Here is a 275,795-nt window from a genome sequence, read left to right on the forward strand (position 1 = left end):
TGGCTGCCTAGACACAGTGGAGGTCACTCACGTGTCCAGAGTATTTGTGACACATTGAACGACTCCGCTGGGCTCTCCCTGACCTCATTGCAGGAAAGGAGGCTGCAGCCGTTCACCTGCTGTGCCAATGTATGGCACGGGGCAGCTGGAGACGCGCTGCATGTGGGAAACAGAGGCAGCTGTTCCTGCTGTGGAGGAGCACAGCCCTATGCACAGCAATGAAACTACACTTTGCCTGGCACAAGAGCCCTTCTTTAGACAGAGGGCCTGATCCTTGCTCCCCTTGTTAGATGTGGGAAAGGCCAAAGGTCCACCCACTAGTCTCACTAGACACTGGCCCTGGATTCCAGATGCCCACTGGGGAATCTGTCCTGCCTGGCAAAAGAATTCCAGACATACACTCCTCACCATTCCCTCCAAGCTGTGTCACCAGCACCTCCAGTAGGGTGTCCATGGAGCCTCCCAGGGGACATGTGAGCTCTCCCACCTCCAATTTCTTAGCTTTCCAGGCATTAGTGAGTGGTGCTTCAGCCCATGCTTGGGTAACCCTCCTTTCCAAACCTCTAGAGAGTCCCATCGTGCCCAGGCCTACAGAAAGGAGCAGCTGTGCTCAAGGCGGTATCCCCCCTTGGGTTTCCATTTCACACTAGCTGCAAAGCTGAAAATATTCCCCTGCTTCAACTCCTCCCTCTGCCATGATGCCTACAGGGCACAATGACTGGCATACTAGGACCATGGCTCAGTATACTAAACAGGAGCAGTTCAGGGTTACCTTGTCCATTCCCTCCCACATCGCCAACCCCAAGGGGTCCAAAATCATGAGCCAGGCCCCACAAAATTACAAGAGTGGTTTATATAAATCGTGATCCTCATAGGTGCCTCCAGGTGCTCATGTAATCAAACAACAACAGGTGGTCTTGATGTTCCCCTGAAGCCCAGTTTTGCGGCACCCCTTCAGGGAGAAGCGGTGACATCACTTTCCATTCTCCCAGTGAATACGGTCCCCGGGCGGACTGGCCCTGAGTCTTCTCACACTTACTACAGCTCCCTGCCCCCTTCCTTAGACAGCACTGCCTGTCTGGCCAGATCTAGGTGCCAACTCTGTGGATGCTCCAGGGCTGGAGCACCCATGGGGAAAAAAAATGGGTGCTCAGCACCCACCAGCAGCCCCACTGATCAGCTCCTTCCCCTCCCTCCCAGTGCCTCTCACCCACTGTTCAGGCAGGCGAGAGGGGAAGGAGCAGGGGCAGGAAGAGGTGGGGGTGGAGTGGAACAGAACCAGGTAGGGGTGGGAGCTTGGGGGAAGGGGTGGAGTGGGGGCGGAGACTGGGGTGGAGCAGGGGTAGAGCACCCCGCAGAACTGGGGAAGTCAGCGTCTCTGTCTGCATTAGAAACTTCTGCCCCTGTAGCAATGTTGGCTGGGGAGTGACTCTTCCAAGGCATTTCCATCCCAGTAAAAGCTCTTGTGTAGGTACAGTTATAGCAGCCCGTGAGTCCTTTAGCCAGTATAGCTTTGTACACTCACCCAACCACTATGATCTATGCTGGCAAAAGCATTTAGTTGCTGGTATAAGCTGCATCTCCACTAGGAGGTTGTGCTGGTATAGCTAACCCACCAAACCTTTCTAGCATTGGCCTGGCCTCAGTCTTAACACAGGATCCTCCTGCTAGGGCAGTGCCTTTGCTGTTACAATGGCCCTAGTAATGGGGAATAAGGGAATTGTGTGGTTGAAAGCACTGAGCCAGTCATCCCACCAGGGGTTTGAAATGATGGCAGAGAGGTGTGATTGGTTCAAACACTGAACTCTCCACCCACGCCCACCCCCCATGTACCCTGGAGCCAATGACAGGGGCTGGAGAGCAGTTTACTGTGTTTCTCAGAAGCTCAGCAAAGCATGTGATTGCCATGGATGGGCCCCAGAATGTTGGCTCAGAGTCAAATGTTGACTTTCATGGCAGAGTTTGTTTACTCAAACTGTATCTCTCCTCCCATGTCCTTGGGGCAAGCAAGGAAGGTAAGAGGGACCTGCCTGCCCCTTTCCTTATATAATCAGATACCTGGGAAGAATTAAGTCTAGGAAGCTGCATTACCCAACTTTGGATTTCTACAAAACCTAACGAACTCCTCTCTGGGAACACCAAAGGGGCAGTGACCAGGAACTAGAACTGTGAGTTGGGTGGGAATGAACTGGACTGCAAAGCAGAGAAATCCCCAGCCACAGTTGCATCGTGTTTGTCTGGTAACTTGGTCCCAAGCAGACCCCGAGCCAAGAGACCTGTTTTTGAAGTCTCCATCCATGACTTTCCATAGCAGTGGGACGCTCCGGGAGACCTGCTTTGCTCCAAGCACCCATACCCTTTACCCACATTCACACTGAGCTCTGGAAAGAGCAAAGCCGCCCTGGCTCCAGCCCAGATACCAACAGGCTCTCCAAAGCCCTTCCCCTCCAATTATTCCTACTACCCGAACTAACCCAGCACACTGGGGGGGTTCCCCTGGCAACAGCTGATGTCATCTCTAGCACATCCTGCTGCCTTAGAGTCCAGTTCTGTCACCATCTACAGTGCAAAACTCTTGTGTCATGTCCTGAATGCTCCTGGCCTAGTCCCATGGCACTGCTGCATGCATCTGGGGGATCAGCGGCCAGGAAGAGAGGGGGCTTGCATGGGGTGGGGGGGACGCTGACACTGGTGCTGTTGCTAGTGTCAGTTTCAGTCGCTGGAAGGCACCTTTGCCTTCCTCAGGGCAGCTGGACAGCTAGCTCTCTCCGGGGGCTGATGCGACGATTTGGCTGTGTCAGTGAATTACAGCAAACCTGCAGTCACAGGAAGATAACTCTGCCCTGTCCTTCCAGCTGCCTGGTCAAGGAGCCATGGGCTAGGTCTCCACTGATTCTAGCCGTACATACCCCAGCCCGCTGACACCACATCCCAGAGCTGGTGTGTCCACAGGTCTCAGGGTTCGGTGTGAAATGCTTGCTGCAAAGGAAAGCCTTCTGCTGGGATGGCTCTCTGAGAGTGCTTTGGCAGTGTTTGGGGGTGGGGGATGGCTTGAACATAAATACACGAGAGAGGTGCCCAGTGGGGTTACAACAGCACCTAAGCAGAACATGTGGGAACATTTTTGGTGCAATGAAATTTTCTGAAATATGCTGTTTGGTCAAAGCTGAGATGTGTCGGCTTCAGTGACCTTTTCCCCAGGAAGTGGGACGAGCAACTCTCCTGCTCCATAGCCTGCTGGGTTAGGCACTGCCCTGGGATCTAGGCCCTGTTCTGCCCAATTCAGAGCATAGATTTTCATCCCAGGACACTCTCAAGCAGGCAGATCCCCATCCCATCCCTGAATTTATTCCAGTGCTGAATAAGAGTAAATTTCAGAGCTTGAAGCAGAACGGGCACCCTCCGGTCAGCACTGCACCCAAGCAGGCTGGGCACCAACTTCCAGGAATTTCAGTGGGGGTGAGCACCTAGCTTGCTCACTCACCACTAGGGCACTGTAATAGGTACACTCACCTCTCACAAGCGCTCCCTTAGCCTAGTACCTTCAGGCCTACACTTTCTCTCCCTGTAGCCCTCCTTTGGCTTAGGTCCTTAATTAGTCCTGTAGTCTATCATTGATCTTAGCCCTGGTATCAGGCTGTATTCCAGGGCTTCCCCCTGGGCTCCATCTCTCTTGCTGGGCCACGAAAGGGTTCAGTTCCCATTTTGGGGAACCTCAAAGTCCAGGCCACTTCCCCACAGTGGCTAATCAGGGCATAGGGAGGACCCATTCCCTCCCACTGCTCCAGGTCTCAGCCTAGAGACCCCATAGACAGTAGCCATTCACTGTGTCCCTTTATCTAAGCTGCGCCACTGCTCTAATTCCCTAGTCCACTTCCCCGTGAACCCACACCATCTTCACTCTTACCTCAGGGCCTTGTCCTGATGGAGTCCCAACAACCAGACCAGAGCTCCTTCTTGCTCCCCGTGGCTTCTGCCAGCATTACCCTGTCCAAGGTCCTGCAGCTCTCTCAGCCAACCATCAACACTCCCTCAGCTCCAGGAAGGAGCTGAACTCACTCTGGCTCTGCAGCTCTTCTTATACTAGCCTGCTGGGCCCTGATTGACTGCTCCCTGCCACACCTTTCTGATTGGCTGTGTGGGACTCACTCTAGGCAGTCACTCTAGGCAGCTTGGGGCCCCTCTCCACTGCCCTTTTCTGGGGCGGGCTGTGGCAGGACCATGAGGCCTCCAGCAGGGGCCTCAGAGGGTCTGGCATACCCCATCACAGGCACCTCCTCCTGGCTGCTCCTTCCAGGTCTGATGCCCCCATTGGCCACTCATTTGCATGCCCTGCTGCCTCTCTCTCTCTCTCTCTGTGACTGAGGGTGCTCTCCCTTCTTGGCTTGGCTCTCCGGCCAGGTCACTGTGTGTTTTCCCCTTCCAGGGTATCACCAGTCCCTCCATACACACTGTCTCCCGCAGTCTTTCCATCCACTGCCCAATCTGTGCCACTTCCCCAGTGACTGGTAGGGGAACCTGGGCCTGCCCTCTACTCTAGGTTCCAGCCCAGGGACCCTTGAATCAGCAGGCAAGGTCTTCACTGTCTTAAATCTTGCTGCCTTTTCCCTGAGCCTTTTCCTACACCCTCTCCCCTTGTCTCCTTCCTTCCCTTGCTAATGTCCAGAGGGTGGCTACCAGCTCCTCACTGCAACCCCTTCTGCTGCTAGCTGCCTGACTTTATCCAAGTCCCTCCTGTTCCTTCTCAGTTAGGCTCCATCATCTATCAGGGGCTACTTAGGCCACTTAATTCTCCCCCAGGAGCAGCCTATCAGGTTAATTAGCCCCTTCCCAGCTACCTTAACCCTTTCAGGTGAGGGGTGCAGTGAATGCCCCATCACAGGCCTGGATTCATGAAGCGACTTAGGTGTTGGGTCTCTAAGCATCCTGCCACCTAGAAAAGCACAAGAACACACTGTGATTCACAAAGCATGAGTTTGGAGCTTGTCTTCCCTATGTGAATCGCTCTGGGGCTGAGGCAGGAACTAGGAGTCTGGACACCCAGCAGGGCACATGCCCAGAGGCAGAAACTGAGGTGCAGGGAACTTTTGCCCTGAAAATCCTCTGTCCATGTGGCCACGTCACTTCCACCCCTGCTTCCCACACTGCCTGTTCTGCTGGTGTCCCGTCAATAACAGTCCCTCCAGGGAACCTGGGCACTCTGACTTCAGTTCCACTGATCATGATATGGGCATGGATCCACATCTGCCTTCCCCTTTGTCTATCACCACTGACAACTTCACTATCATCCCTGGCTCTCAAACAAATCATCTTGGCCATCCCAAGGAGAGAGGATGAGCCAAACTGGATGCTCTGAAGTGTCCTTAGCCTCTGTTTGCCAGAAGCTGGGAATGGGTGACAGGGGATGGATCACTTGATAATTGCCCTGTTCTGTTCATTCCCTCTGAAGCACCTGGAAGACAGGATACTGGGCTAGATGGAACATTGGTCTGACCCAGTCTGGCCATTCTTATGTTCTTTTTAACACAGGGCAGGTGGGGAGGATGTGGTGTCTGTGCACTGTCTCTTTAAATCTGAAGTCAGAAACTGGGCAAGATCTCGGCAGTGAAGAAGAGAAAGAGAGGGAGCAGCATTAGGGATGACGCTGTTTTTTAAATTCCAGTAAAGTCCTTTGTTCTGTGTTAGAGGAAAGCAGCATGCTTCTGTCATTCGTTTCCACTGTCACTTTGCTTTTTACTGCTGGCACCCTGGTGGCCTCGTGCTCCAGCCAGCAGATTCCTCTCTGGGCAGTTGAGGTGGACTAGCTGGTGGGAGCCTTTTAGCTCATGGCTAATACTACATTAGTCAGGTACTGCTTTCCTACCTAATCCGCTTACCACACTAAAACGCTTATTACTTAACAAAGAACTCTGCCCAGGAGGGCTTAGTGCTAAAGATGTTTGGAAGCTTATCTTTAGCAAGAGCTTAGAACATAGACTACGCAAGCAAGAAACCACGTGTGTCACCCTCACCTACCTTTGCCCGCCCCTGGGAGACAAGTCGGGCACAGAGAGTTGAGATGAAGGAAGGAAATGTGCATTGGTCTTCGAATAACCAACTCAGGCTGCAAAGTCAGGGCTTCTATGCCATCGGAGAGCAGAGAGGATTCACTCCAGGGAAGGGAATCCCAGAACAGAAGGCCCCTTACAAACGTCTGTTCAGCTTGGTATTTTTTCCCTGCAGGTTCTGGAGTCAGGGGCCTGGCTCTGATTCCCTTTGCAGCATGGCCCACCAGGGGTCGGTGGCCCAGGGGTCCATTTTGAAAATAAACAAATAATTTCCCCTTTTGTCTGAGGGTCTGAAATCACTTTGCAAACATGAATGACACTTCATAACACCCCTCTGAGATCCAACTGACTAGGACTACCTTATGGCTAAATAAACTGGGGGCAGAAAGGTGAAGTGGTGTCACATCACATAGTGAGTCATTTGTAGGGTCACGAATAAATCGCTAGACATCACATTGCCCCAGGATTGTATTTGAATTTCACTTTCCATGTTTTGAGCCTCTGGTTAGAGCTGTGCAGGAACCACAATTTGTTACGTGGGACATTCCACCATTTCAAAATTTATTTTCATTGCCAACAGAATTTTTGAAAACTTTTTGTTTAAGGCAATTGGAACATTTGTTTTCAATCAAATCAAGTCATTTTGTTTCGATTTCAACCATTTAAAAGTTTTATTTCGTATTCTGATTGATAAGACTATAAAAATAATATACATTTTGCAATGAAAGGTCATTTTGAAATGAATCAACATGTTCCACTCTGTTCTGATAAGGTCAAAAAGGAAAGTTTCAACCTTATTGAAATGCTTCGTTCCAGTGTTTTTGTTTTTGTTTGTTTGTTGAAATCAGCACATTGGATTTCACAGATCAGAAAGTTTTGATTTGGACGAGATGGTATTTTCCACCGAGAAAACATTCTGTCTGATAACTGTTGATCTCCCTCCAATGCTCTCTGGAAGCATTTACGGAAAGTATAAAAACACTTACCAAAAAATAGCCCAGCAAACAAAAAAGTCAAGGACTCTCCACACCTCTAAAGAGAAAAACAACCCCTTCTCCTCCCCCACCAACCCCAGGAAGAGCTGTGTTAGTAAATAGATGGGCTTTGCACAGTGACCTGAAGGTCAGAAAACTCTGGCTCTGTCAGACCAAACACTGGTGGTTTGCTAGGCCAGGTGCAATCCCGACCTGAGCAGAACCAGCTGCTGTCTTTGCTCTGTCCTAGACTCAGTGCTGTGCTCCTGACAGATGGAAACACTGGGAATAAAGTCAATGGCTGGCAACATTCCCTTCCTTGCTATTTCTGTCCCTGTGTCTGCTCCCATGGCCTTCAGTGTGGGCCAGGGCTCATCCTCTGCCTTCTGTTTCTCAGGCCTTCATTATCTCTTCCCTTACCTGTCTCCTCCTGTCCCAGTCTCTGTCCTTTCCCTGAGCACCTATAGTAGCAAGGGCCTGCTCCACAGCTCCTGAAATCAGTAGCAGCCTTTCCCTTGCCTCAAATGGGGTTTGGCTCAGGTCCCAGGAGAAGATGGCTGTCTGAGGGGCGTAACTCTGTGCTCAGACCCAGCAGCGCTTTCCCATGGGGGAGTGCAGGGCTGCCGAGTTTGGCAGGCTCTTCCATGTTGGTGCAGAACAAAATGCAGGAGGCTGTGAGTCAGTGTTGATTTGCCCCCAGCCTTGTGTGCTACCAGAGCCTATTGATAACAGTCTTTCTCTGCCACTCCCCATCTGGAAAGGAAGCATCCTTTGTGGGCAAGCTGCTTCCAGCGTCCATCCGCCACATGCTGTTGTTGTGGAGCAGGACACGAACCTGCTGCTCCTGAAAGCAGCCTGAGATGCCCCGGAGGGATTAGTTCAGGGTCTCTCAAACGGCTGTACAGGGCAGATCCCAGGGTAACCAAGAGGAGATCGCCTTCCCACCGGCCTTCACGCAGGCCAGCTTCCCACATCCCAGAGGCAACTGCTGCCATGGATATCACTAGGGAAGTCCCAAACTGTATCCTTAACTGTGGGAGCCAGCAGCATGCAATCACCAGTTTCCCACAAGCCCAGGGACCTGCGCTGCATGGAGCAGTGCTTGCCCAGCCCTGAGAATGTGGGAAATGCTATGGAAGGGCTCTGTACTAGTAGCAGTAGGTGGGGATATCAATATCTTGAATGAGTCCCCAGCCCTACAAACCTTTGTTAGTGGACAGGCTGGGAGGGGGGCACTTGTCAGCCCCTCAGAAGACAGCTAATATGGGGGACAGGGGAGAGCATGGCAGCAGGGCACCCCCAGAAGCTCCTGGGTAGTGTAAGCTGGCAAGCTGGGACTCCACTGCAAACCTTGGGAGAGTGGGCAGAGCCCCCTCGCCCAGCCCCAAACCCGAGTGGTGCTGCCATCCTGTGTACAGGTCATAATGCCCTGAGCAGGGAGCCAGGGGACAGAAACTGTGCCATTGCAGGATGTGGCATGGGCTTGCTCTCCAACATCTCTCCCAGGTCTCTCCCCCACCCCAGGCCAGAAGAAATGTATGTTTGCCTAGGCCAGGGCCCTGTGGTGGGCTAATCTGGCCCTAGACATGGTGACCCATCTAGAACCTTCCACAGCCCACTGGTGGGTCAGGAGCTGCTGTTTGGGAAACGCTGCCCTACAAGTTGTTTTGCTTCATGTCAGAGCAGGGTTCTGCTTTTGAAGAGGTGCCGCGTTGTTGTTAATTTTGTGCTGTGATTTATTTGGGGAGCTGTCGCAACCAGCAGGAGAGTTTGCTTGCTGCCCAGAGGCTGCTCTGAAATCTACTTGAGTCATCTGTAAACAGGTTTCCCCTCCAGCCCCAGAACCCCTGCCTGGTAAGCCCTTCTGGAGCTTAGACCAGGTACCACCAGGTACCTTCACCAGGTGTCTAGTCTTATTTCTTGTTTTGCGTTCCAGGTACAACACAATGTAGCAGCAGGTCAGAGGGGCTCCCTGGCTCAGCTGTTTTCTACTCATAGAATCATAGAATATCAGGGTTGGAAGGGATCTCAGGAGGTCATCTAGTCCAACCCCCTGCTCAAAGCAGGACCAATCCCCAACTAAATCATCCCAGGCAGGGCTTTGTCAAGCCTGACCTTAAAAACCTCTAAGGAAGGAGATTCCACCACCTCCCTAGGTAATGCATTCCAGTGCTTCACCACCCTCCTAGTGAAACAGTTTTTCCTAATATCCAACTTAAACTGCCCCCACTGCAACTTGAGACCATTACTTCGTGTTCTCAGCTACCACTGAGAACAGTCTAGATCCATCCTCTTTGGAATCCCCTTTCAGGTAGCTGAAAGCAGCTGTCAAATCCCACCTCATTCTTCTTTTCTGCAGACTAAACAATCTCAGTTCCCTCAGCCCCTCCTCAAAAATCATGTGTTCCAGTCCCCTAATCATTTTTGTTGCCCTCCGCTGGACGCTTTCCAATTTTTCCACATCCTTCTTGAAGTGTGGGGCCCCAAACTGGACACAGTACTCCAGAAGAGGCCTCACCAATGTCGAACAGAGGGGCACGATCATGTCCCTCGATCTGCTGGCAATGCCCCTACTTATACAGCCCAAAATTCTGTTAGCCGCCTTGGCAACAAGGGCACACTGTTGACTCATATCCAGCTTCTTGTCTACTGTAACCCCTAGGTCCTTTTCTGCAGAACTGCTGCGTAGCCATTTGGTCCCTAGTCTGTAGTCGTGCATGGGATTCTTCCATCCTAAGTGCAGGACTCTGCACTTGTCCTTGTTGAACCTCATCAGATTTTTTTTTGGCCCAATCCTCTAATTTGTCCAGGTCCCTCTGTATCCTATCCCTACCCTCCAGCGTATCTACCACTCCTCCCAGTTTAGTGTCATCTGCAAACTTGCTGAGGGTGCAGTCCACGCCATCCTCCAGATCATTAATGAAGATATTGAACAAAACCGGCCCCAGGACTGACCCTTGGGGCACTCTGCTTGATACAGGCTGCCAACTAGACATGGAGCCATTGATCACTACCTGTTGAGCCTGACAATCTAGCCAGCTTTCTATCCACCTTATAGCCCATTCATCCAGCCCATACTTCTTTAACTTGCTGGCAAGAATACTGTGGGAGACCATATCAAAAGCTTTGCTAAAGTCAAGGAATAATATGTCCACTGCTTTCCCCTCATCCACAGAGCCAGTTATCTTGTTATAGATAACTTGATTTTTTTCTCCAAGCTAGCCAGAGGACAAGCTAATTAGCTCATCAGACTCCCTGCAGACCCAATCAGACTAGCTAACTCCCTCCTACTCTAACTGCCTACTGCTTTGTGTGTTCTAAGTGACCAGGGTGCTGGCTCCCAAAGGGGAAGCTATTTATAGCAACTAACAGCCCCCTGTCACATCATCTCATAGTTAATGTAGTCAGCTGGTATCTATGCTTGCTATATAATTGCTTCCTGGGAGCAGGGCATTGGGGTCGGGGCTGAGATTTCAGTAAGAGGGGGTTACCTGCATGCTGTTTGTGACCACCTCTGTTCAAGGACTGGTGTGTATAGCGTAATGTAAACAGGCTCCATTAAGAAAATGCCTCAAGTCCACAGCACTGATTTCTCCTTCAATAAGAAACAGGTGTGCAAAGCCCCGAGAGCTTCACTCACTCAACAGAGGGATGACCAGAGGAATATTCTCCTATACTCACTTTAAAAATCACTGTTTCAAGGTATATTCCCACCAGCAAGTATGTTTCATAGAAAACTAACACAAAAGTGATGTGAACAGAATGCAAGTGAATTTACTTAGAAGTCTGAATGTTTGTGGACTATTTTTTGCAACACTAGCTCAATTCTAGTCAGAGCTGATACTGAGGCCTGCAACGGGTTGGACACATCAAAGACGGGAAGCTTAGTGATTGTTACTAGAGATCTGAACATTTTCTGGGTCTCTCTGTTCAGCTGCAAATATCAGCAAAGATGGGGGACTCGTAATGCATCCACTCCCAACTGGCTCTTTAGTCCTTATAAATAAGATAAGTTCTGAGGATAAGTTTCAGAACCTTCAATCCACCCGGGAGGCGAACCTTTAACCCACTGGTGTTTGGGTTGTTCGCTGTGGAGCAGTCAGTGTTTATTTTAGCACGGCTTGGGTTTGTTTGACAGGCAAGAGGCCTGCTTGTAAATACTGGCAAAAGGCCAGACTTGTGCAATAATTCACTCATGGCATTTAGTGGGGAGCTGTGCAACCAAACAGCGTAATATTGGTGCTGCCCTGCGGTTAGAACCCAACAGTAATTATAGCTCACTACTAAAGTCTGAATATTCTAACAGGGTTGCAGGGCCCTCCTGTTGCCTGTCCAGATCTCATTAGCCTGCCGTAAGGCTCTTGCATTTGAATGATCCATCACTGCTACATGATTATTCTGTTTATTTCCATCTTAGTGCATTTCAGTTTCCGGGACATGTGACTTTTCCAGCTGCTGTTGCTTGCATTATCATTTCTGTTCTGCTCTCCCTCCTTAGGCGTGAGATCCACCATAAGATTTTGGCACCTACCTGCCACTTTAGGTGCCTAAGTCCAAAATTTAGATCCTAAAAATTCCCACTCAGCTGCCACTTAATCTTGTAGGTGCCTAGGTTTCTACCAATGAAGTCCCGTAAATGTCTGCCCGGGGGTGTGTACACAGCCACCTGGCTCATGACTACGGGATCCTCGAGCTGGCATTGTCCCACCTGTCTCACCGGTGGGGCCTGATTGGAAAATGCCTCACAATGCACAGCTGCAGGAAGTGCCACCTTGTAACCTTTCAGCCAGGGCCTGGAGCACTCATCCACGATGTGGGAGACCCAGGTGGACATCTCCTCTCTGCCTGAGAGGTGCAGGGAGTGGAATCATAGAATCATAGAATCATAGAATATCAGGGTTGGAAGGGACCCCAGAAGGTCATCTAGTCCAACCCCCTGCTCGAAGCAGGACCAATTCCCAGTTAAATCATCCCAGCCAGGGCTTTGTCAAGCCTGACCTTAAAAACCTCTAAGGAAGGAGATTCTACCACCTCCCTAGGTAACGCATTCCAGTGTTTCACCACCCTCTTAGTGAAAAAGTTTTTCCTAATATCCAATCTAAACCTCCCCCACTGCAACTTGAGACCATTACTCCTCGTTCTGTCATCTGCTACCATTGAGAACAGTCTAGAGCCATCCTCTTTGGAACCCCCTTTCAGGTAGTTGAAAGCAGCTATCAAATCCCCCCTCATTCTTCTCATCTGCAGGCTAAACAATCCCAGCTCCCTCAGCCTCTCCTCATAAGTCATGTGTTCCAGACCCCTAATCATTTTTGTTGCCCTTCGCTGGACTCTCTCCAATTTATCCACATCCTTCTTGTAGTGTGGGGCCCAAAACTGGACACAGTACTCCAGATGAGGCCTCACCAATGTTGAATAGAGGGGAACGATCACGTCCCTCGATCTGCTCGCTATGCCCCTACTTATACATCCCAAAATGCCATTGGCCTTCTTGGCAACAAGGGCACACTGCTGACTCATATCCAGCTTCTCATCCACTGTCACCCCTAGGTCCTTTTACGCAGAACTGCTGCCTAGCCATTCGGCCCCTAGTCTGTAGCGGTGCATGGGATTCTTCTGTCCTAAGTGCAGGACCCTGCACTTATCCTTATTGAACCTCATCAGATTTCTTTTGGCCCAATCCTCCAATTTGTCTAGGTCCTTCTGTATCCTATCCCTCCCCTCCAGCGTATCTACCACTCCTCCCAGTTTAGTGTCATCCGCAAATTTGCTGAGAGTGCAATCCACACCATCCTCCAGATCATTTATGAAGATATTGAACAAAACCGGCCCCAGGACCAACCTGGAACACAGGTCTCCCACCTTGCACATTACCTCTGGACTATGTGGACCAGACAGTGTGTGAGAACGACTCAGTAGCCTAGTGGTTAGGGAGACAGAAGTTCAAGTTCCTGCTCTAATGAGTTAGCACCTAACTCCCTTTGAAGGGCGAGGCTTAGCCCACACCCCTCTCCTCCATGCAGTTTGCTGCTGTTTGTGGATCCTTTGTGAGGTGCCCAACTTTCCCCATACATTGCCCAGGGAGCCTGGATGCCTGACTTGGGACTACAGACTGCACTGGGCTGACGGGCACCTAAATGTTGCAATGCTGAGCCTACATCCCCTTTGCAGCTCCAGCCCTAGGTGCCAAACATTTTGAGTGAACGTATATGCTATTGTAACACAGTGTGTCCTAAAACGTGGGGCAAACACGTTGCATTTATGGGGACACAGGAAGGGCTAGCCCAGGGGGTGTGGACAGACCTCTCAATTGTTCTCCACAGTCAGAAATTTCCACTCCTTTCCTTTCTTTCGAGTAAGTCTCCAGCTGCTGTGGGTGTATAAAAACCAAAACAACCCCTCCTTCAAAACATGAAGCTGGTGTAACCGATGCAGAGCTGCCTAGCTGAGTTTGCAGAGAGCCTGAAGCAATAGCTGTGAGAGGTTTGCACGGTCCTGTGCATCTCGACAGGCGCTAACTCAGAGGCCAATGATGACACTTAAAAGATCAACATTGTTAACCATCTCACTGCTGAATCAAACATGTACAAGAGGCGAGAAGTGTCATATTATGAAGATCTGCCCCAGTGTTTCCAATAGGGTGTCTCTCTGTGTGTCGGCAAAACAGACTCGCTGTGGAAGAGAGGGCATGCAGATGCTGCATAATTTAGGACGAGTGAATTTTAGTAGCACATGTGAGGATTACAAGTGGCTTAATTTTCCTGAAGCGGGGCTCAGCTTTTGAAAATTTGGGAAATTGTCTTAAGAGAAATTGATAGGGAGCCTGACCTAAATGGATAGTGCCTCATTCTCTCCTTGGTACAATGGCAATAATTAATAATACCTGCATCCCAGGGGTGTTTGTGAGACTTTACTGTTGAGTGTAAAAGATTTTGAGACTGCCTCCCTCTCAAAGCCCTCCTAAGGTTAATGGTACATTTTGTCCCTTTGAGATCTGTACAGAATGCCCCGGACTCATCTCTGCGAGATGCTCCAGCACCTTCCTCACCCCCCATTACTGGGAGGCGAGGCTACTCCTTGCTTCCAAGCAGGATGTGAACAGGTTGCAGGACCAAGACCAGGCGGCAGGGTGACGACTGGAAGAGAAACTGGCTGCATTGGTGTCAGTCAATGTTATTCTTAAAGGTTCATCGTTCTACTCATGCATGTTTAAAATGGGTCAGGCATCCTTGAGAAAATAAGAGCTCCAATTAGGCACCTTCAAATAGGCTAAAGCAAGGTTAGGTCAATGGTGCAAAATATTGGGCTGGAGGCTAATCTACTACCAGAAAATTCAGTGTGTGGTTTGAGGATTCTGCTCTGCAGCTAAAGCCAATTTGTGCCTGTGGTTAAACCCCACAAGAATGCCTTTGGAGTGAAAACTCATACGGGTCAATGGCGCTTTAAGTGATTTTCCTGGGGCAGGGAGTTGTCATGGCCAATTAGGGGGAAAAGCCTTGGTTTGTTGTATTTTTCAGGGTTTTTCCATTCCCACCCCCCAACTGTTTCTTTTATAAGGGTTGGCACATTAGTATAATTAGAAATGGAGCGGGTTTCCTTAGCTGTTGCATTTATTAGCACTGATCTTTGAAAAAAAAATTTAGTTACAATAAAAAAAGAACAAAAAGACCAACGCAATTTAAAGAGGAATTAAAGACAAAGACACATGCCTGACTATTGAATTGATGTACATGTGTGAAAATCACCACTCATTTAAAGGGACACATCTACGTAATACATTCAACAGCTGCCAGAGAAACAAGTCTTGTTGTGTATGTGTCTCATTTCTCCCACCAAATGAGTATTTTTCCATCAGGGCCATGCCTACCCGTCTAGCTAACTGCTCCGCTTTAGCAGAAGATTACACTGCTCTGTCACATCTGTAGTTCATTCTGGTAGTATCTCAGCTAGCCACTCTGAGGCCAAGAAGAGAGATGTAGGTCTGAAACCTCAAGGATGGGGACGTGATGCTTAGCTCCGGGGTGATGAAGCAGAATGCCCAGTGCTCCTTGTACACAGCTCATTTGGGATTTCATCGTGAAGCCTGCAGCCAGAAAGACTTGGGCACCAGCTGGAGGGAAGGCTGCAGTACCTAGACATTCCCAGCATGCCTCCCATCTAAGTTTCTGCTGTGTTCTGGAGCTGCCATCTGTAGAACACAGGTCCTGCCTTCTGGATGCTCCATTGTGTTGTGTAAGATTTGGGTTGTTAACCCAGAGTCCTGGCTGTCGTGTTTTTCCTACACACAGAGCAAACCCAGACTTTGGACTAAGTGACCTGCTACTTTAGATTAAGGGACAGTAATAACATGAGAAAGAATGTAAGTGAAATCTCCATGGGAGAGCACCATGTGTGTACATCTCTTCTGTAAGAGGCTGCCTGGGAACTGAACACAAAATGGTAACTGCCTCCGGCAAAGTAGACTTCTAGCAATGTGAAGGGGTAGAACAGAGAACGCAAATCTGTCAAGGATACATAGCTACAATCATAATCATTGAGTTAAAAACCAGCAGGGACCATTAGCCTGACCTCCTCTACATCACAGACCATTGAATTTCACCCAGTTAGCCCTGCACTGAGCCCTCACGACTCCCATGTTTATGTGGCCAAGGGTCACATTAACCCCACAGCATTGTCCTAGATGCTTTTCAGAGTCCCTGCTTGCCAGGGTACAGTCCCCCAGTCTGTTGGTGTGGCCTGTGCTTCTTGGTCCTAGCTGTATACCTTTACATCTAGCTGTATTAACACACATTTTGTTTGAAAGGCTCAGCTTACCAAAACATCCAGATCCCTCTGTGACCAGCCTGGCCTCATGATTTACCTAGTTTGAGAATCCTGCCAGGGCTTAGGTGTTAATGAGGCCACGGCCCTGCTTGGCAGTGTGAGGTTGCTGTGGGGGGGGAGGGGTTGTGCATGTCCACTGGCCGAAACTTAGGTGCCATGGGGTTTTACCAGTGGAAACTCAGGGGCCTAGGGTATTCAGGTGCCTATAAGGTGAGGCAGCAACAAAGCAGGGTGTTGAGGATCTCATTAGCACCTAAATGTTGGACTTAGGCATCAGGTCCCTTAATAGAGCTAGCCGTTAGTCACCACAGACACACAACAGGCTGCAGGGGACTTTCCCCCTCATTTATTTTGATAGTGCTGCCTTAATTACACAGCTCTAAGGCAAAGAAGGGGCTGGGGGACTGTATCAGGCCTGGTCCTCCAACATACAAACATCTGGGCTTGGGGGGTTCCCAGAGATGCATTCCAGGGCCTGACTCATCAATGTGCATCCTTCACATTCCCATCACAGATTTTCTCTTATAGAATTTTCTAGATGTTTGTCTGAAAAGCAAATGATGGTTACAAAACCAAAAGCTCCAGGGAGGAGCCCCTTCCCTCTCCATGACTCAGAAGCTCTGCTGATTTGCAAATATCCCAAGTAGCTCATACAAATGCTGTAACCTGGAGCTATTTGACTGGACACCACCAAATGCTGGCTCCCGGAGAGCTCTGCCAATGGAGAGGGACCTAAGCTAAAGTCACTGAAATCCCTCATGAAAGATGCCTTGTTCCTCCTGTGGTGGAGCTCCTGATGTTCCCCAGGGCTTACAAAGTCTTCAGCTCCTTTTTACCTGACAAGATTTGCAGGGTCTGAGGCAAGGACAGTCTCCAGGATCTTCTCGAGCTACAGAGTTCCTAAGGTTCTCAAGAGAGGGGCCCTTCAGGATTTGGAGGATAGTGGGTGTCACAGGGCGCATCACTCACTGCCGGACTGGTGCCTCCTCCTGGTCACTCTGTGGATTAGCTCAAGGGCAACACCCCCATCCGCGGTTTGCACCTTGTCACTCCATCCCTGCATCTCCTCTCGCAGCCTCAGGAACCTCAGTGCCCACTTCACAACTCAGCCCTCCGGCTGTTTCACCATCCTTGGTCTCTTCTTCGGGGGTTAGTGTCTCAGTCTAATAATCGGACCACTTTCCCAATGGCGAGTGTGGGGGGACCTGGGGCCATCCACTACTCCGGCTCCCAGCGCAGGGACCCTGTGGATAGCAGCCTCATGCTGCATCTCAAATTCCTCTGATCACTGCTACGACCCTTTAGGCCGCTTCCTCATGGTCCCAGTATCTTCTTCGCCCTCGCCTTAGGGCACTCAGCTACTCAGTCCCTGCATCCAGGCAGGAGCTCTCTCTTGCTCCTCGAATTCCTGCCAGCAACTGATCTGTCCGTGGTACTAGCTTTCTTTCAGCCTGCTAGGGACACAGTTCTCACCCCCTTGGGCTCCCAACAGTGACTGACCCTGCCTTGCCCTGCAGCTACTCTTATGTGAGCCTGCTGGGCCCTGATTGGCTGCTCCTTGCAGCTTCTCCCTGATTGACTGCGCCTCATGCAGCCTCTCAGGGCCACTTGGAGGACCCACCTTTACTGTTCCCTGCTGAGGTTAAGCCTTTTTTAACCTGTGTGGGGAAAACACCCCATCACAGTGGCCCATACCAAGATGTCATCTGAGCCTTTTGGATGGAGAGACATCAACCATGCAGCTCTCTGACACCCCAGGCAGAGGGGGAATCCAGCTCATGGATGCAGTGGCAAGGAGCTAGGCCACTGGAGACCCTCTGAAGACAAATGAAAGTTGATAGTGGGTGGTTGGTTCCTGGAGAACTCAGCTCTTCAAAAGAAGCTGCAGGGGTGAGCTCAGCAGCAACCCCTGCCCAGGCAACTGCCACAAACTGGAGGTTGCAGGGAGTTTGCAAAGCCCTAGTCCTGACTGATCTAACCCCCCCGCCTCCAGTGCTTTAGTGATTCTGCGTCCTCCTCCTCCCCACCCCCGGTGGACAGAAGGCCCTTTTAGCTAACTAGCCTAAAGCTCCAGCACAGAAGATAAAATATACAACACATTCATTAGCTCATATCTTTCTTGGGTTTAATAGAAGGCTTCTTGACTAGTGGAACACGCAGTAACAATGGACTGTTCCATTAGGAGCAAGCATGGAAGGGGAGTCTCATTCTTCCTTTGGCTGGTGGCCATGGACTGTAATTTAGAATCCATGCTTGTGGAAATGGAGTCGCTTTCTCCCCGACACGCCTGGCAAAGGTGTGCAGATCCTAAACAAAGCCTTTTGCTGGCTGATGATGGATTCAAAATGGTGTTAGGTTTTATGAAGAATAGCTGCATTTTAGGATTGCTTGACAAATCCAGAGATAAACCGCTCTGTGGTTCACAAATTTAGCTTGTTTCATAGTGTGGTGTTGGAATGGCTTGTTCATTTCATCAGCAGTAACATTCTAGCCTGGCAGTGAAAAGCTGGCCTGCTCGAGACAGAGATGTGGTAAACGAGCCATGCCCTTGGGCTGTGCATCAGATGTCAGGAGGTAGTATAACTACATTCTAGCCCTGACTTTGCCATTGAGCAACAAGTGAGGCTGGATACGCTGGTCTCTGTGCTTCATAAAGGGGCTGATAATACTTCCCTGCCTTTGTGAAGAAGCTGAGAGACTCTTGGACAAAAGGTACCTATTAGTATGAAGAGAAGTCAGAAGGCAGCTGAGCCCCCTGGCTCTAACCCTGCTCTCAGGAGACGGCTGTGTGTGCTATCGGAGAATGCATTCAGACAGGTTTGTTCTCCCCCCGGACATTTGACCTTCCCTAGTTAGACCATGTGCAGGTCTGATCGCCTTATTTGGACCTACAAAGAATCAGCAGCAGCCATGCTTCAAAAGTAGATCAGCTGACTTCCCCATGATCCCTGCCTGCTGACAGAAGGAGTCCTGTGGTGGCTAATTAGGAAGTGTGTAAAGATTGGACTTCAAGGAACTGGAGAGAAAAGGGGTAAGAAAATAGGACAGCAATTAAATCTAACCTTTAGCACTTGCTTCCTAAACGGCAGGGTCATACACTGAGCTACATTGGCCTTATTACTCCTCCCCCATCCTTGGTGCCCTTGCTGACAAATGTTGTCTTTATGTTGAAGCCAAGTGGAATGTGTGTTGGTTTTGGAAGAGGCAGGGCAGTTTTAAGGCCTGAAAGATCCAGTGACAAGCACAGAGCTGGCTGAGCAGAGAGAGGCCTCGGCTTTGAGCAGCTGCGATAATAGAAACACATGCAGATCTTCCCGTTGTCGGAGAAAGCGCTGACCCTAGTTCAGAGAGTGGCAAGGAGATGAGGAACACACCCTTCCATTGAATATAGCCAGAGCCAGGGTGAGCTCTCCCCGCCCTCCATGAAAGGACGCACTAATGGCTCACCTGCGCAGAGTATGGGAGCTGATTGGGCTCTGGTGCCAGGGAAGCATAGCCTAGATCAGCCATAAACCAGAGCACTAAGGGCTAATTCCCAGCCCCATTACAGCCCCTTTGGGCTGCTCCCCATCCCCATGTGCTCGTCTCATTCAATTGCTCCGGCTGGCCAATTAGACTGCAAGCTTTTTGGGGCGGAGACCCTCACTGAGCAGATGTCTGTACTTTGCCCAGCGCGATGGAGCCTGGCCCAGGGGGACCTTTAGGCTCCCACAATGTAATTGTTCAGCAGCTACAAAGTGGCTGTGAAGCCGGTTTAAACAGCTTCCGGAGGCTGTCCTGACCTGGCTCATTGCTCCCCTTCCACACCCCATGTTCTGGCACAGGACAAAGGCAACGCTGCCAGGGAACATCAATCGGCCATATTACCCAGCTCTAGTGATTCTCAGCATAGAGCATCCCCAAGGCTCCTCTAAGTTGCAGGGGAAGCTCACAGGCTCCTGGCCAGTCCCAGGACTGGGGTGTGTGAAGGAGTTGCCCCTTCTTCACCTGTTGCTATTTTCTGTCCTGCACTGAGAGCTCCTCAGCCCGACAGAGGAGCCAGCCCCAGACATTTCTGCTGAATCTCCTAGGACCAGAATTCTCAAGCCTGCCTGCCTTGAGCTGTCGTCATTGGCCCTAATGTTTTGGAAAGTGCCGGGTGATTCTAGGTGCCACCTTGAGACGCAACACAGGGGCCCAGTTTGCAGTGAATAGGTGCTCGGAGCTAACAGTGCCTAGTAGAGTAGGATAAAGCTCCTAGCAGGGGCTCCAGAATGGCGTGGGGGGAGGCCAGGGGGCCATGGCCCTCCACTTTTTACTGGCCGTAATAGTGAGCGACGGGGCGGGTGGGGGAAGAGTGCAGAGGCTTATGGGGAAGAGGTGGCATGGGAGCAGGGCCTCGGGGGAAGGGGCATTGTGGGGGTGGGGCCTCCGGGAGAAGGGGCAGGCCCATGGTTTGGGCACGATTGGCCCCCCCACTTTTAGGGATGTTTTGCCATTCCTGGCTCCTAGGGGGCCCCAAAGAGCAGGTAGGTTCAGGGCTGCACATTGACTACCGCCTCCTGGATGACTAGGCAGTTGCTATGCCAGCAATTGGCCCAAAGTGGGAGGGCAGGTACTGCAGTCATTATAATGCACCTTCCAATTACAATGACAAATTATTAGAACCCATTGGAATGACTGATCCAGCATCCTGCCCTCCCCCAGGGGGAAATGTCTCCATGCAGGCGCCTGAGCAAGACTGGCTAGACGCTTTGGGGGGAGGGGAGGGCTTTATAATTGCCCTCGCTGTTCTCCATGATGTTCTGCTGCCAACTGCCCAGTTTAAGGCAGCATCTGCATCTGAACAAGCAGCAGTGTTCATCGCTATGGAAACCAAGCCTGGCAATCGCAGCAGACGTGACAGCAGAACAGAAGCACGGCTCCCATGCCAGCCTCCGCTCCTGGGGCATCCTGCTGCAGGCGTGTGACCCGTGGCGTGCAGGAGGAAAACAGAGTGACCTCAGCGGAGAGGCCCCCTATTAACTCTGCCTGACTCCCAGGACCCCAGCCCGTCAGCTGGCTTTGAAGGGGGCGCATTCCCCTTTCACGCCGTGCTCAGTAAGGCGAGTGAAGTGCTCTGGGACTGGCTGAGATGCTTAGAATTAGCAGCGCTCGCTGGCTTCCTGGAACCCTTCAGCTCGGCCTCGTTACAGCAGGTGCCCCCCAAGGCTGCCATCACCCATGCCATCATCAGCCACTGGGGTCAGCTAAGGCGTGGTCTGACATGAATGAGGCGCAACTCCTCTTCCCTTTGCACTGCTTGGCCTACAGTTCATGTGTCCAGGCCACGGTCAGCCCTTGACAAAATGAGCATTACCCCCTCTGCATAGCGGAGGCCGCAGCTCTGCCCACATTGCCATGCTAAAGGCTTACGCTACTCAATGCCAGTGAAGGACGGAGCCCCTTTCCCCCGGGTCAGGCCTGCATGCTGCACTGAAGCCTGGAACATAGCACTGGAAGGGCCCTCCTAGGTCACTGTGTCAATCGGTTCGTCTCTAAGGTGCCACGAGCACTCCTTTTCTTTTTGTGTCAAAACAGTTTGGTTTCGTGCCCTCACAGCTCCCATAGGGAGCCTGTTGTGGAAGCTCCATACTCTGATGGCTGGAAACCATTGTCTCATTTCCAGTCTCAGGTTGTCCCCATTTGTTCTTATGCCAACATTGTCCTTTAGCTTCAGTAGCTCGGCCCCCTCTTTGAGCTCGCTGCAAATACACTGCGGGAAAGACCAATCGGCTCCCTTCTCAACCTCCATTTTGGTGGCTATACAAGCCAAGCCCTTCCAGGTTCCTCTCATAAGATGAGCCATCCATTCCCCGATCATCCTAACAGCGCTTCTCTGCACCTGTTCCCCCTATAAATTAATCTTTCTTGAACATAGACCTGTGCCTACTGGGGGTGGGGGCGGCAAAACCCCAGAACAGCTCGAGTCTCCCCCCGTCTCAGCAGCCCCTCCTCTCCCAGAAAGCATTGACCCCCTATGTGCAACTCCCAGCTGTTCCGTTGTCTCTTCTGGCAGACTTAAAGCAGTGGCCCCTCCTGCAGATCCCAGAGAGTCCTCTGCTCTGTCTCCTGCCTCTACCACTGCCTCTCCCTGCCTTGTGCAGCTCATGGACTCAGCTGCTCCACTGGGAAAGGGCCCAGCGACACCATGTGACCAAGCAATCTACTGGGCCAGGTGAGCCTCCCCTGTCCCGTCCGCATCGTCAGTGTTCTTAAGCATGGGTGACCAGAACAGTACACGGTATTCCAAATGAAGTCTGAGCACTGCCTTGTATGATGGGACTTTACTTCTCTATTGCTATTGGAAATGCCTTACCTGACACAACCCAGTATTTGCCATTTCACAGTCTCATCACATTGGTGGCTCAAAGTTACCTTGTGATCGACTCACATGCCCAGCTATCTTGCCTCCTTTGTCACTTCCAGCTGATGACCCCCCCAGCCAGTAGAAGAAATTCTTATTAGCCCCTAAGTGCCTTGAGCTTTGAACTATTGAATTTCAATGTTCTGCAAAGCTTTGACTATCAGCAGCCAAGTGACAGTCTGCCCCAAGGGAGTGCTCAGAGCAGCCCAGGCTCAGGCGAGTAATTTCTTGCCCAGAATTGTCAGGCCAGAGCCCTGCTCTCAGGAGAACAAGAGGCAGAAGCACTGTTCCGAGAAGGTGGGGTTCAGGAGGACAAGTAGGCCAATACCTGGAGGGCCACTCTCTCAAACTGGGCATCAGAGGCTCAGGCCAGGGCACGCGAGCCTCTCCCCAGCACTCTAGCCTAGGGCCAGCTTGAGGTCAAGTGGCCATTAAAGGGAGAAGCCAAGGGCCCTCAAGGCATCCAAGTCATGGACCCTGATGGCCCTGCTAGGGAATGTCATTTTAGTGATCTGGTTCAAATGCAGGTAGGGCTTCTTTAGAGCTCACCTGGGCTGAGGATTTCACACACCATCTAAGAACATAAGAATGGCCATACTGGGTCAGACCAAAGGTCCATCTAGCCCACTAGCCGGTCTTCCAACAGTGGCCAATGGCAGGTGCCCCAGAGGGAATGAACAGAACAGATAATCATCAAGTGATCCATCCCATCACGCATTTCCAGCTTCTGGCAAACAGAGCCTAGGGACACCATCCCTGCCCAATAGCCTCTGGGGAGGCTCAGGTGGCTATTAATGCCTGGGGATCAGTGACGCTTCTCACTGAATGACAGAAAAAGAGATCATCTTTTCCAGAAGCTCAGCTGGCAAAACCACCACCTTAAAGCCAGTCCGAGGACCAGCTCATGGACAGAGTGAAGGTATTGGACAGTTCCTTTAAGAATGTGATAAGGGTTATGAAGACATCATGCCCCAGGAAGGGGGCTTCTATGTATCTGTCGCCTACATGAGCTTTTAGGGAATTTACTTTTAAGTAAAGGAGGAAATTAAATCATTGGCTGCAGGTGTTAAAGCCAGTCATGCTTCTCTGTAGAGAAATCCAGAGGAAACCTCTTCCACTTGGCTGCATAGGAGTTTCTGGTAGGTTTCTAGCAGTCCCCCTCAGATTGCCTGATTTCCAAAGCTCAAGGCAGTGTGATCACTGCTACTGGCTGCATTGGCTCTGGGTTTGGGTTGAGGAAGTGCCCTTGTTTTGAGAGGAGGCGGCTTGGCAGAGATGGGCAAGGCCGAGGTGGCCATGAGAACATGCCCAAGAGCACAGCCTGAAGGTGGACGTGGCAGTCGATCAGGCAGATTGGAGTCTTATTTTCTTAGTCATGTTAGGGGACCACCGGTAGCAGGGGGAAACATGGAGAGAGAGTATTTGCTCCAGTCCAGTGAGGAGGTATTTCAGAGGAAGCCATGTGACTGTCTTCATCTGGAACAAGCCTAGGTCGACAAAGGGTCTTAGACATGGCAATGTCTAACTTGGAGCCACCTAGAAAATCCTAGGCACGAGACTGGGATCCACCAAGCCCAAGCTAGGCACCAAGACTCCCTACAAGGTGACCAGGAGGAGAGGAACACCTACGCATGGGATCCACAAAAGCCAGCACACTGCGGGGAGCATCTTAGCTAGCCAACAGGAGATGCCAATGAGAAGGATGTATTCTAAGCCCCACCCCTCATGGAGCAAGGTGTTTAAGTCCAGGCTGCAGGGCCGTGTCTGTGTCTGCTAGTGATGCACAGGCAGGGACCCTCTCCTGAAATCGGACGCCTTTGGCATCTAAGCCACTTTTGGTGAGCATGACACTTGCCTCATGCCACACAAAACAGCTGGAGGTGGCGGCTGTGGTACCACCTCCATCCAGTGGGCAGATCACTGCCCCAGGGCATGGGAGAGCCAGGTTCAATTCCCACTCTGCCCGAGGGAGAAAAGGTTTGAACAGGGGGGTCTCTCACCTCTCATGAGAGTGTTCTACCCACTTTGGGAATAGCCTGTGGAACAGATTCACTAGGAGAGCATGAGGGAGAGGGGAATTGAACCTGGGTCTGCCACATCCCAGGTCAGGGCTCTAACCACAGGGATCAGAGCAAGGTCAGCACCACCCCCTCCTCTGGCAGCCTCTGAACGCAACCAGCAGAGCAGGCCCCACAGGGGAGTTAGGGCTCCTCTGCCTGGTGTGTGGATCAGGCTGGGGCTAGGTGCCTAGAGGGAAGCAGCAGCGTGTGTGTGGTCAGAGGCAGAAATTTAGGCCTGGAGGGAACTTTTACAGTGAAGATTCAGGCACCAGGGGAGTTTAGGCACCTACAGGGTTCTAGCTGGCATCAAAATTTAGAGCAGGCTCTGACCAGATTCCAGGACAAGGATAGTTACAAAGCTCTGGGGTTTAACACTCACTTCTGCATGTCTCTGTTCAGCTCCTCTCTCTCAACCCAACAGGCAAAATCAGGGTCACAGTTTCATCATGGACACAGTTTTCTTCTGCACCTTGAGCAACATCACCTTACTGAACTGGAAAAGGAAGCCAGAGCTAACCCTAGGAAAGAGGCCTGGGGCTATGGGGAACCCTGAATACTGCCCCAGATGGTTAAAGCTCTCAGTAGTAGGTGTTAGGGGCCTTATTCCTTCACCCACTTACTTCTCTGGTCCTTCTCGCATGAACAGAGAAAAACAATACCCGAAGTCCAAAGGTGCAAACAATTCTATGTTTATTGGGGTGAACTTCCAGCAAGCATGATTCGTTTCCTTCCTTAGTGTCCCCCTTCCCAGCTCTGACACCACAGAGGCTTACCTGTGTTCCTGTTCCCATTTCCCCCTTTAGCTAAACATGATTTCCAATTTCCCCACCCCCATTCCCTGTTCCCATTTCCCCCACCCACACACCCACTTCCTGATTGACTGCAGACTATATAGTAAAACTTGAGTTCTGCTTAGCTATTGATAAGTGAGTTCTTGCCAGACAGGACGCTATCAAACTAAGTTTCCTTTTACATCTTCTAGGCACTTCCCTTTCTCTGGAGGCGATAGGAATACAATCCTGTCCTGATAATGCCCAACAGCACCTTATTTCAATGTGACTAGTTTGGAATGTGAGGATGTGAGAGGTTGCTTCCCAGCTTATGGCTGCCTCTGTTGCTTAGCCAAAGGCCTTAGCCTAAGAACAGGGCCTCAGACTGTCACAATAAGAGAAGGACCTTACACTGGCAGACAGTGATTTTGATTCTTTCTTTTATACCTCTACTAGCCAAGTGATAAGATTACACCTAAATTCTTAGAGTATAGGTCTTTACAGACAGGCCTGAATATCTATATCCTAACAGTAGGGCAGCATGAAAGGAATACCAATTGCTATTGAAATTCAGAGTCAATTCCCTGCCTGCATGTCTCAGTGCATCGGCATGTAAAGAGGCATTGCAAAAGCCAAGGAGGAAGGATGGCCAGAGAGCTGCACAAGCCACTTCAGGATCTCATTGTTGTGCACATATTCATAAGTCAAAGTAGAACAGCTCAGTAGGTGCCAACACAGTCAAAGCTGGGCCACTCGTTTCCAGGTCAAATCCTCCCTCCCCCCACTGAGTCCATCTCCTGCAACGTGTGAGCTGGAAAAGCATTTGGGATATTGCCATTTCATGATCCCACGGTACTTGGTTTGGGTACATGGTGGTCAGATGTGGGAGGACAGACACCCTCCTCCCCCTCAACCGAAGGATTTTCATAGGCCGTATCAGCAAAGAGACAAATGGCTTTTCCCCGTTGGGATCATCGGCACAGCAGGACCACCCAGCATAGTGTAGATGTGACCCCCGCACAGAGATCTGGAGGCTAGTCAGAAAAGCCTTCCCCAAGTCATCTTTTCAGGACACAGGACACACACCCGACACAGAAGAGGAAAAAAGGCAATTTCAGAACAGAAAGCAAAATCTTTTATTGTACACAGTACAGAATGTAATGCAGCTTTGCAGGAGATGCACGACCCTGCTCAAGGAAAGGTTATTTCAGATCACTCCTCAGATTAACCCTTTCTGCACTGTAGACTTTCCACCCTGAACAAAAGCTAGCATCCATCCCCTCGGTGCAGGAGTGCAAGAGTGATGCCTGCATCCCACATTTCATGACTGTACAGGCCACTTTTATACATCATGGGGAAAGAAATTTAGTCTACAAAGAGTTAATCGTCATACTTTCAAAAAAAGTAACGACTCAGTCAACAAACCCAAACCAGGTTAACTAAGAAGGAAAAAACCCTATACAGCATTTACAACAAAAATGTATAGATAGCTGGGGGGAAATATGCAAATAGGTAGAGCATATGGGAGTGGTACGGGTAAGTTAGGAAACTGTAACTGCATGAGGGCATGGGATTTAGGTGAACGTTTTGTTTATGGTGAGACATCCCTGAACTCCTCCCCCATCCAGGTATTACAGCCTAATTCTTAAAAAAGGCCTCCTCTTATAAGATCAGCCTGAACACACTGAAGAGGGAACTGTGACATGGAAATTAAGCTGAGAGTTCTGTTATTTGTATGTTTCACCCAGTCTCAAATGCCAGGAGCACGATGGAGGGTTAACATTTGAGCAGTGATATGGAGTGGAATAGGTAGTTCGGGAGGACCACACTAGCCAGGCCACAGGGTCACACCTTGGAGAGAGTTAACCCAGTGGGATATGCATGGATTATATACATATAATTCCCATAGTGTGGGAGCTGCGCTCACGGGACCCAAACAGCAGGGCCCTGCTGTCTTGCAGAACACTCCGAACGTATAGTGTGCAGGTGTTCCATTCAGTATCCAATGCGGAGAGCACAAAGCAGACACTAACGGGCGTGGCTGCCACGCAGGGTGCAGTGTCCTCAGAGCCTTGGCACTGCCGCGGGGAGGCTTGCAAAGAGCAGCTTTGCCTTAAAATACAAAAGACTACAAAATTGGTTTATAAACTTCTCCCCAACACGTGCGAAAAAACCCTGCCACAACCCCCCTTCCCCTGCAATTAAAGCCACCCCCCATCCCTGAGCATCGAACAGGGAGGAAGTGATGGACTCCACAGGAGAGCAGGAACCCGTGGTTCCAGAGAACCGGATCAGGAGTTAGGGGAGCTGTCCAGTGGGGTTTGTTTTTATTTAGAGAGAAAACAGAGGTTTCCTCAGGTCTGATAGGGTGCCAGGCATTTGAAACCACCCAGAGTGCTGTCCCACTCCTGGGATGCCAAGCACCACACTTGAAACCTAAACCAGACTAGCTTGGATCGCCCCCACTCCGCAAATCCATTGTCTGTGCAAAACAAAGCCCTTTCCAACACACAAGGCAGCTACAAGTATTGTGATTGATGCAAAGCAGATTGTCAGGATGGTGTGCTGTACAGTCACACAGTCTAGCCAAGTTCCAGGGGGACCATTGGGCACAATGGCCACACCTCACACATATGTCCACAGCAGTGTAGCCTGGAACAAAGACTTCATGTTAACCCCCTCCCCGAAAAGCTCTTCGTGGTTGCAGCATTTGGCAGATCTACTCCTAGTCCTTAAGCTATCAGATTCTGTCTTCTGCGGGGCCACTGAACGTACATTTTAGGCTCCACCAATCATGCTTACAGTGTCCAGTTTTATGAAGAGCAAACATTCTTTACAAACCACTGCCTTTATTTGCCCAAACTTGACTTTCTAGCGCTAGCCTCCAGCAAGTCAGTAAGCAAAGCCCTCCGCATAGGGAAGGTTGCTGCAGTGATCCATCTCCAGGAGGTAAGCGGGGTTGTCTTCAAAATGTGTAAGAGGCAAGGTATCATCTTCGGTCACGTGGCAGTCGGGCTCGGCTTTCAAGAATGGGCGCTGATTGTCTGGGTAGGCCATGGAGAAGAGGGCATCAGGGTCACAGACAAATTTATAGACATACCGCTCGCCAGCCACCTAAAAGCAGAGACAAACGTCTGTGTTAGGATGAAAGAATTGGGAGGCTCCAGCATGCTCCAAAACATTCGGCTCCTACTTATAAAGACTGTTTGTGCAACGTTTCACAAACCCCATCCATAACAGGAGGAACAAGACAGAGCTAGGAGCTAAAGGCACAAAACTTCAAACCGATGGGTCATCTCTGTGGGCTGTCAAACGCCTTTATGGAAAGGGGTGCAACGGATAGAAAGGGGTTGTGGAGGGGGAGTTGTGTATGTGTTGGCTAATATTTTTCAAGAGACATATAGGGAATTTGGACAAGTATCTTCCATTACTTTTGAATGGAAGATGTGCCTAAATCCATAGGCGGCTTTCAAAGAGGTAAACAGCGGTGTCCCTAAGGGATCTGAACTGGGACGAGTGCTGTTCAACATATTCATAAGTGATCTGGAAAAAGGGAGGTGGCAAAATTTGCCGACTATACAAAATTACTCAAAATAATTTAATCCAAAGCAGACTGTAAAGAGTTACCAAGAGAACTCACAAAACTGGGTGACTGGTCAAGAAAATAGCAGATGAAATTCAGTGTTGATAAATGCAAAGTAATGCACATTGGAAAACAATCCCAATTATCCATACAAAATGAGAAGAGATTAAAAAGATAGTCATCTCTTTTCCAAGATGAAAAGTCTAAGGGGAGGAATATGACAGAGGTTTATAAAATCATGGTGTGGAGAAAAAGTGCTATTTACCCCTTCACATAACATAACCAGTGGTCCCCAATTAAATTAATAGGTAGCCGGTTTAAAACAAACAAAAGTATTTCTTCACACAACGCACAGTCAGCCTGTGGAACTCATTGCCCGGGGATACTGTGAAGGCCAAAAATATAACTGGGTTCAAAAAAGAATTGGATAACTTGATGGAGGACAAGTCCCTCAATCGCTATTAGCCAAGATGGTCAGGGATGCAACCCTATGCTCTGGGACAGATCACTCAATAATTCCCTGTTCTGTTCATTCCCTCTGAAGCACCTGGCATTGGCGACTATCAGAAGACAGATACTGGGGTAGATGGACCATTGGTCTGACCCAGTATGGCCATTATTTTCTTAGAATCTCAGCTGCCACACGTGGCTCAGGACACATGGCTGTGGATTAGAATGGGATGTTTCAGTTCTTCCACTAGGGGGCAGAATATTGAACAAAGCCCTTAACTGAGCACTCATCCACACAGTATTAGAAGTTAAATGGTACAATTTGCATAAGGGCTGGAGGATTCATTCTCGAGGACGCTGACTACAGGGTGTGCTCACGTTCCCAGCACTACTGTTTGGATTAGGATATTTATTGTCATTTGTCAAGGCAAACTTTGCTCCTCTCCCAGTGAAAAGTAGCACAATGCTTCCGAGGGTTTATTACTGAAGCTTCTCTTAAAGATGGCCTCTTTAGGGCTAAACCAGCTCTCCAGTTCAGAAGTGCTTCATCTGATGGTCTGTCGACCAGCCCTCTCCTCAGTTTACTAGAGCACAATCTCCATCTGGCTTGAAATAGATCAGGGTGAAAGTGGAATAGTCAACGAGCCACAATCCCCTAGCATGGACACAGCTATACTGGTACAGTAACTCCTCCTTAAAGTCGTCCCAGTTAACCATGTTTCGTTGCTGATCAATTAGAGAACTTGCTCGTTTAAAGTTACACAATGCTCGCTTATAATGTTTGGCAGCCACCTGCTTTGTCCACTGCTTGCAGAAAGAGCAGCCCATCACAGCTACTGGTGGGGGCTTGGAACCAGGGTGGACCAGCAGCCCCCCCACCCTCCACCAGCTCCCTTAAGTTCCCTGTGCAGCAGTCGCCCAGCAGACTACCAATTGCCAGCAGTTCAGCTGTCTCTCCCTTCATTGCCATGTGTTGCTCCTGCCCTCTGCCTTGGAGCCTCCTGCTTGCTGTGCAGGTGGGGAAGAGGTGGCTAATGTCAGGGTATCCCCCTCCCCCTGCTCCTGCCCCCCCATCTCCACAGAGCAGGGGGACACACCACAGAGCTCAGGAGGGGGGAGCCTGCTGGCAGCAACTGCTGTCTCCACTTGCTGATCTACTTAAAAAGGCAGCGTACTTAAAGGGGCAATGCCCGTCTCTCCCCCCCGCCACACACACACTGTGCGTCTCTGCCATGCTGTCTCCCCTCCCTCCATTCCTCCTGCCTTATAGAGCGTCAGGCTACATTAACAACAATGTGTTAACTCTTGAGGACTCAGCCCAATGCTCATCATTTAGCAGTAAGGCATTCCCTGGGAAATATCCCTTTCACCACCTCAACCAAGCTTCACAATCATTGCTGTGTACAGTATTAAACTGTTTGTTTAAAACTTATACTGTGTGTGTATACACACACAGTGTATGTATTTTTGTGTGTATATACATACACACACAGTTTTGTCTGGCGAAAAAAATTTCCCTGGAACCTAACGCTGCCCCCTCCCCATTTACATTAATTCTTGTGGGGAAATTGGATTCGCTTAACATCGTTTTGCTTAAAGTAGCAGTTTTCAGGAACATAAGTACAACATTAAGTGAGGAGTTACTTTATAAATCTGCCTGTAACAGCTCAGTCTAGGTTTAGGCACACCGGCAGCCACACTAGAGTTGTCACTATTTCAGTACGACAGCCGTACCCCTAACAGAACAGTTAACGCTTTGCTACTTTGCATTCCGTTCCCATAAGGCTGCATCTTTACAGTTCGCCCATGAGATGCTAAAAAATTAAATTGGTGCCCCAGTCTCTCCCCTAACAGCCCCTGCCCCAAACCAGGTTACATCACTGTTTCCCACTGCCTTGGTTTGGTGGAGTCACTTCCCTCTTCCAAGTGTCTGTCCCCAGAGCAACAGAAGCCAGGGGACCCGGGTCCCACTCCTGAAAGGTTCTGCAGCTACTCAGGAATCCGACTAGCCATGGGCACCACACATGCTGTCCTGCTGCTGCCGCCGCCAGTCCCCACCCCCTCACCCAGAGGGGCTGTCCCCATGCACCAGCCCTCGACCCTCAGGCATCCAGCTTGCTGTTGACAGGCAGCGGTGACCTACTTGCCTTCTGCATGATGCCCTTTTCATAGTAGTAGCGCAGAGAACGGCTGAGCTTGTCGTAGTTCATGGCTGGTCGGTTCTTCTGGATTCCCCAGCGTCGAGCTACCTGAGGAGAGAGGAGACAGGCATGAAGACCCAGGGGCAGCTCTGATGGGTTTGCCAAAGGTTAGTGATACTGAGAGGGGTCTCAAAGAGCCTTGGTGACCAGAGTCCTCCAACAGGTATAGACCCAGGCACAGCCAGCACCTGCATGTACCATTCAGTCCTTGCACTAGCCAAAGTGGTGGCTTGTTATGTGCTCATATATCTATGAGAAATTGGGCCTTCACCAGCAAGTAACTGCTCATACATCACAGAGCAGCCAAACAATGGCTGCTGGACTCAATCTTGCAACCACCAGGCTCTGTGTCCCATTACCAACCCCCTGAGCCGCCTAGGGCCTCAGAATATAGCAGGCTGGCTGAGCCATCACTTCTACCCAACCCCCGGGTTATCGACCACTAGCCATTAGCACGCGGCAGCTAAGCTCTGTGGTTTTGGTTGCAGTCAATAAGGAATTACTAGAACGGACACCTCAGAAACCTGAGAGAGGCAGCCACAGGCAGGAGCTGCTAATGGGCTGCAAGAGAACCCAGTCATTTCTAAGCAGATTCCGGAGTAGCCTGAAGAGGTTTACTCATTTCTGCTCCCTTCGGGAGCAGGAATCTGATGACATGAGGCTGCTGCCAACCAATCCACCCTCTCCCTGGAGATTTCTGGAATGGACAATAAGCCACAGGGCACCATTATCCACTTGGAGATAGATTAATGGGATTTCCTGACACTAAGTGCACTAAGCCAAACCCCGTCCACCTGAGGCATTGTAACAGAGGGGAAATGCACGGAGAGGCCTGAGGCGCCAACCCGAGCTGAACACAGAGCAGTTCAAATGGCAACACCGACTGGCAAGGCAGGTAAATCTCCCTGGCCAATGTTAAGGTTGGGGGGCCCTTTTCTGTTCACCAGGTGAGTTGCGGAGGTGAAAGAAACTCGCCCAAGGACCTCTAGTTACAGCAGCAAAGTGGCTAGCGGGCAGGGGAGTTGCTCTCCTCTTCAGCTGTTTAAAATCAGAGCGGTGCATGGGTTTAGCATCCCAAGCCACGCCTGTGGAATGTAACATCCCTCTCCATCCCCTCCCATGCTCCAGGCCTAAGAGGAAACGGTAACCCCTCTTCCATAAGGTTTAGTGTTTTGGCCTCTATTCATGGCCTGGGGAAGGGAATGGACAGAGATTGTGGAGCTGGCTCCTGCTAACACAGACACTCGTTAACAAGGGGCAGCAGAACAGCAACGGTTTATTTGCTAGAAACCTAAGCACTTGAAAGCAAAGATGCCACCTCCGGAGGGAAAAGGAAGCCCAGCTGTCCTGCCACACCCACATTGGCCTTTCCTCAGGGAAAGCTGTAAGGTGCTACACCACTGCAGGCAGGACAGCAACCCCCCCCGGCCCCCCCAGCCAAGCTCTGGAAGCGCCTCCAGAGCACGCTGTCCGTTCAGTCACAGCCTCTTCCTGCCATCACTTCCATATGCAACAAGAGTGTTTGTGTACGCAGGGCTTCCAAGCAGCACCGTAGCTATGGTTACGTAATCGCCTTCCAGCACCAGGGCTCCGCTAGCGGAGGGGGCCGCAGAAGAGCTCCGTCTGTCGCAACACTGCACGACGCTGTGCGCTGGTGAGCCCCACGAGGCCTACTCACAGCTAGCCAGGCCCTGGCTGGGGACTGCTCCAGGAGTGCGCGGGCCAGTTAGCACTGCAACAGAAGAGAGCTTGGCTTCCCTGCCTAGCTTGCTCTTGGCCGGGGGAGATTACATGACTCCTGTCATATCTCCTCCACAAAGAGAGGCGGCGGCATCCCAGGGACCACGGCTCCTTGCGCCCTGGTGGTTTTTTGTCACATGTTCCACCCCCCCCCACTTGCATCCCCCCCTTAATTCCATCCTTCCCCCAAAAGGCAATAAAAGCAGACTCATGGCGAAAGCATTTGCAGACTGAAGAGCCGCCTGTCAGCGTTCAGAGGGTGCTCAACTGGAAGACAATCAAAGCCACTTGATTAGGGAGCCTGCCAAAAAAGCCGTTTGAAAACCACAATTTCCATGCACAGCGCAATAGAGATTATGGATCATTACCCAGAGTGCACCGCTCAGCAATGCAGCTGGTTTCAATTACTTAAACTGCTTCTTCCTCTGCGTCACTGTGCAAACGTGCCCCGATGCTCCTCACAGAGGGCAATTTAAGAAGCCCGGTGCCTTCTTGGAATTGCCAGGGCAGAGCCGACAGCTACAGTGGAAACCTCACAGACCCTGCTAGGTGTCCAATGCACCTGGCAAGTACTGGCCCGGCCCAGCCCAGCCCAGGGCCACGTGGGCAGGGAAGGCAACATGCTAGAGTGAAAGGGAAGGAAGGATTCTCACAGAGCGCCCAGGGAGAGCACATGAACTGGCAGCTACAGTATAGGAGATAATGACACAAGCACCCAGGGCTCCTGGTTGGCAGATTGGTAACAAGCAATCTGGGGCTCCGGCATAGCAGGCATGGAGACCTGGGCTTGTGCCATCTGTTCAGCCCCCTTGGGCTGTGTTACAGGCAGGAGAAGATCCGACAACAAGCTGTGACACAGGGCCTAACCCAGGGTCACCTGCAGGCTCCTGTGGGTGAAGGAGGAGACAGGGCTGCGGAGGAGACAGTCTGGTTCCCATGAGAGGGAATGCTCTTCCAAAGGTAACATGTGTGTCTCAGCCCTGGGCAAAGCAGTTACTGCTGGTGGGAATATGGACCCCTAATCAGAGGGACCCAAGCAGAGCATGGCTTACAATGGCATCACAGCAGTAACCCCCCTACCCCTGTTACACCTTTTCACTTTGCAGTCAAAATGGCCCTATTTTGGGTTCCCAGCTGTTCTGGGGCGGGAGGGACATATTTCCACGACATTTCTGCTGTTCGGTGTCTGCTGAGACAGGAATTGGGGATGGAAGTTGCAAGTTAATTGCTCCAGTTGCCAGGGGAGACAGCATTGCTGGCTTTTACATCTTGAAGACTACTCAAAAGCAGACTGGGTGTAAAATAAAAGCTATAGACTACGCTGCTGGCAGGACCTGCACACGTCACAGCCGCTGTACCTGTGATTGCCTGTAGTGCCCGGCTGCGGAGTCCCGCCCTTGCTCGAGAATCTGTGTGTCCATTTGAAAACAATTCTCGCCCTTGGAGCAGCGAAACAGCCCCAAGTAAGCAAACAGAAAACACACTCCCTTCACCCACAGGAACAAAGCGAGGCAGAGGCAGCAGTGCCTGCCTGAGCTGGCAGACAGCTCTGAGAGGTGGGAACTGCTCCTCTTCCCTCACTGTGCTGTATGTTGACTCTGAAACCTAGTGATGAAAGTCTAAATATCAATATTAACTCTCTCACTGCTGGATGTGTCCACTACAGTGTTTGAGGCCCCAGCACCAACCATAAATCTACCTCCATTTCTGCCCAAGCTCCAGCACTCACCCCATCTGTACTCTCTGTCTGTGAGGCAGACCACAAGGCTAGCCCAGCACTAACTCTACAAATGGAGAGCTCAGCCCCCTGGTCCTAGGTGAGCCAGAGTCTCAGACCTCCTCCAGTGCTGAGCAAGAGCCAGACTATTTCCCATATGGCTGGAGGGCCTAGCTGAGCCAGCCAGGGCCCCAGAGCTCTAACCCTGCCAAGCATATACCAAGGCAGCTACATTTGTTCCATCCCAAGGCTCCGTATGCCTTGTCCAGCCTTCCTCAAGAGGCTGAAAAGCTGCTGTACACAGCCCCTGCTCACAGCGCCCACAGGACCATGGGTCTCCCCTCTGGAGATCCAGAGCACACTCCATGGCCCCAGCAAAGATGTTCTCTACACCCCCCTGCCCCCAGGCCTGCCTGCCATTTAGGGAGAGAGAGGGGTGGAAAGGAGAGAGCCCTGATCAGCCTGAGGCTCCAAGCCAGTCATTCATTTCCAATAAGGATTAAACCCCACTAGACTCAACCCTTCCCCCACTGTTCCCCCCACACTGGACCAGGCAATGCCCAGAGTGTTGGGGGTGGGGGCAGTGGGTTGGGAACAGAGGCCTTTGTTTCTGGGTTGTCACCAAGCCAGCAGCCACTGGCAAGTCCCGAGGCCAGCTCTGTACCTCTTCAGGCTCGATCAGCTTGAACTCCATGCCCCGGCCTGTCCAGGCAATGAAGTGGGCATTGGCCGGGTCATCCAGGAGCGTGACCAGGAACTGCCAGAGCTGCAGTGACCCTCGTCTCTGGTATGGAGGCCCCTCCCGATACATGGTGGGCTCCTGCTTCACTTTCCCTGCGTGGGAGGAGAGACACGTTAGATCACCCACTCCCAGCACAGCAGGGCCCCGGCTCGCTGCCGACCTGCTGTCTCCTGCACTCGGGGGCAGCCTGGCTGGTCTCTAGCCCTAGAATGAGGCTGCCCGAGGATGCCACCATGCCATGGATAGAGAGTGGGGCCTGGTGACAGAGCCCAGCTCCGGTGTCCTTTTGCCACTGGCTTGGGTTTCTCATCCTGCTTTTGTCAGAAGAGCCAGCTGCAGGAATTCTATTAGGCAGCTCCACACCTGCCCCCCTGCCACATTACAGCCAGTGTCTTACCTTCCAGCCTCTCCGGCACCACGCAGGTGTCATCAAAGTACAACCGGGCATCTTTTTCATAGGAAAACCCTAGGAGGAAAGCATGCCCATTAGCTCTGCAGTCCAGACCAGAGAGGCGACATAAGAACGGCCATACTGGGTCAGACCAAAGATCCATCAAACCCAGTATCCTGTCCTCTGACAGCGGCCAATGGCAGATGCCCCAAAGGGAATGAACAGACAGGTTATCATCAAGTGATCCATGTCCTGTCACCCAATCCCAGCTTCTGGCAAACAGAGGCTAGGGACACCATCCCTGCCCATCCTGGCTAATAGATTCATGGAAGATAGCCATTAATGGACCTATCTAGCTCCCTTTTGAGCCCCGTTATAGTAAAATACCTATGCTGAAGCATACATGACATGGGTGCAGAGGTGTGATTAGCTGATTGTGCTACTGAACCAACCGAACCCCGGATCAGAAATCTCCTGGACACCTGCCAGCTACCCCCTTTGCTTAGGGAGACCATGGCTTTATTTGAGGCCCATCTGACGCAGTTTCTCAGAAAACTGAAAATTTGTCTGGTATGAATCCAGATCTCCTCGTTCTAGCAGAAGGTTTCCCTACCATCCTACTGGGACAGGCAGCCGGTGGCATTAATAAATGCTGACTGTCACCAGCCAGCTCAGCAAAACAAACACACTAAAAAGGCTTTCAAGAGACCATTGAGAATGCACGAAAGACCCCGCTGAGACTAGTGAAATCCCAGCTGCTACAGTGCCATAGCCACAAACATGGCCTGGGTTGGAGTCCAGGCTACACACCAAGCAGGGCCTTTGTGCCGGGGTCAGCAGCGGCACTGCTGGAGAGTTAGTGCCTGTAAAAACCACCGTATTCCTGACGGCACAAACTCATTTCATACCCACCTTTTGGGTCAACTTCTCTAATGCTCAGGCCCAAACCTACTGCTCTACGAGCAGATTTGGACCATGGATTGTTTCCTCCCCTTCACCTTGAGGCCAGGCATACAGCTAACAGCTTTAGAAAGTCAGCACATTTCACTTGCAAGAGGAACATCCAAGGATAGTCCCATTTCTGGGCTAAACGGTGCATCGGCTCACTTGGCCTGGCCCTCAGAAAGTTGGATTCTATTTGCTGGCAGAAAACCTGTCTAGACTAGTTCAGTGAGTGAGCTGAAAGCCACTCCGCTGGCCGAATACCATTCAGATTTCTCCTCTTCCCCAGCCCATGTAGCTCCAGTAACTGAAAACCCTCTTACTGTCTCTATCAGGCATATTATCCCAGACTAGAGGGTACAGCCAAGTATGTGGCTGTCGAGATGTGTGGCTGAGAATGGCAGCGTGGTTTCCCCTTGCTCTCTCACACAGCTGGGATGGTCTGTTAGCTCAGGTGAAGCGTCAGTTGAAATGGAGACGCACTATTATTAGCAGCTGCATCAGGCACAGCCATCCGTACCACCGTCTAATACACCCAAGAGCAGGGCAGGAAGGAAGAACTCACGCTGCGGTAAATGGGAGTCTCAACAGTCGCACGGAAGGATACAGAGTGCCTGGTAAGGGGCAGATTGGATCTCTAAAACCAGCAGTGACGCTGGTTTGCTATTCCACCTGCTTTTCACTACTCGTGCTTGACTCACCCCAGTACAGAAAGGAAGCTACAGATGTGTGGGGGTGGGTACCAGAACCAGGGAAGTTCCTAGGCCTCTCCCTTTCTAAAGCAGTGGTCACAGTAGTAGCACCGTCAACGGACACTCTTCTCAGGGTCCTTTGTGTCAGCAGCCACCACAACCCTCTGCCCCAGTCAATGCCACGCAACTCTGCACCCATGCCCGTCCCCACTGTGCTCCGTCTTGTGTACACACGCGCACACTTACCCTCCTGGCCCGTGGGGAAGTAGCCCCCTCCTCTCATGTATGACGACTGGCAGGTAGGCACTTCTACAATCAAGACAATAGCCGAGTTAAGCCTGCGCTGAACCAGGCAGCGCTACACCCTGACCACGCGGCAAAGCAGAAGCAGCACGCTGAGATAGCCCCACTCGGCCCCCTGGGAACGTTACAAAGCCACTGCGAGCGTGGTCGGCAGGTGCAATGGCTCAACACCTCCACCTGCTGGGCGGGGTCAGCATCACCCCATCACAGGCCACATCATCCTCCCAGGGCCCTGGCGCTGCTCCTTGGCACGCTGCATGCCTCCCACCTGGGTTTGGCAGTGCCATGAGAGCAGGAAACCCCGCGAGATCACAGTTAGCCCTACAAGCAATTCTATTGTGGTGACATATGATGGGGCGCACCCGGTCTTCCCAGCACCGTATGGCAGGGCCTGTCCCTACCATCCCCACTCAGGGCAGAAGCAGCAGAGGGGGGATCCTCCCAGCCTGCCTAGAGAGGCCTCCCAGAAGTAGCCAGAGCTCAGCTGGGACCAGAGGGACCGGGGAGGAGGAGGGCTCCTCTCTGGTCACAGGAGCTCGTGGGGCAGCCAGGGTTTGATCCTGGCTGCACTTGCTTAATCTGGGAGAGAGGGGCACCCTGAGCTAAGGGGGAGGCTAAAGGGATCAGGTGGGAAGAGGCCCAGGGAAGCAGCAGCAATGAATTGCAGGGAGCTGTGTGGGGCTGCTGGCTGTAGCGTCCCTTGGCTGGCACCAAGAGCAGTGCGGGGCCAGGTCCCCCTGCTCCAGGGAAGTGGAGTTGAACCACAGAGACAAGGCTTGTTTGGCAGCCCCACCTAAGGGGTGAGTTTACAGAGCCCAGAGCCGGGGCTGAAGACCCAGGTGAGGGCAGACAGTTTTGCTGGACTTTTGCTACTCCGGAAGGGGTTTGTTTTGAGTGTGTGACCCCGCCGGAGGCTGAGCCGCTGAAGACCCACCAGGCAAGGGCGACAATCTACAAGGGGCCTTGGGATCAGGAAAAGGGCTGCAGTACTGCACACAGCAGCAAGAGGCGCTCGCGAGGTGAGAGCTCCCCACATAAGATTTCAGGGACTGCTTGATGTTCATTTTGACTCGCAGACTTCTCTGAACAGAGAATTCCCCCTCATCTAGGAAATTAGAAGCCTCAGAAAACAGGTCAGCTCATGGCTCTCAACTATTCCTAGCCCACATGACTATTTACCACCTCGGATTCAACGTGAAAGATTAAACTGAGGTGTCCTGAACACAGCATATTGATCCTGGAGGTCTTACAAACCAGCTCTTCTCCTCTTCCTACAGGGGACAGCCCCCTCCTCTTTCACTCTCATCTCTTTGCAATAGCATGCGGACTCGAAATGAGCAGGGAGAGGTTATCAGCACAAAGTACAGGCTCCTTCCTGGTTTGGAAAAGGTAATCCAAACTGACTTGCAAAGGCGATTTGAAGACATTCAATAGGGAAAGGTCTGTTTCAACAACCCACTTTAGCAGATGGTCTTAAAAGAGACCAAGCCCAATAGTTTATCTTCTAAACTATAGCTCAAGCAACACAAGAAGGGAGGAAAGTTGGAGATAAACAAGAGTCCTTCAAAACCTTTAGCTATGCCCCCCCGCCACACACACACACCTGCTCCATTTTGTTGCTGACGACTGCATTCAATCCTGCCTTTGAGAGGTCACCATATTTTTAGGCCTAAGGCGATTAGAGGATTTTCCGTTGTGTAGCTAGGCCCTGCACTGTCAGCAGCCAGCAGAAATCACACAATGGGTCAACAGAGTCGGCTACCTGGGGCCAAGGGGAAAGCTTAGCCCGAGCCCACATAACTCCATGTGCTCAGATAACCTTTGCCCCTGTGAGCTAAGGGAAGGTGGGCAGGAGGAGGCATTCTGCACACAGGTCTGCAGCACAGTTGAGCAGGACTGCTGTGCAGATTACTGGAGCTTAGATACAGCAACATCTGTCGAGTGCCTGATGTTTGTTCTTTATACAAAAAAAAAAAAGTCATCTGACATTCTAACTTGGTTAGACATCAGTTTGGGGGCAGCGTGCGGGGTGAGGTTTCCCGCACCCGCAGTGGGAAGTGCCGAGGTCACAGAGGTCACCGCTTCAATGCAACATTATCAAGACGCCTTAGAGGAAGTTGCCAGCTAAACCCCAGCAGAGGCAGGTGGGCCAACTGCAGCTCCGTTCTTCTCCTAGCGTGGCAGATATAGTGGCACTTTGCTGCACCCCAGTGCTGGCTGGGAGATCGGGAGAGATAGCAGCTTGGCTCTAGCCTGGAGTGTGTGAATCAGCTGGAACTCGCTGCATCAACCTGCTCCCCGCCCCAACCATTCGGGGAAGAACTCCAGCCACACAGACGGCCTGCACACGGGGTGCTAGGTTATGCGCAGAAGGTGCTTCCTTCCACAGGGCCTCGGCAAAACCTGGGCACTGACCTATGGCCAGCAGGGGTTCTTTGGAGGCGTTTTGTTGGCATGAGAAAGCCAACAGGTTGCTGTATGTAAACACTGCTGTTCCCTTTCCCATCGGTCCCTCGCTGTGTTTGGAAGTCACCCAGCGGACTGAGAGGGCATAGCAGCGCCTACTCCAGTTTAGGGCATGAACTAATATGCTGTTCAGCTTCAACAGAGCCGTGGGAAGTGACTTCTTTATGCTCCCCCGCCAGCATTGCAGTGCCTGCACTCCCCCCTAGGGGGCGGCTTTCCTCTCCGACACACCGCACTCCCTACAGGCACTGGCTGAGGTCCGCAAGTTCCAAGTGGGGTCTATTCCTCACAGTAGGGTGCTCCACAGCCTTCCTGAAGCCCAGGGTCCTGCGCACGAGGAACACTACAGCAAAGGCACCAAGGCGGGGTCCTGGCTAAACCTTTCAGTAGCGTCTCCAGAGCTGGAGACCCAACTCCCATACAAACCTGAGTCAATGCAGTAATCCCTGGGCTCCTGCTTAATGCCCATTGGAGACTGGTATCCGTGCCTTGGGGGGCCTGGAATGCCCGGGACACCGTGCTCGTAGAGAGGATCATGGTACTCCTGTTTGAATCCCTGAGGAGGGTGGGGAGCGGCCGGGACTATAGGCTCTGACATCTGCCTGTGGTAGACGGGGCGACTGTCTCCAGGAAGGCCTGGCGGAGGAGGGAAAGGATGGCAGGGCTCAGACAGCTGTCTCTGAAACCTTTGGGGAGAGAGAGAAAGAGAGGTGTTACTGTACAGCGAAATCATCTATTCCCAGCTCTGCCGAGCAGGCGGCCCTGCGGGAAACCACGCCCATTACCCTGACAAGAGTAGAATACCTAGCCCTGTTTTCCCCACTGCCAGCTGCCATTGGCAAGGCCCAGGGACGCCCACTGAAGATGTTCATTAACTAGAGATCACAGGTGTCAAATGCACTCTCCCTCTGAAATGGAGGCCGAGCTGCAATGCTGGGCTAATGACCTGCGGACTGAGGTTTCTGAGCAATGCTCAGAGACCGGGACTGGATTGGTCCCACTCCATCCAGGCTACATCCAGACAGTGGTGGGGGAATGACACATCACTGCCCTCTCCTGACTCTCAGGGACGTTTGCCATCTTTGTGGGTGTGGCATTCGGAGCAAGTCAGTTCAGTCCCCCTTGGCCAGGCCATCGCGACTTGCTCCTTGGTCCAGAGCCCGCTTACCAGCTATTGGTAAACAAGGCCTCACCTGCATCAAGGAAATTCACACAGACGAGGGCCCACTTGGCTGTGACCTTACAGCAGGCGTGCGAGACAAATACCTGCCTCCAAGGGGACCAGGGAGTCCTGTTCTTACCCCTTGGAGAACCCATGGGCAGGGGACAGAGAGAGAAGAGCCCCAGGATGTTCTGCTCCTGTGCTGTCACACAGCTTTGACTGAGGAGCTGGCAATTATATAACGCTGAATCCATTCCAACCTGCGAAAGCCAAGTGGCCTCTAATCTGCCTCTGGGGCTGGGATTAAGCATTTAACTCTCTGGCGTGGCATGGGCCTCAGAGCTCTCATGGATGCTCAAGGTGGCAGAGATCAGCCTGGGCCCTCGCAGAACACAGCCTATCTGAGGCACCTCTAGCCAAGTGACCTGCTGCTGAACCTTGTTGCACATCCTTCCGGGATCCTTAACGCTCAGGTTAAGGAAGCCACTGAAAGGTGCCCAGGCGTGTGCCAGCGGCAGGCACAAGTTACAATTTGCTGTACCCAGGCAGCGGGGTATGCCGGGGAACCCTCAGCTGGCGCCAGCAGGGGAGGAGATTGGGATGTGAAAGGCATCCTTCCCTATTTGTAATGCTCCAAAGGCTGAGTGTTGTGACTTGGGAGAGATGTGGACAGGAGCCCAGCCCAGCCCCCATCCCACAAGTCACTGCTCAACATCTCAGCACCTTGAAAGGCTATCTCTAATCAGTTCCTTTCCCAAGCACCAAGGCCCCTGGGACCTTTGTAACTGGATCCTTTGCAGCTGACGGGCCTGGATTACTTCACTTCCGATGGGTGCCCCTCTAACCTTTCAGCCTGAAACTCTAGCACTGTGGTGGTATGGCCTCTGCAGGAAGAGGCACTTCCGGACGGGCACGAGCCAGTAGCCCAAGCATTGCTGTCAGGTTGTCTGGAGCTCACAGCCCTGGGGGCTGCAAGGCGACCTCAGATGCTAGTGCCATTCACTAGGGCTTTTTTGGAGAGGGTGCGGGGAAGCAAGGGGAGAAAGATGAGAGCAGAGATATCCAGGGAGGTGGGCTCAGCTTTTGAAGCCCAGTGTTGACTTGTGTTCCTATGGTTTCCACTTGTGCAGATTAGGGAAGCATTTCAGATCTCATCCTGCTTAAAATAAAGCATAGCCAACTTTGTGCACTGACCTTCATTTGACTATAGCCCCCGCCCGCCCTGCCTGCTCCTCTGTGCGATCCCACAGCTGAGACAGAAAACAAAGCACCTGTTTACAGAGGCAGAAATAGGGAAACCTGACAGACAGGCTAACTCCATTTGTAGTGAACCAGCCGCCCTCTTTCTTCTCCCCCATTATTTCAGCAGATCCCATCTTTAAAGAATTCTCCACCATGCACGTCCGTGACACTTCGGAGGGAATAAATCAATGGCGCAACTAACTCAGACTAAGGAATACAGATGAGGATACAGATTTCCTGCCCCCTGAACTAGGCAAAAGCGCATCTAGGCCTTTTAAAGCAATCTACCTACCTAGATTCTGGCAGCACCAGCTTAAGAAAAAGGACATGAACAAACAGTGAACAAACTGCTGAAACTAGGTTGAACCCAGATGCTTTTTTTGCACATCTTTGTCACTGTAGCTGGTCTTGTGTGTGCAGATATATTCCACTTAGCTCTCTCTGGGAAACTGGAGATGGGTGACTTTGATGGAATAAGACGGATACACAGCTTGGCAAGAGTCAAGCAGAGTAACTGATAAAATTCGGCATCAGGCTGAAAGGTAGAACTAAGTGGGTTGTCACGGTGCTCTCTAGCAATGGACTGAGTAGAGACAATGTGGAGCAGTGTCAGACACACAGCAATGGGAAGGTTTACAAGCACTTGGGAGGCTATGGTTAAAATACACAGAACACTCCCAACAAACTGCAGAAGTGCAATAGAAGCAACACAATAATCTGAGGTCAAGCAAGGGTGACTGTCAAGTGATTTCCAGACAGGAGGGAATGACTACATCGACAGATGAGCGAGCGGTACTGCAGAGGGGGGCTTTGCATTGTGGTCTGCGGTGCTGGAAAGTTGGGGTGAGGTGGAAAAAAATATGTTGGGAATATTGCCTTGTTTTGCAGAACCCACAAATATTCTTAGCACGTCACCCCCAAAACTCTGATCCGGTACTTGAACCAGGATGGAGGATGTTCAGCCAAGAATTTTGGCAAGGCCGTGTGAACAGGGCAGCAGGGTGCTGGCTCCACTAGAGGATGTTCTCAAGGAGGAAGAAAGCATCTGAGATTCTTGCAGGAAGTGACAAATGTTGCAACAAGCCCGTTTAAAAAAAAAAAAAAAAAAAAGAAAATCCAGGCTCTGGAGTTTTCATATGTGCATTAAACTTCGAACAGGAACAGAAACAGTACAATTCACCAAAAAAACCAGAAGTCACCTACTTGGCTCTGTGAAGGGAGAAGTCACATGGCAAAAGCTGAAGGTAATTATCGGAATTGACTCAGGCAGATTAGCCCTCATCTTGAGTCAGTACTATATTAGTGTACGGGCAGCACACTAAAAACGTTCTAAAGGAACTGGTGAATTCTGAGGAAAGCAATACAATGCAAGGTTTGGAGAACAATTTTTCCTTGGTCTTAAGAGACTGGGATGTATTCAGTCTAGAGAAGAGATGGGCAAGGGGTCAAGATACCCAAAGTATCTACAGATACATGAAAGGCATGTTCTCAAGAGGAGAATCAATTAATACCATCAGTAAGTGAAGACAGAAGCAATGTGGGAAAGGATAGCAGACAGAACCTATCACCTCTATAAAATCAGTTCAAATCCCACCCAGGGTCTTTGTGATCCAAAGAACTGGCTGCTCCATTTCCTAAGTCAAATTAGTTTAGTGGTCCTAGTCCAAGTGCTGTTTGACTAGCTTCTACAACAAAACCCACAACTGGTACTGAGCGGCACATTTACTGCAGTATCAGTCTGAAGAGCAATACGGGCAGACACACCGACCAAACTGCTCATCCCTAGAGGAAGTCCTCCCCCCCCCCCCCCAAAGCCAGATAGGAGTTTGAGAAAAATTACAGGGGATGGGGGAGAAGGGCAGTCAGTGCCATCATGGCTAATACTGTCTCTCTTCTGGGAAGAGCCCAGACAGTCTCCAAGGCTGCTGACCCGCGTCTTTTAAAAAGAAAAGAGCTCAGAGAAAAATCCGCAGAGATCCAAGTAATTGGTGTAAACTACAGCAAAGGAAGTTTCCAATATTAACATTGATCATTTAGGCAATGGAGCAAACTGCCGGAAGAGCCCTCTAGCCACGGATCGAAGACAAACCCGAGACAGGATTCTCCAGTGTTCTGTGAAGGCAAAGGAAGGCGTTCCAGAAGTGAGCCGTTGAATTGGAGTCAGAGGTAACCCTGTTTTCTCTTTGGGAGGACAAGGCAGCCCCCGGGCTCACTCTCTGTCAGTAGGGGGAAAAGGGGAGAAAGTTGCCTAATGTTCAACACTGAAAAAGGTGATATACTTGACAAGTGTACTGTTACAAGCCAGCTGCCCCAGCTTACAATAACCCTGTGGTTCCAGGGCTGGAGAAGGAAAGTTAGCAACTATGCTGCAGGTACAGCAATGCCCCCTAGAAAACCATTTCCTTACCCCAACACATGGTGTGAGACCAAGAGATGACCCATCCCTGCCAATAGTAGGGGGGATGGGGGGGGGGGGAGAAGAGAGAGCGACTGAGGGCAGAAGGCTTCAGCAGTGTTACTGAGCATGCTCAGCATAAGCCAAGCAACAAGAGAGTGGGGGTGGGGAGAAGCATGTGACCCCGTGTCTCCCCTCTGGTCAAACGAGCAAAACCAATGAGGAAAGAACGTTCAGAACACAAGACACCAGGTCTCTTGCCGTGCATGCGCCATGTGACAAAGCAAACCTGGCTCATTACCTGTGCTCCACTGGATACTGGTTTTCAGGCATCATCTTTGGCATGTGCATGGGCTGATGAGGTGGCTGGGGTACAGCGAACGTTTGCTGCCTTGGCTCCTGGAGAGCGTGCGGGGCAGACGCCGGGGGAGCCCCCCGCAGTGGGCCTGCCGGGGCAACATGGACAGAGGTCTGCACTGATGCAGTGGGTGGAGGGTGAGGAAGCGAGGAACTCTGCTGGACAGGGGACACGGGGGTGGCAGGTGGGGTTAATGGCTTGAACCCAGCAGGGGGCTTCCTATCATAGGCACTGTGAACAGAAGATGGAGAGGACCATGATGTAGTGAGTACGGCATTCACGCAGCTTTCACCCCACTACTCAGAACAGCCCAGACTTGCTTGCATTTCCTGGTTGTGAGGCAGCAACAGTGCTAACGCAGCCCAATCTGCTAGCAGCCCCAAGGGAATCTTTGTACTTCACACGAGTGACAGACAAGCTGCGTCACAGGGACCTGCTTTAACACTTGCCGCACGTTTTCCTCAAAGATAATTTTAGCTTCCACTCATTAAAAGTAAGAGAATAACTTGTCGTATTTCCCCCCCGCCTCCTTCAGGCCTGTTTTCAGTGTATTTTGCAGGAGCTAGCTGTGACCTGCTTGATGGACCAACCTCTGCTGATCGATACTAGTAGTTAACATACAGCTGAGCATCACCTAGTGCTCACTAGCAGTTAGACAGCACTATGCGTTCGAGAGCCGTGTAGATTTCGTTTCCAGAGAAATGAGCATTCTGAAGAAGCCTGCACGCACAGCGCTGTCCAGGATTGCTGCAGACCTTTGGATGTCTAAACAACTGCCTTGGTGCACGTTAACATACGAGAGCCCTAAAGAAACATCTCTTGGAAGCTGATCCTGCCCATTTGCGTATTTAGGGTTGTTTTTTCAGGTTAAATCAGCAATTGTAAACAGTGCTCATGGAAACACAAGGAAGTCTGATGCTCTGTGCAGCTTGGCATTGCCCTCACTTCCATGAGCTCAGGAATTTAATCAGTAAGAAGCTAGCTCTCAGTGAGTGAGCTTAAAAATCTCCCCTCCCACTAAGCCTGGAGGGGTTTTCATTAGCATCACAGAGGTGATAACATCTGTCTCAGATGGATTCTCCAGCATCTGGTTTCCATGCCTCCCAGTCCCCATGCCACCCCCACCTTCTGTGGCCCTGGGGACGAATCCCAGTTCTACCTACCAGTAGTTGTAGAGGCACTTGTCTCCATAGTTAGTACAGAGAGCCTGGTCACGGCTACAAGACGACAACTCGGAAGAAGGGCTGTGGAGCTCCCGCTTGATCTTTGTCGGAGGTGGGGCGTGAAGTACCACTAAAATCAGAAGAGGGAAAGAAGTGATTAACTTGCATCACAGCTTCTCAGTCTCCATACTTGGGACTATTGCTGCAATCCGCTGGCATGGATTTCAGCGAGTGTGGAGCCATGCGGGAGAAGGAAACGGATGGATACTTCCAACACTTAACTGCACGCACTAATTAGTGCGCAACACAATCCTTTTTAAGAGCAGACTCTAATTTTACTCCCCTTTAGGCTTAAAATCTGAAATTTCAGCCAATGTTTTATGACAGTAACGTATGATTACCACATACCGTTTGGGAGACAGGGCTTACATTCACACACTGCCTTTTATCACAGAGGATCCTTCGCAAATGACCTGCTTACTGCACCACTGGAACTCAGCCTCCCCTGGACTATAGGGCAGCCAGCCAGCCAAGCAGAAACTGTTCACAGCATATTGCCCAGTTGCAGAGGTAGGGAGTTTTGGCCAGGCACCGAGGCTGGCCCCATACTTTAAAGGAGCAGGCCTTGGTATCTTAGTGCTTTCAGATAGCAGACAGGCCTCTTGGCTGTAATCTGTTCTATCAAGGACATAAAAATCCACACCCGCTTCCTATTGCCTAAGCACATCCTCGAAAGCCAGGAGCTTCCTGATGGAGCACAGTCTGGCACAGGAGGGCCAAGAATCAACGCTCTGTTTTTTGCACAGAAAGCGACCCTCACCACCATCATTGCAGTCCAAACTCTACTTAGTAACTGCAAGCAGATCTGCCTTCCACTGCCTCGGAACACAGGGGGGCCAGGACCCCCAAGAGGGGACACACAAGCTAGCAGAGGGGGATGAGCCTGTTCTTGGCAAGGAGGCAGCACAGCCGTGCCATTCAGAGCTGGACTCTTAGGGGCCAGCCAACAGACTCTCAGTCACCTGTGGAGGAGGATGTAGGAATACAGGCTGCATCCGTCTCCCGCAAAGGGAAAATCATTTGTCAGAGTGATCTGGGACTTGTGCTGCTTCAGCTACAGATAGGAGCTTGGGAAGGAGAGCGGAGGGGACTTTAATAGGATGCTGGCCCTTTAAGAGAAGCTTCAGGCCCAGCACAGCCTGTTCCTGATTTCCACCAGAAAGTGGGTTGGATAGCAAGGGATTCTGGGAAAGGCAGGACCCTGTGAGGTAAGTAAGCTTCTAGCTCAGTCTGAAGAAGCCGGCTGCAAAGCAAGATCTGGTTGTGCATCATGAGTGGGGAGGAGGGGGTTACCCGCTGAGCAAGGGACTGGAGGACCTCAGTGCAGAAACTGGAGCCCCAATCCATACAGTTCACCCAGCGCAAGCAAGTGTGCCGTGGCACCACACCCCAAGGAGCAAGAGAGCAATGCAGAAGCAAGGCAGGAGCCCCCCCACCAGCCACGGCCAGAGGAGACTGACCTGGAACAGCGGGAGGGCAGCATTTATTCCCCGTACAGGGCGGCATGGTGCATCTAGTCGGGAGCCAGTCTCTCCCCCCGTCCTGGTATCACTGACCTCTAGGAGTGGGGGGAGGGGTCATCGTTCTTTAATACGAGACCAGCAGAATTGCCGCAGCACTGAGAAACATCAGTGACAATCCTGCAAGCGGGTCTCTTTAGCGGCTCCCCACGACCACCACGCCACAGGAAACGACTTCACTTTTCCCGCTCTGCAGGGAGCTAGAGTGTCACTGAAATGGTGGAACAAGAGCTCTGGCCTGACCCCACCAGCAGGACTGTCTGCTCCAGTAACGGGCCCCGACTGTCTTCACTGGACTGCCACCAGCCCTAGAGACAAACCAGGCTGGGGAATCAGGCTGGAAAAATCCAACAGGTTTCCCTGTGGGTAGTGGGGGAACTGGATGAGGCTCTCTGGCCTGTATCATGCAGGAGCTCAGACTAGGTTATAAGAGTCCTTCTGGCCTTTGCAGCTATGAAAAGCTGGGTGAGATTTTCCCTGTGTCTTTTAAAAGGAAGTGGGCCATTCACTGGGTGAAATGTCAGTCAGTCAAACTTAGCCCCTGCACAGAAAATGCAGAGACTAAGGCCAGGTCTACACTAAACCTGCTATGCGTGAAAAATCCACACATCCCCAGCTACTAGTTAAGCCCATTAACCCTCCACCCCCGTCGGTGCAGATAGTGCTAGGTTGACAGAAAAATTCTCTCTGGGGCAGTGGTTTAACTATAGCCACTGTGGTTGTAGGGAGTGGCTGCACTGAAGCACTAAAACTGTCACTGTTGCAATTTAAGTGTAGACAGCCACCTTCCACTATCGGCTGATATTTGGCATGGCTCTGGGAAGAAGGGAAAAGATCAACACAAGGATTCCTGCCCAGCAAGTGTGCAGAAGGGGGTGACAGAGTAACAGCCGTGTTAGTCTGTATTCGCAAAAAGAAAAGGAGTACTTGTGGCACCTTAGAGACTAACCAGTTTATTTGAGCATAAGCGTTCGTGAGCTACAGCTCACTTCATCAGATGCATACTGCAGAAGCTTCTGCAGTTTCCATGGTATGCATCCGATGAAGTGAGCTGTAGCTCACGAACGCTTATGCTCAAATAAACTGGTTAGTCTCTAAGGTGCCACAAGTACTCCTTCTCTTTTTTCAGAAGCGGGTGGTCGCTCAGCCTTTGGGCGAGTCTACTGACTGCATGAAGAGAACTGCAACACAGCTCCCAACTGGGGTAGGGGTAGAACATCACATGCTACTCTTCGGAGTTGGTGACTGGATTGTGCTTGCCTGCCGCGCTGTCCTTTTCCAGTAGGGAAGGGAGTTAAAAAACAGAGCAACCCCTCCCCCAGGCTCCATTTAACACAAATGATGGCGTTTGCTGGCTCTTTCTATGAGCGAGAAGGCAGCAGAGGGGGATCAGCAGCAGACATAATGGCAGCCTGCCAGAGGCTCAGATGTGCTATAACCACATCAGAATTAGTCTGGTGGTGCTTAGCATAATGCATGTTCCCATCTTGCAAAGCAAGGGCAGTTAGTGATCACTGGGGCAGGGGAGGAGCACAAAGAAAAAGGAAAGGCGGTGCAGAGCCTGCCCTCTGAGCGTATGTCTACACTACACACTAAGCCCAAGCCCCCCTTCTGTCCACACACAAATCAGTCTGATGCGGATCAGCAAGCACTCATGGCCCAGGTCCTAGGACCCTGCCGGGGGAAGGGGATCAGAGCTCAAGTGCTGCTGGGACTCAGGTCCAAGCCCTGTCAGTTTGCAGGGTGGACGCATGTCAAGCCGCAGATCCGAGTGAGAAGGTCTGAGTAGTGCAGTATGGACACCTTAGCACTGCTGAGACTCCCAGGTCCACCAGCTGTAAACCCAGGCTTGCAATGTAGCGTGAATGCTCAACAACTGGCTTGGAAACCCTTAGTACATACGCCCGGGTCCCATGGACCCAGGCTAAGTGTGCAGCACAGACAGACCCTGGAAGGGCAAAACATGGGCCTGGTGACTGTGCTGAGGGGGATGGGCCTGAGAGCTCACTGTAGGAGTGCCTTTAAAGAGGGCCTGTTGACATGATTGACAGTAAGCTTGTCAGTTTACAATACACCTCAGAGGCTACATGAAATGTCTGTTTAGTTATAAAGGACAATGCTCCCGAGACACAGCAGGGAGCCAGCGCACAGACGAAGTGCAGCGCAGGTCCATAACTGCATGGACACAGCAGAAACCTGCTAACCTGCAAGCGAACAAGACCCACTGAAAGACACGATGTTTGCAGATTAGCAGAACCAAAACTACAGAACTAATGCCTCAGCGCGCACCTGGGTTGTTTGTCCACCCAGCTGTTCAACAATCAGGTAAATATACTGTTACAGTTGGTCAGACATCATAATCCAAGCCCCCATTCCTAGAGTACTCCCCACTTCTCAGTCGAGAGATGCCACCACTGTGGGTGGGATTCCCAGTGCACAAAGCAGCGAAGGTTCACTTTACAGGGTCTCACCTCTATGTTTGGGAACGGTATCAGGGCAGTCAAGAAACGACTATGAAGAGTTGCTTGCAGTAAAGTGACCATAAAGCCATTTAGACAGATCTGCTCTATGAAGAGCAACTTCACTGAGAATCCCCCTCTAGCTGGCTCTCAACCACTCGGCCTTACTGTCCAGATGGGAATTGAGTGTTTGTTGCCAGTCCTTAATTTGGATTCAAAGCCCTCAAAGCAATAGGCACTGACTTCTACTGGTGCTGGTGGGTGCTCGAACCCCCTGTCCCCGGCCCTGCCCTGCCCTGACTCCATCCCTGCCCCTGCTCCCGCCCCCATTCCAACCCCTTCCCCAAAGTCCCCACCCCAACTCCACCCCCTCCCTGTCCCTATTCCGACTCCTTCCCCAAATCCACACCCCGGCCCCGCCTCCTCCCCTGAGCACACCACATTCCCCCTCCTCCCTTGCTGTTTGGTGGCAGCAAGTGCTGGGAGGTAGGCGGAGGAGTGGGGACGTGGCACACTCAGGGGAGGAGGCAGAGGCGAGGTGGGGCAGGGAGCTTGGCTGCTGGTGGGTACAGAGCACCCACTAATTTTTCCCTGTGGGTGCTCCAGCCCCAGAGCACCCAGGGAGTCGGCACCTATCCTCAGAGCAACACAGAAAGATGCCATCCTACTCCTGAGAGAGAACAGGAAGACTCACCCCTGAACTCACCCCTTGACTCCTGAGGTCAAGAATATGGCAACACTTCTCAATGGGCAGCTTTGCCTGGAGTACAACCCCCAAACACACACCTCCTCCCAAGAGCTGGCTGGAGAGCCCAGCTTCTTGAGGAGATTTTACGGTAAGGAAGCTTTTCCTCCACGAGTGAACGGTGCACACACATATTCCCAGAAGCCTTCCATAGGGAAAGCACACAAGCAAACCCACCAGCAGATTGGCCCCTTCTGCGATCATGGACAAATACTTTGGAAGCCGTAAAGATAAAAAAGCAAGAAGGACCCACGTGTTTTACAAGGACTGACCTGCTCAAAACTTGGGGCAACTACAAGTTTTGACGCAGCACAGACACGGGTGGCTCCCATCTGATTCAGTGAGGTCCCCTGGGTTTTGCTACATCATTACAATGACCGCTGAGCTCATGGGAGAGGGAATTCCCCTGATCAGGCATTGACAGTGGAGGTCTGGTCTCTGGAGCACTCCCTGCCCTCCGGCAGCGTGCTAGTCAATCTGCTCTCCCTTCCGACACCACTGGCCTGGAGGCAGTGGTTTGCTACAGAGCACAAATCAGAAGGCAGAGTCCATGGCTGTAGAAATCCCAGGAATATAAAGTTTCAGATTATGGATTATCAAAGCCTTTGGAGTCATCTGGTTTTGGAACCTGCTTCCACAAGGCTCAACAGAACGGCACCTTGGGGTTTTGCAGACGGGCGGCCCCATATATTTAACCTTTCTTGTTTGCTGAAGTTGCAGCTATTTTAGCATTGATCAGGCTTAACAGGGCTGTGGCTCTGAAGATCCAGTGAGGCAGACCCAGCCACGTGCAGGCTCACCCTGGCGGTTGGGGAGCCAGCTGTCAAGCAGGGTCAGGAACCACTCACAGCTTGGTTTCAGATAGCTCAGCGGAGAAGTTAGTGCCCATTTGATAGCAGCCTTCAACTACCTGAAGAGGGGTTCCGAAGAGGATGGAGCTTCGCTGTTCTCAGTGGTGGCAGATGACAGAACAAGGAGCAGTGGTCTCAAGTTGCAGTGGGGGAAGTCTAGGTTGGATATTAGGAAAAACTATTTCACTAGGAGGGTGGTGAAGCACTGGAATGGGTTACGTAGGGAGGTGGTGGAATCTCCATCCTTAGAGGTTTTTAAGGCCTAGCTTGACAAAGCCCTGGCTGGGGTGATTTAGTTGGGGTTGGTCCTACTTTGAGCAGGGGATTGGACTAGATGACCTCCTGAGGTCCCTTCCAACCCTAATTTTCTGTGATTCTATTATGTGAAATCTGGTTTATTCTCAGTAGTTATATCTTCTGTTAGATATTTTAGAGATGTTGCCTCTATAGTAGGAGCCAGAAGAAACACTATCGGCAGGCTAGCATCTTCTCTGCGGGTCAAGACGCTCCTCATTCTGTTCCAGCTCTTGTAGCCAGAGAAGTGGCACAAAAAGTTGGGACTAATCCAGTTACTTTTACAGGATTTTTCCTCCCCACTGTACTTTGAAGCTGAAGTTTGTCAGCTGCTCTATATACTCTCTTTTTGGTTGGGGTATGGTCTGCTGGGTGGGGGGAGGGTTTCATCTAATTCAGTAACTCGGCTTTGATCTTCTTACTTCAAAAGCTAGTAGCCAGAATGCAGTATCCCCTTTCTCCTTACTGAAACCAGCTCCAAGTTAGACAGCTAGAATTGCAGTGCGATGCCAGCGTGCACCTAAACAGTCTCCACCTTCTTCACGGAGCTATCGCCACTGGCCAAAAGAAAGCAACCTGCAAAAGTCCCACCTCTCTCCCCATGGAAAGGGAGAAGGCTGAAGAGATCATCACAGCCAAGGCTTAATAGCTCCTGCATAACAGGACCCCAAGGATCCTGCTGGTGGGGGACACAGGCCAGCCCTGTCCACTCCCCTGCAGAAGCAGAGCTGTCCCCACACCCCAGCCAAAGCTGTCCCTGGCTGGTTTAGCACTGGGGCAGCTGGAAGATGCTGGGCTGGGTATTGAATTCTGGGGTGTGGAATGGAGCAGTTTGGATGGTTGGGGAAGAGAGGCAGCACAAGGAGGGTTAAATGCATGAGAAATTAGGCAGCGTTCATTACTGTATGAAGCCAATAATTACAGCCTCACGTTAATTACTGCTCCTTTGGGAGAGGGCCCTGTGGGTCAAAGAGCCTGGAGGCACACATAACTCAGCAGTAACACAGTCGTGAGACAAATTCAAATGCCCACCCTGCTGGCCGTTTGAACTTGCAGATGAGTTTACAGAAATACTAAAAGCGACGTTAGTCAGATTAAGGTGGAATACAAAAATTCCACGCCCTTGAGTAGTTCAAAGGACAGTGTCCCTTTAAAACCTAAACCAGATCACTCCCAGTTCAGGCTGCCTCTGACATACTCACGAAGTCTGTTCACTATATATAATTTTTTAAACCAACTAATAAATGCTTAACCTAATTAATTTCTAAAAGCAGCCACTCTAGGCAAGGGAGGATGTCAGAGTTCTTTACCCAGTAGTGACTAAGCCTGGCTGTATTGTTCAATCAGAAGTGGAGTATTAGCTCTACGCAGTCTCAATACATTCCCCCATATACTCCGAGAGACCAGCCCTGAACTAAGTGCTCCCAGCCTTCCTGGCTAGTTAGCTGCTCCCCAAGTGCACCCAGGGCTAATGCTCCCAGCATGGAACGCCTCCCCCCCCCCCCCAATTGCTCAGCTGGTACTATGGGCCTCAGAGAAATCCTGAGAGAGGCTTCATAGCTAAGTCACTCTGCAGTTCTCTCTCCAATAAGGAATGGAGAGGAGGCAGCTTGGCTCCAGGCTCAGCTAATTAAGTTGGTCATCACTAGATTTTAAAAAAATTAAAAAATTGCCCAAGATGGGAGGGTGCCGCAGAATCCTTTACGGCGTGTAGACCTTGCCTTCCATTGGCCGTTCCTTCTCCTTCAGCAGACATGCAGGGACGGGCACCCACAACTGTGCCATTCGCTGGGGCAGGGAAGAGTAACTACTCTCCTGATCAATCCTTGCTTTAGTGAAAGCAGAGGCATTCAGCAATGCATGGTAGATTTACTGGGGCCCCTCTCTCTCATTAAGTGGCAGCCCTTCAGCATGTCTAGTGTTAATTCCCTCCCTTGGGGAGAAAGACTATCACACCCATTAAGCCTGGCCTTGCTGAGCAGCAGGGAAAGCAAAAGGAAACGTATTTTGGAGGTGCTCCAGCTGTCAATCACAGGCATGTTTCTCTCCAACAGCCTCTGTGTTGTTTGAGCGGGTTGTTTTTCCGCCAGCAGCACAATGGGGCCTGGTTATTCATTGAAAAAGTCTGCAAGCGGGCACCGCCCTCCATTCACAACCAATTTGGAACGCTCCATTCATTCAGAGACCAAAAAACAATCCCTCCCGCTCAGCGCTACCATTCAAGAAAAGGGAAACGACACTTAAGATCATAACAGAGACCAGCTGTCCACACAGAGAAGCCTGCGCTGTGCGCAACGTTTACATAAGGAATTCAAACACTGCAGGAATGGCCTGCACTGCACTGGGGAACTTGGCTTCTCGCAGCGTTCGCTCCAAACCAGCATGATTGCGCAACTCAGCTTGAGGCGAGGGCCGGAAATGCCTTTCGGCCAAAGGAGGAGGCAAGAAGTTAAACTTGGGCTCCTTTGTTCAAAACAGAACTGCTGGGTGCCAAGTCTGGGCGAGATTTCCCCGGCTGACTTGGGCAGTGGCCCACTCTGGGACCCCCCCCCCATTTCTCCTATTCACTGGGAGGGGAGAAGATCTGCCCCGCCACACCTCAGCAGCCCTGCTTTGCTTTGGGGAGCTGCAATCAACTTAGAGAACTGCTGATCCTCACAAGGGACTCAGCATGCTCATGGCCAGCAGAGCCTAGATGCATTTTTGAGGTTCCAGGGTATGGGGAGAGGAGCATGAACTGCAGAGGTCCCTCCATGTATCAGAGGTGGAAAAAAACCTTCAGCAGCTGCTTTTGGGGGATTGAGGCACATGGCAGGGGAGCGCTTATTCTGACCGTCTCTCCTGGGCTGCATTAGAGCTGGACCCATGACACCCCCATGGCTAGCCTTGGAATGAGGCGCATTTCTGCCACAGCGCCGGCCAGGTCATGTCACACCAACTTGTGCTTCACTCCCCCTATGCAGCAGCAGGCTGGGCCCCAGTAAGAGAACAATCAGTGAGCTAACAACAAAAGTGATCATAGTCCATTATCGGCATCAGCACCGCTTCCCTGATGCGGAGCGGGCACACGCATGCGAACAGGCTTTCAACCTCTCAATTCTACTGCTCTCCACTGTTATTAGAAGCTGCAAAAGCCAGTGACTAGTCTAACTATAGAGAAGGTTAGAAAACGCATCTCCCCATACCATTATGGGGATGCACCCACGAATGTCGTACTGGCAGAATGGACCCCACAAGAGCTGTGCCATGTTTGAACTGGCCAGGTAAGCGATCTTCCGCTTCCAAGTTCTGCTCTTTCCTGGGGGCAGCACCAACACATTAGCCTAGGACGGACCCTCTGCCCCCCCCACCAGTGAAGGGAACCTACCTGTCTGCCCAGCCTGGCTTTCACTACAGCATTTTATTACATTTCACACCGTCAGCCTGATGGTGCTTTTTCTGAGTCAGACCAGAAAACACCACTTTACCCCACGTGACCCATCAAACTCACGTTCCCTGCCTGTATACTCGGTGTTAGAGAGACCTAGTTTCAGCATCTTTCCACAAGGCTAAGTTTAGGTTATTTTAGAAAAAAAGAAAAATAGATTCTGGCATCCGACCCCATCGCCCCTCACTTAGCTCACCACAGTGCACTAGTATTCTTGAGCGGATAAGAATTTGATTTGCAGTTGGAAAGGAAAAAAAGCAGATGTCTGCCAACTATGTCCTGCGTTGGTCTCTGCAGGAGGTCCAACTAGATCAGAGGCTCTCAACCTTTTCCGCACGTGGAGAAAAGGTTTGGGCCCCATAAAGAAAGGGTGAGTGGCAGCAACACCCCAGGACTACTCACAATCCCCAAGTTATGAACCCTGGGGCTAGATCTTAGGGACCTCTTCTGGCCTTAAAATAAAGGCTATAAGAGATTCAGGGCAAGAATCCCAACCCAATCCCTAGAGCTGATCCCATCTTGTCTCTTTGAGGAGTCGAGAGGGGCGCGGGGGAGGGGGAGGAGAGAGAACACCACTTTTCAAGCTCTAATTGAAGCCTTCAGGATAGCTCAGTTTCATGTCAACCTAGGGCTTTTATTTTCTCCACTTTACTGACTCTCCAGAGCGGGGAGAAAGAAGGAACAGGCATTCTCCTGTGCAAACAAAACAGACCAGGAGCCATTCATAAGTAAGTTCAAGGATACCTTCGGATTCAAATCCTTCTACTCTCCTCCACTTGCCTAACCCCTTTCAACCAGGTACTGACTTCGAAGGGATGCTGTTGACTCCAGTATGTGCCCAGATCTAGGTTCTGTAGAAACAAGTGAACCTTCCTTGCCATGTTTGCAACCAATATATTAAACCAGTGACCACCGTACAATAGGACTGGCTGACTCTACCGATTTCAGCTGTCCAGGCTGAGAGAAACGCAAGTAAACAGCACGAGACTTGGGCATTTGTGGAGTGTCCAGCACCATGGTGCTCGCTTGTTTTATTCGCGCATTTCCCCTGCTCTGTGCCTGTTCAGCCTTTATTTAATCCTCAGGGCGCTGCCATTCAGGGACATGCCTATGGGGGTCATACAGCACAGCATGCAACAGAACACCAGCCTCCTGGCTTTCTTGGTTTTAACCACAAAACCATCTCTCCTCTGAAACGAAAGCAATCTGACTTTATTTGCTTTAATGACTTAAGGTGTTACTGGGGCCCGAGGGAGAAGCTTGCTTACAACAAACTCCGATGCTTAAAAGAACACCATAAACGTAACAGCCTGTTAGACAGCATGGCGCTGATCCTGCGGCAGCAGATCCCTGTGGAGCATCAATGAAGGTAGCAATTAGAGAGCTCACAGCAGGAATAGGACCTTAAAATACTTGCCTGCCTCAGACTAACCACCTGTCGAATGGGTATGAGTAGCCAGAGGTCACAGAGGAGTCCCATCTCTCTAGCCTTTGTTCCAACCACGCACTGGAACTCCTGGCTCTGTGCACATCCCCCCCCAGCCACTTCTGGGAGATGAATGTTACAGCTACAACTGGGAAAGGGTCTCAGTGAAAAGACTTCAAGAATTCAGCCTTTGATGCTGGAGACTGAAGGGAATTTTAGGTCCATGGCTCCCTTGATCCCCTGCTCTCCATGGGATCATTTCTCCTCTACATTATAAGAGGATACAACTAGGCTTGGCAGAATTCCATTTTTGATTATTTATTTATTTCAGAGACTAGCATTTTTTCCCAATATTTTGCTTTAAATTTTCAAAGTTCTGCAAAATGATAGGTTTTAAGCTTTTTTTTTTTTTTATTAAAGGTTTGCAGCTGTAGGAAGTTACGGTGGGGGTCGGACTAATTATTTAATGACAGTAGACAGATTCAAAAAGTCAAAGTTTCATAACTGTTAAAATGCAAACTGTTCACGTCACCTGTCAAAATATAAAAAGTCAATACCCTGAAAGAACACTACTGTTCTCAAGTAGCATTTTTCTTACTTTGCCACTTGGTAAATTTTGATCATCATCATCATCAGTGGACATATTTGTCCACTTGTGTGTTTGGTGGAAAAATCAAGGTGTACCAACATTTGCCAATTAAAAAGCAAAATCCTTCCAAGCCTAGATACAACACATGATACAGTGACCCTTTCACTCAGAAGATTGTAAAACTCCAGTTTGCTCTTAAGCATGACCTTATAGAAAATCTTCAGAGGAACAGGTTTGATGAGATGATCTTGGTTACTGTGAAATTAACAGCAAAAACTGGTAGTCACTTTTCTTCCCAAAGCCTTCTCTGCATTGTCAAACTTTTGGCAAGGTGCGACTGATGGGACTGACTTTACCCAGCCCTGAGAATGTCAGACAGAACGTTTGCCACAGAACTACGTACAGGGTGGGTCACCATGGGCACACTTTGTCCTCCAGAGAGGCATTTGTGGGGCCGGAAAAGACACCCAGCATTTTTGTGATGCGGTTTGTCAGTTCTACTGACAGTGGTTTGAGAGAGTATTATGTCATGTTATTGCATAACAGCAGGATGAAGCAAAACTGACTACACACAAAGCACAGTCAAATCCCCTAAGGCCCCCCACCCAATCTCAACAATAGCAAATAAGGACAAATCCGTCATTTGTGTTGACAGTGTCCCTTTAAATCGTGCAGCAGCTGGGTTCAATGCCAAGACTGCATGTGCAATAGGAAACATGGACTTCGGTGTTCTTGCAGCAGTCTGCATCCACAGACATTACTAGGCACTGAAATCCAAGTGCTCTTTATGCTCCCCTTAGTACTTCTGGACCATTCAGCTTATAAAAGGAAAGCTACTGGAGTGCAAGACTACCATCCTGCCCAGAAGACACTGCACACGGGTGCAGTCCAGACCCCACCATGAGTTTTTACAATATGTAATATTTGTAGCCCTCTTTACAGGCCGGTGAGGGATAGGGATAGGGATAGGGATAGATATATATATATATATATATATATATATATATATATATATATATATATATATATATAAAAAAAGCAAGCTACTGAGGTTTTAGCCCCAAAACAGCCTTTTGTCGCAAGTGCAAGTCTGTTCGGATTCCCAGCCAGCCCCCTTAGGGGAGAGTTCAGTTTTCTCCCTCCCATCTAGCAGGTGGGGGGAGGGAGAGGAGAGAAGAAAGCCAACAAGCCAGCACTGGCTGCTACCAGCCTTGCCGACAGTGTGATAGCACACCCCCAACTCACTGCTTCCTCTGCAGGTTTTATGCCCCCCTCCCACCATTTTCTCCTCCCCATCAGGCCACAGAAAGCCTGGCAGAACCCCAATGTGGGCTCAGGTCCTGCCGGTTGCCCAGAGTGCTGCTTGCAGGACTCTTCTTAAGGAGGTGGGAGGCAGTTACATAGTTTCTCCAAACCTCTCACCTCAATTCAAGTTTAGGCACCAACGCAGCATGCTGCTCTGAGCACGCAGGCACAGGGAGACAGACTGTGGAGAGCACATAGTGTAGCCCCCTGCCTTCCACCACTTCTTCCTCCTCTACCCTTTGCATCAGGTGCTCTAGGTTTCAAGGGCAGGAGGATGAACTGCCTTAGCCTAAGAAACATTATACAAATCCTTTTAGTGCTGCTACGCCATAAAGCCAAGATGTCGATTTGGAGTTACCTGGACAGCCACATTTCAACACAAACTCCTCTTTACGCCACTTGTTTCAGTTAAGTTATCTTCGGCAGAGGCAGGAAACATTTTAATCACCCAAGACACAGACAAGCCTCTTCAACCCGAAAGCTTAGGTCTCTCGGCTCACTCCGAAAACCCCAGCGACCAGGGGTGGTCATCTTGGCTCTCTAAACTTCTCAGGTTACACAGAAATAAGGCCGCGGAAAGGCACTTGAAAGAACCTCTGCCAAAAGAGTCACCCTCCCACACACACTGCAGTTTATACTGCTCCAGGCAAGAACTGGAAGGGCTGGGCTAGAATGTCAACACAGACCTGTGTTTCTGACTCCAGGCCTGCCTTTTATCTCCAGGCAGAGAGAGAAAGTAAAAAATGTTGGTTGTCTGGAGCAGTTTCATGGCAAACATCCCACTCGCTTAGAAGCAATCAAAGAGCAATAATTAACATGCATTTACTGTAGCATGAGATACTCTGCTGCATGCTGTGACAAAGTTTCAGCAAAGAATCTGTTCCACTGCAGGCTAAATTTGATTTCCTCTACGTTCTGTAGCAGTATGACTTAGTACAAAGGCCTATTAATAAAGACCAAGCTGGTATTTATGTTTGTAGTTAACAATCCAAGAACGTCCTGCTTTTATTTAGCCTCTAATGCCAGTATGGTCAGTCCAAAATACACACAGGGAGAACATACAGACACAAGCAGCTTGCTGCATATAAAGGGGGGAAATAGGAGCTCTAACTGGCTCAGGTGTTTTCTATCATCACTGTGACTAAGGAACAATTCTCTCTCTGATGCAATTCACAAGGGACTGCATTTTCATCAATCTTCTTTTAAACATGCCTGCTTGCCAGTGACTAATGCTCCCTGATGCTGCTCAGCACAGCTCAAGTTTCACCAGTCAGCTTCGCCCTTGACAGCCTCACTAGGCTACAACTAGAAAAGCTCCAAGGCCATCACAGAGAGATGTTAGCTACCCAAGTAGCACCGCACATGTGTTCCGATCAAATTGATTTTAAAAGCTATTTTATTATGGACAATCAATCCGCGGGTGTTCGAAAGAATCCCGAGATCTGAGTTCCCAGGGAGCCCCACAGATGATAAACTATCTTTACAGAGCTCTCTAGTCAAGACAGAATACTTGGAAATATAGCCTAACCTCATCTTGAGGAACCAAAACCATGCAAGTCTGCATGCTACCTTCTTCTTAACCCTAGTGAGTTACATGAATTAGTGCAGAAAACAGCTATCTTTACATTGTTGGTAATAAGGGAACAACTCAAAGCAGCATTGAATATTGCATAACATTGATCACATCAGAGAATCACAGCAAAACATACAAGCAGCTACGGGAGTTACTTACAGTTATCAGACGGAAAATCCGGAACAAACTGTTCATCATCAGGAACTTGGGCTGGAAAAAAAAAGGGGGGGGGGGAGAGGTTGTAAAATAGTTTAGTTGCTCCAAATACACATGCATTAGAAAATGTGATATAGAAAAAGGGCAGAGATGAAGACTTGCCTTCAGCTAACCAAGCCTCCTGAAGCTGGCTGAGATCTTGGAATAGTTCTGGAACAGAAGAAAAAGAATTGTATAAGACAGTTACAAAAAGGTTCGCCTTTTATGGAGAAAAGAGGTAGTAGTGACAACTTAAACTGAATCTTAATGAAGAGGGGGAGACTTAACTACCTTCAGAATCATGCGCCAGATCTGTGTCCAAAAACTTCCTTTTTCTGTCAGTCACTGGCCGGCCTCGACATTCCTCTGTGCAAGACTGCTGAAAGAGAGACCACATATTGCCATGAAGGACACAACAAACTTACCAGAGACAGCACACGCTAGACAAAGGAAGAGAAATCTTAAGGTAAGAGAGATGAAGAACAAAAAGTGCTTGGGAGACAGAGACAAACAAGACTTACCCCTGGGACCATGAAAGGGACTTGCTGATCATAAAAGCCATCCATTGTGCTTCCAATATCTTTAGTATCCCCCTAAATGTTTTCAGCATTGAAGCCAATTTCAGAGAAAAAGGGTTTTCTTCAAAGTTCCTACTTTGGCAGATTGAACGCTAAGGAACAAAAAAAAGACGCAAAGCATCAAGACCTGCCTTTAAGCCTGAACAGACTTCCCCTTCTCTAATGGTATGGAAAGAACACTGCCTGCGAGCTTTAAGGATTAACTGCTGGGCTCAATTAACACACAACAAACATGCTATGTTTAAAGACTAATCCATTTACTCTCTGATATTTTCTCCCCTTGCCAATTAACTTGCTATGATTGATCATCTTCAGTCACAAGTTTCTCCTCTATTACCTAACTTCTTGCTTGAACAGAGAGGTCATAACCTTTAGTTTGTGATGTCACAGAGTTACTATGGAAACTGCTGTGACATCACTAATGATTGATTATGACCGCTTAAAAGCAAGCATATGGGCAAAGGCGTGGATTACAAGGGAGAGATCAAATTGCCCAGAGTACAAATATTTTCTCTCTACATGGCTAAAAGATAGCTATAAATAGCAACAAGTCCATGGAAAGTAAGTCCCAGTTTACTTAACAAATACGAAAGAGCTAATCTATCAAAAGAAAACAGAAAACAAAGTTTAACTCTTCTGGGTACTGTCAGAGAAAGAGGGAGAATACTTCTCTATGGGCCATTTTAAAATAATGAAAATCATTGTTTTAAGAAAAGCATTTGGCTTCCCAAGCCCCTCATATGTTTGAGAAGTTAAACACCCGGTAACAAAAAGAAAACGTTTCCAATATGTTTAGTTGACACTGAAGTCTACATGAAGTGGAAAATCACTACTCCCTCACGCTATTGATGCAACTCTTCCCATTCCAGAAGCCAGACTGTTGTAAATTAATCAAAGAGCAACTTTCACTGCATTGCTTTTTGAAAACATTGAGTAGTTTTGGTGTGCAATGGAGTGCAGGACTGTTGTGCCGCTACATTTGCGGTAGATTTTTTAAAAAGCATCCAAGGGCATATAAGCCTTCCCCTTCCCCTCTCCATAAACAGAGATGAGGAATTTAGTATTTAAATATTTAGCATGAAGAGGAAAAATGCACACCACAAGTTTCATAACACCTAGGAGGGGAGGGACCTTTCCAGCTTCCCTATCCAAGCAGTATTGTGTGTTACAGACTAAAGCCTGCTCTTAAAATATCAGAGTCCTGCTCCAACACTCAGCAGTGCATGAAAGAATGCAAAGGAGACGCCTTGAGTCCAGAAATCCTTCCCAAGTAGTGGTTGGGTCCAGTTTTTCAATAACTGCAGCATTTTTAGAGGGCTCTAGACCTCGTGTATTTAACTGGGCCTGTAGTTAAGCCACTTCCTCGCCTGTTCCTTTCCCTGTGCCCCCAGGAAAGCTTTAACACAGTCAAACAATAAAATTAGCATCCCCTCCCCCACAACACAAATCTGGCTTTAGCTTTATGAATGGAAGAGGGAACAGCAGCAGGTAGAGTGTAACTGGATCCCCAGCGCAGGGCCCCATTCACAAAACAAGGCACACACTTCCCAGCTTTCCCCATTCATGAAACTCCTTCAGATGCGCCCCCCCGCCCCCACAGCCCTGGGAGAGACACTCAGCCCCCACCCCCGCAGTTTGAGGGGAACTCAATGCTCCACTCACAAATCGCCCATATTCGCATGGGGACGGGGCAACGAGGCTGCCCTCCGAGCAGCCGCGGCCAAGCTTAGCCATTCCGTCCGGCAGCCCCCAGCTAGAGCAGGCTGCCGCGCGCCCCTACACTTCAGCCCCAGCCACCTGCTCCCGCCCCCCACATCCTGTGCACCTCAAAGCCTGCCCACCCCCTACACCCCATGAACCTCACATCCGCCACCTGCACGGGGACACTAACCCCGCCTGCGCACCCTCCTGTACCCCAAACATGCATACCCCTGGCACCCCCAAACGGATGTCTCGGACGCTAGGTACCCCCAGCTCCAACCGCCTGCACCCCCAAGCTCCCCGCCTGCACCCCCACACCCCGCGCGCCCCCGCCTGCACTTCCCACCCCTTGGTCCCCCAAACCCCTGGCGCCCCTCGCCTGCATGGGCACCTCATTCCCGCGCCCCTCCTCCGGCACCCCCAATCCCCACCTGCGCCCCCCTAAGCCCCGCGTGCCCCTCGCCTGCACCCCAATCCCCCTCGCTCCTCCCAAGCCCTGTGCGCCCCCATACCCGCGCGCCCTCCACCTCTTGCGCCAGCCCGAGCCCCGTGCGCCCCACGGCCGCGCAGCCCCCTCCCCCCGACCCGCGCTCACCGTGTCCCGTAGCCCCTCGCAGCCGCCGCGGAGTCACCTGGAGCCGGAGTCTTTGGGCTGCCAGAGCCCAAGCGGCCCCCCGAGCCCACCCCTCCGTCCCCATTGGCCCACAGCCCCTCCAGGAGTCGTCAATCACTGCTTGTTTACCCTTTTCACCGCCCAATGGTGCGTGTCGCTACGGCGCCTGCCATTCTGATTGGTCTCAGTGGCCCAGCAGCACGTTCTGCGCCCGCCTTCACCCAGCACTAATGTACATAATTTATTCTCTGGGGAGTGCCAGCCAATCGGCGCAGCCTAATTTGCATAATGATTGCAAGGACGTTTTTCATTCATAAAAAAAGCGTCCTAAGGGGGAGGCTGAGTGAGGGAAGGATTTAAAGAGACAGCGCCTCGCCGAGCGACCAGGCTCCCACCGGGAGCGCGGCCCCCGTGCCCAGGCAGTCTCGGGTTTACAATGGCGCCATAGCGCCAGGCCTATGCTCAGAAGGGGCCCCAGCCTGATCCACTTGCTCTGCACCCCGAGACCCCGCTGGCTCCCCCCACCCCTTGCTTCTCTTGGCTTGCCTGCCAGCCGGCCACGGGCTCCTCTCCGCCCCATGGCCCCACCCTCTGTCTCCTCTCTGCCCCCTGGCCAGGCCCCAGTGCACCTCTGGCTCCGGGCAGTGTCTGCTTCCCACCACTGGTGGGCCCTGCCTCTCTCCCCGAAGCTGAGCCACCTGGGAGTGGTGCAGAAACCTGGCCAGTCTCAGCCAGGTGGGGAGGGATGTTGGGGTGGGCTTGGCTGGGCCCCTCCAGGGAAGTGGGTCCTGAGGGAGCCTGGCTAGGGCAAGCCCTGGCCACTCCTGAGGGGACGGAGCGATTCCTGGCCCCTGGCTCAGCCCTGGCTGCGCTGCTGGCTCAGCCCAGCAGACATAGTCACCTCCCAGGAGGGCCGGTGAGTGAGGCCGGGAGGCAGGGCTTGGGGGAGGGAGTCTCTGGGGGATCTGGGGTGGTGCTGGGCTGTGAGGGGGTGGGGTAGATGTGTGTGTTGGGGCAATAGGGAGTGGGGGTTCTGTGTGGGGTGCTGGGCAGTTGTGGTGGGGTTATGGGGAGTGGGGTGCTGGGCATTTGTGGCAGGGTTGGGGGGGCACTGGGTGTAGTGGGTCCTGGGGGCCTCTTGCTATAGGGAGTTGGGGGTATTTGTTGGGTGACAGGGAGGGGGGCTGTGTGGCATGGCATGGGCCCACCCCCGAGGGGAAGGGGCATGCTGGCAGCACAGGGGATTGATTGAGTGTGCACCTGGCAACTGCCGGTTTTTAAATAGTGCCCTTGCACTGGGCTGGGCGGAGCAGGGCCACCCCTGCCATGCAGTTCCCTACTGCCTGTGGCTGGTCCCTCTCTCTGGGGACCCCTCCCCATGCCATGCACCATTGCCTCCATGGGGGCCCACAATTTTTTTTTTTTGAGCCAGACCCACAAAAGGTTAATATGGCCCTGTGCCCAGGGCAGGGGGCACTCGCCCTTGCCCAGTCTTCGCGGCACCCTGGGGTGGTATGGAGGCTGGGCAGGGCACAGGCGCAACCCAGCAGCCAGTGGGCTTCGGAGCCAATGCCAGTTAGAATATCGTTAGGCCACAGAGTGAACGCCCCAGTGCGCGTGGCCTGCGGGCTTTCCCCCCCTGCAGGCTACAGGCACTGCATGGCTCCCCGGGAGGTGCCCCTCAACCCAGCAGCACCAGCAGCTACCAAGTGCCCAAATGCTGCAGCAACTGAGGGGGCTGGTACAGAGTGCCAGCCTGCCGCTTCGATGGGTCTCCCCTTAGAACAGCTAACAAGCTTGTTGGTTGGTGCTATCACATTGATTGGTCATGAGTAAGGTTAAGATTCTGTCACGGGTATTTTTAGTAAAAGTTCAGGACAGGTCCCAGGCAATAAACAAAAATTCACGGAAGCCTGCAACCTGTTCCTGACTTTTACTAAAAATACCCTGGGGGGTGGAGGGAAGCAGAGCTCTGCCCGGGCTTGCAGCTGCTTCAGCCCCGCTGCTACTCCTGCTGTAGGGCCTGAGTGTTGCGGCTTCAGCCTCAGGGGCTGACCCCACCCTAGCCGCTGCTCCAGGGACCGCTGCTCTGGTGGCCAGGGACCACTGCTCCGGTGGGCCCTGAGTTGGCTGCTGGTCAGCTGTTCTGGAGGAGGAGCCAGCATCCTGCATCGGTGGGGAAGGACGTGAGGTGCATGCAGTGTGTGCAGAATTCCCAAAGCTGGTGGGATTGAGGGTCTGGGGGAGAAAAGCGCATCCTCTTCTCACTGCCCTGAATACCAGGGGTCTCCATCACCAAGAGAAGTTGGTCCTGTAAAAGACATTAGCTCACCCACCTTATCTCTCTGAATACCAGACATATTTTCAAAGGAAGCCCCCCTCCTCCCTCTCCCCCCAAAAACCCCCCACCCCACACACATTGCCTACTTTGCCAGGGTATTGTTCCCCTCTTTAGATGAGCTCACAGGCCGCAGGCCAGCACGTGTGCCCATGCACAAAGACGGCCACAAGGGCTGATGCCCATCACAGAAGCCTCATTGTAAGACAGGGCAATACAGCAAAGGAGGCTAGTAGGTCACACTGCTGGAGGAGACAGACCAACACAGAAGGCACACAAGGGGGCCAGCAGAGCCCAAACCTTGGTACATGTTCACCGTCATGTCTCTCTCTGTCTTGTGCACACACTTACTGCTCATTCAGCCTCCAGGAGCACGAGCAGGCCCCAGCGTTACGGAGGCTGCCCTCCGTGTTCAGCCGAAACAGCCCAGCCATGCAGAAGCTGGCACTGATTAATATGGCATCACTGGCACAATCCTGGCAGTGGGTGTCACTCTGGCAACTTCAGGCCTTCAGGCTTTGCCTGTGCTGCTCCACAATACCCTTCTCCGCCCATGTTTGTGCCCATGGCAGAGTGGGCAGTACAGCTCTGTGTAGGGCACAAGGGAAGACAACAGGATGTTGAGCACCACCGCACTGTGAGAACAAATTATGATAATCAGCCATGGCACAACCCCCACCCTCCTCATTTCAGTAGAGAAATAGGGTGTTTAAATCCACTAGCTGGCAAGTTGCACCCTCAGACTCATAGCTGGAAAGGGCTACATTTCAAGACTGCTGCCCAGTGCCCTGCCCAAGCCATGATGGCCTACAATTCGGCCTGTGCTCCGGCAGCTGCTACGAGCGCATGGTCCAGCTCAGGGAATGTTTCAATTGACCTGAACCAAATTTTTTCTGGCAGCCAAAGGGCACTTTTTCAGCCCCTCCAAGATCTGTGTGTAAATGAGCACCCCCAGTAACACAGAGACGGAGACACGGACTGCAGTCCACCATGTGACCACCTGCACTGGGGCATGGCACTGGAAGCACAAAGGAGAGTTTCTGTGGTCATGACTTGTGAGAAGGTTGCACAAGGAGTCATGGGTTCACAATAGGCATGCTCCAGCAGCCCTTATCCATAAATAAAAAAACCCCAAAGAAGCAGATAGCAACTGGTATAAATTAGAATCTATGAAGTGTAGAAAAATGATAAGGGAAGCTAAAGACATAAGGAAAACTCCATGGCTGGCAAGGCTAAGGACAAATGAAGGAGTTTTTAAAGTATATTAGGAACAGAAGAAAGCCTAGCAATGGTATAGGTCCATTACTAGATGGAGTGGTAAAATGATGTTGCGATAAAGGCCAAATGTTCAATAAATATTTCTGTTCTGTATTTGGAAAGAAGCAGGATAATGTATTCATATCACAGTCCCTTAGTAACTAAGGAGGCTATTAAACAACAGCTAGTAGGGATAAATATTTTTAAATCATCAGGCCCAGAAAATTGGCACCAAGAGTCTTAAAAGAGTTGGTTTAGGAGATCTCTGGCCCATTCAGGTTAATCTTTAATCAATCTTGGAATATTGGAGAAATTCCAAAAGATTGCAAGTGTGCTAATGTTGTGCCAATATTCCAAAAGGGCAAGTGGGATGACTTGGGCGCCAATAGACAAGTTAGCCTGACATCAGGCCTGGGCAAAATAATGGAAAAGCTGATACGAGAGTCAATTAATAAAGAATTAAAGCATAAGACTATAATTAATGCCAGCCAACGTGGTTTTATGGAAAATAAGTCTAGTCAAACAAACGCAATTGCACTTTTCAATGAGATTATAAATTTGGTTGAGAAAGGTAACTGTGCAGATGAAATATACTTGGACTTCTGCAGGGTGTTTGACTTAGTACTGTGCGCTATTCTGATTAAAAACTAGCACTATACAATGTCAATAAGACACCTGTGAAATGGATTAAGCTCTGGCTTGCTGACAGATCTCAAAAAGAAGTTCTCAATGGGGATATTTCCCGTGGAGTGCTGATGGGATTGGTATGAGGCTCAGCGCTATTCAACATTTTCTTCACTGATCTGGAAGTAGATGTAAGTCTGTGGTCTGAATGAGTTCTCTCTTGCCAGCTATTAATGAACTGGAGGAAGAGAGGTCAGGAGCAGACCTTATCTGCATAGACACACTTACTTTGCCAAGGTTAACAGCAGACACACCTGCCTTGTCAAGGTGATCAATTTGCCTGTTTTGGATTAACATTCACTTTAAGTCTTGGATGCAGGGGTAATGAAATATTGTTATCCCTATTGTATGACTGGAAGGCAGCAGAACTGCACTTTGTAGGCCTAAGTGTGGAGGTAGTAAGCCACATCTGGGTGACAGAGGGTGTGGGGACAGCTGTTCCTACCTGGTGCTGAGGCTGCTGTTTAAGAGTCCTTGATGCTGTGTGACCCTTCCTCTCCAGTGTTTAAAGACAGAGCTGATGAGACAGCTGAGAATCCTTGTCTTCCCTCCGGGCTCATTAACGCCGTAATCACTGACAAGCTGGTCTCGGGGCTGGACCTTGGCCTGGTTGTGGAGGCAGCGTTGCAATGAAAGGGGATGCAGTAGCAAGGTTCCCGGCTAACCTGTGAACTCGCTAGAGCTGAGCTGACCAGAGGCTGGATGAGATGGCAGAACCCCAAACCATGGCACTGCGTCTACAGGCAGCGCCAAACGTGCCCCATGCCCAGCGGATCCCAGAGCTGTGATTACTAATAGCCAAGTGGTTGTGGGGCTGTGGGGCCAACTGGACCCAGGATGAAGCAGTGCAGTAGAGGGTGCAGTGGGAGCAGCAGCCGAGATAGCAAAGCAACAGTGGTAGAGCTGTAACACCCACCCACCTGCCCTTCCCCAAGATCTCCTGGCTGTGCCCCTGGAGGCTGGGACTTTGCTGACCTTGGATAACGAATGGTGAGTGGGGTGTTAAAGGGACATTCATCAATTGGACTTTTATGCTGCAAGGTGGGAAACTGAGGCAAAGGACTTTTGTCTAGGATACGGTGGTCATTGTTGCTCTGTTTTCTGAGTCAATCCTGAATTCCCTCTCCCCTTAAGAAAAGTTTTCTTTCGTTGTGCATGGGGAAGGGTTGCTCTTTGAGGTGCCCTGGGGTGGTGGCTGGTTTTTGGACTTGAGCTCGTTTTGGTTTGTAATTTTAAGAGGAACCCCTAGATATTGGACCCCGTCCTGGCTCCTGCCAACACCCCCTGGCGGAGGGTTACATAAACATCAAATCACTGCTGATGCAATTTGTGGGTGACTCAAAGGTTGGTGGAGCTCAGGGCAGTCACACAGGGAGATCTAGATCACTTGGCAAGCTGGGCCCATTCAAACAAAATGTGTTTAAATGCAGCCAGTGCAAAGTTACAGAGCTAGGACCAAGGAAAGCAGGGCAAAGGTACAGAATGGGGGCTGTATCCTGACGAGCGGGGACTCTGAAAAGGATCTAGGAATGAGAGTGGACACACAGCTTAACATGGGCTCCCAGTGCGATGCTGGGGCAAAAAGGCTTAAGGCTCTCCTTGGCTGTTTGAACAAGGGAGTGGGGAGTAGGAGATGATGTTTCCTCTGTGCAGAGCAGCGGAGAGATGGATACTGGAATGCTGGAGAATTGGACAGAGTGTAGCCGAGAGCTACACAAGGGATCTGAGGAATTCCAATGAGCTACTCCATGCGCTCCAGCTGTTTAGTTTGTCAAAAAGGAAAGAGAGAGGTGACTTGATAAGAGTGTAGTGGCACCTTTGGAGGGAGAAGCTATCGCGGACTGAAGTGCTCTTTAGTCTCACACAGAAAGGCAGAACAAAAACCAGTGGCTAGAAGCTGAAGCTAGACAAATTTATATTAGAAATATGGCACCAATATTTACCAGTGATGGTGATTCATCATTGGAAGCAAGGGAAGTGGTACATTCTCCATTGCTTGATGTCTTCCCATCTGGAGGCCTTTCTGGAAGAGGCTTTAGGCAAACACAAGTGACTGGGCTCAGTACAGGGGGAACCGGGTGAGTTTCAGTGGCCCGCTGTGATATGCGGGAGGTCAGACTAGGCCAGGGATACTCAGACCTCAGGAGTCAAATTAGCAATCAACATCACCCAAACTAGTCATAGGAGTGTGAATTCATGGTCAGAGTATGATACGGGAAATATTTAGTTAATTCTTCCAGCAAAATGACTGACAAAATATTATTATTTTATCAACTACAGTTGGTTAATAACACAGTAAAAGCCTCCTGATTGGTTAATCATGTAGATTGGTTACTAATTAAATCACACAGTGTTTTGATACCATGTGCTGCAAAGAGCAGCAGGAGAGACGTTAAAGAGCCACTCTCGGCTCCTGAGTCTCAGTCTGAGTATCACAGCACCTTCTGGCCCTAAACTCTAGGAAACCTCCCATCGCCGGATCCCAGCTCTTGGACGAGCAGGTCCTCCAGCTTTGCAGGCCCCCCCCTCCATTGCTGTGCCCCTCCCACTCCCGAGGGCAGGCATGCAGCTGGGCACTCTTGTCCCATACAGCCCAGTGACCTACTCACACTGGCCAGGCAGCAGGCCCTGGCCACCTGCCCTCCCCTCTGTTCTTTCTGGCTCCCAGGCCTCTGCCCCGGCCCACCTGCCCTCAGCCTCCTTCTCTGCTCTCAGCCTCCTTCAGTGAGCCTCCCCGAGCATCTCAGGGACAAGGCCTGGGGCTTTTTCGCTAGTGTCAGGAATGGGGCAGGTCCCTGCAGCACTCGCTACAAAACATTGCAACTGATTCAGAATGGGAACTGCGCTCCTCTTGTGTACCCCCTGCGGGGGCACATGCAAATTCATGTGCCCGCACACGCAGGCCCGCACACGCACGTAGCACACGCGTACAGAGATGTTCTCGCGCGCACACACACAAACGCAGCATCTGGGGAATACCCCAGGCTGTAAATGAGAGCTGTTTCTCTGCCCCTCTTAGCATGGACTGTTCTTTGAAAGCACCCTCCAAACAGTGGGTGTAGGAGGCACCCAGGCTGCCCAGTGGGAATACACCATAGGGCAGAGTGCATGGCTGCAGCGGGATACTGGCCCTCCCTGACTGTTGGACGCACTCTGGCCTTGCTCCCCACCTGGCCCTGCTCTGATCGCTCCTCTTCCCAGTGCCCTGATCTGGGTTACCCTTTGCAGCAGGCCCAGCCATGGGGCCCTTCTGTGGTCTCCCTCTGGCTGGCGGTGTTGGCTGGCTCTGAGGCCGAGTTCTGCACAGGCGTCACTAGGAGTGGAAACGCGTGTGGGCGGCAACTTACGATGGCTGGGCAATGCCAGGCTGGCGCTAGCTTGGAGTGCGCTAGGGGCTACAATGAGCAATGTGGACAATGCAGCACTGGGCTAGCTGTCTGGGTCCAAACTCACCCTTTGCTAACTGGCTACACCTTGGAGAGCCGGGGCCCATCCAGGCTCAGCTGTGGCTACATCCCTGCACAAGAGGCCAAGCCAAGCAATGTACAACCCTTTCCTGCTTTCCAGTCCTTCTGAAAGACATCGGACTCTTTGCTCCCTGTCCCAGGCTGAGAAATGTTCCCTCCCCAGATGCTGTTTGTGGGGGCGGGGGGGTGTTGGGTGGCTGGCTGGCCAAAGCAGAGCTGCTGCTATCTGAGAAGCAGTGAGAAGGGGGGTAGGTCTCTGAATGCCCCTCTGACGGTCACACCTCTGGGAAGGAAAACAGTACCCTGCCCCCACAGCGAAAGCTGCAAGGGGTCGATGGAGGCAGCACCAGTAGCCATTGCCATAGGTCTGAGTCTCTCTTCCACATGGCAGGGGGGAGATCTACATACAGGGCTGTATCATGTGTGGCTCTAAGGAGGACGATTGCTGGAGGAGACTGCAAGATGCTTCCCGGTGCCTTTGTGAGAACGGAAATCTCTGCAAGTTCAGTCTTAGGGGGAGGGGAGAACTAGTTTGGCTAAATTTAGAACCCCCTCAAAAAAAATATCAATGGGTCTAAATTTAGCCCAATATACGCTTCACATTGAGAGATCAGCTTGGCTTTGGCAACACACAACTTCCCGCCTGCTGCTGCTTTCTTTGTTCCCTAGAAACAAGACATTGATCACTTTCATATAGGAAGCTTTGATTGGTGCAGGATTCAGTCCCTTAGAAGCAGATCTTTACATGGCGCTGTCCCTGAAAAGTCTGATGGTTTAAACACAGGGGAAGTGCCTTGTCTTTAGAGTCCCCTCAAACTACATTGTAAAAGGCTGTGAAGAATCAGGCTCGGCTGCAGCCTGGACACCAGTAGAGCTGTCCCAGTGTAAAACCATCGTGTGCCCCGGTGAATCAGGCTGTGCTCTAAGGCAGTGGTCTCCAAACTGGGGTGCGCGAGACGATCCCAGGGGGTGCGCAGCAGCAGGAGCACCGCCAGACAGCACGCCGCCATTTCTTTTCTTTGGCGGCAGCTCTGCATGTCCACGGCTGGTGGTTTTCCCCCCCCGGCGGCACGTCTGCGGCAGGCCTTGCGGTCTTCACCCGGGAGGTGCGCGAGCCAAAAAGTTTGGAGACCACTGCTCTGAGGGCTTTGGGAAACCCAACCTGCCCCCAGCATCTCCCAGCCTCACACTGGACCGGCCACTGGTTTCGTTCTGCAAAATCCCTTTGGTGCAGGAATCTGTGGGACTCGCCAAAGCTCACTCAGTTATGGAGACACTGTAGCCTCTTCAGAGGCAGCTTCCATTGCAAAGCCCTATCGTAGCATCCCGGAGGCAGGGGGCTGCGGTTTAGCCCAACGTGATTTTCTAGACCAAAGCACAGGGGAGGCAGAGGGGAGCATTTTGGCAAAGCCTGAAGGAAACCCTGCAAACTGGTTTTGAACTGCGGGTAATGTAAAATGACTCTGATTTGAAATGTTTCCTGTTGTGTAACTGTTTTGTCTCCTCCTGGCCACAAGCAGCTGGTTACAGCCCCTTCTCGCTTCCCAGCAAGTTAAACCTCCTCACGCATCAGCTGCGTGGAAGAAAATCACTTGTTACAATGAAGCAAGGTGATGAAGTACTTTTCTGCTGGGTAGCTTGGGAGTCAGCCTGACTCCCATTGTTTCAATGAATGTCGTAGCCCCAGTTCTGCGGCCAGGGATGGCATCCCAACACGGAAGCCGTGACCCTGCGAGCCCTGGCGCTAACCGTGGAGGATCGGAGTAGGAACAGCTTCAGCTCCATGAGGGGCAGAGCTGGTTTTGGCCCCATGGCGACTCGCGGCTCTGAAGTGGGTGAGCTGCCACTAGCAAGGGCAGTCGCGGCTTCTGTTTGCAGACAAGTGAGTTTTGCGTCCTTTCCCTGGCAAAGTGCTCTGGGCTTCTAGGCATTGCCCACTGGCTGGGGCTGAAAGGACAAAGGGACCAAGCTCTGTGCCAGCAGCGGGCAGCTGGGGAGAATTATTGGTATCAGAAATGCTCAGTCTTGCAAGGGCTGAATGGGAAAAAGCTCCAAGGGGCTAAAGAGCCAACTCACCATTCCCAGCTTCATTCTCTTCCTTTTCACCCTTTTGCTTCCTTTTTGACTGTGTCAAAGAGAACATGGAAGGTGCCTATTTTTCAGCTTCTCTGTAGCTGTCTCCAGGGTGCCACGGCATAAGAGCTACTGGAGATGGGGCTCAGACCTGGCCACCATGCCAGGTGGTCAAGGCAGCTTCAGCGCAGAAACACCGGCCCCACTTTTGCTAGCAGAGAGGGCGCTGATGGGTTTGGAAAGGGAGAAAGCAGACATCTGGCTGCTCTCGGTGACTCACCCGCCGACATGTCAGCCTCCAGAGTGATGCTCGGGGAAGTCCACAGGCAATAATGTAAACGCAACCTGACACATTCCAGGCCCAGCCACGGCTTCATAGTTGTTTTATTTGCTGTAAAACCACATAAATCAGGATTCACAGATAAACATGTGCTACATTACAATTCCATGCAGGGTGCCACACTGACACACATGTGGGAGGACGGGGGCTGGGCGGGGAGGGAAAAGGGGGCTCAAGAGATTGCAGGGAAGTGGGGAACAGGGGCCGTGCAGTAGCCACACTACACAGTTGGGGGGCTATGTGTTCTGTTTACACACTTGGTTGACAGCATCAAGAGCCCCTAAAAGCAGTGCTAGTTTGCTGCTAGTGGAATTCAATTCAGTCCTGGAGCCTGTGGAGTCAGGACAATGGGCGGGTTTATGCACAAAAGGAAATCCGAGGGTTCAGTCATCTCAAGGGCTGGCTTTTTGGCTGTTGCAAGGGGCAACTTGCATAGCGCGGTTACTCCCCCAGCAGGTGACTCCCATGGGGACAGAGGAGCCCCTACTACAAGACCAAGGGATGCCCTGTGAGGCCATCCCACCCAGCATGGGTGACTGGTCAGTGCTGGGCAAGGTACAATGCCTGTTCACCACCTCACCAGAAACTGCTGGGCCACACCCCAGGGCACTGGGGAGCAGCCTTGCTAAGCAGAGTGCAGCCTTTCTTGTGCCATAACCTTCTGCAATGCACTCAGAGCACTGAAGTGGGAAAGCAAAGTGTCTTCAAATACCGTTGGGCTGGCAGAAAGATCTCTGGCCCTGACGGAGGCTTACTGGGTGTGCCATGCAAAAGCTGGCTTTGGAGGTTGGCATGCCATGCTGCAGCACTGTGGGTGTCATAGGCAGCTGGCCAGGGCATGCAGCAGGTTTTGTAACACCTTGGCAACCTGGCCAACGGTCACTCCCTGCGCACTGCCCTGACCTAACCAGGACATAGTCAAAAGGAGCTTATACCTCCTCATGCAGTGACTCGGGAGGCAGCAGAAAGGGCTGGCTTTACTAGCCAGCCTGTTTTCCATGGGAAATCCCTGAAGCCCAAATGGATGGGAGAGGAGCCAGGACGCAGAGAGGCGAGCAGTGGGCAGGGAAGCATAGCCAGGTGGGAAGTGGATGCATATTGGGGGAGAAGAGAAAGAGAAGGGAATTTCCCATGAGCCTCCAGCCCAATGCACTCCGGGAGCCTGCCCTGTATGCCAGCAAAGAGACTGGTGTGTGAGTGTGCGGTGGCGTATGCGCTATCCCGCTTCCTTGCCAGCTCCCCAGAGCCCCCAGGGAGTGCGTAACTACAGGAGCTTTCCAATGGCAGCAGAGCGGCCTTGGTGAGCCCCGCACTATTGGTTCTCTCCGGAAGTGCATAGAGGCAAAGGCAACTCAGAAGCTGGGCTCAGTCTGGACACCTTTCCTGGGTTGGACGCTCTCTCAGGCCTGCTTTCCAGACACCCCAAAAGCAGGCACTAGCTCTGCTCTCTTGCTGCTCTCCTCCTCCCCAGAATTTCCCTTCTAGCTCCCCAGCTTCTCAGCTGGTATAAGCAGATGAGCCACCACTTATGCCAATGGAACTGCAGCTATTTATATCAGCTGTGAACTCACCCCCCTGCAGCACTGTGCCCACGATGCACCTGCAATCTGCCTTGCGGCGTCTACAAAACAGGCCGAGACACCCAGGCACTAAGAAATGGGGGCACTTTTCCCTACTGGGCCCTCCTCTCTGGATAGCCTGCGGGGCTCCGTGTTTACTGGGTCACGGTGGCACTCTGGAGCGCATGGGATCAGTTCACAAAGATGTTTTGTCTTCCTGCCGGCTCTCGGACGCAGCCTGGGATCTGAGCGATCGAGCTGGGCTCCTGAATCATCACTAGCCATCAAAATTCTGCAGCTGGCACTGGGTTACTGCATGAGCCAAAAGTTTCCAGCTTGCTCTCCCGGAGCTGTGCTGGGAGAACTGGAGTAAAAACTCATTTTTTCCAGGCATCGGAGCAGATCAGAATCTGAATTTGTACAGGAAGCAGGTCTGTTGAATAAAAAGGTGCTATTTTTATATAGGCACTTTTCTGACCATAGTCACACTGTACAACGATAATTCGCAGGAAAGGGTGCCAGATCTGCTTGTATAAATCCCAGTGATCTCGTAGTTTTTCACCATATGTATTAAACAGAGAAGGCCTTTCCCCCTGCCAATAGCATTTACAGTTAGTGTGTTCTTTTCTTTAACATTTCCAGAGGAGCAAGTAGGGATCTGAGAAATGATACCATCTGGAACGGGATTTGGAGAACAAATATTGTTCATGTTTTGTGGTAATTAACATTTTTATTTCAGCGTCAGTACAATATGTTTTCACCTGCCGCCAATTTACAAATATCGTTGTTTCAATCAAAGGGAAATGTATTTACACACTGCCTAGCAGAGCACACAGATGCAACGGAGCAAAGATGGGCTGATCAACGTTCTCCTCTGCTCACAAAGCCTTTTGCCTGCATGTTTGGAAAATCTGATGCGATTTTCCACTTGCTCGGAGAGTTGCTTCGCAAAAATCCCCTGTATCAAGTTGCATTAGATATTTACAGTGTTTTTCCATGAACACTTTCCTATTAATCTGTGCATGCAATTGCATCTTAGCAAATGCTTAAACCGCATTATTTAAAAGGGTCTCGCCATATTCAGAGCTGCACGCTCTGGAATGTGTGTTATGGACCAGATTCTCCCAACCAGCCCAACTGCACTTGGAGTCAAGAATGGGGCAAATACAGTTGTAAGCCCTGGAGAATCCTTAGATGGCTGGATTGTCCCAGGGCTCTGGAGAATTGGTTAGAATTAAAAGGGGCTGGCCTAATGGGAATGACGTTCAGTGGGAACTGGGTTCCTTGGACCCCTCTGGATATCTCAGCCTAGGTCTCCAGCTTCTTCTTCCTGACTATTTAATTCAGCCTCCTCCTCCCAATGGTCCAAGTTTTCCCCAGAAGAGCTGACTTAGCCTTTCACATGAAGTGTACGATCAACCACCCAGAGCTATAGCCAAGCCTCCTTCCTTTCCTCTCTTTAAAAGAAATGACACCCCGCTTTGCTTGAACCTGTAGCTACCACCCCTTTCCTGGCTGTGGCTGGCGTAAGTTTTAGTTCTGAGAACTGTGTATCATAAACTGCAGTGCGTTGGGACCAAGTAAGTGCCCTGAGATCCCAAGCCACAGTTGTTTAGCAACATGCTTAACTTTAAGTATGTGCTAATTCCCACTGATGTTCAGTGAGACCACGTCTATGGTGCAGTAAAAAACCCACATCCCAGTCAGCTAATTTGAGCTTGGTGGCCAGTGTAGATGTTCAGTCTCAGAGCCCTGAGAGACTGAGTCAGCTGCGGCTGTGCCGGGGGTCTTTTCATGCAGCACAGACAAGACCCTGAGAGACCATTTCCACGTTAGGTAAAACAACCATGTATGGATGTTGCCTTGATTCTAGCTAGAGGTGGTTGAGACTTTTTGGACAAAATTTTTCCATTGAAAAATACTGATTCACTGAAATCCAGAACAGTTCACAAAACTGGCTCGGATTTTGATGGTTCTCCCAACTCGGGGGGGGGGGGAAGTTCTGAAATTGTCAAATTGAAATATTTCAACAAATGAACAAATCAATTTTTTTTCCGATTGGAAATGACTTTTTCTAAATTTAAGCTAATTTGCCCAAAAGGTTTAAAAGAAGAAGGAAAAAAAGGTCAACATTGAAATGAAATATTTCTAAATTTTCAAACAGAATGTTTTGAGTGACCTGAACTGCCAGTTTTCCAATTCAGAAATAGATTCAAGATCTTGACTTTTCATCCTCATACAAGATGCGGAGGGGGATTCAAACTCTCAAAAATATTTGGGGACAGGAAAGTTGGTTCCTGCCCCGCTCTGGTTATATTACAAAAGCTCTCTGCACCACGGATCAATCTGATCTTCTGAGTGACTACTTTATTCCTAGTATGCACTGCTCTGTGGCTCTTGTCTCTGGTTCATCCGCCAGACTGTTCACAGGACCAAGCAGGCAGAATAGCCTCAAACTTTGTTCTGAGGAGAATGGGCTGGACCCAGCCCTCTCTCTCTCAGCTCACCATGGGGGCAGGATGAGGAAGAAGTTTTCCCTGATTTATGATACAGTCCCTGTGGCTCAGCAGAAATTACAGACAGAAAGATCACCCTAAACAACTCCTCTCTCTCCTTGCGGTTCACCTGTCATGTTAGGTGAGTGTTGCATGCCCCCTTCATTCTCCATCGTGACCAAGGCACAGGGATACAGATTTAGTTCTCTTAGCCTGAATTAACCCTTCCAGCTCCTTTCAGTATTGTGGGGTCCTTCTTGGCATTCTCTCCATTTTGCTGTGTAGACAGGTGCCCAGTAGCATTTTAAGAAACGCCTCACTATGGTGCACCACATAGAGGTGGCCTGCTCCCTTTCCATGCTCTGGTGCAACGCCTGCTCTCGTGGCATGCCGATTGCAAAATGGACTAGGTTCATCCCTGGTGTCACTCCACCCAGGTGATCAAAATTACACCAGGGATGAAACTAGCCCTTTTATAATCTTCCCCCCCTCTGCCCCCATCTATAATTTGAAGACCTCTCCCCACACAACATTACCCTTGCAGTAGGCTGCTTTGGACAGAGCTCTGGCTAAGAATCCCACACTCACTGAATTGACTTTTCCTTCTTGTTTCTTTCCATGCCCACATGTCCAACCATCTAGGGACCTTTGGATCATTTCTCTAGCCTCTCTGGGGTTTACAACACCACTCCTTTCAGTAAACCTAAACAGCTGACCCACAGAAAGTCTCCCCCAAACTCGATACATAGCCATTAGTACGAGCTGCTGTTCGGAGCCCTCAGGCAGTTTCAGGCCTGGAACACTGCTCAGATCCAAACCAATCCGAATGAACTATTTCAATTCGGATTCCAAGGAATGCTGGCTCAGATGCTTTACTAATACCCAAGTACCCAGTGTATTCTCAGAGTCGCTACTGTTGCAGTGCCATGTTCCAAAGAAAAGCAGTTGAGTTTCTTTTGCCTGGCTTATGCCCTGGAACTGGTGTTTAGGGATCTTTTTGTTTGGATTCTCCCAGATTTCTCCTCTTTAATCCTCTCATCCCTGCCTGCTGTTGAATAGCCGTAGGGAAAGGTCTACGGTCTGCCTGTGGCAGCAGAGATGAGGATCGTGGTGGGAGTGATGGAGTGTGTAGGGGCAGGAGGGCTAGCGTGTGGTGCCAGGGGTTTGAAAGGCCTGTGAATGGTGAGAGGATGAGCAGGCTGTGGGCTAGCAGCCCACATGTAGTGGAGGAGAGTGGCAGGCTGGATGGCAGGAGACAGCTGAAGGAAAGCAGGTCATCATGGAAAGAAAGGCGAGTAGAAAGTTCTCTCAAGCAGGGCAGATGTTTGGGGTGAGGGCAAGGAGGCTCTGACAGATGGGGCTGAATGCCAGAGTTCAGTGGGGGAGCACGGATCATTCCATTCTTGGAGTCACTTGTGTGGGGCGTGGATTGAGAGCTTAATATTTGCTCTATTATTTTAGTAAGGCTTGAAGTTAGCTGTATTTCTAGATGGGAATTGCCCTGTTTTTGAAGGCCTGATACCTCAGTTGTTTTTCTTCCATATTCTGTGGTACCTCCTTGGTTCTTTATGACACTTTTCTGCTCTATATAGGCTTTTATATTGTATTCATCGCTGGAGTATCTGAGCGCCTTCCAGGAGTGAGACTTGACTACGAAGCTGTCACATGGTGTTTGCTCTCACATCTTCTCCCCCGAAGGAGAAGCGTGTGGCAGGTGTATGTGTGTGTGTTAAATTATACCTGCTGCTCTGTTCTTTGGCCTATTAGAAAAACAATGCCAAAAAAATGTGGCTTGCACTTGGAGCAGAAAGTGGTGAGATTTGGATGGTCCTTTGTTCATTCCACAGTCTCAGACCGGCCCTGAGAAAGGCTATCTTCCACCCAGATGAGCTTGATCTACACTAAAAGGTCAGGTTGACTCAACTATGTCTGTCAGGGGTATGAAAAATGCCAACCTAACGCCTGGTGTAGACAGCGGTAGACTGATGGAAGAATCCTTCCCTTGACCGAGCTACCACCTCTCAGAGAGATGGACCAGCGGCAGCACTGGGAGAACCTCTCCGTTGGTGTATGTAGCATCTGCCCTACAGCATTTCCAGTAGTGACAAGCCCTTATTCTTGCTGTTGAGAGCTCCATTGTGCCATAGGAGTGCCATATGCATGGTTTTTGTCCCAGAACTTTAAATGGTCTTCACTCAGTAATTCATTAGCTAATTCCTTTAGCATCCTTGGAAAAGCATCACCAGCCATGCTTATCTGTCCATCCATTTCCCATGTATTCTCTTACCTGTTCGTAGCCTGCTCAGCGATAGGCTCCTCCTTACTTTAATCAATCCCTGCCTCTTCCAGCGACACTTGTGGACCCAAGAGTGGTTTTTGGTTTTTCCCATTTGGTCTCTCTTGCTCCTTCTCTCCCCATTACCACATAGTGTCTTGCTGGTGTTGTAAATGCCATGCACTGCCCCCTGCATTACTCACTCACAGCAGCGCTGCTGTGAGAACCATGCCAGCTGTTTCACCCCCTAGATTGTTCTCCCACGAGATGACTTTTCCAGTGCGTGGAGCGTATAAGCCCACGAATACATTAACGGGACTTTGCTTACTGTTAATCAGCTTGAGGGGGAGACCAGCTTTATCTTCCACCTTAGTGCTTGGGGGAGAAGAATATGCCACATCATAGGAAACCTTCCACGTCACTCTGTCTGCTTGGACTCCATCTGCATGACTGGAGCCTGGCTAATGCATTGGACTGGTTTCTGGCAACAATTTGCATGGGGAGTCCCAGACCCTTTCTACAAAATCAATGATCAGCTGGTCTCCAGGTATCAGTCCTAGATCTCTGTGTAGGTCAGCAAGTTGCCAGGTCTCTTTCTAGACAGCTAATGCTATCCTTCAATATTTTCCACTTACACTGTCTGCAAACTGAAACACTAATTTATCCATCTACGTTATGCCATCACTGTAGTATCAGAGTACCTAGGAGAAGGGTGAACTGCCCTCATTGAGCGTTGACTCTGAAACCTAATGATGACCAACAGCTATCTGCACTGCTAATTCTCCCCTTCCTGCTGTCACACTGCTAAAAGTGGTGGAGCTGCTGTCTCCAGACTGAGTTCCGTGCCCTGTGGCCAGGAAAAAATGACATGGGGAGAGAAATGAACTACCATTAGGCTTTCCCACCTGCTTCTCCCTGAAGTGTTGCCCTTCAGTTGCTAGGGGCTACTTTGATCTCTGCTGAGCAGTGGCTAGATGCCCATCCTGCCCCGGGTCCTTGCTCGGTGCAGCAAAATGGGTAGCCACATGGGGAAGCAGAGCAAGCGAGGACCAGGCATGGTGCTGATCATGGTAGGGAGCAGAAGATCAGCTGCTGCAGCCACACTCCTAGGCTTGGGGATGAGGAGAAGAGATCAGGGCAGGGGAAGAAGGAAGAGGATTCCTTGGGGCCCCCTGATGCCTGGAAGAGGACCAGAAAACAATTCCAGCCTAGCTTCCTGCTGTTCTAAACATTTGGTTATTCCTCTCTCCTCTGGACTCTCTCGGGAACTCCCATCTACGTGCTCCTGGTCACAGCCCAGTGAAGTCTGCCCAGCCACATATGCATTAGTTCTTTGTATGTTAGCATGACTCTCAATGCTCCATCAGCTCGCTGTAGAGCTTCCAGACACAGCACTTGGTGCCCATAGCCATGCTCTGCTCTAGAGTCCTCCTCACAGCTCCGTCCCCTTCAATGTCACATCCTCAATCTCCGCCTTCTTGGATAGTTTGGGGATAGCTCAGTGAACACTCCCTGTCTCAGCCTGGTCAAGTGCTTCCATTCAGACTGACCTGTTTCTGTGTGGATCAGTGTCCTGGAGGGCTGTCAAGGGCCTGCAGGTGCTGAGAGGGCTTCGGGCTACATCCTGTGCATTGGATCCATGCCCTTCGTGGGTGGAGAAGGCCAGTGGGAAGTGCCCAGTCCTGTGCTAAGAGAGGTTGTCAATGCCTCCCTGCAGGGGGCAGGATGCCAGCCTCGGGCCTGTGCTCAAGAAGTCACTGCTTGGCACTGACAATCTAGTTTATTTTTGTCCAGGGTCTGATCTTCCTTTTATGGTCAAAGTCCCCTGGACAAGCCTGTAGAGTGACACCCTCACAGCACCTAGACCCCCTCAGGTCTCTGTGGCCCATGAGAAGCTGGTTACCAGCTTTGGTCTGGTACAGAGACTGAGCTAGCTGCATTGGTTGACAATTTCCACCCAGCAATAGATGAAGATCAAGTCATCTGGGCTGGCACCGTTAGTTTCACCAGCTGCATTTCTCACAGTTGGACTTGAGGTGTTGTTGGCACGCCTGCAGGTGTTGCTCTTGTAGGGAGATGACCATGGCAAATTGTTCTCCTTCCTAAAAGCACTTTCAGGGGCAGCTGTGCAGGGCTTCTGCTTGGTGTGGAAAAAGTCACATCCCAAGAGATGATGCATGTCCAGCCACAGGCACAAGGTGTCCTACATGCAAGAAATATGGACATTTTGCAGCTGTTTGCTGCACCAAAGCAGTCAAGGAGTTGACTCGTATGACAGACCATCAAGGGGCATTGTTTCTGGGAATCTATCCCTTGTAATGACACAGAGCCTGCCTGGAGAGTGAAACTGAATATTCATGGCAAGACTATTAACTTTAAAATTGACTCAGGAGCTGATGTTATAGTCACCTCAGAAGAAACTTACAATCACCTTCAACCCCTCCCAGAGCTGAAGTCACCTGACACAGCTCTGACTAGCCCTGGAGGTATTCTGAATTGCATGGGCCAGTTCACCACAGAAACAACTTATAAAGACAAAAGCTTTGCATTCAGAGTGTAACAGCCTTCTCAGCCACAGCATGGCAACCATGATGGGCCTAGTGGGAAAGTTTGAAGAATTCAGAAGATTTGATGATGTTGGACTTTTGAAAGGAGATACATTTAAGTAATTCTGAATGAAATATGATTTTGATCATATTACTAGCAGCCCAAGTTTTCCACAAGTGAATGGAGAGGCTGAGAGAGCTGTACAGACAGCCAAGAAAATCCTATAGCAGGAAGATCCATTCCTTGCTCTTCTGAGTTACAGATCAACACCAACGACAGCTACTGGATGGAGTCCAGCACAACTCCTGATGGGAGGACAACTCAGAACTACTGCTGCAATGTTGAAAAAGAATCTATCTGCAAAGTGGACAGACATGCAGAGAGTAGCCAAATCAGATACAAAGTCTATAAGAGCTTTTACAACAGAAATCACTCAGAGAACTGTCGGGTCTAGAACCTGGTGACTGTGTTCATGTCAAATTGGATGAAGGAATGGGATGGACAACTGCAGCTGACATGAAGAAAAAATTCAGTGCCCAGATCATATGTGATCAAGACCGAGAGTAGAGAGTTCAACAGAAATCGTCAACACCTACAGTTTGTTCCTCCAAAAGAACAATCAACAAAGCAATCTCTACAGATGGCAGGTGCAGGAGAAGAAGACGACTTAAGGATTCCAAACCAACCACAGCCAGCAACTACTGGACAGCCAGATGACCAAGGTGTTATGCATTTGGGTGATGCAATTAGAAAATCAGTATGATTCAGAGACACTTAACAGAGTGGTCCATACAGAACTTCCAAGACAGCAGGATAGCGTAAATATTGTAAACGGGAGGAATATAGAACTTAAAGGGGGAGATGTAATGGATGTATTATACTGTTCAGCCACTGGTGGCATGGTGTGTAAAACATCTTATTGAAATGAACCTCAGCCATACCTGGGAGCGCATTAAAGGATCCTATGATGAACACAGCTGGTGTGTATAAGCAAGCGCTGTCACCAGTCTAAAGCTGGCACAGAAGATCTTGACACAGCACTCTGCCTAACTGCCAACCCATCAAGTTGGTGGGTTTGATATTCAGGACATAGATTCAATGGGAACTAGGATGAGACCATCACACTTATGTGACCTAAGCCAAATCTGAATGCAGGTCCCCTAGGCAGGAAAGCATAGTAGCAAATAGCTTGTGTATTACAATCACATTTGAAGCCGTGTTGCTTTTGTCTCCCTTCACTGTATACTCTTTACCTTTCTTCCCCCCACCCTGCTTGCACTGTTGTGCTTTAGAAAGCAAATAACTCTCTGCAGTGCTCCTACTGGGTTGACTTTGATTTCATCCCCAGACCAGCGCCTCTTTCAAAGCCATTCACAAGACTGCCACAAATTGTGATGACTCAGCATAAGCCCTTTGCTGCATTAGTGAAGGCTGAGTGCCACATCACATCCAAAATTCAACTCAGGCCATTTGTCAGTGGGCTAAAGCAACCCTATTAAGAGTAATACTCTCCTGTAAGGAGAGTTTGGGCCTCTCTCTTAACTGGAACGGCCAGGGAAAATTGGGACGTTTCATTCCTATCAAACTTTCTTTTTAAAGGAAAAGAATCTTTTCAATAAATAAAAAAACACACAGGTGGGGTCCAAAATTGGATTCAGGATTCCATGGAGGCTGGCAGCCTGGCAAGGCCCATGTTTGACCAGTTATACATTCCAAGTGTTCTCTCCTCTTGTTTACCCTGAGTTTGTTTCTGGCACCCAAGGAACGGGCTCTCCTTGTGTGGCCTCCCCCGTCCCTTCTGGCTCCCTCTCTCCGAACATAGGTGGGTTTGAAACTGAATGACAAACTTGCTTCTGTTTAAACCCGCCCCCGCTCCCTCCCAAAAAAAGCTAGTGTGGGGCGCTTTGAAACAATGAATTAGAACAGTTTGAGAAAAGGCACCATCTCCCCTCTCCTCAGTGTTGCTGAAGCTAAGACGACAAATAATTGTTAGAATGTGGAGGATTTAGTGACCACAGGGACAGGGCAATGAAACAACCACTATCCTTGGACAGAATTAAACAATAAATAAGTGACACTCAGCTTCTTGCCAGGTCCCTGTTTCACTGGCAACTTTGGGGGACAGGTGGGGAGTTAAGTGTTTAAATAAAAAAGAAAGAAACCAACTCTCATTTGCAGTGTTGGGCCAGATATTATACTCCATCCATTCCAGGCCATCTGTGCTCGTCTATTTTCAGAGGATAACAAATTTTCTCAACAGAGTCTAAGGCTTCACCAGGGACAAAACCCTTCCCTGGCACTGAGAGTTTGTTTTCACTCCTGCAATTGAGACGTTCTAGGAAAAATCTCTTTTTTTTTTTTTTCCAAACCATCCAGGTGGTGCCTGCCAGTAGTGTGTGTGTGTGTGTGCACGCACGTGTGTGTACAAACTCAAACCACACCTCATTTCACATGGAACCATTGGCTGCTCTTTTCCACTTGCTGTTCAAACCACTGCCCGGGGTCTGCTGTTTCCAAAGCAGAGCGAGAAGTCAGGAAATCTGAAGAGATGAATGGTCCTTTTCCACAGGCCTTCCTTGCAGCAGTTGCCAGCGGGATGCAGCGTTGTCACCTCTGGACTTGATTTCTTTGTTTGTTTAATCTTGAGTTCGGTTTCTTCTCTTCAGGAAGAAGAAACTGCTCTTCTGGGGAGCGCCCAGCAACATTGGCACTTGGCTTTTGTGGGTAATTTTTATCTAAAAATCAATACATAAAAAAAAATCAATAAGGTTCACCTTAAAGAAGGGTTAGTGGGGCTACTCCCCTCAGAAAGAGACTCTGGTCCCTGAGAACGTGATAGCATCCATCTTGGCCAGCATGCTAGGGATGGAACCAGGGACCTCCACTGCTGCAAGGAGGAGCCTTTACAGCTTGAGCTAAAGAGCCAGGCTCAGTTCATTTCTGGATTGGACACCTAACCCACGCTGACCAGAGGGCAACAGTAGCACCAGGAGCCAATCAGCTCCTGGCTTCCTAAGACTCAAACTCTTGTAATTCACTTGACATTTTATCAGGGACAGAAAGCCTGGACGAGGTGCATGGGTTTGCATTCCTCTCTCCAACACACAGCTCTGTCCATTCATCTCTGTCCTGGTCCACATCATTCTTAAGAACATAAGAATGGCCATACTGGGTCAGACCAAAGGTCCATATAGCCCAGTATCCTGTCTTCCGAGAGTGGTCAATGCCAGGTGCCCCAGAGGGAATGAACAGAACAGGTAATCATCAAGTGATCCACCCCCGTCGCCCATTCCCAGCTTCTGGCAAACAGAGACTAGGACACCATCCCTGCCCATTCTGGCTAATACCCATTGATGGACCTATCTTCCATGAACTTATTTAGTTTTTTTTTTTAATCCTGTTATAGTCTTGGCCTTCACACAACATCCTCTGGCAAGTAGTTCCACAGGTTGACTGTGTGTTGTGTGAAAAAATACTTCCTTTTGTTTGTTTTAAACCTGCTGCCTATGAATTTCATTTTGGTGATCCCTAGTTCGTGTGTTATGAGAAGGAGTAAATAACGCTTCCTTGCTATTCTAGTCTCCTCAGCAAAGACTGCCAGTCATGACAAATGGCAGTGGGCTTTTGTGATGTCAACAATGATGTCTAGGATGGATCCACCAAACACACTTCCACGGATGGGCCAAGTTACATTAGAAGCCTAAGCGCTAGAAGGCTAGTGCCCCACCCAGCAGTGCCTCCCTTTGCACCAAAACTCTTCCTGATCTGGCTCCTCTAGAATACAGGCATCACTTTACTCTTAAACAAAGTGGCTGGTTTTCAATGCCACAGGTGGAGATGCAATTGGCAGCTCTTCCAACGCCAGCCACAGCAAGACTTTGCCAGCATTCTCTACTGCACAGCAGCATAAAAGACTGAAACCGGACCTATGTGAGAGTAAAACCGTACCCCTGGCTTTTAACCCCACTATCACATGGCTCTTGAAGGGGAACCTGTGGTTCCTGACACAGGCTTTTGAGGAAAAAGTGGAATTGCTATGGGTGAAGCTGCTGGCATAGGGGCCACAGCACGATGGAACAGTCTTGACTAGACCAGGGAGGGGTTATCTGGATGGGGGTGAATGGCTCACAGGATTCTGTTTAGCAGCATTTCCACAGCAGGATCAAGTCAGCTGAGTCCAAAACCTGAGTATTGAGTAGCTTGATAATGGGGAGCATTGTGAAAAGCGCCAAAGAGATTTAGGAGCCCAGGTCCCATTTTCAGCAGTGACTTAGGCATCTAAGCCCAGATCCGCCAAAGTATTTTGATCACTGAAACCAATGGGGTTTATGCACCTAGGTACCTTGGAGGATCTGGGTCTGAGGAGCTCAGGTCTCATCCACAGTCAGTGGGAATTAGACTCCTCAGTCATTTGGGTGCTTTTAGAAATTCCATCCACTATCCCTGCAGTTTAAATATGTTTTTTTTTTCTTTAAAATATGCCATGCTGGTCTAGATGTAATAATTGAATAGCAGACGCGAGAGTTAAATGCAATTCTCCCTCCAGCCAGTGGTTGGCAGCATCCCTTTAAAGAGCCTGCTCTTCATGGGTCAGAGATATGGGACTTGGTAGATTAAGGGCTTCCTAGCTTTGTGAGTGCATGTGTGGGACGTGTCTCTTTGTGAGCTGCCAGCAGGAACCAATGCCACGGAGCAAAGGTGTGGGGTCGTTCTGGATCATACTGGGATCCTGGGCCAGAGCACTCTGGAGCCTCCGGGCCGGGACACCCACTCTCCCCGGAGAGCCGGTCCCCAGCAAGGCGCTTTAATAATCTCCATCCTCTCGAGCGCAATCACTGCAGTGAGTCTAACGTGCGGCAGTGACAAAAATAGCAGGTTGCCAGGGCTCTGAGGCCGCCCACCAGGAAACTCAAAAGCACCACTTTAGGCGCAGAGGCATTGCGTTCTCACACGGGGGGGTGGGGGCAGGGGAGAGGAGAGCTGGTGCCATGGCCCCGTTCAGGCACAGCGGGCCAGGTCATGTGTGTTCACTGTGCGGTCACATTCAGCCCTTGCAGTGGGGTCGGTGTCCTGGGATGATCCACCGCAAGGTGGCTGGATGGCATGTGCACCGCACCCTGCCCTGGGACAGAGCAGCTATGAACCAGGCCAGCGGAGGCAGCTGTGTGTGTGTGTGTGTGTGTGTGTGGGGCACTGGGTCAGCACTCCTCTCCTTGTTTAGTGCCCCACGCTTCTGGGGCTGGTCCCAGGCAGCGTAGGACTCTGTCTCGGCTGCAAACAGACTGCGCCGAAGGGAAGAAAAATCTGACTTGTTTGAATTAAAACGAAGGGGAGAGTTTATTGGGAGATCTGCTGAAATCAGAGCAATGCTGAGACAGCCTGTGCCTACGTGCAGTGAATCTAACCAGGAACAGCACTATGCAATGTGGGGCGAGGCTGGTGCCCTGCTTCAGAGCCAGCACTTCTTGCAGGGCCACCATGGGCAGCACACTCTGCTCTGGGGACAACAGGTTGGGGGACACTGCAGCTGGCTCAGGCGGGTGGTGACACCGTGACAAGCATTTCTTGCCTGGAAAAATCTTGGTTATGATGTCAGAGCCTTGAAGATATTGAGGCGTGTGGCAGCCGTGGGGCAGAAAAAGACACATGGAAAAGAAGCCAAAATGCAAAGTGACCTGAGTTTTCTGCTGGCAGCTAAAAGCCATTGTTTCCCAAATCCTTTCTTCTCATTTAAGGCTGTGCCAACCAGCGGTGCTGGCCTGCATCGGCAGGAAGATGGGAAGGTGAAGTATAAAGCCCAAAGTTTCAGCTGTGCATTTTACTGCTCCTTTACTCTGTACAGAGAGAGCCCCCAAGGCCCCATCTGCTCCAGGGCCAGATCCCCAGCCTTGCTCCACTGAGTCAAAAGAGCTGTGCAGACAAGCACCCCCAAGGCTTGGGCCCGTTATAGCTACATGTTTTCATTAGAAATAGCAGGAAGGAGGATCTGGACAGCGAGGCACGGGGAGCCGACACTTGACCTGGGCCCTGTACAGCTCCCAACTGAGGGAGTCACTTGGGGCACTTCGGCTTAATCTGTGCTGTCCTAATAGAGGGGAGCCAGGACCTGAAATTAGCCCCCCCCTTTACCCCTGGTTTATTTTTTAGCCTAGGCCTTTCAGAAACCCCATGAGGGGAGCCGCTCCCCTCTCGTGAGCACCTCCTGTTGGCTGGATGTGAACCTGCACTCTTTTCCTGGTGCCCTATTGGCTGTTATCCTCATCAGGCGGGTCTTCAGTGGACGAGCCCTCTGGCTAAGTCACACACAGTCGAACGCATGAAGGAACCCCTTCTGGGGTAACACAGTCCAACAATGGTTGACCCCTCCGGGATCTTCAGCCCCATCTCTAGGCCTGTTTAAATTCTAGCTCCTTTCGTGGGCTTTTAGTACTGAGTCTTACCCCTTCTTGGAGCTTAGGCCACTTCCCCAGTGTCCGGAGGAGGGACCCGGATCTGTCCTCTACTCCAGGTCCCAGCCCAGGGACCTACAAATAGCAGCCATCTGCTGCTTCCTTTAATAGTTGCTGCTGCTATTCCCTGGGCCACTTCCCACATAGCTCCTGCCTCTTCACCCCTAGTCCAGGGGTCTCTCCCCAGTCTCATAGCCTGCCTCACCTTCTGGTCTCAACCAGTGACTGAGCTACTCAGGCCCTCCTGCTCCTTTTATCTAAGCCTGCTGCACTCTGATTGGCTGCTTCCCTGCAGCCAATCGAGGCAGGCCTGGAGGACCCACCTACACTGCTCCTTTTTCTGGGGTTGTGTGTGGCAGGACCATGAGGCCTCCAGCAGGGGGCCTCAAAAGGCCCAGTGCATCCTGTCACACCCCCTAATGGATCAACCCAGACATCAGCACTCTTTCCTGCTCCGCACTTCAGTGGTACACATGCTGAAGGTCGGGACTCAAGAGCTTGTGAATTTAAGTCAAATTTTTAATGTTTTTTTTAATTAAAAGGGCCACCTGCTGTGCTCTTGCTGAGGCTACAGGGGCTGGAGGAGCGTCACACTGCTTGGGCTTCAGAGGCTTGTATCCAGCCCTCTTCTGCAGGGGGTGAGGGGAGAATTGCCAGGAGACAATGGCTTAGGGAGGTGGCAATGGGGTGATGTCCCTTCCAGTCATGGGGGAGGGGGAAAAAGAGACCGATGCAGTCAAGTATTTGAATCATGTTGGGAATTTTCTCTGGATTACAAATCCCTTCACTGAGAAAATCACCCAACCATCAGCCGCTGCTTTTGATGTGGGTCCTGTCCTGGTGCCCCTGTCCGGTCCGCCCTGCTGCCAATTGTGTACTCACTGTGCAGGGAGGCTGCATCCAGGGCTCTCCATCCACCTGCATGGGCAACAGCTTTGTTGTCCTGAAACCCACAAACAAACAAAACACAGGGTGAGAACACAGGAGGGGCTGCCTTTCTCCAGGCAGTCTGCACAGAGGGTCCTGCAGTTTTTGGACCTTCCCCGGAGGAGTGGGAGGAGACACGGAGGACATGCACTGGAGCAGCTCTTAGTGAAAACATGCCCTGAACTGCAAGCCCTGGGCACATGAAATCCATGCGGGAGACTGATGTAATGCCCCAGGCTCAAGGCATCATGCCAAAAATTGCACCTTGTTTTATGAGCTACTGCGTCTGGCACTGGATCTGATCACTTACTTTCCCTGGTCAGTAGCCTGTCCATGGATCCTCTCCACTCCTTCCTTGCACCTTTGCTGAACGCTCTTAGTTTTGCCGCTGCGTCTGTCACTGCCTCTGCCCACGGGTCTGATACAGTCATAGAGTTCAAGGCCAGAAGGGACCACCAGATCCTCCAGTCTGACCTCCTGCATAGCGCAGGCCCCCACCAACACTCAGCATCTCTGCACCAAACCCAGCCGCTGACATGAGACCAAACTATTACAGCTGCCGTGACACTAGAATAGGATGTGTCACAGGCAGAGAACAGGAGGGCCCGAAGTGCACCAGTGCCCGAGGCCCACTCAGGGTCAGGTAAATGATTACGGGAGAGAGACCCAGATAATCCTGACAAGTGACCTGCACCCATGTGCTGCAGAGGAAGGAAAATCGCCCCCTCCCCGCAAGGTCCCTGCCAGTCTGACCTGGGGGAAAATTCCTTCCCGATCCCACACGGCGATCAGTTAGACCCTGAGCATGGTGCCACCTCAGAGGCCTGGCCCCATCCAGTATCCCAGCTCCAGCCGGGCCATTCCTGATGCTTCAGTGGAAGGAGGTAAAAAAAGGTGAGGCGTTGTGGAGATGATAAACTCTAGGGGGAGGTGTCCGTGGATGAGAGGCACCCCGGGCTGTAAATGTGGGCATGGCATTAGGGGTTACAGTCTGGGCCGGGGAAGGGCAGATCTGGGATCTGTGTCAGTGGGGTGGAAGGTGTGTGGGTTTTGAGTGATCAGGACTGATACTGAGATCTGAGTCTATGGGAAAGCACAGCCAAGCGGCATTTCGGCCGAGGTGGAAGTGTATTTTGCAGTCTGTAAGGCTTGGGGAAAGGGATGAAGTACTAAAATCCAGGAGTGAGAATGAAGGCGGAAGCACCCTACAGGACACCCTAATTAAGGCCCAGTAGTCTGCCATCCCTCTGACAAAGCAGGGTGTCAGGAACAAGGGGAGGCTAATGCGGCTGCATGGGAAACTGGTCACAGATTTGAGGGGCGGGAACCCCTATCCTGAAAACACCTCTCTCAAGGCAGATGCTGGAAGGTTATGTCACCAATGACTGGAAGGAGGGAGATAAAGAACCCGGGTCACCTATCTCTTGGGTGACTACCCTATCCACTGGGTGAAAAGTTGTAAGGGGAAGGGAGGGCAGCAATGGACACACCCTCACCGCCTCCTCCAGCCATTTTGTGAATGGCTGAAACTATTTGTATGAAATCCGCTAATAGTTTTGGGGCACCCATCCGAACATTTTTGCCCATTCAATAATGACTAATCCACAAACCAGCTATTGATCGGAAGTAAGGAAGGGGCGATCTGAACACACTTGGCCACATCCTGCAGTCCTTTCACCCTGTTTCCTGCATCTGAGTCAGTCAAACTGCCACTGACGCCAGGGCAAACTTTGCCCAAGTAAGCAGTAGACCTTCAGGCTTTGGCTCACACAATGAGTGGGTGACAAGGACGGCTTCCTAAAAGGAAGCCCAGCCAACAAATGCACAAACCCACTAACAACTATCGCTGAAGAGTCCCTGAGAACTAGGGAGGTATCTAAGGGCTGGGAAATACAACACGGCACCAATTTACTATGAAGGAGAGAAAAACGATCTTGTCAATGACTGTCTGACCGACCAACCAACCCAACCCACCTAACCAAACCATCCCACCCTAGTAAAAGAACTGAGCAAATATAAAGAGAGACACTGTGGCCAATAGACTCCTGAGCAATAAGTGGCAAAGTCTTACACTAAATATTGTCGGGGTAGCTGTATCACCATAGGTCCTAGGAGCCCTATTCATGGCCAATGAGCCCTTTGTGCTCGGTGCTGTACAAACCCCATACATAGCTCAGGAGAGAAACAAGGCAGGGGAGTAATGTCTTTTATTGGATCAGTTTCTGTTGGTGGAAGGTACATGCTTTCGAGCTTGACCCTTCCACCAACAGAAGTTGGTCCAATACAAGGTATTACCTCATCTACCTTGTCTCACTCATATCTGGGGACCAACGCGGACACCACAACACTGTAAATAAATCATGCCAGACAAGCAAACCTGCAGGAATTGGAGTTACAGGATTAGCGGGTGAAGGGGAGGCAGGTGGGGTGGTAACTGGATTTCAGCAGAGCCTCGGACAGGTGGTGGATGTAGCAATGTATCTGTTAGCATGCTTTCACATAGTCACAGCCATTTGCCATGTTCTAGCAGGCATGATTAAGAGCCGGATCAGGGGCTGAGGGCTGAGACATTACCTGATGGTGACGGATGAACACTGGGCCAGTCTCTTTCCAGCACTCTTCAGTCCGGTGTAGATCTGCCCCATCTCCATCGCTCCCTCGAGACCCACCACTTCCAGGAGCTGGTCGCTGAGGTCTGGGAGGAGAGAAAGACAAACACTGCATGTAGGGTCTGACCTGCCTTGTCCAGACTGAATTCATGTCCCCAGACATAGCCCCTCACTCAGCCTCTGGTCTAGTACTAAGTATCACTACTCATATCCATTTATTGACAGGAGCAAGACACTTTACAGAGCAGACATTTACACAGTGATCATGTTACTCATCACAATACAGCCACCTCTGGAGTGGAACTCAGCAGCCACTGTAAACATGTCAGCAATACTGCCTAACAGTGTAGGGGCAAGTCATGAAGCCAAATGCAGGGAGAGGGGAATTTAGCTGAACAGACTGTAGCTCGCTGCCTTGGAATTTAGCCTGGGCACTGGGGCTAACAGACATTCACTTGGAGAAAGCGCTGTGAATCCCTAACAGACCTGGGCGCATTCTGCAAGAGAGTATCTCTGAACACTCAGTCCAATGCTGGGATGGTGTTTGGGAGCTCAGCAGAGAGTGGGGAAATGACTCCGACGTGTCTAGGTCTGGACTTGCTCCCATCACCACCACCCCCGGACCAGCTTCAAGAAGGACAGAGACTTTCCCCACACCAGTCCCCTCCATCACCATGGCCATGGTGTATAGGAGCTGTTAATGCAATGCAGCTGACAGAGGGAAATCTGCCTGGTCACGCACAGAGCAGGACTACCGCAAACATGTGTGCTGGGACCAGGGCTGGGCTGGGAGAGGGTGGCCTGGGGGCAAGCTCATAGCTCCCAGTGCTGGAGAGCTGCTGGTCTGGTCTGCAGTAACTTAGAGCAGCACCTGGCTGCTGTAACTTATTCCAGAGTATGTTTTGGCCCCTGGAAAGCCCATAAAGCCATCTTTGCACCCCTCCTGGGGACACACTGCAGAGCAGAACGCTCGCCTTTCCGGGCGTGCTCCAGATGCCTGTCAATCCCAGGGAACTGAGCTAGGGCCTCAGTTAGGAACAGCAGAGCTGCCCTGTGTTGGAGGGCTGCGCTGTGACTAGCCCCCGCTCCGTACAGGTCAGATACATATCCAGAGCATTTGTGCCCAGGGGGAAGACAAAACCAGGGAAAGGTGGGTTTACAGTAAGAAGCTCCACGAGAAAAGAAAATACAAGAAAAGATTCCTGGTCAGGTGTCTCAGGCAGTTGACATCCAAATGTCGTCTCTTGTTCTTTATCGTCTTCCCCAGTCCCTCCTGGTTTCCTGCCTTGGCCACACTTACAGGGGGCAGGACTAGATCCGGAAAAACAGTGACTCTCAAAAAGTCTAAGTGCTGATGGCAGAAACCAGTTGAACGTGCTCTCCCAGTGCAATGCTGGGGCAAAAGGGGCAAACGGGACCATCACAGGGGAGCAGCGAGTTGGCGCTACCTTTGCATATGGCGTTGGTGAGACCAGTGCACAAGTGCGGAATCCAATCCTACTGGCTGCTCTCCAAGAGGGATGTTGAAATACTGAAAAGGGGGCAGAGTAGAGGGCAAAAAAACCTGCCAGACAGTGAGCCAATGAGAATACATCTACACTGCGCTGGGGAGGTAGAGTTTTCAGCTTGGGTAAATATACCCCCGCTAGCTTTGATTAAGCTAGCCTGCTAAAAATAGCAGTGTGCCCACAGCCACACAGGCAGCGGCTCGGGATAGCCACTCGCTCACAATCCTGCCCAACCCGCTGAGTGTGTGCTCACGGGTTTAGCCCAGGACGGTGCCCATGCTGCCGCAGGCCAGTCTGTCAGGCTTCACGAGCCAGCTCAAACAAAGCCAGGGTGAGCGCGTCTGGGCCCATCCCTTGGGAATCTGTGCCAATGGTTACTTACTTCACTTATCAAAGAGACAGTTAAGAGGTGACTTGATCATGGCCTTTAAGTACCTACATGGGGAGATTTCTCACTGTTAAAGGTGGAACCAGGCTCGATGGCTGGAAGGTGAATTCAGCAGAGTTCAAATGGGAAATAAGATAACATAGAGAATAATTAACCACTGGACCAGATTCCCAAGGGATGTGTCCAATTCTCCAACACTTGGCATCACTTGGTCACCAAGTCTGGATCTGGGACTAAGAGCTTCATTCTAGCTCAGTGAGATGTTCCGGGCAGGGTGCAGGAATCAGCGGGTGAAATTCTCTGGCCTTTGTTATGCAGGAGGTCAAGCTATATGATCACAATGGCTTTATTAAGATCAAAGTATCCAGTCTGGCCCCTATTTTCTCTAGCCTGTAGCCAGTCTTCGGTGCTCGCTGAATATCAGCGCTGTTCTCAGTCCCAGTGGAACAAGCACCTCAACAGCATCCACAAAATCTTTGAGAAGACCTGACCCTGGGATATGCCCTGTTGGAACAAACCAAGCTGAGACCCATGTTACATGGCATTGAACACAAGTTGCTAGAACTGGGGGAACCCTTGGGAATGGGTTTCCAGGGGATTCCAGGAAGCTGCAGGGTTCTGGCAATCTGGCTGTCATCCCCCATAGACCCCAGACAACAGGCAAGTGGAGCATCCGCAGAAAGGTACATGTGTTGTTTAGAGAGGTTCTGCTCCCATGAGAGATTCCTGGCCAGGTATCTCCTCACATGCAGTCTCCCGAGCAGCTATCTGGTAGCATGTGGGAGCCCGGCTACCCCTGGGATGCGTGATGTTCCCACACAATTTACCAGAGAGAACAGGCATCACTAGCCTTGATGATGGTGTGACTTGCTGCACCGGCTTCAGGGCCGTCCCTAGCAATTCTGGGGCCCTACGCAGCCCCCCTGTGGCGGGGAGGGCTGGGGGGTGCCCTCAGGCCTCTGTGGGGGAGGGAGCAGGTGGGATGGCCCCAGGCCTCTGCGGGGGAGGGGCTGGCTTGAGGGGCAGGGGGGAACCACCCCCCAGCACTCACCGGCAGCGTGGCTGAAGCCGGGTCGCTGCACTCCTGCCACGGGTGAGTGCAGGGGCCCAGCCCGGCTGCAGCACGCAGGGGAGTGGGGGCGGGGAAGGGGCGGGGCTGGGGCAGAGTAGGGGCGGGGCCCTGGGGAAGAGCCAGAGCAGGGGCTGGAGCAGCACACAGCTGTGCAGCGCACCAGGAAATGTGGCGCCCCAAATTTCCTGGTGCCCTACGCAGCTGCGTACTTTGCGTATGGGTAAGGACTTGCTCTGCCCGGCTTGCTCTGTGGGCTGGTGCTTAGGGCACTAGGGCTCAGGGCCCTCCACCCAAGAGCACTGGCAGGGAGCAGCCCCGGAAATGTCCTGAGCACAGGAATGTGGCTATCTCTGGGTGCACAAGGTGGGACAGGGAAGGCTCCCAGTGCTTCCACTTACCCCTTGCACACCTGGCCCCTGCTGCCTTGTGCAGGCATCTGCACCTGTGCAAAGGGGGCGTGCGCCACCCAACTCACAACTGTCGTGTTTCACACCCACTGAACCAGGCAGGATGAGGACCTGTTCATAAACTTGCATTTATTTCTTAAGACCTTGCTGTTGAATTGACCCCTGGCAGCATAAGCTGGAATTAGCGATGGGAACAATCTGTTCAGTTCTCTGTGCCGTTCCCCGCTACATTAGACTGTCCTCTGTTTTGTCTGGTCCGTTGACAAAGACTCAGGGGGATGATGCTTTTTCCACTTCCCTCCGAGGTGGGTGTGAATGCTGCTCCATTCACTAGGTGAGAGAAGAACTGGAGTGCAAGACGTCACATGCATGTGCCCGTACTGTGAGTGAGACAGCCTGATACCCTTGCTGAGTTACAGCTGCTATTCACCACTCCACTAGGCCTGTGCCTAGCCTAGCCGGGCTGTGGTTTCTGCTCCTCCACAGCACCTGCATGTTCATCCATGCCAACCCCACTTTGCCCCTGGGCTGTGCACTCTTGACAAAGACAGAAATGCATTGTCCTGTCTGGATTTTCAAACCAAAGCTCCCCCTTGCAGGCAATGAAATGCTGATGATATTCCAGAAGGACTTCAAAGGCCGGGGTTGAAAAAGCAGCCGCTTGCAATGGCTTGGAGAAGACTTGTTCAGCTTTGCTGGGAAGAGGCTCTGGCAGTGAAGGGAGGGGCTCCAAGAAAGAGGAGGGTGCCAAGAGAGGAAAGAGGGAGGCAGAGAAGAGAAATGTTGAGATGAGAGACAAATGCTTGTTTTCTGATTAGACCAGACAGTGCTGTGGCTCTGTAAGAGCCTTTCTTCTCTGGTCAGCATCTCCCACACAACAACACCCCCTTTGGAGTGGAGGCCCCCTGTCCTCAGCCTGTGGGGCGTGCTCGGTGATCTCAGACAGCCCCTTTCCTGAGAGAGGAAGAGACCACAGACTTCCCCAAACAGAATGCAATGGTCCAGTCTCTCTGCCCCGGTTCTGGCCACTCAGGATTTGGCCCGCAGGGAATTCCCCCGGCATGGAGGAGCACTGAGCAGGTGGACAGTAGTGTTGCCAGTTCTTGCACCAACTGCCCTTCTTCCTGCAGTGTGGAGGATGGGAGGGGTTAATTGGGAGCAGGGGAGCAGATGCAGCACAGCTGCACTCCATCATTTCTCACATGTTGTGTGGTCCTGTAGGGACCACAGGTAGCTGGCAGTGGTTAGAGCAGTCCCTAAGCAGCTCTAACTTAGGCTGAAGGGCTGGGGTTGGGGCAGACAAACTATGAGAATCAGGGAATGTAACTTGCTCTCTGAAGGCCCCCAAGCCTACTTCCGTACAGCGGAGTACAGGAGCCTACTTCCAGCCTTGCTAAGCTAATGGGCTGATGCATTTTGTACCAGTGAGAGCTTTTTTAACGGGTGTGGTTCACTCTTCAATCCAGTCCTGCAAGCTCCAACAACCAGCACAGGTCCCAGGTGTCAGATCACAATCCCAGGTCTATGTTTGATAGGGTGTGGCTCAGTCTTCAGGCCAGCCACAGGCAGAAGGGGGCATATTTCCCTGTTGTGTCTATGTGGGTCTCTGAATGCATTAAGGAGACCAAAAGGATGTCAGGGCTGGGACTCTGTTCTGCAATCAGCAGCCAGGAGCCCTAGATAGGTGAGAGTCACTGCTGTCCAAAATACAATCTCCCACCCTGAAAATGTGGCCTACACTATTTGTTCCTGGATATATGCCCTTGCCTTTGGCTACATTAAAATGCATGTTGGCTTGGGCCCAGCTTACCAAGTTGTCCAGCCCGCTCTGTGTAACTGCCCTTAGCATTATTTATTACTCCATTTAGCTTTGGATCAGCTGCAGAGTTTACCAGCCGTGAGTGATTTTGTATTTCCTCCCAGTTCATTGATCAAGAAGCTGAACAGCGGTGGGCAAGAACAGATCCCCGGGGGAAACGGCCCCATTGGATAATGATTCTCCATTAACAGTGACATTTTGATGTTGGGTATAGATGGATATTGTTATCAGTGGTATGGCAAGGCACAGAGAAGCCCTGTAGGATGCAGCTACATGGCATCTCCCTGGCTGAGGGCAAGAGGAGACCGTCCACCATACCAACAAGTGTCCTGCCTGCACCATGCCCTGGGCTGTAGCCTGACAGAGAAGTGCAGGGTCTGCGTTAGTCTCTCAGGCCGCTTGCTCACAAGAGGCAGTTCTGATACTGGGCAGCCGTTGGCAAAGTGCCCAGGAAGAGTGGGTTCATTTAATAGCCAACTTAGTGCCGAAAAGTCGCACTAGGTAACAGACTATAAATGGGGCTGGGACAGGATGGCTGGAGAAGGATGCAGACGTCAGTCTACCTAGGGCAGCAGGGTCCAGCTATGGAGCAGAAACGGAAGAGTTCAAAGCTGCAAAGTTCTCACTTTGTTTCTTTGGCGGGGGCAGGAGGCCCCTGAATGGAGGAAGCCAGTGGACTTCGAACTCTCCAGCCTGACCCTGTCTGTGTTTCATTCATGCACAGCCTGAAAGCTCAGTCACATCCAAGATGTCCTGCCTTCCCCCCGTAGGAATCCCACCTGCACCAACGGTGCTATTAAGCCCCTCTTGCCCAGGGACAGGCCACACGATATCAAAGCTGATGAACTCTCCTCAGCAAGGTTCTCCTGAAGACCTTGTGCCTTTAGTTGCTGTTCACTGGGAAAGTGGATTGCGTTTTAGAAGCATTTTTGTAGCCGTACAGAGGAACAAACAGCAACAGGAACTCACAGAAACAGGCTGGCCAAAGAAATCCAGTAGCATCTTTACGATAACTCCTGAGCACTAGAGAACGCTCTGCACTCTGCACTGCCTTGTGCTGGAGACTCTCCAAGGGGGCTCACAGCCCCACTCTGCTCTCTTTGCAGGGCACATCTCACTCCCAGCACAGCTGACTTCCATACCACATGCTGCCTGCAGCTCCAGGGTAGGGAGTGTGACCGGAGCACACTGAGCTCCAGCTGTCTCCGCTGAGGATCTCTACCAGCCTCCTGGCTGCTACTACTGCTTACCATTAATGTTGCCCAAGGCAATAGCCATTCAAATTGTGGGTTGTCCACTGGCCCAGATGTGCATCCTCTCCTGCCTTGCAGGCCTGGTTCCTGGGAGACTGGTGAGTCAAAGAGAACCACTCTGCAAACATCCCGAGGGCTGGTCCATCACACCAGGAGGAACACTCTGTTGCTTCAATTGTTCTCCTGAGGCAGCTTCCTCTTAGCCGGACAACTGGGGTTATCGAGATGCACAACACCATTGAGCCAGTGACCTCAGGTACCTCCCTGGTTTTGAAGCTGAGAACCTACCAACAGAGTAGTTGTGAGTAGGTCTGCAAATCTCCTCGAGCCAGGCAAACCTTTGCCATTACCAACTCCATGGTCTCCCCAACAGACACGAGTGCGAAGGTGGATTTCACGTGGTATATCCTTAGCCTGCAGGTGAGAGCAGGTCTTCTCAGGCCAGCTCTCGCTTCCTGTAGCACCTGCACCTTCCCTAGCCAACCACCGAGGTATGGCGAGATGTGAATTGCCGGGATGAGCGACCATGATGGTCACTGGGTATGGACTCGGGGGGCAAAAGAAAAGCCAACCAGTAAAGCGCTGTACTTGTAATGATTCTCCCTTGGGCAGAAATGAAGGTGCTGCCTGCGAGCTGGCCTGACGGACATGTGGACGTAAATGTTTGGTCCCATGGGGCTTTAGATGCTGTGGCTGAGTCTAAGGGCACTGCTCTGAACTTGTATCTGGGGACCAGGCTGGGGGGTCCTCTGGCACATAAGCTTTCCCATGGCAGAGAAGCACTGTCCCATGGGAGCATTATGAGCCAGAATCCACTTGGGCATTCGGCCAACAGGAGATCCATCTGCCTGAAGTTCACTAGCTGGGCCAGCGAGGATGGGCAGTCATGGCTTCCATCATGCTGATGGAAGAAGCTGCTACTGACATTAGAAAGAAGGATGTGCACAGAGGCAGATTGCCATTTTGTGGGGCCTTGGGCCAGAGCAAGTGGGGGCCCCCTCCTTACCCCTTCCGCCTGCAGTCCCCACCCCACCACCACACCCTCCCGTGTGCTTCTACTGGGGAAATAGGGTCGGGCACAGGGGCTTGCCCCGCTCCCTCCCCTCCTCCCAGCCTGGCACTCCTGCTGGGGAAATGGGATCAGGTATGGGGGCTTGCCCCACTCCACCCGCCTGCCTGAAGCTCCTGCCAGGGAGTGGGGTTGGGATGCAGGGGCTTGTCCCGCTCCCCGGCAGGAGAGCCAGGCAGGTGGAGCAGGGGAAGCCCCTGTGCCCGACCCCTGCTCCCCGGCAGGAGCCCAAGGCGGAGCATTGGCGGGGTGCCAGGGCGACCAGTTTTCCGGGGGCCCCTAGGCACGGGCCCTATTCACCCAGTGGTTAATCTGCCACTGGACGTGCACCAGCATCACCAAGCAAATGTAAGCAGCCTAGCACCTTTCTAGGGTGTTATTAGGTTCCTGGACTGATAAGAGGTTCGCCAGTTGGAAGAGTGACATCAGTTATTTTGAGATTTACCAATATACAATAGAAAAGCACCTGTCCACTGCTCTGGGCACCCATGGAAATCCTTTAACAAATGTGTGATGTTGCACGCTATATGATTTTATGAAAATATGCTAATGAGTGTGAATATAATGTAACTGGAATATGCTTCATGCAAAAGGTCTCTTGTAAGGTATCATTACAAAGTTTATAATCTACTGGGTACGGTTATCCTATCTGTATGTATGTATCATTCTTGTATCTGAAAGTAGAAATATGAAATATAACTCTGAGGGCCTATTGTAATTATGCAAAGTGTGGAATTTTGATGACTCCCATTAACCAGGACAATTGACTGTAGATGGCTCTGTTTACTTGTAAGTCTTCCTGTATACCTGTGTGCTGGCAAGGGGGTAATGAAGTCTTACAGTGCCATGTGATCATGTCACCTGAACTGGAATCCATCTTTAACCTGGTGCTTTTCCATTTAGAAGGAGGGGTGAGAACGCAGAGAGGGACAAAGGATTCCCGCCTTGTGAAAAAGATATATAAGGGGTGGAACAGAACAAAGGGGGCTGCAGTCATGAGAAATCCCTTAACTACCATCTGAGCTGGAACAAGGACTGTACTAGGGGAAAAGATTGTGCCCCAGACCAGGAAGGCATCCAGTCTGTGACAGAAGCTTATTGAAACATCTCTGAGGGTGAGATTTTATCTGTATTCAGTTTTCTTACTGTATTATACTTAGACCTGCGTGTTTTATTTTATTTTGCTTCGTAATTCACTTTGTTCGGTCCGTTATTACTTGGAACCACTTAAATCCTACTTTTTGTATTTAATAAAATCACTTTTTACTTATTAATTAACCCAGAGTATGTATTAATACCTGGGGGGTGGGGAAACAGCTGTGCATCTCTCTCTATCAGTGTTATAGAGGGTGGACAATTTATGAGTGTACCCTGTATAAGCTTTATACAGGGTAAAACGGATTTATTTGGGGTTTGGACCCCATTGGGAGTTGGGTATCTGAGTGTTGGAGGCAGGAACACTTCTTAAGCTGTTTTCAGTTAAGCTGGGCTCAGAGGTAGTCTCAGCACATCAGGTGGTAGTCCCGAAGGGGGTTTCTGTGACCCAACCTGTCATATAACCACCAATAACCATCCAACCACCAATAACATAACCAAAATCACATAACCCAACACCAACATAACCAAAATCACCAGGCGTCTCCCCACATCACTCCTGGCAGGCCATACCCACCACCTCTGGCCTTGCAGAAAGGATGGGGTGGGGCAAGTGGGAGCACCAGCCCAGCACAGCAAGAAAATGTTGTCGATTCCAGCTTCAATCCACCACAGAGCTTGAAAATCCATTTCTGGTGTGGCTTTGCAGGTTGCCAAAGTACAGATTAGTGAGATTCTGCTGAATGCAACAACTTCCCACTGCTGGGACTCTGGGACTTGCTCCTTGTGGAGCAAGCCATGCAGAATATACTGTTCTCAAACGTCAAATTAAACCATTTTGAACATGGCAAAATGTTACCGATTAACAAAATGACACTATCATTAGAGTATTAGAAAGACAGGTGGATGAGGTAATATCTTTTATAGGACCAACTTCTGTTGGGGAGAGAGACAAGCTTTTAAGCTACACAGAGCTCTGCGAAAGGTACGCAGAGTGTAACAGCTACATACAAGGTGGAACAGATTGTTTAGCGTAAGCCATTAACACATATTATAAGAGACCATTCAAGGTGAAGCGGCCAGTTAACACCCCTCCAATCATAGAACAAAAAAAAGGGGGTTAGTGGGTTACAGACTGTTGTAACAAGCCATAAATCCAGTCTCTTTATTAAGACAATGATTTTTAGGGTCTGGCAGAGTTATGAAATTAAGCTCTCAGGCTCGTCTTTTTAAGGTGTTGTGCAGGTTTCCTTCGAGGACAATGACTGACAGGTCAGATATGGGTTTGTGAGAAGTGTTCCCCCACAGGTGAAGTGACGTTTGTGTCTTTTATCATTTCCCTGTGTGAGTTCCTTCAAGAGCAAAGTGATTTGTTTCACCCACATAGTTGTTGCGGCATTTAGTGCACTGGGTAAGATACATCACCTTGTCTCTCTGCTATCATTCAGAAAAGTAAATATTTCAGTAAAAAAACTCCAAACCAGATGAAATACTCCAGTTACCAAGGTAGTGCAGGGCACTGTACCATTGAACTGTGAAAGGCGTCCTGTTGACACATCCAAACCTTGCAAGGGCCCTAGGAAGGACACTTAGAAGTACAACTGCTCAGATTTTTTTTGTCAAAACACTTTTCTGTCGGAATATGGCATTTTTACTAAACAGAAATTTGTCATGAAACTGTACAGATTTCAATGAATTTTCCTGTGAACATATTTTTAAACAATTTTGGGGGAATTTTTAAAAGGAAAAATATTGATATTTCATTCATGATTTTATTTTATGAATTTTTCACTTTTATATTTTTTATTATTTTTACATAATGACATGTTGCATCATGTAAAGCAGTGGCTCTCAACCTTTCCAGACTACTGTACCCCTTTCAGGAGTCTGATTTGACTTGCATACCCCAAGTTTCACCTCACTTAAAATCTACTTCCTTACAAAATCAGACATAAAAATACAAAAGTGTCCCACAACACACTATTACTGAAAAACTGCTTACTTTCTCATTTTTGCCACATAATTATAAAATAAATTGATTGGAATATAAATATTGTACTTGCAATTTCAGTGTATGGTATATAGAGCAATATAAACAAGTCATTGTCTGTATGAAATTTTAGTTTGTACTGAATTTGCTAGTGCTTTTTCTGTAGCCTGTTGTAAAACTAGGTAAATATCTAGATGAGTTGATAGTTTTCAGAGTAGCTGCCGTGTTAGTCTGTATTCGCAAAAAGAAAAGGAGTACTTGTGGCACCTTAGAGACTAACCAATTTATTTGAGCATAAGCTTTCGTGAGCTACAGCTCACTTCATTGGATGCATCCGATGAAGTGAGCTGTAGCTCACGAAAGCTTATGCTCAAATAAATTGGCTAGTCTCTAACGTGCCACTAGTACTCCTTTTCTTTTTTAGATGAGTTGATGTACCCCCTGGAAGACCTCTAAGTACCCCCTGGGGTACACGTACCCCTGGCTGAGAACCACTGATGTAAAGAATGTCCTACAACATCATATTCTGTACAGCTAGTACTGATGTGTCATAAAGATAGAATATTTCAACTATTATATTTATCTTTTTAAAATCAGTAAGAGCAGCTGCTACTTACTACTGTTTGTCTTATTCTCTAGATCATATTTTCATTTCCTGTTTGTGTTATAATGAAATATTTTGACACTTTGAAACATAATAAGATAAGCACTTAGAGTACTAATTCGTAGAGCAGCTATTTTCAGTACCCTGTGTTAGCCAGGAATCATTTTGCTAGGAGATTGAAAATACTTGCTTGTCTAATGTCATGTTATGCACTACTACTACTGACATGTTTCAGAGTAGTAGCGGTGTCAGTCTGTATCAGCAAAAACAACAAGGAGTCCTTGTGGCACCTTAGAAACTAACAAATTTATCTGGGCATAATCTTTCATCTTCAAATGGATGCGTCTGATGAAGTGGGTTTTAGCCCACGAAAGCTTATGCCCAAATAAATTTGTTAGTCTCCAAGGTGCCACAAGGACTCCTCGTTGTTTTTACTACTGACATGTCATTAAATAATAAAAATTATATAAAAACAAAAAAAACCCATAAAATAAAAATTGAAACAAAATTTCAAAATGAAAAATTTCAAAGCAATAACTTTTGGCATTTTTTCATTTCCGGGGAAACTTGAACATATTTTTCTGTATTCCAATTTGGGAATGAAAACAAATTTCAAAATGTCCAAATATCCCACAAAACAGAAATTTGGAGTTTTGACCATCTCTTCTTCAAAGGCTTGCCATTGAAACTCACAAATGATTACAGTCAAATGGTTACAGTTCAGTCGAGTCAGATATTACCACACTCTGCTTGCAGCATCACCCACCTAGATACTGAGAGGCCAATGTCACAACTCAACATTTAAAAGAAAATACAGACCTATCACAACTCAGAGCATCCAATCCAGTATGATATTCTAGGTGATAGAATTCCCAAACAGAGACTGGCCTAGACAAGCAGATGCATTAGGTCCTCTCACTTACTGCTCGAACAAAGTTCCCATGTTCAATAACCCCTCCTCCTACTGGTACAGAAATTTTCAACATTTTACAAGCTTATTGCAGAAAAATACTTTAGATCTCTGACAAACAGATGGCTCAGTATGGATCAGTAATTGGTTAAAGATAGGAAACAAAGGGTAGGAATAAATGGTCAGTTTTCACAGTGGAGAGAGGTATATAGCAGGGTTCCCCAAGGCTCTGTATTGGGACCAGTGCTGTTCAACAACATAGTCATAAAAGATCTAGAAAAAGAGGTAAACAGTGAAATGGCAAAGTTTGTATATGATACAAAACTACTCAAGATCGTTAAGTCCAATACAGACTGTGAAAAGTAAAAAAGGGATCTCAAAAAACGGGGTGAATGGCCAACAAAATGGCAGATTAAATTCAAAGTTGATAAATGCAAAGCAATGTACTTTGGAAAACATAACCCCAACTATACATACGAAATGATGGGATCTAAATTAGCTGTTACCACTCGAGAGATCTTGGAGTCATTGTGGATAGTTCTCTGAAAACATCTGCTCAATGTGCAATGGCAGTCAAAAAAGCTAACAGACTCTTAGGAATCATTAGAAAAGGGACAGATAATAAGACAGAAAATATCAAAATGCCACTATATAAATCCACGGTACATCCACACCTTGAAACACTGTGTGCAGTTTTGGTCGCCCCATCTCAAAAAAGATAGATTAGAATTTGAAAAAGTACAGAGGAGGGCAACAAAAATGATTAGGTGTACGGAACAACTTCTATAGAGGAGAGACTAAAAAGACTGGGGCTGTTCAGTTTAGAAAAGAGGCAAATAAGGAGGGATATGATAGAGGTCTATAAAATCATGACTGGTGTGGAGAAAGTTGAATAAGGAAGTGTTATTTACCCCATTCACAAAACACAAGAACCAGGGGTCAGGTCACCCAGTGAAATTAATAGGCAGCTGGCCAAAAGTATAATTAGGTTAAAAAAAGAGCTAGATAAATTCATGGAGGATAGGTTCATCAATGGCTATTAGCCAGGATGGGCAAGGACACAATCCCATGCTTTGCGTGTCCCTAAACCTCTGACTGCCAGATGCTGGGACTGGATGATATGGAGTGGATCACTCAATAATTGCCCTGTTCTGTTCACTCCTTCTGAAGCATCTGGCACCATGCACTGTTGGAAGACAGGATACTGGGCTAGCTGGACCGATGGTCTGACCCAGTAGGGCCATTCTTCTGTACTCCTGGTAATGATTCTAAACAGGCAGGTCCAGGGCCAAATGGAGCAAGAAATCATTAAGAATTGCTCAGTGATGGGAATCTTGGTAGATGTTGGGCCACTGCTTCCCTGCCCTTCCTCCCACAAACACCTATTCCCGCTGGAGCTATGGAGCACCACAGACTTGTGCTCTGGCTACTGGTGGCTGCATTGCGTCAGGCAGAAAGGCAGGGCGTGAAGCTGGCTGGCTGGCTGGGGGGTGTCAGGCTTGGATTTTCCCAGTCTTTTTTCAACTCACCCCAAGTGGCAAACCTCCCTGATGATAGTGTTCCATCTTGAAGGCTTTGGCCACATGAGTGTCTGGCTGGTTTTGTCGGCAAAAGCTTTGCGTTCCACCAGTCATTTGGGCACCCTCTGCCAGAGCCAACTGCCCACATGATGATGCTAATTCCCCAACAGATGCCTTTCCAAATAGGCCTTTCCCTCCCCAGTTCATCCCAGGCTGGTAGGTATTACCGAGCTCTTCCAGAGATCCCCAATCTGAAGTTTATAAGACAATCTCTTCCGCAACTAGCACTGACAAAACCAACACCCTCTCTCCCGCCCCTCCCCCCACGATTACAAGGATGGCAAAACATGATTGACATCTATGTTGTCTGGATCCCCTGGCTCAAAACTGGCCTCCTTGAATCTCCTCAATTAGTTAAAACAATTCCCTCCGCTCACCACAGCCCATTTATGGCAAGGACCTTTTAAGGACTATAAAGGAAAGGGCACTATTGGGCTCATAATGGAAAACAAACCTAGAACATAAGAATGGCCATACTGGGTCAGACCAAAGGTCCATCTAGTCCAGTGTCCTGTCTTCTGACAGTGGCCAATGCCAGGTGCTTCAGAGGGAATGAACAGAACAGGCAATCATCAAGTGATCTACCCCAGTCATCCACTCCCAGCTTCTGGCAAACACCATCCCTGCCCATCCTGGCTAATAGCCATTGATGGTCCTCAGCTTTACCTCTGCAGAGACTCTTATCCACTTCTCCAATCAATGCCTTTATGAAAGCTAGCAGAGGTGAGACTTCCTGCAAAAGGAAGAAACATAAAGGCTATTGCAGGTGATCGCCACATCATGGCTGGGCTGGGCTTAATAACTCTGCACTTGCTTTATTATTTACAGCACTTCGAGATTACAGGCAATCGTAACATTGTCTCATCTACTGTCCCAAAGGCAGATGTTCCTTTCAAATGTGAGACATCCAAGCAGAATGAAATGGCTCCCTGTTTGTTTTATGTCAAGCAACCCTTGAGCCGCAAAGGGCTCAGCCCCGGGACAGATCTGGGGCCAGTAACTTGGAGCGACAGCCCCAGCCCGTGTTCTTACAAATCATGCAGAGTTGTTAGTCTGATACATACAGACTATAGTTCCTAAGAGTTTATCCCGGGAGGGGCTCTCTCACACGTAGCTAGCACTAATCTCCATAAAGAAATTGTACTTGGGGGAACCTTTTGCCCTGCAGCTAGGGGCAGCTGCATGAGAAATAGACTGGCTGGAAGTTTGAACAGAGGAGCCCTGCCGTGGTTTGGAGAGTCCGTGCCATATCTGCGGAAACTCTGCTGCAGGGTCTTCAAACTGTGACTAGGAAATGTGCTCTCATATTGTAAAATGCAATACGTTAGAGAAGACTGTCAGTAGAAGGGGTTCACTGTCTCCCTCTGACCTCGTCAAATTAAGAAAAGCCACCAACTCTACAGGTGCAAGTGAACCCATCCGGGCCCCACTGGTGGTGTGGGATGAGTGATGAACAAAGGCAGGCTCCATGTTTACTCCAGCACAGAATCACACTAACTATGTGACTATGAAAATGGCAAGATTTAGTGCTGCTGGGGAGAGCCATGGGAAAGTAGGGGCTCATTAGCCCAACCAGCCAATCCTGGAGCTTTTAAAAACTTCTTGTATTCCCGGAAACTGGAACAAATAATCAATGTTCCCCGGAGCGGCTTCCGAATTTGTTACTGATGTTTGTCAAAGGCCTCTGGAGGCCATCCAGGCACATACGCAAATGATCCAGACTCTGCACACGCATACCGTTAGAATGGTGTTAGGAAGGCAATGCTCATCCTAGCCACCGATGGTGCTGTCTGGGACTCAGCTCCTCCCCATGTGCTGGAGAAGGATTTCCCAGTGTTTCACAGTCAAAGTTCAAGGCCAACCCCCAGACAGAAGCTGGGGCCGAAACAATTCCCACTCCCAGTCAGTGAGCTGCAATGGTCTCAACTGGGCCTCGAGGAGCAGAAAAACAGGAAAGGCAGAGCAACCTGAGCTCTCCTGACTCACAGCTGTCATTTTGTCCATGCTGTGTATGCACCCGTCAACAGCAATGATCTCTCTGCAGGGTTCTGCTTCCCCTCAGCTTGGCCAAAAACTGGCCAGTTAGTTCCTTGAATCTCAGCAGTCAGATCCAAGCCCCAGATCCACAGGGGGGCTGTGAGAAGAGAGAGACAGTGGCTGAAATGGAGTCCCATCATGCTGCCTGCCCTGGCAGCTGCTCCCCCCGCACACTTTCCACATAATTTTCTTTACCAAATCTGGTCAATCAGAAACACCAGCACACAACCCTCCTCCAGAGCAGGTGGTTGGACAGGTAGCCTGGGAGACAGAGGCCAGTAACATGCTTTCAAGGAAGATCCCTGAAACTGCACAGACTCATAGAACCACAGGGTGAGAAGGGACTGCAAGGGTCAGCTAGTCTAACTCCCTTCCAAGACGCAGGATTTGTTGTGTCTAAGCCAGTGGTGGGCAACCTGTGGCCTGTGAGACGTGCTGGCCACCGCTTCCCGCAGCTCCCATTGGTGGAAACGGCGAACCTCAGCCACTGGGAGTTGCAGGGGACCATGCCTGTGGATGGTCAACATCAACAAAATGTCTTGTGGCCTGCAATCAGATTACCCTCATGGGCCGCATGCGGCCCACGGGCCGCAGGTTGCCCATCACTGGTCTAAACCATCCAAGAGAGAGAGCTATTCAGCCTCCTTTTGAAAACCTCCAGAGAAGGAGCTTCCAAGACTTCCCCTAGGCAGTTTGTTCCATTGTCCTACTGTTCTTACAGTTAGGAACCTTTTTTGAGATTTAATCTAAAGCTGCTATGCTGTAGTTTGACCCCATTGCCTCTTGTCCTGCCCTCTGTGGCAAGAGAGAACAACTTTTCTCCATCTTTCTTATGGCAGCCTTTCAATGATTTGAAGACCACTATCATGGCCCCCCCTCAATCTCCTCTTTTCCAAACTAAACATACCCAGTTCCTTCAGCCTTTGCTCCTATGGCTTGCTTTCCATCCCTTTGATCATCTTTGTTACCCGCCTCTGGATCCTTTCTGGTTTCTCTACATTCTTTTTATATAGCAGTGACCAAAACTGGACACAGTACTCCAGCTGAGGCCAAACTAGGGCTGAGTAGAGCAGTACTATCATGTTCTGTGACTTGCATGCTATACCTCTTTAAATGCAACCCAACACTGCATTTGCTTTTTTTGCAACAGCATCGCATTGCTGACTCATGTTGATCCGCTACAACTCCCGGATCCATCTCAGCTGTACTGCTGCCAAGCCAGTTATCCCCCATTTTGTATTTGTGCCTTTGGTTTTTCTTGCCTAAGTGCAGCACCTTACATTTGTCCCTGTAGAATTTCACTTTGTTGTCGATAGCCCAGTTCTTCAATTTATCAAGATCCCTTTGAATTTTAGCTCTGTCCTCCCTAGTGTTTGCAACTTTGTGTCAGCTGCAAAGTTGATCACTGTGCTCTCTATTCCTACATCCAGGTCATTAATGAAGATGTTAAATAACACCAGACCCAGAACAGATCCCTGTGGAACCCCACTTGAGACCTCCTTCCAATCTGCCATCATTCCATTAATAGTTACTCTTTGCCTATTATTTATTATTTGGCATTATCTATTATTTGTTTTACAGTAGCACTAAGATCAGGATCCCATTGTGCTAGGTGCTGTGCATACACATAGTAAGAGACATTTTATCAATCCTACAAAGTCCTAGATTTCAAAGTTATTAAGTGGCAGTGAGTTCCAGGGGGTAATAATGTGTTGGGTAAGAAAATATTTTTGATCAGTTTTGTATTTGCCACCTTTCAATCTCATTGAACGTCCCCTTGTTCTTGTGTTATGAGTAAGGCTACGTTTTAGTCACGGGTATTTTTAGTAAAAGTCATGGACAGGTCACGGGCAGTAAACAAAAATTCACGGCCCGTGACCTGTCCATGACTTGTACTATATACCCCTAACTAAAACTTGGGGCAGGGGTCTGCAGGTGCTCGGGGTGGGGGGTCTGAGGGTGCTGTGGGTGCTGGGGGGTGGTGGCCTGGGACCCCCGCTGATGCTGGAGAGGGCGGGCGGAGCCCCCCTGCCGGTGCTGGGGGGAGGGTTGGCGGGGCTGGCAGGCTCCCTACCTGGTTCCATGTGTCCTTGCAGCATCTAGGGGGAGGGAAGGTCGGGTGGCTTCCCATGCTGCCCCCGCCATGAGCTCCAGCTCCGTAGCTCCCATTGGGCAGGAACTGCAGCCAATGGGAGCTGTGGGGGGCAGTGCCTGGGAGCACGGTCAGTGCGTGGAGCTCCCCTGACCCCTCTGCCTAGGAGCTGCAGGGACATGCTGGCCGCTTCTGGCCACTTACCTCACCCGAGGTAAGTGCTGCTGCGCACCCCAACCCCCTGCCCCAGCCCTGAGCCCCCTCCCACACCCAAACTATCCCAGCAGAGGCTGGCCCAGGGGCTGCCTGATCTGCTCGGTTAGCCCGGAGTCAGCCACTGAAGAAGTCAACGGACCTCCATGACAGAAATGCAGCCTTAGTTACAAGACAGGAGGAATAGGAGCACTTCTCTCTCCCATTCATTATTGTGAGACCTTTATCATGCTCCTTCCTATTGGGCGGGTGAAGATAACACATTAGAGACCATGAGGTGCTCACCTTCTCGGAGGTGGGGGCCTGATCAGTACGGAAGATATTCCGATCACACACATTACTCCGTATGGCTCCAAGTCATAACTACAAACATGCCACTAGGGCTATGCTACCAGCATCCCGAAGAAGAACACAGCATTGAGTGCCGAGCTGAGGGAGCTCCAAGAAGCAGCTCAGTCTAATCACCCAGAACAATGGATGACTCACTGGATAACAATGGACGGTCAGATCACATTGGGACTAGAGTTACAGAAGCAGTTTCTCAGCATCATTGCTTCTCGGAACAGCTAGTTCTAGACTCACTGAACTCTGAACACTCTGAACTCACTACTTTCTGGGCTTTTTCTCTCTGATTTCAACCTGTTCCTTCTCCAGCTGTAATTTCTGCCTTACACTTTACTGAGTTCGGAGATAGCTGTGTCTCACTGACACCTGGACAGAAGGTTTTGTCTGCCTCTGCTGCACCTTGGCACCCAGCAGCCCTCTCCCAGCTCCTACTTAAAATAATTCCACAAAGCCTTGCTAGTTTTCTGTGCATGCTCTTTTGAGTTACTTGCATTAAGGTGGAACCCACCCCTCCTGTAGCAGCTCTCTCTTCCTGCAAACACCCAGTGGCTAGTTAATTTACACACACCCCCACCCTCCGCCCCTTTATACTATCTTCTCCTTTTCACATTGGGGCTCTGAAGTTCCTCTGTCTTCCTAGCCCTGTGGAAGCACTTCACAGAGCCCTACCACAGAAACCCTCCTGGGCCTGGATCTTATCAGAAGAACCTAAATGTTACCTTCAGGAACAATCCCCGGCATCTCCCAATGTTTAAAGATTTTGCTCCGAGATATTGAATGGCAATCTTCAGAGCTATCCCCGCCGGATTTATGGGCTAGCAAGACTAGTAGTTAAGCATTTGACTCAATTCATATCTAGTGAACACACACAATCTGTGTTCTATAATAATCCCCAATTCGTAGGAGACTGGAGTCTCGACTAAAACTTGAGGAGGCTGAAAAACACATGGGGTTCTGTTTGTTTATTATATTGACTCTCTCAAGCAGCCGGAGGGCTTTCTAATAAATTTGTGTTTGTTTATTCTCCGTCCTTTGCCTCTGGGGCAGGATGGCCTCCTCTTTGTTGGGTTCCCTTAACTTTGACATTGTCACTAGCACTGACTCTCACACCGCAAAGGGTGTGTCTCCATGCCCAAGTCCAGATGAAGGATGGAATTAAAATGGGAAGGGACCAGGGTATAATTCTCTTGAAGCCTTGGTCTGCGTCCTCCTATGGAGGACAAGATTTGCAAAGCAAGAGGTTTTTGAGGTTTTTGGAATCTCCTTCCTTAGAGGTTTTTAAGGTCAGGCTTGACAAAGCCCTGGCTGGGATGATTTAACTGGGAATTGGTCCTGCTTTGAGCAGGGGGTTGGACTAGATGACCTTCTGGGGTCCCTTCCAACCCTGATATTCTATGATTCTATGATTCTAAGTGTTTAGTTTGGGCCCTCTGAACACAGCCACAAACAGATGGGAGGAGCTGTACACACTGGTGTGACTACACTGGGCCTGATTCCCCACTGCCCTGCACCTCTGCAGCCATCTTCCCTGGGCACAGCTGGCGCAGGCGGAAATCGCCACACCAGACGCAGGGCCACAGGGAGTCAGGCCCGCTATCTGACTAAGGAGGTTTAAGCAACGGGCTGTGCCCCTCCAGTTTGTGCTGCTCCCATGGCTGTCTCAGTCATACTGTGTGGCAGCCTATCAGGGCCCCTAGAGAGGGGAGCCAGCGTACAGCAAAATGCAGCCCGCTTTTACAGGCCACTGTCAAGAGAATGGCAGATGCAGAGCTTTCTTCAGGTACCTTCAGAGTCCCTCCCAAGCCCAACCCCAAGTGTGCAAAAGTCCTGAGTCAGGGCCCAGAAATCATGAGATTGGCTTAGAAATCATGAGAGTTTAAACCACAGTAAATGTTGTTTCTCTGTCTTCTGGTCTCTGAGCTGCTAGGTCGCCCTCAGCTCATGCCCTCAAAAGGTTTTCTTTTCAACCAGGAGGGCTAGAAAGGCAAGCTGAGATTCTCACACAATCACCTGACTCTAGGAGTTGGGGCTTGCAGAAAACCACCAACTATCATGAAACGTGCAGATGCCAGAGCTGACGTCACTGCAGTAAGGGCCGGGAGGGAGTGTAACAGGACGAGCTCTGCAGTTTCATTCCCTGCTTTTCCCCTCAAAGCAGAAATGACTGCTCCAGCAACAGCAGTCACTAGCTACCACCTCCATCCCCCAGCGAGACTCCACCAGCAGGAAGAGGAATTCTGGCCTCCCAGGGCACTGCCAAGAACGCCCCAGCCTTTGCCCTCTGGGGTCAAACTTTTGAAGTGCCAGGCAGCACCTCACATTGTCCTCCTGCCCCCTCCCACGCTGCCAGGACTCAGCCCCACAGCAGGCTGCACCTCCCTCTCATGCGCTCCCCTCCCCACAAGAACCCTGCACCCGTGCTTCAACTGATCATGTTAATAATCACCTGCCTCTGCTCCAGAGAGCAGCTGCCCGCAGCCCGGCACTCAGGAGCTCCAGAACGTTCACAGGCCCCTGGCTCGCTGGCACGGCCCGAGCTCTTCACCACCAATTTGCGGTAATCCAGCCCCATGACAGCTCTCTCTGTACCTGGGGCCCCAACACGGCCAGTCCTGCTCCCCCCGACCTGCCCCCGCCCCGCCACACAGACAACAGGGGGAAACAAGCCAGGAAGCCCCAGCCAGTGCCTTAGGGTTGCCAACATTCTAATCGCAAAAAAGCGAACACCCTAGCCCCCCCCCCCACTTCCCTGAGGCCACATTCCTGCTCTGCCCCTTCCCCGAGGCCCTGCCTCTCACTCACTACATTCCCCCTCCCTCGGTGGTTTGCTGTCCCCCACCCTCACTCACTTTCACGGGGCTGGGGCAGCGGGTTGGTGTGCAGGAGGGGGTGAGGGCTCTAACTTGGAGTGCGGGTTCTGGGATGGGGCCAGAAATGAGGGGTTCAGGGTGCAGGAGAAGCTCTGGGCTAGGGCAGGGAGTTGGGGGTGCGGGAGAGGGTGAGGACTCCAGCTGGGGGTGTGGGCTCTGGGGTAGGGCTGGGGATGAGGGCTTTGGGGTGTAGGAGGGAGCTCCAGGCTAGGGCAGAGGGGTTCTGGGTGTGGGAGGAGCTCCAGGCTGGGACAGGGGGGTGGGGTGCAGGGGGGGGTGAGGGCTCTGTCTGGGGGTGTGGGCTCTGGGGTGGGGCTGGGGATGACGGGTTTGGGGTGCAGGAGGGGGCTCCAGATTGGGGCAGAAGGGTTCAGGGTGTGGGAGGGGGCTCAGGGTTGGGGTGCAGGGTTACCCCGGTGGCTCCTGGTCAGCAGTGCAATGAGGCTAAGGCAGGCTCCCTGCCTGTCTTGGCTCTGTGCTGCGCCCCGGAAGCAGTCAGCAGGTCCAGCTCCTAGGCGGAGGTGTGGCAGGCGGCTCTACGTGCTGCTCTCGCAGTCGCCCCACATAGGAGCCGGACCCGCTGGCCGCTTCCGGGGTGCAGTGCAGAGCCAGGACAGGTAGGGAGCCTGCCTTAGCTCTGCAGCACCGATGACCGGACTTTTAACAGCCTGGTCGGCAGTGCTGTCTGGAGCTGCCAGGGTCCCTTTTCGACCGGCAGTTATGGTAAAAAACCGGACACCTGGTCACCCTACAGTGCCTTGGAAGGTCACTGACAGCCCCCTCTACCCCCCCGTGCAGTGCAATCAGCAAACAGCTTCCTCAGACAGAACCCAGACACAGACACCAGGCCCTGAGCCTCACGCTGACCTAACTGAGATCTGTGTCCAACAATCCCCACACCATTCCCCGGGTTATCGCTAACCAATCCCCCGCCTGCTCCGCTCCACAGCACCCCGGCTGGCTGGCACTGAAGGCCCCAGACTAGCTGGTCCTGCCCCCATCCACACCCAGGGCATTCTATTCACCACCCACCCGCACCCAGGGGATGGGGGGTAACCCACTTGCTCCCTTCATACACATAGGGAGAGATGGTCCTTGAGTTGGAGAAAGGAAGGAGTATTAACCTCATTGTACACATAGGGCCATCTCAGGATAGTCAAAGGAACCATCTTTTGACCATTCTCCAGGGCTTTCCAACGCCCAAAGGGTCGACAAATGGACAAAGATTTTTGGGTGCCACAGGTCCTACGCCAGGAGAGAAGGGAAGGAGGTGGGATGAGGGCAGTGTGGATTTACCTCTGTTTTGGGCCAGTTAAATGCTCATGAAAAAAACCAATCTCGATCATAAAACATATTGTTGGGAACCTTTTCTCATTTTCCTGTTTTAAGCCATGACCAAAGCACCCACAGAGATATGTGCATGGTTCAGTCATCCCCCTCTGTGCTTTATCGAGCCCTACCACCTCCCATCCCCCAGCCTCTCCATGCACTGGGAGTGACGGCGTACACAGCTCACCTTGGACGCAGAACTTGAGTTCCTTGGCATCAGTGACCACCGTGGAGTGCAATTTTTCGGGCACTTTCTTGCTCATCCGGTTATAGCTGCGCTGTCTCTTCGTCTCGCCCCAGAGATTGGAGCCACCATACATGCTGGGGATGTTGAGTACGGCGATGCCCTCCAGCGAAGTACTGCTCAGGTCCAGCAGCGTTCCGTCACACTGCAGGCAGACAGACAGGCATGGTCAGGCATTAGACACTGACTGACACCCCGCCCTGACTGGGTGGGGCCTGTGGAGACACAAAGAAGGGACAAATGCAGAGCTCCCAGGAGCTGGGCTTGCAGAGGCATTTCCACTTCCCCAGAACTCCAGAGAAGGCCAAGGCTAGGAGAACTGGTGAGGTCCTGCATGCCAGGAACACCACCGGGAAATGGTCAGGACATCCTGATCTACCGTATGGCTGCTACAGGCACTGACAGAGAGCCCAAAATCAGGCGACCACACAGCATTCCTCAAAGTATGGAGTAGTTATGTGCCAAATGGAAAAATCACATCAGTCCCCGGAAATAGTACCGCTGCCTTTCTGGAGGATGTGCTAGTCAGACACAAGTGGCTGGGCTCAGTGCAGGGGTGTTCGGATTGAAACACAATGGCCTGTGATATACAGCAGATCAGACCACTGATCCCTTCTGGTCTTACACTCCTTGACTGTGAGATGGGGAGGCATGTCTCTTTGGGGGTGGGGGAGAGAAGAGGAGCCATTTTCAGGCTCTGGCTGGGCGGTGAGGCCCAGCAGTGTGGAGAGCAGAAGACAGCGAGCAGAACAGTGTATTCATGGCACGGGATGTTTGGCCCTGATTCAGCAAGGTACAGGTATCTGAGCATGTGCTTAGCTTTAAGCATGTGACAAAACCCATGGACGACAACAGGGCTACTCACGTGGTTCAAGTTCGGCACATGCCTCAGTGCTTTGCTGAACTGAAGCCAGAGGACAGAGCTGCTGATCTCTGGCCTGCACACACAGACTGCCCAGGCTGGAATACAAAATGGTCAGGCTGCCATTTGGGGAGCAGGCAGCATACAGGGGGTCTGCACTGGGTACCAGCCTGGGAATCTTGCCCTCAGAGAGGCCAGTGGCGACTTGTGCCCTGCGTTGGTCTTTCCACTGGGTGTACTCCGCGTGCAGGCAGCAGTTCAGCCCAGGCCACATGCAGTCCCTTCACAAACAATGTCTGGTTTCTTCCCAGCCCCGGAGCTGATAGACAGATAGGGCATTTTTTCAGTCTTTGAATGTATTCCATGAGCTGTTCAGAATGCTCACGGCATATGGAATCGACAGGAAATACAGCTCATCCATTAAACTGAAACTGGCACAAAGGCCGCTATGGGACCTGCCTTGCAAACAATGAGTCCCTGCTCAGTCACCCCCTTATGGAAAACCTGGGGAAACACCCAGACTTTGTATTGTGCCCTGAAGACCTACAGAGTCAGGTTGTCGTGGATTAAGTCAAGGGAAGGGATTTCAGAGTAGAGGGCCCTTCCCTGAGAATGTCCTGCCACTGACTCCTCGACATGCATACCTACCATCCAGAGTGCCAGCGGGGGAACACCTTTGACCATAGTCTGACCCCAGATGAGAAGTGATCTCTGCTACACACAAACCACAAACCCTAAACAGCCTAACCCTAGAGCCGGTCAAAACATTTCTCCGCAATACGTAATTTCAGTGAAAATTTCAGTCAAACAACATTTTTCACAAAGTAATTTCCATTTCATGCCAACGAGGCCAGGAAACATTTTGTCCCAAACTGAAAAATGTAACTGAAAACAACTTTTGAAACTCTGCCCCCCATCCAAGTTTTCTGTTGTTGTCTTTTGAAATCCCCAAAAACGTTTGCAGGACATTTTGATGAAAACAAAAATATTGATTTTTTAAAATTTCTCATGAAAAAACATTAGCATTTTTCAAACAGCTCTTCTTAAAACCAGCTTGGGGGGCAGAGGGCAGCTGTCAGCACTGAGCAGCACCTTGTCCCTCCCGGATGTCAGGAGAAGCAGATGTTATACACGCACCTGGCCTGGCAGAATCTTACATGCTATGTTATTGTAGTTGTGTGGGTCTCAGGGTATCAGAGAGACAAGGTGGGTGAGGTCATATCTTTTATGGGACCAACTTCTGTCGGTCTGTTGTTCTTCAGGACCTGAAAAAGAGCTCCGTGTAAGCTTGAAAGCTTGTCTTTCTCACCAACAGAAGTTGGTCCCATAAAATGTATGACCTCACCCACCTTGTCTCTCATGCTGTTGTGCGGGCATTTCTATTCCTAATATTGTATGTAGGGTGCGGGGAGTGGAGGGGGGGTCAAATATAACTCTGTAATAGAATTCAAGAACCCCCGTCCTAGAAACACTCTCTCATTATTTGGTTCTTTCTTTTGGCTACAAGATGTTTTTATTATATATTTTAAATGAAAATTTAAAAAACCCAGATAAGTCTGATTAGATATTTTTTCAAGTGGAACTGATGTCACTAACCAGACAGTTTCTCAAATCACTGCTCACAATTCACCATGTTCTATCTACAGCAGCTTACAAAACTTCCACTGCTCAGCTACCTTTCCCTATGGCCTCTTCTCTTATTATTTGAACTTACTTTAGAGAATCAAATATTTTGGCTCGTCAAAGCCTTATTCCTTTGATGACTGGATACTGTTTCTTCTAAACGCGATTTGGAAAATTGGGTTGACTTTGGCAGAAAATAATATTAAAGATGTGAAAGAAAAAATTGTCAATTTTGGAGCCTCTTTAGGAAAGCAATAAAGCATTCATTACTTGGAGTCCTTACTAAGGCATCTCAGTGTTACATAGAAAAATTTGCAACATTTGAAAATTACACTAAAAGGTATTTGTGGCTTTCCAAAGTACTAGAGAGAGGGACAAGTAAATAGAGTTGTGAACTTTTTAATTGTATAAATGACTTTAATTCCTCTGCCAGCATTCAAGCAGGTAGAATATTTTATAAAGAAAACAATACTTGGACTGTGGTGACCATGAAGCAGCCCCTATATACTATTACCCTGGCATCATCTTCTGATGGGGAAAGCTGATGACTTATAAGTGGAAAAATTAGGTGTGGTTTCTTCAAGGTAGAAGGGTAAATATCTTCCTTGATATTGCTAAAACCACCACACATGTAGCGGAAAAGAATCCTTTTTTGCATTCCAAATGTATTTCCTAGGCTTTAAAGCATCTGTTCTTTTGCCTGCTAAGTTACAGCTGAGCAAGGATCAGAAATGTTATTTTTTTCTTGAATTTTGATGGTGCTAGGGAATCTCTGTCCTCTGTGTTTTCCAAAGAAGAATGTGTGTTGGATAACGAAGAATTCTCTGTTGCTAGAATTTTGACTCTTCTTCTTGCTGAGTGAGGACCTCAACCTTATTTTTCATGGAACCATAGAAATGTAGAGCTGGAAGCGACCTCAACAGGTCATTTAATCCACTTGCCCATGCTGTGGGAGGACCAAGTAAACCTAGGCCATCCCTGGCAAGTGTTTGTCTAATCTGTTCTTAAATACCTCCAGTGATGGGGATTCCACGACCGCCCTTATAGAATCATAGAAATGCAGGGCCAAAACGGAATTTTTAAAACAACTCATGCTAAAGTTCGGACATTTTAAATATTCATGCTAAAAATTAGGAAATTTTAAATATTACCGCATTAATATGTGTGTTAATCTGCCTGCAAATGTTTTTACCAGTATGCACACATACATACACACTTATGTTTGTATATGCAATGCTTTTCTATCCCCACAATGCTTGGAAGTCTTCTCTTTTTTTTAGCTCACCCTTGATTGTGAAAAACCAGAAATGTTTTTTTTTTAATACATTTTAAGCTAAACTCAGAATTTTGGAGCTTTGTTTCAGTTACTCATTCTTCAATATATTTTTGAAAATAATAATACGTAAAATATCCTCTAACATCTCAAAGTGCATGTACAGTGCCTAGCGCAGTGGGGTACTGATCCATGACTCGATGCAGCTTAACTCTATGTCATTTCCCTGTTGGTCTTTAACATGATAACTTCTGAATGCGGCATCTGTTAATTCCAGACTTCTAGGGTCTGTGAAGCTTCCAAGCTGCAGGTCACCAGGCAACGCTACGCAGGTAGAAAAAGGAAGTGCTAAAGACATGCTGATGCAATAGGATATGGCTTGTTTAGGGGCAGGGAGAACACTAAGGGCCCAGTCCCAGTTGGTGTAACTCAATGTAGCTCCACTGAAGTCACACAGATCATTTCCATTGGAGCGAATGGAGCTGGGCAGCTGGCCCTTCCTGTTCCAGTCTTTGGGAGAAGTGGGAGTTGGAGTGCAGGAGATGGACAAGGGAATAGGAGCCTGAGAGGACTTGGAGGGACCTCTCGCATACAGACACGTGGGGAGAGAACACTGGGATGCTCCTATGTACTGAGACTGGAACGAGCACATCCACATTGGGTGGTGTGAACATATCCTGGGAGCGGAGATGGCTAAGGGGAAGACTATTAGACACTAAAGCACACACACATACCCAGAGTGTCTAGCTAGCTTTTCAAGTGTGGGTGTTTAATGTTAGGCACATGAGCCTGTAATTAGTTACCAAAACTCGGTTGCAGGGACCTAACTGCTAATTCACATACACGCTCATTTAGGTGGCTGAGTATTTAGGGCCAGATTTACAAAGGCGGCTGGCATCTAAAGATGCAGGTAGACACCTTGGGGGGATAAGCTATCCCAGAATAAGCACATTTTTACAAGTATTCCTGTGTCCTCGCCGACGGTGGGGCATATTGCTTGGACGATTCTGGTATAGTTAAAGCTGTACAACTCTCTAGTGTAGACACGGCTGTAGGCACCCTCGGCTGACAGTTATCTCACAGTAGATCTATAGAGAGGAACGGGGTACTCTGGAGATTACAGGCTCGATACAGCAGCCACTGAACAGATGAAACAAATGAAGGAACGGACCCAGGAGTGCAGCAAGGCCGGATGGCTGGAAAAGGGCACCAGATAAGCCATTTTTAGTCTTTAGGCTAAACATTACTGCCCCGAACAGGGAAGGGATGGAGGTGGTGACCCAGTCCAATAGGAATGTGATCTGCCAAATCCCATACATTCTAGTGCCTTTATGGGGTTGGGAAGATGGGCGTATTAGAGAGGACCCCCATCCACTGATGGGCTCAGCAGAACTTGGGTGGGTTTGTGATGGCTCTAAGAACCCGGTGCAGACACCACACACACACACAACACACTGAAGAACATCGAACGAGGGGGAACGTGTCCCCCCTCCTTTTACCCTCCTCTGTTTGTGTGCCAACCTGGTACAATGAGCTCTTTGAGAAGGGGCAGCTGGCAGGGAGGCTGGTCATAGAAATGTGCAGCTGGGGGAAAACCAAATTCATTTCCAGGAGCTGTCCCGTAATGGATGCCAATTTCCAAAACAAAACTGTCATTTCTCTGCCCTCATGGCAGTTGCCTCAGAGCTGGAGAGAGGCTGGACTGGGAATTTCAACTGAAAATGCTGCTAGGTTAACACTTTGCTGCCTGGGATGGTGATTTACGTACCACACCCATGCTTGCGATGGAGATGGAGTGCTTGAAACACCTGCACTTGAGCCGATCTCAAACCACGGGATGCATCACTGTGCAGCATGGCTTCCACACAACATTCAGAGACACAGAAGAGAAGTCTGGGATTTTAACAACCCCTTCGCCTCCCAACTTTTCCCCACATCCCATAGCAGCACCACCACCTGTTTGGGGCAGTGTGTACCTTACTGCATCATCCACATCACACAATCCGTCACCTTCAAACGCAAATCCTAGGTGTGGCTCAGAGATCAACAGCTTCACTCTGTTTAAAGCAAGCCTGTAATTTTGCCAGGCTGGCTGACAGAACAGTTCAGGGAGGCCGGCCAGCCACAGAGTCAGAGATCAGTACCAGGGACCAAGGGGTGTCCTCTGTCATCAAGTCAGAAATGTGACATCTTGGCAGATCAACTCCCCTCCAGTGCCTACAGTAATCTGACCTTCACTGGTGATGCTGCCTTGCACACCTTTCCTTTGCTAATTACTCCAGACTACTTTGGTCTAATTCTGGTTGCTGGGTTTAGTCTGTGGATGCTGGGTGATGGAAATATACATCCTGTGATACATAGGAGGTCACTAGACAATCTGGTGACCCTTCTGGCCTTAAACACTATGACTCTATATTCCCCTGCCCAATGTTCCTAATATCTCATCTAAACATCCTTCTTTAATGACAAACTATTGCTCACCTTTCTGTCCTACCATCTTGTGTGGCTGGATAAATTGCCTTCCTTCACTGAGGTTTTTATACTGAGGGGTTATAGTCTGCATTCCTATGTTGTCATTAGTATTTATTGTTTGCATTGAAGTAACAGCTAGGAACCGCACCCCAGGATCAGGACCCCACTGTGTGGGGCAATGTACAGACATGGCCGGGCCCCAGGGAACTCACACTCTGCGTGCCAGCCAGCAGGCAACAGGAGGACACCCCAGTGAATGGGCGAGGCTAGAATGGGAGGATAAATTGCCATAAAGCGAACACAACATCCCAGAAAAGCTGGTCACACCCCTTGCCGATGCCAGTTGAGAGGGATTTGTAGAGACACATTGTGGCAGGTATGATTTTAAAATGGGATTTAAAAGAGTACAAGGTGGCAGCTTTATGAATTTCTGTGGGGACTTTTCTCCGGGAATGGGTAGTGATGGGGGAGAATGCATGGAGATTGTTGGTGGAGAAGTGGACAGGCAGGCTGGTACCGCTGGGGCCGACAGCTCGACAGGTAAGCAGATCGGATGGAGAGGAGGGCTAAATGAAGAAGGGCGTTAAAGGCCAAGACGCTGAGCTTGTGTTTGCTGTGATGGAGGAGAGGGGCCAGTGGAGGGACATGGAGGCAGGGTGGGTGACCCTAGCTGCTGTGTTTTGGCAGTTCTTTGGCAGTAGTGTCTTACTCTCCAGGTTTGGAAATCATTCCATTCTCCCTTTTGGTCTCTCTCCGATTTTGCTGTATCTTTCCTATTTCAAAGACACCTGGCTGGCATGAACTCGGCCTGGTCTGGCTGCCCTGGGCAACACAGGAGGCACCATTACTTCCCTTGCTAACCCAGAATTCTCTTTCACAGGAGAGTGGGAACCCAGCCATGAGACCCAGGCCCACAGCTGTCTCCCCTCACTTTGTCCACAAAGTGAACCATCCCCACCCTTCAGACACTTCACCCCAGCCCTCCCCCATCAGCTGCAGTCACGGTCCTCTTCCCCCCCATCCCCCCACAAAGCCATAGCTGAGGGGCTGAAAGGGGAAGGGCCTGCTGCCCCGTCTTTGGCACCTAACTGGTCCTTCTTTGCTTGACTGACATCAGAGGACAGGACCCATCCCCTTGTCCATGCTGGGGAGTGAACCCCAAGAAAGCATCCCCCCAACCCCCGGCCACATATCCTGCATTACAATGGATCTAAGCTGTGTGGCAGGCCCCCAGGGCCCAGTACTCAACAAAAGCAAGGCTCTAATTGGCCATGATAGCACAAGTGCTGCACAGAAGGTGACGCACCTGCTTTCGGAGTGCTCCTCCACTTCTGCTATGCTGTCACACACGCACCAGCTGGCCTCGGAATTCCACCGGGTCCACGCCCACAGCAGTGACATGAGGGCAGGTGCTTGATGGGGTCTGGGTGGTTTGTCAGGTAGCAGAGAGGGGGTTTCCACCACCTCTCTCTCACCCAACATCCCTCCCCAAGACCTATCCTCAGGGCCGCTTGATTCCTTTTCTGCCCTCCGCTCCCCGTACCCAGCAGTCCCCATGATCCCATCTCCACTAGCTCAGTACAGGTAGTTCTGCCTGACCCAGTGGGCACTCCTAGGACTGGCGTTCTGCTCTCTCTGCCTGGGAGGAATTTCCTCATGGACGAGGGAGGAAAATTCCACTGCTGGAAGTAAAATCCACATGTATTTCTCCATCTGTGGATGGACTGAATGCATGGTGCTGTCTTTGACTAACACCAGCCCCTGCATCATACGCCCTCTGCTATCTATAGCATCTTTCTCCCTGGTTCCCCCTTCCCACTCTTGTCTGCAGTGCAGGATTTCATATGCAATACTATTCACCCTCTTTTAGTTCCCTCTCAACCTTTCCTATACAGATTGTAATTAAGGGATGAGATACACTTTGGGAGATTAGGGTCTCCTGGGATTTTCTTTGCTGGACATGAATTAAATTGCAAGCAGCATGGCTTGCATGGTCAGATCGACATCAGCCTTTGTGGCAACCGACCTGTTTTTTCTAGCCCTCATGAATAAGTAATAAAAGATTCATTTATTCAGAGATAAGGAAAGCAGGAAGTTTACAAAAAACACAGCACAAAAACCCCAGTGCAAACTGTAAAATGACAGAGCTCTTAGCAACCACTGGCAAGTGGCTCCCCCCTCCTTCTTTCTCTAATTAAAGGCTGTTTCCATGTCACCCAAAGGCGGCTGTGTGCGGACACAGCGTTTACAGAGAGAGACTGTTCCAGGCCCACTCTCCAGTACAGCTGCAAGGCACAAACAGGAGTATTCTGTTCTCCCGCAGCTGGCTGCAGTTAGGGCAAGTGCCCTGCTCCAAGCTCTCTGGTATGCGTTTAAGGAGAATTCACCTCACAAATATACAAACTTGACCAAAATATTTTCCTGAGCTGTCTTGTCCATTTCCTTTCCCTGGGTTGCTAATCAGGAGATCTGGTTGTCAGCAGAAGCCTGTTCCTTTCAAACAGCTTCCTCCCTGTACGCAGCATATCTGGTGACATCACGCCCCAGTGCGGTCACGTCATCGCTCCTGGACCGAGCTGTCACTGAGCGAATCAAGCAGGAGTACAGAGCTGCTTTCAGTGGAGAACACTGCTATTCACATACCAACTATGCAGTGAGAACAGGACTGTTTCAGAGGAATATGCTAAAACATTTGCAAGATGCAGTTACATCAGTATAGTTCAGGTAGGAGTTGGGCTTTCTTGGCCTAACACGCTAATAATCACTATTTATTATTTTCACTGGCATTACGCTCAGAGGCCATAGTCAGAATCTGGGCCCCATTCTTCTGGGTGCTATACAAGCGCAGAGGAAGAAATGCTGCTTGCCCCAAAGAGTTTACTGTCTACTTGTTGAATGTAACAGTGGTGCATTGCTAGAGATTGGATACCTGCCTTTGCTTGGAAACAATACTTTAGGAAAACAAAAATGGAGGCAGGTTTGTATGGTCAGATACCTGCACCGATGGGTAACATTTTCAAAACCACTTACAGGATTTAGGAGGCTACGGGTAAAATTATCAAAAACATCTAAGTGCTTTAGGATCCTAAGTCCCATTTTCAAAAGTGGCAGGCACTTACGGCCAGATTTTCGAAGGTATTTAGACACCTGAAGATGCAGATAGGTATCTAGTGGGGTTTTCTAAAGCATCTAAGTAGGTTTGGTGTATAATCCAATGAAAGTTAGGCACTGAGATGCTTTTGAAAATCTCACTAGGCACCTATCTGCATCTTTAGGCATCTAAATACCCTTTGAAAATCTGGCTGTAAGTGCCCAAGTCACTTTTGAAAATGGGACTTGGTTTTCTAAATAACCAAGGTGCTTTGGAAAATGTTACCCTCTGCCAATCAATATTCTGATTCCAGCTCGCTACTGGCCACAATTCACTGCCACTCCTGGAAGTCCCACGCTGGGCAGATGTCTGAGAGCCACCATTTCATTCCCAGGAGCACAGCCTCCGGGAGGAGATGCTGGTGGGAACGCTGTCAATGCCATACTTGGACAAATGGTCACCGTACGCTGGAGCTCACCTCGATCTCTAGGTAGTCGTGGAGCTTCTTGCAGGTAGCAGCGAAGGTTTCAGTCGTGCCAAATTCAAAATACCACAGCTTGTTCTTCATCCTGACACACAGAACAAAGAGAGTTGGGATGACTCATTAGCACATTTGTCTGGAGACATGGCTCCATCCCTAATCCCTTCCCCTCCAGGCCAAGGTTCTCCAGCCCCACTGACAGGGGCATTGTACCAGCCTGCTGCTGAGATCCTGCCTGCAAGTTTGTCTCCCAGGAAAAGTGGGATACCGTCACATGGAGTGATGCTGGCCAGCCAATGTGATATAGTCACATGCCCCGAGACCAGCTGAATATGGGCTATCAGGGTGGCTGGCGAGGCTCAAGAGTACAGAAGCGGAGATGTTTCTGAAGCCCTGAATTCATGCAGGCGAGGGAACACCAGCCGCAGCCTTGGATACACAAGATGAATCATTGAGCTTTGTGACGGGTTGTGCATACCCCGCACTGGAGAAGAAAGGGTTAACCCCACACTATGGGTGGCAGAAGTCCCACCCCTCAGGCCATGCTAGGCATACTCCAACTGCTGCCTCAGTATAAAAGGGAGCAACCCAGCTCATTCGAGGTAGGTGGCTGGAGGGGAAGGACCTTCAGCTGAAGCTCCTGCTGAAGAGCCTTTGCTGGCAAGAGCCAGAGACCCTGCGAGCCGGACTGGAGGCAAGGAGCCCTGGAGGATCGTCCATGCTGAGGAGCTCAGAGACCCTGACACCCCATGGACAGCAGCTTCTGGAACTATGGGAGGAAGTGACCTGTGGGGGTGAGCGAGTGGTATCTCCCACCCGAGTGAGGTCAGTATGTTTTGGTGGGATTCCCAGCTAACCCAGTGACTGAGCCCTCTGTCAGTGTTAGGGCCCTGAATCAGGGCCCAGGCTCCCCTACTCGGGCTGTCATCCCCTTGGTGGTGGCCCCACCTTTCCTCACCACATTGACTCTGGCCATTGGGCTGTGCTGCCCTGTGCCTGAGGACTACCATATTGACTGTAGCCATTAGGCTGTAAGTCTGGCCACTGGGCCTCTCCACCCCGAACCTGAGCGTTGTTAGCTGAATGCTGTCTGCTAAGCCACCCTGCCCTGCCCCTGAGGTTGATTACATGGACTTTAGCCACTGAACTGCACTGTCCTTGGGCTGGGGGGTTGTTAGACTGACTCCGGCCACTCGGCCGCATTGCCCTGAGTGTAAGGGCTGCTGTACCTGGCCACCAGGGAGACTAACTGTGGTGATATCACCGCCCTGCCCTGCCCCAAATGGGGACAGGGTGCGCATAAACTGCGACAAGCATGTTCACACTGAGCTGGGCAGTGGGGTGGAAATCCGGAGAGCAGGAATTCCTGCTTTTGGCCAGGCCTGGCATATCACAGGAGCAGCTCCACACCCTGACAGCTAAACCAGGCAGGGCAGAGACAGTCAGGTGTCAAGTGCACCGAGCCTTCTCCGGCACCACTCAGGGTCTGCAGTAACAACTTAGAGAACACAGCTGCAGTCACAACGGGGCTTCTCGGAGGCAGTGGTCCCCCCAGCTCCTCCTGGGGTGGGGCAACACCTAGAGGTGGGGTGGGGCAACAGCTCTTCTCAGTCTCCAGCTCTCCTCTTGAGCGGAAGACACTGCACCAGGGGATGGGGTACAGCAGAGCCAGGCAAAGGAGACCTCTAGCAGGCTCTCTGCTCCACCCCCTTCCCTAGGGGTCAGGAATCCTACCAGCCCCTCATGGGCCATCACCCCTGTTGGGAGGAGAGGAACTGGCCCCCAGAGCAGCAGCAGGAGGGTGCATTTCCCCAGTCACATGTCAGCTCTGGGCACATGGGTTTGAGTGGTGGAGGGCAGCATGGAGAAGAGGCTGGGAGCGTGGCCGGCGATCGCTTTGCCCAGCAGGGTGGAGCAAGGGCTAGATTATGGAGGCACAAGGAAGCAGCTAGCTTGGTTAAAAGGAGATTGAATAGAGGAAAGAGCTGGGCCAGGCAGGTCAGGGAGGATCCCAAAAGCAAGACCACAAAGCTGTCAGTGGGGTGAGTGGTCAGGGTCTAGCAGCAAAGGACCAAAAATACAGAAATATCAATTAACTACACATTGCCCATTTGAACCAGGGATTAAGGTGATTTAATGCTTTCAGAGTCCCCTACATGCTTTGGGGTGCTAGCCAAGTAAATAATAGGGTAGTAATAAGCTGATTGAATTAGCTGCTACAAAGCCAGGAGCAGGGAGAGTAGGGAAATGCATTGTGGGTTGGATTAAAAGTACACTGTGGTCTTGGGGAGAGTGGCTAAAAATCAATGGGATTCACTAGAGACAAATGCAAAATGTTTTCGTTGGCACATGCCCAAACACAAATGGGGGTGTCTGGCTAGGAAACAGCAGCACATGCCAGGATCTAGGGTTGTAGGGGAGGATTGATTATACATTAGTCAGCAATGCAAAGCTAGAGTGAAAAAGGAGCATGCTATATTGGGCTGCATCAATAGTACTGCGTGTAGAACAAGACACGTAATTCTTGCTATCACTAGTTAGGGCCATTGGGGGCACTGGGGACAGCTCTGTGGCCCAGAATCCCCAAACAACAGAACCTGCTTTTCAAAGGGTGTTGCCTAAATGAAAGCACCCAAACGAGTACTTTGCAACTGAACTGGTTCTCTGGATACTGCCACAGCCAGCCTTAGAAACGTACATTTACCTGTTGCAATGGTTACTGGGATATTGGCACTAATCCCCGATTCTGTGTTCCAGGAGTCCCACCAATATCCAGTTGGTGGATTTGGTAGGTTTAAGAGAGCCAAATGTGCCTGCTGATTTGAGCACCCAAGTGAGCAAGTGGGAGCCTCCCTGCAGTGCCCACGTTTCAAAACCTCTCAGTTGGCAGAGTGTTCAGAAAGCAGCAGAAAGGCAGACCGGAAGGGTCAGAAAACTGGGCATGCTCAGTCTAGGGAAGGGAGACAGCATAGCTGTCAGCAAATACTAACCTGAAGGGATGTTGCACAGGGACTCGTTATTCTAGTACTCAATGAAAACAGACCATGTACTAACAAGTCAAAGCTTCAGCAGAGAAATGTAGCCAAAATCTGGGCCAGGTTCAGCCCAGGATCTAAGAACAGACTCTAGTGGAGGCCCTGGCCATAGAGAGGGAGTTGCAACAATGGAAAGCACCTGAAACCCCTCTCCGTTCTGGGGGCTCAAAGATGGCCCATACCCCCAGAAAAGTGAAGCCATCTGGCTAGGGATGGGGCATGGCCAGAGCAGCTGGAGGATGGAATGAGTTAGTGCATCCACTAACCCGCCTGCACCATCAACCAGCCCCATGGAAATCCAGGAGAGAAGGAGACAGCAGGACTCATCTTGCTCACCTGCTAGTGCACCAGGGTGATTTACACTTTCCCTCCCCAGCCGCAGGGACTCTGTCCCTACGCTAGTAAGATCGACTAGAGAACTCAATGGAGCAATTTGCAATTGGAGGAGGATATGGAATGGCCATGGCTGAAGACAGCCAAGGCTGGATATGATGGGCTGAACAGCTATAGGGTGACAAACTCCATCTGGTCGTCATGCAAAAGGATCTAGGAAGATTTACATGCTTCATTGTTATTACGCAGCTAGCAGTCATATGGATGCAAAGGGCAGCATGACAGGACTCTTATGAGACGGTGATAAAGAATCACTGAAACAACTGCATTGTAACACTGAACAAGGAATTTGATTAGAATACAGAAAAGTAAGTATTACCCTTAAAACTACTGCCTTTCCAACTAACGAGCATTTCTTCTGCTCTAGTCCCAGCGGTGCCAACTCTCATGGTTTTATCATGACTCTCATAACATTTGATTTTCTTAAAGCCCCAGCTCCTGGAGTCAGGGGATTTTGTGAGAATCTCAGCTTTTATTAAAAAAAAATGCAAGTTTCTAGTGCTCCTCGTGGCAGAGAAAAGCTTGGAAATGTGACCCTTAGGGTATGTCAACACTGCAATCGTGTGGACATACTTGAGCTAGATTTGATCTAGCTAGTTCAGGTACGGGCTAAGTAAAGCTGCAGCCACATGGGCCTCAGCTTGGGCTGTACAAGCCTGCCCAGAAGCCAGGGTAATTACGAGGGTAGCTAACCTGCAGTGAAGTGTGTGCTACCACTGCTCCGGTACCTGACTTAGCTGTAATACACGCCTCATGCTACATACAGGACAGGAGTCCAGATACACTGTGACAGTGATGCCCATGGAATAACAATAAAGCAGACATGTGGCCTTCTGGCACTGTCAAAAGGGAGGGCGCTTGACAGAGTTTCCAGGCACCTGGATGAGACGGCTGTGACGTATCCACGGAAATCATTTATGGCTCTGGCTACCCTAGCAACAGGGCTGGCCCTAGATCAAATGGTGCCCCAGAAGAGGAGAGTCTTTGCCACCCCCATCCCCTTTGTTAAATTTTTGAATTCCTTGTTTTGTATTGTATGTGTAGCCCATTTCACGACTTGGATGCACGATTTGCATGCATGATTTATCCCGGTCATAAGACGCTAATTTGACATAAGACATAATTTGCATGCTAGAATCTGTAAACAACAAACAGCCCCTCAAGTCCAGCTCTCCCCAAACCTGGCACCCCAGGTGGTCGCCTGGGTTGCCTGCCCCTAAATCCAGCCCTGCCTACCAAAACAGCACCATGTTTACACAAGTGGTTGTGGTCCAACTATGTGAGTAGGTGGGATTTCCTTGCTTGCATGGCTAGAAATCAAACTATGTTCTAGCCATGATAAAGGCCATGCTTAACCTGCCTATGCTGGGCTACTATGCATTGCAGGCAGCTGGGGCTGAAGACAGCTTGATCTAAGCAAGGCACAGCCGCAGTTTCTGAGCAGACCACGGGCCAGTCCTGCCTCTGCTGCCAGTTCTAGCTCCATACAGCAGAGCCATTACAGCACCTCTTAGCAGCTGGGGAGGTTCCTAGTGCACACACGGCCCAAGGCACTACCACCTGGCACAGATTCCTCTCCACACACCCTCGGGAAGCAGCCTGTTCCAGCCATGTCTGGCCACCGACAGGCCATTTTTAACCATGTACAAAGAGAGCCTAGGTCTTGGGCACCTCCATGTCATGGCTGGGAGGGCTCAGGCCTTGCCTGGCACACAGCACTGCTGAAAAGCCCACCTCATCCTTTAGGTTCCACAGTAGGAAATCTGGCCTGGATCTTAAGGTTGGGGGGGGGGAGGGGGAAGAAATGGGGAAGGAGAACCACCAGGACCCACCAGCCACATGTGCCCTCACTGCTCCTAGCTGTGAGAAGGCAGCAGAGGGGCTGCAGTCAAACAGCAGCGATTAGAGAGGACAGGGGCCATCTCCTCAGCTCTCCCCACTCCAGAGGCTGCATGCAGCCCTGCCAGCCAGGGAAAGCAATGACTTTGCTTTCCAGTGATGTGTCCAAACCCACCACCTGACAGAACTGGCTGCGTGCCTGGGGCCAAGCGGGCTCACACAGACTGAGCCGATAGCAAAATCTGTCAGTAGCAGTTTTGGACCTTGCACCAGCAGCTCCTGGACGGGGCAGTGGCCTCCCCACAAAATCCCATTGAACCAGGAGGGCCCTGCTCCACCTTAAACCCGATGCCTCCTTTGCCTGGCTCCCTGCTGGTTTGCCTGGCACAGCCTGAGCTTCCAGGGTCCGCAGCCCTGCCATGTGGACTGCCCCAAGACCAGGGAGGAACCCCAGGGCTTCCAGGCTCCTGACTCCTCCATCGTCACTTCTCAGAATAACCAGGTCAGAAGGGGAGAATGCAGCACCGGGGTCCAGGTGAGGAAGCAACCATGGAGGCACAGTGGGCTGCTAGGAGGAGGCAAGAAGACAGCAAGAGAAACCAAGAGGAGATTCAGGCTGGGGGCATGCCGGGGGGAGGGTGTTGGATCTCTTGTGGGGAAGAGAGCAGGGGACATGCAGTTTGGAGGGGCCAGGCCACTTGTCGTGGGCAATGAGTCGCTAGTCTTCACCAAATAAGTGCCGGGCTCATCCCCTGTGTTACAAAGTCCAAATCTGGAACCCTAGGAAGTCACTAGAATTTGGCCATTGAATCCAACAGGATGAGATGTGAGGGTTTAGCAGGAGTGGCTGAATAAGCCCTCAACACTCTCTCACTGCAGCCCAAAAATGACAAAACCATGGCCTGATTGGTGCTCCTTTTGAGCCACCTGGGATTTGAGCAAGCCGGGAGCAGCTCCCGTTCTCCTTAACTGTTCAGCAGGCTCTTGGTGGCAGGGGAGGGATGGAAAGACAGGGTGCATCTGCCTGAGGTCTTCCCTTGGCTATTTGTTCTGTGCTGGGCTTGTTTGACTCCCTGGGCTGTGCTTCAAGGAGCTGCCCCAGGACCGGAGAGTTCTGCACTGTAGCCCAAAGCTGGAGCTGAGGTTCTTTGGTGCTTCTCTAATAGGTATTTCGGAAAATCATGGCCCTCAGGGGGGATTTGCCTGTGTCTCTCTTGCACGGATCATAAGCCACCGGCTCCTGCTGCAAACATGCCATTTTTATAAACTCCAAGTGAAACGTGAGCTAGTCCAAACCTGCGGCTCTGCCTGGGCTGGATAGCCTGCTCTTGCTAGCCCTGGAGTTTGGTGCTAATTGTAAAGTGGGAATGAATGTAGCTGGGTTTGCAGCCAAATCCTACCACCTTTCCAAGAACACTGAAATATCCAGCCCTATAGGACAGGTGAACCGAGACACCCAACATGGCCTAGATCACAGTACACTGCATGTTTATTTCCTCAGCTCAGGTGCAGTTTCTGGGTCTCAAGCGCTCCCACTGTTGTTGTTGCTATTTTACAGCGGTTGGATTAAGTCTATCATGGCTCACCACCAGAGCCCAGATCTTAACCTTTGAAGCATATGGCAAAGCCCCTCTTCTTACTGCCTTCTCCAAAAGGGCTGGTTGCTCCTTTTCAACCTGACTGGTTAGTCAAAGTGCAGGGCCCTGGAGATCTTCCAGCTAGAAGGAGACATCGATGGAGGATGCTGTCTTCTTTGCTGTCACCTTGTTTAGTTACTAGTAACCAGGGGCAGCAGGTTTGTAGAAATTTTGGTGGTGCCCAGAACACCCAGAAACTCCCCCCCCACCCCCGCCAACTCCCCACACACACCTGCCTAAGGCTCTGGGAGGGAGTTTGGGTGGAGGAGGGGGTCTGAGGTTCAGGCGATTGGGGTGCATGAGGGGGTGGGGATGCAGGCTCTGAGAGGGAGTTTGGGTGCAGAAGGGGTGAGAGGTCACGCTCTGGGAGGGAGTTTCGGTTCGGGGGTGTGAGGGAGTTCAGTGGGGGGCGGGGTCTGAGGTGCAGACTCTGGGATGGAGTTTGGGTGCAGGTTCTGGGCTGGGGCAGGGGATTGGGGTACAGGTTCTGGGCTGGGGAAGGGGAATGGAGTGCAGGCTCTGGAAGGGAATTTGGTTGCAGAAGGGGTGAGTTCGGGCTCTGGGAGGGAGTTTGGGTGGGGGTGGGGGAGGGGGTCTGGAGTGCAGGCTCTGGGAACGAGTTTAGGTGCTGGGTGCAGGCTCTGGGCAGGGGGTGGGGGTTCAGGAGGGGGTGGGTGTGCAGGCTCTGGGAGGGAGTTTGGGGGCAAGAGGGGGGGTGGGGGTGCAGGAGGAAATTTGGGGGCCGAAGGGTGTGTTTGCAGAGGGGGTGTGGGTGCAGGCTCTGGAAGTGGATGGGGGGGGGTTCGATGCTTACCTGGGGCATCCCCTCTGGCAGCAGCTCCTAAGCGGGGCAGGCCTGGGGGAGGGGGGGGTCTCCTCACGCTGCTGTCTCCAGGCACTGCCCCTGCAGCTTCCCATTGGCCGCAGGGGCGTTTGGGGCAGGGGCAGCGCACAGCGGTGCAACCCCCTCACACAGGTTGCAAGGACCTGCCGGCAGCCACGGGGAACAAGCGCGCAGGAAGCCGCTCAGCCCCGCTGCGCTGCTGGGTGGCGGTGGGAGCCCCTGGGCTGTTTTAAATCACCCGGGGGTGGCAGGTGGGGCTGGGGGAAGTGCGGGGGGAGTGTGGCGGGGGGAGGTGGGAAACTTTGCTGGAGCCGGGCCCCTGGGACAGGAATATTCCTGGTGCCCAGGCTCCACCGGCCCATAGAACTCGCCACCCATGCTGGGAACGTACAAAATCCTGCTTCTCTGAATGCAGGAGGATTCACGAACAAAGGGAGCAGTTTCTTTGCTTGCAGCCCCAACTTTCTTTAGCCAACAGACTCAAAAGTTCTCTCTCTCTAGCTATAACCAAGGTCACACTTGTGTTCACAGGCTGCTGCTTGCCTCTGCCTTTCTCTCTTCTTGTCTTTTTTACTCTTTTCTCTCTTCTGCCTTCCCCCCACATGCACCTCTACTCAAAACAATACTCAGCCAAAAGCTCCTAGGTGCTCACATACTCCTTTCGTCTTATGTGACTCAGTGAGCAGTGGGGGCCTCAGGACAGAGGCAGAGCGGGGACGTGAAGGAGGCGAGTGAGGGCAGGCCTTGGAGGGAAGAGGTGAAGGTGGGGTGGGAAGAGGAGCAGCACAGGTGGGGCCAAAGAGGAATAATGGGAGTGGGGCCCTGGGGCGGAGCGCAAGCAGGGCCATGGCCCTGGTGTCTGTGCTTTCTAAGGCAGTGGGGCGGCGGCTGTTTGGGGAGGCTTAGCCTCCCCTGGCCTATTTTACCTGCCGCCCCTGTCCAGTTCCCAGGACCATGCTGGCACCGAAAGCCTAGACAGTTGGATTTTGTGCTCCCTGCAAGATAAGCCCTTAAAGCAAGATTGGTCCAATGCAGCACTTCCTCCTCCCTTGGCTGGTGGGGAATGCTTCTACCAGCATCACGCTGGTATGGCCAAAGGCTTTACCTGCTGTTGAATTTCTCAGGGTGCTTTTCTCTCATCACGTGGAATCGATGCGCGATGGAGGCATCCTGCAGGGAGAGGGAATGAAAGGACACATGAGTTGAGTTATGGGAAATGCCTGATGACAGAAGAGAGACATTTCCAGAAAATCAACATGAACTTGCCAAGAGCTGAGATTCAGATAAGGAAATATCTCCTTAGCCAGGACATCAGCTCCTGGGGGCTAACGCCTGGAACCGAGGTTTACTCGGGGCTGTGATTTCTGCGCTAAGACCTCGTTAGGGTTTCTTTATTTAACAGCCAGACGTCATCCAGGTCTGAGTTACCAGCAAAGCCCCCCAGGAAACAGGTAAGTTAGGACACTAGCTCAGGGTCAGTGTGCTCTGCTGCTGACAGAGCTGGGCCCTGCTGGGAGAAGAGGGAACTGTGGGAGGCTGAGGCAAGGAGGTGACAAAGGAAAAGTCACAGACATCTCAAATGCTGACGGTATCTGAGTTTATCAGAATTTTCCATGACTAAGCTGTGATTTCCCCTGATGTCCTGCTAATGCCTTGGAACTACAGAATTCCCTGGCCATGCAGGCAAGCTGGAAAGGTGCCCTGAGTGCATAGAGACACAAAAAATACAAAACAAACAAAAAACGGTAAGGGACAATCCTGCACTAGCAGGGAGGACAGGGACTAGATGACTCAATGGTATTTTACCTCTCTGTTTCTATGCCCTTAAAGCCATCATCGGGTATTAATAGGGGTCTGATAATGTTACACTCATTGCACATAGCACGGGACCACTCTGTGATAAGACAGCATTCTGTATCGCCCACTACGCCAGGTTAGAAAAAGAGTATGTTAGACACCTAACCACTTAAATTCCCCTCTTCCATCAACTTCTGTAGAGCTATGCCTGCGTACCTGAGAAGAGAGTTTGGGCCAGCCATGGTAAATGGGCATGTTAAACAAGATGCAATTTGCTAACTTGGCCTCCCTCCTAGGCTACCCAAACCCATGTGGGAGCTCTGAGCTGGAGAAGGATGGCAAGTGACCAAACAGCTAGCTAGGGGGAAAAGTGATGGTGTTTCTTTCCTTCCTTCCACCCTTGAAGCAGCATCTGACAATTGCTAGAGGGTCAGGCACTGGAGGAAGTACCACCCACAGAAGCCCGAGCAAAAGAACTCTGCGGCCACCTGATCGGTCTACACCAACTATTTAAACCAGGAAGTTGCCCCAGGGAGCTGCCTGAACAACAGTGTAGACACTCTGGCTTGCTACTGCTACAGACTTTGTCTTTTGCCCCATCTTGCTCCTGATCCCTGCCTTCGGCCCCCTGCCCAGCTTGACCTTGGTGTCCATCTCCTGACTTGGCTTGGTAACTAGTCCCAACTCCTGCCTTCGACCCTGGCCCAGCTGCCTACGCCCTGCCCTGGCCATTACAGGCAGCTTCTCTGGGGTGAAAGGAATTAAGCTTTAACACCCAACCAGACCTACCTCAGTGATGAAGGGGGGGCGGAGGGGCAGAATACCACTCGATGCTCCAGTGAGCACAATTTCCCTCTCTGGTTCCCTGTCTGCCATTCTAATTGTCCCACATGAGAGATTAACTGCCACGACTCGCTACAGAGGATATGTTAGAGGGGAGATTTTAACCAGACACTCTGCTTGTCTGGAAAGATGTGACAGCCCGTATGTGCCATGGGACCGGATGTGAGAGCAGCCATGTGAGTGTGGGGTATAAAGTGAGCCGCTTCAGTAGTTTTCAAGCGTCCCTATAAAATACAGTATACAAACCGTGCTGGGGGACCTCTTTCAAGTCTCAGGGCTCGGGTGGCACTGGCAACGCGTGCACTACATCAAGGCATCAGCAGCCCATTTGTTGCCAACAAGCCAGTGACAGGATCACCACCAAGGGCTGTTGGAGCGCCCCGAGCTAAACATAGCACATGAGCTACATGCAATCCAAACCTTCCGGTCTGTGCTATGGCTGCTGCCCAGCATTCCTCACGCCCAAAAATAAAGGAGGAGGAGACAGGAAGTGGCAGTCCAGCTGCCCAAGACTGTCAGTACCAAACCTCCCAAGCATGACTTAAGCTTTCAGGGTGTCCCCCTTTTATTGGCTCCCCAGCACCCTGCAGCCTTCCGTAACAGACTGCTTGGAAGAGGTTGTTTTATAGCCTCAGTGCCCTTTTATTCTGGTCAATGGGCTCCCCACCAAAACAAGAAACCCAGCAGCCCAGGACTCTGGATCAACCTTGCAAGAGCCAAGCTGTTTGCAGGCACAATGCAGCAGGGAAGCAGCTGTCATAAAGAAGCACATTTCGAGTCCACGTGGTCAAGGGTTTGCTAGGAAAAATGATTTTTAAAAATCCAGTAAAACCCAGTGAGATGGGGTGAGGAAACTGCCTGTTTGTCTGCTCCCAAATAAACCTCCTCGGAGGACAGTGCTGTGCGCTCATGGAGATCTCCGCGGAGAGGGGCCCGGATGATTCCTGCTCACAACTCAACCTGTGCCCACACATGGGGCCTACTACATGTTTACCACAGTCCTGCTGTATCACACCAGGAATGGTTGATATTAACCCCTTCCCTTCCAGGGAAAGCCATGGCCTGTTGGAAAAAAATGCTCCAATTATATTCCCGTGCAAGAAGAAATGCTTATTCGTTCTGAGCCACGTGAAATGTTTATTGCCTATGCTTGTGCCTTTGGAGCAAAGGACGCATAGCAGTTCTGCTCCCCAAACCGGAGTCACTCTGGATTCATGTCCCAGCCTGATTTTACAGGGGAGGGAATGGCTGCACGGGACCGGGGCTGGCAAATGGGATTATATGAACTACAGGGCTCTCTCAAAGCTTCAGTGGTACCTGCCAATATCTGGAGAAAGATTTTCATGCTGGTTCTATAGGCAGCAATGTTAGTGACTAAGACAGACATTCCGGAGACTATTTTGAGCTGGTAATCTTACTCTAGCCCAGTAATAATGTGTGCCACAAGCACTCAGCAGAACATTGTAATACCAGCCAGCCCATATGGGTTTAATTTAATCAGAGAGACATCAAATCGAAGGCCTGCTGACTAAGCAAAGCACTTAAGCGTGGGCTTAACCTTCGATCTGAATTTAAATGCTTTGCTGAATCGCGGACTAAATGCCTTCACTCAGTCCCTGGGGAAGAAGGAGTTTGCCAAAGGTTTGATTTGCCGATGGAAATTTCCTGTGACATTTTCACGCCCATACTAGAAGTAAGCACAAATTTCCAAACTTTTCAAAGTGCATCCATCTCTCCTCCCACTGGTGTTCGAATTGCCCACCTCCCTTCCCAGCTGGTGGCTCCTACCATCCTGTGGCAACCACAGTAATTGTTGACAAAGAAAAATATCCAATGTGTTTTTATCTGGCTTGATGCACGTTAGCAACTGGAAATAAACAGGAGAATGAGCATCATGTAAGTGCTCCATGGACCACAGTGTGAGAACCCCTTCTCTAAGTTCTGTCTTATATAGGGCCAGGGTCTACCCCAGGCAGGGTATCCCCAGCTAAGAGAAAGGAAACTGAGAACCCATAGTCCACCTGCGCAAGAGTTAACTCATGTGTTTGCCTGACACACTCTCGCAGCAAGGTGTTGCTGGGGGACTGACAGTGCATGTAAAGCTTTGCAGGATTAGGGTGTACAAGGCACATCTGTGGAAGGGTGGGCACCCCCCCTTCAGTACCAGGACTGGCACCCCTCCTTGCATTAAAAGTAACAATTATAAAAATCTCATTTAACATTTTTGCCCTTTTCCTAGCCCAGACCCCAGCCTGTTCCCTTGTTTTTAAATCCTCCCCTATTTGCATTTCATGCTGTCATAAACTCTAGTCCTTTCCTGGTTGTTCATTCTCAATCTGGAAGGGTTACACTGCTGACAATGTCCCAGCCCTTCCCTGCAGAGGGCTCCCCAGCACATTGTGCCCGCTTCCTGCTGCCTGTGCATCAGCCCCAGGAGCACCATGGGCATGGCCAGGCCATGGGGCAGTGGGAGACTGCAGCTTTTTAAAGCCCCGCTGTGAAGGAGGACGGGCTCTGCACTGCCTCTCGATCCTGCCCCACTCCATAGGGATGCTGATCCTGCAGACTGATGGAAAGATCCACCCTCACCTGTGAAGGAAGCAGAGGTGGAGCAAAATCGTGGCCCCACTGCAGTCAATGGCACAGCTCCCATTGGCTTCAGTGGTGCCAACACCGCACCGATGACCTGCGCAGAGGCGTAGCAGAGGCAGCCTCTCCGCCAGCCAGGCTCCTTTCCAGTGTCCCAGGTCAGGTCCCTCATCCTGATGACTCTGTTTTCCCACTTTCCCAAGCCATGCCAGCCTCGGCCAGGACCGACTCATTCCTTTCTCCCAGAGAACGCATTGCTAAGGACGGGCAGCCCGCGGGCGGCTGGTGACTAGCTGGGGCTGCCCAGCATTCAGAAGGTCACACCCCAGGCTGGCTCCCCGCCTTCCAAAACGTGAAAAAGAAAATAAAGGACATTTACTCTCCAGCAGGAAATGGCAAGGTACCAAACGAGGGGAAGGTGCCCGTCAGATGCCGCGAGGGGAGGGGTGGGGGTGACTTAGAAGGGACTCATGCACTCGGGAGCCTATGTCTCATTGAGCCTTAGGCTCCTATGTCACTGATGCCGGGCTTCGCAAAGGGACATTGGCATGGCGACACTCAGCATCACCACACCTAACCACTAGGCGCCCAGAAAATCGCAGGTACAACACTGGCATCCACACAGCCCAAGCTTGGCACCCAGGCCCCTTGAACAACAAATCGGGGGAGACGGGCTCCTAAGCATGGTCTCCAACAAAGCCGGAGTGACAGGCGGAGAGCCATCTAAGCAAGCCAATGGGAGGTGGAGATGTGAGCGGTGTGTGCTAAGCCCCGCCCCACTTTAGGAAGGTGGGGCATCTGGGCTTTAGGCACTTTTGAGACTTGTACCCCTTATATCATTCCCCATCTGCAAGGCTGATCATTGGTTTGGAAGCAAGAGTCATGCTGGATGAGTCAAGATGTGCAGCAAACAGCAATGAGGACAGGAAAATGATGCAAAGGGACCCAGAGCGATGATACTCAGAATGTGGTTCGGGACCTGCGAGTAGCTCTTTAATGCTTCTCCTGAGGCTCTTTGCAGCCCACGATATTAAAACACCGTGGGATTTAATTAGTAACCGATCTAAGTTATTAACCAATCAGGAGGCTTTTACTATGTTATTAACCAATTGTAGTTGATAAAATAATAATAGTTGGTCAGTCATTTTGCTGTGAGAATAATATATATAAGCTATGTTCCCCCGTCATACTGTTTGAACATGAATATATAGTGCTACAGAAAATGAAACCTTGAATTCACACTTCTGTGGCTCTTTGGGTAATTCTGATGGCTAATTTCCCGAGTTCTGAATACCACTGGCTTAGACAGATGAACAGGGAATATCACCAGGAAAGTCCACCTGGAAAAATGCCAGCTAATCCAGCCCCGGATGATACCCGAACCCAGAGCTCCGCGGTGTATTTTATGTGGCTTTTCTCAGAGGTCACAGAACTTTTCAAACCTAAAGGCTCAGTCAGTACCCCTAGGAAGTATCATTAGAGCCATTCCCTAGAGGTAAACTGAGGCACTGACAGGTTAGATTTTGAGATTAGACATTTGCCTGAGATTAGAGAGGTTCTTGGGAGGAGCCAGGAATAGAAGCTATGGGCCAAAATCTGATCTGGTTTGAGCAGGTGTGATTCCACTGACAGCACTAGAATTACACCCAAAAGTTGAGCCAAGTTACACAACTTCTGCCTTGTGACTGAGTTTCTGTTTGCCTTTTACTATTTGTCTGCCTTGTCTGTGCAGAGGACAAGCTCCCAAAAGCAAGACACATACAATGCAGAGCCTCATCTGGGGTAAATGGGCATGAAAAAAGCACTGACAATTAACAGCGACCAAGAATCTGCCTCTCTGTGTGCCTGACGCAACAGGGCCCGGCCACTCCCTTGGGTGTTTGCACACTGCTACAATACACATAGGACCAACAGGGCAGTTCCCTTTCACCTGCCTCTCTATAGTTTTTATCAGAGTGGATTCACTTTTTTTTTGGAGGACGCATCTCCTCAGTATAAACTGCTTGGGGCGCTGGGAGGTTTTTCAGAAACACTCAGTGTTGGTGAAACTCTGTCCCCACTGGAGTTGCCTTTTGAAAAGGCCCCCTCCCCCCCGGGTGTGTAGGTCTCTGTAAAACAGGGGGGCGCCTCGCAAGTGGTACAGCGATCGGATACAGAGAGAGTCACAGCAGGGGACTGCTGCTGGGGTGACGACTTCAGATATCAGAATTATGTGGCCCCTAATGAGTGTGTTACGCTGCAGATCAGAGTGTAAGGTTGAAATTGGCTTCCCCAGGCCCAGGGTGAGAGATCCTAGCAGATCTCAGCAATGGACTAGGTCAGAACTGAGGTGCCCTGGCAGAGACACCTTGGGAAGAGACTATTATGGCAGCTTGGTCAGGGCTATTACTCCAGGCACTAACGTCTGCTCTCAGTTCAACCAGCATCGCTTTGCCAATCTGCTGTTACAAAGAGCAAAGACCTTCATTCGCTGTCAAGCAACGTCAGTCTGCAGGAGGCCCTTCCTGAGTGGGATTTCCCACCAGGAATATCCCATCCCCCCCGCTGTGGTGGCCTGGGCCTGCAGAGCCAGCAGCAGCCCCACTGCTCCAGGGCTAGCTTTACGAAGTGCCTGGGGTACTGTCTGAGTGAGGAATGCCACTGCAAAATAGCGACCCGCTCCTGACTGACCTCAGTGGAACTAGCTGGGTAAGGAGGGATGACACCTGGGAGCCGACTCGTTGGGCTGCATCCTAGACTTTTGGACAAGCAGCATGAAAATGCTCCACAGGTCACTGCACACTGCCGTTCCACGCAGCCTGGGCCCGTCGTGATGTGGGGTGCAGGGCTGTGACTCAGACGTAACCAGCACAGGGCCACACAGTGACTTTAAAGTACTGGCTGTGTGCCAACATGGAAAGCATGGTACGGCCAAAGGGCTCTGCTATGCCAGTGTCTGCATGCCAGCCCAACACGCCACTCCTCACTAATCCCGCCTCGCCCTGGCTGAGCCAGGTCTGGGCAGATTCATTGTTCTCCTGCCAGAAGGGAAATCCCAGAACTACTTACCACGCCTATGGAGAAATAGTTGTTGATTATGCTGTACGGGACAGGGTCTCCGTTCTCCTCCTTGTCCGTGGGGATCACGTCAATCCGCCATCTGTCCAACATGACCTCAATGCTGTGCTCAATGTCCTTCAGCACCTTCAGCAGGCTGCCCCCTTCATAACCTCGGGAGGGAGAAAGCATTGGGTTGCTGTTAGCGCAAGAGAGATGCTCAGAGCAGCACAGTGAATGCCAATGGGGGCACATGGCAGTGCCACTTGGAGTCAGGCGATGAGAGGGTTAACCAGGGCAGCTTGCTGGTGTACACCTCTGCTAGCAATAGGTGGGACACACAGCCCAGTGCCATGCTGAGTTGGCAGGGGTCACTGGCGGCACTGGGGGCATGCTACAGTGTGGCCATCTGTAGTACAGAGACTTGCTCGTGGCTGGTAGGGTGCAGCAGCGACCAGGGTTGCTGTTGTCAGCAATGAACAGGGCCCAGCACTGACTGCAATGGCAGATCAGGCTGCGAGGGCCTGACAATCACCGAAAGGGTTGCTGGGAGGGACTCAGCAGGACCTGGGATCAGGGCAAGAAGGGGGAAGTTTGTGGGGTAACTGGCAGTGGGCAGGACTCAGTAGGTTGTGGGGTCACTGGCAGTTCCATAGATACTTCCCTGACCAAGGATCAGACCCAGGCCCCAGTGGGGAAGGCACCAAATTCTGACCACCAGACCATCAGGGAGACACCACACGCTGCTCAGCAGTGACGAGGGTCAGGGTCGGGCCTGTGGGGTCAGGGCAGAGGCAGGTCGGGTCCGGGGGGTCACTGGCAGACAGGTCGGGTCTGCAGGGTCAAGGCTGTGGGATCAGGGCAGAGATGAGTTGGATCTGCGGGCTCAAGGCTGCGGGGTCAGGGCAGAGCCGGGTTGGGTCTGTGGGGCGGGGGCCAGGGCAGAGCCGGGTCGGGTTCGTGATGCACTGGATGGGTCCCAGCAGGCTGCAGAACTGAGAAGAGAGTGAACAGGACCATCCCTCCCTCCCACCATGGAGTGCCATCACAGTTGCGGGAGGCGAGCGCAGCAGAGCGGGAGGAGGCTTTGCAAAGCTTAGCTCCAGGTGGGCACAAATCCACCCGCAGGAGTCCCTGGGCAAGCAGCAGAGCCCACCTGGGTTCTGGGGTTGGCCCCTCTGCATCTTGTTAGAACAGCATCTTATTCCCTGGGCCCAGGGCTGCCTCTACACAGCAAAGGACGCAGGTGGCTCACATGGGCCATTGGGCCTTGTCCAGATCCACTGCCCAGGTTTCAGAGCCAGCTCTCTGGAACTGCAGGAGCGAGAGCTGCAAGTCCAGCTGGGAGCCAAGATGCAGCTGTTCCTAGCCCATGGCGAGTAACAACCAGGCCAGCAGCCCACACAGGTGGCCACAGCGCCCACTCTCTACTGAGGCTCTTCTCCAGGGCCCATCACCAGGGTATCCGAGAGCCTCCCACTGTCCCTTGGCCACAGGATGGAGACTGTGTGTCTGAGCATCCTGCCTCTCATCTGGTCTCAGGGCCTGTTGCTGTTGTTGTGGGAGTGGTAGGCTGCCAGGCTGGTATTTCACTCAGAAGGCGCGGAGGCCTGGGGCTCATTCTCACCTCCTCCGGCAGGACGTGCCATGGCCTCAGACCAGCTGCCAAGACAGCTCCCCTCTGCTGGCATGAGGCTGTGTCCGGGGGCTGCTCAGCTCAGCGCTGCTGTGGATGGAGCTGCCGGCGGAGCTCTCAGCCCCTTAGCAAGACCTGCTTGTGGAGGTAACTCGGCCCAGTGCCAGATAGTGGCACCCCAGTGGGAACCCTGATCTTGAGGTGGATCTGCTGTTCTGCAGGGAGCCGGCATCATGGGCAGAGCATGAGGTGGGGCCGGATGGCTGCTGGGTCTTGGCCCTGCTGATGTCAACGCCCACATTCCCAGCCCAGCCCAGCCCAACACCAGCAATCCAGCACCGAATCATGAGGGCCTTGTCTCTGTCCACGGCCCAGCATTCGGGGGCACAGACTTCATGCCAGCAGCAACTGATAGGCTATTTTGGCAGTTGGAACTATCTGCATGTCCAGAAGCCGCGAGGGATACTGACCAACTCCTGGCTCTGGACTGAGGAGACTACCAGATCGCAGGCTCCCTTGAGAACTGCTGTGGGGCAACCTGCTCTTCACACCTCTCCCCTTCCTGCCAGGGTCACCTCTGTCTTGCTCAGGTTTAGCTCCCATCACCTGCTTCTCTGCCACATGCCAGGGACTGAGCTAGCCAGGTGATGGGCTGCAGGAGGGGCTGAGTTAGAGCCAGGTCAGTGTTTGAATCCTTACTGCCTCTCTATTCCTGCAGGGGCTGCACGCAGACACTAAGCACGAAGGGTGATCCATGGCATGGAGCCCGGGGAGGCACATGGTGGCTAAAGCGGTGATGGGCGGCTGCTCCTCGAGCTCTGAGCCCGACCCACAAGGACCTTTCCGGCCAACCACGTGGGGATACACGGGCTGGGGTCAGTAGTTTCGAATGCTGCAGGAATGGGGAGCTGGGGTTGTTTTCTATGGGGGTTTGAATGGCCCTTGTTAAGTGACTTTCCTACTCCGTTGTGCATGGGTATCAGGAGAGGCTGGTGGCCACAGGATTCCCCGGCTCAGATGTACACACATGGGAAACTGAGTGGGAGGGAGCAAAGGGCAGATGAAGCGGTGGTGGAAACCCCAACTTGTGCAGTGGCAAGCTGGCCTGGTCAGGGAGAAGCAGCCCGGCCTGGCCCGATGGCGGGCGTGGGAAAGTTCAGAGACAAAACGGAGTGCAAACGCCCCGCTGTACTAGATCAGGGTGCTCCTGGAGAGGCGAGGGACAGCTGGCTTCGGTTAGGGCCGAATCCAAACTGGGCCATCCAGCGCATCGCACGCTCCACAGGGCTCCATTTCCCGGCAGGGCATTTGCTGTTTCCCTGGCGCTCCGGTGTGGGAAGGGCTCAGTGTCTGCTGCAGTGCTGCCAGGCAGGAAAATCATTCAGCTTCATAAGGGAGTTCGGTGCAACATCCCAGGCCTTGCCCCCCGGAGGCTCATTCCAGGGCGCCGTGTGATCCCAGGCAAAGAGAGCAGCGAGTCACCCAGCAAGGCTCTGGATCCGGGGAGTCCAAAGCAGACTGGATGGGAGGCAGAGCGGAGCCAGCAAAGAGCCTGGGACACCGAGTGCAGGAGGATGTGGAAAAAGCTAATGTACTCAATACTTTTTTTGTCTCTGTCTTCACGAACAAGGTCAGCTCCCAGACTACTGCACTGGGCAGCACAGCATGGGGAGGAGGTGACCAGCCGTCCGTGGAGAAAGAAGTGGTTCGGGACTATTTAGAAAAGCTGGATGTGCACAAGTCCATGGGGCCGGATGCGTTGCATCTGAGAGTGCTAAAGGAGTTGGCGGATGTAATTGCAGAGCCATTGGCCATTATCTTTGAAAATTCATGGCAATCCGGGGAAGTCCCGGACGACTGGAAAAAGGCTAATGTAGTACCCATCTTTAAAAAAGGGAAGGAGGAGGATCCTGGGAACTACAGGCCAGTCAGCCTCACCTCAGTCCCTGGAAAAATCAAGGAGCAGGTCCTCAAGGAATCAATTCTGAAGCACTTAGATGAGAGGAAAGTGATCAGGAACAGTCAGCATAGATTCACCAAGGGCAAGTCATGCCTGACTAATCTAATTGCCTTCTATGATGAGATAACTGGTTCTGTGGATGAAGGGAAAACTGTGGACGTGTTGTTCCTTGACTTTAGCAAAGCTTTTGACACTGTCTCCCACAGTATTCTTGTCAGCAAGTTAAAGAAGTATGGGCTGGATGAATGCACTATAAGATGGGTAGAAAGTTGGCTGGATTGTCGGGCTCAATGGGTAGTGATCAATGGCTCCACGTCTAGTTGGCAGCCTGTATCAAGCGGAGTGCCCCAAGGGTCGGTCCTGGGGCCGGTTTTGTTCAATATCTTCATTAATGATCTGGACGATGGTGTGGATTGCACCCTCAGCAAGTTTGCAGATGACACTAAACTGGGAGGAGTGGTAGATACGCTGGAGGGTAGGGATAGGATACAGAGGGACCTAGACAATTTGGAGGATTGGGCCAAAAGAAATCTGATGAGGTTCAACAAGGACAAGTGCAGAGTCCTGCACTTAGGACAGAAGAATCCAATGCACCGCTACAGACTAGGGACCGAATGGCTCGGCAGCAGTTCTGCAGAAAAGGACCGAGGGGTTACAGTGGACGAGAAGCTGGATGTGAGTCAACAGTGTGCCCTTGTTGCCAAGAAAGCAAATGGCATTTTGGGATGTATAAGTACGGGCATTGCCAGCAGATCGAGGGACGTGATCGTTCCCCTCTATTCAACATTGGTGAGGCCTCATCTGGAGTGCTGTGTCGAGTTTTGGGCCCCACACTACAAGAAGGATGTGGAAAAATTGGAGAGAGTCCAGCGGAGGGCAACAAAAATGATTAGGGGACTGGAACACATGACTTATGAGGAGAGGCTGAGGGAACTGGGATTGTTTAGTCTACAGAAGAGAAGAATGAGGGGGAATTTGATAGCTACTTCCAACTACCTGAAAGGGGGTTCCAAAGAGGATGGATCTAGACTGTTCTCAGTGGTAGCGGATGACAGGACAAGGAGTAATGGTCTCAAGTTGCAGTGGGGGAGATTTAGGTTGGATATTAGGAAAAACTTTTTCACAAGGAGGCTGGTGAAATACTGGAATGCGTTACCTAGGGAGGTGGTGGAATCTCCTTCCTTAGAAGTTTTTAAGGTCAGGCTTGACAAAGCCCTGGCTGGGATGATTTAACTGGGGATTGGTCCTGCTTTGAGCAGGGGGTTGGACTAGATGACCTCCTGAGGTCCCTTCCAACCCTGATATTCTATGATTCTATGAAGGGAGAGGGGACATGATTTCCTCTGGAAGCCAGAGGAAGCCCTTCCCTTCCAGCTCCATTCAGAGGCTGGGCCCGGCCCAGAGTCCATGCCGCTCAGCAGCAAGCCAGGCCACTCCAGGATTTCGAAGACAAGAAGCCTAAGAAAAATCTCTCTGTCTTTCCAGTCAGAGCCTTTACAATCCCACAAAGCGATGGCACCAGTCACGGTCTAAATTAGAGCAGCACCTAACGTGCTGTCAGGGGGTCGGGTGGGGGGGCTCAGTGCACTAGATGCTGTATTCAGAGTAACAGCCGTGTTAGTCTGTATTCGCAAAAAGAAAAGGAGGACTTGTGGCACCTTAGAGACTAACCAATTTATTTGAGCATGAGCTCATCAGGTTGAAGTGAGCTGTAGCTCACGAAAGCTCATGCTCAAATAAATTGGTTAGTCTCTAAGGTGTCACAAGTCCTCCTTTTCTAGATGCTGTATGTACACTCAGCAAGAGGCCATCCCAGCCTCAAAGAGATCACAGCCCAAGCTGGCAAGACCAAGGTGGGGGGGGGGAAGAATTGTTCTTCCTGCTGTACAGATGAGGGGGACTGAGGTCCAGAGTGACTTGGCCGAGGTCACCCAGGGATGGAGCTGGGAATCGAACCTGGACTGCCTAACTCCCCGCCCAGGGTCTAACACAAGCCTAGAAGAACTGGAAGTTGGAGAAGGAAGATCTGGCTTGTCAGAGTCTGAGCTGTCTCTCCTCTATGCTCTGCTCTCTCGGCTCAGAAGGACTGGGAAGCTACAGTGACAAGAACACAGCCGGCCCCAACAGCTAGGTGGAGACACAGATGCAGGCACGTTAGTTTTGCAAACAACAATCAGGTAGAGAGGCCAATGCAGATGTATCACTTAATAACCCACAAAAATGGAGCCCATGTGACAAGGGCCAGTCACACTCTCTCACACATGCAGCCGGTTGCTGTACATGTATGTGTGCCTCGCTCCCCTCCCCCGGGCTGGCTGGTCTTCTCAGGCCTGCTCCGGGCACAGACTTGTGCTGGTTTAACTAAAGGTGTGTTATGGAGCCATTGCAGCCCGCCATGTAGACGCTCTGATTTCTGTTTATATTCATGCAGCTGAAGTCAGCTCCTTCCCAGCTAAGCTACGCTGAAATTAGCGCACCCATCCAGGGCTTTGCACCGGTTTAACTACAGCAGTTTTTAAACCGATGCAAGTTAATCTGGCACAACTCTCCTATGTAAACAAGGCCCCAGAGCACAGCCTCTTCAGAGCAGAGTCTGTGTCTGTTCAGAAAACACTGACTGCACTTGGGTGCAACAGCAGGCCAGCTACATCGAGTGAGGAGCTGGCCGAAGGCACCATTGCTGCCATTCTAACTGTGACCCTGTAGCCTGCTCCATGGACGTGGACTCCCGTGCCCAGGCGATGCTCTGTGAGGGTGCTGGGGTCTGCTGGCTGGGAGCACGTTACAGGATCGGGGCCTCAGATGGGGTTTCATTTCTCCTTTGCTGGCATTCTGATGAAGCAGAACTGTGGGCTGATAAACCGTCCCCACACACCTACAGAAAGCCAATTCTCAGGCTATTTCAGGGGGAGGACTGGAACCAAAACTGTGCCATGAAACGTGACTCTTACAGTGGTGACGGAGAGAACTCCTTGTTATTATTCCTTATTTATAGAAACAGCAGCTCTGGTGTACGTGGCACACATGAGAGGAGAATAAGACAAGGTCCCAAGGAGCTCCCCCATCCCAATTAGAGAGGTGACCTACTGCGAAATGACAATTCCTGGCTCTTCTACAAGGCAGATCTCAAAGCGTTTTACAAAGGAGGTCAGCGCAGATGGGGAAACTGAGGCACAGAGCATTAAGTGGCTTGCATAAGATCACCCTGCGGCAAAGCCAGGAATAGAACCCAGGGGTCCTGTGTCCCAGGCCAGTGCTCTATCCACTAGGTCACAACCCCCCAAGGGGAGATGGAGGAGGAGCCCCTTACACCCCATAAGAATTTGAATCCTTTGCCTGGGCTGCTCTAGCAGATCAGCTGTGTATCTTGGAAAGCAGAGGGGTGACTCACCAGGGTACATTTTCAGCCTGATGCAGCTGAATTTGCTGTGTTCACTAGCATTACCAGCAAATCCTTGTGCCTCTGGACGGCAAGCATGGCGGTGGGTTTGCACCAAGAGTCCACGCACCCTGAGAAGGGACAGTTTTGCCCCTTGGATGTACAGCACGTGCCTACAAAGGCAGCTTGGAAGTGTGTTCTGTGGTGCCCGGGTCGGAGTGGGCCAGCTGGCCAAGTCAGGAAGCCTCACCTCCTCCCCAGCGCAGACACCTGGCCAGGTCGTTGCCCGTTCCCAGTGGCAGGACAGCCACAGGGGGGTGCTTCAGCAAGTTCACCTTGTCTGCAATGCAAAGAGAGAAAGTTGTTAGCACAGACACAAGCCAGCAGCCTTTCGGCTGAGTCCCCATCCTATTATCCACAATGCAGGGGCTCCTGGCAAAGTGCAAAGAGCTGAAAACCAGACTCATCCTTTCTGGGAAAAAACAGAGTGATTCTGCTTCTTTGTGGCACTGCAGATTCCAGGAAGAGCCTGTGCCAGCCTGGAAATGGGGCAAATGCATGTGGAAGCATGGGCATACCCGGGTAGCAAGCAGGTGTCCTCTACCCCTGGTGATTCCATCCACAAGGGGGCAGCTCGCAGGCAGAAGCCAGTGTCTGATAGCTCAGCCTGCTTGCCAGGAGCTGCCAGAAGATGCCATTGGTAGGTGCCTCCTAACACGGGGCAGAAATAGAAGCTCAGAGGGATGTCTTCAGAAGAAAGCTCTGCACATCAGGGAGACCCGGTGTGGCGGGCAGGCCACAGGGCAGAGTCGGGAGAGCGGTTCACCCAAAGAGCCACAGGAGCAGAGAGGAACAGAGGGGAGGCTGCAGAACACGACAGGGACAGGACAAAGCCAGAGGGGTGGTAGTGAGCAGGGCTGCAGCGGAAGATAAAGCAGACCGTGGGAAGGCTTGGAAGCAGCAGGAAGCCAGCGCCAAGGCCGGCAGGAGAGAAGAGAGCTAGGGCAGAATGGGGACCTTCTGCCCCTTGGCATATTTTCTAGGAGAGTGCAGGTCAGCTCCCACCACAGGGAGTCAGACCAGAGAGCTCCATCACAGCGTCTCACCCAGGTTACAAGCGCGGCTGCTCTACGGTGCGGCAGCATACAGAACTCCTTAGCTCAGGTCTCTTGGGCACACACACAGTGCATTTGTGATCAGAAGTTACCTATGCAGTCCAGGATCCAGCCAACAGTCCCATCCCCTCCACATGCCAGGACACGAAAGTCTGGGGTGTCGTGGAAAAAATTCAACCTGGAAACCGACACAAGGAGGGAGAATCAGGTGATCACAGGGGATGGCTTATTGCTGGCAGGGGAGTGGGAGAGGGCGACAGAGGCAGGGAGAGGTAAGGACAGGGCCTGGGCTGTCTATCATCTCCATACCCAGGAGTCGGTCCCCCTCGGTCCAGGTTGTACACTTGTCTGGGGTTGAGCAGATAGTGGAATTTCCGAAGGACTCTGTGGAAATAGAGGGCAAGTGAGAGACGGAAACAGAAGGAAACTGTCCCTGAAAACAAAGGAGAGCCGTGGAAATGAGCTGTCTGGCCTGGAGGATGTGGACAGGGACCCACCCACAGGGGAAGGCTGGCATGGGGCAGATCCCATTGCGGAAACCCCTGCCAGAGCCTGGGACCAGGAGGGGCTGCTGTTGCTAGTCTCAATCTTTGCTCGTTATGTGGGGCTCCTAGATACACACAGAGAGAGGAAGAAAAGTCAGCAGCAATAGCTCAGTGCCTCAGGGAGCCGGACACTCCAAGCACTCCCCACTGTACAGTGACTTTCACCCAAACATCCCTTGGCTGGCAGGTGAAGGATGGCCCGGACTAGCTCCAGCTCACCCATATCACGAAAGGACTGGCATGGCTAGTAACAGGGCCCCCAGTCTGCCCCAGGGACACCTGTGCAGATCGCCTCTGCCCCAAGTAGCTCTTCTCATCGCTACCTGCCCCCAAGCTCCCCTACCTCCCCTAGGCCTGAGTGGGGAGGGAGCAAATGGTCAGCCAGTGCCTCCAGGGAGTAGAGAATGTACCTTTCTCCTTGTCTCCCTCCACTCTTGGGATTCACGAACACCAGCAGAGGGTGGGTCCCAGGCCTGGGGGTGATCTGAAATGCAAAGAGCAGAACACGGCCCTCCCGTGAGATGTGTATGAAAACCACCTATCCATGGGGAGGGTGAGGGGATGGGTGGAGCCTCGGATGAGCTCAAGTCATGAGGCCCAGCTGCAAAGGAAGCGACACAAGTCCATGCTCTCAGTAAGGGAGGAGAGAACCCCACACGGAAGAAGGCACCAGTGAGGGACACTGAGTGCAGGCTCCGCACCAGGGCTCCATGCCTAGTGGGGCACTGCCCAGCGGATGATGGGGGACATGACAGGGCAGAGACATATAGCTGCTCAGATCTGCCTGACGATATTTCATCATTAACAATGTCCGCCATGATACAGGCCCCAGGCCCATTGCACCAGGTACTGTCCAAACACAGAACAAAGAGACAGTTCCTGCCTACAGTCTATATAAGATGAGTCTATATAACAGATGGATTCAAGAGACAGACGGGGAGCACAGGGAAACAGTGAGATGATACTAGCGCCATAAACTGACCGTTCACTGGCGTTTCTGAAGCTGCGCCTCAGAAACAACAAGCTATACAAGGGAGAAATAAAGGCCATTGTGGGGAAAGGATCGCAGGGTCATTGACACACCAGGACAGACTGTCCCAGAGTTCATTCCAATACCCGGAAGTCAATGGACACAAGCATCACTGGCCAGCAGGGGGAACGTGACCCCAGCCAGCCATCAGAGTGCATACATAGTCTAGCTCCCTGTCAGATCATCATCCCCCGCTGGCCTGGGCCTGAGACTTCAGCACCCTGCCCCTGGGTTTCTCGCTCCCAGCCCAGCATCTGAGCCTCCTGGAGACCGAGGCGGCTCAGAGCCACCTACCTGTAGGCCATGCCCGTCCAGCGTGGTGGTATTGAATTTGAAGGTCTGGGCAGTGTCGTCTGGACAGGTGCTGGCAGGGGAATCGCTGTCTGATTTCCTGGGGTGGGACTGCCTGTCCTTTTAGAAGGAAAAAGATGCACCGAGTCTAACAGATGAATGAAGAGTGGCACTAAGAAGGGGCGTTTGTTTGTCAGACTCCAGCTTCCAGGATCGGTCTGGCAGAAACAAGTCCCCATGGGGCCATGAGGGGCTGACGGCCCTGCAGTTTCCATGACAGTGGCCATAGCACTCTGACAGTCCAAACACTCTGACTGAGAGCAGAGTCACAGTCAATCAAAGGCACAGCCACATCCAGCACAGCTGCAGCCTGCAAGCATTGCCCCCCGATCATGCACTGAGCCTCACTCCAATAGTGCCATCCCCAGCAGAGCACACACCGACGGACGGCAGATGCCCCTGCATGGCACAGCCCGAGCCGTGGTCTGCTCGTTTCTTCCATAGGCCCAGTTACAGCCTGCTCTATGGTGGGGGAAGACATTTGTGTGTACCTGGGTGGTGGGTATAATAGGGCAGGGTAACCCTGCCCCTTCCCCTCCCTCCTGGGAGTGGGCTTCTGCGGAAAGTTTATGCTGATTTATTATGCACCATGCAGGTTCCCAGGCGGCTAAGGAGGTGGTATCTGCAACTCAGCTTCCCGGGTCCCTTGGACTCCCCAGGGAGATTATTGATGAACCAGGAAGCTGAGTGACAGATACCGCCTCCTCAGCCACCCCGGAATCTGCATGGCGCATATAAAAGCTCAGCGTTCTCCGCCTGCTGCTGCCTGGCTGCTTCTCTCCAACACTTCACCCCCACCTCCAGAGGTCCCCGCCGCCGCTCGCTGGTTCCTCCTTTCCTTCCTGTTTGGCCCCCTCCCCACTTGGCTCCCCCGCCGCCACATCCCTCCTGAGCGGGGGTGGGGGGAAGAGAGGAGGGATGCACACTTTGAGTAGCGGTGGCAGGGGCTGAACAGGGAGGAGGGGGGAAGGAGAGGAGAGACGCATGCAGCAAGTGGGGCTGAGCAGTGGAGGGGGCGAGGCCTGGGGTGGAGCAGAGGTGGGGCCTAGGATGCCGCGTGGGCGGGGCCGTGGAAGGAAGAGGTGGGAGACTGGGAGCTAGCCTCTCCGAGGGGAAGCTTCACCTGCCACCCATGTGTGTGTGGTTTTGCTGGGCGGTGTGCACTGCGAAGCTGAGCCGATCCTTTGAAAGCCACGGTGTAAGTGGACAGAAGGTTTCTTTGTGTTCAGTGAGGCCAGGGATGTTGTGGATGTGAGGAGCTGTGCGCTCTTTACCCATCCGGCGCATGGCAGGATAGCATTTTCATGATATTTGCAGTCACAGCCTTGCAAATTAAAGCAGCCAGGGGTGGTTAGAGTTAAGGTTGTGCCTTGTGGCTCCTTGAAGGGTGCCCTGCAGGCAGCAGTATCACGGACGTGGCATCGCGTCTGTTGCTAGAGGAGTGAGCATGCTGCAGGGCTGCAATGCTACTGGGCTGATGCAGGTCTATTGGTATCAGGCTGGGGTGACTGCTGCCTTGACTTGGGACTGCCTTGCTCCGTGGGGCTTGCAGGGTGGAGCCATGTACTCAAGCAGACGTGGCTTTGAGTTCCCACAGGTTTCTTGGCGGGGATATTGAAGAGGCTGTGTGCATGCCCATGCCCCTCACTGCCGTACGGGCTGGAAGAGCCAGACATACCAGAACCACTGGACAGATGTCAGAGGGCAGCAAGATGTGATCCTTGAGCTGCCCCCCGTCACACTCTGGCTTCACGTGGGAGGCACATTTGTTGTGAAGCTGGAGGACGAGAGAGGAACGAGCATGAGCGTGTGACCGCCTCCCCTCCCCTGCCCTCCTCTCCAGGCAGCTGGCCTCTCAGCTCTGGCTCTCCAACCCTTTGAGCTGAGGACAGCATTACGCATGGAAGCCCCAAGCACCACAGACCAGCCCCGGGCACTGTAATATGGGCTGAAACAGGGGGAGCAGAGTTCAGCCGAGGGGTTTTCTATCCCCCATGACAATCGTTCTCTACATTAGCTCTCCTCACTTCCCTGCTTCCTGGAATCCCCTCGCCACATTCTGTCCCTGCTTGTTTCTTCCCCCTTCCCTTTGCCCTTGTTGCGTCCTCCCCTTGGCTGGGATCTTGAGGGAAGAGGGCTTAGGGCTGCTCTACTACACGTCACGGTTTTGAACCAATATTTTGTCCCACATGGAGATGGAAAGTCCCAACTGTGCCATTTTTCGGGGAAGGGATCCCCAGAACGTGCCATTGCAGGAGAACCAAGGCAGAGTCTTTCTGCTTGCTGGCTGCCTGCCTTGGCTCATGTCAGTTTCCCCACAGGCAGAGCATGAAACTAACAAGAGCCTCCCTGCCCTCATTGGGATTTCTGCCATGGAACACTTGGATTTTGCCGCAATGGGCATCGTGCTGACGGAAGGGTCGCGACCTGCTCCACCCCTAAGTGCCATGGTGCCGGGGAAAGTGACGTGTTGTGGGTTCCTGCAGAACAATGCCTGAGCTGTTAAATCCTCAACCCTGCGCTAGGAAGTGCCAGGGTAACTGTCCCTCCCCGGGCCGCCTCTCAGATCTCATCTCTAACCCAAAGGAAGAGACGGTTAAAGTGGACTGGGAAACCAACTGAGGCTTCTCCAGACCTGCCACAGCCTTTCCCTCCCACTGGCAGAGGCCATTGCCTGTATTTGTCATGCTGGCATATTGGGTTGTGCGACTTGTCAGACCCGGTGTGAGTGCCGCCAGGGCAGCAGAAGAGCTTGGGGAACTCAGTTCTCCTGGAGAGCTGGCACCATTCTCCTCCCCCTCGCACAGCCTGTGCATTGGGCCACCTGTTTTGGCTGCAGAGTGAGCCCGGTGCTGATGGCAGTTGCTCAGTCAGAGCCTGAAGAGACACCAAGCTTCCCCTGCAGCCCCTGCCTACAGATTGGACCCAGATACACTGGGGTCACAAGTAGGTAATTCATTTTTCACACCTAGCCAGCCGCTGGCTTCTCAGTGGAGACCCCCAGAACTCATGGTGACAGTAATTCATAGGAGGGCTTACAAGGAACGGGGCGGGCACAAGCTCATTTCACACAGGCCAGCAGCTCACCTTCTGCTTGCCAGGCGGTAATGGGCTTTTGAACACTCCTGACACAGGCTGATAACCTAGGAGCAAACGGTTTTGTGTATCCCACCCCCTGGGGCCATTCAGTCTCCATGACACCCCTGCACAGCGTCCCCTCCACGTACTCACTGTGATTTGGCACCATGCACAGTGTAGTCCGGTAATACCCTGGTAGCACTTGATGCTTTTGTGGCACCGGTCACACTTGACTGGGGAGTTCCCCTCGATCCAGGTGTGCTGCATGACCTGAAGGAACAGGTGAGAAATGAAAGAGATGGCACCATCTGGGCCAGCATTGAAACCCAGAGGCTAACAGGCAATGGGAATTGGGCACACAGGGAATCTGTTGAGTCAAAGGTCTCTCAGGAGACCCTGGATAAACAAGGGTCTGGATCATGGCGGGAGCTGCCACTGCTCCATTCCCTTGGACAGTGGCCTGCTTTGCTCACCAGACAATGGCAAAGAGGCCCAAGCACCAGCTGGTGCTATCCTGTAGAAAAGAGCTGCTCTGCAAAGTTCTCTGACATCTCTCTTTGCCCTGTTCTGAGGGGGTTAACTGGTTGGAGGCTGCCCCTCAATGGCCAGCCAGCCACAGGGAAGGCCACCAGCCTCATCCTCTGCTGCTCCCCCCGCCTCGGGAGAGCTTTGGGAAGCCTGGCACAAAGAGCAAACCATGGGAACCTAAGTGATCTGCAGGTTAATGGGCAGGGGTGGTTATGTGGCGTTACGCTCCAATAACGATGGTGTGTGGGGAGGGGAGAACTGGCCCCACCCTCACCATCCCCAGTATCCATTCTGGTGGAGCTTTGGACCACTCCCAGCTGGATCTCAGGTGAGTTCATTGGCCAATAGTCTGCTAACCCCCTGGCTAAGGTAGAGCGGGGCTTCTAAAGCTTCACTCATCTCCCCTGTTGAGCCGCAGGTACACAGTTGAGCTACCAGCCACTCTCACAGGGAATTCAGCACATCCTGCATAGGCGTTAGCAGAGCTAGAAGGGAAACCAGTAAGCTGTCGTCTACACATGTGCTACTCACATTGGTGTTCCTCTTGGATTTCACGTATGTGCTGATGCACGAGGCAATCTCTTTGGACACACACCGTTCATGGACGGTATATTTACAAACTGCAGCAGAGAGGGGAAAAGAAGTCAGCTGTGACCCCTCGGCACATGCACACTGCAGGCACTTCGGAGCAGCCCGAGGACACAGACAAGAGCCAGAGCTCCCACGCATCCGGGTGACACGCTGCATTGGCCAGAGTCAGAGCAGGGAGGGACGTAGTCCACCACCTAGCCTGCCATGTGAAGGGGTGGGCTGCTTGCTAGCTTACGAAACAGAATGGGCCAGAGCCTGCAGGTTTCCAGCAGCACATGCGGGGAAAGGCTGAGCACCTTCAAACTCCACTGAGCTCCAAGGGGAGCTAGGCACTCACTACCTCCCAGGCATTGCTCCGCAGTTGCAGGCTCAAGCCTGTACCATTGAATTAACAGGAGAGCCGGCAGCCTGGAGGAAGATGCTGCAGGGAGAGGAGAGCAGCGTCCCCTGCTGGCAGAGGTGAGTGATGGGCACCATATAACTGTCTAGGGAGCTGGGGTATCGAGCCTGACCAGGAGCACTTTGGAGGACCCAGTGGAACTCTTCAGCTGCGAGGAGAACAGGACCCCAGTGTACCAGCTGCTGAGGTGCTCGGTGGTTGTCTAGTCCCTGGACCTTGGGAAGAGGGGTGCCTTACTGGGAAGGAGGGATTGTTTGTCTGGCTGAATGTTAATGTTGACACTCCATTCTCAGCTCTCCCTGGTTGGCCAGGGCACTCCCAGCAGGGGAGAAGGACCTGGACCAGGGGAAGGTTTTACATTCCTTGGGCAAAGCCGGGTGAGTTAGGGATTGAGGTTCAGACTAATCTCTGAATTTCCCAGCCTTTGGAGACTCCTGTCAAACATGTCAAGTTACCCAGATACAGCTTCTGTTGTTAAGGATAGGAAATCAAGAAAGGGCCAGAGCCCCGTTATCCAGAGCTGGGGTTCTGGCTGCGGCCCTGTTATCCGGAGCCGGGGTTCCGTCTGCAGCCCCATTATCCGGGGCTGGGCTTATAGACTCATAGACCTTAAAGGCCAATAGAGATTTTGTTGGCCTCGTGCACATCGCAGGCCACAGAACCTCACCCTCCCACTCCTGAAATAGGCTTGCTTTCCTCAGATGCTTGTGGCACCCAAACCATCCTGAAAGAAATGGACAAGGGCTGTGCTGCAAAGCCAGAGCAGGGGTTGAATGCTGGTCAGTGTGCTGCAGTGCGACAGGCCATGCATGGGGCACAGCGGGCTAGGACAGCAGGACTCACAGGAGCAGCACAAGCCCTGTTTCCGGACCCCCAACAGCATGGTGCGGCAGAAGTTGCAGTAGGCAGGTTTCTTGAAGTGCTTCAGTCTCCAGGCATGCTGCCCGTCGTCCTTCACGTTCTGCAGTCAAAGCACAGCGGGAGTTAGGGAGAGGCACTGTCATAAACATACAGCTAAGGGTAGCATAAAATCCCTCCTTTACCTGTAAGGGGTTGTCATAAATATAAAGGGAAGGGTAAACCCCTTTAAAATCCCTCCTGGCCAGAGAAAAAAAATCCTCTCACCTGTAAAGGGTTAAGAAGCTAAAGGTAACCTCACTGGCACCTGACCAAAATGACCAATGAGGAGACAAGATACTTTCAAAAGCTGGGAGGAGGGAGAGAAACAAAGGGTCTGTATGTCTGTCTATATGCTGGTTTTCTGCTGGGGATAGACCAGGAATGGAGTCTTAGAACTTTTAGTAAGTAATCTAGCTAGGTATGTGTTAGATTATGATTTCTTTAAATGGCTGAGAAAAGAATTGTGCTGAATAGAATAACTATTTCTGTCTGTTTCAGAGTAACAGCCGTGTTAGTCTGTATTCGCTGTGAGCTATAACTCACGAAAGCTCATGCTCAAATAAATTGGTTAGTCTCTAAGGTGCCACAAGTACTCCTTTTCTTATTTCTGTCTGTGTATCTTTTTTGTAACTTAAGGTTTTGCCTAGAGGGGTTCTCTGTGTTTTGAATCTAATTACCCTGTAAGGTATCTACCATCCTGATTTTACAGGGGGGATTTCTTTATTTCTATTTATTAAAAGTCTTCTAGTAAGAAAACTGAATGCTTTTTCATTGTTCTCAGATCCAAGGGTTTGGGTCTGTGGTCACCTATGCAAATTGGTGAGGCTTTTTATCCAACATTTCCCTGGAAAGGGGGGATGCAAGTGTTGGGAGGATTGTCCATTGTTCTTAAGATCCAAGGGTCGGGGTCTGTAGTCACCTAGGCAAATTGGTGAGGCTTTTTACCAAACCTTGTCCAGAAAGTGGGGTGCAAGGTTTTGGGAAGTATTTTGAGAGGAAAGACGTGTCCAAACAGCTCTTCCCCAGTAACCAGTATTTGTTTGGTGGTGGTAGCAGCCAATCCAAGGACAAAGGGTGGAATATTTTGTACCTTGGGGAAGTTTTGACCTAAGCTGGTAAAGAGAAGCTTAGGAGGTTTTTCATGCAGGTCCCCACATCTGTACCCTAGCGTTCAGAGTGGGGAAGGAACCTTGACAGGGGTTAAGAAGCTCAAATAACCTAGTTGGCACCTGACCAAAAGGACCAATAAGGAAAGAAGATATTTTCAAATGGGGGGGGGGTTGTTTGTGCTCTCTTTGGTTGTTCCCTCTGGTTAGAGAGAGAGAGACCAAGCAGGTAACCCAGCTCCTACTGAAATGATACATCTAAAATTACAGAAATTGTAAGTAGTAGCTTTTGTTTTAGCTTGTGAATTTTCCCTGTGCTAAGAGGGAGATTTATTCCTGTTTTTGTAACTTTGAAGTTGAGCCTAGAGGGGAATCCTCTGTGTTTTAAATCTTTTTATTACCCATAAAATCACCTTCCATCCTGATTTTACAGAGGTGCTTCTTTTACTTTTCTCTTTATAATAAAATTCTTCTTTTAAGAATCTGATTGGTTTTTAGTGTCCTAAAAACTAAAGGGTCTGGTCTGTACTTTTATTAAAGGCAATTGGTTGGTATATTATTCTCAAGCCTCCCCAGGAAACGGGGTGAAGGGGCTTGGGGGAATATTTTGGGGAAATAAGAACTCCAAGTGACCCTTTTCCTGAATCTTTGTCTAATTCACTTGGTGGTGGCAGCAATACCATCCAAGGACAAGGAAAGGATTTGTGCCTTGGGGAAGGTTTTAACCTAAGCTAGAAGAAATAAGCTTAGGGGTCTTTCATGCGGGTCCCCACATCTGTACCCCAGAGTTCAGAGTGGGGAGGAAACCCTGACAGGCACAATGGGGGTCTGGGGGGGCACATGGGGCAGCAATTCGCTCACACCAGGGACTGTTCAAGGTCCATTCTGGAGAAGACAGCTGATCCGCTTGTGCTTTTCCACTGTGTGTTTAAGGACAATAGCAAATCATTTGGGTAGTTTTACCCATTTCTCTCCATTGCTCATAAAAACTCTCAAGAGTCAAACACTGACAAACAAAGTCCCTCTCCCCCGACTTCTTCCCATTAGCAAACTGGGAGGGTGTCTCTAGTGGGGTCCTGCAGGGGTCAGTCCTGTATCCGGTACTAGTCCATATTTTCATTAATGATTTAGATAATGGAGTGGAGAGTACGTTTATACAATTTGCGGAGCTGGGAGAAGCTGCCAGCACTTTAGGGGACAAGACTAGAATTCAAAATGACCTTGCCAAATTTGAGAATTGGTCTGAATTCACCAAGATGAAATTCAATAAAGACGAGTGCAAAGTACTTCACTTAGGAAGGAAAAATCAAATGCACAGCTGCAAACTAGGGAATAACTGGGTAGGTGGCAGTACTGCTGAAGAGGATCTGGGGGTGATAGTGGATCACAAATTGAGTATGAGTCAACAATGGGATGCAGTTGCAGGAAAAGTGAATATCATTCTGGGTTGTATTAACAGGAGTGTCGTATGGAAGCCACGGGAGGTAATTGTCCCACTCTACTCGGCACTGGGGAGGCCTCAGCTGGATACCGTGTCCAATTCTGGGTGTTTCTCACTAGGAAAGATGAGGACAAACTGGAGAGAGTCACGAGGAGAGCAACAAAATGATAAAAGGTTTAGAAAACCTGACCAATGAGGAAAGGCAAAAAAACTGGGCACGTTTAGTCTTGAGAAGAGAAGACAGAGGGGGGACCTGATAACAGTCTTCAAATATGTTAAAGGCCATAATAAAGAAAATGTGATCAACTGTTCTCCATTTTCTCTGAAAGGAGGACAAGAAGCAATGAGGTTAATCCGCAGCAAGGGAGATTTAGTTTAGAGATTAGGAAAAACTTTCTAATTATAAATGTAGTTAACTCTGGAACAGTCTTTCAGCGGAGGTAGTGGAATTGCCTGTTTGCTGGGGACTCAGAAATCCCTGCAGATAAGGTTGTCCCTTCGGATATGTCTACACTGGAGCTGGAGGTATCATTTCCAGCTCGAGTAGACATACCCACTCTGGCTCTGACCAAGATAGCATGCTAAAAATAGAAATATCACTACAGTGACGTCAAGGGTGGGATGGGACAACCACCCAAGTATGTGCCTCGGGTTTCAGACAGGATTATGCTTGGGGTGACTAACCCATCCAGCTGCTCATGTTGCTGACGCTACACTTCTATTTTTAGCATGCTAGCTCAGTGAGCTGGAAATCATACCTCCTGTGTAGACATACCCATAGTGTGCTAGGCAAAGAGATGTACAGGTTAAGCTATTATATAGAATATGCTTCACATCTAGCTTTCTGGTCTGCTAGATCCTCCTGAACAGGTGGAAATACGGCAGCTTGGTACCTACATACATGGCCACATTCCTTATTAAAGATGGCTTGGGGGAAGAACACACTATAAACAAATACAAAACCATCTGGCACTATTCAACCTTCTTCCAATATTAGGCAGATAAGAACACTCTGAATCAACAGCCCCATGATGCTGGCTGTCATCTCTTATTTTCTGGAACTGTAAAGGCCATCATTTCTGTACTGAAGAATGCTAGCTCGCTTCTGTATAAACATTGGGGGCTCCAGTCATCCAGCAATCTAGAGAAGAATTTCCCAGATAGTCTCTCTCTCTCTCTCTCTCTCTCTCCATCTCACACACACTTGAGTTTAACAAATAATTCATTTCACTCATTTTGCCTCTTTCTGTTTACCAGCTGCCCACAAGTAGCTTATGATTGATTCCAATGTATTTGCTATGCAAAGTCATTTGCTGAACAATTAAAGCAAATCATTCCTGCTCAGTCTGTGCCCAGTTTGTTCAACCTTCAAGCTGTGCTGACTCTAGAGAGATTACACACGATATGTTTGTGTTCCCTGATTGGATGAGCACATCTCTTAGGCTCAGGTTTAAGGCACAAGTACTTTCCAATAGTCTTAAAATTCACTGTTTCCTTCAACATTCCTGCCAGTCAGTTTGTTCGCTAGCTTATCTGGGGAGGTCCAACACAAGAAGGGGCATAAACACAGCTGCAGTGAATGTGTTTCACATTTCAAATGTCTATGGACAGCAAATTTTACTGGGATGAATTCAGGCCTAATATACACCTTAACTATAAAGAACTTCATCAGAATGAATAAGTAACCTCTGAAAGTCAGGAAATACCTTAACTCTGTCCCTTGTACTTCATCACAGTAAATCAGTTCCATCGCAGGCATGGGGCTATCATCAAGTATTTTACCTGCTCTTCATATTTTTGAAATGATTAATAATTAAAAAAAACTATTTCACACACCAAACAACCAGCCTGGTGTGGTTGTGATCCCAAATCGCTGAGACAAGAGAGAGACTAAAATCTTAGGTGGAAACCAGAGGTGCTGGAATGGGGGTGGGGGGCAGGGGGTCACGGCCGTAAGGGTGAACAACGGGAGGAGGGGGAGGGATCTTGGAGGGGAGAGGTGGCATGGGGCAGGGTCTCGGGGGAAGGGGCAGTGCTAGGGCAGGGCCTCAGGAGGAAGGGGTGGTGTGGGGCGGGGCCTCAGGGAAGGGGCAGTGTGAGGCGGTTTCGGGTGCCGATGGGCCCCCCCACTGTTAGGAAGCTTCTGCTGCCCCTGGTGGGAACACCTTTTAACAGTCAGCCGAAAGCACTTCCAAGCGCTAAATCTCTGTCCTCAGGTGTCTCTCCTTAGAGCTGCTGATGCCACTGGTATTTGGAGCAGCATGGCCCACCCTGCACTGGGTGCTATCAGACTAGACCACAGAACACAGAGAAGCCTCAGATCCTGAACTCAGGCCTTGGCAAGGAGGTGAAAAGAGACTGTCTGGAAAAGTTTCGGGCCATATTCGTCCCTGCTGTAACTCTGGCCCTTTAAAATGTATCCGAGCTGCCGTTTTGCCCCATGCCCACGTGCTGCCTGTGAATTGGGACTTTAAAAAGATTTTGTATTTGCTGATTTTCAAGACCCCTCTTCCGGGCTAGCTCTGCAGCTAAGGCAAGGCAGCATGGAGCTGGGCTGAGTGACGCCAGCTGAGGAGCTGGCCTGCAGTGCCCCCTCCCCGCCGCCATTCCAGCCTGTCCCTCCCGCACTCTGAAGCCATTTGAAAGGACAGTTTGGTCTTTAAGGAAGGCCCCGTTCACTTTCTATCTAGTCACCGAGCAGCCTGATTCCTGTCAAGGGGCTCGCTCTGTGCAGTGCATGCACTCCCCACAGCATGGCTGGAAGGAGGGTGAGAAGACATGGTTGGGAGCGTTCAGTTTGTGAGGCTCTGGTGCCCTCCTGTGGCCCTAAATTGCCCTCTGAATGTTCCACCAGCTGTCCCCAGCATCTAATCTTTCTGCCTAGCACTTCTGTGACCATTCATTATCTAACCCCCGTCAACATTGCCATTACAAATCACAGGCAGTAATCGGACCAGCCTGCCCCAGTCAGAAAGCAGGGTGGTTTTCCCGCCGCTCCCGGGCGACACCCGAGCATGAAGGTGTCTGTATCAAGGGGGATCGGTCGAACGCTGCACATGCAGAGCAGAGGGGGTAGGTGCAGAATAATAGCCCTGGGGTGATATGCAAGTGGAGATCTTCCCGGGCCCTTGCTGGGACACTGGCCCAGTGCAGTCATCTTAGAGGTGAACTCACACCTGGGATGCTGCCACAAAGTACATGCCAAATGAGTCCGTCCCTGTGTTCATTTCCTATTCTCTGGGCAGAGTTGTTGCGGGAAGGAAGTGTTCCCCTGCCCCTCTGCCATGCCCCAGTTCCTCCAGCCAAGTGCCTGGCAATTGAGTTACACCTGAACCCTGGGTTGTACATCTCTGGAGACAAGCCCTGTAGGGCCTGTCCCATCTAGGCCCAGCCCTGGGTACTCACCGTCTCCATCCCCAGCAAGACTAGCAAGGGGATGGTGGTCATGCCGCCCCGGATCCACTCTTCCAGCGTCACGGTGCCATCATGATCATAGTCTATTTCCTCCATCATCTCCTTCAAAATCTAGAGGAAACAAGAGTCCATGGGAGTCACCATGTTCCTGAAGGTAGTGATCCCACTCATCGCACGCACCTTGCACAATAGCTAGTGATCCCGCTCATCGCACGTACCTTTCCCAATGGTCAGTGATCCCGCTCATTGCACACACCTTACTCAATGGCCAGTGATCCCACTCATCGCACATACCTTGTACAATGGCTAGTAATCCCGCTCATCGCATGCATGTTTCCCAATGGCCAGTGATCCTGCTTATTGCACACACCTTACACAATGGCCAGTGATCCAGCTCATTGCACGCACCTTTCCCAATGGCCAGTGATCCCGCTCATTGCACGCACCTTTCCCAATGGCCAGCGATCCCGCTCATTGCACGCACCTTTCCCAATGGCCAGCGATCCCACTCATCGCACGCACCTTTCCCAATGGCCAGTGATCCCGCTTATCGCACGCCCCTTGCAAAATGGCCAGTGCATTCCCATATTTTAAGTACCAGATCAGTGACCTGAGGCAGAGGCCTATGCTGTTCCAAGAGGCCAGCACAAACCCCAAAGCCCAGAACATTTCCACCAGCCCTATCTACCCCTCATAGTGCAGCCCTCTCTATGCTCTCTCCCACCTCTTACACTGGCATGCCCTCCTAACTAGTCCATCAGGTCTCTCCAAGCACCACTTATCTGAACAGCCTCAGATGATTAAGAACAGACGCGTGAAGACACGATCTTTGTCCCTTAGGTACTAATCTAGTCCTGCCTATTTCTCACCTCTGGTCTCCATCCTTGACATCTCTACCATCTCCACCACAGTTAATTGTCAGGAGCAAGCAGAAGGCTCCTGGACAGCAAAGACCCTGTTTAGAAGCCCAGGAGGGGGAGCCCAGCCCCTCCACACAGGGATATCTCTGGGGAATCACACTTTCGGAAGGGGTGTTTTTCCGAGCTCTCCAGGTAGCACCAGCAGCTCATTCACATGGAATTCACCACGGCCTTCCCCACTCAGTCTATCCTGACCACCGCCCCCTGCCCAGCAGAGTCAGAGGCTCCTCTGTCACTTACCGGCTTGAGCTCCGTGGAGTCCCACTCCAAGTATTCTGCCACGTGCACCATTTGATTGATGATCCGATCCAGCTCCTGAGCTCAGACAAAAGGAGGAACCAAAGAGAAAAAATCAGTGCTGCCCCTGGGCCTGCAGCTTGCACTGACTTGAGAAGGCAGGAGATAAGGTATGTGGATCAGAGCCCCGCTGGGCTAGAAGCTGCCTGCAGACACACAGAGAGGCAAGCCCTCATCCATGCAGGGCCCCACCTTACACCCCTGCCAGTCCCATTGGTTTCAATGGAGAGTGGGTGGGAAATTTTCCATCAGAAAAGAGCGTTTAGTTGGAATCGAGATTCCAACGGCTGGGATTCCTGCCAGCTCACCCACCTGCTCCTTAGCAGCCTGCCTGGGTACGTCCACATGGCACTGTTAAATCCGCCGGTGTTAAAACATGGTGTAGACACATATCCCTGGGGGCTGGTAGGATCCCCAGCTCCTTGTCAGCCCACAAGCCTTGGGAGACCCAGCTCCCGAGATGCCTGGCTCTCAGGCTCCCCAGCTCCCTGCTGGCAGGCTGCTGGGGCTCTGGGCAGCTGGGGGAACTAGACAAACATTGTGAAAAGCCCCAAAGGAAATGCTACTTAGACTTTTTCCACATGAAATGTTGGGGTTCCCATTCTGTGGGACATGCAGAGATTTTATTTTCCATTTGGTTTCAGACCTACTTTTTTGTTTTCTCAGGGAGTTCCCCAGGCAATGGGAATCCCACTTTCTAGCACCCTCTATCTCAGCAGGGTTATTCATGGAGTCAGGTGCCAGTCAAGGTGACTAAGCTTGTCAGAATCTGCCCCAAATGGACAAGACAGAGAAACCCGGGGGTGGGGGGGAGAGGGGGCTGGAGGAAGAAAGATAGGAGGGAGTCTCCCAAAATTAGTGTAGGGGGCCTCATCAGGAATCTGCAACAACCAGAGAGTGTGAAGCCCGGAACTGAAGGCAGGGGAGGGTCTGCCCAGAATGGGGGTATGGCTATGACGGTGGCTTTTGCTTTGTGGTGGGGCACTGACCCTGAGGAAATCATGCCCTTCTCTTCCACCTAGAAACAAGATGGCTGAGTGAGAAGCAGATGATTGTTTAAGGGAGAGGCACTGACTGCACTTGCATCTGGGTAGCTTCTTTGCACGGTGACTCCCGAGAAGGGGCCGCCTGGCCAGAAGGAAGTGACACACCTGCAGCCCCAGGCCAAATGGCCAGCGGAGACCTAAGGCAGTGCATCAGAGGCACTCCGCTGCAGCACACTGTTGGCCGGCCCGAAGAACTAGCGGTCTCTCTGGGAGACAACACATATTCCATAAAGAAACGGTTGGGAGGACAGGGCTGTTTTTTTCCCGTGTCCCTCCAAGGGCCTCCGTATTGCCCTCACATACCCAGCTGCCAATCCCCAGGATCAGCCAGCTTGTGCGGCTACATGGAGGTGTCTCCCTGCGTGAGGAGAGCTCCGCAGGCTAGGGCTTACCGAGCTGTCCAGGACGCCATTGCCATCGGTGTCATAGAGACGAAACATAACTGCAAGAGACACAGACATGAGACGTTATGGAGAGTGGAGAGCGGGGCGAGCTCCTGGGGCTGCCTCTTTGTCTGTAGGCTCTCACGGCTGGAAAGCATGCAGCCACTGAACCTGCAGCCTCCAGCCCAGACCCTCTCAGAGGTGGGACTATGGTGTAGCCAGCTGTTCCTCTCTCCTCAGTCGAGCACAGCCAGTTGGACACCACCAATCCCCAGACACGTACACAGGCTGAGAGCCTCAAGGGCCATGTTGGTGCAATGCCGGATCTCCATGGATTAAGGTGGAATGATGCAGCGGAGAACCAGGCCCACTGTCCCCATCGCCCCTCGTTCCCCTCAGCACTCTGCCCCCAACCCCGGAGTGGCAGTGGGTATAGGAACATCGTCTGCCTCAAACTCAGACATCCCCCCGCAGAGGAAGGCTCCCCCGACCCAGGTGCTCCCCACACCATAAGGGTAAGCGAGACCGTGCAGTTGTAGTAGCAAGTGACTTCAAGCCAAGGACTGAAAACGCTCAATTCAGTGGCAGCTGCCAGAACCACCAGGGAGCAGAGCTAGCAAACCAGGGACTGGCAGAGAGACCCCAGCAGACAGCCTGTTAGCATGAGCAGCTAGGTGGGTGCCGATCCCAGCTCTTTCCCTGCCCTCGGTGTCTGCTTTCAGAGCATGTGCTCTACAGGGCAGAAGTGGTGCTACTGCAGTAATGCCATCAAACCAGTACAGGGTCAACATTACTCCAAAGGAGCAAGGCATTTGCTAGACGACAATGCAGCCTAGTGGACAGAGCCTTTGGCTAGGATGCAGGAAACTTGGATCCTGACTCAGTCACTGGCCTGCTGAGTGACCTTAGGTAAGTGTCGTCCCCTCTCTGTGCCTCAGTTTCCCCATCTGGGAAATGAGCTCCTTTGCAAAGCATCTAGAGCTCTACGGATGGACAGTGCCAGGCAACAGTGCGGGAGTAGCTCACTTCCTCCTGGGTGTGGCAGGAGAAGCAAGAACACAGGCCACAGGCATTCTCAGCACACCGCAGGCATGGGGCAGCCCTGAAGGACAAACATGTAATTGTTTCTGAGCCTCAGAAAAAGGAGGTTTTGAAGGTGATATTGAAATTCTCCTACCTGACTTTGCCAGCTGGAAGCCAGTAAATTCTTGGCACCTGGAGAAGTGTTTGTTTTAATCCTAGAATATAAACTCTCCTGAACTGCTTAAGGCTTAACAGCTTGACACTTGTGCTCCAGGATTGGACTGGGCCACCTCACAGTCTCTCACTGTGCTGGGACTTTCCCCTAGTGCCTGTGGCGTGTGCTCCAGCATTTAAGGTTTTATTTAAAAAAAAAAAGAAGTCTCCAGCACTTTTGGTTAGAGACAGCCTTCCAAATACAAACTCCACTTAGACCAGTATGGCGATATCTGCCTGCATCTGCAGACAGCCTGAGACAATAGCTGTGAGATGTCTGAATTGCCCCATGCATTTAAAGAGATGTTGACCCTGGAGTCTAATGATGACACCTTAAATAGCAACACTGTTAACTGTTTCACTGCTGATCAGAGTCCATAAGACAGAAAAGGGATGGTCATATTATGAAGAGAGGCATTATGTAGTGTGAATGGGCATTTCAGTGGGTGTCATGAACAGTGTTTGGGAAACGATCCTGCTCATTTTTTCAAATCGCCTCGCTGTTAGAACTGCTCTCAAGAGCTGCAGCCATTGTGTATCTAGTTAGCTGTGGGTCCCCATTGTCTTTGGCTACATTTTGTCTTTTTTCCAGCTTTACAGTAATGTGCAAATCCAGTCTGAGAGCAATGAATGTGGCAGAGACGGAATTGCTCCAATAAACACGCTTTAGGGCCAACACCTCTAGTCCGCTGTTTATGTAGGGCCACTAGAAATTGTGCCACAATAAAACATATTTTAAGACGCTTTCAAGATAGATTCATAAACCACCCACCAAAAAATCCCCCCCGCCACAGTGAGCATCATCTCCTCCTCCAAAACAAACACATTGCCCCTTTAGAAAAATCATAAAAACAAAAGACAACGCAGGCCACAGAAGCTAGGGGGCAGCCTCATGCAATGCTTAATTTGTGCCAGGGCTTGCTGGGGCTCACATGGCAGTTCATACTCCGGGTACCTCTGGGCTTGCTGCATCAGTTATGCATGTAAAAAATTGCTTGAGCCCCAGCATTTAATTGCTTGAGCCCCGGCACCTCTGTCAATACAAATTAAGCACTGGCCTTGTGCAATTGCATTGCCCGCTAATATGACAAGGACCTCTTCCCCTTGCAATGGTTTGATGTGCGTGATCCTCAGATAGACACAGGCTGGCAGCAGCATCCATCCCTCGGCATAATGACCTACTCTTCGCTCATCTTCCTTCTGCCGCCGATCTTTGTGTCGGCTAAGAAGCAAGAAGCAACGGCGCACAGCAGAAGTGAATGACTAAAGCAAGCCTCAGGCAGAAGGCCAAGCAATTTTAATGAGAACAGCAGAAGAGATGAGTAATTATTGCCCAGCAATGCATGGCCTTTCTTGTCTTATTGCCGCTCACAAACAGAATCTATAAATAAGTCTTGTGCTGTTCTGGGAACCATCTGAAAAAGACAGTCGCTAGCTCCCAGTATCCCCTGCTGTGCACTCTGGCTCCCCACGGGGCCTGTCTGCTAGGGGCACATTCTCAGAATTTCCCCTTGGTGTTTGTGCCACTGTCGGCAGTCATGCTAGGAGCCCTAGTGTAGACAAGTTGCCAGCGGCCCCAGTGTAGTTGGCACTGGGTCATTTCAACCTGCTCTGGGTGAGGTTCTGTAAGATGGTGTTAAAAATGTGGCCCTGCTAACTAGGGTGACCAGATAGCAAGAGTGAAAAATCGGGACAGAGGGTGAGAGGTAATAGGAGCCTATATGAGAAAAAGCCCCAAATATCAGGACTGTCCCTATAAAATCGGGACATCTGGTCATTGTACTGCTGACCTAGGGCTCCCGACGAGGCTGACTCAGTATTAGCCAGTGCTGGACGTTTTCAGCCCAAGGCCAGGTTTTAAAGCTATTTAGGTGTTGCTGCACTCAGCATTGCAATGCCTGTCTCATTTGCCAAAAGGATTTAGGCATAGAGGAGCCAAAATTCCACTGACGGTCAATGGGGCTGAGGCTCCTACGGGCATGTCTACTCAGCAACTGGACACCCAATGGGGGGTCATGTCACCTCCCCCCGCCCGATTTGCTCCTTGGCTTGTACTGAGCATGCTCACACGGACTGAGCATGCTCAGTAACACTGCTGAAGCTGGCTGCCCTCACTCTATCCCCCACTGTGGGCAGGCGCGGGTCATCTCTAGCTGCATAGACTTCCAGACTCGGGCTGGGGCCTGGGCCCGAGGCAGTGGCATAGCTGGGGGGGAGCGGGGCAGCGGCCGCTCCCCCTCCGAGCAGAAGTGGCGCCTTTTTAATTACTTGGCGCCTTTTAAATGTTTACTCACCCAGCGGCGCTCCGGGTCTTTGGCGGCGGGTCGGGGGGGAGCGGAGTTTTAAAAAGCACCACCCACTGGTACTCACCCGGCGGCGCTCCGGAAGACCGGAGCGAGTGAAGGACACGACGCCGAAGTGCTGCTGAAGACCCGGAGCGCCGCCGGGTGAATACCAGGAGGTGGCGCCTTTTTTTAATCTCTGCTCCCCCTGTTTTCTCCACCTGGCTGCGCCACTGGCCCTAGGACCTTGCAGGTTGGGAGATTCCCAGAGTCTGGGCTCCAGCCCAAGCCTTTCAATCTACACAGCAATGAAACAGCCTCGCAGCCCGACCCCACGAGCCCCAGTTGGCTGGCATGGGCCAGCCGCGGGGTTTTCTTTGCTGTGTAGACACACCCTAATTGCCTAAACTCCTTTTGAAAATGAGACTTAGGCTCCTAAATCCACTAGGCATTGAGTACTAAGCACAGCCCTGCCTAAATCCCTTTAAAAATCTGTGCCCGAGTCCCTAGCGTCGAGAGAGGCCAGTGTTCAGCAGAGCTGCAGTGCTCTGAGTCACGCCTGACTCATGCCAGAGGACACTGTGAACTGGGTGAAATAAGGTTTCACAGTAGCAGCCGTGCTGGTCTGTATCCGCAAAAGTAAAGGAGGACTTGTGGCACCTTAGAAACTAACAAATTTGAGCATAAGCTTTCATGAGCTACAGCTCACTTCATCGGATGCAACTGTAGCTCACGAAAGCTTATGCTCAAATAAATTTGTTAGTCTCTATGGTGCCACAAGTACTCCTTGGGTGAAACAGGCACTTCTTTCCACCTGATAAGGGTGAGGCTGTTTATTATATGGGCAGTGGAAGGCTGAGGATGGCCTTCATTGGTCATTTCCTTGCTTGCAAGGGCTGGGGTTTGGGAAGAGATGTGAGAGGCTGTCACGTAACCACCTCCACTGGATGTTTAGATAGAACATTTGGGGCTTGGAATTCCATACCAAGCTCCAGGCCCGTTGGCGTACAGGAGGGAAGCACAAGGGAGCAAGAAGACACGATTCCTGCTCTCTGCTCTACCACACGCTCCCTGGGTGACCTTTGACGAGTCGCCAAAGGCTAGGTTTCATTGGAACCTGGTGGGAGGTCCCATTCAGTGGGAGTCAGGGTGGGTACCACAATCTGGCCCATGTCTTTGGGTTCCCCATAAGCATGTCCATCCCCACCGTGCAGGGCAGTTGTGAGGCTTAAAGAGTAGGTTGAGCACTCCAAGATCCGTGGGCGAGGTCCCAGTGATGAGCAAACCGCTGCTGTAAAATATCAACTCTGACACAGGAAAATCTTACCAATCCAATGTATTTCTTCCCATCCTCTCCATACCGGATGTGCTGCCCGTCTCCGCTGTGCAACGTGAAAAGCCAACTCATATAGTATGTCCTGTTTTATTAACAATGAGCGAGGGCACCTACAGCCTTTTCCACTATTTTAAATCAAAATGGATAAAATCAATAAATACCAGGAGTGAGACGTAGCAGGAGTGTGCGTGTGCATATTTGAGCAGTCGAGCTTTCCCCATGTTTTTTCCCCAAGAAAAATCCTGAATGTAATTTTTTCATTTGGCTTTTTTTCTGAGGGAATGTTTTTAAAAACAAATGCAATTGTTGTTTCAGTTCACTTTGATCAGAAATTTCCACTTCCATTTGGTTTTACAATCAAAACATAGTCCACATTTTGGAATTTGGTGCTTTCCTTTTTCTCCCTCTTTTTTTACCCTGGAGACGACAGAATAAATGTTGCTAGTGGGTTATTTATTCACTCTTTCCTTTGTGACTTTTCAAAACGTCTCCAGCTTTGGAAAAGTGACAGAGAGGCCCAAGGAAAAATGACACTTTCTAGCATTGCCTGGCGTTCGTTATGTGGATCGTATTTACGGTAGGTTGACATTTTTTTGTCAAAGCAGTTTCCCATCAGAAAACACCATTTCAACTAACCGGAATAATTTCCATGAGTTCATACAGAAAACAACTGGATTAAAACCATTTCAAAAATGTCAAAACTTCCCACGCTGACATTTTTGGTATAAAAAGTTTTGATTTTTCACTTCAAAATGACTTTTTGTTTTGAAATGTATTTTATATTTAAAAAGCAAACAAATTACAAATGGTTAAACTTGAAAGGAATGTTTCAAATTTCTCAAAACAAAAGGGTGCTGTTGACCAGAAATTTGTTTCATGACAAATTGTGAAATTTTGTCTTTTTGTCCAATTATTTTTCAAAAGCTCAAGATTTTCGATGGGACATGCTTTTCCACATAGCAGACAGAATGTCATGTACATCTCTGAGGGAGAGAGCTGGATAAATACACCCTCTAGTCTAGGAGAAGCTACCCTGTGTTACAAGCTGGGAGCCCGGGAGTTTTAATCCTAGCTCTTCCTCTGTCTGCTGTGAACATTTTTAGCACCTCACAGCCTTACTAACCAGAGCCTCACCGCAATAGAGCCAGGTTACACTAACAACTAGCTAACTGGCTTTAAAATCTGGAGAACCTGTAATTTGAAAATGGCCCTTCTTTAAACTGGAGATGGATTTTCCTAAGGCTATTTTTAACATTTACTCATTAAAAAAATTAAATGGCTCCTTTGCGAAACCAGAAGACGTGGCCCGTGCTAGTCACTGGCCGGTGTTTGTGCTCAAGTCTGTTCAAAGCAACTGGCCATTTAAAACCAAAGCCAGTTGTCGTTCACTGCGGAAGAGTAAACCACGTGGAAGTCACAGAGATATTCTGGGGCTTATGCACAGCTGGGCGAAGGGCAGCCCTGAAGAGAATGAGAAGGACGGGTGCAGAAGGGAGAGAAGCCAGCGTTAGGGGTGAAGATACAAGGGCTGCTGGGAAGCGAGAAGCAGCATGTGGCGATTCCCTGCATGGGTGGAGGGGATGCGATGGGAAACACAGCGACTATGAGCATGCAGCCTGGCAGCACTGCTGCGTTTCATACAGCAGAGTGGATGACCTTACCCCAGCTCCTCTGGGCAGGAGAGAACACACACAGGCGCTGCCCAGGCTCCCCACACGGCCTCCCTCAGCATCACGTGCCCAGGAATAGTGGGGGACGGAGCAGCCAAGGGCTTGTTCCCATTAGAATTCAGCACAACCCAGTTAACATGTGTGAGAAAGCACAGCCTGACCACTTTCAGGAGCCTGAGCCTTTCCCTCTACTATAGGCAGCAGCAGCTTTGGGCGTCGCTGGTTAGCAGCACTTGGATTGACGGCACAGGCCAGGGAAGAGGCCACCGTATATGGAATTAAAGATGAATGTTGTTTAACAAAGAGCTCCCAGAGGTTTGGCTTTCCCACGGCTATGACTGATATTGTGGCAGTGCCCAGGGACCAGAGCGGCATTGGGCGAGTCATTGGACAGACGAGGAAACCCAGAACCCTCCTTGCCCCAGAGAGCTCCCAGCTGACGCTTTCCAGAAAATCAGCTGAAAAATGCAGCTTCAGGTGGCCCAAAAGCATTCATGATTTTGACACAAATTTGCAGAATAGTTTCAGTCAATTTTTTCCCCAAGCTCGATTCACAAGAGGACAGGGGGGTTGTGTACCGTGGGAGTGCTGAAAGCTGTTGAACCAAACTGTAAACCCTGCAAATGATGGAAACCACTTCAAACCAAGGGTGCGGCCGCACCCCTAGTTCCAGCACCAATGCAAGGGGACTTGGGCACCATTCACAAAACAGCCAGAGGAGGAGGAAGCCCCCTTGCCTCCCCTGTAATCTTTAGTTCTGTGGTTAGGCCACTCACCCAGGATGTGGGAGGGCCAGGTGCCAATCCCCCCAGCCCAGGCAGTGCCCTACCCACTCTGATCTCCTCTCTGGCCCAACGACTACTCAAGTATTTTATACAAAGGGGAATAGCTTCAGCAGAAGTGTCTGAGAGAGACCACTGCGATCACTGCCCTGCCCCAATCCTTCCTCTCATTCAGCACCTGGCAATGTGCCAGGCAGGGGCGTAGACATGGGTGGATCTGGGTGGGGCATGGCCCACCCACTTACCATCCAGGCCCACCTAAATCTGAGCAGGGCTGTAATGTTGCCATAGCAGTCTGGAGGCGTCACTCGGGCACCTGAAATCCAGGACGGAGCTAGGCGTCCGCCCTTCAGAAACCTACGCTCTGGAAGCTCTGCCTTGCCATTTTCTGAGCCGTCCCATGCACGTGCCCAGCTTGGCAGGGTCAGCCCTGTGTCTGGCGGGGGGCACCTGGGCTAGGGAGTGGGCACGGTGTCAGAGGATAAGCTGAGTTAGCACTGTCTGTCATTGCCCACTCACCCAAAAGTCAGGGCCCACTCAAATTTCCATTCCTAGCTATGCCACTGGTGCCTGGTGTACCATGACTCAAAGGTGAACATTTAAGGCACTTTGGCTGTTGGGCCCAATGGGTTTGAGGACCTGAGAGCTGCCGTGCAGAGTGTAAATTCCAAAAAAATTCAAAAATTTGAAACTGGCATCATTTCAAGTCAGTTTGGTATCAAACTGTGTCTGCCCAGACTGCCACAATGCCTTATGGGAATTGTAGTTCAGGTGCCTCTTGCCCCCATTCTCCCTTATGGGCTGGACTCCCTAGTTGGAGTACATCTCCCATGATGCACCTGTAGACATGGGACTTTCATCATGGACCATGCAGCTCAGTCAGATGAGAGATTACAGTGCATCATGGGAGATGTAGTCCAGTGAAGGAGCCCAGCCATGAACTACAACTCCTACAAAGCATTGAGCCACCATAGTCAATGCTGAACTAACCCAAAACATTTAATTTCAGGTCAGTTTAACAAACTGAAATAGTTTCAATTGGATTGAAACTGTATTTTCAATCACAAAATTATTCTGAAGGAAAAGTCCCAACCAGTTCCATTTAGCACTGCCATTGGTGAAGTCCCAGCTGCTAAAAAACAAACTGGGGAAACATGGATATGTCTAGCTAATCCAGCATTTCTTTCTTTCATTGCCAGGCAAAGCCCAAGATTTAAATGGAGACAGAAAACTAGAGCCCTGCACAGATAAAACATTTATATCCAAATCTGATCCGCAATCTGCAGACATGGTCCACAGATGTCTGCATCTGTGAATATGAAGCAGATATCTGCAGATTTGAACCTGCACTGTCCCTTGGAGAATGGTGTGCCTCTTATCTCTGTCTCCATTTGCTGCCTCTTCAGAATAGAGGTCCCAGGTCAGACTGTTTCCCCAGAAGAGAGGTGGCTTTGAGGGCTGAGTGCAGTGGGATGAAGAACAGGGGCATGGGTGGAGGAGTTTGCTGCTTTTTAAAATTTCATCAAAATTGGAAAAATTTCACCCACTCTGGTGGGGAGGTGAGGCATGGGAGCAGTGATGCTCTGGAGGATTAGAATACTGGTCTGAAAGAGCTGGGAAGCAAAGGGGGGCAGAAATCAAAGACACACCATTAATCAGGGACTGTCATAGGGCCTTGCTCTTCATATGCAAGTCAAACCCAAACTGCCTTTAAAAAAACTAAAAATGAGAGAGTATTCTGGACTGAAGCACTTCCCTGAAATCAGCAAAGCCATTTGCTCTTTACTGTCATAATCTGGAGTTTTCCTTTCATGGAGTCAAACATCTGAGATCACATCGACCGTCATCCTTGTCACTGGCCCACACACACCATGGCCTCTTGGGACAACATAGCAACTCAGATTCTCCAGCTGTAAACAACACAGACCCCCGCCTCTTGAGGGAAACCAAGGCCTTGTCTGCATGGACAGGTTTATCATCACAAATTAGGGTGTGAATTTGAACCCATTAAGTTATAACTGCCTATGTGGATATGCTCATACTGGTATAAGAGAGGCTTTAGTCTATCTTAGTTTAGCTTGTGTCTCTTGGGAAGGAGGCTTAAGCTAAACCAAATGAAGCCACGTTTCTATTGGAATAGGAGTGTCCACATGGTGGGTTATAACTATGCGAGTATAACTGGTAAAATTTTCCCATGTAGACAAGGCCTGATTCAGCCGTTAGCCTGTGACAGTAATGCAATCCTGATTCCATCCAGTACAGGGCAGTGGTGTGCAACCACTCTAATAAGTCCATCACAACACAGTGCTTCACTGGGGACAGGAGTCTCTGTAAGCTAGCGAGCTCATTTCTCTCACCAGCAGATGTTGGCCCAATCACAGATATGACCTTCCCCACCTTGTCTCTCTAACATCCTGGGACTGACATGGCTACAACTACACTGATTGCATCATTGACAGAAACAGACATACGAGTGACAGGAGAACTATGGCAAACACTGAAGTTTCCGCTGTTTTCTCTTTTAAATATTGCTATTGCTCCAGAAAAGCTCATCTCAGATGCATTTTGCCTTAGTCCAGGTTACAGCAAAGTCAGGTACTTTGCTAGGGTCACACTAAGTGGGTGGGCCAGCTGGGAACACAAGACTCTCCCCGCCCTCACAGTCTTTTCTCCCTTCTCCCAGTGACCCATACAGAACAGCCTTTCTGAATCAGTCCTCCCAGCTCTCCCCACCCAGCCCCACCTTTAAACAAGTCTCCCGGAGCCACGTCTCTGGTACTTTGGGCTCACATGTTCTCCGTGTCCACCAGCACTTACACTCCAGCTTGTCCTCAGCCCGGCCCCTTTCCAGCAGCGACAGGTAGCAGACGATGTCCTTCAGGTAGGCTACCTGAGACACGAGGGCTGGCAGGTGCTGATTGGCCGCTTTCAGGGAGTTGTGGGTCTTGCGCAGACTGAACGGTAACCTCTTCTCCAGGCTTCGTGAGCCTGTGGGAGGAGAGGAGAAAATGCAAGGCCACCCCAAAAATGCCAACTCCACCCTTCCCGGTCTTTCCCACATGACCTGACCCCTCGCCAAGGCGTTTTGTGCTCAGTTCCATGGGTAGGACTGAGAGAATATGAACAGAATGTATAAAAACATCCCATCTTGTGGTATTTTTGTGCTTCCACGATGCCAATTCATTTCACAGAGACCATCAGACAGCTGTTGGCTGGCATGACTCTCAGCTACTAGAGGATCGATGACCCGTGGATGAAAGACCGACCTTCTGGCAGGCTTCACAGAGGCCAAGGGCTGGGCTGTACAGGACATGCTGGTCCCTGAACCACATGCTCTTCTCTGCACCACACTCCAGAGTTAATGGAGGAAATTAAAATAAAAGGGAGAGAGGCAGCTCATTGGCTTGCCAGGGCTCAGATCGGACACTCTCAACATGCAGCCCAGCAGGGCCTGGCCCTGCACAGATTGTTGGAGCTGGGGATATTTCCTGCCCTCCTCTTCCTTGTGGAACTCAGGACAGAGTTTTTTTACCACCCCGTCGGCCTCTGTGACCACTGCTGCTATGTAATTAAGACATTGACGGATGGCGTCTCCGTGGGCTTGGAGACTTATGGCTCAAGTCACAAGCAAAGGTGCTAAGATGCACTGGCCCCGCTGCTATAGAACTGCTGCTCCTGCTGGGATCAGACAGACTGCGCATCATCCATAACTCACTTGGCTCAGCATTCAGAGGATCAAATCCCCACCCAGAGAACATCCCCAGGAGAGATCTATTGCCTCACAGAACCCAGCTTCCAAACATCCATCGCTCCCCTGTGCAATGGTTTGATTCTGAGACACTCTCCCACAAATTAAGAGTCCCAGAGTCAATGTCCCCATTTCTCCCAGCAGCCGAGAGAACTGGTACAGACCCTGAGCTCTGCTGGAAGCACAGAGCTGGCTTTGTGGCCAGATTGGTCCCATTATCTGCATTTCCTCTCTAGGCAGGAAGATGAGGGAAGAAAGCTCTGGCTTTTGTCAGCTTATCCCTATGAGAGGCCAGGCAAAGCCAAGGAGCCTGCAGGCTGAGCCAGAGGCCTGCAGCAAAGCTCACCTGGGGACTGAGGGCTGAGCACAGCCCCAGCGGAAATCTTCGAGGAGCCTGATGAGTTGTGAGCAGAGGGGGTGCCGGCAGTGGATTTCTGAGAAGAGGACCTGGACCAGTTGGGAGAGGCGTTCCCAAGGGCACTGGTGTTGGCTAGAAGTGCAGGGGTCAGAGAAGCGGACTGCTGGTCTGCCAGGCTAGAGGGGGAGCTCCTGGAGTCAGGAGTGTGTCTTCCCAGGGCACTTAAGAGAGTTTTCCCATTGATCCCTGAAAGGCAAACACAGGAACGTGGAAAGTATGACATCAATGCCCCAAACCCACCCGACTGTCCCTAAAGGTGGCTCCGGGCTGAACCAAAGGAGCCCAGAGTCCTGCTGGGGCTTGGACAGCACCAGGTTTGGAGAACCCATCTGGGGAAGCCACTCCTGGGGCAACACACCTAGGCTGTGTAGCACACACACTTGCCCTGGAGTCATTAGCCAGTCCCCAGGCCAGTGTGAAATCGCAAACAGGGCTGTGGTTCATCCCCTGGGATCTCCCAAGGGTAGCAGCATCTGGACTCTTCACTCCCTCCATTTGTGAGGGATCTGGAGCTCTGCCCCCTCCCCAGGGGTCATCCCACTTGACCGAGGGACAGACAGTTCTAGAGGTTCCATGGAATCTCCCTGGGTGATCTGAAAAACAACCCCTGGGAATCTCCCCTCCCCCTCACCTCCCGCTGCTCTGGCCTTCGCCCTGGGGCTCCCACTGATGAGGGCTGCCTCACATCCCTCAGTTTGCTGATCCCTTTCTGGCCACCAAGGGCAGGCTCCTCTCTCCAGGGCATGCCCCTGGCTCTCTGCGCTGCCCCTCTCACACATACCCCTGACTCCAGGAGCCGGAGCAGAGCTGGGCGCAGAGCAGCTCTGAGCAGCTGCCCACCACATGCTTCCGGGACGCTGGCTGATCCACCAGCTTCCCAGCCTGAGTTTTCCAGGCTGGTCTCCTGAGGCGTCCCCGTTCCGCCTCTCTCTCCACTTACCTGAGGGTTCTTCGGGGAGGGAAAGGGGCAAGACCGATGGGGCTCTGTGCTGCTGGGGGAGCAGAGAATAGGCACTATGGGAGGGGGAGCTGTGCACAGAGAACATGAGAAGCAGCTAGGCTGGCGATGAAAGGCCACCATGGAAAAGTCCTACAGACTGTAACAGGAAAATCCAGGGGGCTAAATAACAGAGAATGCCATCCCCCATGCTATCCCATAGACCCCTACAACCACCACCAGGGAAATAATGCTCCCTTACACTCTAGAGGACACTTAAACCTACAGACAGATTCTCGTGTCCCTAGGTAGCTGGAACCTAGACAGTTGGTTCTAGCTGGTTAGACACCTGGGAATCACTGCCTGGGGGATATTCAGCCTGGCCTTGCCAACTGGGCCCTGATTCCACACATAAAAGTGTCCACACTGCCGCTGCTTTCCCCGGCCTTTGAGCTGGGTTCTCTCTGATGTGCTATTAATTGGCCAGAAGGAGTCACTGGGGTGATGAAATTCCATCTCCTTTCTAAACCAGCTTTTCACATTAGTCCCAGCACAGGTCAGAGGATTCCTTGGACCTCTGGGCCCCACCTGCAGGTGTTTCTTGGCGCTCCAGGCCCCCATCTCTATGGAGCTCCCTGCATATGAGATTTAACAATCCATTCCAGACCTGTTGCTGCCTAGTGGGCACTTGAAACAGATCAGCACCCTTTGTTGTGCTGACTGCAGTTGCGAAAGGACCTGGCCAGGTTAAAAAATAACACTCACCTTCTTCTTCTGCACTCAACTGACTTGAGTAATCCATTTCCCTGCACTACATACCAACACAGACATACAAAACCCTGGATGCCAACCCTTCCAGGCCAGCCACTGGCACGGGGGGGCGGAGGGGGGATGGCCAGGTGTCGGTCCTTGGTGAACAAGGGAGACAAAGCTGGAACTCGGGCTGGGTGGAAACTTGTTGGTTTGTATCTGTCAGTTGATTGCTTTCCCTCCCATTTTAGTTGGGCTGAGATTCCATATATCATGCCATGAGTCACAAACACAGTGGGTACCTGTGACGGGGGCACAGGCCACTTCAGTCTGGATGGAGATGCCCGCATCAATAGATTTTGGCTCTGAGCATGTAAGAGAAGCAAAAGAATAAATACACTGAATGTATCTGAATTCATTGGAGCTCTATGAGAAATAGTGCAGTAGTCCACACCCCCATCTTTTATCCAACCTCCCCTTCCTGGGGAAAAAGTCAAGGAAGCAAAGCATTTAGTGACAAATACTTCGACCATGGCCACCTCATCACGGATCTGCGTATTCCTTCAGAGCCACATGCGCACACTGGTGTTGGGTGGAGGATACTCTATTAATTACGGTAGATATTAACTTTACAGACATAAAATTAGCATAATAATTTGGCACTGGGAGTCAGATGTTCCCACCTGAGGAGCTGTGATAGGACCATGCTGCATTCCCTCTGCCTGCCTATCTCCTCCGGAGCCCTAGGGGGCACTACCCACTTCTGGGAGCGAGGTACTTCCCCTTGTTAATATCACATTGCACTAGCCAATCCCACTGGGCAGGTGTGGATACACGGCACATACTGGCACCCAGAGCCACTACCCTGGGCTGCACAATGGCAAATGCTGCACCCACCTACCCCAGTCCTGAGAGGGCCACACTATCTTAATCTGTGGGATGAATGCTGGTTACTGGGGCATATGGTGTCTGCAGTCACTGTCCATGTCTCTGAGGCTGAATGGGGAAACAATGCTGCAGCTCCAGCTGACATACCTTGGCCCGGCCTCCCCATGATGGAGGCCACTGTGAGCACTTAAATCCTGTGCTCCAGTCCCTCCACTCTGCTCCCACTGCCTGGTCCTCATCCTAGATCAGGTGCCAGCTACAGCAGAGACCATGTTTTCACGTATAGACCACCACCACAGCTGCACTCTTCTGGGACAACACAGTCCCAAAGCTCAGGGAGAAGTGCACAAGAGCTAGGGATAAAGCATTCTTTGCCACAGGGACCTGGCTACAGAACAATCTCCCAGAGGAGGGGAGGCCAGGCCAGGCCAGAGTCTGACGATCTTTAGGAAACACTGCAACACTCTCTTCTCTGAGGAAGCCTTTCCACTGTCAACAGTCTGACATTCACAACATCAGCACACCCAACCATACCCAAGGGAAAGAGCTTTCCATACCCTGAAAAAGGAGGAGAACCAGAGACTCCACGATGCTCACCAAGGCTCTCGCTTTGCCCCTCCACTGTACGCGGAAGCTGCTTACATACTACAGCAATGCGGAACCTCAGTGTAGGCAGGAGGGCCGCGGCACGCTGGCTGTGGGCGCAGTACAGAGACACACTGAGGCTGCCCAGACCATAGGTGTGCCAGCTGCACAGTTCTGTTCGCGGGGCGGGAGGTCATTGGAACTGGCTCTTCTTCAGCAGATTCTAACTATTTACAGTCAGGCAAACTGGAGACCTAAGCAACTTGTGGGTCCCTTCCAGCCACTGGGAGTGAACCTCTTCCCAGCAGCCTGTGATGCACGTGGCCACGTAAGGGCAGCCATTTGGGTATGTTACTGAAGTATTAAAGAGGGGTGAAAAAGAACTGCTGTGAAGAACAGATACCCTGATGCTTCCAATACACAAGATTCCTAGAGTGTAAGGCTAGAGGGACCATTAGATCATCTACTCTGAGCCCCGCTATCACAGGCCAGTGGATGCCACCCAGTAAAGGATGTTGACTTCCATCTCTAACCTAACACCATGTCATGAGTTGCCCGTGCCCCATGTCGGCTGCTGGCGTGCAGAGCAGACAGGAGAGCAGGAGCAGGCCAGATGTTGCTTACCCAGGATGTTGAGCTGTGAGATGCTGGAACCTTGTTGCCGAGACTCCGGGGAATACTGGCAGATCTTGCGTTTGAAGGACATGAAGAGGTGCTGGCAAAGCTCCTCAGGAATATCCACCTCCAGGTATGTCTTCATGAAGAGCCGAAACCCCTCGTAGTCAATGGGCTACGGAGGGGAAACACAGGATGCTGTTAGAAATGCCCTGCCCACCCATAGAGCTGCCTGCGCTCTGCTCCAAACCATGGTTTCCACAGGACGGTTTGCTTCCCACAGTATGTGCCAGGCAGGGCTCTTTCTGAGATGCTGACGGGAAAGGGCAGAAGGGTTTTCCAGCCATTGCCAGTGTCTGCACCAGAGGCGTAGGAAACTGGGAGCTGCTTGGGGAGCCCTTGGGGAAGCCATGCCCCACAAGCCTGCTGGAACATGCACAATCCCATTTTGAACATCTACAGGATTGTGAGCGGGGTCTTGTGGATGGAGCTTGGTTTGTGGGAGGTACTTCCCCCAACCCCTGCCAGAATTTAACCTGCCATCAGGTGTGACTGCTTTAACTCCTCCACACCCAGACTCCTGCCCTGAAAGCACTGAGGCCAGGCCCTCCATGGGCACGACAGCTCACATGCCAGCCAGCCAGGAGCCTCTCTGCTAGGCTACACTACAGGGACTGGAAAGGGGAAATGGCTTCATGCCACCCTTCCCTTCCCTCCCAGCTAGCGCAACTCTGCCTGAGCTCCCTCCTCCTGACCATGCAGACGTATTCCCGGCTGCCCTTTCCATGCTGGGGCACTGGGAGATGATCCCTGCTCTCTACCGGCCCAGAGAGGAGGTGTTGCATAGCTCCTTGGCCACAGCAGGAAGCAGGTCACCAAGCCCAGGAGACTTCCCTTTCATTAGCTGCACTGGAGAAATGTGAGCATATGTTGGGAAGCTGCCAGGCTCCCTCTTCTCACAAGCCCTCTTGGGGCTGGATGCTGACACCAGTGAAAGGGAGTGAATGCTAACTGCCCCCTTCCTCTCAGCTCCTGGTGGACACGAGCCCATCACCTGCCCGCAGCATGGCTGGATCTGACTGGTACCCGCGCTGGCGGTGCCAGTGGAGAGCTGATGGCACGGATGGAGATGCCAAGGGGAGCCATGCCCTGCTCTTGTCCATGCGGACTCTGCCTGTCGTGGTGCCATTCTCCCGCGCTGCCATTGCACACAGCACTGAGCTGAACAGGGCTCTACGGAGGGGCAGGGCACTTACTACTTCCCACAAAATCTACTGCAGGAGCTGACGTTTCTCCCCCCTGTTCTCAGCCCCCAGGAGAGCTCTTGGAGAGGCTACGTGGGGAGAGGTGTGGTGGGTCCCCATCCAGCATGTCTCCATGGGGTCTTAGTGCAGCATGCGGGGAGAGGGCAGTGAGCTTTGATGGAGCTAGCTCGCGTCCCGAGAGCAGTGACCGCACTGCAGCACAGGCTGGTCAGAGTCTGGGGTCCATGCTGCTGCAACTTTACTGCTCTCAGCTAGCTCAGTCCACCTGCGGCGACCATCCCCCGACTGCAGGCCACGCCACTTCGCTTTTTAAATCAAACCCTCAAGTCCCCTGCCTCTGTGCATGGCACATCTCAGCCCCAGCACTGCTCGAACTGAGCGTTCTGAATTGAGCTACACAGGCATTCATTACCCACACAGACCTTCAGCCTAACATTTCACAGCAATGTGCCTGTGGCACTGAGGCCTGGACACCTCTGTGCACTTGGGCGGCAGAGCCGATAGCTTCTGCCAGAGTGACGTGCAATCACAGCCATTTCCATGGATAGTTTTGGAAAGTTAAGGGGCTTGTCCAATATTCAGTGATTTCGGCACATCCACGATATCACTTGACACTGTGGCGCAAGGGCTAATGTTGGCTCTGCAGAACACTATGGACAGAGCTATATGATGGGATTCCCTGGCCCATCAAGATGGGACTATACCCACGCTGGGTAGTGTGGAGGGGTACCCAGACCCATCTCTGGCCTGGCAGGGAAATATCAAACTTCCCTCCTGGGAAAGGCCGCAGCTGTCTGTCGTCGTTGCAGAGGTCTTCTGGCAGTGGGAGAGATACCTGTCAGGTGCACCCCTCGCCACCTCCCATCGCTAAAGGGGAAAACTAGTGGGGACCTGCTGGCCACAGGTGCGCAGCTGGGTGATGGCTACCCTGTTGGGACTCCTAGCTGAGTGTGCGGAAGCCAGCATGCAAAGCCGAAGCTAATAGCCTAACCACAGCCACCCACCACGGGGAGAAGGCAGGTCTCTTACTTGGTTCAGGGTATCTTGCTTCTGCAGCAGATGAGAGCAGAGAAAACAGAGAGGAGAGTTTAGCGAGCGGCAGGAGGGCAGGATCCCTGGCAGTGCTAGCGTACGCCCAGAGACATGCTGTGCAGGGAACAGCGTTGCCACCTTACTTTGCAAGTCTCAGGCTATGTGGGGTTTTTCTGAAAGCCCCACCTGCCGGAGTCAAGAGACTGCAGGAGAATCTTAGCTTTCATTTATAAGCAAGGGAAGTTTCCAGTCCTCACCACTGCAGAGAAAAGCTTGAACATATGACCCGAGTGTGCCCTAAAAGCGCGAAAGCTGGGAGGAAAATAAAAAGAATCCAATGTTCGTTTTAAAAATCGCATGACTCTTAAGCTAATCTCATGATTTTCCGGGATCTGGCTTACGCTTTGTGACTGTTTGAGGTTGGTGATGCTGGGAAGTGGGAAAGAGAGGCCTTTAAAGAGTTAAACTACAAAAGTAACCAGTTGGTGGTTCTGCTGCTATTCCCAAGGAACCCCTACCCCAACCCTGTGCTTTACACTACACTGCCTCAGTGTGGTGGGGTGGAACGGCCTAGCAGGCTGGAGCTCCCAGTCATGTGTTGGCAGCTGCCTCGCTCCTGCAGAACTTTGGAGTAGTTTTGGGCATAGCAGGCATTGACCTGCCCAACACCCAGATGTGGAAGAGAGTGCCAGGCCCAGCACTCAGTAGTGAGGCTACAGGCCAAGCACCAGGGATAATTGCAGGTGGTGACTGCAGGATGGGGTAGAATGTCAGAAGGTGAAGGGGAGAGACAGAATGAAGGGAGGAAGGGCAGAGGGGAAGGAGCAAGGGGGAAAGCAGCGGTAATGAGAGGAGCAGGGAGCCATGAGGAGAAGTCAGAAGACGAAGTGGACAGATGAGAAAACAGTCGGCTGGCATGGTGGGTGGATGAGCCGAAGCAGTGATGGGCTGGGGTAACAACAGCTTGGAAGAGGGAGGGAGGGAAAGGGAAAACATCTGCCAGCTAGACAGAAGGGTCCAGAAAGCAAAGATGACCACAGAGCTGGACACCACCATTCTTGATCCACCATGGGGACAGCAAGGCTTGCCTTGAGTCAGGGGTTCTCAGCTTGGAACTTGTGGCCTCCGATGGGGTCGAGACCACCTTTCTTTCCTTCATGGCTAGATGGGTGATGGTCCTGGAACTTTTCCATATGGTGACCCCAAGTTATAACAGAAAGCCAAGAACTGCTGCCTTAAGGGGTGTACTAAGGAAGAGGACATGTTTGCCCAATCGAAGGGTGGCCATCCTTTCACCCTGGCCTCTCGGACCTGGCATATGGGGATGTATTTCTCATTGGCTTATGCCACTGTTGGCACACCCAGAACTCTTGTCTGTCTTGATGGAATTGCAGGTCAGCTAATGAGAATGTCACAAAATGATCTTAAAATTGTGAACGCAAATGGAGCTTTATGTTCATCTTGGTATTTATACCTCCCATCGCCACAGCAGCCGAATGGCGCTGAGCAATCATCTATCCGGGGCAGCAAATGGACCTTCATATCTGGCTCCTCAGCTGATGTCACTTGACAAATCTGCACTGCAGTCACTAGACCTACACCAGTTCACATCAGCTGCTGATCTGGCCCTCCGCGGGGGAGTTTTCTTCTTTGTAAATAAGTTTCCCATCCCTAGTTGCAATAAAACATGAATCAGTGCAGTCACCGATTGTACTGCTAAGGTGAGTGAAGTCCCTTGGCTATATTATTCCATTACCAGCAGCACGCTATTATCACCCAGAAGTGCACATGCGGTTACCTTCTATTGCTCAAACAACATTTTACAGCAACACACATAGAAACAATGCCAATGGGATTCTGGAGGCATTGTTGTAACTACCTAGGAGCACAAAGTGTGAGTCACCAGAGCGGAGGGTGCAAATTACTTGGTTCCTTGTCTCCCCGATGCTATTGTTCATACTTTTATAGGTAAGGTCTAAACCAGGTTTTTGGGCAGAAAAGTGGCAGATAGTTTAAGCTGGGTGCCAATACCTTGGCAGATGCAAAGAATCAGTGGACTGACTAGGTTAGCTGGTAATTACAAGTAAGCAGGGGAAGCTGGTGGAATGGGGTAGCTGGTCCAATAACGAAGTGGTTTGCTAAACCAGGTTTCTACAAGGCTTTATTCAAGGACCTTAATGTCCCCAGGATATAGGGAAAGGACGCAGGATTTACATAAACCTCAACTCAAAAAGAAAACACCAAGCTTGGGCAACTAGCCTGCCTTGGAGCAGCTGACTGACTAGCTCTGCCTCTCCCGAGATTATCCCCCACCATGATACTATGGATTCCTGTGGTCCCTCTGAGGACCCGCTTTGAGTGTCATGAATGACAAATAGCAATGAGCTGCAGCAATCAGGAGAGGGAGGGATCTAGAAGCATGCTGAAAGGGTCAATGTTCCATCCAGTTTTAATTAATGTTCATCTATCCCCTGAAGTGGGAAGACCAGAGAGGCAGAGAAATAACTAGAAATATTGGCAAGAAAAACATAAAATAATAAAGTGCAACACGTGGGAAATAACGAGGCCAGCATCCATGTGCAGAAAGTAAGAGCAAGTTCAGTAGTAAATGCTGGCAGTGATAGTGGGCAGCAAATTAGACAGAAGTTCCCAACTGTATGGAGTTGCATAAAAGGCCAGTGATGGGCTCCATTCACAGAGCAGGGAGGTGAAGGACCTTCTCAGGCAGCTCTGTTGCCCCTTCATCTGGCATGCTGCAGTCCTGGAGACCTCAGGGTCAGACAGATACTGACAAATTCGATGGAGTTCAGAGAAGCGCAACAAAGTCCTTAGGGTGCTGGAGGGACTGATTTATGTGGAAAGATTCGAGAAGTGAATCCAAAGTAGATCGCATGGCTAAGTGATAGCTGACGGGAGAGGGGTTAATAGGCCGTGGAAGGGTAAAAATACCAGTAGTGGAGAAGAAATGAACTTGAGGGGGGTCTAACCAGGAATGATTCATCCAGTGAAGGGTTCTTCCCCACTGTACACTTGCCAGTGTCTAACTTCCATGGGGAAGTAGTAGAAATCCCATCGCCTGAGCATTTTAAAAGTGGGCTGAATTGAGTACTAGGGAGCGTTCTGTAGAACACAATCCTGTATTTGCTCAGGAGCAGACTAGACAACTCACTAGGTCTCCATCTCTAAAGCCCAGCCCATATGTCCCTGTCGTCTCTGGGCCACAAGCGTCAAAGGGCAATTCTATTTTGAAACAGCCAGAGTAGTTGGACCACATGGGGGCCACTGAGAGGAGTGGGAGGAGCAAGTCTGCCAGGATATCTCTGAAGATGCTATGGGAGTGAGCAAAACCACTAAGCTTTACCCTGAAGGTCCCAGCATGGGTGGGAGGAAGGGGTTTGATGTGGGTCCCAGGACAGCTCCCTCAAGAATGGCAGGAAAGGTGTGTGACAAGCAGCACTTTGTTTACTAAATTACAAACCAGATGGTGGAGGAAATGTTTATCTTGGGTCAACTGCCCCTCTCCCACAGCTGATCTGTGCTTTGAAGACATTTTAAATGTAATTAGTCAATACACTACTTTCCCCAGAATGCATTACACCTACGCGATCCTCTCTGTGTAAGAGGGATAGACTCACTGTGAAAGACACATCATAGGAGAGGAACAGCCAAAGGCGCCCTAGGCAGGAAGCAGTTAGAACTCACTGAGGTCCACCCACCACACATCATTTGTACAATGGCTTGTTTTCTCCTAAGTGCCTGTCCGCCACTCTTTAATAGGCTCACAAGCGTAGCTCCTAGTGATGCCTTTTGTTGCTCTGTTCCATATGGTAATTACCTTCAGAGACAAGAAGTTCCCTCTGTGCTGGCTCCTTGTCTAAAGTCAGTTTGTGTTCTTTGGCTCTGGATCCTGTTGCGTTCTTGAATAGTTCTGCCACTTTCATTGCCTCTCCTAGCTGAGGACAACCCACTGCCTGTTCTTAATCACCTTGCTTCAAATGATTCTAATCAAACATCCCTGAGCTCTTTACAGTTACAACATCTGCTAAAGGCTCTGTTCTATTGGCTCTCATCCGAGCCTTTCAAAAAGCATCGTCTACAAAACCCAGCCATCCCAGGAGACATGTTACAAAGGACAGACTCTTCCCAGACCTAGTCCATTAGGAGAGTCCATTTTCACAGCATTGTTCATGGCTAAAGAGTGGGGGTTGGAGAGTCTGAGGGGGAACGGAGACAGGTTTCATTAGGGGGAGCACAGACATATAGGGAGAAAACAGGGGTGGGAGTGTTTCATTTGCAAAGAGTGAAGCTGAATGCAGATATGTTGAATCAACAGGACTTTAATAAACCCTGTGTACGGTTTTCTCTGTCCATGTGACTGAGCTGCTTCCAACATAACTCCCGCATTCCCTGTTCTGTCATCAATGCCCAGAACTGTAGATAGTGCCAGCTGCAGGGAATGGTAAGCCTTAGGGAGAGGAAGGCATGCATACAGACTGGCTATTGTTTTTAAGATCTGTTTTCTCTTAAATGCTTTGGTTCTAAATAAATGATCTCTTGCTTTCAGGAGAACGTGTGGTCACTGGATACCCCTGTCATTGCCCCGGAGGGAACAGACCTCCAGTTGCTCGACATACATCAGGCCTGCAGATGTAATTGCAGTTGATGCATGGATGACTGCAGCCCAGAGCCTGGTGTGAGAATGGGACAGCCACATAACTCCATCCTCAGGTAGGTGACGGCTCAAGGCCTGAGACATTGGACACGATGCGCTTGAAAAGACCAGGGTGGGGGCCGGGGGCGGGGGGAGGGCAGAGGTGCAATGAGCTCAGTAGCTATGACACACTTATCAGCCTTTCTGGCCTGTTGGAAGGGGATGAATATGTAACATGCTGATGTTATAAACCTCCTTACCTGCTCTGGGTTATATTTTGAGAGAACTCCATCCCCTTGGAACTCTTCCAAGACATCCTTCAGCTTCTTAGTGGAATCTAGGAGGACAGAACCATATATGAAGCACTGTGATGCTGATGAAGAAACAGACTTCCCCCGCTTGCCATAAAAACCATTAACAGCACATCAAGTTCTGATGTCACAAGTTTTCCCAGTGATATTAAGCCACCCATTTAGAAATAGGACAGCTAGAGGCCTAGCATGCTAGGAACAGTACCATGTACTTACCCACTTATTTCCCCTTCTCTAGAGCAGGCACCTGGTGCTCCAGCCAGTGGTGAGCTGGAGCCAGTTTGCACCGGTTCGCTAGAACTGGTTGTTAAATTTAGAAGCCCTTTTAGAACCGGTTGTTCCACAAGGGACAACCGGTTCTAAAAGGGCTTCTAAATTTAACCGGCCAAAAGTGGCGCCTTAGGCACAGAACACACACCGGCAGCTCCCCGCCCTGCCCCACCCCACCCCCAGCTCACCTCACCTCCGCTCCACCTCCTCCCCTGAACGTGCTGCCCCGCTCTGCTTTTCCGCCCCCTGCAGGCTTCCCGTGAATCAGCTGTTTGCGCGGGAAGCCGGGGCAGGCTGAGAAGCAGACGGCAGCTTCACATTCAGGCCCAGGGAGGTGGAGGTGAGCTGGGGGGGGGGGGTGAGGAGAGCCGCCTGCGCCGCAGCAGGTAACCCCGGGGTGGGGAGGGCACAGGGGAACCGCTCCCCGCCCCAGCTCACCTCCGCCACCCTCGGCCTGAGTGTGAAGCCGCAGCCGCCTCCTTCTCAGCCCTTCCAGGCTTCCCGCCGAACAGCTGATTCGCGGGAAGCTGGGGGGGGGAGGGGCAGAGAGGCAGAGCGGGGCAGTGCGTTCAGGGGAGGAGGCGGAGCAGAGGTGAGGAGAGCTAGGGCCAGGCGCAGGGTGGGGAGCTGCCGGTGGGGGCTCTGCACCCACCAAATTTTCCCCATGGGTGCTCTAGCCCCGGAGCACCCAGGGACTTGGCGCCTAAGGTGCCACTTTTGATGTGATCAGTGGGGGGAGCGGCTGCTCCCCCTGCTCCCCCCCAGCTATGCTCCCCCGCCCCTAGGAGCCAGAGGGACCTGCCGGATGCTTCCTGGGAGCTGCCCTAGGTAAGCACAGCCAGGACTCCCTACCTTGCCCCCCTACCTTGCCTCCCTACCTTGCCCTCTGGCTCTTAGGGGTTGGGTGGCACCCACTACGGTGGCCCACGAGACCCTCCTGCCCAGTTCTGGGGGCAGTCAGGGGACAGGGAAGGGGGCTGGATGGGGCAGCGGTCCGGGGGGGGCGCGTCAAGGAACACGGGGAGTTGGATGGAGCAGGAGTCCCGGGGGTGGGGGTGAGCAACGACCCCCTCATGGGATGAGGAGGGAACCAGTTGTTAAGATTTTGGCAGCTCATCACTTGCTCCAGCCCCCATTACAACTGGGGTTATTCCTCTTCTTCCATACTCCTAGTTACTTATTTTGAACCTCCTGCTCTAGCTTCATAATGTGCAGCCAGCAGGGGGAGCTGTACTCCCAGACACTGGGCCCAAGCTGGGAAGACAAACTATCCATTCTAGCTGGTGAATATTACAAGAGGGTAGCCGTCTGCAGCCAAGCAGCCAGGAGAAAAATGCCCATGGCAACTGCCCCCTGCTAGAGATTAACACGAGCAGCAGAGGACAGTACAAAGTGAAATGACTCCAAGTGAAGAGGGCATGAAGGGTGAGTGGGATTCCCCAGCCCAGACAAGAGGGGCTTCTGTGGGGAGGCTGGGCAGATGCACAGGTCAGACAATGAGGTTTCAGAGACATGGGGGAGGGGCACATGCAGGCAGGCCAGGCCAAGTGATGGTGGAAGCAGATGAGGTGGAGGGCTCACAGGACAGGTACGGAGAGGAGTCTGGGGGCACAAGCAAGGTGAGGTCTGGGTGTGACACCAAGGTCTAGCAAAAGAGCTGTCTGTTAAAAGATGAGACAGACATTGCAACTGAATGGGAGGAGAGAGCCAGGAAAGTAACAAGGAGTCACACAGGCATCAGATAAAAGTAGACTCATGGGTAAAACTACAGAGGATCAAGATCTTCATAGCAACGTGGGAAGCTTAAAAGCAAAAGGAGGTGAAGTAGGTCGCCTGGCTGTGGAAGCGGTGCAGTCAGTGAACCGTGGCGGAGTGGCAAATCAATGGGATAGTTTACAGCTGGCTAGGAACCACCCAGGCAGGGGAGACCAGCTGTGAGCTGGGGGGAGCACTAGGCCAAAGATGCCATGTTTTGCAATCCAAGGGCTCTCAAGGACATCGTGCTAAATAAACGTTCTGTCATGCAAATGGGGCTCCAACCTTCCCTACCTCTGGGGATGGGGAGGGTACATGCATTTGTGTATGGCTCAAACACCTGCTGAGTGCCAGAGAAAACCCTAGCGAGAGAACTCCTGGCCACCATAGAGCTCAACTGTCTGTCTAAGGAAAATTATTTGTACCAGTTGGGAGTTTAAGGGAGCCCTTTTCACTCCCCGAGAGGAGACAGGAAATTGGAGCTTTAGATTATCACAGCATTAACTGCACTTGCAAGGGGACCCAGTAATCTGAGGAGTAGGCATTTTCCTGGGCAACTTCAAGCTGGCCATATCTGCTTAAAAAGCAGTTAGATTAACAGACCAGAAATCAAAATGTACTTCTTTGCCACTACCAGCTTCTAGTGATGTTTTTTCTGCAATAAAACATGATAAACAGGCCGACCAGAGTCAAAGTTGGATTATTTCAGATAAAAGTAAAATGTAGCACAATGTACTCTAGATTAAAACAAACAGTCAAATTAAGGCCATGTACGATTTAAATAGGAAGTACTTTAAATGAGAACTTGAGTAAACATTGTGTGATTTGTGTAGTTCTCTGAATTCGCTGGTACAGAGAATTTGTCTGTCAAGGTCTCATCCTTTTTAGCCTCAGATTGCAACCCATTTTTCTCTTAATATATTGGAAGGATATTGCACATTCATAAGGCCTTTAGTACTCAAAACACTTCCTTTGCTGCTGTGGAATGTTGGACAAAGACAGAATGAGGTCTAGGAATGGAGAGACTATGCGTAGTTTTGGTAAGATATCAATTTCCCCTGGTATTACTACCATAACGCTAACATAGATAAGGTTAGTAATTTTCTCCATCAAACTCATCTCTGAGTTTCCATTTCTTGCCAAATGTCAATTAATAAAATGAAGATGTTGCATATCTTTTTTTTTGGACTTAGCATTATCATAGTTATTTTATTGTCTGTGCTTAAATAAAACAGAACCCACTTTCTGAAGCTGCAGAACTTGATTCAGAAAGAGGATACTCCACATACATCATTGCTTCCCAAACATCAGCTGTATTTTACAAAGTTTTGTTTGTTTGTTTCTCCTTAATGTCTTTCTTGGTCTTTATTTCTTTAACTGAAGTTACGAATTTCATTTTTGATAAGTGTTCACTAAAGAATGTTTTGGTCTTTCTGACCTGTCTCTAGAGTGTTCCCTTTTGTAGACTTTCCTGTAAATATATTTTACCTCTTTAGAGAAGATTTTTCTAGACCCTTGCAATTTGTCCTCTGGAAAAGGGCTTATGTTAAAGCTATTGCAAAGACCTAATAGAAATGAACTTTAAAACCAGATACAGTGCAGCTCTCCATATGTAGGGAAAGCCAATTTGCTTTTCTCAGCAGCTTTTACATATTGAACAATTTTTAACAGTTTTATTGAACAATTAGCTACTCTGCGCAGGGTGGTGGGTAATCTGGCTATCTCACGGTAAGCCAGTCCTTAAAGGGACTCTGGGTCCAGTTCCCCTGTTTCTGGCTTTCCTCTGAATTGCGGGACTGAGGCATCTCCAGATGAATGCAGGTTGTTCTAGAAGGATCTTCCTTTCTCTTGGCCTGAGAATGGGGCCAAGGCACTGAGGGGACAGCCAAGAGGATGGATGAGTACAGAGAGGAGCTATCCACCCCTGGGACAAGGGCAGTGCCTGCACTGAGCAGCCAAGGAATCAAAGAGGACAGTTTGAGCTTGGAGAGGCCCAGAACGACAACCGCTGAGGGCCATGACAGAGGGTGATGGGAGAAGGGCGTGGGTATATGGACACTCTCTTAGAGCTGGAAGGGGAAGGATGATGACTGAGGTGGAGGCCCAAGTCACCTCAGAGCCCCTCAGCAGCCTAGGAGCCTCTGGAGGAGCACTGGTGGGAGAACCAAAGGTGCACAGCACTGCATGCCGGGAGAGGGTACAGTACCCATGTTACACCAGCCACAGATCCAGAACCATTGTCAGTCTTTGGCTTGCCATAACCATATCTCACTCAGCCCCCTCCAATGCATTATAACAGCTTTCCCCTTCTCTGGCCAGATTCTCAGCTTGGCTAAGTCTAGGCCAGATTGTCCCCTTCTGTGTGTAGAAGGCCATCTGACAAGGATTTCCTCCTGCAGATTCTCGCTCAGCGATGCCAGTGCTCGGCAAGGCCTTGACAGCAGTCACAAGCAGCCAGACCTGATGCAACAGTGTGGGGGATAACAGGGGATGGGTTCAATGTGGGGGGGACGGGACAGCGATTTGGTCCAAACAATGGGTAAGACAACTTTAGTTTAGTGCGAAGGGATCAAGATCTGAGCTTCTCCAGTGACTCTGGAGCAGCTGAAGTAAACTATCACCTCCGGATGCTGCCTAAACCGAAGGCAGGAGGGATTTCTGCCAGGCAGCCCTAAAGCAGTGGCTAGCCTCCAACTAGTGATGCAAAGCAGGTCCTGCTAAAGGGCCAGAACATTGCCATTGTAGCTGTTTCTCCTCTTAATCCCCCAAGGGATGGAAAATCGCTGAGCCCGTGGGCAGCCCCTGCAAAGGGAGCAGAGCTGCTTTCAGACCAGGATCTTTTCATGAGCACTGCGGCTATAAATACTCAAGAAGAGTTCCTTCCTAGAACGCTTTAATGGGCGCCAGTTTACTTTTAATTCTCCTTGCTCTGGTCTCAGGGCCCCAGGAGGCATGGTGGGCTCAGATGACCTGGATTAGTTGCACAGGATCAAAATAGAGCGGAATACCACAGGAAAACACTGCCATTGCCTGAAAGCCGGAAGAGACTTGAAGGGTCTAAGCCAGCCACTGTAGAAATAAGCCCACAAAATCATCTTTGTTTCTGGAGACAGCGTCCCCTAATCAGTGACACGGCTGCTGAAAAATGATGTTAGGCTAATCTCTGAAAGATTAAATCATGGTAATAAGGTCACTGGGAGAAAAACAGACCTGACCAACCCCCCTGCCAGTTCTGCCAACATTACAGGACAGACTTGTGATAAACAGGACAGCTCCTGGGACAGGGGCGACCCGGTACAGAAATAATGGACAACTGCCGAGTTATGCTGAGTAGGGCTGGCTGGAGAACAAGAATTCTCTTTTCTGAAAGACTTCAAGGTGTTGACATTTGTTTGCCTTCTGCAGGGGGATGAAAAGGAGCCTTTTTGATTTTTTTTGTGAGGAACAAGAGAGAGAGATACACCTTTCCCCAACCCAGCCCAGCCAAAAGCCGCACACAGATGAGATGTGAAAGACCCACATTCAAATCCCTGCTTTGCCTACTTCCATGGGGACACTCACATCCAAAGCAAGTGCCCTCACCACTGGCCTGTCGTGGGTTCAGTCTCCCTGGAGGTCATCCTGCACTGGGGAAACCTCCCCAACAAACATTTTGTCAAAACCAATACATGGCCCCAGACATTTCAATTTCAACAAACCATCATTTTCCAACAAAAGAAATTCAGCTGAAAAATTCCCAGCCAGCTGTAGTGCTGAGTCAGCGTGTTTGCTCCTCAGCTACCGCATTACTGTACCCGAGTTCACCACAGCACTAACATAAAAGACACCGATGAAGGGAGCTGCAGCTCACGAAAGCTCACGCTCAAATAAATGAGTTGGTCTCTAAGGTGCCACAAGCCCTCCTTTTCTTTTCGCGAATACAGACTAACACGGCTGCTATTCTGAAACCTGTCATAAAAGACACCGCGATGGGTTCAGTGATAAACAGAGTACCTACACCATGTTCCTACACGCAATGTGTGCGTAGAGCCTCTGAGAACACAGACGACTGGTAGCATCTGCAGGATCTATAAAGTTCCCTATAAGACCTCTGTGTGTCATTATTGCTCAGTGCTTTAGTTTGCCTATTTCCCAGGCAGCGAGGAGATGGCCTGGTGCTGCACAATGGAATGGGCTCTAGGTACAGTTACTAGGAAATGGAGAATACAGCCATATTTGTCTTGTACAGAAAGTTCTGGCAATGCCTCAGGCTGTTGTCAAGGCCACTCATTCCCCCCTCACACGCTCCACAGCCAGCGACGCATGACAGCAGAGCTGGGAGAGAATTCCAGTACTCACAATCAGAATATTGCTGGAGCTGCGCAAATTCTGTCGGGCTGAGGGAGATCCACACGCCATCACTCATCTTTCAGGGGAGCCCTTGGGAAGCCCAGGCCACACTTTCACAGTGAAGAGGGAATGAAGATCCACACCAGGGTTCTTCCTTTGGAACTAGGAGCTGCCCAGGTTCATTGCCATCGATCAGTGCCTGCTATGTCCCGGGGTGCCAGGTACATATCTCAGATCACCAGCAGGATGAGTGCAGAGGCCTCGTGTTTCAGACCCATCGCTAGGACCGTTGTGTGGAGGGATTCCATGAGTAGGTGCTTCAGACACCCCAACTGGAGAAAGCTACTTCAGGCTCTTCACTCCTAGAATAGGAAGAAATGCAGGCAAAAGAATCACTTACACTGACTATCTGCCTGCTTCTCGGTAGATTCAAAGCCTTAATCAAAGCTTAAGCAGGTTGTTTGGAGTCATGGATGAGTAGAAACAATTATTACTCTGAAACAGGCTCACTTTCAGCCTTTCTCAAAGGGTGACACTGCAGATGTAGAAGCAACCAGGGACAATGAACTCGAAATAGCGGACTCCGATAGTGACTAGCTATTTGACTAACAAACTAGTGAGGCAAAACTACTGGCTGGGATGTTCAGTGGCTAGAGAAAGGTGCTGACTCAGGTTTCTAAGTGGGTGGAACCACAATCACATTAAATGGGGCCTCAAGTAAGACACCTGGTCTTCAGCCCTAGTCACCATAATGCTTAGTAGAAAGGGGCAAACGCTTGCTTGGATCTAAGCAAGTAAGTCTAACGTTTTGTGAAAACCCCCATGTAAATGCTGGGAAAACATGAATAAAGCACACAGCCCCTCCCAAAGAGCTGCCTCCAGCCCCAGCCCTCCCCTGATACCCCACCCATGCCCCGCCCCTTCTCTGAGACCCCGACCCTGCCTGGATAACGGGAGAGAGTCAACTCGAGCACCCCTGAAGACCATAGCTGTGGCAGCATGGCATGGGGCAGAGGTGATGCCTCAGGTAGGCCAGTCCCAGGCCAGTTAGGACTTTACAGGTCACAACAAACATCTTAAACTCTACCCGGAGATCAGTGGACAGCCAGTGTCAACCCCTGAGTGCTGGGGTCATGTGTTCCCATGAGATGCCCAGCTCTGTAGGTGAACCACCTCGTTCTCCACCAGCGTCAGTCTCTGAATGGTTTTAAGGGGTAGCCCCATGTACAGCACATTGCAACAGTCTAATCCTGAGGTGACAAAGATCTGGTCAGCAGTGGCCAGACTCATGTCCAAAAGGAAAGGCCACCACCTCCTAGCCGGACACAGCTGGTACGAAGCTGACTGGGCTCTGGCTGTAATATGATCATCACATAGCAGCGGGGGGTTTAGAATCACCCCTAAATTCCAAACCCTAGTGACTAATGGTGGACGCACTCCCTCAGATTTATATTACTTCTGCCATCTGCCACCAACTGCCAGAACCTGGGAGTGGACAACAGGGCTGGATCGCTCATTAATTGCACTGTTCTGTTCATTCCCTTTGAAGCACCTGGCATTGGTCACTTAAGAAGACAGGATACTGGGCTGGATGGACCATTGGTCTGACCCAGTATGTCCGTTCTTATGTTATCACCCCCAGCTGCTTCCCTCATCCACCATCCCCTCCTTCTTGTCTGGCTTGACCCTCAGCCAGTCTCATGCATGCCCCAGTCTAACTAGACACCAGCCGAGGTGCTGAGCTTCATAGTTCAACTTGCTCCATCAGCACCATAGCTGCCACAGAGAAGCTGCAAAATGGGCACTGGGATGGGAAGCAATTGAGACTCTATGAGAAGCAGCATGAACCATTGTTTTAATTCTGATTTCTCCTCCAAGGCAGTTGAACCTCTCTATCCGTGGGACGATTTCAGAGATGTAATCCAAGGCGAATGAACAGCAAGGCATGGCACTGTTTCATTTATAACAGAGGTGGCTGGTTACTGCTGTTAAAAAGATCAGAAAAATATTCTGGACAGAGCAGATGTGCCATGAAAATTCCTGGTACCATGGCCTCTTCAGATGGAGCTTCCAAATGTCAGACATGAAGATTAGATAGACTATGGTTGAGGCTGGAAGTTGGACAGGAGAAGCTGAGTTAACATCTGGCTCTTGCGCTGAATCTCTCTAGATCTTGAGCCATATACAGTGGCTGCCCTAAAAATTCTTCCACTTGGAAAGATTCTGCCTGTGTGAGGGATTCCATTTTACTAAAGAAATGAGAAATATCAGTAGAATCTGTAGTCTCTCATCAATACTTTAAAGTGCTCTCACTTTGTGTATTTACCACTTACATTTCCCAGAGAAAATTCAATTTGATATAAGCAGAAAGAACTGCACTATTCATTAGCGAAGGGAGAAGACAGGCGGGCTGAAAGCCAGAAGATTTAAACAAGTGGAAACTCTCACATCATTCCTTCATCTATGAGAATTGGTCCTAACCCTCTGACAGATCCTGTGACTAATTGCTCGGTTTTTTAAAATCTAAATCAGTGGTTTTCAATCAGGGGTCTGCAGATTATGTCTAAGATTTCCAAAGGGGTCCGCACCTCCATTTGAAAATTTTTAGGGGGTCCGCAAATGCAAAAAGGTGGAAAACTACTGATCTACATTAAAAATTGATGAGGAGGGAACATGGATGAATAACTCCTAAATGTAGCTCCCCAAAAAGCTCAGTCATTGAGGAAATGTCAGAGCCCTTGTGGGAAGCCTCCTGGAAATGACAGCTACCCAACAATCAATCTGCAGCTTTCCAAATCTGTAAGCTCCTTTACTAAGTGAATTGCTTACAATGACATTTGGGAAAGGTCGGCTTTTCAAGGAGGTACACGCAGAACATATGAGAGCCACGTGGGCTTGATTTTAGGCTCCTCTGCCTGCTACATGTTGATTGTCAATTTCAACATGACTCTTATTTTACTAGATGTTCTACATAGAGACCCAGTGGGGTTTGTGAAAGGCCAGCTGGCTTCAGGTAACATCAGACAGGTGCTCTCATCCATCAGGTCTAGATGTTAGACAATCGCTCTTTCAATAGATGAAAAAGGCATTTGATTCAGGAGACCAAGCTTACTTTGAGGAAAATGAACACCTGAGGGCAAGCTACAAGCTCTGAATTCCCCTGTCTGTACTGGAGCTGCAGGTGCCAGCGACACTGAGCATACTGGTATTAATAACACCCCTCTCTTTTTGTCAGTAGCTCTCCCAGCACTTTACCAAGGAGGTCAGGAGCATTACCCCCATCTTACTGATGGTGAAACTAAGGCACTGAGCGGTGAAGTGCCCAAGATCACCCCGCAGCAGAGCCAGGAACAGAATCTAGGCCTCTGAAGTCCCAGGCCTGTGCCCTTTCCACTAGGCCACACGGCCTCCCAAATCTATCCAGCATGTGTCGAGGAGTGCTGGGGGGAATGTGCCAGACTGGTCACTTCCACAGCGTGTGTAATGCACTTACGCACATCTATCACAGGCTCACCAAGCTCAGCTCTCCAAATTCTTTCTTACAGATGCTGGACAAGACCTGGAGTGCACCATCCATGACCTCTTCCCCACTCTTCTTAATCTGGGTTTGGAATCTTTGGTTATGCCTTTCAAAACCGGTCAGGTTTAGTGTAAATTTAATAGCCCAAATCCCAGCAGTTCTCTGGCACATCCCTAGAGCTCGCTGACTCTACGGTGCCAGGGAGCAATTGGGGACAGAAAGAGGCCTTGCTTTTAGGGCCAAAATAATCAAAAGTGACTGGTGATTTTGGATACATAAGAACATAAGAACAGCCATACTGGGTCAGATCAAAGGTCTATCTAGCCCAGTATCCTGTCTTTTGACAGTGGCCAATGCCAGGTGCCCCAGCGGGAATGAACAGAACAGGTAATCATCAAGTGATCCATTCCCTGTTGCTCATTCCCAGCTTCTGGAAAACAGAGGCTAGGGACACCATCCCTGCCCATCCTAGCTAATAGCCATTGATGGACCTATCCTCCATGAACTTATCTAGTTCTTTTTTGAACCCTGTTATAGTCTTGGCCTTCACAACATCCTCTGGCAAAGAGTTCCACAGGTTGATTGTGTGTTGTGTGAAAAAATACTTCCTTTTGTTTGTTTTAAACCTGATACCTATTAATTTCATGTGGTGACCCCTATTTCTTGTGCTATGAGGAGGAGAAAATAACACTTCCTTATTCACTTTCTCCACACCAGTCATGATTTTATAGACTTCTATCATATCCCCCCTTAGTCATCTCTTTTCCAAGCTGAAAAGTCCCAGTCTTATTAATCTCTCCTCAGACAACAGCCATTCCATACCCCTAAGCATTTCTGTTGCCCTTTTTTCTGAACTGTTTCCAATTCCAATATATCTGTTTTGAGAAAGGGCAACCACATCTGCATGCAGTGTTCAAGATGTGGGTGTACCATGGATTTATATTGAGGCAATATGATATTTTGTGTCGTATTATCTATCCCTTTCTTAATGATGCCTACTTCATACACCTTAAAGGGGCCTAATTTGCAGAAGGTTCTGAGCACCTTTGCAAATCAGGTTCCCTTAAGGTGTCAGTTGGGCAGCCAAAGTCACTAGTCACTTTGAAGAAAAAAAAAAGTCAAACCGTCTATTCTTATACATACAACCCTTACACCTATCACTGAATTTCTCTGTAATGAAATTAAGTACCAGTGTCTCTAGATGTTGCATAAATAGGATAGGTCTATTCTACAACCAATGTCTATAAGACTTACAGCATGCATTTCCTTTAAAGGCTGTTAGAAAGGCATTGTTTTGCAGTATTTTTCAGTTTGTGCAGTGCACCTCCTATGCATCTAATCACATGAACTAAACTTTTGAAACCAAACAAAATGCCTGCTCCAGAATGCCTCATGCTGCAGGGACTCCATGGAATGATCTCACTCTGCTTCCCACTCTGTCTGAGCTGAAAAGTAACGTATGGTTGGTTTGATTTTCTATCACTCAAACATAGGACTTCACTTCTTGAACAATTTTTTTTTCCAGTTGGGAAGCTCCCATCTTCTCTGTGCTCATCACAGCTGTATGAGTGAACAGCGGATTCAAATATTATCCTGGGTTCCAAGTCCCCTGATTTTGGTGGATTTATAATCTTACTGTCCCCTGTTCCTTTTTTGAAAAACCTTCATAACTTAAAGGGGGCGAAACGACTGACTGCACAGGAGAAACAGTGTATTTCACAGTACCTTATATACTCAGGCTAATCAGACAAAAAAAACTTCAGTTTTTAATCTTTTCTGGTTCTAGTCGTTCTAGCTATTTCTTGTGACTCTTGTAGGTACACTACCATATCAAATTTAGCACCAAATTTAGGCCTTGACACTGAAAATACTTATGCATGTGAGTGGCCCCATTAAGTTCCCACTCCTCCATTTTTGTAATAAGCTCCTAAAAAACCTTAGGTACGCAGAAACGATGACACCTTAAACTTCCAGCAGAAAAAGGTTAACATTCAGGGGAATATTTAGAAGCCAAATGTTGCAGCTTGATGCTACAGTGCCTGAGAACCCGACGGTGAAACTGATAGGTCTAGTTCTCTTGCCTAAGAGGAGAGAGACACAGGAAGCACACCAACAACACATGATGTGAAAAAGAAACCTGATTTAGTCAAGCTGGAAGATTTTTGCAATCCAGCTCCTTATGCCTGCAATCAGTGATAGACTGAAGGTCAGATTTTCAAAAAGAGATCAGTACATTGGGTGCACAATATGGGCTGAGTACTTCTGGCTAACTGGAAACTGCTTTCTTGGAAAAAAACTGGCCCTACATGTCCAGGCCGAGGCTTAGAAATGTCCCTGTGTTGGCTCTGATATTAAAGATCACAGTAGTCAATATCCATATTAGACCAACCTGTTTTTTCAACAGCCAAAAAAGTAATTACTTGAGATTGGAAATACTGTACAGAGGCCTCACAATTATTAATTTGTCTCTCCATCCGCAAGGAGAAGCATCAAAAGGAACGGACTGTCTAGCATTTTCTGTGTGCGATCCCCTCTGCTTGCGATTCTTAGACACAAACTCTGACTACTGCACATTTCAACTGAATGATGGGCATGCAGCTAGAACTAGTCAAATGAAGGGAGGAAAATAACCTACAAATGGCCAAGAAATGCTAACATTAATTGGATAAATTCTTCACAGATCATTCAACCAGCATCAGAACTCAGCCTCAGGTATTTGCCTAATTTGATTCCATTTAAGGCTGCCGGCTTACAATAAATCTCCTAATTTGCTCTGCAGCCTTGGTTTGCCACTACAGCACACATTTATTCTGGGTGACTGAGGAATTGCTACATAGGTACAAAGTGTCAGATATAACTGGACCAGTTACATACACGTTTTTATCCCTTGTTCATCCTTAATAAACACGTCAAGGAAAAAAAGTGCTGTTTCCCAATTGATATAACATGCGGTACAGCCCCTTGTGTGCGGGTATATCATTCTCCTTGGCCTGACCTAAAGTTTTTGGAGTTGTCACAAGCATGAAAATACCCGAAGCTGCAAGCTCAGTTGCAGTGGAAGCCACTGTTGCAGTCTGGTCATGTGCACTCGCTCTGTGCATTGGCCGGAGTGGGACACAGAGATAAAAGCCTCTGTCGCTCCTAGCAAGTGACTGCCCATTTCTGCTGGGATTTCAGGGGGTCGTAGTGGGTTCCTGTGATTGTGGGCACCTTCCATTTCCCCCTCCCCCTTATATGCCCCTCTTTAACAATAATAACTTTCTGACCAATCCTCTTTTTGGGCTCATGTTTAGCCTTGGCCTCAGCACAAAGGTGACACTTTTGTTTTGGGGGGAAAACATTGGAGGGGGGCTGGCGGTGGTGGCAGATCCCTTCTGCCACTTCAGTTAGACCCGGGTACAGTCACTTCTCCCATTGGATCAACTTAAAGCTACTGTTGCTACTCACACACAATGTGCTCTCACTGAGGTGGAATCGCCCAATCCTCCAGTTTAAGGGCAGCAGGATGGGGCCCTATATATGATTCTTTTTTTGTTTTGTTTTGTTTTGTTTTTTTACTAATGGAGAAAAAAATATACTTAGCCCAGCTTCTGGATTTAGAACCATTTCAGAACCACCTTTCTTTTAAGAGGTCAGTTACAAAGCTGCTGTTCTTTCATGCCCCGTATTCACACTAAAGCACACAACATCACCCATTCCCGTGTGTAACGTCCCCTCTGTCTTATATCCAAAAGCCTAACTTGAAAGGTGGCCTTCTGAAGACAGTGTCTTCCTGTGTCCTGCCCAGGGAACTGGGTCCTTCCATGCTTTTCTCCAGCCCCTGCCTGGTCCTAATGTCCAGGAACTCACTTCTGGGAACATCTGGGCCTTTTCATGGAAAATTGCCCTGCTGTAGCCAGTGCAGCTCTAAGGGGTAGGTCACCTATACACTGCTGCAAACCCAAGGCCACTGAACTCAGGCTTGGCATATGAGAGCAGCCCCAGGGCTGCTCTAACCCCCAGCTGCCTGTGTCCCCCAGGAGCCTTTCCAGCAGTTAGGGATTGACTGGAGATTCACGCCCCTTTTACCTAGCCATGTCCCTGCCCCAGCCCCTCCGCCAGCCTTACCCAGAGTGAGTGGTGTGCTATCACACAAGTAGCCTCACTTACTCCCATAGGCTACTTGCCAAGTAAGGTACCACTCGGGGTGTGTGTGAAGAAGGTGGAAGCTGGCACCCTAGGACAATGCCCAGTCGGATACTGGTGATGGGCCCAGAACAGGACCCCACCTCCACTTTCTCTCTCTACCCCTGCCTTTCAAAAAGCTTGGCCATGGATGGGAGCTCCTCAGCCCAGGCTCATGTCTGCTGTTTCAGGGACAGGACATTATGTATAGCGCATTATTTCTCTGGGGTGAACTCACTTGTCTCAGCAGAGTTAAACCGCAGCAGATATTATTGCTGTTCTGCAACCTCATTCCCTAATCCTGTCTTACCTGCCTAAACCAAGAGTAACAGTTGTCCTGTTAAAGCAAAATAAACAAAGCCATGAATAAACATGTTACAGGATAACTAAATGCCAGCTAACGAGAGGCAGAATTAAACAGACTGCAGAATGGAAGTGTGCTTTTTGGGACATCACGCCAGAGCAGGGCAACCATCTGGGATCAGAGTGGATCCAGCATCCAAACCACCGGTTAAAGCCAGCAGGGACTAGAGAAACTAAATTTGTGTAAGCTAAGATGAGAAGGGTTGGAGGAGAAGGGAAAAGTGGAGCGGGGCGGGGGGAGGGGGACGACAATTCCCAGTGTGTGAGAGACCCCAGCTAACTAGCTGAGTTCCAAAAATTGCCCAAGAAAGTCATCATCTCGGGAAACTCCTCTATGGCTGGGGGATATTTTCGAGCCCTTGTGGAGAAGGCCAGAAGGTGGGCTGTGTCTACACTTGGAGCTAGGGGGTGATTCCCAGCTGAGCAGCCATATTTGCACTAGCTCACTAAGAACAGTAGCGTAGCCGGGTAGCGTGGGCAGTGGCAGCAAAGGTGAGCTGCCCCGAGCACAAACCCAACTGAACCCCATAGATACGTACTCAGGGCACCTAGCCTGTACCGCCACTTGCTGCCCACTCTACCCAGGCTCTGCTACTATTTTTAGTGTGTGTGTCCTTGAGCTGGGAATCACACCCTCCGCCCCAGATATAGCCAGGGTGAGACGCCCTTAGAGCTGTCACCGGTATCGACACAGGGGACCAGCTAGAGCTGTGGGAATAACTGATTTTTAAGCTCACTGTCAGTTCTCAAAAAATCAAAACAAAATGGTTTTGGATCAAAAGAAATCCTTTGTCGGTCAAAAGTGAAACATTTTGTTTAGATTTTGAGCTTGCTTTTTTTTTTTTTTAACATTTTATCTATTTTTAAAAATAAAATGGAAGGCAATTCCTAAAAGAAAGGTCATTTAGAATCAAAACACTGAAATGTTTCAATTTTTTCTGATTTTTTTCTTTCAACAGACACAGTGTGTGAATCAAACCTGAATTTTCAAAATGTTCCAGTCAACCCGAATCTGGATTCCTCCCATCCCTCTCCCCCCTCCCCGCCAAAAGCTTTGGTCAAAATATTTTGCCCAGCTCTTGAGTGCAAGCTAAAACCCCCAACCCACACTTCTGAATTCCAGGTTCTGGGGTTCTCTCTCTTGAATCTAAGACCAGTAACTTCTAGTCTGCACCATAACAGCACCAAAGAGTTGCAGTGAGCACAGGGTACAGATGGAATTTCAGCTTGGACTTTGAATTTTCTGGCTGCTGTGGGGGGTTTTAAAAAATACCCTGAAGTGTTTGGAAAACATCTGTTAATTCCTTCCTCCCGAGTTAGTATACGGTCCTCTGGAGGGATACAGCTGCTTAAGGGTTATGAGATGCACAGCAACCATTTTTGCTCTGCACTACCATTAGACTATTCTACAGTATAGCATCGCTGAAGAATACATGACATGCAGCAGTAAATGATGGGTATTATTGTTAGTCTCTACTGCCATAACCACTGCATTAGCCCTATGGCATGCTGGGGGCTGCACCAAGAGCCTCTGTTCTGAAATGCCAGACCTGTAGGTTAAATACACCCTCCCGCTCCACTCTAGCCATGCTCCCCTCCCCACCACTCCCTTTGTCTTCTGCACCCACTCCCAGCTTTGTACTCGCATTTATGCTGCTTTGGATGCCTGGAGCAGCCTTCTAGCTAATGTGAAGCGAGCTCCCTCAGTGAGGATGGGGAAGAAATTGCTCACTTGCTTTTAGTGCTGACAGGCCTGAAGGTAGGAAGGCTCTGGGGTGCTGCGTAGAGGCAGGAAAAATGCAAATCGGGACATCCCAGGGGTCTTCCCACAGCAATTTTTGGAATAAGAAATGCCATTTCCTGCGGTTTAGATTTAGACTTTCAGTGGGGGAGGAAACAGCCTCCCTGGAACCCCAGCTGCCGCTCATCTGGCATTCTGCACGTCAGCAGCAGCAAATTATGTTCTATTAAATCAAACTCGCTTCTGCCTAAAAATAGCTCCCCTAGGAGTGTTACAAATAACATCTGATTACTCTAGCTGGAAGAGAGGAGAGGAAAACAATTCCTCTTCCCCCCCTTCCCCCTTCCCCCGCCCCAGATCTGCTTTGGGCATTTGAGAGCATAGGGAGCAGTTTTCTGCAGTCAGTCCCCTTCCCCGTGGGCATGGGTCTTTCACGCACAGCGACAGCAAATCAACTCTGAAAACCAGCAACATGGGCTTGTAAGGCTACAAACCACTGGCTGGGGATTGGGGTGGTGGTGAGTGGGCCAGGGGGAGTTTAGTACCTGGAACTGAACTTGCTTCGTGAAACTGATGAGTTTTTAAATTAACAGTGTCCCCTCAAAGCATCAGCATGCTCTGAGACACTTGGTCCACCCCTGCATTTCCCATCAGCCACAGAAAGCGTGTGACAAGACACCGAAAGCACAGCTGTGATGTGGGCTTGGGGGGGGGGGGGGGATAAAATGGAGCAGATGATCACTTCTCCAAGGATAATGTAAGAACAACAGACTCCCAAGCCAACCTCCCAACCGGGTTTTCCTGCCCCCACACACATCTGTGGGTTTTGTATAATTCACTCCTTCCTGTCCCCTTGCTCCCCATCTCCTGCTGTCTCCTCATTTGCCCTTCCCATTCCGACCACTCTCGAAGGCCCTCGCACCATGTTATCACCTACACCTGGACCCCGTGGGCTGAACATGCTCCCAGGCCCAGAATCCCCACCCACCCACAGGGTGGCAGCGCTCTACACAAGATGCGAGGCAGAGGAGAACTGGGCACCGCGGGACAATACGCCCCTATGCTGTGGCCACTGTGTGCCAGCTATGTGGGTGCAATGTGGGCACACGGGGGGCCCTTGTGCACTCTCTGGTGAACCAGGCCCACCTCTACTCACTGTTCTTCTAGATCAGGGTTGGGGCACACTGGTGGGGGAGCTGCAGCTGCTCTGAGGACAAAGCGAGGGCTTTGGGCTGCAGGAACATCAGCAGTGCTCCTGACATTCCCATCTTGTGAAATAGTCACCCCCAGCCTCCTTATGGGACATGTGGAAAAGAATCACTCTTCATTTTACCCTTTATCTAATATGTCCTCATCTACTTTTTCCTGCCCTACCCTCCTGTTCCCATGAGGATCAGGTAGAGTGATAACAAGTTTCATCAACCCAGCCTCTGGTCTCAAGAGTTGTCTCCTGCTTTAGTGCCGTGTTGCTGCTTTGCCAAGCCTCAAATCTTACTAACCTCGACACAGCCCTGAAATAGAAGCTTTGGTGCTTGAGACTGGAGACGGACGGCAAGCATTTCCTCTTGCTAAGCCAGCTCTGCATACCAGCAGCACCAGCTCAACCCTGGTGTCATGGCTGAGAAGGGCCATCTGCAGGGTTCCCCAGGAGTGAGAACTCTTCAGAGTGAAAGTTGTACTCTCAGTCCCTTACTAGCCTGCTTCCAGGAGGAATTCAGCACTGCATGCTGAATTATTCAATCAGAGCCAGATACAGCAGGGCTCCAAAGGTGGAGTTTCCCTCAGATCTAAGGGAGGGGGTAGTGGGTCCTGTGGAGGAGACAGTGCTGTCTGCATCTGCTTTGATCCCTGTCTACTAGCACCACGGAGCAGCAGGAGTCACAATGCCCCTGGCTGCACCTTGGCAGCTGCAATGGGAGTTAATAGCTTTTTAGTCCTTCAATTTCTACAAGCACCAATAAGCTCCCATCCCATGGATGGAACACGTACTGCCCAGGGCCTCCACATGCTAATGGATGTCTCATCCCTACCCAGTGTGTTCCTCAGCCCACGCTCAATGGCCCATGAGGAGAGAGGGGGTTTGTAGCATGTCTGAAAGGCTAACCCCAGGGTTGGGATGGGGAAAAGGAGGAGCTCCATTTGAGCACCTCGGGTGCAGGCAGAGAGGCAATCCTCAGGGAACCAGCTCCCAAACCATTTAGGGCTTTCAAAACTAAAGTCAACAACCGAAATGCCATCCAGCAGCTGGCAAGCCGTGAGCGCTGGTCACAGCGTACGGGCCGTGCTGCCCTCCACTTGGACTGATTCTACACTAGCCCCTGTGTGAGCACAGCACATTCTCGGAATGCCAAAGACACAGGTAAGACAGGAAGAGTTGTGGGCAAGAGAAACGGTTTCTTGACCTCCCCAGGGACAGAGGGAAAAAGTGCTTTCAGCCACAGCTGCAGCCTGAACACCTGGGAGCAGCATCAGATCCAGTCAGACTCTATACTGGGTTGCAGCTATACTCCACCACCAGTCAGGGATGCCAATAGACCTTCAACCCTCTTCCCCAAGCCCAGAGAAGCAGGGCCTCGTTCTCCAGCCCCAGCGACACATCTGCAGAGAGAGTGAGATGTCACCCAAGAGTGGAGGTTACATGTGACTGCGATCTCTTAACTGTACACCCCTATCTCTGGACGCACCTCTCCATGCCTTTGTAATACGCACGGTGCCAAGCAGTGGAGAACCAGGCCCACTATCTCACCCTTGCCCAGACTACGTGTCAGCCGGCTAGCCCTCATCCAGTCTCCAGGAGTTGTTTGAGCCTGAAGGGTCACTCAACTTCAGATCCTGTTTCCCTATAGGAATTCTCAGGTTCAAAAGTGGCTGATGCCGCTGGTACAGGCCACTCCTAAGCTCCACCCCTCTAGCGCCTGTTCTCACACAACCTGGAGCTCAAGCGTGGAGAGCAATACAGCTTCCCCTCCAGAACCTGAGCCCCTTCTACTCGGAAGGTGGGGACTAGCTAGCTCTTCCATTTTTTCTTGGTGCTTCTGCTTTAAGAAGTCAACAGCAGAAAAAGCTGAAAGCAACCCCTGCCAATCACAACCAAGAATTAAAGGAAAGGCTTCAAAATCCAAAATCTTTAACATGATACCCCGATCACAAGCTAAAATCCACATGGCTGTGTCTGAAACAAGTTTGTAGACAATGGAAATCAAGTTACAGGTGGAGAAGGGAGAGGTAAAGAGGACTTCCTTTTATATGTAATGTACTATACGTGGGGAAAGGTGTTATGCTGAACACTGATCTTCCAATTCTTAACTGAAACATTAAAGCGGATCCTCAGTCAATGTCATAATTTCCTGAAGAGTTTGTTTCACAACAAGCCAGTACAATCTAATGTGGCTCTTGGACAAGCTGCCTTATCTTCACTAGCATTTTAACTCCAGTTAAGAACACACCTTTTCCCCTTGTAAAGACAAGGCCTCAGTCCCATACCCTCTGGGTCCCCAGGACTTGGCACTAACCAACAGACCTTGTAACCTCCTTAGTTTGATAACAAAGTACGCAATTGAAAATACACATCGGGAGGAGAATGTGCAACAAAGGCCCTGATGGGAGTTTGCACCCCAAATGTTGGCTACCTATGGCATGTTTGCCTCTTGATTAGTCCTATCAAGCGTGCACATCTTACTAACCCCACTTTTTAGTCCTGTGACTGGAGTGGTTAGTGGGCCACTTCACCTTAATGGTCTCTTACAATATGTGTTAACTCCTTACACTAAACAATCTCTTCCAACTTGCATTTAGCTATGACACTGAGTACCTTTCCCGGACCTGAAGAAGAGCTCCGTGTAGCTCAAAAGCTTGTCTTTCACCACCAGAAGTTCGTCCAATAAATGATATTCCCTCACCCACCTTATCTGTCTTTCAAAATGGTCGTAATTCTCCTGTTACAGCAAGAAGCAGGCAAGAAACTGCCTCATGCACCTGAGGTATGGTTGCCAACTCTCCAGGATTCTCCTAGAGTCTCCAGGAATTAAAGATTATGTTATGTGATGAAAACTCCAGGAATACATCTAACCAAAATTGGCAACCCTAACCTGAGGCCTAATTAATCCTTAAGAGAACCACATTGGGGGGATTAATTGAACACCTAATTAAAAAAAAAACAACCTAATGTCAATGTCACGGTTCCTCCCCCACTCTGAACTCTAGGGTACAGATGTGGGGACCTGCATGAAAAACCTCCTAAGCTTATCTTTACCAGCTTAGGTCAAAACTTCCCCAAGGTACAAAATATTACACCTTGGACTGGCCGCTACCACCACCAAACTAATACTGGTTACTGGGGAAGAGCTGTTTGGACGCGTCCTTCCCCCCAAAATACTTCCCCAAAACCTTGCACCCCACTTCCTGGACAAGGTTTGGTAAAAAGCCTCACCAATTTGCCTAGGTGACTACAGACCCAGACCCTTGGATCTTAAGAACAATGAACAATCCTCCCAACACTTGCACCCCCCCTTTCCTGGGAAATGTTGGATAAAAAGCCTCACCAAATTGCATAGGTGACCACAGACCCAAACCCTTGGATCTGAGAACAATGAAAAAGCATTCAGTGTTTTACAAGAAGACTTTTAATAAAAAATAGAAGCAAATAGAAATAAAGAAATCCCCCCTGTAAAATCAGGATGGTAGATATCTTACAGGGTAATTAGATTCAAAAACATAGAGAACCCCTCTAGGCAAAACCTTAAGTTACAAAAAAGATACACAGACAGAAATAGTTATTCTATTCAGCACAATTCTTTTCTCAGCCATTTAAAGAAATCATAATCTAACACATACCTAGCTAGATTACTTACTAAAAGTTCTAAGACTCCATTCCTGTTCTGTCCCTGGCCAAGACGACTACAGACAGACACAGACCCTTTGTTTCTCTCCCTCCTCCCAGCTTTTGAAAGTATCTTGTCTCCTCATTGGTCATTTTGGTCAGGTGCCAGCGAGGTTACCTTTAGCTTCTTAACCCTTTACAGGTGAGAGGAGCTTTCCCCTGGCCAGGAGGGATTTCAAAGGGGTTTACCCTTCCCTTTATATTTATGACAGTCAACATGGTGGGTGGCTGGCAAAGCTTAGAATGTGCTGATGGGTTTTAAAAACTCAGTGTAGAAATCCTAGATCACAAAGGGTTTAATCAGAGCCTAAACCCTTTGAATGGTTTAATCAAAGCCTAGACCCTTTGAATGGCTTAAAAGTCTTTAATCATTTTCAGCATATGTGGGTCAGGCCCAAGCACTGTTCTTTGCTGTGGGGATTTCTGGATCAGATCACCTTCTGGGAAGGGGGAACCGAGCTCTGTTAGCTGTTGGGTTTTGTGCTCTACATCACAGGAAAAGACAGAAAACTTCACACAGACAAGGAAGCTGCTGCTTCCACTTACTAAGGGATCTGGTGTATGTCTGGTGTGGGTCAATCTCTCTGCCGACCCCCCTGCTGTTAACTTGTCCCATAGGGAACTCTAGTCTCACTTGCAACCTCTCATTCTTAAGCAGAAGCATACTGGGTCTCCTTCAGGAATGGCATTTTCCAGCTGGGAAGCCCCATCTTTCATGAAATCAATCTGTTTTCATGTCCTACTCTGAGGAGGCCCCTCAGGCAAGGGGTGGAGTATAAACCTTGCCTGGGCTCTCTCCTCTTCTCTGCAAAAAGCAAAACCCAGTCAAGTCATGCTCAAAATATTCGGTGCAATTACACGAGAACCAATTTTGAAGCCTGTCATTAACCTGACCACGAATTAATGAAGGCTCGGAGGGAGAAAACGCACTTCCTTTGCAGTTCTTCCTTCTCTGTTGCTAGTATCCATTCATGATGCTTTTTACTACACACCTCTGCCTCTCTTTACTACAAGTTCGCACAGCCTCCTAAAAAGCTGTCAACCTCTCCAGAGATGGAAGGGAGGATTCCTGAACAAGGCTTTATCCTTCGGGGGCTGCCCACCCCGAGGAGAATCAAATGGCAGCACATACAGCAGGTGCTGGAGAGGGAGCGGAAGGCAGCAGACCGGATAAATAGGTTCAGCGTCTCTAAGAGTATATCTGCACTGCAAATGAAGGCATGACTGCAGCACAGCTGAGCTGGGCGGACCCATGCTAGCTCTCATCTAGCTAGCATTGGTAACACCGGTAGAGTGAATGTGATGGCACAGAATTCGGCAAAGGCTAGCAACTGGAGCTCAACCCGGGGACCTGAGCAGACTTGAGTGCCTGCACTACGTAGTGATCTGCATTTGGCTCAACTTCTCCCTCCCCAAAACCAGCGTTACGAACGGCTGACCTGCTAGCCCACTATACAAGACATGCTGACATCTCAGTGTGTTAGACAGACACCTCTTGCCTGTCCTCCTGCGTCCCACTCCATGGGGAGGATTATACACCGTCGTGTGACATTCACACCCACCTACCCCGTGCATGCCCTTGAGCTCACTCCGGGCCCTTGCTGGGATCCCTTCCTGTGCACACTTCCCTCCACACCAGACCTAGGCCTGGGCCCCTTTTGCTCAGTTCATCCACTGAAAGAGAAACAGAGGTGACCTTCCTCACATGGATGGGTCATGGGGCTGGCAGAGACCCTCCCATCCCATCCCAGGTCTCGGTCCCAGACACACCTTTGCAGCAGCTGCTGGCACAAGTTCTGTGCAGGTGGAAGTTGATCAAGACTGGGAGGAGGCATGGCTGGGGCAGTGCTGAGCCCCAAGGATGGCCAAGAGATGCCTCTGCAACAGGCCATGGAATCTGCACAAACAGAGCCTGGCCCCCCTGAATCAGGGAGGAAGAAGCTGCTTCCCGTTCCTCCCCATCCTGGCACCAGCACCAGTGCAGAGATGAGCCTGGCCCTGAGTGAGCATGTGGAAAAGCTGCCAGGCAGCCTCTGACTGCTGCAGAGAGGCTCTGATGGCACAGAGTAACCAGGCGCTAGCTCAGTTTAAGCCTCAGTAAATAACAATCATTCGTAGCGCTGCAGCCCTCTGCATTTACATCCTCAGATGCTGCGCTAACGAATGGTGTTTGCAAACTGAGGGCCAGCTCCTCCGCTGGTGTCAATCAAAGTAGCTCTATGGTCAATGGGCCAAATGACCTGAAAAGTTAGTACTCCCTGATGGGAATAAGGGGGAAACCCTCTAGCTGTGGTTGACGGACTGTGAGGGTTGACAGACTGTGCTTCTGAAGAACATGGGAATCAGAAGACTCAGTCTTGGTGTTAGGGGCTTATTCCTTCACCCGCTCACTTCCCTGGTCCTTCTCGCATGAACAGAGAGCAACAATACCCCAAGTCCAAAGGTGCAAACAATTCGATGTCACCACAGAGCCTTGCCTGTGTCCCTGTTCCCATTCCCTGTTCCCATTCCCCCCCTTTTAGCAAAACATGATTCCAATTCCCCCACCCCCATTCCCTGTTCCCATTCTCCCCCTTTCTTCCTGTTTGACTGCAGACTATATAGTAAAACTTGAGTTCAGCTTAGCTATACCTTAACCAATCATTTTACTGAAATTTAACTAACCAATCCTAACATATTGTAACATAATTATTTAACCAATTATATCCCACCACCTTAATTAGTTTACACCCAGCAAAATTAATTATACAGCAGATAGAAAGAATCACAGAACCAGACAGAGATTATACAGACAAACAATAGGGAAATGGGGACTACAGTGATAGAACAACAAAGAAATGAGGATTTCACATCCCAGCTATTGATAAGTGAGTTCTTGCCAGACAGGATGCTATCAAACTAATTTCCTTTTACATCTTCTAGGCACTTCCCTTTCTCTGGAGGTGATAGGCATTATCAGGTCAGGATTTGTATTCCTAACAGCCCAATAGCACCTTATTTCAATGTGACTAGTTTGGAATGTGAGGATGTGACCGTTCGCTTCCCAGCTTATGGCTGCCTCTGCTGCTTAGCCAAAGACCTTAGCCTAAGAACAGGGCCTCAGACTGTCACAGTGAGAAAAGGCCTTATTCAGTCGGACAGTGATTTTGAGTCTTTCTTTTATACCTCTATAGCTAAATGATAAAGATATATCTACATTCTTAAAGTATAGGCCTTTGCAGACAGGCCTGAATATCTATATCCTAACACTCAGCACATAACTCAGTGTGACCCAGAGTTGTGGAGAGAACACGAGACACAAGTTCCCAGGCCTGCAGCACAATTGCTGAGCAGTGAGGTTACTCCTGTCTGACAGGTGCATCACACCAGCTTGAGATGCCAATGTATGCTCCACCCTCCAATTACAAACACAAAGAGCGGGCGTCCCCATCTCCAGCTTAGTGCCAGATACTGTGACGGACCAATGTACGGCTTTCTCCGCCTGGCTCCCACCGGACATAGCAGACAATAAGCAGACCTGCACAGCGTGCCTGCTGAACAGTGCGGTTTCCAAAGACACCATAAAATGAGACTACCTGAAACCACTGGGTGTGTGCTCAGCAGGGCTCAGCTATGCTGCTGCTGCTGCTCCCCCTGCCACCACGGCTGCGCTGCTCTGTGTACTCACACTAGCTCACTGAGAGCTAGCACAAGTATGCGTACATGTGCTGGGGATATCAGACCCCCACCTTGTAGCACTGGCATCCTGTCTATGGGGTTTTTTAAGAAAAACGAGCCAAGTATTCCGACAATGCGTTCAGGCACTGCAAAGCCCATTTAGCTACCAAGACCTAGTGGGGTCTTTTCCCCGCTCGTGCATCAGATTTCAATACTTCTTTATTTATTGTGGGCCTCATCCCACCTGGAATTCTCAGCTCCCAGGGTGTGCGTGACGAGGCGGAAAGGTGCTCCCTCCATCTCAGGGCGTAAGAAGTTACGAGCAGAGCCCAAGTGCGTTGCTCGTCGCACGGGTGATCTGGGGGTGGACTATCAAAGCAAAGGGAAGCTGGCACCATAGGGGCTCCCTAGATGGAATGGCCTGTCCTCCTCCCAGCTCACTGAAAGCTGGATAGGCCTCTCTGGGGGTTGTTCCCAAGTGTTCGGAGTTGTGTTGCTCTAAGACACAAGACTCAAACTGACCCAGAGTGGGGGCTGCACTTACCAGCCCTGACTGGTGCTTCGGCCTATTGGTTTACAGGGAATTTTCAAGACTGGCAGTTCAGAAAAAGGCATTGTTACTTAAACAGAGCACAATTGATATCAGACAATTGATATCAGATATGTATTGTGACATACAATAAACACAGATCTGCCCAATGCCATTGAAGTCACCTGTAAAAGTACTTGTCCGTCCGTCCGTCCCACACCCCCCACGCCGCCGCAGTGGCACTGCTTTCCACTGCTAGGGCCAATCCTGTTCTGACGATAGGTCTAAGGTTCCCAGGTGCACACCTACCCCCTTTGGGCTAATGAACCCAAGGACTGAGACTTCCAACAGCAGGGACAGAGGAGGGTCAGTGTGGCTAACCTCCTGGCACTGTCAGAAAGCTCAGCGCACACAGCACCCTACTGACCTTCCTGCTTTTCCCTTTTTACATAATAGTTTTGTCAGCCTGCCATAGGAACAGACTGGATTAGACTAGGTTTCTATGTAGACCAGTCTCTGCTGTCTGGTACTGGATGCTTCACAGGACCCTGCTGTAGTCAATTAGTGAAAGTTTTCCTCCTAATCCTCATTAATTTGAGATTGGCTCAGGCTCTGAATCAAGAAAGCTTACAACTCTCCAAAACTTAAAAAAAAGTCTACATGGACAACAAGAACTTCCAGAGTCATCCATAGTAAATGTCCAATCCTTTTTTAAAATCCTGCCATGCTCTTGGTCTCAATGGTATCTTGTGGCAATGAGTTCCACGGGGTAACTGTGCCTTGTGTGAAAAGGTGTTCCTCTTTATTAGTTTTGAATTTACCATCTTTTGATTTCATTATGAGACAAGGTAAGGACAAATTTCTAATCAACCTCCTCCAACCCAGTCATTATTTTATATACTGTCATATCCCATCTCATGCTTCTCCTCTAACATAAACAGCCCCAGTATTTTTCACGTAAGTAGAAAGAAGCCAAAGGGGATTGCCTGAAATCACAGCCCAGCCAGTGGCTGTGTCTTCACTAGGGATAAAGGTGCATACTTAGCCCAAGTACTTAGGTAATTCGGCTTAACAGTGCATGGTAAAGTGTAAGAGTAGACAAGGCAGCTTGTAGTTTCCACATGGGTTAGCAGGTCCAGTTAAAGATTATGTATGAGCTTCGTCTCTAACTTGACCCGCTAACTCATGTGAAAACTGCAAGCTGCCTTGTCTTCACTACCATTTTAACTCAAGTTAAGAACACACCTTTTCCCCTTGTGAAGACAGGGCCTCAGTCCCAAACCCTCTGGGTCCCCAGGACTAGGCACTAACCAACAGACCTCGTAACCTCCTTAGTTTGATACCAAAGTATGCAAACAAAAGTACACATTGGGAGGAGAATGTTCAGCAAAGGCCCTGATGATAGTTTGCGCCCCAAATATTGACTAACTGTGGTGTGTTTGCCTCTCGATTAGTCCTATCAAGTATGCACATCTTACAAGTCAAAATAGGCTTATTCTACCTGCTAGCCCTACACCTTCAGCCTGGGTGCTGAGAGTCAAGCTGGTTTCTTTCCATCTTGCATATCACTGCCAGTAATAAAGGTTCTGCAGGCTAAACGAAGCCTTCAGTGACACTGAGCTGCCCCTACTGTCTTCAGAGTTTGCTTTCTTTGATAGCTCGTAACCCTGTTGCCTGCAATCAGTGGGACAGACAGGGGCTTAGGAGACAATTCTGATGCTGATGCATGAGACGGACAGTAACGCTCAGCTCTCTCCTTCGGAGCTGTGCTGGCTCTGCTGTGCAAACAGGAGCACAACGGAAGGAAAACTTTTGTCCCTAAAATGAGCAAAGGCAACTAAGGACCATCAGAGGGAGGCTGGTTTGGTTTAAAAAAGAAGATTCTATTTTTACACAGTCCTTTTTTAAGAGAACAACTGAGCTTAAATAAAAAGAGGTTGATAATCCGTGGGAAGCAGGACTTATTGGGGGCTTTTCTCCTTCTCCCTCGCTGCCCCCACACAATGACCCATGCTCAGGATGGCCAGCAGCACCCATTTCTTTCCGGGTGAGCTTTTGAGGCAGGATCAGAAGGGCATATTGAGGTGGGCACAGTTGGAATTCAATCGAATCCCCCATCCTGTGCTCCCCAGCCCAGCCAGCTGCAGTTGTGGGGGATCCAGTATTCTCATTTATCACTGAGTTCTACTGCAGACCAGCTCCGCACAATGAGCCAGCAGCTCAGCTCCCTTATCACAAACTGAATCACAAACAATCGTTAAGTAAAACCAGGCAGCAGCGTTTGTCTTTTAACTGAGCAAGCAGCTCCAAGGAACCCCCCGGGGTGAGTGCAGCTAGACACAGAATGCATGGACACTGTCATTCCCAGTTCAGCCTTACCTCTTAGCACCATGCAGGCTGCCCCAGGCTTTTCCTTCTTCTAGTTTATTCCCTTGGTTGGGAGGATAGAAAAACAAACCTTTGGAAAACCCATCCTGCCCTCTGTGCGCTTGGCCCTTGTAATCCAGAAGGGTTAGATGTGGCTGGCAGGAAAAGGGTTGCTTGGGGCAGGAGATTGGTGGAGTGGTGTCTATTTTCTTCCCCAATCCTCCTGTCTATGTTGTTCTGGGATGGAGCTTGTCTTCAGTGGCAGCTGCTGTCTCTGCTGGTCTGAGCACTTGCCCGCTCAGCCTGCTAGCTCCAGCTACCCCTGTTAAGGTGGATCTGAAGCCATCAGCTGCAGAATTGTTATTTTTCTGCCGGTCCTGCTCAGCCTCCCTGCCTCGGACAACACACTTGTTCTGCCTGCTCAGTGTGAATGGAGCAGAGACACAAGAAGAAAGAGGAGGAGCTGGGGAAAACAGCCATGCGTTTGTTTAACCCTTCTCTCGCTCTTTCTGTCCTGACTGTTTGGGTTCTTCACACTGAGGGATAAGCGCAGCCAGCCAGAAAGTGATCCATCACCTAGCAATGTCCTCGCAGTACTTGTTCTGCCCAAAACTCTAGTGCTCCCTTAAATTGACAGGCCACAGTAAAAAAAAAAAAAAAAAAAGAAAGAAAGAAAGCCTCACCATTTCCAGTGAAGTTGCTTTCATCTTTTTTGGTTAGAATTTCCTAATCCCCAACCAGCTTCAAATGAATCTTCAGGCCACAAATATCCAGACAGGGGTTTAGCCCGGCCTGAAGAGGTTTGGACATAGGTGCATTTCAAATCGGTGTTGATTCAAGCTCTCTTGGTTAGGGGGTGTTTTTCAGCTTGTTTTGGCCTGCCCTTTGTTTCACTGTTTGTTGGGATTTCTCAAATGCTGTCACAGCACGGGAGAGGTGTCTCTAACCCCACAGGTGTCTGTGGAGAGGCACTGATACAAGCCGCTTCTCACCACACTGTTATGGGCCCTGGCCTGTAGTGTTATGACAACCCCTGCAATGGAAAACTTTCCACTTTGTTTCAGTCCACGGGTCAGTTTCCTTTTTTTTTTTTTTTAAAGCGTCAGCATATTTTCATCCATGGCAAAGGTTGCACTTTCCTCAGGAATGGAACAAACCTCAGAAAAGGCCAAAATAGATAAAAAGCCTTTTTCCCCCTCTTTCCATGACGTCCATGCCTGAATGCTCAGGGGTGACGCTATTTCAGGCATGTCATATTATTTATATTTCACTATATTTATATTCATTAAAGAAGTCATGCATGGATGGAGCTCTCTGACTTCAAAAGGCAGGAAAAGGGCAGTGACAGCTTAAACTGAACTTTCTGGAGAGAAATATAGACTGGGAGGAAGGGAATATATATATATATATATATATAGACTGCATGCCTATTCCATTATAACATTCCCACCCTAAGCGTCTGCCCCGCCCCCAACCCCAATCCTAACCCTGCCTAAGGGAGGACTCTCGAGAGGACAGCAGCAAGCTCACAGACGTGATACCAGGACCAGAGTGGCAAAGATCATAGCCAATTACTGCACAGAGAGACTACATGACGAGGACCATCGGAGCATGCGTGCTGTATACAGGGGTAGCAAAATCGGCTCTTTAAAGGAAATTCTTCCTGGGGAAAGGAACGTGGACCTCAGCTCCTTCCTTTCCAACACACTGGCCAGCTGTTGCTCTTTGTGCATCGGACAGACGCAGACTTTCCAGCTTTGGAGAGCAATGGAAGCTGGTGGGTTTGAATTCATTGGCTCTATCCATAACCTCCAGAGGGGATTTGATGGAGTTCCTAGATCACCCAAGTAGTTCTCTACCTCATGTCAAATCCAGGTTTCCCCAAAGTGTAGAGTCCTTGGAAAAAGAAGAGGAGAACTTGTGGCACCTCTGAAACCAGTCCTTGGAAAGATTCTAGTATTAGCAATTGCAGTCTGTATTCCAGAAAGAACAGGCAGGAACCATCAGCTGCTGTCCTTGAAATGCTGAAGCAAGTATGTCATCCCGGAGTCTGCCCAGGCAATTACACTCACATTTATCCAGGGGACCAGTAAGCATCTGAGGTCTGTCCAGATGTTTACGCCTAGATGCCACTAGTACTACCTCTTCAGGAACCTGAGCCTCTCTCCCAGGAGCTCATGTTTAGAAGGGTATCATCTCAGAGCATGCTTACCAAGTTCATGCTGGTAGTAGCAGCCTATTAGATGAGAGCTCATTAACCATCTCTTGTCTAGTGGAATGGCTTAATGAGAGCACCTCTCTCAAAGAGGTCTAGATGGTTGTACAGTAGACAAAGTCCCAAGTTTGGACCTTCAGACTAGTTGTGAATGTATCCAAGTGTCTCCTTTCCCTCAGAAAACTTTGAAGTCTATTTTGAGAGCCAAGGGTGGAGTTTTCCTTTCCCCAGAAAGAGAGTAAAGAACAACACGATACTTCTGTGTTCCCTTGAGTCAGCTTTTGAGCCAGACTCCTCTGGCTTTTTCTAATTCTCTTCAGCGCCCACAATTCAGAAGCACTAAAAAATTCCTCACCACCACTCATGAAAATTTCCTTCACCTGAGAGTTAGAGACATGGGTTGAAGTGTGTGTGTGTGTGTGTGCGCACACATGTTGTGCGTTAATCTGGTTTAGTTCACTTTAGTACTGGTACTCTCCCAAGTTCTTACAAACCAATCCTTACCAACCGGAGTCACCCAGAAGACAAGCCGCTGGCAGCAGATAGCACACATTTGCATAGTCATTATCCCTTCTCATCTGGTTGGCCTTGATCAGCAGTGAAATAACACCAGTCTTAAGAGTTACGTACAATTGAGATGAACAGGGCCCCACCTCTCAGAGCTATTGCTTCAGGGTAGTTGCAGACTCACGTAGACTTCACTGCATCAGGTCACTCTTGGTTTATATCTTGTAAGTTATTTTTACAACCATCAAGCTAGAGACTTGAATGGAAGATTCTCGAGCACAAGATGACAGCCAGAGCCTCATTATTTAGGCTCCTACCTTCAGCTGAAAGCAATGCAAGTGAGGAGCCTAACTACCTTTGATGATGTGGGCCGACACCCTCTAAATGAAATGTCTGCTCATGGAACCACTGTGAGCCAGGCAGTTCAAACACTGTTTAAAAAAGAAAAGGAACTGTCTTCACAGCTCTGTCCACCATGCTAACCAGTGGCAGTCTGCTGGGGTGCGGGAACTACTTCAGAGCATAGGGTGCTTTAGGAACGTGGTCTTTTTCGGAATGTCCTACCAGTGTGTCTGAACTCCGGGCTGTAAGGCACTGTTGCCCTTAATAGATGCCTGGATGCAAATAAATAATACTAATACTAATAACACCCAGTGCTTATATAGCGCTTTTCATTAGTAGATCTCCAAGCACTTTTCAATTCAATGTATTTATCCTGACAACACGCCTGTGAGAGACAGACAAGCTCACATCTCCATTGCACAATGGGGAACTGTTAGCAAAGCCCATCCTACTCCAATCTAGAGCCGGCTGAGCTATTTACAAACAACCAAACTTTGCCCTTTTTTCTGTTGGAATGATCGGGGAATGGGCCTCATGTGGCCATGTTTTACAGGGAACTCAACTCAGATTTATTATATGAAGACTTCATGCAAATATTTCAGCTGATGGGGGCTTGTTTTTGATTTAAAAAAAAACCTCCCCCAGGAAAGAATCCATTGAAAAATTTATAAGCTAGAAATGTTCATACCCTGCAATCTGGGGCGATGGAGAGAGAAAAATGTGCACCTGATCTGGCTGGTTTGATATAGCTGCACGTTTAAATGGAGAGACACTCCCCTCCGCAGCTCATGGGCCAGTTTGTATCCAGGTGCAGTCTGGTCACACCATGTGCTCTGTCTCATGGATACTTTACTTCTGTTCTCACTGTTCTTCTGTTTGCTAGGATGGTTCACTCTGACTGAACGCACCTCTATTTCTTTTAGCACCTAGGTGCCAAAGATGGTCCCATCTCAGCGAGGATAGCAAGAGCTTGTCATCTATTCACTACAACTATTACTCTGAGTATTTGTTCTTCGTAATTGCTTATTCCCACGATGTGTCACATGGCATTGTCTTCCAGATGCACTCAGAGTTCTCCAGATGCCACTGATCACTTCTGGCATTGTTCAGCATGTGCATAAGCCTTCACAACCCTTGCTCTTCCCACAGACACACCTGCAAATAAACATATTTGCCAAAAGCAAACCCCAGGAGTCAGGAACACCACAGCCAAATATTTGAACAAGACACAGGTGATGGAGCTTCCACCATTTCCCTTGATATACTATTTCACAATCCAAGCGGATCTCCCTTTCGGGAAGTGTCTGGGCACTCATTAACATGATGAAATTAAGGAAAGGAAAAGCTAAAATGCTGGATTAATCTTTTGTGAGCCCTGGTGTCCAGACTGTGGCCGCACACCCACTCTGCCCACCCTGCACCCCAAGGCCCCGCTCTCACTCAGCCACTTCCCCCCAAGACCCCGCCTGCACTCTGCCCCAAGGCCCCACCCCTGCTTGGCCTCTTCCCCCCCAAGGCGCCACCCACTGCTTGCACAGTGGGGAGGGGCAAAGAGGAGCACTCACCAGTAAAAACAAAAGTCAATGCCTGTGGCTTCTGTTGTAAATCTCTTCTGCTCAAAAACTGGCCTCATTTTGCTCATTATCAAGCACATGTTCACTGTCTTGAACTCAGTAGGTCGTGTTCAATTGAGTGATGTGATGTGGATTCGTCACTTGTTTGTGGAACCGTTGCAATTGTTTCCCCTCCCGTCACATTAGCTTTCATTTTTACCAGCTGAATCTCCTCCTAGGATGGCCAGAGAGTCAAACATTCCTCGAGTTTCAGATCGAGTCTAACCTCCTCCACATCACAGGTCACTGCATTTCACCCAGTAACCCCTGTACTGAGCCCAGTGACTATTCTGCCTGTTGGAAATACAGATCCCTGTGCATGGGCAGCGGGTAATGGATTCTGGGGGAGGATAAGCCTCCCCAAACCTCCACTAATGCTCTCCGCTGCAGCCCCAGGGCTGGGCTGAGATTGGGCTCAGAGCTCCTCTGGGTGACCAGGGCTTAGGGCTTGGCCCTAGCCGGCTGGCTGGGACTTGAGGCTCCTCTGGACTGCTCCGGGCACCAGCGAGCTGGGCTGGCTTCAGGGTTGCGCCAGAGGGCCAGCCAGCAAGAGCAGGAGGAGGTGGGGCCTCGGGCAGAGGAGGCAGGGGGCTAGCCTCCCTGAACAGGGGATGCACACACTGCCCATGGTGCTGTTTGAGTTACCCCAACCTAGGTAAGCAAGGGATCTCTTTGTTCTTCTGCCAGAAAGTGGGGGGCAAGGACTTTACCTGCATTGGTCCATGACTCCCTGCCTCCCCCTTTATTAACAAAGGTTTTTTTGGAGTGGAAGGAACATGCCAGAGCCCGTGTCTCCATGGTGTCACCCTTCAGCCCCAGCCCTCTGGCAGCCCAGCTCCCACAGGAGTCACAGGGCATGCACCCTGATTGCCACTGCCCTAGAACCCTCCCTGGGGGAAGCCTGCCCAGGGCAAAGGGGCGTAGACGGTCTCCCTTGAACTCCTTGCTGGGAGCTCTGTGAAGGTTGAAGCACTCAAGTGTTTAAATCCCCAAGGTCATGCCACGGTGCCAGCCCGGAGGACAGAGAAACCCCACTTGTTCTGGGATCTTCTTAACTGTGCTTGGCACTCCATCCCAAGGCGACAGCTGCCTTACCCAGCCGATAGAGGCGAAGCTAAGGCAGGCTCTCCTTGCAGTAATTTTGCTGGGCTGGGTGGAGGGAGACTCCTGAGGAGCGTGACTGGCTCCCAGCCTCTGCCTTCTCCCAACTTTGGGCTTGGATGCCTGCACAGGAGCGTCCGGAGCAGTGAGAAGATGTATGCAGCCTCTCCACGGCTCCCCCAGCCACATCCACAGGCTTCCCTTCTCCTCCCCCTCCCGGCACAGAAGCCAAGGGGAGCATGGAACTCGCTGACAGATTTAACCCAAAACCCCACTTATACACCTCCCCAGACTTGGCTAGCCCTGCACTGACCTTTGCCACTTAGGCCCAGCTTCACCCTCCTAGCTCCCTTTGCGAGTATGTCTACCCGGCATCTGGGAGTGAGCCTCCCAACCTGGGCAGACAGACTTGCTAACATTCTAAACACAGCAGTGTGGATACTGTAGTCAGGTGCTCAAACCCACCCAACCTCCTAGCCCTGAGAGCCTGAGCTCCAGCCCAAGCTGCAACGGCCACACTTTTTAGCACACTAGTGTGAGCCAAGCTAGCATCAGTCTGCCCACCTACTGGGATTTGAAAGTGCTCCCCATTCACTGTCAGTTTACCAGTTAATTTCTCTCCCAGATGTGCTGTTTTCTCTCAGTCCCAGATCAGGAACGAAGCACTGAACAGAACAGACCCCCGCTGCACCCCACTAGACATCTCTTCACTCATGCCAAGTCTACGCATTTCTTCCTTTAGGACTTTAAGCCAATCTCAATCCACAAGACACTGCTCACAGCCCAGCCACTTTGATGCCGTGTCTCATGAAAATCTCCCTCTCAAAATTAATTCATGTCCTAAAATCTAAATTTATGATGGCTATTGCATCCCCTTCAGCCACTAGCTTTGCAAGCCTGTCCAAAAAAGCAATCAAATTTGTCTGGAAAAAGTTATTCTTTGCAAGCCTGAGCTACTGATTAGTCATGGGTCTGGTGCCCAGTAGGTGGTGAGTAAGTCTTTTTCGCTCTAATTTTTAGGAAGATTGGTAAAGATCACAAACCACTAATGCGACAGACATAATTATCTGAGCAGGGAACCCACTGCAGGGGCAACGGCTGCAGCTACTCCTACGGCACCGGTAGGTTAATAGCTCGATGACTAAAAGGTGCTGAACGTGAACAGAATAGCCAACCACCAACCACTGCCTGATTGGCACTTAGCAGCCAGCACTCAAGCCCTTTTGCCCAACGTCACCCCCGCTGAATGCAGAGGTGTTACCCCAGGCGGGCTCTCACACTCTCATTTTATCTTGGTAAAACTAGTGATTTGGGGTGGGGGTCACATTGGTGTGAGTGAAATCAGAATCTCCTCCCCTGCAGTTCAGAGGGAAGAGAGAGTCCTTTTGTGCCAAAGAGCAGCTGGGCGACAGGGGACCATCCTCCACCCCCCACACAGCCTCTGCAGATATCAGCTCCAAGCGCAGAATAGTGGAGTGACACACACCACCTGCCTGGAAGGGTAGTGATCTGGATCGACAGCCCACACAAAGGTTCTTGTTCTCACAAAGGCTTTTTTTGTTGGGGGGGGGAAGACAGTTAACACACCCACACATTTCATTCTGGTGGGGAACTTTAACTCAGAGCTGCTTGGTCGGACTTCTGAAAGTCACGCTACATCTGTGGGAGCTTTTATGCCGCTTTCATCCTTGTTCAAAGCATTAGCAGGAGCAACACCATGCGCATGCCAGGAATAAAATAAAATCAGGAAAAAACTGAAGTCTGAATCTTCTCTGAACAAGGAAATAACCGCTGGCATCCTGGAGCCCAAGGGAGTTAGGCACACAACATCCTGTGAATTCACTAGGACTTGGCTGCTTCACTGCTCTAAAAAGCTGCAAAAATCCCTCCCGACTGTTCAGAGGCTGGGGCAACCTGTAACACTTGCTATTGGTGAGGTTGCAAATCAGTGCCCAGCACAACCCCACAGCACTGAATCGGTCCTAGAGGGTCTCTCCTGGAAAGAACATTTGTTTTTTCAAATCCGAGCAAAATCCACTCAGGTGTCTGAGCTCAGCAAGGCTGGGAAAGAAAAGCAGCACATCCTCCTCCTTCCAGGAGAGTTCTGGATGCAGGGTTAGCATGGACCTGGACTTCTTCCCTGAGGCCTGCTTCCTTGGTTTCGCTTGCAGTCGTAAGCTGGCGGTGGTTTAACATACACGATTGTTTGGAAACTGTGCACAGGCCATGTACCTGTATGCTCAGTTAGGGAATTTGTGTATTACTAATTGGCTTAATCCCCCCGGGTGGGCACAGGGAGTACAGTTTGCCCGCACTCCTGCCCTGGTGCTAGGAGGGCAGTTGCGTCAAAGGTGATGTCAGCCCCCAAGGAAGGGCAGGACTTGACTGGCTTGCCAGGGCTCCATAGAAGCCCCAGTGCTTGAGGAGATAGTGATTTGGTGCATCTCCTGGGAGCAGCCCCTGTACTGTCAGTGCCTTGGTTAGCCCTGCCCATTTGATGAGCTGTGGTGAGCAGCTCCAGGACCCTAGGCAGAGCAGGAATTGTGGGAGGTTTGTCCCACTGGCCTCCATCCATCCTGACTATCTGCTGCCAGGGGTTCTAAACACAGGTCCTGCTGGCTGAGTGGATCAGATCTGGTAGCTTTAAAACAACTGAGGTGCCTCAAACTTGGTTGTTTCTGTAGATCTCACTTAGACCAAACAAGTCAACTAAGCTTGAATGCAAATATTTAAGTAGCTCTGGAGTTCTAAATATTCGTCTTAATCCTCATGCACTTATATGCCTGGTGCCCAGTGTACCTATGTGTTTGGAAAAGGGTACTCACTCAGTAGCACAACTTCAGTAGATAAACTTTGTCACACATGAGCATTACATCTCTGTCCTCCCCCAGCCTTGAGATTTTCTCCATCCCTTGCAATTCTTTTCCCTCACTCTTTTCCCTTCCCCTTGGAATTTCCCCCTGCCCATGTCCAGTGGGCCGAGCAGGGGTTGCAGTTACCTGGGGAGAGGGCTGACCGATGTGGAGCCTCTGCTTGGAGCGCGGGCTGAAAGGCTCTGAGAAGGTGGTGGCGGCAGCAGTGGGTGAAGTAAGAGGAACGGTTCCGTTTCCTGTGCTCAGTCAGGCATGAGCTCCCTTCTCCTCACCTCCTGCATGGCTTCCTCCAGCCCATTTTCCACCAGAGGGGTCATCAGTAAAAGGTCAGCATTTGCTAGACATTAGCAAACCTTAGTACCTCATATCCCACTGTTTTTACCTACGCATGAAATTGGCAATAACTGCATCGCTGCTGGAGGTAACTGTGAACCTTTTCACGGCAACCACTAGCTGTAGAAGGTCAACCTACTGAACAGGATCCGTGGCTTCTTCACTCCTCAAAAATCAGACAATGCATTTAGGGGAGTGTAGCGAGGCAGTCTGGCTCCCCGCCACCCCGGAGAAGGACGAGCCTCTCTGGAGGCCAAAGTGGGCGGAGCCAGCGAACCCTGCACCCGCCCCTCAGAGGTCAAGGCGCAGGACAGGAAGTATAAAAGCCCGACCCCAGAGCTCACTTGAAACACAGTCACCGGAGAGGCCAGAAGCCTGTGGCGGAGCTTCTAGCCGGGAGACCACGGCAATCGGCGACCGACCCAAGGACTGGCCAGACCAGCCACTGCCTGAGGCTAGCCCGAGCCCAGAGACACTGCCAAGCTTGCCGCTTGCCAGTTACCCCAAGAAGCCGCCAAGCCAACTGTGCGCCAATAACCCCGAGGAGCCCATGGTGTGTGACCCCTTGGAGGATGCCATCCGGACCCAGGTACCTCTAGAGGGGGAGGTAGGAAGCAGCCCAGGGGCAGCCGACCCTAGTCAGGATGCAACACAGCCAGAGCCTATGTCAGTGTGTTGTGGCCAGGAACCCCACAGACACAGCAGCGGGTCTTCTGCTGCTGCTAGGGCCCCGGGCTGGGACGCAGTAGAGTGGGTGGGCCTGCATCCCCCCTGCCACCCATCTCGCGGGTGGCAGTCTCCCCCTCTCCCAGGCCACTCGGAACCAGGAGCCTGGGTTTGCTATTGAACTGTTTGCTCAGCCCCTGCCTGAGGGCCTGTGCCACTGACTGTTTGTTGCTTGCCCTGATCCAGGGCCTGGGCTGGCTAATACTGAACTGTGTGCTCAGCCCCACCTGAGGGCCTGAGCCACTGACTGTTGGCCCGCAGCCAGGCTAGTTCCCTGACACACCTGACAGAAGTTACAAAGTGGTCTGGTTCCCCACTGCCCCAGAGTGGGACAAGCCAGCCGAACCCCCCTACACGTGTTGGAGAATGCGGACAGTGATCCCCCGATCCTTGTGAGAAGGGATCTGTGGAGGAGTGTGCCCAAGTGACTATGGTTAAGCTTATTAAGTTCTTAGCCGAAAGCCAACAACAACAACAGGCCGCCCAGCTCCAGCAGCAGCTGGTCCAACAGCTCGGGACCCAACATCAACAGCTGATTTTGGAGCTGGGACACCAGAAACTGGACGACAAGCAGCAATGCCTGCAGCAGTTGGTGACCTTGTTGCCCCGTCCTGCGGAGCCTCAGCCTGCAGGGCCTGCTGAACCACACAGCCTAGCCCCTCCCATCCGGTTGACAAAGATGGGACCCAACGACGACCCAGAAGCCTTGCTTGTGACTTTTGAAAGGGTGGCATTAGTCGCAGGCTGGGCCCAAGACCAGTGGGCTACCATCTTGGCCCCATACCCGACTGTGACTGCCCAAACCATATAACGGGGCCTGTCCACGGACGTGGCATGGGACTACACCTGGGTAAAGATGCCTTGGACGTTAGCCTGGAGACCTTCCAACAGTGGTTCCAGAGCTTGGTCTATCCTATGGGGGCCCGACCCCAGATGGTAGCCCAAGACTTGAGGGAAGCGTGCAAGCACTGGCTACAGCCCAAAAGGCAGACCCTGGATGAGCTCGTTGAACAAATTATTCTGGAGCAATTCGTCCATATACTCCCATCACGGGGGAGGGCCTGGGTCCTCCGCCACTGGCCTATGACGTTAGCGGCTGCCATCACATTAATGGAGTATTTCCTCACTGCCGAAGCACTGGTGGGACCAAGCATTCGAGCTGCCCCGCCAGGACCGGAGCGCCCTAACCCACAGATGAGCCACAAAACCCGTAATGGGGCCTGGAGCCCCGACCTCGGCCTGCCGAGGCCCCAGTTTGACAAGCCCTGGCACCTCGACCAGATACCCGAGGGACCAACCGAAGCCCTCCCAGGGGCCAGGTGGGAACACTGTCCTGGCCGGGGCATGCAGACTTCAGACCCTGTTTTTCCTGTGGGAAATGTGGCCATTTACAGCGGGACTGCACCAAAATGGATTGCAAAAAACTTCGGCCAGGTCTGCACAGGAGAAACCCGTGCCTGGTGCCCACAGGCCACCAAGATTACGGTGCCAGTGGTTGTCAGGGATTGCCCAACCTTGACCCTAATTGATTCTGGCTGCAGTCAGATGCTGGTTCATCAAAGCCTAGGCCTCCAGGCTGATCCATGCCTGGGGACGATCCATCTACAGTGCATTCACGGCAACGTACGACCCTAGCCCAGTGCCCAAGTCCGGCTGACCGTGGATGGGGTCACGCGATCGATGGTGGTTGGCTTGGCTCCTTGGCTTGCCTACCCGGTAATCCTGGGGCAGGACTGGCCAGACTTCCCGGAAGTCCTCCGCTTAAATGCCAACAAAAGCCCACAGTTACCCCAGCACTGGAAGGGGACCTTCCTGAGACCCAATCGGAGGGGGAGGAGGCACCAGACCTCAACGGACCGGAAAAAGAACCCGTGGATGCCCCGCCAGATGCTGCCGCTGAACCCCTGCTTCACACTGACTTTTGTCGTGACCCAAAGAGCAGATCCCACCCTTAGTCACACTTATGAACAACTAGCCACAGTCGATGGAGCCATAATTGACCTGCACCAGGTGAAGCAGTGGCCACACTTCGAACTGCTTCAGGATCGGCTCTATCAAGTAGAACGGGACCCGCGCACGGGAGAACCCCAGAGACAACTACTCGTCCCTCGATGTCACCAGCGGGCCGTAATGAAACTCGCCCACAACACCCCTGCTGCTGGGCACTTGGGCCACGAGAAGAGTCTAGCCTGGAAACCGACATGCTTCTTCTGGCCCAGCATGCATCAGGAAGTAAGGAACTATTGTAGCTCCTGTCCCGAGTGCCAGCTTGCTGCACCCCCGCGGACACCCAAGGCCCCGTTGGTCCCCATGCCCATTGTTGAAACACCCTTCGAGCGCGTGGCCATGGACCTGGTGGGGCCCCTCCCCAAAAGCACTGCTGGATTTCAGTATGTGCTGGTCCTAGTAGTTTACGCTACCCATTCCCAGGAGGCAGTGCCATTACGGAGCATCACCGCCTGAACCATTGCGGGTGAGCTCGTGAAGGTCTTTGCTCGGGTAGGCCTGCCCCGGGAGATTCTCACTGACCAGGGCACCAACTTTACCTCCCGACTTCTGCGGCAGGGGTGTGGGCTCCTGGGGATCAAGCAGTTGTGCACCTCTATTTACCATCCACAAACCGATAGTTTGAACGGTCTAGCCGTACTCTAAAAAACATGTTGCGCAAATTCCCCCCAGAAGAACTATGCCAATGGGACCAGCTACTCCCGCCTTTGCTTCTGGAGATCCGGGAGGTGCCCCAGTCCTCTACGAAGTTTTCCCCCTTTCAGTTGTTGTATTGCCACCACCCACAGGGGCTCCTGGACCTGATGTGAAGCCTGAGAACAAGCACCATCACCAACCCAGGGCCTCTTGAAGTACGTCCTCCTGCTCCAGGAATGCCTCACTCAGGCCGGGGCGCTCACCCGGGAAAACCTAAGGGCCGCCCAGGAGGCTCAAGCACGAACTTATAACCGCAGAGCCGTGACTTTAAACCTGGGGACTGGGTCCTGCTTCTCCTGCCCTCGAGCAAGGGCCCCACTGGCAGGGCCCCTACGAGGTGGTCTGGAAGGTGGGGCCCGTCACCTATGAGGTCAACCAACCGGACTAATGTAAGAAAACCCAGTGGTACCATGTCAACCTCCTGAAATCCTGGCGGAAGCGCGAGGACTTATTAATTAACCCCTACCTGCTGGAGCCAGAGCTGGGCCCCCACACCGCCCTGACCCAGGACACTGAGGGGCCCCAGCTCGCAGAGACCCTCACGGACGAACAAAGCAAGCAAACCTGGTGCCTCCTGCAGGCATTCCCGCGAACCTTCACCGGCCAGCTGGTTTACACAACCCTGGTCTACCATACCATTCAGACAGAACCTGAGGTAGTGATCCGAGAAGCGACCATGTCCTTGCCGCACCGAATGCAGCAGAGCATCGAGAAAGAGGTACAAGCCATGCTAGAGCTGGGCGTAACTGAATCCTCACAGAGCGAATGGCATAGACTGATAGTGCTAGCACCCAAGCCCAACAGGACGCGGCACTTCCACATCGACTTCCAAGGTGTCAACACCATTTTTAAATTTGACGCGTATCCGATGCCTCACGTAGATGAGCTGCTTGGCCAGTTAAGGGAGGCTCGTTTCCTCACCACACTTGACCTCAGCAAGGGCTACTGACAGATCCCCCTTGACCCCGCTTCGAGGGAGAAGACCACGTTTGCCACCCCAACAGGTCTGTACCAATTCACCTGAATGCCCTTCGGCCTCCATGGGGCTCCAGCCACATTTCAGCAGCCGATGGACCATATCCTCCAACCCCATCAAGACTATGTGGCCGCCTACCTGGATGATGTGGTCATCTACAGCTGCCACTGGGAGGATCATTTGGTACGGGTAGCTGCTGTCCTGAGATCCCTACGGGATGCTGGGTTGACAGACCACCCAAAAAAATGCCACACTGGATAGCAAGAGACTACTTATCTGGGCTACTCCACAGGAAACAGACAAGTGAAGCCCCTTGTGGGAAAAGTCCAGACCCTGGCGGCCTCCCTGCTTCCCACCACAAAGTGTCCGGTGCAACAGTTCTTGGGGCTCACCGGCTATTATCGGCATTTCATTCCCCATTTTGCATCTATCGCCACCCCTTTGACCGGCCTTTTAACCAAAGACAGCCTTCGACATGTGGTTTGGACCCAAGAATGCGAAGACGCCTTTCAGGAACTCAAAACAAGTCTCTGCCGTGAATCGGTCCTCTACAGCCCAAATTTCAACAGAGACTTCATCCTCCAAATGGATACCCTGGAGGTAGGACTGGGCACCATCCTGTCCCAGGAGATAGATGGGGAAGACCATCCATTCTTATATATTAGCCAGAAATTGTTTCCGCAGGAGAAGAACTACATGGTGGTGGAGAAGGAGGCCCTTGCAGTGAAATGGGCTTGTGATGCCCTACGTTACTACCTTCTTGGGGCCCTGTTCACTTTAGTCACCGACCACGCCCCGGTTCAGTGGATGAACAAAATGAAAGACAATAATATGAGAATACACTGTTGGTACCTGGCACTACAGCCCTACGCCTTTACGGTTCGCCACAGGGCCGGCAAGGACCATACTAATGCTGATTTCCTGCCCCGATGACCAGGAGCCAGACTTAAGGGGGTGGGGGTGTAGTGAGGCGGTTTGGCTCCCCACCGCCCCAGAGAAGGACGAGCCTCTCTGGAGGCCAAAGTGGGCGGAGCCAGCGAACCCTGCACCCGCCCCTCAGAGGTCAAGGCGCAGGACAGGAAGTATAAAAGCCCAACCCCAGAGCTGACTTGAAACACAGCCACTGGAGAGGCCAGACGCCTGTGGCGGAGCTTCTAGCCAGGAGACCACGGCAATTGGCGACCAACCCAAGGATTGGCCAGACCAGCCACTGCCTGAGGCTAGCCTAAGCCCGGAGACACTGCCAAGCTTGCCGCTTGCCAGTTACCCCGAGGAGCCCATGGTGTGTGACCCCTTGGAGGATGCCATCCGGACCCAGGTACCTCTAGAGGGGGAGGTAGGAACAGGCCAGGGGCAGCCGACCCTAGTCAGGATGCAACACAGCCAGAGCCTATGTCAGTGTGTTGCGGCCAGGAACCCCACAGACACAGCAGCGGGTCTTCTGCTGCTGCTAGGGCCCCGGGCTGGGACGCAGTGGAGTGGGTGGGCCTGCGTCCCCCTGCCATGCATCTTGCGGGTGGCAGTTTCCTCCCTCCCCCACCCCCACGCTGCTTGGAGCCAGGGTTTGCTATTGAACTGTTTGCTCAGCCCCTGCCTGAGGGCCTGTGCCACTGACTGTTGGCCCACAACCAGGCTAGTTCCCCGACACACCTGACAGAAGTAGCGAGGAGGTCTAGCTCCCCACCACCCCAGAGAGGAATGAGCCAGCTGCCCCCTCCCCCTTACAGGGAGTGATAAATGAAGATGGGGGTAGCGCCCTTTTATGGACACCCAGCCAGCCAGTTAGCTATAAAGTCCCTCTTGGTGGCTGTTCTCTGCTTGTTTTCCCTGTAAAGGGTTAAAAAAGTCTCCCTGCATAGGTAAAAGAAAGGGAGTGGGCACCTGACCAAAAGAGCCAATGGGACGACTAGAACTTTTTAAAATTGAAACAAGACTCTCCTTTGTGGGTCTGTTGTTGTTGCTCTCAAGGGAAGAGGGGAACAGGACAGCAGTTATGCCAGGAGAAGCTGAAGGCCAGGTATGAATATCATCAGAATCATACCTAGAGATTGCTTATTTGAAAACCCAGATATGTAAGTAGATCAGAAAATGTGTAGAAAGACGCAATTAGGTTTATTTTGTTTATTTCTTTTGGCTTGTGGATTCCTCTGTGCTAACCCTGGATGCTTTTGTTGCTTGTAACCTTTAAGCTGATCCCCCAGAAAACTATTTTGGGTGCTTAATTTTTGGAATAGCACTTTTAAAAATCTAGCAATAGCCTGAGTTTTCAGATGTATTTTCTTTCTTTTTGTTTTTAATAAAATTTACCTTTTTTAAGAACAGGATTTGGATTTTTGTGTCTTAAGAGGATTGTGCACATGTGTTTTTTAGTTAGCTGGTGGCAACAGCTGATTTCTTTGTTTTCCTTTCTCAGCTCTTCCCCAGAGGCAGGGGGGAAGAGGGAAAAGGGCTTGAGGGTACACCCCAGGAAGGAATTCCAAAGTGCGCCTTCCTGGGTTCCAAGGGGTTTTGCATTTGGATGGCGGCAGCATCTACCCATCCAAGGACAGAGAGAAGCTGTAACCTTGGGAGTTTAATACAAAGCCTGGAGTGGCCAGTATTAATTTTTAAAATCCTTGTGGGCCCTCACCTTCTGCACTCAAAGTGCCAGAGTGGGGAATCAGCCTTGACAAGGGGCCTCAATACCGAGTTCAAGTCTGATCTCAGGCCCCCGATTTGAACCTTGTGACTACAATGTCCAACCCAATCTCTCCATAGAGGAGAGTTAAGTGGATCCCAAGTGGTCCAGATTGAATCCAAATGTTTTCTCTGCATTTGCAAATACAGTCCGGACCAACTCTCTTTGTCTCCCTCTTCAAGGAGTACAATCGCCTTCATTTGTACGTACGTATGGATAATTGTTCTCTTTTGACACAGAGGGCAGGATAAGAGGCAATGGGGTCAAACTACAGCATAGCAGCTTTAGATTAAATCTCAGGAAAAACTTCCTAACTGTAAGAACAGTAGGACAAGGGAACAGACACCTCGGGAGGTTGTGAAAGCTCCTTCACGGACTGTTTTCTAAAGGAGGCTGGATAGCCATCTCTCTTGGATGGGTCAGACCCAACAAATCCTGTGTCTTGGCAGGGGGTTAGACTAGATGACCCTTGCAGTCCCTTCTCACCCTGTGGTTCTATGATAATATCTACACCTATTTACTCTCCGAAGATTTCTGCTAGGGTCTGGTGGCTTTACATGGTTTGGTTCACAGAATTGTTTATTATTCATTCAGAGTGGGAGCTTCTCACAATTCTCAACAATCCCTTAGCCTGGGATCTCTGTTCCTGACTGGTGATTATGACAGAGACAAGGTAGCCATGGAGTCCACAGTTCCTCATTGTGTTCAGTCTGCTCCTGCCACTTGCAAGTAGAAACTATCATGCTTGTGTAACATCTCTAGTGTTCAAATGTTACTGTAATAACAGATTACTCTAAAATCAGCATTAGTGCTCCTTCTGTCCTCAACTCCAATAGCCCACTCTGAACCTGCCTCAACCCATTCTCCACCACAACCTCCCACACAATCTGCCTTTTTACCCAGCTCTCAGCATCCTGCTAGACCCAGTCAGCTCAGGCCATTCAGAGAGCAAATATTAAACTCTCCAAAATGACCCAAATAGATAAAAAAACAAAGTCTGGGTTTAATCATTACTAAAATTAGAAAAACTAAACATCCAGAGCAACAAAAACAGAAAAAGTGCAACAGCCAATTAATGCTCCCCTTGAAGAAAAACAGAAACCATGGCGGGCTCAAGTGACGCCAGCATCCAGTATAAGACTCAGAGACAATCCACTTGAAGTCTGGTCAGTTTCAAAAACTAAATTCAAAGTAACTTCAGATCCGCACTGGAGTCCCTCTGGCAACTTCTGTGGTTTTAAAACCACATTTTCCTCTTTTTATTTCTTTTTAGAACTCGGCTATCTCATTGTGTGAAAGACACACGCATACAACTGGGGGAACTGACTAAGGGCCTTCACAGTCCACTGAAGCCAGTGCAAAGACTGGGGTTGGATTTGGATCAGAGAAAAACATACTGTGTCCAGGGCTGTCAAATCCACAAATAAACTGAAGAATTAGAGGAAAATATATATTTTCTGTCTTATCTGTTATGCTAATCACAGGCATTCACTGAAATAAACCGACACAATTCAGATAGTTGGATATTTATGCTGAGGCTCCCTTTTGTCTAATGTTGATTTTCAATAAGTCTTGCAGCACTGGGGAAGCTCCAGAAGACGGGAGGAAAGCTAATGTTGTGCCAATTTTTAAAAAGGGTAAATGGGATGACCCGGGTAATTATAGGCTTGCCAGCTTCACTTCGATCCCAGGCAAGATAATGGAGTGGTTGATACAGAAGGGTAATGTAATTAATGCAAACCAACATGGGTTTATGGAAAATTGATCCTGTCAGACTAATTTGATATCTTTTTTGATGAGATTACAAGTTCGGCTGATAAAGACCATAAGGTTAATGTAATATACTTAGACCTCTGGAAGCCATGTGACTTGGTGCCACATGACATTGTGACACTGGTAGATGAGGTGCCAAGCTCTTGCCAAGGCTGTAGGCATCACCTGAGCACTGACAAATTCATAGCTGGAAACCAGACCAGCTCATCTTATGTTAGTATTGTTCCAGGCAGGTGTTAGACCTGTAAAGATGTGTTTGGGGGTTAGACTCTATAAAATGTTTGTAAGTTGCTGTATGCATTAATTTCATGTGTAATGTCTGTATCCCATGCTATAATGTGATAGGTCAGTTTTGCTTTATAACGTAAAAATGCCAGCTCTGAACCTGTGAACTTAGGCAGGCGTGGTGGTTCCCCCACCCATCAAGGAGGACTATCAAAACTGAGCAGGCCATTGGGAAACAGCACAAAACAAGGACTGGGTAATGGCCCTATCACACTCAAGAAGGAAATGAAGATAGCTAACATGAAAATTCTTCATCTCTTTGCTGTTTGGACTCTCATAGAGCTGGACCTAGGAAAAAGAAGCAGAGATCCCCAGGGTCAAACTGGGTTAGCCCTAAAAGACATTCAGTGTGCATATGTTTGCCTCCTTTAACTTGTAAATAACTCTCTCATTTCATTTTCCTAGGTAATAAATCCTTAGTTAGTTTACTATAGGATTGACTACCAGTCATAGAATCATAGAATCATAGAATATCAGGATTGGAAGGGACCCCAGAAGGTCATCTAGTCCAACCCCCTGCTCAAAGCAGGACCAATTCCCAGTTAAATCATCCCAGCCAGGGCTTTGTCAAGCCTGACCTTAAAAACCTCCAAGGAAGGAGATTCTACCACCTCCCTAGGTAACGCATTCCAGTGTTTCACCACCCTCTTAGTGAAAAAGTTTTTCCTAATATCCAATCTAAACCTCCCCCACTGCAACTTGAGACCATTACTCCTCGTTCTGTCATCTGCTACCATTGAGAACAGTCTAGAGCCATCCTCTTTGGAACCCCCTTTCAGGTAGTTGAAAGCAGCTATCAAATCCCCCCTCATTCTTCTCTTCTGCAGGCTAAACAATCCCAGCTCCCTCAGCCTCTCCTCATAACTCATGTGTTCCAGTCCCCTAATCATTTTTGTTGCCCTTCGCTGGACTCTCTCCAATTTATCCACATCCTTCTTGAAGTGTGGGGCCCAAAACTGGACACAGTACTCCAGATGAGGCCTCACCAATGTCGAATAGAGGGGAACGATCACGTCCCTCGATCTGCTCGCTATGCCCCTACTTATACATCCCAAAATGCCATTGGCCTTCTTGGCAACAAGGGCACACTGCTGACTCATATCCAGCTTCTCGTCCACTGTCACCCCTAGGTCCTTTTCCGCAGAACTGCTGCCTAGCCATTCGGTCCCTAGTCTGTAGCTGTGCATTGGGTTCTTCCGTCCTAAGTGCAGGACCCTGCACTTATCCTTATTGAACCTCATCAGATTCCTTTTGGCCCAATCTTCCAATTGGTCTAGGTCCTTCTGTATCCTATCCCTCCCCTCCAGCGTATCTACCACTCCTCCCAGTTTAGTATCATCTGCAAATTTGCTGAGAGTGCAATCCACACCATCCTCCAGATCATTTATGAAGATATTGAATAAAACCGGCCCCAGGACCGACCCTTGGGGCACTCCACTTGATACCGGCTGCCAACTAGACATGGAGCCATTGATCACTACCCGTTGAGCCCGACAATCTAGCCAGCTTTCTACCCACCTTATAGTGCATTCATCCAGCCCATACTTCCTTAACTTGGTGACAAGAATACTATGGGAGACCGTGTCAAAAGCTTTGCTAAAGTCAAGAAACAATACATCCACTGCTTTCCCTTCATCCACAGAACCAGTAATCTCATCATAAAAGGTGATTAGATTAGTCAGGCATGACCTTCCCTTGGTGAATCCATGCTGGCTGTTCCTGATCACTTTCCTCTCATGCAAGTGCTTCAGGATTGATTCTTTGAGGACCTGCTCCATGATTTTTCCAGGAACTGAGGTGAGGCTGACTGGCCTGTAGTTCCCAGGATCTTCCTTCTTCCCTTTTTTAAAGATTGGCACTACATTAGCCTTTTTCCAGTCATCCGGGACTTCCCCGGTTCGCCACGAGTTTTCAAAGATAATGGCCAGTGGCTCTGCAATCACAGCCGCCAATTCCTTCAGCACTCTCGGATGCAACTCGTCCGGCCCCATGGACTTGTGCATGTCCAGCTTTTCTAAATAGTCCCTAACCGCCTCTATCTCCACAGAGGGCTGGCCATCTCTTCCGCATTTTGTGATGCCCAGCGCAGCAGTCTGAGAGCTGACCTTGTTAGTGAAAACAGAGGCAAAAAAAGCATTGAGTACATTAGCTTTTTCCACATCCTCTGTCACTAGGTTGCCTCCCTCATTCAGTAAGGGGCCCACACATTCCTTGGCTTTCTTCTTGTTGCCAACATACCTGAAGAAACCCTTCTTGTTACTCTTGACATCTCTGGCTAGCTGCAGCTCCAGGTGCGATTTGGCCCTCCTGATAACATTCCTACATGCCCGAGCAATATTTTTATACTCTTCCCTGGTCATATGTCCAACCTTCCACTTCTTGTAAGCTTCTTTTTTATGTTTAAGATCCGCTAGGATTTCACCATTAAGCCAAGTTGGTCGCCTGCCATATTTACTATTCTTTCGACTCATCGGGATGGTTTGTCCCTGTAACCTCAACAGGGATTCCTTGAAATACAGCCAGCTCTCCTGGACTCCTTTCCCCTTCAAGTTAGTCCCCCAGGGGATCCTGGCCATCCGTTCCCTGAGGGAGTCGAAGTCTGCTTTCCTGAAGTCCAAGGTCCGTATCCTGCTGCTTACCTTTGTTCCCTGCGTCAGGATCCTGAACTCAACCAACTCATGGTCACTGCCTCCCAGATTCCCATCCACTTTTGCTTCCCCCACTAATTCTACCCGGTTTGTGAGCAGCAGGTCAAGAAAAGCACCCCCCCTAGTTGGCTCCTCTAGCACTTGCGCCAGGAAATTGTCCCCTACGCTTTCCAAAAACTTCCTGGATTGTCTATGCACCGCTGTATTGCTCTCCCAGCAGATATCAGGAAAATTAAAGTCACCCATGAGAATCAGGGCATGCAATCTAGTAGCTTCCGTGAGCTGCCGGAAGAAAGCCTCATCCACCTCATCCCCCTGGTCCGGTGGTCTATAGCAGACTCCCACCACTACATCACTCTTGTTGCACACACTTCTAAACTTAATCCAGAGACACTCAGGTTTTTCTGCAGTTTCGTACCGGAGCTCTGAGCAGTCATACTGCTCCCTTACATACAGTGCTACTCCCCCACCTTTTCTGCCCTGCCTGTCCTTCCTGAACAGTTTATAACCATCCATGACAGTACTCCAGTCATACGAGTTATCCCACCAAGTCTCTGTTATTCCGATCACGTCATAGTTCCTTGACATCACCAGGACCTCCAGTTCTCCCTGCTTGTTTCCAAGGCTTTGTGCATTTGTATATAAGCACTTGAGATAACCTGTTGATCGCCCCTCATTGCCAGTATGAGGCAGGAGCCCTCCCCTCACAGACATTGCTGCCTGTGCTTCCTCCCGGTATCCCGCTTTCCCACTTACCTCAGGGCTTTGGTCTCCTTCCCCCGGTGAACCTAGTTTAAAGCCCTCCTCACTAGGTTAGCCAGCCTGCTGGCAAAGATGCTCTTCCCTCTCTTCGTAAGATGGAGCCCGTCTCTACCCAGCACTCCTCCTTCATGGAACACCATCCCATGGTCAAAGAAACCAAAGCCTTCTCTCCGACACCATCTGCGTAGCCATTCGTTGACTTCCACGATTCGACGCTCCCTACCTAGGCCTTTTCCTTCCACGGGGAGGATGGACGAAAACACCACTTGCGCCTCCAACTCCTTTATTCTTCTTCCTAGAGCCACATAGTCCGCAGTGTTGTCTTTGGTGTGAGATCTGAGGTACAAATTGACCTGCGTTAAGTGACTGGTCTCTTGGGACTTGGGGCAACCTGACATTTTTGTGATCTTTGGTGTATGGCATTGAACTATTACTTCTGGAGGGGATTCCGCGCCAAAAAATACAAAATTCTGTGCCAAAAAATTAAAAATTCTGCATATTTTATTTGTCAAAATAATGCAGTATAATCACACAGTTTCAATTGTTTTGGTAATTTATTTAAACTACAATATAGAAAAAAGTCACAATAACTATTCAGCATTTCCTAAACACATGAAAGTTATGTTACAAACACTTGGTAACTAATATCCTGCATTCCAGTTATAATCCTGGATTTTCATTTAAATTACATTACAGAAAACCAAACAAGGGGGGAAAAAAAGGGTAGAATGTCATTTTAAATTGCTCAGACTTCCACACATGCAAGTCATACAGTCTTCCTAATCATTGTCCTCGATCTGGCTGGGTACTTTGGGAAGTGCTTCGTTCTGATTGTCCTGACATTTTATTACTGCTTGGTAAATGTTTTATTTGCCCTCAAAGGCTTTTTTTCTAATGGGTAAGTAAAATAAATCCTGAGCTGTACTCTAACCTCATTGTGCCACTTTGGTACAGGAAAAAAGTGAGAAAGCACATAGATCTTCCTAGCTGAGGATTCCCTTGCTGTTGTTTATAATAAGACTCCTTTACATCACTCTGGCAATATAGGGGCCTTAAAACTTTCGCAGGTTTTATGCTCCTGGTGGAATTGACTGAGAATGGGAACAAACAGTTAACTAACAACAGGAACAATAGGCAGGCTGCTACATTTCTGCCTCAGAGAATGAGATCAATTAACTGAGGCAGGGTCCTTCATTTGTGCCTCTAGCCTGCCTCCTGCATAATAAAAAGCCCAACCCTTACACGCTTGGGAGCTGAGTCACAAAGAGGGACAGAGTCTGTCTCTCTCTTGCTTGCTGGCACGCACCTATGCCCAGCCCCACCCCCCCGGACGGTCATCATGCAGGCACGCATGCCCAGCCCCCTACCCCGTCTCTGAGGCTGCTTCAGGCATGCTGGAACAGATGCGCTACCTGGGGAAGAGGCACGTGTTCCTGGCAGATTTGTTTTGTGTTTTTCTGCCTGCAGAGCCCGGAAAAATGCAGGCCATATGAATTCTGCACTCCTGAGTAAACTATCACTAAGGCCAGCTTGCCTGGGTGGCAAGATAGACTGGAATGCCCAAGGGGACTGTCTGTGACTCTATGGTAAGACTGGTATAGTGCTTCAGGAGTTCACATTTGGTACTGGGTTGGTGAAATCTATTTATAGAACATACAATGTGTTTGGGGTCTCTGCCCTGTTTTTTGACACTCTGCCCTGAGGATGGCACTCTCGGTCATGAACCACTCCAGACAGCGTGACAGACATTTTGACTAAAGAACTAGAACAATAGACATTAACATGGCCACATTAAATAGATTAAAACTAGCTAGCAGATAGGTCTCAAAATGAAGCTGTAAACAGAGAATTGTCACTGAGCAGGAGCATTTCTAGTGGGGTCCCACAGGGATCAGTTCTTGGCCAATGCTATTTAACATTTTATCAATGGCCTGTAAGAAAACATTAAATCATCACTGATAAAGTTTGCAGACACAAAAGTTTGGGAGTAGTAAATAATGAAGAGGACAGGTCACTGATACGCAGGAATCTGGATCATTTGGTAAACTGGCAGGGATGAAAGTAACATTAAGCACTTACCGGTACGAGGGCCCGGCTCTAGGACTCCGGAAGGGGTGGTGCTAGGGGTCAGCCTCCCCCAGCCAGTCCATCCACGCTACCTGGCCCGCACCACCCGGGGCTCCAGCAGTAATTTAAAGGGCCCAGGGCTCTGGCCGCAGCCAGGGTAGCAGTGGCGGCGGCCAGGAGCCCCGGGCCCTTTTAAATCGCTGGCTCCGGGGCAGCTGCCCCTTTTGCCCCCACCCTGTCGGTGGCCCAGAGGAGGGGGCAAAATGGGCAATGACATTGCTGCAGCAGCACTTTAACATTGCTGCCCCTTTTTCCCCCTCCCCTCCGTCGGCGGCCCGGCAAAAGGGGCAGCAAAGTTAACGTCTAGTAGTAGGATTTTATGTTTGTATTTTGTGTAATTTAGAATGAAGGATAAAGAATAATAATGTAGCATGAATTAATTATATTGGTGTATGATTTGACCATATCCTGCCAGCCACCCTTTCTGAAAGCAGAAAGGATGGCCTAATGGGCCATTGGTACAGATGCATCAGCCAGAATCTGTGTCTGTGCTGATTTCAAGGCAGTGACAGACCTTTTAGGGTCACCACTTAGTTGTAGGTTTAGCATTTTAAAACAAGTAAAACAATGCAATGGTTGTTTTTTTCTTGCATTGCAATTTGATGTTTCTGTTTAAATGCTCTGTGTAAATCAATTCTGTTTTGTGTGTGAATGAGGAACGTGTGCATTAGAAGATACGTGTGAAGGCCATCAAAAGACCAGATGTTCTAAGGAGAAACCGAGGACAGATGTATGGGCACCAGGAGGTTGCAACACGCCCCTACTGAAATGTCAGAGGAGGGTAGATTGACGACTCTAAAGATGAGACAGGCACCTATCAGTGGGGACAAGATAACTGTGATCAAAACCAGCATGGGGTAACTCCCTGAGAGACTGGATGAAAGAACAAGATAAAGGATGAGAAGGAGAATTTAAGAAAACAAGCACTCGTCAAACAACAATTGATTACAGCATGATGGTGCAAAACTCATTGGTCCTAATGAAGGAAAATCACTATATAAACAGGGTGCCTTGCCATGAAACTTTGGGTTCATCTTGCCAAGACTTACCCGAAGCATTGTGTCACGACTGACAGAACCTGGCTCCTCCCTACCCATGATCAACCTAGCTGGTCACTGGATTGATCTGGACTCTGAACTGTTAACTATAACATCGACTGGCGGGACACTGTGTGAGTGTGTGTGTGATTGAATGCATATGCTAATTGTTGTATCTTCAGTAAATGCAGCATATTGCCTTTTCCCCTGAAAAAGATCCCATGTGCTTCTTATAAGCATAACATTTTTGGTGGAGAACTGCGAAAGGGGGAAGGCATGCACTGTGAGTATTGAAAATACCTCTAATTACTGATAAAAGGTATACCATACGTATAAAGAAAAGGAGTACCTGTGGCACCTTAGAGACTAACAAATTTATTTGATTTATTAAATTTATTTAGTCTCTAAGGTGTCACAAGTACTCCTTTTCTTTTTGCGAATACGGACTAACATGGCTGCTACTCTGAAACCATACATATAAAATGATCGATCATTCAGGTGTGCACATCCCCGGTCATAAATGTGCCGGGCAATAGGGGATGATTAGAGTCCTCGCTCCGACCTGTCTGTCAGGGAAAATTATACCGATAGATACATATATAAACTGTTTGTACAAACTGTCTAGGTATATACACCCCGATCATACAGGTGCCGGGCCATAAGGGGGAGGATTAGAATCCTCACTCCTACCCGTCTGTCGGGGAAAAATTGCTTAGGTGAATATAGCCTCGGTCATAGCAGGATTGAGCCCAAAAGGTAGGGGGCTCAGCGTTCCCCCTCCTGCTCTGTTAGGCAGAGTTTTTAGTGGGTATAGAATTTTTGTGTTTGTAAGTCCCAGCCTGAGCGTGGGCATGGAAAAGTTATGGAGGTAAAAGAGATTCATAAAGAAAATATGTTCAGGCAAAAAGAGTTCCCTAAGGACAATGCTCAAAGAGCAGAAAAAATTACCATTCATACAGGAAACTACTCCTTTTAAGAAAATTTTGCAAAAATTTGGGCACAGCCCATGGACTGAACAAGCATTAGCCGAAGTCCATACTATTGCTGATTTGGAAAATAGATTGGCAAAATATCTGTAGGTCTACAGGCCACCAACCCCAATAAAAAGAGACTCGGCTGCAATTTGGCTATTGTGGGAAGCATGCAAAGAGGCATTCCTTCACTTGGCTAGATGCCGAGAGGAAAATGCCACACTACATGAGAAACTTGGTGTACCTGAATGAGAAACTGATCAATGGAAAATACTGGCCACTGGGGTCCAAAGCCAGTTACGCATTCTCAAAGATACCCTAAGAGAAGTTAAAATAAAAGAGAGAATTGCTGAAGGAATTGGCGGCTGTGATTGCAGAGCCATTGGCCATTATCTTTGAAAACTCGTGGCGAACCGGGGAAGTCCCGGATGACTGGAAAAAGGCTAATGTAGTGCCAATCTTTAAAAAAGGGAAGAAGGAGGATCCTGGGAAGTACAGGCCAGTCAGCCTCACCTCAGTCCCTGGAAAAATCATGGAGCAGGTCCTCAAAGAATCAATCCTGAAGCACTTGCATGAGAGGAAAGTGATCAGGAACAGCCAGCATGGATTCACCAAGGGAAGGTCATGCCTGACTAATCTAATCGCCTTTTATGATGAGATTACTGGTTCTGTGGATGAAGGGAAAGCAGTGGATGTATTGTTTCTTGACTTTAGCAAAGCTTTTGACACGGTCTCCCACAGTATTCTTGTCAGCAAGTTAAGGAAGTATGGGCTGGATGAATGCACTACAAGGTGGGTAGAAAGCTGGCTAGATTGTCGGGCTCAACGGGTAGTGATCAATGGCTCCATATCTAGTTGGCAGCCAGTATCAAGTGGAGTACCCCAGAGGTCGGTCCTGGGGCCAGTTTTGTTCAATATCTTCATAAATGATCTGGAGGATGGTGTGGATTGCACTCTCAGCAAATTTGCGGATGATACTAAACTGGGAGGAGTGGTAGATACGCTGGAGGGGAGGGATAGGATACAGAAAGACCTAGACAAATTGGAGGATTGGGCCAAAAGAAATCTGATGAGGTTCAATAAGGATAAGTGCAGGGTCCTGCACTTGGGACAGAAGAACCCAATGCACAGCTACAGACTAGGGACCGAATGGCTAGGCAGCAGTTCTGCGGAAAAGGACCTAGGGGTGACAGTGGACGAGAAGCTGGATATGAATCAGCAGTGTGCCCTTGTTGCCAAGAAGGCCAATGGCATTTTGGGATGTATAAGTAGGGGCATAGCGAGCAGATCGAGGGACGTGATCGTTCCCCTCTATTCGACATTGGTGAGGCCTCATCTGGAGTACTGTGTCCAGTTTTGGGCCCCACACTTCAAGAAGGATGTGGATAAATTGGAGAGAGTCCAGCGAAGGGCAACAAAAATGATTAGGGGACTGGAACACATGAGTTATGAGGAGAGGCTGAGGGAGCTGGGATTGTTTAGCCTGCAGAAGAGAAGAATGAGGGGGGATTTGATAGTTGCTTTCAACTACCTGAAAGGGGGTTCCAAAGAGGATGGCTCTAGACTGTTCTCAATGGTAGCAGATGTCAGAACGAGGAGTAATGGTCTCAAGTTGCAGTGGGGGAGGTTTAGATTGGATATTAGGAAAAACTTTTTCACTAAGAGGGTGGTGAAACACTGGAATGCGTTACCTAGGGAGGTGGTAGAATCTCCTTCCTTGGAGGTTTTTAAGGTCAGGCTTGACAAAGCCCTGGCTGGGATGATTTAACTGGGAATTGGTCCTGCTTTGAGCAGGGGGTTGGACTAGATGACCTTCTGGGGTCCCTTCCAACCCTGATATTCTATGATTCTATGAGAGGGGCTTATCTGAACAAATAGAGGGGGGAAAATACAAAAAGAGAATCAGGTTTTACAGGAAATGATAAACAAACTAATGTTAGAACAAGGTAGAGCCCCTGCCAATCACAACCGCTGTGAATCTATTATTAAGCATCTTAAGAAGAAAATTGGGGTTTGCCACCTACCAAGTAATGGCTGTGACGGCAGGAGAATGAGATCAAGCCCAATACAGCGAGATCCCCGAATGGGAGGGAGAATGGGACCCTAGTGAAGCTTGGAATGGCGATATATGGGATGAGCCCCAGGGATTGAAACCTATTGAACAAAACCCTATTGCAGCAATATGACGAACTACACACCACAGTCACAACACCGGCAGAGTGAGGGGGAAGTACAACTGTCACCACTGTCCCTGTCTCAGCTGCTGACTTAAAAGCCATGGCTGATAGTTTGGGACCCCTAAAAAAGGACAATTTCTCCAGATGGTGTTCTAATGCATTTTTGCTCGCAATAAGGGAAGAGCTGAATGCCATTGAAGTCGGCCACTTGATGGGTGTCTGCACAGCTTCAGAGATTCAGGGGTCCTACATAGGATTAGAGTCGACGAGAACAATAGCATATTAACTTTAATGGGACTTTTTGGAGAGCAAAGAGGCAGGTGCAATTTTTAGCACAAGCCGTAGCCACAACCCAAAAGCCCAGTGAAGACCCTGAGAATTATTTAACCCGATCGGGTCTGATGCAAATAATGGCCAGCTTAACACCGTTGGGCAATGCCACAGCGCGGGATACAGTGGCATTCAGCATAGAATCCTTAAGAGTTGGGCTGCTTCCCTAACCCCCCACTACTCCGGGAGGCTTGGAATTTGGCAAGAGGGTCGCCCAGCCACCCTAGGGGAACTGAGAGGCTTGGTCCAACAAATACCTACCCATTCTGGACCGCAGCCCACTATAAAAAAAAGAAAGCTGCCTATGTAGCTGCATTAGAACCAGCAGTTACATACACCAATGAGAGTGGCACAAAGGGAATTACAGGCTCCTGAGAAGCATATACTAGAGGCCTCTCCCATGGATGGGGAAACTGGGGACAGCGGCAAGGAGACTGGTTATACCCAGACCTCCAGCAATATCAGACAGCCTCCTCCCAGCAATGAAAGGAGGGAGGTGGGCACATGGAAAACGAGGTTTGCCTGACAGCCTGGAGAACACTAACACAGCACGGGGCAAACCGAGAACAGTGGCTCCTACTGGCAGGGCCGCCGGCAGGGGGGGCAGAAAGGCCACCGATGTTAAAACACTGCCGCGGCTGCGTACAGGCCGGTACCGGCGGCTACTTCTTACTGGTATGTCGTACCGACCTACTTTCACCCCTGTAAACTGGGCACAAGCAAACAATATGCATTTTAATATGGCTAAATGTAAACGTCTCCATCTAGGAACAAAGAATGCAGGCAACACTTACAGGACGGGGGACTCTCTCCTGGGAAGCAGTGACTCTGAAAAAGATTTGGGGGTCAGGGTGGAGAATCAGCTGAACATGAACTCACATGAGCTGTGACCGAAAAAGCTAATGTGATCCTTGGATGTGTAAACAGGGGAATCTCAAGTAGGAGTAGAGAGGTTATTTTACCTCTGTATTTGGCACTAGTGCGACTGCTCCTAAAATGCTGTGTCCAGTTCTGGCTTCCCACAATTTAGGAAGGATGGTGATAAATTGGAGGATTAGAAAGACTGAAAGAGAAGGCTGGGGGGTGACTAGATCACAGTCTATAAGTAGCTACATGGGGAACACATATTAATAATAGGCCTTCCCGCTGGCAGAGACAGCTCCAACACAGTCCCATGGCTGGAAGTAGACGCTAGATAAATTCAGACTGGAAATAAGGCGTAAGTTTTTAAAGATGAGAGTAATTACCCAGTGGAGAATTTACAAAGGGTCATGGTGGATTCTCCATCATTACATTTTTAAACCAAGATTGGATGTTTTTCTAAAAGCTCTGCTCTAGGCATTATTCTGGGGAAGTTCTCTGGTCTGTGTTACACAGGAGGTCAGACTAGATCAGGGGTGGGCAAACTTTTTGGCCCGAGGGCCACATCGGGGTTGCAAAACGGTATGGAGGGCCGGGCAGGGAAGACTGTGCCTCCGCAAACAGCCTGGCCCCCACCCCCTATCTGCTCCCTCCCACTTCCCGCCTCCTGACTGCCCCGCTCAGAACCTCTGACCCATCCAACCCCCCCCTGCTCCTTGTCCCCTGACCGCCCCCTCCTGGGATCCCCCGCCCCAACTGCCCCACCGGGACCCCACCCCCATCCAACCCCCCCTGCTCCCTGTCCTCTGACTGCCCCAACCCCTATCCACACCCCCACCCCCTGACAGGTCCCACCGACCCATCCACCCCTCCGCCCCATCCAACCCCCCCACCCCACTCCTGGTCCCCTGACCACCTCCTCCTGGGACCCCCATCCCTAACTGCCCCCCCAGGACTCCACCCCCATCCAACCCCCCCTGTCCCCTGACTGCCCTCCAGGACCTCCTGCCCCTTATCCAACCCCACCTCCCCCTGCACCCTTACCATGCCACTCAGAGCGGCAGGACTGGCATATTGGAAAGCCTGGGAGGTGGGTGGGCGCAAGCTTTTCCCCCTACGGGGAGGGGGAAAAGCAGGGGAGGGGCCGGGGGCTAGCCTCCGCGGCCGGGAGCTCAGGGGCCGGGCAGGACAGTCCTGCAGGCTGGATGTGGCCCACGGGCTGTAGTTTGCCCACCTCTGGACTAGATGATCACAATGGTCCCGTCTGGCCTTGGAGTCTATGAACTCATGTTGCACCAATTTAACTCAATTGTTTTTTGCACAAATTTTAGTGAAATCAGTGCAATTTTTGTGTTCAAACAAGGTCTCTATCTCCGTCTCCCATCATCAGAACTGCAGATTCACCGGCTAATTCTCATTCAGGGCTCAAGTCCTGTGTGCGTCTTCATAGGCTCTTATTCTGGTTGTTATGGTTCCCGGTTTTAAGCTTTCCAGTTATTTTTTATTTTGTCAAGTGCCACAAAGATGATCAGTTGCTGGTTATTTTTGAAGCCCTGCAGACAGATTTTACTTTGAAATAGGTTTCTTCTTACTGATTAACCAGAAATCTTCCCCTTCCACCTGCAATTTGACCAACCAGTGGCTAGTGACTTAGTTTTTTAACCCCTATGGGCTCCAAGGATATTAGTAATATAATAGCAGGACAACTGGGCAGTGATTTCATTTTAACTCCTTCACCGCTGCATGTCTGTACACTGGCCCCAGATGCACTGGGCTGTGGAATTTCCATTTCCCGTACTGTAAGTGGTCAGACACACCAGCCATACTGAGGGCAGCTGGTGTTAGGTGTCTCTCTGAATGGCATATTCAGCAAAGAAAGGGTTAATGAGATTTCCCTTGGATGTATCCTTATTAGAGGTCTCTGCTAAGCTTTAATTAGCTCATTACAATGCTAATTGCATTATGTTGGCATCTTCCTGGGCTGCTTCCTGTTATGTAGACCAACATGGAATCCCTTGCCGTTGTAACCGGATTATTTTACTGCACGCATGATTGAAAATGGGAATTGCAAACCATGTTAGCACCTAAGCAATGGACAAACTGGTTGAGATAAAATTAGAATGCATGCAAAGCTCCAGTTGCCCCCAGCCCCAAAGAGAACATGGTGTTCTGAGTGAGACACTTAAAAAGCTGAGATTTGGATTGTCAGAACATATATTTTCCTGCCTTTCCACTACCTAGTTTAGGCCAAAACCCCATATGAGAGGCCGTTCGTGAGGGATTTCTTACGGATTGACACAGCCATAGGAAGTGCCAAAAATGTCCCAGGAAAAGCTGCTCCTGAGAAATCTCCAGCCAGGGAAATTTGCTCAGGTTTCTGCTTGTTGGTGGCTTACAGCGTTGTATCAACTTTCCATGAGACTAGCAAGGCAGCCTAAAAAGGGGGTCAATTAGCCCCGCAGTTAGAAAAAAGGGTGAGGGCTCGGGATGTCTTTCTTTTTAAAAGAGAGTCAGCAGCAGACCGTGTTTAACCACCCCATCCTGCCCCCATGCTTCTGGACTAACAGATGTTTCTGCCTGGGGCTAGACGGAGGATGGTTCACATCTGCAGCGAAGGCAGTGTCACTGGCAGAGCAGAGAGAGGGCCAAGCCACACGCCAGGACTTTCACTGTCCACGCAGTGAGTTACTGCATGGCAGCTAGTGCATGGTAGATTCACACCCTGGCTTGCCACACAGCACCCTCACCATGTAGACCAGCCCTCAGCCACAGAAGGACAAGCAGTTCGTGGTGGAAAAGGGAAGGCAGTGGAGGGGCCAGCCCTGTGACCAGCACTATGGAAAAGGCTAAAATGTCTGAGCCACAGGAAAAACCAAAGCCTCCCCTGCCTGTTCTGGTGGTACACAGTCTCATGTGGGCTCCATGGGAGCACCGTCAAGATGGTCTTGCCTCTTCTGAGCGCTCCTTATTGGGCTGTTTCCAATGGAGCCGCCCCACAGGGTTCATAGACTGATCAATTCCAAGGCCAGAAGGTACCACTGTGATCATCTAGTCTGACCTCCTGTGTAACACAGGCCAGAGAACTGCCCCAAAACAATCCCTGTTTGAACTGGAGCAGATCTTCTCGAAGAGCATCCCATCTGGATTTTAAAAATGGCCAGTGATGGAGAATCCCCCATGACCCTTGGCGAAGCTCAGCTTGGTCTCTGCAGGGGGTAGCACTAGGAAGAGAGCTCCTTGGATTGCAGCCATTTTTTGTAGCATATCCCTGCCAGATTGGGTTCGTGAAATGGCTCCCCAGACAGCCTCCTCTTCCTAGCCGATACTTACTTCCCTTCGTCTCACACCAGCCCCAGCAGGCAGGCAGCAATCAGGTATGTGCTGTCCCACTGCATGCTACGTGGCTTCTTATTCTCTGCTGTGTCAGGGCCCTCTGTGAGCACTGGACCCCCACCCCTACCCCAGGGAACCTGCCCTCATCAGTGCATCCCAAAGCACAGAGTCGGGCCCACAAGTGGTGTGGGAAGTAAAGCCCCCGGCCTGTTGTAATGCAAGACAGCAATTGCTTGGCTGCTCCTCCAATTTAATTAGCTCTTATTTTTCCAAAGAGCCTCCTGTAAATGGAAAGGTCTTTTCAGATTGCCTTGCAACCTCTTGCCTGGAGGTGCTGTGTGGACTGGTGCGGAAACAATAACATCCCTGCCCTGTGGTGCTGCTGACACTGACCTGGGGCAAACGACGAAGGAGGAATCCCTCCTTCCTCTGGGTCCTGCAAGCTTTGCTGTCCTGCCAGTTAGTCTGACCCCGGCTCTTTCTGTTCACGGCTCGGCCATGAGCTGACTGGGATTTTCCCAAGGTTGTATTTTGAATTACTTTGGGGGTGCAAGCAATGCGTGGTCGGCAGGTCTTTTCTGAGCAGTTTGTTACAAGCACTGGGTGCACTGTTCCCTCTAAGCTGTACGCACACAGGTCCTAAACCCCGCGCACACAGCGAAACGCCGTGCGCACAACAATTCGCACAGAAGAAATTTTTTGCAATAAAAAAAAAAAGCCTTTCAAAAATTAGAGGGAACATTGATTGGGTGGCCAATTTTCAAGCTCTTCCACCTCTTCTTGGCAGTTCCCAGTCTCGCCAGCAGCTGCCTGGAACCTCCTCACCCTTGTGCCCTCTCCTTTCCGGGCTAGTCCCAGGGGATAAGCTCTCTACTGCCTCTCTCCCCTGTAAGACCCTCCCTGCACTCCTTCCTTTACAGAACCTCCCAGCCTGGGTCTCCCCAGCTGGGTCCAATCCCTAATTCCCTGTCTCTCCTCCAGGGGGCACACAAGGGGCTAACGGGGCTCCTGTCACTGCCAGCATGGGGTTCCTAGAACCCATCACATCAGACATACACCAATTTCTGCGCCCTTGGCTGACACTGCTGCTGCAGCTGTTTGGCTGCCAAGCTGCCTCCGGGTAGAAACCACTAGGTGACCAGTCATAAGAACAAAGATGCTGATCCTAACTCTGGAGACATGGTGCTCCTCAAGAATACCTGACCCCATGAGCAGTGTGGCCATCTCTACACAGACAGGTAAACAGGAGAGGTTCACTGTCTGCTTTACACATTGTTTATGAAGGTTTCACCCCAATCAGGAGTTTGTTCATGGGAACAGAATATGGTGGAGCAAAATGGTGTTGAAAAATTTACCATGGGTCATGGGGGATTCTCCATCACTAGCCATTTTAAAATCAAGATTGGATGTTTTGCTAAAGATATGCTCAAGTTCAAACAGGGAATGTCTCTGGCCTGTGTTGTACAGAAGGTCAGACTGGATGATCACAGTGGTCCCTTCTGAATCTATTCATCTATTTAATGATGGAGGATGTAAGAACCAACCCCAATCTCAGAGCAACTCAGTCCTTTTCTTTGAGATCTGAAAGGTTTAACTGCAGTTTGTTATTCAATGTTTGGCACATCTCCAAACTTCCTGGCTAGTCCTGATTGAGAATCACAGAAACATAGGACTGGCAGGGACCTCGAGAGGTCATCTAGTCTAGTCCCCTGCACTGAGGCAGAATTAAGTATTATCTAGACCAGTGATCCACAGACCTCAGTGGTTCAGGAGCCAAATTAAGCGATCAACTTTACCCAAAAAAGCCTCAGTAGTGTGAGTTCATTGTTTCACTTACTAGATATATACGGGCTTCAGCTGCAGGCCAGAGGAGGTCTCAGGGCTTTAGCTTCATGGGTTTGAAATGTTTACCGAACCTCTGCTCTTGACAACTCTGGCAGAATTTAAACCCTGTATATATGTGTGTGTGTGTATACACACACACATTATTCTCACAGCAAAATGACTGACCAAGGTTTATTTTATCAACTACAATTGGTTAATGACATAGTAAAAGCCTCCTGATTGGTTACTAATTAAATCACACCGCCTGTAATATCATGTGCTGCAAAGAGCTGCAGGAGACCCATCGAAGAACCACTTGTGGCTCCTGAGTCTCAGTCTGAGTATCACTGCTCTAGATTATCCCTGACAGGGGTTTGTCCAACCTGTTCTTAGAAACCTCCAGTGACGGAGAAGCAGGAAGGACCATCACTGCAGGAGTATGGACCTGAATAAAACTCAGCAGTGCCACAAATCGAATCAGAAAGTTTGTTCTCTTGAGATATCCAAATCAAAAAGAGCCAGACAAACTTTAACCCAGAATTCATGTTTGGATGCACTCAAAGATTCACACACTCACGTCAATACACTGTAAGCCCATTGGGACACAGGAAGAACATTGATCTTACCTCAACTCCTCCATCAGCTTGGCCCAGATTTAGTAAACCATCCCTGCACATCAGAATTAAAAAAAGAACTAGATAAATTCATGGAGGATAGGCCCATCAATGACTATTAGCCAGGATGCGCAGGGATGGTGTCCCTAGCCTCTGTCTGCCAGAAGCTGGGAATGGGAGACAGGGGATGGATCACTTGATGATTACCTGCTCTGTTCATTCCCTTTGGGGCACCTGGCATTGGCCACTGTCAGAAGACAGGATACTGGGCTTGATGGACCTTTGGTCTGACCCCGTATCTTATGAAAGCACTTAAGCACGTGCTTGAACACCACTGGAGTCAACAGCACTTTAGCATGTAACGAAGCATGTGTTTTCCTGAATCGGGGCCCCTGAGTGCAGACCAAGGTACTCAGATCACGCCATATACAAGCAGAGATTGATTAGATTCCTCTTGTTCTCATTGATGCCAATTGGAGCTCTGCAGGATCCAGGCCCTTATTAGTAAACACCACACATACTCATAGACCAGGCAGGGGATAGTTTGGCCTGTTGTTGCAGAAGCCCCCTGTACTTTTTGCATGAAGACACAAAGCCCATAATATCCTAGTTCTGAGCTGCTCTTAAGCTAAATAAGCCCCAGAGAGCAGAAGCAGGCAGGCTTACTGTGTGCACTGGGTCCTGGCAACCATACTATTAACTAACTTTCCTACCTCAACTTGGAGGAATTCAATCAAAGAAAAAATGCCAAGCCCGGTATCAAACTGCTCTCAGTAAACGGTTCCAGCACCTCTTTTCCCAAAGCTGCCATTGTCTCTGAGGCTGCCTTGGGCAGGTCACGCCACTGGGAAAAGGGAAGTGAGTTTAGGAACTGTTAGGTGTTGTTAGCAGCTTGACAACTCTTAATAAGGCCCATCTGGTCCAGACCTGGCAGGATTCCCTCTGGCCGGATGGCCAACGCGTTGGCGAGGGTTTTATAATCAGTATTAATAAACACAGCGGGGCAGTAATTGGCACAGTGAACTGGAGACTGCCCAGGCGGGAGAGTCCCTGAGGAGAAGTAAAGTGAGAGTTCCTTCAAAAGCACCATGGCCGAGTGACAGACACCACAGTAAAACTGTAGCCCCTGTCCACATACCAGGGTAAAGCAACCTTCTCGGGGGCAGTAGCACCCGTCCAGATACCCAAGTGGGAGAACAAAAGTCTCCCCTCTCTCTCTGATTTCTAAGTGAAATATTTAACTTGCTAACACACTGCTCTGCCTCCATGTAGCTCCAGTGCGGCTCATTACTGATACAGTACAGCTGCTCAATCCCTGGGGGAGGACACTCCAAATGTAATTCATATTTAAGGCAAACATTTACATACGTGCTTAACTTTACACATGCAAGAGTGTAAAGAAAAGTACGCGTAGGACTGGACCTACATGCCAACTCTGTATAGGTATTTAGGCACTTAAAGGTGCAGATAAATGCTGTTGGAAAGCCCACTAGGCATCTATTGGCATCTTTAGGTGCCTAAATCCCTTTGACACTGTGGCCTTTCATGGGTTTTTACTCATGTGTGAAAATAAATGTTCTGTAAATATCTCTTGCAGTCGAACAGCTGTTTCTGTACCATAGTGTGGTTATCTATTCTCGCCATGTAGTAAAGACTGGCATCATACTTTTGTACTAAGTATGAACACTAGGAAGAATATTTTTAAGTATTTATTTTATTAAATCCTTGAATTAATAGGGGGAAGCTGGACCACAGTTTTTCCAACTGTTTTTCTGGTTATATATCATCACTAATTTCAGGATTTTAAAAACATTTGGAAAGGCTGTATAAATAACTATTTTATCACTGTGCTTAGCTCTGCCCACACTTTCCCCAGATTTTCCACAAGTAGTGGATTAAAGAGAAATACATATGCCGCTTTTAAGCCTTAGTTTTCATTCTCAATAGGACTGCATAAGCCAGCGACCTTGAGGATGGCCCCTAACCTGCCAACACACACAGGCTTATCCTGACTCTACTGGAACACTGGAAAATCTGACATTAAGCACGTGAGTGCTACTGTTGGCAGGACCAAGGCCCTTAGCTGAATTTCTTGTTCATCAGCGACACGGCTCAGTCCTGCTGTTCATGATAAATGCCCTTTTGACTTCAGTAGGAGCGTGATCATGCCCAAATGCACATGCATGTAGTAGGAACAGAGTTAGGGCCTGATCCACAATGGGCATCTTTGTGTGGCCGTCAGTGCATATTGGGTAAGGCCCATTGAGACTGGTTGGGTTGACTACTTGACTGGCACAGTAATGAGCGTACATTCGTGTCAGTATAACCGTAACTTTACAGTCCCTTCCTTTCAGATGTTTCATGTTTACCTGTAATGGCATGCTAAGGCTCATTGCTTTTTCTAAATGACAATATTAGCAACAGTTATTGAAGCTTAAAGAATTTGGCAGCATAATTTCCTGGAGTTTTGTATCTGCTTGGAAGCAGTATCTGCTTGGAAGTGCAGGAAAAAACTGGAGAGTGTAATGAATACAGAGTGATCTTGAAGATCAGTACGTAGAATCTGAAAGTATATAGAGAGAGTTAGGAATTTATCATGTTACTTCTTCTTCTTCCGTATGGCTGGTGTAGAGCAGCAACAACAATTTCACCTGAAGTTGATCGAGCCAGATGGCTACATCAGGAGTAGCAGAATTTAGTGCAGTGATGCCTCCTGCATATTTATAAAGTGGGCAGTAGGTAGTGACATGTTCGAAGGTCTGTCGTGGGGAACCACACTCTCACGCTGGGGAGACCATGATTTTCCATTTGTGCATTAAATATCTGCATCTACCATGGTTGGTTTGAATTCAATTCAGAGTTGACCAAGATGACCATGGAAAGTCAAACCCAGGAACCTTCTGAGTGGGATCTGGCACAAGGTGCTTATTCTTTAAGTCTTGTTTAGCCCAATCTGCTGTCCAAGCCTCCTGATCATAACCTGATTGCATGAGGCTAAATGAATGTTCCCAGAAAGGCTTACGGGACTTAAGACATTGTGGGGTGGAGGCTGTCAAGGTCTTCGTGAATAGGAAGGCATCTGTTTTTCTGGATTCGCTGAGCTTCACAGAATGTCGCAGCAGTTCGGCGTATTGGCGGGGGAGCAATGTTAGACAGGATTGGTAGCCGTGGTGTTGGAGTCAACGTAAGGGTTCCTGTGATGTATCGCAACACTGTATTCAGATGGGAATCCACAAGTTGTGTGTGGCTGCATTATGTTACTGAACTTCAGGAAAAAACTATAATCTCTTCATTACTGAGGAAGGCGCTTCTGGCTTCCAAGCTGCTAAGCTCCAGATGTGTAAAATACATCTCCTGCCACACTCCCAAGCATTGCCAAGATCTGATGCTGTTCCTGACCTTCACCATTGTGCTGTAGAGTTCCTCGATGTTAACAAAGCAGCAGGGAAGGTCTCACAAAATAACCAAGTTCTCCTCTCAGAAATAGTCCTAGTAATCTGGATAATGAAGAAGTGTGTTAGCAACACAAATGCTGGTATAGCATTGGCAGATGGCAAATGCCTAGAAGATCTAGACTTTGTTGATGATTTTCACTATCGAGCAACACACCCAAAAAGCTACAAACAGAGAGATAACTTGGAAAAAATAGCAGGCCAAGAGGGGCTCAAGATCAGCAACACCAAAACATACATCCTTGAAACCCACATGTCAAGCAGCATTATCACATTACACAGCAAAAATATCAAGTAGAACAATTCATCTACATGGGCAGCACCATAGTAGCCAATGGAGACCCCAAGAAGGAAGTGACATCAGTGAATCCACAACATTCATTAAACTTAACAATGTATGAAAATCAAAGATCTACAGTACCAGAACAAAACTGAGCATTTTCAACACAAACATAATCTCAGTGCTATGACAGGCTGCAAGCACTGGAGAATGACCAGAACATTAGACAGAAAACTAGACTCCTTCGAAAATAAGTGCCTGCAAAGATTTAGGGCATTGCATGGAACGACTTCCTCGCCAACAAAGAGATCCAAGAAACCACCACTCAGCAGCTTGTCTCCACTAGAACTGGAAGGAAGCATTGGACATACTTGGGGCATGTATCCTGAATGCCAACACACAGACTCTGACCTGAACCTGTCAAGTGGAAACCAACTGGTGTGAGAAAATGAGGGTGCCCAAGAGAAACCTGAAGAGGAACCCTTAGGCAGGGAAGGCAGAACAGTCTATCTCAACACCACAGAGCAAATGGAAGCAGCAGCAAATGAGAGAGAGGAATGGAAGAGACAGTTTCAGTCCTGTTGACTGGTAACTATAACATTGACTGGTGGGACCGTGTGTGTGTGGTGTGATTGAATGCATATGCTAATTGTTGTATCTTCAATAAACACAGCATATTGCCTTTTCCCCTCAAAAAGATCCCATGTGCTTCTTATAAGCAGAACATGCTGAGATTGGCACGGGAAGGATGCAACAATCCTCACAATCACACTCAAACTCACAAGCTTCGCTGCAGCCTCAGCAAGACCAAAATATCCAACCAACAGGCAGACTGTTACAGGTAAAGGCCATAATGTATTATTTCTGCTTAGAAATTCTGTGGTCCACATTCAGGTTGTGCATTTGAGCACGGTTGGTTGGTTGGTTGTGGGGGGGCGGAATCCGAGTGTAATGGTGTTTGTTGTTTAAACACAACAAATCCTGCATCTTGATGCCCTTGCAGCCCTTCTAACCCTTTGGAAGCCAGGGGGTATTTCGTTTGAAGGCGAGAAGCCTGTGAAAGCGTTTGGGTCCTATGCCTGGATGGTCAGGCGTGGGAATTCCAGGTGGCCTGGCTGCTCATGTTGCTTTAGCTGGCGACTGCTTTTGAACCTAACAGCTGCTTTGACAGCCAGCGCACTGGAAAAATTGGATCATAAGTTCATGATGTTTGATGTGAAGGAATTTTCGTGTTTTTAAACAAAACAGTAGTGTGTCTTTCCACCCAGCACCCCAGCAGCCCTTCTATGGTCCTGCACACCAGCCAGTCGCCCTCTCTGCCCCTGTGGATTCCTAAAATGCCCCTTATGTTACCTTCCGTATGCTGCGCCTCGCTCCCTGCACCCCCATGTGTCCTGGAAACCCAGCCTGTCCACCTGGTCTGTGGAACCCCTTCTCTCTGTCCCACTCCTCTGCCATCCCCCTTCTGTGTTCTGCCTCTTGTTCCACTTGGGAACACTGAGGTCACTTATGAAGTGTGAGAGCTGGTGATAGGAGGGTGCATGGGGCACACTGCCAGCAGGGCTGGGATGAAGATGATGGGCAAAACTGAAAGCAGAAAGTAATGGGATGAAGCAAAGTGGGACACAAACTCCAGCTGTCTCTCCAGACTCTGGTTGGAGCAGGCAGCCCTGGTCCTGGGAGTGTGAAAAGAGCCTTTGAATGAGCTAGTAAACCTCTGAGCAGGGAATTGCACAGATCTTCACTGCTTAATGATTGTCAGGATTCAGACTAGCAGAGCAAACCTGCTCCAGGGGTGTTTTCTGGGCTATCGACACTCTCTGTGCAGACAAAAGGATGGAGGTTTTGCTTTAGACAGAGAGATGTGGGAGTATTTCAGCTACTGCTGATAGTTTAAGCAAGGACCAGTATGCACGTGTTTGCACATCTAGAGGGATCAGGGATATATAGATCCCCTTGGCCCTGTGTAATTATACAGATGAGCTTCGGGGGAGTGGGGTAGCATAAACACATCTGTGTTCCCTGCTAGAGAAAACCCTAGTCACTTGTAATGGCCTGTTTTGACTACAGCCGTAACTCTGTCTCATTATACATACATGTGCGTGTTCAGACACTAGTGCCTTCAGAGAAGATGAGCGGTTCTCATTCTCGCCACATCAAATGTCCATAGGGCACAGCCAGTGGGGCCTTGGGTGGTTTATGATAAAGCAGAACACTGAAAAATTCACAAATCAACTGTGTACAGGGCACCAACATTGGTCTCCCTCCTGCATCCTTGAGCTAACTGGTACCTGGAACTAGCCGATAGCCCCTTACCTGCACCGCATGCCCCATAGGCAGGGCTCAAGCTATGCCATTTATTTCTCCCCCTTCCCCCCATCCCGCAGCTGAGCTGCATGAGTAGGAGACTTGTGAAAGGGTTCTCGGGTGGGGAAATACCCACATTCCCAGCACTACACAGGAGCTGTTTATTTTTTACCCAGGTTTGTATGTGCATCCCTTGCCCCGCCTCCTTATCTAATGGGCAGAAATCGGCTGCCAGGCTATTTTAGGCAAACCTGACGAAAAAAGTCAACTCTGAACTGTCGTGGCTATATTTAGGCGGATCCTCTCCGTCTGGGATTCAGACTCTATTTGGAAACCCTGTGCCTTGGTGCGCAGCCAAATGTTTCCTTGTTATAAAGTCATCCCTCAGCATATGGCAAACGTTTCTTGTCCCTTGCTGTGTTTTATGAGTAGCCGTGGCTGCTGAGCTAGCCCAGGCAGTCCGACAGCAGGGATTTTTATGCTGAAACTGGCTGGTAGCAGATAGTGATTCACCGCTGAGACCCGGAGATCCTTTCATAAAAACAGCTTTCTTTTTTAAAAGCCATTGAGTCTGGTAATTGCCTTCCCCCCCCTGCTTCCGTCTGTCAATCGGCAGACGCAACCTTGCCCAGTAATGCCACAAAGAACTGTCTTACCCAGATAGTCACTGATTTCCCAGGTCCTCCTTTTGCAGGGATCAATCAGGGACCAAGTGGCAGTGAGGAAAGATCACTGAAGGATCGGAGAGGCTCCTTCCTATGTCCGTCTCACTCATAGACTATAAGGCCAGGAGGGACCATTGTGATCATCTAGTCTGACCTGCTGCACATCGCAGGCCACAGGACCTCACCCACCCACTCCTGTAATAGACCCCTAACCTCTGGCTAGTTCCTGAAGTCCTCAAATCTTGGTTTAAAGACTTCAAATTACAGAGAATCCACCATTTACGCGTTTCAACCTGCAAGTGACCAGTGCCCCATGCTGCAAAGGAAGGCGAAAGGGTCTTGGTCAATCTGACCCTAAATATGGTGATTAGTTAGACCCTGAGCATGTGTACAAGACCCACCAGCCAGACACCAGGGAAAGAATTCTCTGTAGTAACTCAGAACCCTTCCCATCTAGTGCCCTATCACTGGCCATTGGGGCTATTTGCTGCTAGCAGTCACAGATTAGCTACCTGCCATTGTAGGCAATCCCATCATACCATCCCCTCCATAAATTTATCAAGCTCAGTCTTGAAGCCAGTTAGGTTTTTTGCCCCCACCCGCTCCCCTTGGAAGGCTGTTCCAGAACTTCACTCCACTCGCTAACCTGTTTGATGAAGCCTCTACATTATGGAGGTGTGGGTAGCAAGTGACTCGTAGTAGAGCCTGCACTGAGCTTTTCACGTCAAGCAGGATTAAAATCTCTCTTTCACACTTCAGTGCCTGAACTGAGTCCCCAGATTTGACACAATTACTGTTTGGAGGACAGTTTAATTTCCAATGACATTGCTGAGATACAATCAGCACTAACTGTGAGAGAAAACCATTAAAAATCATTCATGTTTTAAATATGTAAAACATGGCTGCCTGACTTCCATTTCCCTCCCTGTTGCTAACTAGTCACCACCACAAGCTGAAAACTGTTATGCTCATGACATTCAAACAGAGACACTGGATAAAAACATTAACATGCTCTAGCTAAAACACTGTAATGTAATACTATTTTATTTCTTAAAATTCAGAACGTAAAACACAAGAACCCCAAATCAAAGCAAGACAAAGCAAGCTGCTCCCGAAAACACAGAGGCACCTCTCACTCTACCTTACTCTTGGCTGGCTCTCTGCAAACTGATTGTGGCTAGACCCAGATCCCACGCACCCCTACAGATCCCCCTGGCCTGCAAGCAGGATCCTGAAAAAATATCTTGAGCTTTTCAAGTGATAGCTTACAATTTTAATACCAGGAGTACTTGTGGCACCTTAGAGACTAACCAATTTATTTGAGCATAAGCTTTTGTGAGCTACAGCTCACTTCATCGGATGTAGCTCACGAAAGCTTATGCTCAAATAGGTTAGTCTCTAAGGTGCCACAAGTACTCCTTTTCTTTTTGCGAATACAGACTAACACGGCTGTTACTCTGAAACCAATTTTAATACCGTTTTCAATACACCCCAAAAACCACAGCACGCATGCACACCACAAACTGAAAACCACACACAGACACATACATGCATTGCCATTTCAAAAGTGTTGCAATTAAACAGAAAAAGCTTCCCCCTTTAATCATTGTACCCTTTGCAAGGTGAAAAGAGAAACTAACTGCTATGTACCGCCAGCCTTCGTCCCCGGCTCTGCTCCTCACACAGGCCCCCACTGTCCTTGCTCCCGAGCCCTGCTACCAGTCCCCCCTCAGTAGCTGCACTCCTGATCCAGGAGCGGCATTTCTTTGGCTGGCTATTCTGAATGAAGACTCTTTGTGTGGAGCGACCTTACTCACTGTGAGTAGTCCCTTACTCTCTGAGTAGTCCCTTTTAATTCACTAGGGCTGCTTGTGACACAAAGTGCCACTGCTATGCAATGTGAATAAGGGCGCCAGAAGCTGGCCCATAGCCAGCAGGCCAGCCCTTGTCCATAGGATTTGCTCCTTCCCCCTGCAGTGCCCTGTTTCCTTGCCCAGGTTCCTTGGGGTGGGGATGGAGGTGAGTGGGACACCCCAGCAGGAGCTCCGGCCTGTGGCCCTGCAAGGAGTCATTGGAGAGGGGCTCCACTCTGGCAAACCATGGACGGTTCAGAGGGACGGTGACCCCACAGCACTGCAGAGATCCTGACTCAGAGGGTCTATGACCCCACAGCACTGCAGAGATCCCAGCTGTGTTTCACAGCCATCTGGCTGTGTCTTTCTGTTGGGACCTGGGGCTGGGGGAGCAGGCAGAGGGGGAGACCCCCCCAGGGAAGCTTGGTTGACACGTGCAGCTGGATCTCAGCAATGCAAGTGGTTTCCCTGGCTGACCAACCTCCAGATTTTTGCCGGCAAGGAGTGCTCATCTAATGAAGCCCAGCAGGTCTGAGGCTAGGGCTATCGCTGCTGATGCTTATCGGGCTGACAGAGTCTCGGGGCAGGGAGTCGCGTCTTTTGCTCTTTGCACAGTCATTCTATCTGATGTACCCACCTAGGCACGGTTGGGTTCCAAGTAATCGTGTTTGCTAGCTACACAAAAACGCCGGACCCAGCTACGCCCACTCACTATCTGCCAGGCTTCTGGTGGCTTCCATAGAGAACACTGTGAGCCCCGCGAGAGGGCTTGCACTTCCGGGGCGTGCAGTGGGGAGATAGATAACTAGAGCCCGGGGCCGTCAGAACAGCCATTCAAGCCAAGACAGACACCCAGCTCAGTAAGGCAGCTTAGGAGGTGCAGAGCGTGGGATGAGGCATTCGGGGAGCCAAGGAGCGTGTGGCTCAGGGCTCCATGCTGTCTCCCCACCCTGGTGCCTCCTCGGCTCCCCTGTGGCATACCCCCTCCCTAGCCCCTTCGGCCCCTGCTCTGTTACATTTCTACTTTATAAGAGAGCTGGTGTGAGAGCCAAAAAGACATGGCCACAGCAGGGATCCAAGAGGAGGAGCACTAGCGTGCGCACACTCCCTCCCCGTTCCACTGCTTTTCCCCTTCTCCAGTCTCCCCTGTCCTGCTTCCTACTCCTGGAGTCACTCCAGCTGTGCTGTGTCTGGCCTGCACAGGGAAACTGGCCAATGCTCCCTGGTCCCCTGCTCAGGAAAAGAGTCGTCTGCCTGAAAAGCAAAGCCAGCCATACCAAAGCCAGTTAATTTTGCCTATAAAAAGCCAGTGACTGTGATTAGCTCTTGGACGGTGAAGCAAACAGACCAGGAAAGGGAAGACTAGAAAGGTGCTCCGCCTCACATGCTGGTGGAAGACAGAGGAGATTGTGAGGGAACAGGAGAAAGCCCCCAGAGTAGGAGGCAGAAGTTTTGGCAGACTTGCCCCTTGTGAGTCGGGGCTGCACAAGACACAGGAGAAGGACTGGCCCCTACCCCAAGGAGCTTCCAGAAATAGGCAAAAAACAGTCCCTACCATGCTCTCTGGCACTGAGAAGGTTGGCAGACCCTTTCTTTAGAAGCCAAGTGTTGTGTCCCTCACAGAATTAGCAGACAGGAGTGCTGGTATTTTGTTCCCTGTTCTTTTTCTGTGTTTCCTTTTGCCACATTTAAGCTTCTATAACAATAATAGCAGTAATGTTATTAGTAAAGCCGATGTTCAATAGGCTTTGCATACATTTACACACAGATCCTCACACCATCCTGGCAAGGGAGGATGGGGGAACTGAGGCAGGGGCATTAAAGGCCAGAATTTCAAAAGAGCTCTGCACCCGTTTAGGGACCTGTGTGATGAGCCCAGGCTTTCAAGAGTGCTCAGGCCCCATGAGCTCCCATTGTTCTAGTGCTGAGCACCCACTGAGTGACTCACCCAAGGCCAGGCACTATCCGTGTCAGTCAGGATTTGAACCCAGGGCTCCTAACTACCAGTCTCATGCCCTAATCATTAGACCTCACTGCCGATAATGCAAAATCTTTCTTAGGTGTGATTGGAAGAATAATATGAGTCTATACTGTGTTAAAAGTCTTAAAAACTATTATTACAAACACATTTCAGAGGGTACCCATTGCAAGGGAGTGTTTTGCAGCACACAGACTTCCAGAATTCTGTCCAGAAAACTGGATTCCCATTGCACGTTAAAGGAGAGGAAAGACAGAGGAGGACGAACAGCTGAACCTGAAATTCTTCAGTGGCAGGAGGGTTAGGCCTGGCTCCTATAAAACAGTGTTTCTAACCAATTGCAGTGGGGCGATATGCAGCATGTATATGGTTAGTAATAATAAATAGCCCATGGGTATTGTACCTCACACAGATACAAATACAACTGGAAAAGCCTCTGTGAACCCACTGAAAAGCTTTTGTTTAATTTATAGGGCTTGAGCTATTTTTAGCCTGCAGATTCTTGGGACTTTATCTGCCACTGCTGCTGCAAAGCGAACAGCTGGGGGTGATTTAATTATGTGTGTGTAAGGCAGGTTCTGGCACTTCCTGCTGCCTTGTGAACTACTTCACTGGGGGAAGGAATGAACAAAATAGAGATGCAGAAAGAAGAAGCTAAAGCAATGTAGACTGGATAAGAGTTCAAGCCAATAGGATAAAGTGGTGTATGTGCTTACCTGACCATTTCCCTTCTCTGGGTAATAAACTCTATAGCCCCATTGCACTGGGTCTTCAGCCCACTTCCAGTCTGGAGCAGAACCAAACCTGTCAGTCACTTGCAGGAAGGGGCGAGGCCCAGACCCTGAATTCCCAGCCAGCCAGAGAGAACTTCCACAGCAAATGGCATATCCTGCATGGCCCATTATGGACTGCATCTGGGGACCTTATTACTCAGAAAAGGAAATGCTAAGGTAAACTCAGATACGTTTTTCTGTTGTCTCTCACATTCAGAGCCACTGCCCCATGACAGTGGACTTTAATCGCATTGTGTATCCAGGGAGGGGGAAAACTCTACGATGATATAGAGATTAACTCCAAGCTCTGTTCCCTGGGATCACAGATTGGAGAACTTGTCTCCTAAAGACAATGGCCGTGAAGGACTGGATGTTCAGCTCGGGGAATGAGTGAACCAGTGACCATGTGGCCACCTCGTAGAGGCATTTGCTTTATCTGCCCATGAATCAGGCACTACTGCCCTCAGCCTGGATCCATTCTGATGTGCATCCCCCCTTGTGGCTGGGTAGGACTCCACCCTGTGCACCTTGAAGGGGTGGACTTGCAGATTTCCTGCCCCTTTGATGCTTGGTAGCAAAACATGAAGAGAGGGGTTGATTTGTGGGACAGGCTGGTGAACTGAATATTTTAGTCAGGGGCCTGGATCTCTCCATGGAGCCACTTTGTCCCCGAGAAAGTTGTAGTTCTGTGTTCTCACACAGAGGATGCTCCCAACACAGTGCTCTCTGCGAGGGCTGGAGACAAAGTTAATGGAGCAGCAGGGCACAGATACCTCTGTCAAGGGCTTGAATGACTGTGTGGTGAATGCGTTAGGAACTATGTTCAGGGGTCACGGAGCGGATTAATGAGAGAAAGACACATACTCTGCCCTTTGATAACACACACACTGTCCAGAAGAGACAAGATTCTGCAAAAGACCCGCCAAGTGGGAGAGACCCACCCATGCCCCAGAGCAATCCTCAAACCAGGTGGAGGTAGGCATTTCCCCCACCTAGCTGAGCTGCAGGGCTTGAGCTGGTAGACATGCTGTGAGCATATCCACCTTCATGCAAAATGGGTGGAGGGGAAAGAGGCCTTGCTTACAATGTTAGCCCAGCGGGTAGCATACTCCCCCAGGACGAGGGAAACCCCAGTTTAATTCTCCCCAATGCTGTGGAAAAGAAATTTGAACACAATCTGCCACCTCTCCAGGGTATGATTTAATCACAGGGCTATGGGATAGTCTGATGTGGGGCTTGCTCCATCTCTGTTGTTAAAGCTGTTCCAATTTGTGTTAAATAATTAACTATTAATTGAGCCAGACAGAGAGAGAAGCACTCTGTAGGGCAGTGGTTAAGGGGTGCGCTGGAGAGGTAAGGGCTCAATCCTGCAAAATGCCCTGATTCAGCAAAGCACAAGTACCCTCATTGTCCCACTGCCTTTAATGAGGCTGTTCATATGGTTCATCTTAATCACATGATTAAGTGCTTTGCTGGATTGGGCTGGAGTGCTCAGCAACTGCAGGGCTGAGGCCTAGTTCTCCATCTATAAAATGGGGGTTACTGAGGGTATAATTCCTTGATTGATAAGCTGTCAGATGACCAGGCTCAATTAGTTTATTAATTAAAGACAGATGAGCGTAATACAGATTGGTAATGTATTGGCCTATCTAGCGAGCAGGTTTGCAGAGGTTATATTGTTATTCTGTTTCACATTATGAGCTTGATTTTGGTCCTGTTTCATAGATTCGTAGATTCTAAGACCAGAGGGGACCATTGTGATCAACTAGCCTGATCCCCTGTATAACACAGGCCAGAGACCTGCCCCATAATCATTACTAGAGCAGAGCTTTTAGAAACAAACATCCAGTCTTGATTTAAAAATTATCCGTGATGGGGAAGCCACCAAGACCTTGCTAAATTGTTCCAATGATTAATTACTCTCATGTTTAAAAATATACACCTTATTTCCAGTCTGAATGTATCTAGCTTCAGCTTCCAGCCATTGGGTTGTGTTAGACCTTTCTCTGCTAGACTGAAGAGCCCCTTAGTAAATATTTGTTCCCCATGTAGGAACTTACAGACTAATTAAGTCACCCCTTAATTTTCTCTGTGTTAAGCTAAATAGATAGACTCAAGGAGCTCAACCATGATGAAGGCAGGTTTTCTAATCCTTTAGTCATTCTCATAGCACTTCTTTGAAATCTCTCTAATTTATCAACATCCTTCTTAAATTGTGGACCCCAGGCCTGGACACAGCAATGGTCACCCTAGTGCCAAGTACAGAGGTCGAATAACCTCTCTACTCCTACTTGAGAGTCCCCTGGTTATACACCCTGGGATCGTATTCATTCTTTTGGCCACAACATCACACTGGGAACTCACGTTCAGCTGGTTATGCACCATGACCCCCAAATCTTTTTCAGAGTTGCTGCTTCCCAGTATAGAGTCCCCCGTCCTGTAAGTATGGCCTGCATTCTTTGTTTCCAGTCGTGTGCATTTACATTTAGGCATGCTAAAATGCATATTGTTTGCTTATACCCAGTTTACCAAGCTCTGAATCAGTGACCTGCCCTCTTCATTATTTGCCAATCCCCCAATTTTTGTGTCATCTGCAAAGTTTATTAGTAATGATTTTATGTTTTCTTCCAGGTCATAGATAAAGATGTTCAATAGTGGAGAGCCTGGAACTGATCCCTGCATGACCCCCCCGGAAACACTCCCTTTCAGTGATGATTCCCTTTGACAATTACGTTTTGAGATCTGTCAGTTAGCCAATTTTAAATCCATTTAATATGTGCCATGTTCATTTTGTATCTTTCTAGTTTTTTAATTAAAATATCGTGCAGTACCAAGTCAAATGCCTTACAGAAGTCTAAGTATACTACATCAACACTATTACTTTTATCAACCAAACTTGTAATCTCATTTTTTAAAGAAGATATTAAGTTAGTTTGACAGGACCTATTTTCCATAAGCCCATTTTGATTTGCATCAATTGTATTACCTTCTTTAGTTCTTTATTAATTGAATCCTGTATCAGTCACTCCATTATCTTGCCTGGGATTGATGTCAGGCTGACAAGCCTATAATTACCGGAGTCATCCCATTTACCCTTTTTTTTTTTTTTTAATTGCACAACCGTAGCTTTCTTTCAGTCTTCTGGAACTTCCCCAGGACTCCAAGACTTACTGAAAATCAGCATTAATGGTCCAGCAAGCTCCTGAGCCAGCTCTTTTAAAACTCTTGGATTCAAGTTATCTGGACTTGCTGATTCTAAAATGTCTAACTTTAGTAGCTTCTGTTTAACATCCTCCAAAGACACTCATGGAATGGAAAGTATTATCATCACCATATGATAAGACTACATCATCTGTTTTTCTCCCAAATACAGAACAGAAATATTTATTGAACACTTCTGCCTTTTTGGTTTTAGTATTGATAATTCTACCATTTTCATCTATTAATGGACCCATACCATTGTCAGGATTCTGTTTGTTCCTAATATATTTTAAAACCTCCTTCTTGTTGTCTTTAACTCTGCTGGCCGTAGATTTCTTCTTGTGTCTCTTGGCTTCCCTTATGAATTTTCTACTGTTCCTAACTTCTGATTTATATTCATTACTATCAACTTCCCCTTTCTTCCATTTGTTATATATTTTACACCTACCTTCACTTCCCCTCTAAACCAGGTTGTTTTTTTGCACAGCCTTCTTCCTCACTTGTGAGATTGTGGCCTTTTGGGTATCTAGTAAGGTTTTTTAATGATTCCCAGTTATCATTCACATTTTTCTGATTAAATTCTTTCTCCCAGGTGATTTGGCTCCTAATTATTTTTAGGTTTAGGAAACTGGCCCTACTCAAATACCAAGCATATATACTACTAGTCTGGACTTTATTCTGCTTTGCTCCTTATAATTGTGATCAAGTCATGGTCACTTGTACCTGAGCTACCATTAATCTTTAGTTCTGTGATCAGTTCCTTTTTATCTGTTAGGACAAGATCTAATATAGGTTTCAGAGTAGCAGCCATGTTAGTCTGTATTTGCAAAAAGAAAAGGAGTACTTGTGGCACCTTGGAGACTAACAAATTTATTTGAGCATAAGCTTTCGTGAGCTATAGCTCACTTCATCAGATGCATTCGGTGGAAAATACAGTGGGGAGATTTATATACACAGAGAACATGAAACAATGGGTGTTACCATACACACTGTAAAGAGAGTGATCACTTAAGGTGAGCTATTATCTGCAGGGCGGGGGTGGAGGTGGAAGCTTTTTGTAGTGATAATCAAGGTGGGCCATTTCCAGCAGTTGACAAGAAAGTCTGAGGAACAGTGGGGGGTGGGGGATAAACATGGGGAAATAGTTTTACTTTGTGTAATGACCCATCCACTCCCAGTCTCTATTCAAGCCTAAGTTAATTGTATCCAGTTTGCAAATTAATTCCAATTCAGCAGTCTCTTGTTGGAGTCTGTTTCTGAAGTTTTTTTGTTGAAGTATTGCCACTTTTAGGTCTGTAATCGAGTGACCAGAAAGATTGAAGTGTTCTCCAACTGGTTTTTGAATGTTATAATTTTTGATGTCTGATTTGTGTCCATTTATTCTTTTACGTAGAGACCTAATTCTAATATAGAATTCCCCTGTGTTGGCTGCAGCACTTCTTGATTTAGGAAATTATCATCTATAATGTTTTATAAATTCCAAGGATGTTTTAGGACTGGCAACATGAAACCTCCAGCATACATCACTCCAATCGAAGTCCCCCATGATCACAGGTTTTTTTTCTTTACACTTTATAGATAGGTGTATAAAGATCTGGTCACCCTGTTTCCCCAGTGTGATTTGGTCTGTAGAAGACACCAGCTAATACCCCTTCTTGTGCTTTATCTGTTAGGACAGTGGTCCATAACCATTCAAGATCATTTTCTTCTGAGCTATCAACTCGGAAACAAGTAATGCCATTCTTGACATAGAGTGCAACTCTCCCTCCCCTTTTGGCCACTCAATCCTTCCTAAATAGGTTATAACCATTGATTTTAACATTCCAATTGTGTGAATCATCCCACAGGGTTTCAGTAATACCAACCCAGATCCATTTTATGCTCATAAATGAACAATTCCAATTCCTCTTGGTTGCTTCTAGCATTAGTGTATGGGCAATTCAAGAATTTCTTCTCCTTCGTGTCCTTTGGTTCCTTGATTATTTTTGTTCTCAACATCTTGATTTTTGAGTGCTTATATCTTCCCTCTTTTTACTCTACCCTTTTGCTGTTAGTTTAACTCCTTCCTGACTCCTGTCCCCAAGGAGATTGGTTCCCCTTCTACAGAGGTGGAGGCCATCCAAACCGTGCAGCCCTCTCCCACCCCCACCCCCATAGAAGATGGACCAATGTTCCTCAGAACCAAAGCCCTCTACCTTATACTATTTACCTAGCCAGTGGTTCACTTCCAGAATCTTCTGCCTTCTGTCGTCCTTTGCTCATGGGACCGGAAGGCTCTCAGAGAAGATTCTTGGACATTCTTCTTCTTCTTCTTCAGCATGCTTCTGAGTTAACTGAAGTGATCAACTACCTGTGAGGTATCCCACAGTGCATTGTCATTAGTGCTGATATGAACCAACACCATTGGAACCTTGCCTGTACACTTCAGAAACCAATCCAATCGTAGAGTGATGTCTTGTGTCTTAGCTCTGGGAAGGCAGCACACTGTCCTGTTGTCCACCAGTCCCTTGCAGAATGTTCTTTTGATTCTTCTCAATAACAAATCTCCAACAAGGATTGTCCGTCTTCCTGGAATGGTTGAAGAATTCTTTGCGGTAAGCTTGATTTTTCTTATAGGTTATGCTGAGCAGCTATCCTCATGTCTGTCCCGTACATCTCTCTGTTCTCTTGGACCTGCTGGATCTTGAGAGGTATCTTCCATAGTTTCCACACTGAGGACCTGGTATCGATCGGAAACTTTTAGCTGTGTGGAATTCCTCCTGACTCTCTTCTCTCTGGTGGCCACAACCTGTCTATCCTCATCTGCCTCCAACCATGTAGAATGCCCCTGTGGCCTCTTGCCTCTGGTGGTTATTTATATTCCTCTTATTTACAACAGACAGAATATTCTGCCGATTCCACAGACTTTACACACTTTACACTGTTCTTATCTAGATTTTGTACATAATATTCCAGATGTCAGTAAATCGTAGACGTCTGCACTGACTGTACCTAGTACAAGATTTACATTTGGCAAATCTCAACAGAACTCACATTTTGTTTCTGACAAATTCCACACATAAAAAAACACGGGTTACAACAGTTTAACTAGTAGCAGATTTCCACAGTGGAGCTTAGAATACAAGGCGTTCTGGGAATAGATGCTATTGGCTACCAGGGGGACAATCCTTCCTTTTCCCCACCCACTGTGTGTCATGTCATCTTAGGCTGTGAGCTCCTCAGGTCAGGGACTGCCTCTCATTGGAAGTGTTCAGTGCCCAGCCCAGTGAGTAACACAAACCATAGCATGGTAAGGGTTGGAGGCATAGGTGCCAACTCCATGGGTGTTCCTGGGCTGGAGCACCTATGGGAAAAAAATAGTGGGTCTCAGCACCCATTAGCCACAGTTGATTGGTGACTGGGGATGGGGTTTGGGGGTGGGGCTTGAGGGAGGGCAGAGGGCAGGAGCTTGGGGGAGGGGTGGAGAGAGGACAGGGCCTCAGAGCAGGGGGGTTGTGGGGACTACATCCCCAGGGAAAAGAAAAACTCAGTGCCAATGGTTGGAGGCACTTTAAAAATAAAATCATTTTACTACTGGACTTTTCTCTGGGCTTTCCTAAAGCCATGTTAACTCCTTGGTGTCTGATGTGGAGTTTTACTGTATCAGGCCTCAACCGCAGGACCTGGCACCCATCCATCCTGGTCTGATCACAGAGCTGGAGCCTGCCGTATTAATGCGTTCACAGCATCCAGTAGGTGGCACCCCCAGGAAAAGGAAATTCCTCCAACTTAATTAGCCCCAATCATCACTTCTGTTTTGTTGCAGTGCAGCAATGGAAGACTGGGCTCTATGTCGTCTTGTTGCTGCAGCCATTTAAAAATAGCCTGACCAGCCCCCAGAAGGGAAGGGGGAGATCACAGGTTTTTCCAGAGAAACGCCAAGTCCCAACGCATCCGGCTGTGTTTGGTGGCGGTTTTATTTGTCAGGAAACCCTGCCTGTCTTCTGCCTCTTGTGTGAAAATGAAAGAACCCATTTGCTCTGGGCAGAGGAGAGACTGTTTCCATCCTTCAGCCCCAGCCAGACTAGAGATGGATGTCATTAAACCCCCCTCTGTCCAGGTTAATGAGCTGAGCTTAGCACTGGGCTCTTGGCCTTCTTAGGTTGAAATGATTGAATGCAGCATGAGCTCCTGGAAAATGCTTTGTTTAGAAAAACAAGCTCTCTGCGAGGCTGGGAACTCCTCCAAGAGCTTGGAAATTCCCCCTTCCCGAGCTGACTAAGGAGAGGCACCACGGTGAAATGACAGGCCAGAAGTACGCACGCTGGAGGAGAGGAGCAGCCGCAGCATCCAGCTCCCCCTCTACCACCTTCCTGCTCAGAGCATGTGCCAGGGCCAGAAAAGTGATGCAAAGCCGGCCCTGGGTACCAGACTCGCCGTGGGCTACGATTTGGAAACAAAAGTGCTGCAGGGCTATGAGACACCTGGCCTTCTTTGTTCTTCCTAGTGCTCCTGTTTATTAGGGACAGCCTTTTTGTTCCATGCCCGTACGGCCCCTAGCACGGTGAGACCCTGGTCTATGCCTGGGGCTCTGAAAACCAAGAATGACTCTTCCTGACCCACACTGCCAACAGCAGCAAATCTGCAAACCTGTCCAAATGCCCCACCCCAGGTTACACGCTCCAGCCCGTGCTCTCCGAGGAGCCCGGCTGTGCTCAGCACAAGTTGGGAAGGTGGTGGGGAAAAGAGGCTTAATGCCACCTGCATGTGCTCTTGGGTGCTGGCCCAGCCCCAGGCTGGGGTGCTCTGTTTTATGCTGGCTGCCAAGGGCCCAGGGCTGTTCCAGCAGCCAGGGCGTGGCATGGAGCTGCAGCCCAAAGCCACCAGTAGATTTACTGCACAGTAGGTGTCATCCCAGAGCAGGTAACTGGGTTTAAGGCTACTTTGCATTGAAAGGCAAGTGAAACCCATAGCACAGTGGGGATTTCTCCAGTTTAAATAGCAGATGGGAAGCCTTCTGCCGAGCTTCCCATCTGCTATGGGAATGTCAAGAGTCAATCGCTCTCCTGGCTCCTTCCAGCCTCTTCCTTCATTTGTGTGATAAGAACTGTCTCTCTCTGTCTTTGCATATTCTCAAACCACACAAGAACTCCTAAACAATGGCTTCTGCACTGGTCCCACCTTTCCGAACTACTGTTGGCTGGCCTTGCCAGGAGGCAGAGGTGTAAAAGCAGCAAGTGCCCTTCTCGTGTGCACAGCTGACCTTGGTTAATAGAGGGTATAATCACGTTACAAGCATGAGTTGTGTGTGCTAGGTGGTTAAAAGCACATCAGGAACAGGTGTTACAGATGCTTATAAACTCCGTTTCGTCTCTAACAACTGATTCCCCATTAATTAAAACATTTATTAACCTTTTAAAAACTATGTAGCAGTGCAGCCATAGTATAAAGTCTGACCATAGCACCTACCCCAGGTTCCGAGCTGCTCCTTTACCACGTACCGCAGGCATGCCATTTCTTTTAATAGTGCCTGTTCCTAAAATATGCAGGATGAAGCTCAGATTCTCATCGCCAGCTGCTCCCACAAGCTGTGTTGTCCTTCACCATAGCCACCAGCAGCCAGATCTCCTAATTCCAGCAGAGACTGACTCCCTGTGTGGTCCCACATGGCCTCGCTGGAGCAATGGGAGCAGAATCTTTTTGCATTGCTCCCGCCCATGAGATGCCTTCTTCTGGCTGCAGTGACCCTGACATGGAGCCAGCTGCAGAAACCACCTGCACCTCTCTCCCTGCACCTGAGTCCCAGCACAAAGAGCCAAGTTCCCAGAGAGTCCGTTGTGGGGCTGCTGTCAGTGTTTGTTTAATCATAAAATGAAGTTAATTGGGTGACTAAACACACTTCATTTCCAGCAGACGTATTTGATGAAGGCCAGGCCTTGACTCAGCAACCAGGCAGCTCAAATATCCATTAAGGAATATGGGAACTCCAAGGAATCCTTGCAACATGCAGCCAGAGCAACCCACAGAACAGGCCCTGAGCACCTTCAATCGGGGAACAAAGCTGTTTGTTTTACAACAAATTGCAGCCTGCTGGCGGCAACCTGTGAAAGGGGAAAGGAGCTAGATTTGTAGAAGTTATTCCTGGCGCATTGTTCAGCTACCTCTTCCTGCCCAGCCACCCAGCTCTCTACCCCTCTTCTGTAATCTGCCAGCAAGTCAGCAGTAGCGGAACAAGCTGCTGCCTTCTCATGACCCCTCTCTAGCCCACTACAGTTATCATCAGTGCTTAAATTGTGGGGGGTGGGGGAAGTCACAACGGGTCAGAGACCCAGCAAACAAAATGTTTTTAAACTCCAGCAGGGTCACCGAGGGGTTCCCTTTAAGCACCGTTTTACTGACGCTGCTGCTCCCAGATTATGGTAGACCTGCCCCCCACCACACACTTTTTTCAGACCACTTTAAACACTGGTTATCAAAGGTTATCCCTTCTCAGCTCTTAGAACCAGTCTCTACTAATGTTCCTCAGCTGACCAGATAATGCCCCAGTTATCCCAGGCCACTTCCTGCAAAACAGAGCAGACTGGCTGTGAAGTTACTGCCCACGGGATAACAGCAATGACAGTAGGACAATGGGACAGACTGCCTCGGGAAGTCGTGGTAGCTCCTTCACTGGAGGTTTTCAGAAGGAGGCTGGGCAGCCAGCCGTCTGTCTTGGATGGCAGCAAATCCTGTGTCTTGGCAGGGGGTTAGACTAGCTGACTCTTGTGGTCCCATCTTACCCCGTGGTTCTATGATTCCATGAGTAATCGGACACACCACTGTGATCGTTCTCCTAGACCTGATTCTGTATCTTGGACCTCGTGCACGCCTCCCTGCAGCTTATAGGGGCAGAATTCAAGTGGTTTGTGGAACCTTCCTTCTGAATTTCCAGACTTTGTTTGAAATATTTCCTTTTTGAAAGCAAACTCTCTGTTCAGGATACGCCCTGTTTCTGTTGATTTTTGATATGTCTTCAACCTTAGTACTGTATTAAAATTAGTCTAGGGGTATGTCTACGCAGAAAAAAAATGCCTCCAGCAGTGAGTCTCAGCGCCCTGGTCAACTGACTTCGGCTTGCAGGGCTCGCCCTCCAGCTACAAACAGCAGTGTAGATGTTCAGACTCAGGGCTGGAGCCCGGGCTCTGAAACCAAGTGAGGGGAGAACCTGGGCTCTAGCCCCGAACCCAAATGTCCAAATTGTTATTTTTAGCCCCACAGCATGAGCACCCCAAGCCTGAGTCTGTTGACCAGGCTCTGCCACTCACATCCATGCAGGTATTTTGCTGTATAGACAAATCCCTCATTTAAACTCCTAACTCAATGTTAAAATCAAGAGGGTTTTTTTGTTCGGAAGTTAGCAGCTGATTAATTCTGGAGCGAAAGCAGAAAGCAAGGGTAAGGAAGGTCCAAGGAAGAAATCTCCTCTTCCCCATTTTACTAACATTGAGTATCTATATAGCTTATTTCAACCATTAACTACAAAATCCTCTCACCAGCCCTGGGAGCTAGGTAAGGAAGGGTTATTACCAAAAGTCTTGGCTCTGGTGAAATTAAGACTGCAGGCCTGCAACTGTGGTTTGAGGCATACTGCCTGTCCAGAGTGGAAGAGGTTTGTTTTTCTAAACTCACCGATGTCCAATGCTTTTGAATATTTATATTTGTTAGACTTGCCTGGCATAAAGATTTTCACTTGGTTAAATAAAATTACAAGAAATGACCCACCCTGGGGAGCAGCGAGAGGTTCGCTCTGTAATGTGGTCACACTTGGCTAAATAGAGCGATCCAGTGATTCTGTTCTCGCAGAATGTTTCTCTAAACAAAAGCTCCCTGTTGTAATGATGCTTGCATGGTCTCTGATATTTACGTGGCTAGTAAATCCGTTAAAGCTTCCTAAACAAAGATCTAGTTTTAAAAAAGAAATGCAGAATTAACCTTGCACTACCTTCGCTCTGCCTGGGATGCTAGGCTGCATTCGTTGCAGAGACCGTATCAAAGAGGTGCCCCTCAGATAGACACACATCTCTGATGCCAAGTGTGATGGTCTGTCACCAAACTCTCTTTCTATGGAAGTGCTCTGCTAAGCATCAGCTGAGCCTCTGGAGTTTATCTATGGAGCGAAACTAGGTCTGTGTCTCATGGCCCTTGGACAATTGGCTGCTACACAAAATCATAAAGCTCGATGCCCTGAGGTGCTGACTGGAGGAACGCTGTGAACACAACTACACTACACATGCTGCCTGCCTGTGCACAGGGCATGGCTGCCTGGAAAGTCTTAACAGCCTTCCAGTTCAGACTGAGGGCTCCTTATGAAAGGGCTGATCAGAGCATGTCCTGCAAACAGAGTCCTAGGCCTGGGTGAGCTTTACGTCCTACCCCAGTGTGGGGAACCAGAAAGGGTGTCAGAGGGTCGCCCATAGGAGGTGTGCATTACCTGTGTTAGTCTGGGCCAAGTGTAATTCTGTGGGCATATTACTGATAGAAAGGCAAGGGAGGTGTTTATTTGCTTCGTAAAGAACTACAGAATCATAATGTCAATGATGTTACCCTCTGCGGGGTATCGGGGGGACTCGCAGTCTCTCTCCCCCGGTCCCACAGCTCCCAGCTCTAGGTCCCCAGGTTGGGGGGAATTTTGATAATACAATGTAATCGGAAATGGGTCGAGCTGGGCATCATTCGAAAGTGCTTTCTCCCACAGACACAATGGTACCAAACATGACAATTCCTGAACAGTTTTGAGAAATGTTTAAAAATAAACATTTTTAGCTATACTTTAACACAGGGATGCATTGCTTACATATAAAAGACACTGATCTTTGGTAATCCTGGGGAAGTTAGCCTTGACATGGAGGACTGAATACATTTATTCATCAAAATCATCATCAGTGTCGCCTCTATCTACGGCAGCACTGCTAGACACATTGTCACACTGATCCTCGTCAGCACTGCATTCCCGCATTTCTGTACAAGGCAGGCTGCTGGCCAAACACTTGCAGGATAGTAAGCAGCTGGTCTTTGCACACGAGCATTTGATTAGCTGAAGGATTGATTCAGGAATGCAGGGTGTTTCACGTACAACTGGTGTAATCAGTCCATCATCCAAGACCCATCCATGCCTGATAGGGGCAGGTAGTTTTGGATGCGCTCGGTCATTCCAGAGCTATTCCATTGCTCGGTAACTTGCTCTCTTGATAGCAGGTATAAATGCAGTCTTTGTCGGTGGCAGTCTTTCTTCATTTGTCTGCTTCTTGGAAAGCTTCCACCAATGTAGCTCTGAATGTTGGTCTTGAAAAGATAAACTCGGAGTATGAATGTCTCCAGTCCATTTATGACCTCATCAGTGACTGTCTCAGCTGTTCTGTGCACCTTCAGAGCGAGGAGAGAGTATCTGGAGGCTGAATCAAATGCCTTCCAGTAAGATAATTTGGTCTTTCCACCCAGCCTTTCAGTAGTGTCACATCCTGAAAGGGCATGGAAACCTGGCAGTGTGGTGGCATTTAATTGTCTGAGTGATAGGAACAAACCTCTGAGTGATGTACAGCAATTCTGTTCCCCAGCAGCAGCCACAAAAACAGAATCTTGCGGAAGATTTGGGTAGTGTTTCTGTGATGGGGTTCACCCCATGCCAGCCCTGAAGGGGTTAAGGTGGCTCAGAAGGGGACAATTAGCCTTATAGGCTGCTGCTGGAGGAGACTGAGGCTTGACTGATAAATTACTAATTGATGATAAAGCAGGGGTGAAGCTGGGTACAAAGCCAGGAAGTTTGCAGCAAAAGGGGGCTGCAGGGAGACAGTCTCTAGTTGCTCTCTGGGCACAGAGAGGTGGATAGGTGAAAATCAACCCTGGGTGAGCAAAAATCCTAGGATCCCAGCCGTGCAGGAAGTCTTTACCCATAGGTGTTGCTGGGGAGAAAGCCCGTGGAAAGCAGAGTAGGAAGAAGCCCAGGGAAATAGCAGAGAGGGTTGACACTGTGTAGACCTTCTCCCCTGGTTATAGGATTATCCCTGGGCTGGAAGCCGGAATAGTGAGTGGGCTCAGGTTCTCCTATCAGCCACAGAGAAGCGGCATAGGACTGGTGAAGGTGGCATCCAGACAACTGGTCCAGTGAGACATCGATACCCTGGAAGGGGAAAACTATATAGTGACCTGGCTGGAGGGATTCTCTATGTTTTGAATCTGATTACCCTGTAAGGTATTTACCATCCTGATTTTACAGAGGTGATTCTTTTACTTTTTTTCTTCAATTAAAATTCTTCTTTTAAGAACCTGATTGCTTTTTCATTGCCCTTAAGAAGGGGTTGGGTCTGTGTTCACCTATGTAAATTAGTGAGGATTTTTATCAAGCCTTCCCCAGGAAAGGGGGTGTAGGGTTTGGGGAAGATTTTGGGGGGAGGGAGGAGCAGGATGTGGCGGCCGCTCAGGGGAGGAGGCGGAGTGGAGGAGGAGGTAGCTGGGGCTGGGTCGGGGAGCTGCCGGCGGGTGCAATTTTTCCCCGTGGGTGCTCCAGCCCCGAAGCATGGAGTTGATGCCTACGGTCTTGGAGCATTTCACTAAAAACTGGCCTGGATTTGGTCATGTTCAGAGACTTTGAAAATCCATTATTTTTCTGACTGTGCAGGACATTGTTAACCATGAGAGCACTCACACAGCCATGTTTGGAA

General features: G+C 50.1%; 2 protein-coding genes across 8 annotated transcripts; both read right to left on the reverse strand.

The window, feature by feature from the left end:
- Window positions 1-26,171: 26,171 nt before the first annotated feature.
- ETV5 (ETS variant transcription factor 5) lies at window positions 26,172-64,019 on the reverse strand. Of its 4 annotated transcripts, none has more exons than XM_073360310.1 (13): window positions 63,925-64,019; window positions 61,572-61,720; window positions 61,342-61,426; window positions 61,174-61,221; window positions 61,015-61,065; window positions 46,607-46,736; window positions 45,387-45,674; window positions 40,713-40,972; window positions 37,764-37,826; window positions 35,890-35,958; window positions 35,415-35,584; window positions 31,240-31,341; window positions 26,172-28,173 (listed from the first exon to the last, which is right to left on the reverse strand). In XM_073360310.1, the coding sequence occupies exons 2-13, from the start codon at window positions 61,614-61,616 to the stop codon at window positions 27,952-27,954; spliced, it is 1,533 nt and encodes a 510-aa protein (XP_073216411.1). In that variant the 5' UTR covers window positions 61,617-61,720; window positions 63,925-64,019; the 3' UTR covers window positions 26,172-27,951. The 4 variants fall into 4 exon arrangements, with proteins under 4 accessions (XP_073216411.1, XP_073216409.1, XP_073216410.1 ...); XM_073360308.1 differs by having other exon boundaries at window positions 61,342-61,429; XM_073360309.1 differs by lacking the exon at window positions 63,925-64,019 and adding an exon at window positions 63,291-63,356 and having other exon boundaries at window positions 61,342-61,429.
- A 10,119-nt stretch (window positions 64,020-74,138) lies between these two features.
- Window positions 74,139-216,174, reverse strand: DGKG (diacylglycerol kinase gamma). 4 transcript variants are annotated; one of them, XM_073360312.1, is made up of 27 exons: window positions 215,815-216,174; window positions 194,592-194,944; window positions 188,178-188,254; window positions 183,264-183,284; window positions 180,979-181,144; window positions 179,184-179,246; window positions 177,123-177,380; window positions 175,846-176,016; window positions 165,732-165,781; window positions 164,237-164,311; window positions 163,068-163,187; window positions 157,059-157,176; window positions 155,756-155,844; window positions 154,850-154,966; window positions 153,297-153,395; window positions 151,562-151,678; window positions 150,648-150,721; window positions 150,002-150,076; window positions 149,785-149,870; window positions 148,828-148,917; window positions 141,615-141,775; window positions 134,443-134,507; window positions 125,587-125,677; window positions 115,731-115,932; window positions 92,928-93,048; window positions 90,309-90,369; window positions 74,139-85,712 (listed from the first exon to the last, which is right to left on the reverse strand). In XM_073360312.1, exons 2-27 carry the CDS (start codon window positions 194,656-194,658, stop codon window positions 85,614-85,616), a joined length of 2,733 nt encoding a protein of 910 aa, XP_073216413.1. In that variant the 5' UTR covers window positions 194,659-194,944; window positions 215,815-216,174; the 3' UTR covers window positions 74,139-85,613. The 4 variants fall into 4 exon arrangements, with proteins under 4 accessions (XP_073216413.1, XP_073216414.1, XP_073216415.1 ...); XM_073360313.1 differs by lacking the exon at window positions 215,815-216,174 and adding an exon at window positions 212,825-212,882; XM_073360314.1 differs by lacking the exon at window positions 194,592-194,944.
- Window positions 216,175-275,795: the final 59,621 nt, after the last annotated feature.

Source organism: Lepidochelys kempii, chromosome 9 (assembly GCF_965140265.1).
Source record: "Lepidochelys kempii isolate rLepKem1 chromosome 9, rLepKem1.hap2, whole genome shotgun sequence".
NCBI classification, from domain to species: Eukaryota; Metazoa; Chordata; order Testudines; family Cheloniidae; genus Lepidochelys; species Lepidochelys kempii.

What these genes read in the sequence shown, in the direction of transcription:
- DGKG (XM_073360312.1), bottom strand. Translation starts at nt 194,658, where the DNA reads ATGAGTGATGGCGTGTGGATCTCCCTCAGCCCGACAGAATTTGCGCAG. An exon ending in ATGGCGTCCTGGACAGCTCG is followed by an intron (nt 164,312 to 165,731) that starts GTAAGCCCTAGC and finishes GTCTGAGCTCAG; the next exon opens with GAGCTGGATCGGATCATCAA. An exon ending in ACAGGGCTTGTGCTGCTCCT is followed by an intron (nt 155,845 to 157,058) that starts GTGAGTCCTGCT and finishes TCTCTGCTGCAG; the next exon opens with TTTGTAAATATACCGTCCAT.
- ETV5 (XM_073360308.1), bottom strand. Translation starts at nt 61,616, where the DNA reads ATGGATGGCTTTTATGATCAGCAAGTCCCTTTCATGGTCCCAGGG. An exon ending in AAGTGCCTCTACAACTACTG is followed by an intron (nt 45,675 to 46,606) that starts GTAGGTAGAACT and finishes TTCTGTTCACAG; the next exon opens with TGCCTATGATAGGAAGCCCC. An exon ending in AGCTGATCGAGCCTGAAGAG is followed by an intron (nt 31,342 to 35,414) that starts GTACAGAGCTGG and finishes CTCTCTCCTCAG; the next exon opens with GTAGCTCGACGCTGGGGAAT.